The sequence below is a fragment of the Gnatocerus cornutus genome, chromosome 2 (assembly GCF_029298725.1).
Source record: "Gnatocerus cornutus isolate USDA-ARS CGAHR chromosome 2, icGnaCorn1.1, whole genome shotgun sequence".
Taxonomy (NCBI): domain Eukaryota; kingdom Metazoa; phylum Arthropoda; class Insecta; order Coleoptera; family Tenebrionidae; genus Gnatocerus; species Gnatocerus cornutus.
Window position 1 is genome coordinate 21712834 of NC_142234.1, and position 288358 is coordinate 22001191.

At 32.3% G+C, this 288358-nt stretch overlaps 9 protein-coding genes and 3 long non-coding RNA genes across 28 annotated transcripts; 6 read left to right on the plus strand and 6 right to left on the minus strand.

Moving 5' to 3' along the window:
* Positions 1 to 33394: 33394 nt before the first annotated feature.
* LOC148180087 (uncharacterized) lies at positions 33395 to 33950 on the minus strand. The gene is made up of 2 exons (XR_015769691.1): positions 33863 to 33950; positions 33395 to 33812 (listed from the first exon to the last, which is right to left on the minus strand). It is a non-coding gene; the product is annotated as an uncharacterized LOC148180087 (long non-coding RNA).
* A 16104-nt stretch (positions 33951 to 50054) lies between these two features.
* Nxt1 (NTF2-related export protein 1) lies at positions 50055 to 50869 on the plus strand. Its single transcript, XM_088031285.1, has 3 exons — positions 50055 to 50183; positions 50232 to 50318; positions 50366 to 50869. Exons 1-3 carry the CDS (start codon positions 50175 to 50177, stop codon positions 50693 to 50695), a joined length of 426 nt encoding a protein of 141 aa, XP_087887411.1. The 5' UTR covers positions 50055 to 50174; the 3' UTR covers positions 50696 to 50869.
* On the minus strand, positions 50701 to 56054 carry mri (BTB/POZ domain-containing protein mrityu). 3 transcript variants are annotated; one of them, XM_088031283.1, is made up of 5 exons: positions 55789 to 56054; positions 55453 to 55569; positions 55031 to 55404; positions 51529 to 51837; positions 50701 to 51479 (listed from the first exon to the last, which is right to left on the minus strand). In XM_088031283.1, the coding sequence occupies exons 1-5, from the start codon at positions 55977 to 55979 to the stop codon at positions 51130 to 51132; spliced, it is 1341 nt and encodes a 446-aa protein (XP_087887409.1). In that variant the 5' UTR covers positions 55980 to 56054; the 3' UTR covers positions 50701 to 51129. The 3 variants fall into 3 exon arrangements, with proteins under 3 accessions (XP_087887409.1, XP_087887410.1, XP_087887408.1); XM_088031284.1 differs by lacking the exon at positions 55453 to 55569; XM_088031282.1 differs by having other exon boundaries at positions 55031 to 55569.
* A 586-nt stretch (positions 56055 to 56640) lies between these two features.
* whd (carnitine O-palmitoyltransferase whd) lies at positions 56641 to 76777 on the plus strand. 4 transcript variants are annotated; one of them, XM_088031278.1, is made up of 13 exons: positions 56641 to 56893; positions 56961 to 57401; positions 67287 to 67438; positions 68815 to 68951; positions 70836 to 71112; positions 71165 to 71685; positions 74265 to 74469; positions 74519 to 74626; positions 74676 to 74701; positions 75015 to 75080; positions 75502 to 75934; positions 75986 to 76297; positions 76347 to 76777. In XM_088031278.1, the coding sequence occupies exons 3-13, from the start codon at positions 67298 to 67300 to the stop codon at positions 76437 to 76439; spliced, it is 2319 nt and encodes a 772-aa protein (XP_087887404.1). In that variant the 5' UTR covers positions 56641 to 56893; positions 56961 to 57401; positions 67287 to 67297; the 3' UTR covers positions 76440 to 76777. The 4 variants fall into 4 exon arrangements, with proteins under 4 accessions (XP_087887404.1, XP_087887407.1, XP_087887403.1 ...); XM_088031281.1 differs by lacking the exon at positions 56961 to 57401 and adding an exon at positions 75234 to 75296; XM_088031277.1 differs by lacking the exon at positions 56961 to 57401.
* Positions 76778 to 81251: 4474 nt separating this feature from the next.
* Positions 81252 to 128012, minus strand: LOC148180091 (uncharacterized). Of its 12 annotated transcripts, XR_015769574.1 has the most exons (15): positions 86679 to 87003; positions 86385 to 86486; positions 85237 to 85344; positions 84991 to 85190; positions 84712 to 84937; positions 84499 to 84665; positions 83048 to 84116; positions 82850 to 82993; positions 82682 to 82794; positions 82466 to 82630; positions 82361 to 82419; positions 82189 to 82308; positions 81780 to 81908; positions 81584 to 81726; positions 81252 to 81530 (listed from the first exon to the last, which is right to left on the minus strand). It is a non-coding gene; the product is annotated as an uncharacterized LOC148180091 (long non-coding RNA). The 12 variants fall into 12 exon arrangements; XR_015769573.1 differs by having other exon boundaries at positions 82189 to 82419; positions 86679 to 87002; XR_015769565.1 differs by having other exon boundaries at positions 82189 to 82630; positions 83048 to 83439; positions 83559 to 84116; positions 86679 to 87000.
* Afg3l2 (AFG3 like matrix AAA peptidase subunit 2) lies at positions 87038 to 89883 on the plus strand. The gene is made up of 6 exons (XM_088029385.1): positions 87038 to 87265; positions 87322 to 87593; positions 87643 to 87880; positions 87932 to 88233; positions 88279 to 88901; positions 88949 to 89883. The coding sequence occupies exons 1-6, from the start codon at positions 87179 to 87181 to the stop codon at positions 89779 to 89781; spliced, it is 2355 nt and encodes a 784-aa protein (XP_087885511.1). The 5' UTR covers positions 87038 to 87178; the 3' UTR covers positions 89782 to 89883.
* An 8568-nt stretch (positions 128013 to 136580) lies between the features above and the next one.
* Positions 136581 to 136916, plus strand: LOC148180093 (uncharacterized). The gene is made up of 2 exons (XR_015769712.1): positions 136581 to 136615; positions 136664 to 136916. It is a non-coding gene; the product is annotated as an uncharacterized LOC148180093 (long non-coding RNA).
* Positions 136917 to 143007: 6091 nt separating this feature from the next.
* Positions 143008 to 191151, minus strand: LOC148180094 (uncharacterized). Its single transcript, XM_088029761.1, has 3 exons — positions 190710 to 191151; positions 158465 to 159156; positions 143008 to 151281 (listed from the first exon to the last, which is right to left on the minus strand). The coding sequence occupies exons 1-3, from the start codon at positions 190852 to 190854 to the stop codon at positions 150697 to 150699; spliced, it is 1422 nt and encodes a 473-aa protein (XP_087885887.1). The 5' UTR covers positions 190855 to 191151; the 3' UTR covers positions 143008 to 150696.
* Positions 191152 to 202082: 10931 nt separating this feature from the next.
* On the plus strand, positions 202083 to 207305 carry LOC148180095 (uncharacterized). The gene has a single exon (XM_088029618.1). The coding sequence runs from the start codon at positions 202083 to 202085 to the stop codon at positions 207303 to 207305; it is 5223 nt and encodes a 1740-aa protein (XP_087885744.1).
* Positions 207306 to 217477: 10172 nt separating this feature from the next.
* On the plus strand, positions 217478 to 227175 carry scrt (scratch). Its single transcript, XM_088029404.1, has 2 exons — positions 217478 to 217854; positions 223289 to 227175. The coding sequence occupies exons 1-2, from the start codon at positions 217653 to 217655 to the stop codon at positions 224344 to 224346; spliced, it is 1260 nt and encodes a 419-aa protein (XP_087885530.1). The 5' UTR covers positions 217478 to 217652; the 3' UTR covers positions 224347 to 227175.
* A 30604-nt stretch (positions 227176 to 257779) lies between these two features.
* LOC148180097 (uncharacterized) lies at positions 257780 to 259017 on the minus strand. Its single transcript, XM_088029771.1, has 2 exons — positions 258786 to 259017; positions 257780 to 258740 (listed from the first exon to the last, which is right to left on the minus strand). Exons 1-2 carry the CDS (start codon positions 258786 to 258788, stop codon positions 257829 to 257831), a joined length of 915 nt encoding a protein of 304 aa, XP_087885897.1. The 5' UTR covers positions 258789 to 259017; the 3' UTR covers positions 257780 to 257828.
* On the minus strand, positions 258988 to 260014 carry LOC148180098 (uncharacterized). The gene is made up of 2 exons (XM_088029770.1): positions 259940 to 260014; positions 258988 to 259895 (listed from the first exon to the last, which is right to left on the minus strand). The coding sequence occupies exons 1-2, from the start codon at positions 259940 to 259942 to the stop codon at positions 259068 to 259070; spliced, it is 831 nt and encodes a 276-aa protein (XP_087885896.1). The 5' UTR covers positions 259943 to 260014; the 3' UTR covers positions 258988 to 259067.
* Between the last annotated feature and the right edge of the window lie 28344 nt (positions 260015 to 288358).

Sequence of the window (288358 nt, forward strand, 5' to 3'; positions counted from 1 at the left end):
AAACACCTTGTACTAAAAGTTACTATCCGCAATTTTAAGCGCTTCTACTTAGTTATTTATTGACGTACGTAAAAAAGTCGCAAATTTTTGAATTTTGCGTAAAAAGAGCAGCAATAGTTCAAGATTGTTTTGTAAATAATTAAAATTAGAGACCGAAAGGCGCTAACTTCTACACTGAAAAATTAAAAATTTCAAATTCAAACTATGTAAGACCGATTTCTAACCTAAAAATCGCGAGAAAATCGATTTCAAAAAGGGTTTTTTTATATTCGCTTCAATTCCGGAGATATTGAGAAAAATCGTTTTCGTCCTCTGGCGACAACCCGAAATTTCAAACGTCTCTAATTCGGTTATTTGTTGACTGGCGAGAAAAATAAGGACAGTTTTGGATTAAGCGCGAAATTCTGCGTAAAATGAGCTCATATAGCTTTACCGAATAAACGAAATATCGACCGAAATAGATTTTTAGAGGGTGTTTTTGGGGTCTTTTTTAAGAAGCTGTTTTGGGGCGAAAACTGAGTTTACTATTATTGAATTATATATCGATCGAAAGAGAAGTTTGAGATCTATTAACTGACCAAATCTCAGATCGATAGGGCAAGTAGTTTACGAGGGGCGATCAAAAAACGAAAAATTGAAAATTTTGATTGAGTCGCAAAATTTTTTTGCCCAAAAAATTGCGCCTTTTGAGGGCGAATTCTAAAGTAAAATAATCCGAGAAAATCGATGATGAAAACTGTTTCTCAAAATCTTTCGTTGTTTCGGAGATATCGAGCTTTGAAAATTTTCCAACTCAAAATCCAATATCCGAAACTTTGATCGCTGATAACCCAGTTATTACTGGACACATTTTTACGAGTTTTGTCTTTTTGGTTTCTACGTGAAATTCTGCGTAAAATGAGCACCAATACGTTAAGACTGCTTCATAATTCTTGACTGTTTCATGAATTAGAGAACGAAATAAAATTGAAAAAATGAAAATTTAAATTAATTAAATTAAATTTAAATTTAAAAAATCGCGAGAAAAACGATTTATATTAGCTTTAATTTGGGAATTTTGCCTTTCTGGCGACAACCCGAAATTTCAAACGCTTCAAACTCAGTTATTTGTTGCCGGACGAGAAAAACAAAGAGAGTTTTGGATTCAGCGCGAAATTCTGCGTAAAATGAGCAAATCAGTCAAATTTCCTTAACAAATAAACGAGATTCGATTGAATTAAATTTAGACATACGTTGTCACAAGTCGACATTTGTTACTGGTTTTGCTCATCAGTTGGCACTAGTATTGCAGTTTGTGGCGAATATTGAAAAACTGAGAAGCCAAATTATGAAGCAATGCACCCTGCCCGTTCGTCTCTATCAAAATTCATCCTTGAGCGCCTGCCCAGAGCAGTGTGAACGCCACTTTAATAGCCAGTTTAAACAAACTCGTATATCACTGTGTTACAAGTGGCAATAAATCAGGTGTTGTTTCATAGTGACTTTATATATCTAAGCGATTTTGCTCGTTCGTTTTATGCGTTTCAGTTCTTTGTTTCTCCACTTTTTTCCGTTGACCCACGCTCTCGTACCGAAAGAAACAGTTGCGCTCTGTTGGTGAGGAGATTGGACTTCCAAGATGTTGACTACTGGTATTCGACATTCTCATGCCACCTATTCATGTCAATTCGGTATTGATAATTCGTCCGCCCTCCGACATCTGACGCAAGAAACAATGCGCCTCGGAGTGACGGGGAGGAATTAATAATAAAAACGCGTTTTTTATTTTTGTTGCTCGAGGATCAGACGCATTTACATTCTTTCCGACGCAACATTGTTGCCGAAATCTGTTTTTGGCCCCGGCAAATCCTTTCATTCTTATAGTGGTCAGTTTGTCCAGTTCTAATCCCGTTTTCAATTTGTCCGAAAGGGCAGGTGATGGTTCGAACCCTTCCTCAGCCACACGCCAACTAATCCATAACTGATAAGCGTTTCTTTGTCGCTGACCGCTGCGTCTCCACATCAGAGCTACCGGCGCCCCAATTACCCCGCCTAATCGCCGACAATGGGCCGACTTATCGATATGTTAAGTGCCAGCAAACCTAAATTCATTCCGCTGCAATTGCAAACCCTTTTCTCCAATTAGCCGGAGTTGGAAAGGTGTCGAACGGCACTCGCCCATCAGAGTGACATCTGTAACAAAAGCCGGTTGGAGGTTTTAACAAGCGAACATCAGATATGGCAGACGAACGGTTCTGGGCTTCGGCCGATGGGTTGTTTAAAGAGATCTAGCCGTAAACTGGTCGTTAACATTCAATATTTACCTATAATGGTCTTTACATACTACTTAAAATCTCTTTGTCAGAGACTACTATAGCTGTTTGGCTATACAAATGGCAAATACTGATCAATTCTCCTTTTAACAGGGATCCGATTTGTTTGCGTTGGGTGAAGGAAAGGGGCGCATTTTTATTACTTTCCTACCAACAAACTTTCAGTTCAATTTGTAGAAAAGATTCGAAATTCAAAATTTTCGAAAATTATAAAGTTTTTAAGAACCTGTATTGTCGACAATTTTAACGCCAATGCAGTCAAATTTGGTAAACTTGTTATTGAACAGGCGTTTAATAAGTGCATAAAATTAAAAAAAATTAGATCACGAATTGCGGATTTTGGAAATTTTTATTTTGCCCATAACAATCTCGAAATTTAAATTTTTGAAAATACATTTGTAAATTCAAGAATTTTGACGCCCATGCAGTCATATTTGGTACCCTTGTTATTTAAGAAGCGTTTATTATGTGCACGAAATTACAAAATTTTAGATCACGACTTGCGGATTTTTGAATTTTTATTTTGACTATGAAAAATTTAAAATTTAATATTTTTTTAATTTTGTGAATTCGTCAATTTTGACGCTAATGCTGTCTGTCAAATTTGGTCAAAGTTTAAGGCGCATTTATAAAGTGTACTAAATTATTGAATTTTAGATCAGGAATTTCGAATTTTAGAATTTCTTATGTCTGGGCAAGATTCAAAATTAATTTTTTTTTAAGATTCTGTAATATTTCTAAATTTTCACGCTGATACAGTCGGTAGACTTGTTATTTACCAGAGGTTTATTAAGTGTACGAAATTGCAAAATTTTAGACCATAAATTGCGGATTTTAGAAATTTTTATTTTGACCATAAAGAACTCGAAATTCAAATTTAAAAAAATTGTGAATTTGACAATTTTGCCATTAAAGCTCCCAAATTTGGTGGACTTGTTAATTTAGAGGCTTTTTTGAAATGTACTAAATTACAGAATTTTAGATTATGAATTGCGCATTTAAGAAATTTTTATTTCGACTAGGAAAAACTGAAAATTCTATTTTTTTTAACTTCGTAAATTTGAATTTTATCGCCAATGTTGTCAAATTTGGTGGATTTGTTACTTAAGAAGCGTTTATGAAGTGTACTAAATTACACAATTTTAGATTTTGAATTACGAATTTTAGAATTTTTTCTGTCTTGGAAAACAGTAAAATCGACAAATTTGACGCTGATGCAGTCAAATTTGGTACACACGTTATTTAACAGGCCTTTATTATGTGCAAGAAATTGCAAAATTTAGATCACGAATTGCAGATTTTAGAATTTTTTCTTTTGACTATAAAAAAACTCGAAATATATTTATTTTTTGTAAATTTTGTGAATTTGTCAATTTTGACGCTAATGCTGTCAAATGTGGGGACCAGTTACTAAAGGGGCGTTCATGAAGTGTACTAAATTACAGAATTTTAGATCAAAAATTGCGGATTTTAGAAATTTTTATTTTAACCATGAAAATCTCGAAAATATAAATTTAAAAAAATTGTGAATTCGTCCATTTTGACGCTAATGTTGTCAAATTTGGTAGACTTGTTACCTAAACGGCGTTCATAAAGTATACCAAATTTTAGAGTTTTAGATCTTGAATTACGAATTTTAGAATTTTTTCTGTCCAAGAAAGATTTGAAATTTTTTTTAAGATCTTGTAAGTTCCACAATTTTGCCGCTAAAACTCGTTAAAGTTGGTGGTTAACTCGACAATTTTGCCGCTAAAACTGTTAAAGTTGGTGGACTTCTTATCTAAGAAGCGTTTATAAAGTGTAGAATATTACAAAATTTTAAATCAATTTTTTGATTTCTACGAAGAATTCGAAATTCAGAATTTTCGAAAATTTCTTGAAAATTCGACAATTTTGACCCTAAAATTATCAATTCAGGTGGAAATGTTACTTTAAAAGCGTTTATTAAATATACCAAATTGCAGAATTTTAGAATAAAACGTCAAAATTTTAGAACGTTTTATTTATTGGACAAACTAAAAATTAAAACGCCTCTAAAACTCCAAAAATTCGACAGTACTGATAGTAAAGGAATGAAATTTGGTGAACTTATTCCTTTAGATACGTTTGTTAATTGTTCTAAATTACAAAATTTTAGATCTAGAATTAAGAATTTTAAATGTGGTTAAATGTACACTCCCGTTCAAAAGTATTTACCCACATTTTTTTAAGTAACTCCAAAATAATTTCTTTCTTCCGCTTTTGTTTGGCGTTTTTTGTTTTCATGTTTATATACTTCATTGATGCTAACAGCAAATTTTTTCTTTTTTTGATGTTTTTAATGTACTTTTAGAAATTTTGAAAAAGTTATCGTTTCACATATTTTTACAATCCATCAGCCTAAAAATGTAAAAATGAAAGTGTTGATTGACGTTTATCGTTTTTTTAATATCGTGAAGGTGTTTGACAACAAAACTTCTTCAATTTGTGGTTGCGGACGTTTATTGTTTTTCAAGTTTTTCTCAAAAAATTTGTGACAGTTTTGTACAGAAATGGTGAAGAAAGTTAAGTTAGGTGTGAAATGATTATCGCTTATAATCGCAAAAGAATTAATAATATTTTTAAGTGGGCAAATACTTTTGAGCGGTAGTGTAGGTCGAACAGAAAATCTAAAATTGTCTAATAAATTCTTTAGATCCGACAGTTTTGACCCTAAAGCAGTGAAATTTGGTGGATTTCTTGCTTTAGAAGCATTTGTTCAGTGCACTAAATTTGAGAATCTTATAACAAGAATTTAGAATTTTAGAATTTTTATCCAAAATTAGCGATATTTTGAAAATAGAGGAAACGAAAGGGACTCTATTAACTCTAACGTACATCATATAAATAAGTGAGAAATTGTAAACTTGTGGTATTTCATTACACGAGTAATAAATTCCGCATTACTTCCTGACGATTCTAAAGAAATAAACCCACTAATACTTTCAACGTAATAATAACATTAACACTGCTGCAACCAACATAAAACCCGCTGATTGGACATTTACTCGACATTTATTAATGTAATCGTAAATTTCTCAATAAACCGGCGAATAATCCCCGTTTTGGCCACATTCTTCCTCTGGAAACCGATATGAAAAAATCGTCTTTTTGCGAGGTCCATAACGATCCGATCCTATCTGCAATTTAATTATCCGTTTTAAAAAAAGTGAGCCTATTACTCCGTCGGCTCATTTTCATCATCTTTTCAATCTAAATTACTAATTATAACGAAACATGCACTCAAAGAATGGATATCACTCGGACTTTATTGAGCGCATTTCTCATAGTAATGAGTTAAATAAGTTTGATTAAACTCGAAGCGAGTGTGGTATCTGCGCAATCTGCTACTGGTTTCGCGCCATGAATACTCGGAAAAAATCCCGCCGGCAGAACTCGAACTGTTTGTAATCCTGTCAAGGGAAGCTCGGGTCATTGCGACGATTACGCGTCTGGAAAACGGGAAAATTAGAGAAAATGCGATTGTGACGTCTTAATCGCGGCTTTGTTATCCCTAAGACTGATTTATGGGTGGCGATGGTATCTGATGGGACGCCAAAGCCACTGCGAACAAAGAAAGGACTCTTTCTAAAAGTGAATTTACGGTACATTAACTATAATAGATAATTATAAATTGGTTGAAGATGAAGAAACGTGATGAAGTTTTTATCGCCGAGCAATAAAACCAAAATCCTGTTTCCATCAAACAACATCGACTTTTCCACTCTAATAGTGGAGGTGTATTCATGGAGGCACTAGAGCGAAACTCACGAAGTGACAGCTGTCAATTCTTGTCGCTTTTCAGGAAAAAATAACAGAAACGGACCGCGAACAGATGACGTGTGCCTTATTGAATGATCTCCAAGCACCGTTGCCATTGTTGCTGCTTGGAAAATTATCGTCATTACGTCCTTTCTGGATTATTATGTTTTCTGTTTATCTTGTTCGAGTCAAGTTTGTCGGTTTTGTGCGACTATTGGCTTTGTTAAGTACGTCAGGTAGTTGAAGACGGTGGAAAAATTTGTGTTGGCTTTGACTAGAGGATGGTTATGTAACGTGCCTTGTGGCAATTTTGTTTGGCGAGTGGACAATTGAAGTGATGTTTGGAAAATCAGTTGTTTTTTGAGTACCTCGCGTTCACTTTTGTTTTTTCATTCGAAAGGTAATTGGAAAAGCTTCTCAACAAACCGTAAAGTCGTCGGAAAAGTTAGTTTTTGCTAAGAAAAACTGACGAAAATTTTGAAAAATTAAATTCGAACTATCTAAGACCGATTTCTAACCTAAAAAATCGCGAGAAAAACGATTTTGAAAAGGGTTGTTTGATATTTGCCATAATTCCGGAGGCTCTGGCGACAACCGAAAATGTCAAACGCCTCTAACTCAGTTATTTGTTGACGTACGAAAAAAATAAGGATATTTTTGAATTCAGCGCGAAATTTTGCGTTAAGTAGCTTAAATTTCCTTATTAAATAAACGAGATATCGACCGAATTTCAGAGGGTGATTTTAGGGTCATTTTCAAGACGCTGTTTTGGGGCGAAAACTGTGTTTAGTATTAGTAAATTATACAGGGTGATTTTTAAAAATTCAAAAACCAAATTGAACGGTTTTTAATTTACTATAAACTGATGATTTGAGAATTTTCCTAAATGTCTTAGTATCTTTTGGGCGATAGTCAACTTTCTTATTTTAAATTGGCACCCATATTTTTTTTCATAATTTGGAAGATATTAATTTTCTTGATTCAGAAATGTGTAGTATGTTCTACTTTTACAAAAAATACTTAAAAAAAATTATTAAAAATGAAAAAATTTAGGCAATAAAAGTTAAGAAAATCTAGGTGCGTGCTGTCAAATAACACAATATCGTTATTGTAATGTCAAAAAGCAGCAAATAACAGAAAGGATTGGCAATCTGTTTTGAAATTATTAATAACAAAAGACAATAATAATTACAAATCAGAAAAAACATCTACCTAATTTAATTAAAATACCGTTGAAACGCCATTCCGTTTTGTTCCTGCAAACACAATTGACACCATGCACCTAGATTTTGTTAACTTTTATTGCCTATTTTTTCATTTTTGATAATTTTTTAAAATAGCTATTTGTGTACCAAGGCCAAAAAGTGGTTCTTTTTTGGCCGAGCCAGAAAGAAGGCAAGGGCGAAATGTCACTTTTTGGCCGTGTTACACACAAGATTTTTTAGGCGACATCATTAAATTTACAAGTTAATTAATTTTTATTTATGATTTATTGATTTAATCAATTATAACAACTGATCAATAATTCAACACGTCTTTGTTGCACTTTACAGCAGTTTGTCGATCTGATTTTACCCAAATAAGTATAAAATTGAGGGTAATATCGGTATCTTGACGTAATATGCAAAACTATGGATAGATGGCGCCACCATAGATCGGCCGAAAATGTTTGCGGCCAGAAAAGACTCACTTTTAGGCCGCTTTTAAGGCCTAAAAATTTCATTTTCAGTTTAAGTCGCCTAAAAAATATTTTTCCTACGACCCCATATGAAAGTGACATTTTCCACACGGTTAAATGACTCCGAAAGTTGATGTTTTTGTACATCCATTTCCGAAAGTAGAAGTCACTAGTGTGATATGAATATATCCGCACAGACCTGTCAAAATTGATCAAATATCTAGACGATTCACTGTAAAACAACATGCATAATGATAAAAATGAATTGGTTAGGTCGTTTTTGACAAATCAGTTTTGACAGGTCTGTGCGGATATATTCATATCACACTAGTGACTTTTACTTTCGGAAATGGATGTACAAAAACATAAACCATCTAAATATGTGAAATACGTCACTTTTTTATGAGGTTGTAGAAAAATGGCATTTAGAATAGATAAGAAATGAACTATTGTCGAAACTTATGGTTTCTTTCTGATGATGAAAGGTCGTAGGAAAAATAGTGTACATAACTCGTCGAAAAGTGTCTTTCTTGCACTTGTGTAATATCGGCATTCTCGTGCATCTACTTTTACACTCGTGCGAAATTAGTCACTTTCCGTACTTGTTATGTAAATATTTATTTTGTAAAAGTAGAACATATTACACATTTCTGAATCAAGAAAATTAATATCTTCCAAATTATGCAAAAAAATGCGTGCCAATTTAAAATAAGAAAGTTGAATATCGTCCAAAAGATACTAAGACGTTTAGAAAAATTCTAAAATCATCAGTTTATAGTAAATTAAAAACCATTTACTTTGTTTTTTTAGTTTTTGAAATCGGTTCATAAACAAAAATTCTACAACGCCTGCCGTTTTTTAAAAATCACCCTGTATATCGATCGAAAGAGGAGCTTGAGATCTATCGACTGGCCAAATCTCAGATCGATAGGGCAAGTAGTTTACGAGGGGCGATCAAAAAACGAAAAATTGAGTCGTAAATTTTTTGCCCAAAAAAAACATCGAATTTTCGACTTTTAAGGGGTGATTCTAAAGTAAAATGACGCGACAAAAATGATGGTAAATACCGTTTCTCAAAATCTTTAATAGTTTCGGAGATTTTGAGCTTTGAAAATTTTTCAACTCAAAATTCAAGATTCGAAACTTATTTGTTATTTGTGAAATTTTGCCTATATGAGTCTTAATAACTCAAGTTTGTCTCAAAACAAAACCTCTGAAGTGTGACATTCTATTCTACATAATTTTATCGATCTGATGAAACACCTCTAATGAATGTAAACGCCAATTAGCATAATTATTACTAGTCTAAATATGCACCTAATTGAAGTGAATTGCGCCTGATTCAACACTGATTCTTACATTAAAAAATTTCCAGAACCACCAACGAAACGATATCAAAATTCCTAAATTTCCAGTCACTTTCTTAACGCTGCAGTGATTTAAGGTGAATTACCCAAGACTTGTTTATTACTGGAAACAGATAAAAGTTGAGAAGAAGTCAATCAGGCAATTACAAAATGGACGTGACGAGAAATTTTAAATTCCGTTTCTTTTATTGCACACAAGGGGACTTTCGTGTCTCCCATTGGATCCGTGATTTATCGCAAATAAGGCCAAATTAAATAATAAAAATTCTCGGATGTTACGAATGAATCTCATCGCAGGACGCAGCCAGTAATACACGTCTAGTCAATAGAAATTTTGCTAATTTGCATGTTGGCACCTCTGGAGGTTTATTTATCCCCTTTTTCGCCTCGTTGTTTAAAGTCTTTCTCAGGCGCATCGACAACGCAGTTTCGTGTTTGAACAGTATCGCAGCCTCAGGATCTCTCCAGGAACAATAGGACGAAGCCAAGCAAGTCAAGTCGTGATATAAATAGTGCATCCATTTTCCATGGTTTACACAGTTCACGCAATTGCGATAAAAATCACCAATTAGTTGTTTATGGTCTTGTCTGGAAAGTTAAATAATACAATAGACAATGAACCCGTGGTGCTAAAAGCGCCCCTCTAGTTAGCATCGAAGCTGCGACGACGTGAGAAAGCCTGTCTTCTGCACACATGAGGGCTAAATCAGAGGCGAAACAAGCGTTCTCAGCACGAAGATCTGATAAGGCCTGCAGCTACCCCTTGGTGGAAGAATTTGTTCTGCAAAGAAGTGTGTTCTTCTAGTACCTACAGTTAGATCACACTTTCGCAATCTCTTCATTGTTCGTTCTTGACAGACTAGACTCATCAGATTACCATCGCAAAACAAACCACTGTCGACAACACCTCCAAGGTCATGCCCCCTTGTTCCCATACTGTTCCGCCACTGTCCATATTTTACCATAATTTCCGTCGAGTGAATGGTTTCGCAGCGCGGGACAATGGAAAATCGTCCCATGTCCGGGCATGAATGAAATTTCATTTTACTATATGCAAATGGCGTGTTTCCACGCGGCCTTGGCGTGTGAATCACGCATCTTTGGTAATCACTCCCACAACAACGGTCACGGCTCTCTCCTAATGAGCAATTAGTCGAGTTCATTCATTAAAACGAGAGCGATTTCTGCGAGGAAATTCGCTGGGATCGTTATCGGGAGAGCCACCCATAGGACTAATAGCGGGATGAGTTATGGACGTGTTTTCTGGTAGATTTTACACCTACGTGCGTCCTGTAATGATGGGTTACATGAGTTACATACTTTTAATGGTAAATAAATAGATGCATTCACCAAGCCACGACCAAAATCGCAATGAATTTTAATCAGAGTTTATTAACGATTCATTTATAAGTGTCAGATTTATCTTTTTATTTATTGCACTTGCTTTTATTATTGTTTCCGGTATCCGGTGGGACGACCCATCCGATTAGGAAATTTTTCTATTCTTGCAATTTTTTGTGGGCGCTAAATTTAAAATATGGCTCTACGATTGGTCGTTTAGCAGAGCTGTTGTAGAGCCATCTATTGATCAAAATTTACATTATTTTCAATGTTTTATATTATATTTCGTATTTTTGCTAATTTTAAGAATATCTGAATGAAACTTGGAGGAATTACTACTTTTAGCACGCGTATTTAGTCTGCCAAATTTCAAAATTTTTGAACCAGAAACAGATTGTTTTTAAATTTTTTGATTTAGGACAATGTGAAAATTTTCAATATTTTAACTTTAATTTCGTATTTTCGTTTATTTTGAAAATATTGTGATGAAACTTGGAGGCATTACTACTTTTGACAAACGTATTCAGTCTGCCAAATATCAAAATTTTAGAACTGTAAACAGATTTTTTAGAATTTTTTTTGTTTTAAATTTCGTATTTTCGCTAATTTTGGGAATATAAGAATGCAACTTTGAGGCATTACTACTTCTAGCACGCGTATTTAGTCTGCCAAATTTTACAATTTTAGTACAATAAACAGATTTTTTAAATTTTTTTTGCTTTAAGATAAAATTAAAATTTCCAATATTTTATATTAAACTTCGTATTTTCGCTAATTTTGAGAATATAAGAATGAAACTTTTAGGTATTACTACTTCTAGCACGCGTATTTAGTCTGCCAAGTTTTAAAATTTTAGAACAATAAACAGATTTTATAGAATTTTTTTGTTTTAAGACAAAATCAAAATTTCCAATATTTCATCTTAAATTTCGTATTTTCGCTAATTTTAGGAATGCAAGAATGAAACTTGGGGCATTACTACTTTTGACACGCGTATTTAGTCTGCCAATTTCAAAATTTTTGAACCAGAAACTGTTTTTTTTAAATTTTTTGTTTTGGGACAAAGTGATAATTTTCGATATTTTATATTAAATTTCGTATTTTTGCTTATATTGGGAATATTAGGATGAAACCTGGAGGAATTACTACTTTTAACACGAGTATTTAATCAGCCAAGTTTTAAAATTTTTGAACTAAAAATAAATTTTTTAGAATTTTTTTGATTTAGGACGAAGTGAAAATTTCCAATATTTTATATTAAATTTCGTATTTTCACTAATTTTAGGAATATGAGAATTAAACTTGGAGGCATTCCAACTTTTGACACGCGTATTTAGTCTGCAAAATTATAAAATTGTCGAACCAGAAATAAATTTTTTAGAATTTTTTTGATTTAGGACGAAGTGAAAATTTCCAATATTTTATATTAAATTTCGTATTTTCACTAATTTTAGGAATATGAGAATTAAACTTGGAGGCATTCCAACTTTTGACACGCGTATTTAGTCTGCAAAATTATAAAATTGTCGAACCAGAAATAAATTTTTTAGAATTTTTTTGATTTAGGACGAAGTGAAAATTTCCAATATTTTATATTAAATTTCGTATTTTCACTAATTTTAGGAATATGAGAATTAAACTTGGAGGCATTCCAACTTTTGACACGCGTATTTAGTCTGCAAAATTATAAAATTTTCGAACCAGAAATAAATTTTTTAGAATTTTTTTGATTTAGGACGAAGTGAAAATTTACATTATTTTATCTTAAATTTCGTATTTTCGGTAATTTTAGAAATATGAGTATAAAACTTAAAGACATTACTACTTTTAACACGCGTGTTTAGTCTGCTAAATTTCAAAATTTTAAGACCAGAAACAGTTTTTTTTAGAATTTTTTGTTTTAGAAGAAGTGAAAATTCTCAGTATTTTACATTACATTTCATATTTTCGCTAATTTTAGTAATATAAGAACAAAATTTGAAGGCATTACTACCTTTAATACATGTATTTATTCTGCCAAATTTCCAAATTTTCGAACCAAAAACAGATTTTTTAGAATTTTTTTGATTCAGGACGCAGTGAAAATTTCCAATATTTGGTATAAATTTTCTACGAAGACCGCTAATCTTTGGCGAGCAAAAAACAAATAATTTAATACAAATTACGTCACATCATCACTCAGGTATTAGCCACGGTTATTAAAATAACTGAACAGCCAACAGGAAGTGGAAACAAAGCGTCCGCCTGTCAAAAATAATACGTCTTTATTAAACCTGCGCACACGTCAAAGATGATGGTAGAACGCGTCATTAATTGAAAGAAAAAGGTACAAAATAAATACAGTCGCTTTCTAGTTCTTTTGTGCATAAAGTTGGCAGCACAACCCTTATCGCGACGGCCGGCTGTCTCCAAACAGACCGGAAATGAAGTAAAAAAGGGTGAATACACACTTGACTGACTGATCAGGCGTACCAACTTGTGGCAGATAAAACGCACTAGTTAGTTGTCTACACCTGCCCTTGAGGCAATACGGGAGCGGTTTTTCCTATTGAAATATTAAAAAATTTGAAAAAAATTGTTTGTGATTTGATGAAGATACAAGAAAGAACGGACGTTGTGCAAGCGCTTTGTGGGAAACCGTGTTAGGCCACATAAATATTCAAATGGGCACCAGCTCGGTGTGAAAGAGCAATTACAAATTACCATCAGATATACGAGCGATTATTATAACTCTCCCCTGCATAACGTGTCTCAGTGAGCACCTAGACCATTTTAAAGTCATCAATCATCCGATTACCTTACCGCATAAAAATCTAATTTTCTTGTAACGGAAGTCATCTGTAAGTTCCAACAAAGAAAATTGTTGAAGAAGAAGAATGACTTTTTTGTTTAAAGCGCATTTTGCAGTTTAACAACGGTGAGGAAATTTACAGATGGTTACGCTGATGGGGTTCTGGACATTATCGTGCAATTGTGTAAGAAAACACCGAGATAAAAAAAAACGCAATCAGAGAATGAAATTGTTTCGCCTAATTTAGGAAAAATTTACCGGTTGGAATGGGATTTTAAATTGGAAATGCTGGTGCGAGTTCCCACATACCGGATGTTGCGAAAATAACGCGCTTATCGTTTTTTATTATATCGCACTTTCGTCATGTTATTTTTATTAATCATCGGGTTAACGTTTAAAATTTCAACAATGAAAAAAAGGTTTTACGGAAGTCGCCTTACCCGCGAGTTGCGGAATATACTTTTTCTACGGGTAAACTGAGAATATGCCCAACTTGAATATGTCTCTAGTTTCATTCTTGCATTCCTAAAGTTAAATATTGAAAATTTTCACTTCGTCCTAAAACAAAAAATTCTAAAAAATTTGTTTCTGGTTCAAAAATTTTGAATATTGGCAGACTAACTACGCGTGTTAAAAGTAATAATCCCTCCAAGTTTCATTCTTATATTCCTAAAATTGGCGAAACTTCGAAATTTAATATAAAATATTGGAAATTTTCATTTTGTCCTAAATCAAAAAAAAAAAATCTAAAAAAATCTGTGTCTAGTTCGAAAATTTTCAAACTTGGCAGGCTAAATACGCGTGCTAAAAGTAGTAATCCCTCCAAGTTTCATTTTTATATTCTTAAAATTGGCGAAAATACGAAATTTAAAACAAAATATTGATTTTTTTTTGTCCTAAATCAAAGAAAATCTAAAAAAGCAGTTTCTGGATCAAAAATTTTGAAATTTGGCAAACTAAATGAGCGTGTTAAAAGGAGGAATACCTCCAAGTTTCAATTTTCTATTTCAAAAATAATTAAAAATACGAAATTTATTACAAAAAATTAGAAATTTTAGCTTCGCTGTAAAACAAAAAATTCTAAAAAATCTGTTTCTAATTCGAAAATTTTGACTAAATACGTGTGTTAAAAGTAGTCATCCCTTTAAGTTTCATCCTTATATTCCTATAATTGACAAAAATACGAAATTTAATATAGAATATTGGAAATTTTCATTTCGTACAAAATCAAAAAAATTCTAAAAAATCTGTTTCTGGTTCATAAATTTTGAAATTTAACAAATTAAATACGCGTGTTAAAAGTTGTAATGTCTCCAAGTTTAATTCTCATATTCCAAAAATTAGCAAAAATACGAAATTTAATATAAAATATTGGAAATTTTCACTTCGTCTTAAATCAAAAAAATTCTAAAAAATCTATTTTTAGTTCAAAAATTTTAAAACTTGGCTGATTAAATACTCGTGTTAAAAGTAGTAATTCCTCTAGGTTTCATCCTAATATTCCCAATATTAGCAAAAATACGAGATTTAATATAAAATATCGAAAATTTTCACTTTGTCCCAAAACAAAAAATTGTAAAAAAACAGTTTCTGGTTCAAAAATTTTGAAATTGGCAGACTAAATACGCGTGTCAAAAGTAGTAATGCCCCAAGTTTCATTCTTGCATTCCTAAAATTAGCGAAAATACGAAATTTAAGATGAAATATTGGAAATTTTGATTTTGTCTTAAAACAAAAAAATTCTATAAAATCTGTTTATTGTTCTAAAATTTTAAAATTTGGCAGACTAAATACGCATGCTTGAAGTAGTAATTAATACCTCAAAGTTTCATTCTTATATTCCCAAAATTAGCGAAAATACGAAGTTTAATATAAAATATTGGAAATTTAAATTTTAACTTAAAACAAAATTTTTTAAAAAAATCTGTTTATTGTACTAAAATTGTAAAATTTAGCAGACTAAATACGCGTCTTAAAAGTAGTAATGCCTTCAAATTTCGTTCAAATATTCCTAAAATTACCAAAAATACGAAATTTAATATAAAATATTGGAAAAATTTCTCTTCGTCCCAAAACAAAAAATTCTAAAAAATCTGTTTCTAGTTTTAAAATTTTGATATTCAGCATACTAAATACACGTGTTAAAAGTACTAATGCCTTTAAGTTTCATTCTAATATTTCTAAAATTAGCGAAAATACAAAATTTAATATAAAATGTTGGAAATTTTCACTTTGTCCTAAATCAAAAAAATTGTAAAAAAACAGTTTCTGGTTCAAAAATTTTGAAATTTAACAGATTAAATACGCGTCTTAAAAGTAGTAATGCCTTCAAATTTCGTTCAAATATTCCTAAAATTACCGAAAATACGAAATTTAATATTCAATATTGGAAATTTTCACTTCGTTTCAAAACAAAAAAATTTAAAATATTATCTGTTTCTGGTGAAAATTTTGAAATTTGTCAGATCAAATACGCTTGCTAAAAGTAGTAATGCCTCCAAGTTTCATCCTAATATTCCCAAAATTAGCGAAAATACGAAATTTAACATAAAATATCGGAAATTTTCGTTTAATCCTAAAACAAAAAATTCTAAAAAATCTATTTTTAGTTCAAAAATTTTAAAACTTGGCAGATTAAATACTCGTGTTAAAAGTAGTAATTCCTCCAGGTTTCATCCTAATATTCCCAATATTAGCAAAAATACCAAAAGAAAAAATTCTAAAAAATCTGTTTGTAGTTCGATTAAATTTTGGCAGATTAAATGCGCGTGGTCAAAGTAGGAATGACTCCACGTTTCATTCTTACATTCTAGCTAATACCCGAATGATGATGTGACGCAGCTTCTATTGAATTATTTATTTACTGCTCACCAAAAATTAGCAATCTTCGTCGATTTACTTTAATCTTCTCCCCCTGCAGTATAAAATTCATAAATTGTAAGATGTATGCATAATTATCCAGCTAAAACCGGAAAATCAAGCAAATTGCTTGCAGCCTTCTTGTCTCTATCCGCAGCCGTTACGGATTTAGATTTAAACCAGCATAAAAGCTCGCATAATTTTGAAATTTTTCCGGATTTATTTTTTGAGTTAATAGCGTATGACCACAAATTAATTACACACACGAGATCGTGTTTCCCCTTCCGGCATCTTCCTTCCTCTCAAACCTTTCAAAACAAAGGCAATTCCTGATCTCGTCCTGATAAACCAGCAGCTTCCATTACAATAACTTAATTAGATTTTTTCGCTATTTGCATAGCCTCTTGTCCGCTATTGATTAATTGTTCGCGTTTAATGTTTTAGTAATTAACTAAGTGGAAGCCATAAATAAAAATGCAATCTCCGTTTCGGCTTATCAGATGAGCACGTCGCATTTATATCATTTTCATGCGTATTATTGCGCCATCATGAAGAATGTCTAAGCAAATTTTAACATAATCCTGTTAATGGTGAAAATCGCTCGCGGGAGACGTTGGAAAATAAATGAATGCGCTAATTACAGGCGACGTGGCGGGATTTTTCGAAATTCAACGACTCATTGACAGCGCCAACTTGGGAAGCAATCGTCGATATTAATTTGTTTTGGCATGTGACGTTCAGACGACTCGATTTCGATCATGACAGTGGTCACAAACAGGAGTGCGACAGTGTAAAGTCTTTCAGTTGGGCGTGTTTTTGGTTTGCTTGACGTGAGCAAGATGGATGAGGAAGATCGCACAGTCGTTGATAACACCAGACGGTCTATCTATATGCTCGATCCACCATAGCTGTCAATGCGATGTTCAGTATCATTGAGATAGTGCGTCGTGTATTATTAACACGTGACATTTTTCCAATACTGATTATGGTGCTGCTGCCAAGTGACGGCTCAACTCGACGTTCTAGATGTCTCAGGATTCTCAGTTTTAGGGTTTTTGAGATTCTGGGTCATCTGAGACACCACAGCATCAGAGTGGACCTAAAAAATTTGTATCTAGTAGCCTCATGTTTGACATTGTCGCTTTACAAAAATAATCATTAGAACATTGACTGCATAACCTAAAAATACAAAAATCTAATTCAGTCGATATCTCGCACAGAGGAATAGAATGAACGATTAACACTCATTTTGCGCAGAATTTTACGCGGAATCCAAATCAATAACCGAATTAGATGCGTTTAAAGTCTCGGACTGGGAATTTTTAGTTTCTCCATGTATAAACCTCAATAACTCCTAAACTAAGACAGTTAGAAAAATGCGGTTTTTACCATCGTTTTTCTCGCGCTTTTTTACACAAGAATCGGATTTAAATAAATTCCAAATTCAAAAATTTGATTTTTTTAACTTCAAAATTTATGATTTTGCAAACTTTTTTTCTTCGATTTTTGAATCTAAATATCTCTGAAACTATGACAGATATAAGAATGCGGCTTTACCATGGTTTTTCTCGCCCTTGACGAAGTTTCATGCCATTTTTTGACAGTTGGCACTCTAGTTTGACTGTCAGTCCATTCTTCTGTGTAAACTTGCCCAAATTCTCGGGTGAAAATTGAAAGTAATAGCGAGACGATTCTGCTACCAACGACTAAAATTACTAGGAACTGCTGCCAACTTCACTTTTTAATGACTACAGTGGCCTAAGGTCGCAAACGAACACTTCGACAGCTATTTTTTTATTTAAGGTTGCAATCAAATCAACTATGGAAATTTCAAGATGTCAAGGTTGGCATCATTGTGCCCCAGAATTTTGACATTTGACAGTTTTGACATGAGAGTTAATAAGTGAGTTTCACGAAGAAAATGTTAAAATTTGTGAGTTTTGGAGGACTTTTGCAAGCTAAGCCAACTATAATTGGAGTGGGGAATTTCCTCTCGTTGTTTCCAGGTGGGAATTAGTGAATTTTGGTGCCCGAAAGTGGCCCGGAACAAGGCGGGAACACCCGCAGAGTCTCATGTATTATTTAATCGACTCGTCAGTTGGTAATTTTTATAATTACAAGGCGGAATCTAATTTATTAATTTGTCTCGACACCGGAACAGTGCAGTTCGTCTCTCGTTGCTTGCGGAATTTAATTAAAATATTCTTTAACAGATTGGTAGATCCGTATCAAAAAATTATACCCTTAGACGTACGTTACCACCGCGGAGCCCTGACAAAGTAATTACTCAATAATTAGCTCATAAGGTTTAACCAATAAAAAATAATTACTTTTAGCGTATAATTATGCAAATTTCCGAATCGCTCTAACGCCAGAGCTGAATCTAATTGAAACCCGGTAACAACGGAGGGCGTCGTTGTCGTGGCGACGCCAAGCCAACTGCTCATTAGTGAATTCCGAAAGGCGTCGTTTGAAACGTGTCATAAAAAGCCGACGCCGACGTCGCACAAAATAGCGCCGCTTTATTTTTATACGCCACCGCGCTTCATTTGTCCGGCACAGAGGCGTTCGTTGTACACAGGCTTTCGGGGAACGAAGCGCGAATCTGTTTGATTTTTTATTAGGGGGCGACGAAAGCTGTTATTTCAGTTCGCTTCAGAGTCTTTTTTGTTTCCATCGAAATTAATTAATCCAACTAGCCATGAAACAAACGACAGATCGTGTCGAGGGGCAGTTGTTTACAGATGTTGCTGGATGACCGCGAGAACGAAATTTCTTCCCTTCGTCTCCAGGAATAGTTCGGTCGAATCAATCATCCCAATCGCTCGATCGTATCTGGAAATACTCGAGGGAATATTTATAAAATGTCAAGTCGCTTCATTTCACTCGGTGATAATCACGTCGAGTCGACCAGTTTCCTTTCCAAATGTGAGCGGAATGCGCGCTGTTATCTATGGCTCGACCGATTTGGCCGTCCGAATTGAAACCGGACAACGAAAAAAGCCATACGATGCGAATATTCAAAAAGTTTGTTCTCATACCTACCTGCGGTAATCGTTTCCTTTTCAATTAGCAGCTTCCTTGTTTCGTGCGATTCAACGTGATAATACGACATCGGAGAAAAATCTCTCACGATCCAGTTTTTTAATAACATAATCGTAAACGCGAGGTAAAGAGGACAGGTTCAGTTACCGTCTGGAACTTCGGCAGTTTTAGCCCCGACACTGCGAAATTTTGAGAATTTATTTCTTCCGCCATATGTGTTCGCTTCGCTAAATTTCAAAATTTTAGAGCAAAAAACTAATTTTTTACGAATTTTTGTTTTGAAGACTAACCAGAAATGATTGCACTTTCTATTAGATTTTGAAACTTCGACAGTTTTAGTTCTGAAACAGTGAAATTTCGAGGGTTTATTACTTCCGGCTTATTTATCAAGTGTGCGTAATTTTAAAATTTTAGAGCAAGAAACAATTTTGTTTATGAATTTCTGTTTTGAAAACGAACTAAAAATTTTCACCAGTTTCTTTAAAACATTGCTACTTTGGCAGTTTTAGTTGTAGTTCTTTTGACTTATTGATCTACTGTAATTAATTTCAAAATTTTTACAGCAAAAAAGAATTTTTTTTTTCTAAAAATTACCATCTCTGTCTTTCAAATTTTGTAACTTTGACAGTTTTGATTCTGAAACAGTAAAATTTGGAGGTTTTATTACTTCTAGCTGATTTATCAAATGTTTTAAATTCTAAAATTTTAGAGCAATAAATAATCTTTTTAAGAATTTTTGTTTTAAAAACGAACCAAATATTTCTACTCCTTTCTATTAAATTCTGGAACTTTTTTTGACAATTTTAGTCCGAAAAATGTAAAATTTGGATATTTTATTACTTTTGACTTGTTTATTAAGTGTAATAAATACCAAAATTTTAGAGAAAAAAACTAAATTTTTGAGAATTTTTATATTAAAGATTAACCAGAAATGTTTACCATTTTCTATTAAATTCTTCAACTTTGGCAGTTTTACTTCTAAACCAACGAAATTTAAAGATTTTGCTACTTTTGACTTATTAATCTACTGTACTTAATTTCAAAATTTTAAGAGCAAAAAAAGAATTTTGAAAAATTTTAAATTCGAAATCGACCTAAAAATTACCACCTCTGTCTATCAAATTTTGTAACTTCGATAGTTTTGGTTCTCAAACAGTGAAATTTGGAGTTTTTATTGCTTCCGGCTGATTTATCAAGTGTGCTAAATTTTAAAATTTTAGAGCAGTAAACAAATTCTTTAAGCATTTTTGTTTTGGAAACGAACTAAAATTTTTTACCAGTTTCCAATAAATTCTGTAACTTTTGCAGTTTTATTCCGAAAAATGTAAAATTTGCATATTTGATTACTATTGGACTTGTTTATTAACTGCAGTAAATATCAAAATTTTAGAGCCAAAAACTAAATTTTTGAGATTTTTTTTTAAGATTTTCCAGAAATGTTTATAATTTTCTATTAAATTCTGGAACTTTGACAGTTTTAGTCCGAAAAATGTAAAATTTGGATATTTTATTACTTTTGACTTGTTTATTAAGTGTAATAAATACCAAAGTTTTAAAGAAAAAAACTAAATTTTTGAAAATTTTTATATAAAAGGTTAACCAGAAATGTTTACCATTTTCTATTAAATTCTGCTACTTTGGCAGTTTTACTTCTAAACCAACGAAATTTAAAGATTTTGCTACTTTTGACTTACTAATCTACTGTAATTATTTTCAAAAGTTTAAGAGCAAAAAATTTTGTCTATCAAATTTTGTAACTTCGATAGTTTTGGTTCTCAAACAGTGAAATTTGGACATTTTATTACTTCCGGCTGATTTATCAAGGGTGCTAAATTATAAAATTTTAGAGCAATAAACAAATTTTTAATCATTTTTGTTTTGGAAACGAACTAAAATTTTTTACCAGTTTCCAATAAATTCTGTAACTTTTGCAGTTTTATTCCGAAAAATGTGAAATTTGTATATTTGATTACTATTGGACTTGTTTATTAACTGCAGTAAATATCAAAATTTTAGAGCCAAAAACTAAATATTTGAGATTTTTTTTTAAAGATTATCCAGAAATGTTTATAATTTTCTATTAAATTCTGGAACTTTGACAGTTTTAGTCCGAAAAATGTAAAATTTGGATATTTTATTACTTTTGACTTGTTTATTAATTGTAATAAATACCAAAATTTTAAAGAAAAAAACTAAATTTTTGAAAATTTTTATATAAAAGGTTAACCAGAAATGTTTACCATTTTCTATTAAATTCTGCTACTTTGGCAGTTTTCGTTCTAAACCAATGAAATTTAAAGGTTTTGCTACTTTTGACTTATTGATCTACTGTACTTAATTTCAAAATTTTTAAAGCAAAAAAAGGAATTTTGAAAAGTTTTAAATTCGAAAACGAACTAAAAATTACCACCTCTGTCTATCAAATTTTGTAACTTCGATAGTTTTGGTTCTCAAACAGTGAAATTTGGAGATTTTATTACTTCCGGCTGCTTTATCAAATGTGGTAAAATCTAAAATTTTAGAGCAATAAACAAATTTTTTAAGAATTTTTGTTTTGAAAACGAACTAAAATTTTTTACCACTTTCTATAAAATTCTGTAACTTTGGCAGTTTTAGTCCGAAAAATGTGAAATTTGGACATTTTATTACTTTTTACTTGTTTATTAACTGTATTTAATACCAAAATTTTAGAGCAAAAAACTAAATTTTTGAGAAATTTCATTTTGAAGATTGATTGGAAAAGTTTACCATTTTCAATTATATTCTGCAACTTTGGCAGTTTTCGTTCTAAACCAATGAAATTTGAAGATTTTGTTACTTTTGATTTATTGATCTACTGTACTTAATTTAAAAAAGAATTTTAAAAAATTTTAAATTAGCAAACGAACTAAAAATTGCCACCTCTTTCTACCAAATTTTGTAACTTTGGTTCTGAAACAGTGAAATTTGGAGGTTTTATTACTTTCGGCTGATTTATCAAATGTGCTAATTTCTAAAATTTTCGAGCATTAAACAAAATTTTTGAAAAATTTTTGTTTTGAAAACGAACCAAAAATTTCCACTCCTTTCTATTAAATTCTGTAACTTATGTAGCTTTTGTCCCAAAACAGGAAAATTTGGAGGTTTTGCAAAAAACCGAATTTTTAGAAATTTTTATTTTGAAGACGAGCCAGTTTAAAAGTTTTAAGGAACTCTTTAGGAATCTGAGAATATTTAAAGACTTGCGTGTTCAAAAAATGTTGATTATACAAGAAGCGTCTATGAAATATATCTGAAAACAATTCAAGAATGAAAGAATCTTTGACAATTCCAGAGAATTCAGAAAATGTCAGAAGAATTGTCACTTTTTCTTGCTACCCACATTTTTACTATCGCTGCTCGTATCTATGCGCAATAAATAATAAAGTTAATCTCTTTTATGTCTTTATTATAAATATAATTATATAGGACGTTTTGCCCGTCACCATTTTTCTCGACTCCATGAAGAACGAACCCGCAACTCATCCACATTTATGGCACATTCAACCCTCATCGACAATATCTACAAAGCAGCGATCACTGTCATTATCTGGTGATAAATCACTATATCAAAATGACGAAAAATTAAATATTCAATGAAATTTGCCTACAAGCGTTCAATTACGGCTCCTTTCGCTTTCATGATGCGGGAATATAATTTGAATCCACACTCATTACCATAAGTGATTAGGTAGTGTCGTTAATATTCAAGAACTCGCGTGTTGCGTGAAGACGACAGGTCCTGAACTACCTCCTTGTGGTGCTGCCAGTCTAATGAACTGATTGCGAATCGGAACGGTGCTAACATATCAAAGCGGAAGATTCGTATGGAAAATACTACTCATAAATTCTTGCATGCTGTTTTGCGATCGGATGTGGATGATTTATGGAAGTTGCGGTGAACGCGTGTGAAGAGAGCAAAAATGAGTGGATTGCCGGTTTGTTGAAAAGGCGACAAAGGACATTCTTGACCTAAATCGCTTGGTAGAAATTTATTTTATGTGATGTGCTAATCTGTGGTCTTTAGCGTCGTTTATGGAATATTCTACTTTCCTGACTTGTAATCTTATTAGAACGCCTTCGTGCTTTTAGATGGTTAGATCACGTCTTATGATCCTAGCATCTGTTTTGATATCTTTGGATTATCTTTCATAGTAATTCTGTTGGCTGTTGGCTTAGGAATTTACGAGTACAGCGGCTGAAATTATGGAGATTAAAAGTAAGAAATTTGAGTTTTAGTCGTGATTTTTTAACAAATTTTAATTAAAAAATCGCGAGAAAATCGATGGCAAAGACCAAAACCAATACTCAATTATCTGTTGACGCACGTTTTCTATTTAGAAGTCGAACCAAAAATTTTAAATTTTTTCCAATAAAATTCGTAACTTTGGCGGTGTTAATGCTACAGCAATGAGATTTGGGGACATCATTACTTGTTTATTGTTTAATAACTGTGCTAAATTGTAAAATTTTAGAGCAAAAGAAACCCCTTTTAGAATTTTTTGTTTTGATGTTGAACCAAAAATTTGGATTTTTTTTTCAATTAAAATTCGTAACTTGGGTAGTTTTAATGCCACAGCAATGAGATTTGGTGACACTACTACTTTTTTATTGTTTATAAACTGTACTAAATTGTAAAGTTCTAGAGCAAAAGGAACCCATTTTAGAATATTTTTTTATGTCAAACCAAAAATTTTGAATTTTTTCCAATTAAAATTCGCAATTTTGGCAATTTGAATGTAACAGCAATGAAATTTGGTGACGTTACTACGTGTTTATTGTTATTGTTTATTAACTGTGCTAAATTGTAAAATTCTAGAGCAAATGGAACCTATTTTAGATTTTTTTGATGTCGAACCAAAAATTTTGAATTTTTTCAATTAAAATTCGTAACTTTGGCAGTTTTACCGCTACAGCAATGAGATTTGGGGATATCACTACTTTTTTATCGTTTATTATTTGAAAAAAATTGTAAAATTCTAGAGCAAAAGGAATCCATTTTAGTTTTTGTTGATGTCGAACCAAAAATTTTGAATTTTTTCCAATTAAAATTCGCAACTTTGACAATTTTAATTCTACAGCAATGAGATTTGGTGACATCGCTACTTTTTTATTGCTTATTAACTGTACTAAATTGTAAAATTCTAGAGCAAAAGGAACCCATTTTAGAATAATTTTTTATGTCAAACCAAAAATTTTGAATTTTTTTCAATTAAAGTTCGCAATTTTGGCAATTTGAATGCAACAGCAATGAAATTGGGTGACGTTACTACGTGTTTATTGTTTATTAACTGTGCTAAATTGTAAAATTCTAGAGCAAATGGAACCTATTTTAGATTTTTTCGATGTCAAACCGAAAATTTTAAATTTTTTCCAATTAAAATTCGTAACTTTGGCAGTTTTAATGTCACAGCAATGAGATTTAAGGACATCACTACTTTTTGTCGTTTATTATCTGAAAAAAATTGGAAAATTCTAGAGCAAAAGAAATCTATTTTAGTTTTTGTTGATGTTGAACCAAAAATTTTGAATTTTTTCCAATTAAAATTCGTAACTTTGACAATTTTACTGCTACAGCAATGAGATTTGGTGACATCGCAACTTTTTTATTGTTTATTAACTGTACTAAATTGCAAAATTCTAGAGCAAAAGGAACCCATTTCAGAATATTTTTTTATGTCAAACCAAAAATTTTGAATTTTTTCCAATTAAAATATGCAATTTTGGCAATTTGAATGCAACAGCAATGAAATTTTGTGACGTTACTACACGTTTATTGTTTATTAACTGTGCTAAATTGTAAAATTCTAGAGCAAATGGAACCTATTTTAGATTTTTTTGATGTCAAACCAAAAATTTTGAATTTTTTCCAATTAAAATTCGTAACTTTGGCAGTTTTAATGCCACGTTAATGAGATTTGGGGACATTACTACTTTTTTATTGTTTATAAACTGTACTAAATTGTAAAATTTTAGAGCAAGAGGAATTCATTGTAAAATATTTTTTTTATGTCAAACCAAAAATTTTGAATTTTTTCCAATTAAAATTGGCAATTTTGGCAATTTGATTGCAACAGTAATGAAATTGCGTGACGTTACTACGTGTTTATTGTTTATTAACTGTGCCAAATTGTAAAATTCTAGAGCAAATGGAACCTATTTTAGATTTTTTTGATGTCAAACCAAAAATTTTGAATTTTTTCCAATTAAAATTCGTAACTTTGGCAGTTTTAATGCCACGTTAATGAGATTTGGGGACATTACTACTTTTTTATTGTTTATAAACTGTACTAAATTGTAAAATTTTAGAGCAAGAGGAATTCATTGTAAAATATTTTTTTTATGTCAAACCAAAAATTTTGAATTTTTTCCAATTAAAATTGGCAATTTTGGCAATTTGATTGCAACAGTAATGAAATTGCGTGACGTTACTACGTGTTTATTGTTTATTAACTGTGCCAAATTGTAAAATTCTAGAGCAAATGGAACCTATTTTAGATTTTTTTGATGTCAAACCAAAAATTTTGAATTTTTTCCAATTTCAATTTCGTAACTTTGGCAGTTTTAATGCCACAGCAAGATTTGGGGACATTACTACTTTTTTGTCGTTTATTAACTGAAAAAAATTGTAAAATTCTAAAGCAAAAGGAACCCATTTTAGATTTTTTTTTTGATGTCAAACCAAAAACTTTGATTTTTTTTCAATTAAAATTCGTAACTTTGGTAGTTTTACTGGCACAGCAATGAAACTTGGTGACATTACTACTTTTTTATTGTTTATAAACTGTACTAAATTGTAAAATTTTAGAGCAAAAGGAACTCATTGTAGAATATTTTTTTTATGTCAAACCAAAAATTTTGAATTTTTTTCAATTAAAATTCGTAACTTTGGCAGTTTTAATGCCATAGCAATGAGATTTGGGGACATCACTACTTTTTTATCGTTTACTAACTGAAAAAAATTGTAAAATTCTAGAGCAAAAGGAACCTATTTTAGAATTTTTTGTTTTGATGTCGAACCAAAAATTTTGATTTTTTTTTTAATTAAAATTCGTAACTTTGGTAGTTTTAATGCCACAGCAATGAGATTTGGTGACATTACTACTTTTTTATTGTTTATAAACTGTACTAAATTGTAAAATTCTAGAGCAAAAAGAACTCATTTTAGAATATTTTTTTTATGTCAAACCAAAAATTTTAAATTTTGGACAATTAAAATTCGTAACTTTGGCAGTTTTAATGTCACAGCAATGAGATTTGGGGACATCACTACTTTTTTGTCGTTTATTAACTGAAAAAAAAAAATGTAAAATTCTAGAGCAAAAGGAACCCATTTTAGAATTATTTTTTGACCAAAATCTGTTTTCAAGAGGTTATTTTGGGGTAATTTTTAAGAATTTTTTAAAGGCAAAAACTACCTTTAAGTTTACATCAATTGACAGAGCAGATCGAAATCTATCAACTGGCCAAATTTGAGATCGATCGGACAAATAGTTTACGAGTAAAATAAATAGAAAAACGATTGAGTCGGAATTTTTTTTCACTGAAAAATTGACCATGGAAGTTGGGATATTTAAAAGCGATTTTTATAGCAAAAACGGGCAATGTTGCAATTACCGTCAGGCCAGGACAATAACGCCATAGAATTAGCTTTTTTGTTACCTTAACAAAAAGTTGATTATTCGCAATAACGAAATTACGTATTAATTATATAAATTAATCTTATAAATTATTGGAATCAGTTGGTGTTTTGACTTTTGATAAAGACGGTCGTTTCGGACATTTGTGCTACACAGTGCAGCTGTAAGAAAAAATTATTGTATGGTAAAGTACTACTCTATATTCATTTATAGACATTTCAGAATCGACTTTTAGGTATTTAAGGGCGAGTTCAATTAAATCAAATTGTAGGTTCTGTGAAAATCAAGGATCGATTTATTCTTAACTAAAAAATCGGGAAAAATTTTAATTCCGACATAAATACATTGTAACTTGCTAAGATTTTATCCTGCCTCAGGTAAATTAGCGCCGTAGATTTGTTGTTTTCACCTGTCTCTCCTCCACCGTTCGTTCCAATTAAACGTCTGCATCATTTGAGCAGAACTTTTTGTGTTATTTGATTTTGTATCTCCTTATATCTTACTTAGTATCTACATTTTGTTATTTGCACCCGTATGTCATTAGTTATTACTCATTCATCATTATTAGAGGTAGCAAGGTGGTCTTACTATGTTTGTTTTGGTTGTTTTACCGATATTTTTCTAATAAATAAATAAATAACGCGTCGTTTAGCGTCTTTTAGTTCTAATATTTTTAACCTAGAAGAACCAAGAACAGCAACGGTACAAATCCAATTTTTCAGTTATTTGTTGACTTGGGAAAATTTCAAGCGCAGTTTTGGATTCCATATAAAGTTTCGTGCGAAATGAAATGCCCCGGAAAACTCCGGAATTTAAATAATATCTAACACCGCCACAACCAATTTAATGTTTTGTTTATTATGTATTTGTTCGCATTGTTACTTTGATTGATAAGCACGTATTGTGCAAGTCGAATAAAAAAAAACCGTCTATCTTTTTTGTTAACTCTGTGAAAAATCGTCGACATCTCAATCCCAGGTAGACGAGGTGCAAGATTTGTGTCGGTGCCGTAATCTGTTCGTGACAATATGGCCCGGATTATTTATGGTGGAGCCCTGCGTTTTGTTGAAATATCGGCGGTAATTTTCCGGCTCATTGCGAAACAATGATATAGATTATAGACGCGTGACGGCTGACAAGGGCCCAACTTGGCCTCTTCTTGTACCGGGAAGATAACACTCTCGAAGATATTTTACGACGAGAATGCCGCTGATGTCTTAATGTCCTCCGCAGTCATTCGGGCGATTTTCCGGGGAATCAAGCGCAATATTGGAGGAGAATGAAACGGAACGGCGTTAATTCCAGCTTGTGACAAACCGTTTAAAACGCGATATTTTTACGGGGTTTTAGAACGTCCTTTCACCAGGAAATTGAAGCGGGTAAAAATTACACGCTACAAAAACTTTACGATTCTCTCGTCCACCTCGTTCGCTTTACTGTAAAATCAATTAATTCCGAACATGTCGGAGCTATGATTTTTCGGACGGTGTGCGGTTGGTCTCGTTTTTCTGGTCCCGATTTTCGAGTTATCCGTCGTGGATGAGCGTTAAATACAGCTATTATCAATTGAACATGGGTCACTTGATTATGCCTTGCCTCAAATAACTATAATTTCATTTGTTCGATGGCTTTTTATAGGCTTCTAGAAATTTATGTGTGTTTTATGCGAGCGTCGACGGCTCTCTGTGTGCGAGTAAATGTCAGCACGATGGTATGTAATGTTTATTACTATTATTATATTCAATTATTCGCCGTTCTGGCTTTCATTAGGCTATTCGTATTGTTATTATAGGCGAGGGTTTTTGGAGAGGCGATGTTAGAGAGGTTAAAGGCATTTTTCAGGTTACGAGAGTTTAAGAGCCGGAGCGTGGAGATATTTGGATTTTTCTTTCGCGGTTTGGCACGTTTCACGATTTAACACTCTGGAGTCTCAGATTTTCTCGAAATTTTCTACAAATGTTTTTAGATGACACATTCTTAGATTCTGAGATAACGAGATTCTTCTGAGCGTCGTAAAGTCGATTCCCAGAGTCGAAAACTTTCGGATTCTGTAATGTGGCAGCTACCGGTTTAGGTATCAGTTCATCTCTCACTAGTCAACTAATTTTGAAGGAAATTTGTCCTGGAGCAGTGGAAAGTCTTTTTTGAAGTAGAATTGTCTCCTGGTTCTAAATCCGAAGTCCGTTTTGCTCCATCAGGCCGCAGGACTCGGAAATATTGGTGAAATTAATTTTTGATGAGAAGCCCGCGTCCACTTTTCGTTCGTTCTACAAATGAAAAACTCTAAAATTTTCAATTCTTTTTCTAAAATTTGTAATTTAGAATACGCATATAAAGAAACAAGTTCACCAAATTTCATTACTTTACTATCAATACTGTCGAATTTATTGAGTTTTATAGACATTTTAGTTTTTAGGGCGTTCTATAAATGAAACGATCTAAAATTTTTGCGTTTTATTCTAAAATTCTGTAATTTGGTATATTTAATAAACGCTTTTGAAAAAACATTTCCACCAAAATTGATAACTTCTGCGTCAAAATTGTCGAATTTTTAAGGAATTTTTGAAAATTTTAAATTTCGAATCCTTTCTAGACATGAAAAATTCTAAAATTTGTAATTCGTAATCTAAAATTTTGTAATTTTGTACATTTTATAAACGCCTCTTAAAAGTAACAAGTCTACCAAATTTGACAGCATTGGCATAAAAATTGATAATTTTGTAGACTTAATAAAAATCTTTAAAATAATAAATCCACCAAATTTGACAGCATTAGCGTTAAAATTGTCGAATTTACAGATTTTTTTTTAAACTTTGATTTTTGAGAGCGTCCTAGTCAAAATGAAAATTTCTAAAATTTTATTACGAAGAAAGATTGAATCTTTCAATGAATATTCCTAAAATTGCAGCAACTTTTCACTTCTCTCCAGTCCAAAAGAAATTCTTAAGCAACTCGCTGCCTCAGCGCAAGAGCAAGAAAACGAGCAAAACTTGACATAATCACACCACTCTTCGAATTAACGAAAATGTTTAATCATCCTCTTACATAGTTGCAAAGCGAATTAATCATTTTCTTAAGCTGTCCATCTCAATCCAGTTCTATTGATCTCTCTGCCTGATCACTCCGAACCAATTCCCACCGTGTTTACCGCAGGCATAATTTATAGCAGCTTAAAACCCATTCTGGACTTTTATTTTTCTATAATTTTTATTTAGCGTCGTTTCTATAAATTTTTTAATTGCGCATAAATCAACGGCCATCTGTCTCGCGATTGTAGGACACCTGTACTAACTGGAGGATTATAATAATAGTTTTTTTCTCTTAACTTCTTTATAAAAATTCAGTGCTTTCGATGACAGCTGGCCTATCGCTGGTGGATATTGGACCATCAGATCCGAACGGTATTCTTCTTTATCCTAATGATTCGTTATCTGGTACCCGGGTGCTGCTTTTTTAACACTTCCTTCTTAACGCTTTTCATCATAATTGCAGTTTGCTGTTGACCGGTAATTGAATAAAAAGCTTCAAAGCATCTGGTGGCAATGTACAGCTGAATGGCTTAGTAGGTAAGTGGACATCAGACAAAACGGGGAAAAATTGCGGATAATGCGAGATGGTGGATAATTAATTAATAGAGAAAAATAGCACCTGGACTTTTTGGATTTTTTACTTTAATTTTGGTGTAAAATCGTGCCCGCAATTATCTAGTTTTATTTACTGTGAATTTAGGATAATTAGTGGATGTGGCACATTAGCACACAATCCGTCCGAAAAATTTTACGGCCGTCTCCATGGTGGCAACGTCAGTTTGGTTTTTTCATTTGCATCTTTTTTAAATTAATTCGGCTATCGTGGCGATCTAAATTCGTGCTTATTAGAGACTCATTCTTGGGAGCCCTTGCTACCTTTGCTCTGTTTTCTTTAAGGTAAAGTGGTTTTATGTCTTTTATGACCGCTCATTTCCATACAAATTTTGTAAACAAAAAAGTGTATTGACCGACTGAAGGTACTTAAGACGTGAAATATTAATATAAAGAATTTTTCCGGTCGTAAAATTAAACTATGCAACCAACAATGAATCCGTCTAATTTTCTTCCTTCAGTGGTTGTCGGTGAGTAATGACGACATTTCATAATTTTATCACCTGTTGTAGGTAAAAGATTCAATTTCCAAACTGTCCACCCCTCGACCATGTTCTCATATCTAGGAAGTGGTGATAAAATAAAACAGTCGGTGGTATTGTTTTCAGATTGACGAGGGTCTCTTGCTACGTTGACACGTCCAAACCGAAAAACTATTAAAAAAGGATAAATCACCATTGTCGCCGTCTCTTTTCCCCTACCCACCCTACCCTCGGGGTTGAAAGTGGAGAACGTACACGAACTTTTGATTTGGCTAATAACGTCCGCTTTCTCACACGGACACGCTTCAACCCTCGACTATGAAGGGTGGAAATCGGCTAAGCCCCCGCTAAGAGGGCGGCACGTGCTTGTTCAACATCTTACATTTGCACCTAGGGGGTTGGGGGTTTGTGCGGCGGGGCATGGGAAAGGCGCCGGGGGGTGTATAGAAAAAGGAGTCAGTGATACCGAAAAAAAAACAGAATAACAAGGGGGGTGAGGGCTGCTGCTTTGACGCGTTTCTTACCGCGTTCTTCGCTGGAATTCGTAATTTTGGTAATTTTAGTGCAGAGGGGATGAAATTTGGGGAAGTTAGTGGTTTTGAGTCGTGTGTTAAGTCTGCCAAATGGCAAAATTGTAGAGCAAAAAACACAGATTTTGTAAAATTTAATTTTTGGGATTAAAAAAAAAACTTCTTACATTCTGAACTAAAATTCATAATTTTTGTAATTTTAGCGCTACAGCGATGAAATTTGGATTAGTTACTACTTTTGAGTTGTTTATTAACTCTACCCAAATGCAAAATTGTAGAGCAAAAAACACAGATTTTGGAAATTTTTATTTTTGGGACTAAGAAAAACTTCTTACATTCTGAACTAAAATTCATAATTTTAATAATTTTAGTGCTATAGCGATGAAGTTTGGGGAAGCTACTATTTTTAAGTCGTGTATTAACTCTACCAAATTGCAAAATTGTAGAGCAATAAACACAGATTTTGTAAATTTTTATTTTTGGGACTAAGAAAAAAATTCCTACTTCTTGAAATAAAATTTATAATTTTTGTAATTTTAGTGCTACAGCGATAATATTTGGGGAAGTTACTATTTTTGAGTCGTATATTAACTCTACCAAATTGCAAAAATGTAGAACAAAAAACACAGATTTTGGAAAATTTTATTTTTGGGATTAAAAAAAAACTTCTTACCTTCTGAACTAAAATTCATAATTTTGGTAATTTTAGTGCTACAACGATGAAATTTGGATTAGTTACTACTTTTGAGTTGTTTATTAACTCTACCCAAATGCAAATTTGTCGATCAAAAAACACAGATTTTGGAAATTTTTATTTTTGGGACTAAGAAAAAAATTCCTACTTCTTGAACTAAAATTTATAATTTTGGTAATTTTAGTGCCACAGTGATAATATTTGGGGAAGTTACTATTTTTGAGTCGTATATTAACTCTACCAAATTGCAAAATTGTAGAGCAAAAAACATAGATTTTGGAAAATTTTATTTTTGGGATTAAGAAAAAAATTCCTACATCTTGAACTAAAATTTATAATAATTTTAGTGCTACAGCGATGAAATTTGGAGAAGTTTCTACTTTTGAGTTTTTTATTAATTCTACCAAATTACAAAATTGTGGAGCAAAAAACACGGATTTTAGAAATTTTTATTTTTGAGGCCAAACAAAAAATTCCTGCATTCTTGACTAAAATTCGTAATTTTGGTAATTTTAGTACTACAACTGTGAAATTTGGGGAAGTTACTATTTTTGTGTCGTGTATTAACTCTACCAAATTGCAAAATTCTAAAGCCAAAAACACAGAATTTGGAAATTTTTATTTTTGGGACTAAGAAAAAAACTCCTACATCCCGAACTAAAATTCATAATTTTGGTAATTTTGGTGCTGCAACGATGAAATTTGGGGAAGTTACTACTTTTGAGTCGTATATTAACTCTACGAAATTGCAAAATTGTAGAGCGAAAGACACAGATTTTAGAATTTTTTATTTTTGAGACCAAACAAAAAATTTTCACATCCTTGACTAAAATTCGTAATTTTGGTAATTTTAGTGCTACAAGTACGAAAGTTAGGAAAATTACTATTTTTGAGTTGTGTATTAACTATTGACGATTGCTGCTAAGCAATACGCTCTCTGGTGGCGATTCTTGATCTAAACCCCACATGCTTTATTGTGGGAAACGTGATGAAAAATTAACTATAATAATTTAATTTCCTTTTCAAACAGTAAGATTTTGGCTTTTCTCACACGTTAAAACTATCAAAACAAACTTCAAGTTTGATTTTTTACGTGTTTTTTCCATTCGAATTTTGACAAGATCCCACAGTGTCATTTAACAGCTGATTTTTGACAGAATAATGTGGCGCGAAACCTTAGTGCAAAACGTCAATTGAGAAAATGACAGATACAGAACAGAGTTTAATTTTTTTTATTACAGGTAAAAAACTGTTACATTTGGAAGGGGTTTTGTGTGCAAAAAATATTTTTTCCATAGTGGCAAATAAACTTTATTGTGCAATCAAACGGTCACATTTGAAGACTAGCGAGAATTTTCATCCCAATCTCTACAATTAAATTTTTCTTAACTATTTGAACTTATCTGTAATCAAAAAACGGTAATTTATCTCCTCATTTTCGCATCATCAAGACTCAAACTTGGATCAGCATCAATGCTCAGCTTGTAGAACCAATCGCCCAAAGATTTGTACATTTGGCCAAGTAGCGGGTTATCACCATTCATTGAGTTTTTCGGACCCAAGGGCCAACCATAGGCGGCTGTTATAACTACAGCGAAGAGCAGAAGAGTTACAAATTTCATGTTTATCTGGAACTTTAGTGAGGGGTTAAAAAAATTATGCGCAATTTGTATTATTGGCTTACCTGTGGACAGTCTGAGATTAGTAAAACGAATAATAAAGATTTGTCCGGCAGGTGATTTTATAGCGCCCCGCAATTGCGTCGTAATAAATGTTAGGTAGATAATAATATCAAAGTGCTCATTGTTATTTAACTCGATCATTTCTTTGTTCACTTGCTGAGTAGGTGTTGTTACATTTCAAAGTAATGAGTTTATCATTGCCTCCCACTGGAGAAATTGAAGGCCAGAAGTGAATTTCTCCCAATAAATGGGTGAATAGTTCAGAAAGTTAAGAATCTGAATCTAACAGTTCCCATATTTCTCCGGTATCTTCCTCTCGTTCACTTCGACAAACTATAAATAAATTAGACTTATCGTTCATCTTTGGGAAAACATGTGAGCACGGAGCCATAAAACTCGACTTTTTTGTCCGATCCGAAAAAAATCCACCGGCACCGTAAAGTGTCACTGATGTCTTCGTTACTTGGAAAAATTATAACCCGATGCTCCGACAATCGTCGAAATCTCTCCGAAGCGAACACCAAAATCGCCGGAACCATAAAAATTCGAACGACCACAGTAGCGCATTTAACAGATTAGTGCGGAAAAGATTTTCGGTATTGACTTGGTTCCCAGGAGGGTAATTAATCGAGGCAGAAATAGGGACGGCGGTATAAAAATTCTTTAGATAAACGTTTGTTGGTGGATCGGTTTCAGGTTCATTCATGTCGATGGGCGAAGATCGTATCTCAACTATTTGGGATGGGCACAACTCTATCCGAAGGGCGATTTTAGACAAAGTTTAATTGATTATCCACAACGGTGAAATTTTTTCGATTGTCCGAACTCTGCTGTGGCGTGGAGAATTCATTTGGCCACACCAACACCTCGCGAGCTAATTAAAATGATCCGAGATATGAGTAATCCGGGCGCAGCTATTTTTGGCCTTCAAAGAAGAAATAATAGTCCAGGCAAAATAGAACCTCGGGATAATTCGCATGAGGCTGATTTTTTGTGTGGACTTTCATGTAATTTTCACGTAGTATTGTAACATTGCTGCTGCAAAAGAAAAAAAATGTTTTGTTAACTTTTAAAGGTTTTTTTTTTTTAGTTTTGATTTGAATACTTACAAAATTGTAGTTTTTTTGATAAATTTTGTTGTTTTTTTTAATGATGGATAAAAACTATGTAGCTCAGTTGCTGGTCGATTTTTTTATAGTTTATTTGGTTCGTCTAAAATAAATTTCTTGTTTTAAAATTTTGTCTTTTGGCACAATTGATGAAGACTTTAGAAGTAGTAATTTGTCAGAATTTTGTTGTCGTAACTTAAAAACTAACAAAGATTCGAATTTTACTAAAAAAAGTTAAAAAAAATTTATTTGTCTTAAAATAAAATTTTCTAAAATCTGTAATTTTTGTTCTAAAATATTGCTCTTTGGCACAGTTAATAAACAATCCAGAAGTAGTAACTTCCCCAAATTTCATTGCTATAACTAAAAAAGTATCAAAGATACAAATTTTACTAAACAAAATTTTTGATTCGTTCTAAAATAAAATTTTCTAAAATCTGTATTTTTTGTTCTAAAATATTGCTCTTTGGCACAGTTAATAAACAATCCAGAAGTAGTAACTTCCCCAAATTTCATTGCTAATACTAAAAAAGTATGAAAGATACAAATTTTACTAAACAAAATTTTTGATTCGTTCTAAAATAAAATTTTCTAAAATCTGTATTTTTTGTTCTAAATTTTTAGCCTTTGGCACAGTTAATAAACACTTTAGGAATAGTAACTCCCCCAAATTTCATTGTCATAACTAAAAAACTAACAAAGATACATATTTTACTGTAAAAAAGTTGTAAATCTTTAATTCATCTTAAAATAAAATTTTCTAAAATCTGTATTTTTTGTTTCAAAATTTTGTTCTTTGACACAGTTAATAAACAGTTTAGAGATAGTAAATTCCCAAAATTTCATTGTTTTAAGTTAAAAACTAACAAAGATACGAATTTTACTAAAAAAGTTGAAAAATTTTTATTCGTTCTAAAATAAAATTTTCTAAAATCTGTATTTTTTTTCTAAATTTTTGACTTAAGGAACAGTTAATGAACACTTTGGAAATAGCAACCTCTTCATATTTCATTGTCATAAATAAAAAAGTAACAAAAATACGAATTATACAAAAAAATGTAGAAAATTTTTAATTCGTCTTAAACTACAATTTTCTAAAATTTGAATTTTTTTGTTTTAAAATCTTGCCTTTTGGGACAGTTGATGAACAATTCCCAGTTAGTAACTTGCCCAAATTTCATTGTTATGACTAAAAAACTAACAAAGATACGAATTTTAATAAAAAAAATTTTTGATTCGTTTTAAAATAAAATTTGTGTGAGTACTTCTAGGAGTCAACCTCGCAAGTGAAACCATTAAAATGAAGTTTAGAAGGCAATTAATACTGTGTCTTTATTTATTTCAAATAAACTAGTGAAAAGTAATTGTTTTAGTGATGGTGAAAGTTATAGCTTTAATTTTGCGTGAAAAAGTTAAGTTTTATTTTTCAACAGTATGTGATAATTGTTGCGGTTCAACTTACCTGAATCTTAGGTAAATGAGTCTAAATTGTACAATTTCAACAAAGATATACATAAAATCCATCCTGTTCTTTTGAGAACTCTCAAAAAACTAGAAGAAGTTCTTGAAGAAATGAACTACCATGAAAAAGAATTTTCAGAAGATTAATTTCAGAAGTTGCTGGAAAACTTCGTGGGTTAAGTTCCCTCAATGCTTCCTCAATCTAAAATAAGCCACTAAGTTTTATATTTCGACTGTGGTGCACAAAAGAATAAAATTTTCGAAATTTTCAAAAATACTTGTATATCTCAAAAATGATAACTCGTACGAAAAATTTTACGAGATCTTTTTTGTGGCAAATTTGATAAGATACAGTTTTAATAATAAGTATTTTTGCCATTGGAATCACCAGTGACAAGATATTTGCAAATATTTGTTTGCTTTGACGTTTACCACCGCGTAACTTTTCGTGTCAATTTCTCCTGGACTATAAAGTAAAGTTCGCTCCTCGTCCAGGTGCCATGTCAGCGCAGCAATCATCATAATAATCCTCCGCGTCCTCGTCCTTTTCGGATCCGGCCGATTTGTGCGTAATTTGGTCTTATTATGTCCACAGACGATGTTATCTTCCAATGTGGTGCATTTAAAAAATAACAGTCTCGAATTGGTGTGTTGGAATAATTGAGCAAAAACTCCAAGTTGTGATGGTCGATGGTTATCTGACAGTAGTTATAGGTTGGCATTAACGGGATGGGTGGAAAGAGTCTCGACCTCCGATAGAGAGCTACCGTTGACCAGGACAGGCGTCAGCCCGACATATGCGGTCGCCCCCACGCACGGAAGTGTCCATCACGCTCGAGCCGGTCCTGCGTAAGGACACCCCGTCACGATGACTCGACATCTCTTCAAATATAATACGTACTTTTCTCTCGCCGTTGACGCGGAACGATTATTATTTCTTTGGTTGTCTTGGCGTTCTCACACTGGTGTGGATGAGTGTTTGCAATAATTGGCCTGGAAGGAGAATTTTTCTCATAAATACCAGATGCCAGTCAAGGTGAAGAGCTCCAAAACGAAAAAAAGAGAGACATTTCCATTAAATCACCAAGAATCTTCTCAGTGTCAATAATCGCCTCGCGCCTATTATTTGCCATTAATTCGATAATTCAACGTGTTGATTGACGCTTAGTGCGGTTTTTGCCTCTAGTTTTATGAGCAAGGCGATGTTTATTCATGTCGTTGCTCGTGACAGGTGCGCTCAAACGTAGGTGATGCTTATTGGCGCCATTTGCATGCAACATAACTTGTTGCACTTGGTTATGCATCAAGAACATCGATATGCTATAAGAAACACGATGTTAGACCGTAAAGATAACAGTGAGTGAATTGAAAGGTGAAATTCTAGAGAATTAGCCGACTTAATTATTGGAAAACTTGAAGGATGAAAGATTTTTTATGGGTTTGCTGCAGATTTGTAATGGAAAAGCCACAATGTGGTGGTTAAAACTGCTCGTGTTAATCCTCATTAGGAGATAAGGTGCTGGTTTTAATTGCAGCTTCTACCGGTTGGAGGGACTGGTGGTTTAGGTTGCAAATGTGCAGTTTTTAGCGTGTGATTTGGCCCTGTTGCAAATGTTGCGATTGCGGCGGTTTGTGAATTGGGTTTTAGGGTTCCAAAAATTATTACTCCTAATTGATTACGCAGCTAACTCCGTTATTTATTAACGTACGTGCAAAAGTCGCACAGTTTTGGATTCTGCGTGAAGTTCTGAGTAAAATGAGCCCAAATAACGCAAGTTTGGTCTAAAAATAAACGAGATATTGATCTTAGAGGGCTAACATTGTTTTTTTCCAGAAAAATCAAATTTTTGATCTTTTCAAAAATTAAAAACAGATTCTTATTTAAAAAAAACGCGAGCAAAACGATGGCGAAACCCGTTTCTTTCGATCTGTCGTAATTTCCGAGATATTGAGCGCAGATGGTTTCGAACCTTCAAAAATTTGGCCCTCTGGCGACAACCCAAAAATTCAAACGACTATAACTCAGTTATTTGTTGACTAAAATTAAAAAATTATCATGTTTTTGAATTCAGCGTGAAATTCTGCGTAAAATGAGACCCAAATTTGTTGAGTTTGCTTAACCCTTTAACTGTTATAAAGGTATTTTGACATATTTCTCATAAACTACAAAAGATGAGAATTTGAAATTTTGGGAACAAAAATAAGCGAATAAGACAAATCGAATGACAATATTTACGTATTCGTGACACTTCCGGTTATGCGCAAGTAGTAGTCAACTTACTTATTTAAAATGAAACACCTCATATATTATTGCATTTTCAGACATCCATCTACATCCAAATCAAGGGTGACTTTATGTATAATGTGCTATACTTAATTTGAACCATTTCGGAGATGTCTCGATTTAAAAAAAAAAAAAATGCTCAACAGAAATGAAATTTTCTTTCCAAGATAAGTACCCTATAATTTAGGAAAATAAGCACAATATAAACGTCCGTGTATCAGGCTTGGAAAATCAGGGAAATTCGTTTGGAAATCAGGGAAATCAACAGAAAATCAAGGGAAATCATTACGACATTAGGGGGAATCAATAGGAAATCAGGGAAAGTTTTACGAAATAATAAGCAAATAAGGGGAAGTTGGACGAAAACTAGACGAAATTACAAGAAAATAAGTGGAGTTTGGACGAAATCACAAGGAATTCAGGGGAAGTTGGACGAAAACACAAAGAAATCAGGAGAATTTAGACGAAAACAAAAGGAAATCAGGAGAATTTAGAGGATTACAAGGAAATAAGGAGAAGTTGGACGAACACACAAGAAAATCAGAGGAATTTAGACGAAATTACAAAGAGATATGGAGGTTGGACGAAATCACAAGGAATTCAGAGGAAGTTTTACGAAATAATAAGCAAATAAGGGGAAGTTGGACGAAATCACAAGGAAATAAGGAAAAATTGGATGAAAACTAGACTAAATTACAAGGAAATAAGTAGAGTTTGGACGAAATCACAAGGAATTCAGGAGAATTTTAACTAAATAACAAACAAAAAAGGGGGAAGTTGGATGAAATCACAGGAAATAAGGGGAAATTGGACGAAAACACAAGAAAATCAGGGGGATTTAGACGAAATTATAGAATTTGGACGAAATCACAAGGAATTCAGGGGTTGTTTTACGAAATAACAAGGAAATTAGAGAAAGTTGGACAAAATGACAGGGAATTCAGGAGAAGTTGGACGAAATCACAAGGAATTCAGGGAAACTTTAACGAAATAACAAGCAAATTAGGGGAAAGTTGGACGAAATCACTAGGAGATAGTGGGAAGTTGAACGAAAACACAAGGAATTCAGGGGAAGTTTAACGAAATAACAAGGAAATAAGGGGAAGTTGGACGAAAATACAAGGAAATCAGGAAAATTTAGACGAAATTACAAGGAAATAAGTAGAGGTTGTACGAAATCACAAGGAAATCAGAGGAAGTCAAGTGTAGGCCATTTTTGAGAAGTATTAACCCCTGGAATAGAAATAGAATAGAAAATTTTCAAAAATTGTTTTTGGAAATATTTTTTTTGTAATGCAAAAGGACAAATAGTTTACGAATTATGGCCAAAAATAAAAAAAATGAAAAATTTTCATCGTTTGAGTCGGAATTTTTTTTCGCGAAAAATCGACTATCAAATTTTGAGCTTTTGAGAACATTTTCTAACGTAAAATGGGCCGAGAAAAAGAATGGCGCAAACCGCATCTCAATATCTCAAATAGTTTCCGAGATATTTAACTTTAAAAATTACGAAAAATGAGGAAAAATGAAAATCAAATTTCCGAAACTTTGATCGGCCATAACTCAGTTATCTGTTGTCGGATCTAAATTTAAATCCTAGATTTGGAATCTGCGGAAAATTCTGCGTACACTGATGTATAATAACTCAAGTTTACTCGAAAAAATAAGCGAGATATCGATATCAGAAGTTTGGCCATAGTTTTAGTCATGAATTTTTGCAAATTTCGACTGTAGAAAAATCAAAAAACTATTTCTTATGTAAAAAATTGCAAAAAAACGATGGCGCAAACCGCATCCCAATATCTGAAATAGTTTCCGAGATATCGAGCACGAATTGTTTTGAACCTTCAAAAATTTGGCCCTCTGGCGGCAACCCAAAAATTCAAACGACCATAACTCGGTTATTTGTTGACGAAACCTTAACAACTTTTGACAATGAATATTAATTATAATTACCATTAAAATATTAAATATAAATAAAGTAAATCACCGCCCGAACTTGAATAATTTCCGTCCTACTGAAACTATGCCCACACGATAAAAGTTTCTAACACCTCCAAATATGAATGAAACGAAAACCTCACCGACTCAAAGGTGAAAAATTTCATTCACACAACGGATTTCCATTCACGACTCTTATCTACGCAGCAGTTACTTTCCTGCTATCAGAGCTGCCGTTTTATAGAGATCGCTATTCTGCGAAGGCTCGTAATTTTTCACACCTGATAATATTCAAAACGGGCAATTTAATTCAGTTTTTCTTGGTAATAAGTTATCTGCTGGCACAATCGGAGCAAAAATGAATGAAAACCCGGAAACACGCACAGTATGAAAATTTTCAGCGCTTTTTTAGAATTAACGGAGTTTTTACGAGTAATAAAATGATGATGGAACTCAGTTTTCGGTGATTTCAGTTCCGATTCGAGTAACTCGTTTAAAAACGTCGTTAAATCCGGGGACAGTTTTCATAAATATTCCGTGTCAGCGGCAATAATCGGAATTATTATAATAATTATCATTAGTGCACCGATGGATTATTCGAATTTGTTTATATGTGTGTAGTAACATAAATTATTGTTACAACAACAATAAATTTATTAAATTATTCCATTGTTCGTTTGGTATGTGTATCGTTGTAATTTATTCGCTATGGCTTTGTTTACATTCTAATTGACGACGTTATGGATGTGTAATATAATAGTGTAATGTTTCATTTTAATAATAATAGCACCTGAGGATTGTACAGGGTCCGGCAACACTTGTGTCCACCCCCAAAATCGTCTTTAATTTTAAAGAGAAAATTTTGAAAATTTGCATACGCTTATAGTTGACAAAACTCTAGAAGCGTACGCAAAAATTTGTTTTTTATCACTGATAGTTTTGGCGTCGCGACGCCTCAAAAATGTAATTTTTAGTTAATTGTGAGGGTTTGTAATATCAATCCCTAATTCAACTTTTTTTCAATATAAATGTGTTAAAAATATTTCAGTTGTTATTTTAGATTCAATGCAAATTGTCTTCAAAATTTGAGAAAAAAATGCTGTTTTATCAAGTTAGTTTCCAATTTCATTACGTCAAAGTTGGGAACTGCGTTTACACCCATCTGTCAGCATCTTGTGTCACAAATGACATCTATCTTTTGGCTCACTTTAGATTGTAACAAAAGTCTTAGTTGGTGAAATTGTCGCTTTGTCGATGTTAATTACCGATTTCTGGTGTCCATAAAGTGCAAAATGCCCGAGTTAATCAAAATTGACCTTCATAAGAGTGAATGAAGTGACTTGTGAAATTTTGGTGTAAACGTAGTTTGCCGATGCGCTGCCATAATTTTGAAAACTAACTTGATAAAACAACGTTTTTTTCGCAAATTTTAAACACAATTTGTATTTGATTTAAAATAAAAATTCAGATATTTGTATCACAGTTATGTTGAAAAAAAATTGAATTCGCGAATATTTCCGCAAAAACTCAAAAATCGCTAAAAATTATACCTATTGGGCGTCGCGACGCCAACCAAATCGTGATAAAAAACAAATTTTTGCGTCAGCTTCTAGAGCTTTGTCAACTATGAGCGTATGCAAATTTTCAAAATTGTAACTTTAAAATTAAAGACGATTTTGGGGGTGGACACAAGTGTTGCCGGACCCTGTATAGTTGAAGTTGACATTTATGGGCAATTTTTACGACGCGTTTTATTGGGGCCGGTTTAGATATGGAAATTCGACCACAAAATTCGAGAATTTTCGGAAAAACTCACATTAAATTTTCATTGTAAAAGGTGCAATAAACCGCTGCGGTAGTTTGTCATTATAAATTTCTTGATTGGCGGCTTTTTTCTACGAGAAACTTATATAAAATCTTGGCGCAAAAGACCCAAAAAAACCAAAAAGTTCCCTCTACGTGCAAAAAATTCTTAATTTTGGTAATTTTAGTGCTACAGCTATGAAAATTGGGGGAGTTACTTTTTTAGAGCCGTTTATTAACCGTAGTAAATTGCAAAATTGTAGAGCAAAAAATACAGATTTTAGAAATTTTTATTTTTTAGGTCAAGCAAAAAGTTCTCACATCTTTCAAAAAAATTTGTAATTTTGATAATTTAAGTGCTACGGGATGAAATTTAAGGAAGTTACTATTTTTAAGTAGTGTATTAACTCTACGAAATTGCAAAATTTTAGATCGAAAAACACAGATTTTGAATATTTTTGATTCTAAGCCCAGGCAAAAACTTCCCACATTTTTCAAAAAAATTCGTAATTTTGGTAATTTAAGTGCTACAGGGATGAAATTTACGGAATTTACTATTTTTGAGTAGTGTATTAACTCTACGAAATTTCAAAACTTTAGATCGAAAGACACAGATTTTGGAAATTTTTGATTTTCAGGTCAGGCAAAAAGTTCTCACATTTTTCAAAAAAAAATCGTAATTTTGGTAATTTTAATGCTGCAGCTATGAAATTTGGGAAAGTTACTATTTTTGAGTCGTGTATTAACTATACGAAATTGCAAAATTTTAGATCGAAAGACACAGATTTTGGAAATTTTTGATTTTCAGGTCAGGCAAAAAGTTCTCACATTTTTCAAAAAAAATCGTAATTTTGGTAATTTTAATGCTGCAGCTATGAAATTTAGGGAAGTTACTATTTTTAAGTCGTGTATTAACTCTACCAAATTGCAGAATTGTAGAGCAAAAGGCAGATTTTGGATTTTTTTATTTTTCAGACCAAGTAAAAAGTTCCCACATTCTTCAAAAAAAATTGTAATTTAAGTAATTTTAGTGCTACAGCTATGAAATTTGGGGGAGTTACTATTTTAGAGCCGTTTATTAACTTTACTAAATTGCAAAATTGTAGGGCAAAAAATACAGATTTTAGAAATTTTTATTTTTTAGATCAAACAAAAAGTTCTCACATCTTTCAAAAAAATTCGTAATTTTGGTAATTTAAGTGCTACAGGGATGAAATTTACGAAAGTTACTATTTTTGAGTAGTGTATTAACTATACGAAATTGCAAAACTTTAGATCGAAAGACACAGATTTTGTAAATTTTTGATTTTAAGCTCAGGCAAAAAGTTCCCACATTTTTCGAAAAAAATCGTAATTTTGGTAATTTTAATGCTGCAACTATGAAATTTAGGGAAGTTACTATTTTTAAGTCGTGTATTAACTCTACCAAATTGCAAAATTGTGGAGCAAAAGACACAAATTTTGGAATTTTTTATTTTTTAGGCTAAGCAAAAAGTTCCCACATTTTTCAAAAAAATTTGAATTTTAAGTAATTGTAGTGCTACAGCTATGAAATTTGGAAGTTACTACTTTTGAGTAGAGTATTAATTTTACCAAATTGCAAAATTTTAGAGCAAAAGATACAGATATTGAAAATTTTTATTTTTTCGGCCAACCAAAAAGTTCCCATATCCTTCAAAAAAATTCGTAATTTTTGTAATTTTAGTGCTACAGGGATGAAATTTAGGAAAGTTACTATTTTTGAGTAGAGTATTAACTCTACTAAATTTGAGATCAAAAGACACAAGTTTTCGAAATTTTTTATTTTGAGACCAAGAAAAAAGTTCCCACATCCTTCAAAAAAATTTGTAATTTAAGTAATTTTACTGCTACACATATGAAATTTGTAGAAGTTACTACTTTTGAGTCGTGTATTAACTCTACGAAATTGCAAAATTTTTGAGCAAAAGACACAGATTTTGGAAATTTTTATTTTTGACACCAAGCACTAAAATTCGTAATTTTGGTAATTTTAACGACAGATTTTATTGTGGCCGATTTAGATCACGGAAATTCGTTTTCCTTTCACAAAATTCAAACAATTTTCGGAAAAATTCCCATAAAATTTTTATTGCAAAGCTTGCAATAAACCAATGCGGTAGTTCGAACGGTTTCCAATTATAAATTCCTTGATTGTCGGCATTTTTCCACATGAAAGGTGTCCACTGTAATTTATGCGTTTTGAAATGAAGACCCACTAGGTGTCCGAAAAATCTGTTTTCATAATTATGTAATCAGAAAGCCCGCGAACATGTGTACTAAAAAAAGGTAATTTAAATATTACATCCTTTCGTTAATTAATTTCGGGGCCATAAATAGAAATAAAAAAATGAGTTATGACCATGGGGCGTGAAAATGGGAAAAGTGTCCAAAAATATAAGCAGAGTTTTGGTCTGAAGAATTGGAAATTGGTCGGCATGCATTTTATCCGTGTGTTCCCACGATCTTGCTCCTGTCAGATGGGTCTGCCTGTGAGACTGGTATGGAATGGTGGACGGTAGTCAGTAGCCGATGTCATGGTACACATCCATATCCGTCACCTACAGATAGCTCTACATTCATTGCATTACATTCCGTTTTATGATGTTCACACCTATAAATCACTACCATATTTTATGGTACAGGTTTCCACTCCTCCAGATTTGTTCTTTTTTTGTCACCGGTTTGTTTATTTATGGACGAGCGATATCAAAACTGTTTCGTTTTTTTCCCGCCGCTTAATATTCATCTATTCGAGGAGAATTATTCCAGATAACCGGATTCGAGAAAAACTGAAAAGTCGAGGTCGGTTAAGATGCGTTCACACCAGATAATAATAATCAGCGATTGATGTCACTCCGTGTCCCAATTATTCGGTTGATAAAACGACTCGGACACACAAAACTAATAAAATTTTCGGTATGAGAAATTGATTGCTCAATCCATTAATTCCAGTGGCTTCCGTTCTCATAGTAAAACCGGAGATTTATGCCACTCATCAAGTCGAGCAATGAATCTGTGGCATTCGCCTCGAAGAGATGCTAACGAACTTTTTGATATTTTTCGGCGGCGAATAAATTATTTTTCGTTTGGAAATATTCGGTAGCTAGCATTAGTGCGGATTTTTCGAATTCGTTGCTTAAGTGCCGTCGTAACGGCAAAAAATTTTTACGTGAGATTTCGTGGAATTGAATACTTTACGATTTGAATGTTTATCTAAGAAATGCCTTTTGCTCAATCGTGTTTGAATTAGAAACTTGCGCACTGTGTTGCTTCTTTTGATTTTATCTATTGACTTATCGGAAAGTTGGAGGAAATATGGGATGTCTGTTTTATGCTAATGCCACCGAAAGTGCTCGGCCTGAGTTTCACAATCGCAGGAGCTGTTGACCAAAATTTACACGACTTCTAATACTAGTGTGGAAAGCAAAAATAAGAGAAAAGTGTTGCATACAATACTTTTTTTCGGGGATATTTCTACCGGAGCTATGACAGATGGAAATGTGCGGTTTTTGGCTTCGTTTTACTCGCAGTATTGTTGCTACAGCTATAAAATTTGGGGAAGTTACTATTTTCGAGTTGTGTATTAACTCTACCAAATTGCAAGATTGTAGAGCAAAAGACGCGGATTCTAGAAATTTTTATTTTTGGAACTAAGCAAAAAGTTCCCAGATTTTTCAAAAAAAAATTGTAAATTTGGTAATTTTAGTGCTACAACTATGAAATTTCGGGAGGTTACTATTTTTGAGTCGAATATTAACTCTACCAAGTTGCTAAATTGTAGAGCAAAAGACAAAGATTTTGGAATTTTTGATTTTTTAGACCTAGCAGAAAGTTCCCACATTTTTCAAAGAAATTCGTAATTTTGGTAATTTTAGTGCTACAACTGTAAAATTTGGGAAAGTTATTACTTTTTGGTCGTGTATTAACTCTACCAAGTTACAAAATTTTGGAGCGAAAGACACAGATTTTAGAAATTTTTGGTTTTGAGACCAAGCAAAAAGTTATCAGATTTAAAAAAAAAAAAGTCGTAAATTTGGTAATTATAATACTACAGCCATGAAATTTGGGGATGTTACTATTTTTCAGTCGCACATTAACTGTACCAAATTGAAACATTTTAGAGCGAAAAACAAAGATTTTGAAATTTTTCATTTTTTTAGACCAAGCAAAAAGTTCCCACTTTTTTTAAAAAAAATCGTAATGTTGGTAATTTTGGTGTTAAAACTGTGAAATTTAGGGAAACTATTACTTTTAAGTTGTGTATTAACTCTACGAAATTGCAAAATTTTAGAGCCAAAAACACACACTTTGGAATTTTTTGATTTTGAGACCAAGCAAAAAGTTTCCTCATCCTTCAAAAAAATTCGTACTTTTGGTAATTTTAGTGCTACAACTGTGAAATTTTGGGAAGTTACTACTTTTAAGTCGTGTATTAATTCTACCAATTTGCAAATTTGTAGTACAAAAGACACAGATTTTAGAAATTTTCATTTTTTTAGACCTAGCAAAAAGTTCCCATATCCTTCAAAAAATTCGTAATTTGGGTAATTTTAGTGTCACAACTAGGAAATTTGGAGAAGTTACTATTTTTGAGTTGTGTATTAACTGTACCAAATGGCAAAATTGTAGAGCAAAAGACACAGATTTTAGAAATTTTTGATTTTGAGACTAAGCAAAAAATTCTCAGATTTAAAAAAAAAATGTAAATTTGTTAATTTTAGTGCTACAGCTATGAAATTTGGGGAGGTTACTATTTTTGAGTCGCATATTAACTCTACCAAATTGCAAAATTGTAGAGCATAAAACAAATATTTTGGAATTTTTTATTTTTTAAACAAGCAGAAAGTTCCCACATTTTTCAAAGAAAATCGTAATTTTGGTAATTTTAGTGCTATAACTGTCAAAGTTGGGAAAGTTACTATTTTTTAGTCGTGTATTAACTCTACCAAGTTACAAAATTTTGGAGCAAAAGACACAGATTTTAGAAATTTTTGGTTTTGAGACCAAGCAAAAAGTTCCCAGATTTTTCAAAAAAATTCGTACTTTTGGTAATTTTAGTGCTACAACTGTGAAATTTGAGGAGGTTACTATTTTTGAGTCGCAAATTAACTCTACTAAATTGAAAAACTTTAGAGCAAAAGACACAGATTTTGAAATTTTTTATTTTTTAGACCAAGAAAAAAGTTTCCTCATCCTTAAAAAAAATTCGTACTTTTGGTAATTTTAGTGCTACAACTGTGAAATTTTGGGAAGTTACTACTTTTAAGTCGTATATTAATTCTACCAATTTGCAAATTTGTAGTACAAAAGGCACAGATTTTAGAAATTTTCGTTTTTTTAGTCCTAGCAAAAAGTTTCCATATTCTTCAAAAAAATTCGTAATTTTGGTAATTTTAGTGTCACAACTAGGAAATTTGGAGAAGTTACTATTTTTGAGTTGTGTATTAACTGTACCAAATGGCAAAATTGTAGAGCAAAAGACACAGATTTTAGAAATTTTTATTTTTTTAGTCCTAGCAAAAAGTTTCCATATTCTTCAAAAAAATTCGTAATTTTGGTAATTTTAGTGTCACAACTAGGAAATTTGGAGAAGTTACTATTTTTGAGTTGTGTATTAACTGTACCAAATGGCAAAATTGTAGAGCAAAAGACACAGATTTTAGAAATTTTTGATTTTGAGACTAAGCAAAAAATTCTCAGATTTAAAAAAAATTGTAAATTTGTTAATTTTAGTGCTACAGCTATGAAATTTGGGGAGGTTACTATTTTTGAGTTGCATATTACCTTTGCCAAATTGCAAAATTGTAGAACATAAAACAAATATTTTGGAATTTTTTAGACTAAGCAAAAAGTTCTCACATCTTTCAAAAAAATTTGTTATTTTGGTAATTTTAGTGCTACAACTATGAAATTTGGAGAAATTACTACTTTCAAGTCGTGTATTAACTCTATCAAATTGCAAAATTTTAGAGCGAAAAACACAGATTTTGGAAATTTTTAGTTTTGAAACCAAATAAAAAACTGTGAAATTTAGGAAGTGACTATTTTTAGGTCCTGTATTAAAATGTCACTTTCTGAAGAAATTTAGTTTTCGGTTAAAAACGGATCAATCAGCGCCCATTTCGAGTCGCGCAGGCTTCGCCCAGTCACGCAGCTCTGCGTTTCGAAGAAGTGCACTTTTTCAAATAATTAGATAAATTATAGGACGAAGGACTGTCTTTTACCCGATGTTCAGCTTTTTGGGCGATTTCCTAGAAGGTCAGACGTAAATTTTAGTACTTCATGGTTGCGTTCCTATTGTATTAACATAAATGTATATAGTTAATTAATTATAACTTCCTATGAATCTTAAATATCGTGTAGTTATAGTTCACTTGCTGTGACTCCAACGTGTATAATCAGACAACCTTCCTTGAGCAAACACATGCATCATCATCCGGGAGTTGGAAACTATCGTTTGATTTTACCAAAACTTTGTACATCGCTTTAAACTATTCGACAGAACATAAATAAAAAAAAATGAAATGAATCAAACAGATTTTCAACATCACAAACGGAAACTGCCCATTGGCACGAGAGCTTCATTACTGTTTTTATTATCAGTAATAACAGAGGCTGTCTTATCTCTTCTTTGTATGCCCATTTATTGACACAGTTATTCATTATTCTTTAATGAATCACTCGAACGTTAATTTCAGAGTTAAATTATTACGTAAAATGCACGCAGGGCCGAATGGTAATGGTCGGAATGGCTTAACAAACTGTAAAATTAATCATTAGACTTGACAGCTTAGAAAGACTTGGGTTGTGATATTAATAAATTATTTTTTTAAATAGGTTGTGGAGATGGGCTTAGATAAAATGATGTTTAATGACCATTAAAAATGAAAATTTCGAGATAACGAAACTACTTGAGCTTGTCAAAATAAGCTGAAAAGTTTAGACAGACAACTTTCGAAAGCTCGGTTCTGAAATTCTTGCCATTCTCTTCTGATTCTTTCCAGATTCTGACATTTAATTGATTTGGCTTTGATGACTTGCATTCTTTGGTTTTTTTAGCCTATTTTTTTATATTTTTCGATTTTTTCTTGACATTCTTTCGAACTTTTTTAATCCTGAAGAAGTGCAAATTACGTAAAAAATTTACACGAAATCAGTAAGATACTAACTACTAATGGATGGAATATTAAGACAATTTTTCAGTATTTGATTTGAATTTAACACAATTTAGCAGCTGGTGGCGGCATCTAAGAGTGAAGTTTAAACTCAACATGAACGTAATAATGCAGAAAACTGTTGATTATAGTTGTTTTAACTGTAACTATAGTTTTTTTTTATAAATTTGAAACGGAGCACAGTTGTCCGATCAAGTGACCTCTGTCAAACCACAAAATTGAAGAAAAAGCGTTTAGTTCATAGATGGCGCTGTAGTCAAATTTTCTCTAAATGTTCAAACTTTAAATACTTCCATAGGATTTCGTACAAACTCCGATCAAATTCAGTTCATCGCATTGGCAAATTAGACGTGAAAAGAGAAAAGTTGGTCAAAATCCAAGAACATGCGCACCACCAAAAGTATTTTTCGGTAGCCAGCGCCACCGGTATTTTGGCCTACTACCACCACTTAAGTTGTTTTGTTTATCTCCATCCGTCAAACTCGGCTAACCTCAAATATTGTTCAAAAACTTAACCACGATGACACAGGTAATAAACAAATCTAAACAATTTCCCCGAATTCACTTGCCTTCTTAGATCGTCAAGAGTAAAATAGACCAAGCGTGCAGAGTCGCTGAAGAGTTCACGAAACTTTACTATGAGACCTCAGACAAACGTCGCCATGTAATTATAAGCCGCCGAAGGCCCAAATCGCTAATTTTCCGTTTTAGTTGATGTCGAAATTGTACCTAGACTCGGGTTTGCTGACTTGGAACGGCAACGGAATCAACGGCAATGAACGCATCCAGAAATTTTTCATAGATTTGCCGACTTCAGACCACATGATCAACACCATGGACGCCCAACCAGTGTTGGATTCAGCCGTACATGGGCAGCTCACGTTTCTAATTCAAGTTAGTGGGAATGTGAGGTACCAAGACAGAGTTCCAAAGTCGTTTCAGCAGAATTTTATAATTACCGCCCAAGGGGACAAGTGGAAGATCGTGAGCGATTGCTTCCGTCTGCAGGAACCGCTGACTAACAACGATGTTAAGAGTTAACTCGGTTTGTACAATGAAAGTCCATTTATTTGCGTTTCTTAAAAACAACAGGTATAAAATTCTTAAGCTACATTCATATTATCAGCAAGCATAACTACCAGATTATTCACAAATAAAATACAATATGTACAAATAAATAAAAAAATGAGCAAATAAAACGATGTACAAATTTCAGTCTCAAGGGTTTGCAAAATTTGGACATTTAAAATCAGAGGAATGTGTTGTAAAAACTCAGTTTCCTGATGAGCAGGGCACAGCCAGGACTAACTTCTCGGTTGTTGTTTCAAGAGACACTGAATTAAGTGCAATATTGTAACCCAAAGTTCACATTTAGACCAGTAAATACATTGAATATCAAATTGGTATTATGTGCCCAAAAAAATAGCAGTGGCAGTTTTCAAAACAAAGTACATTGACAACAAAGTCAGTCATATTCAATTCTCTTCTGGGAGCGCATGGGCGCCGCCATCCACGTCCCCCCCAGCCCCCTCATCGTTATCGCCCCCCATAGCCGGCAAATCCAGCGGAAGCAGCGGCGGCGGATCCGCTATAGTCGCCGCCACGATGGGATTCCCCCTCCCATCCAACTCCAAAGTCGGATCGGCCGTCGCCTCCGCCAAATTCGTCACGCTCTTGGACTTCACACACTGGAAGTCCACGTGGCGGCTTTTGGCTTCCTCCTTCTCCCACGACATGTGGATGAAGGGCCGCTGGACGTAATTGTAGATCACTTCGGCGCGGCCGCCGGGGCGCTTCTTCACCTTCTCCTTGTAGGTGGGGTACCCTAAATCAAGACAGTTAAATGGGGGGTCACCGCTTGTTTGTTCACCCACCTTCTATCCCCAGACGGATTTTCTTCAGGCCTCGGTCCTTCAGCACCTGCTTGGCCACGTCTCTGTTCTCTATGTACTTGAAGAAGCGGTACATGGCGGTGCTGTTGACGGTTTGGCTGTACTCCTCGCCCATTTGAGGCGGGTACTGGTCGTCCCAGTCCACGGTGTCGTCGTCCAAAAGGACGACGATATGGCATTCGCGGTCGCCTCGCTGGGCCGAGTTCACCATCAAGGGGAGGATGAGGTCCTCGAGGAAAACTTCGAATTGGCAGCGGGCCCCCTCGTTTGACAGCTCGTGGAGCAAGCCCCCTGGAACAAAAGAGAGAACTTGTGGGGATTCGTCTCGTCGTGCAATTTTAAAGACAGGAATGCGACTATTGCATGCTTCAGTTTATCCCTCATTACTTATTAGCAAACTTCGAGGGGTTAACCTCCCTGGGAAATAGGTCAGGTCAGGGGAAATCGTTCGAAAAATAGAAAATCAATGGATATCATTGGGAGATCAGGGGAAATCAATAGATAAATCAGAGGCCATTACAAGGAAATCAGGGAAAGTTAGACGAAATTAAAAGGAAATCAGGGGAAGTTGCGACGAAATCACAAAGAAATCAGGGGAAGTAAGACGAAATCAAAAGGAAATCAGGGGAATTTGGACGGAGACACAAGGAAATAAAGGGAAGTTTTATGAAATAACATGGTGATAAGGGGAACTTAGACGAAATCACAAAGAAATAAGGGGAATTTGGACAAAAACATAAGAAATTCAGCGGAAGTTTTATGTAATAACAAGATAATAAGGGGGAAATTGGACGAAATCACAAAGAAATAAGGGGAAGTTGGTCGAAAACTAGACGAAATTACAAAAAAATAAGTAGAGTTGGGGCGAATTCACAGGGAATTCAACGGAAGTTTTACGAAATAACAAGGAATTCAGCGGAAGTTTTATGAAATAACAAGGAAATAAGGGGAAATTGGACGAAATCACAAGGAAATCCGGGGAAGTCAAGTGTAGGCCATCTTTGAGAAGTTTTAACCCCTGGATCAATTCAATTCAGCGGAAGTTTTATGAAATAACAAGGAAATGAAGAGAAATTGCACGAAATCACAAAGAAATCAGGGGAAATTAAAAGGAAATCAAAAGAAGTTGGACAAAATCACAAAGAAATCAGGGGAAGTTAAGCGAAATCAAAAGAAAAATCAGGAGACGTTGGACGAAATCACAAAGAAATCAGGGGAAGTTTGACGAAATCAAAAGAAAAATCAGGGGAAGTTAGACAAAATCAAAAGGAAATCAGGGTAAATTAGAAGAAATTAAAAGAAAATTAAGAGAAGTTGGACGAAATCACAAAGAAATCAGGGAAAGTTAGATGAAATCAAAAGAAAAATCAGGGGAAGTTGGACGAAATCACTAAGAAATCAGGAGAAGTTAGACGAAATCAAAAGGAAATCAGGGAAAGAAGAAATTAAGAGAAGTTGGACGAAATCACAAAGAAATCAGGGGAATTTGGACGGAAATACAAGGAAATAAGAGGAAGTTTTATGAAATAACATGGTGATAAGGGGAAATTGGACAAAATCACAAAGAAATAACGGGGGTTTGGACAAAAACACAAGGAATTCAGCGGAAGTTTTATGAAATTACAAGGTAATAGGGGGGAAATTGGACGACATCACAAAAAAATAAGGGGAAATTAGACGAAATTACAAAAAAAATAAGTAGAGTTTGGACGAAATCACAAGGAATTCAGGGGAAGTTTTACGCAATAACAAGGAAATAAGGGGGAGGTGGACGAAATCACAAGGAATTCAAGGGAAGTTTTACGAAATAACAAGGAATTCAGCGGAAGTTTTATGAAATAACAAGGAGATCAAAAGAAGTTGGACGAAATCACAAAGAAATCAGGGGAAGTTAGACGAAATTAAAAGGAAATCAAGAGAAGTTGGACAAAATCACAAAGAAATCAGGGGAATTTGGACGGAAACACAAGGAAATAAGAGGAAGTTTTATAAAATAACATGGTGATGAGGGGAAATTGGACAAAATCACAAAGAAATAACGGGGGTTTGGACAAAAACACAAGGAATTCAGCGGAAGTTTTATGAAATAACAAGGAAATCAAAAGAAGTTGGACGAAATCACAAAGAAATCAGGGGAAGTTAGACGAAATCAAAAGAAAATCAGGGGAAGTTAGACGAAATTAAAACGAAATCAAGAGAAGTTGGACGAAATCACAAAGAAATCAGGGGAAGTTAGACGAAATCAATAGGAAATCAGGGTAAGTTAGAAGAAATTAAAAGGAAATTATGAGAAGTTGGACGAAATCACAAAGAAATCAGGGGAAGTTAGACGAAATCAAAAGGAAATCAGGGAAAGTTAGAAGAAATTAAGGGAAGTTGGACGAAATCACAAAGAAATCAGGGGAATTTGGACGGAAACACAAGGAAATAAGAGGAAGTTTTATGAAATAACATGGTGATAAGGGGAAATTGGACAAAATCACAAAGAAATAAGGGGGGTTTAGACAAAAACACAAGGAATTCAGCGGAAGTTTTATGAAATTACAAGGTAATAGGGGGGAAATTGGACGACATCACTAAAAAATAAGGGGAAGTTGGACGAAATTACAAAAAAATAAGTAGAGTTTGGACGAAATCACAAGGAATTCAAGGGAAGTTTTACAAAATAACAAGGAATTTAGCGGAAGTTTTATGAAATAACAAGGAAATCAAATGAAGTTGGACGAAAACACAAAGAAATCAGGGGAAGTTAGACGAAATTAAAAGGAAATCAAGAGAAGTTGGACAAAATCACAAAGAAATCAGGGGAATTTGGACGGAAACACAAGGAAATAAGAGGAAGTTTTATGAAATAACATGGTGATAAGGGGAAATTGGACAAAATCACAAAGAAATAAGGGGGGTTTGGACAAAAACACAAGGAATTCAGCGGAAGTTTTATGAAATTACAAGGTAATAGGGGGGAAATTGGACGACATCACAAAAAAATAAGGGGAAATATTCAACGAAATTACAAAAAAATAAGTAGAGTTTGGACGAAATCGCAAGGTATTCAGGGGAAGTTTTACGAAATAACAAGGAATTCAGCGGAAGTTTTATGAAATAACAAGGAAATCAAAAGAAGTTGGACGAAATCACAAAGAAATCAGGGGAAGTTAGACGAAATCAAAAGGAAATAAGGGGAAGTTAGACAAAATCAAAAGGAAATCAGGGGAAGTTAGACGAAATCAAGAGAAATTGGACGAAATCACAAAGAAATCAGGGGAAGTTAGACGAAATCAAAAGGAAATAAGGGGAAATTTGACGAAACCCAAAGGAAATCAGTGAGAAAATCAGGGAAAGTCATTTTTGAGAAGTATTAACCCCTGGGCAAACTGCAAGTGCAATTGCTAAGTAATGAGGCAATTAACATCACATCACACTCACACCATTGTTTGTCTTGCAATAGCGCCAACTCGTCCTTGCAAAACACTCATTAACTTACTTAAATTTTGGCACCGAACAGTGTTGGCATCAAAAGGCACCAGAAGATAATCGCACGCCTCCCTCAGCTCCTGCACGGAGACGGCCGGCGGGCACTTGATCAACCCTCCCTTGTAGAACTCCAAAATCGCCCTAAAGATAGTCGCCGGGATTCCGTCAGCCACCTCAAACTCACCCCTTTCATTGGACTGTGTGAATTCCAAGTTAGAACTGAACATCCTCCCTAGCATGGTGTTTGGATGCGCCGTGAAAAGCGCCGGGTCAACTACAAACCTGGTGTTGTCTACCACCAGCGTGACTCGGTCATCGCTGATGTTGGCGGCGGTGTTGGAGGCGGCGCCTTGGTTCTTGGCAGGAGGGAGGACGTTGCGGCTTCTGCAAGAAAACGAGTTAGTGGTGGTCGCTAGAGATGGGGGCTCTTGCCTATTGCGAGGTGTATTGTGACATTGCTTAGGCGTAGCTACAGAGTGGCACCGGGGGTCCGATAGGGACGCTGAACGTTGCACAAGGCACGGTTTCGGCTTCGAACACGATCCATAACTACGCAAAGCAATACTATCGTTAATCATCAGCTTAAAACACGACAAAATCAAGCAGAGAACTGCCGCTACACCTCAACAACACCCAACAGCTAAATATAACTGTTGCGCAAAATGTTATTGTCAGAGACAAGACAATGGCTCCTATGAGAACCGACTTTCACTCGCTACTCTGCTCGATTTTCTCGATTTGTTTATCACTTCGCCTTGGCAATTATACCTTAAACGGTTTTTATACACTCTGCGACGACGGTCATCTGTGTAGTCTTCCGTGTCACTGCTGGTGTCGTTATTGTTGTAAATGTGGCGCTCACTTGCTCCTGCCATTTTCACGCGAGGCAACAAACACTTTACAAGCACATAAATGTATTCTGCACAATTGGAAGTCTCTCTGGAACCGAGCCAGTACATAGAACTAAATACAAAGGCATGCAGCAACACTTGACACTGACAGTTACCAGGACACGCTGCGAAGTTAGCCGCGCAGCGGCACCAACCACCAACCTCATGCGGCGAAAGTTACCAGCGCGGACACTCCACAACTACGCAAAAGTGCGTGTTTACTAATTTAATCGATCGTATTGTCTTTTAAACTCGTTAATTTGTCGCGAAATTGTATGTCTGCATTTTATTGTGGCGATTTTCCGATTTTAGAAATGACGGGTGCTGAGAACTACCAACGTGAAGTAACGAAAGTTACCAACAGGTACAGGCGATAAGTTAAGCAATGTTTCGTTGTTGGTCCACGTTTTACCAACAGAAAATGATTTAATCGACGCTGTTCGCTCTTTGGTGTCTTAATTCCCCCCGAAAGTGTAACCCCGCATTTTATTTCGTCGATTTTAAAATTTTCGAATTGACTGCGCGTGCGCCGTTGAAATCCGCGTGGCATTATTTCAAACCACTACTGTACTCGAATCCAAATAATCGAATTAAAAGTGTTGTAATCAATAAATATGGGGGTTGTTTAATAAAAGGATGATCGTTTTGGCTAGTTTTGGTGAAAAGAGCGCCGCGTTGTTGGGAATAGAGTTGATTTTCGGTGAAAAAGGTCGCGGCTAACTTCACGTTAGTTATTTAACTGTAAAGTGACAGTTCAAGGCTGTTTCGCAACCGCCAACGAGCAACTGCACTTGCCCAACAAATTCGCATTGGCATTCCGCGTTTAACATTCGTGTGGTGTCGACGAAGAGTACAAAATCAATCAAGTTAGTTTCTGCATAACAACGCAACAATTTTCTCTTGTAGTCAATAGTGCCTTCAGGATGTTCTGTTAACAGCCCGAATTTTGTTCAGGAATAAGGAAAATACTCATTTTATCGCTGGTAAGTGTCCCTGTTTGTAAAATGTTGACTAAAAGTGTAACTTGCCCCATTTTTCGCATTGCTGAAGAGGAGAAATTAGAAACGACCTGAGGAAGTCGGCGGATTTAGGTCACGAGTTTAAAATAAGCAGAAGTTGTAATTGAATTGTTGGTGGAAGTGAAGCCATATGACTGCGACATAATCGCGCCTTGATTTACGAGAATTAAACAAACAACGAGGTCCTCAATTGATAAAAGCGGTGCAAATAGTAAACAAGCCGAGATAAAAGGCCGAACCTCCAAGTGACCAATCGCGCCGAAGATAGCAAACACTCCCACGTTCAAAAATCGAGTGCTTGTGACGTGTTATCGATAAATCACACCAAATCCTGTATAATAGGACTCACTGGCCCAAGAAACTCCAGTCGCAACAAGTCTCTTTTGGAGCCTTTTCCCCCCCCTTTTTTTTGGGAATTCTGCGCCCCCTTGCACCCCCACGACTCTCCTCTCAACATTTCGGTCAATTTTCGGTGAGTTGTGATATTTCTCTAGAATTCCGACCTTTGAAACGTACGTTTGGACTTTGGACTGTGTTTATTTATTGTTGCTGTGCGCTCCCACTCATTTGAAGATATCCTACATTAAGTTCATCATTTTCTTAACACTTCAGCAGTGCGAAAAACACGTTTTTTGCAAGAGTCCAAAGCCCAAATTCTTTGTCTGCTTGATGAAGATGGATTGACGTCATTCCGACTTTTATTATTTTTGTCTGCGCTCGCTGCTTTTATTTACATTAAGAAAGTTTGGCTCGTTGAGCTTTCACGACTTTACACGTGGCCGCTTAAGTTTTAAGCAACGAGGTTACAGTAATTTGCTCCTTTAGATGGTCTAGGTCACTTCGAATTTCATTGAAAACGCGGTTCATTCAAGGGAGACGGGAAGCTGTGATTTACGTTTGCGATAATTGCGGATTTTACATTGAGGCGTAGAAAATATCGGAATTTCCGTGTTGTTTTAAAAAGGATTCAATTAATGCGAAATTTGGAATTTGGAAAAGGTTTCGCTCTTTGTCCGTGAAGGTCACCATCGAGGAAGGGGAATTGAATTTCAAATTTCGATTCAACAGTTTTGTAATAACAGAAAATGACGATATTTCTACAAACGCGTTTTTCCATTATCTTCATTCATAGATACAAGTACTAATTACTTTTAATTTTTTTAAGTTAACGACTTTTTTTATTACCTGTGCGAAAATTATCATTTTTATGTTAATTTGTAGATAGCCAGGTAATGCTAGACAACAAATATTGAGCTACCTATGAATGGTATTGTCGTCATTTTCTTATTTATTTTATGGGAAAACAACAACAAGTGGTAATTTATGGAAAAATCGAGACAATTATGCTAAAAGTAAAATTATTATCAATTTAACTCGTTGTACTTATGGGTTTTTTAGCACTACTAAAGTTCGATTCAGTGGCACCAACTTACTTGTGTTGGTACGACTCGTAAAATTATTATTTCTGTACTTTGCGTAAAAAATACTTTAATTGTGAAACTCAAATGCGTTTCACAATAACGACAATTATTTTTATTATATCACGCAGAACAGTAACTTTTTCCTTGGTTATGTTGGCAATCTTTTTATGCGAAAGTCGAATCCAAACGTCAACGATTACTCAAAACTCAAGTTTTGTTAAAAAATGCCATTACTTTATTTGTTACCAACCGAATTTGTTAAAAATTCCTAGTCGAAAATATTTTTAAACGTTTTTTTTCCTACAAATAAAAAATCTTTAAAAATTTTGTTTTTTGTTCTAAAATTTTGTAATTTAGTCCAGTTAATAAACACCTTTCAAGTAACAAGTCCACGAAACTTCACTGCTTAAGTAGTAAAATTGTCCAATTTAAAGAATTTAACAAAAAAATTTGATTTTGAGTTCGTCCTTGAAATAAAAAATTCTAGAATTTTTTATTTTTGTTCTAAAATTCCGCGATTTGGTGTACTGTTTAAAAGCCTCTTAAGTAATAAGTCTACGAAATTTCACTGTTCTGGCGTCAAAACTGTGAAAGTTACGGAATTTAATCGAAAATTTTGAATTTTGAGTTCATCCTACAAATGAAAAATCTCTCAAATTTTTGTTTTTTGTTCTAAAATTTTGTAATTTCGTGCAGTTAATGAACACCTTGCAAGTAACAAGTCCACGAAACTTCACTGCTTTAACAGTAGAATTGTCCATTTTAGATAATTTCACAAAAAAATTAGAATTTGAGTTCATTCTTGAAAATAAAAATTTTAGAATTTTTGCTTTTTGTTCTAAAATTCCGCGATTTGTTGTACTATCTAAATGCCCCTTGAGTAATAAGTCCACGAAATTTCACTGCTCTGGCATTAAAACTGTCAAACTTACGGAATTTATTCGAAATTTTTGAATTTTGAGTTATTGTACAAATGGAAAATTTCTAAAATTTTTGTTTTTTTTTCTAAAATTTTGTAATTTCGTGTAGTTAATGAACACCTTTCAAGTAACAAGTCCACGAAACTTCACTGCTTTTGCAGTAAAATAGCCCAATTTAGAGAATTTAACAAAAAAAAATTAGATTTTGAGTTCATTCTTGAAATAAAAAAATTCTAGAATTTTAGCTTTTTTTTCTAAAATTTCGCGATTTGTTGTACTGTCTAAATGCCCCTTGAGTAATAAGTCCACGAAATTTCACTGCTCTGGCATGAAAACTGTCAAACTTACGGAATTTATTCGAAATTTTTGAATTTTGAGTTATTGTACAAATGGAAAATTTCTAAAATTTTTGTTTTTTTTTTCTAAAATTTTGTAATTTCGTGCAGTTAATGAACACCTTTCAAGTAACAAGTCCACGAAACTTTACTGCTTTTGCAGTAAAATAGCCCAATTTAGAGAATTTAACAAAAAAAATGGATTTTGAGTTTATTCTTGAAATAAACAAATTCTAGAATTTTTGCTTTTTGTTCTAAAATTCCGCGATTTGTTGTACTGTATAAATGCCCCTTGAGTAATAAATCCACGCAATTTCACTGCTCTGGCGTTAAAACTGTCAAACTTACGGAATTCAATCGAAATTTTTGAATTTTGAGTTCATTGTACAAATGGAAAATTTCTAAAATGTTTGTTTTTTTTTTCTAAAATTTTGTAATTTCGTGCAGTTAATGAACACCTTTCAAGTAACAAGTCCACGAAACTTCACTGCTTTAGTAGTAAAATTGTCCAATTCAGAGAATTTAACAAAAACATTGATTTTGAGTTCGTTCTTGAAATAAAAAATTCTAGAATTAATTATTATTGTTTTAAAATTCCGTGATTTGGTGTACTGTTTAAAAGCCTCTTCAGTAATAAGTCTACGAAATTTCACTGCTCTGACGTTAAAACTGTCAAATTAACGGAATTTAATCGAAATTTTTGAATTTTGAGTTCATGGTACAAATGAAAAATCTCTAAAATTTTTGTTTTTTGTTCTAAAATTTCGTAATTTCGTGCAGTTAATAAACACCTTTCAAGTAACAAGTCCACGAAACTTCACTGCTTTAACAGTAAAATTGTCCATTTTAGGTAATTTCACAAAAAAAAATAGAATTTGAGTTTGTTTTTGGAAATAAAAATTCTAGAATTTTTGCTTTTTGTTCTAAAATTTTGCGATTTGGTGTACTGTTTAAAGGCCCCTTAAGTAATAAATCCACGAAATTTCACTGCTTTGGCGTTAAAATTGTGAAACTTACTGAATTTAACCGAAAGTTTTGAAGTTTGAGTTTATCCTATAAATGAAAAATCCCAAAAATTTTTGTATTTTTGTTCTAAAATTTTGTTATTTGGTCCAGTTAATAAACACCTTTCAAGTAATAAATCCACCAAAATTATCACACTAAATTGGAGTTAGTTTTGGAGGAGGCGCTCGGATTGTCAATGAGAAATCGACTGAAATGTGCTTAAAATTCGCAAAATTCGTTGAAAAATCAACTGTATTTGAAAAGCGAAATGACGACTTTTCCAATAAAGAAACAATTTAGTTGATTTTTCGACGAATTTTGCGGATTTCAAGCACATTTCACCCGATTTCTCCAGCTTTAGACGTTGAATCTTGACAAAACTTTATTATTTTATGCATTTCGATCACAGTTTTAAAACCCCTTCTTTATAGAAAAATTTTAAATTTTCACCTCCACCTCGGAGATCAGTGCCCCCACTCGTACCAAAACCACTAGTTTCCGTCGTAGTTACGTAATACTATTTCATATTAATCATTTTAGTTTCACTGACTACATCATGCATGGATCTCGTTTCGCCTGACCTAAATCCGTCTGATTAGTTGCATTTTGCGCTTTAATTACGACTTATGAAGGTGATTGCAAAATTTGAAATAAAAATGCAGTTTTGTAAACTGTGCGAGTCGACCAAAGAACACATTTTTTCTACTTTTGATGGCATTTATTCAGTGACAAACACTCATAAATTTGCGTTTGGGTTTTACTATTTTAATTAAAAAAGTAAATTTATTGATGATCATATCTTGCGATTAAATTAACGATTCGGGCGACTGATTGCTACAGATATTTTTGGGTGGCCGCCACACAAGTCGATTGTTTTATTTTTTAATAAACTCTCGCCATTCAAATCAAAAAAATCGAAAATGTTGGCTTGTTTAGTACACTTTGTTATAACTGCTCCAGAAAACGTCAGTTGGATTTCGCTTAGCAGAGTGCAAACGCACCATCATGAGCAAGAGGACAGCTGTTTGATCACCTGTTTCTTGCCTTAACAGTTGTCTTCTGGCTTGTTATTCCGCCGCAGATTTTGAAATATTTAATCAGAACGATGTGCTTCACTTAGGGTTATCAAACTCGGAAGTGGCCATGTAATATTTAGTTAAATACCCAAATCGACTTGTATTGATAATGAACTACTGCTGTGTTCCATATTTGTCATGAATTATGCAGAGGACACTGAGCAGAGTCATGGTTTATAGTTCGAATACGATTATGATCGTTGGAAGGAACGTTCAAGTAGCAAGGTTTTTCAAAGAAAATGGATTTTTTGTGGAAAAATTGACGTCAATTTTACACTGAAGGTTTAATAACACGGCTCAATAAAAAAGTTTGTTTATATTTCTGCGAATTTGAGTCGAAACATGCACTTTAGAAATTCCTGTTTGCGGCACCTTGAATAAAGTTCGCTAACAATTAGTTTTGCATGTGGTTTCTATGTAAAGGTCATTTCACTTCGCTAATCGTGGGTTATTGACTCGAATTGAATTTCTAATTCCTATTGTGTCGCTACATTGTCACCTTCTTCGTTCTGTGAATACTTTCATCGGATTTAATTAAATTCAATCAACAAATCGGTGTAAACACTCAAGAGACAACTGTAATTAAAACACGCGTTTTTACTATAGACCGATTGTATCTTAAACAAAACAACAATAAAATTAAGGATAAGATAAAATAAGTACGCAAGTACTTAACTAGTCGTTGGTTTTTTTAATGTTCTTCATAAATTTTAATACACTTTCTACGGTTAAATACTGGAACTACACATAATATTTAGAAATCTGCAGCGATAAGTAAAACATTTCAGTAATGAGTTTTTAACTAACTAATAATTTTGCTAATTACGTATTTGTATCTGAAGCTTTCACAATACCTGACCAAATTCCAAGGTTGGATCTAAGATAACAAGGTAAATAGATATTATTTTTGTCGCTCTGGTTAAAGTCCAGTCGTGATACACTGATCAAAAATAATAGAGCGTGGCAGGTTGTTCAGGTTTGTTGATTACCTTCTGGTTTTTAGTAGGCGCTTCTGGGAGTTTTTTTGAGTTCGAACTTGATATTACTGATTGGTAGAACAAAAAAGTAATTCAAAATTAAAGTTCTAAATCTTCTTGTTTTGAAATTTTGTAATTTAGTCTAGTCAATAAACGTCTTTGGAGTAATAATTTCACCGCTCTCGCGGAAAAACTGTTACACTTGGCGAATTTAATACAAAATTTTGGATTTTGAGTTCGTCGTTGGAATAAAAAATTGTAGAATTTTTGCCTTTCGTTCTAAAATTCCGTGCTTTGGTGTACTGTTTAAAGGCCCCTTAAGTAATAAGTTCATGAAATTTCACTGCTCTGGCGTTAAAACTGCGGAACTTACGGAATTTAATCGAAAATTTTGAATTTTGAGTTTATCCTGCAAATAAAAAATCTCTAAAATTTTTAAATTCATTACAGTCAATCAACACCTTTGAAGTAACAAGTCCACCAAATTTCAGCGCTTTAGCAGTAAAATTTAGAGAATTTAATACAAAATTTTGGATTTTTAGTTGGTCCTTAAAATAAAAAAATTCTAGAATTTTTGCTTTTGGTTCGAAAATTTCGTGCATTGGTATACTCAATAGGTGCCCTTTAAGCAACAAGTTCGCGAAATTTTACACTTTTAGCATTAAAAATGTCAAAATTATAGAATTTTGTGTAAATTTTTGAATTTTGAGTTTATCCTATAAATGAAAAATTTCTAAAATATTTGGTTTTTGTTCTAAAATTTTGTAATTACGTAGTCAATAAGCACCTTTGTAATAACAAGTCAACCAAACTTTACTGCTTTATCAGTAAAATTATCAAACTTAGAGAATTTAATAAAAAAAGTTGGATTTTGGGGCATTCTTGAGATAAAAAATTCTAGAATTTTTGCTTTTTGTTCTAAAATTCCGTGATTTGGTATATTCAATAAATACCCTTTAAGTATGTAATAAGTTTACAAAATTTCATTCCTCTAGCGTTAAAACCGTCAAACTTACGGAATTTAATCGAGAATTTTGAATTTTGAGTTTATCCTACAAATGAAAAATTTCTAATTTTTTCATTTTTGTTCAAAAATTTTGTAATTAAGTGCAGTTAATAAACACCTTTTAAGTAACAAGTTCACCAAACTTTACTGCTTTAATAGTAAAACTGTCAAATTTAGAGAATTTAACAAAAAATTTTGATTTTGACTTTGTACTTGAAATTGAAAATTAAAAATTTTTTGCTTTTTGTTCTAAAATTCCGCGATTAAGTGTACTGTTTAAAGGCCTCTTAAGTAATAAATCCACGAAATTTCACTGCTCTGGCGTTAAAATTCTTAATCTTACGGAATTTAATCGAAAATTTGAAACTTGAAGTTTATGCTACAAATGAAAAATTTCAAAATTTTGTAATTCGTTGTCTAAAATTCTGTAATTTAGTACACTTCATAAACGATTCTTAGGTAAGAAGTCCACCAAATTTGAACACTTTACCGTCAAAATTGTCGGATTTAAAAGATGTTTTTGAAAACTTTGAATTTTGAGTTTATCCTACAAATGAAAAAATTCTAGAATTTTTGGTTTTTGTTCAAAAATTTTGTAATTTTGTACAGTCAATAAGCACCTTTGTAGTAACAAGTCCACCAAACTTTACTGCTTTATCAGTAAAATTATCAAAATTATCAAAAAAAAATTGGATTTTAGGTGCGTTCTTGAAATAAAAATTTTTAGAATTTTTGTTTTTTGTTCTAAAAATCCGTAATTGGGTATATTCAATAAATACCTTTTAAGTATTTTTAAATCCACATAATTTCACTCTTCTAGCGTTGTTAAAACCGTGAAACTTATGGAATTTAATCGAGAATTTTGAATTTTGAGTTCATCCTGTAAATGAAAAATTTCTAATTTTTTTATTTTTGTTCAAAAATTTTGTAATTAAGTGCAGTTATTAAACACCTTTCAAGTAACAAGTCCACCAAACTTCACTGCTTTAACAGTAAAACTGTCAAATTTAGAGAATTTAACAAAAAATTTTGGATTTTGACTTTGTCTTTAAAACAATTTTTTTTAAATTTTTTGCTTTTTGTTCTAAAATTTCGCTATTTAGTGTACTGTTTAAAGGCCTGTTAAGTAATAAATCCACGAAATTTCACTGCTCTGGCGTTAAAATTCTTAACCTTACGAAATTTAATTGAAAATTTGGAACTTGAAATTTATCCTACAATTGAAAAATTTCTAAATTCTATAATTTGTTGTCTAAAATTCTGTAATTTAGTACACTTCATAAACGCTTCTTAGGTAAGATGTCCACCAAACTTGAGCACTTTTCCGTCAAAATTGTCGAATTTAAAAGATGTTTTTTGAATTTTGAGTTTATCCTACAAATGAAAAAATTCTAGAATTTTTGGCTTTTGCTCAAAAGTTTGTAATTTAGTGCAGACAATAAACATCTTTCAAGTGACAAGTCCACCAAACTTCACTGCTTTAACAGTAAAACTGTCCAAATTTCGAGAATTTAACAAATAAATTTGGTTTTTGGGTTCGTCCTTGAAAAAAAATTTCTAGAATTTTTGTCTTTTGTTCTAAAATTCTGCGATTTGGTGTACTGTTTAAATGCGCCTTAAATAATAAGTCCACAAAATTTCACTGCTCTGACGTTAAAACTATGGAACTTACGGAATTTAATCGAAAATTTTGAATTTTGAGTTCATCCTACAAATGAAAAATGTCAAAAAATTTTGTTTTTTGTTCTAAAATTTTGAAATTTAGTAGTCCACCAAACTTTAGCGCTTTAGCAGTAAAATTGCCAAACTTAAAGAATTTAATACAAAATTTTGGTCGTTGAAATTAAAAAATTCTAGAATTTTTGCTTTTTATTTCTAAAATTTGGTATACTCAATAGATGCCCTTTAAGCAATAAGTTCGCGAAATTTTACACTTCTAGCGTTAAAAATTTTAAAATGTCAAAGTGTTAATTTTTAAATTGTAAGTTTATCCTATAAATGAAAAATTTCTAAAATAATTGGTTTTTGTTCAAAAATTTTGCAATTCCGTACAGTCAATAACCACCTTTGAAGTAACAAGTCCACCAAACTTTACTGCTTTATCAGTAAAATTATCAATATTATCAAAAAAAAATGGATTTTAGGTGCGTTCTTAAAATAAAAATTTTTAGAATTTTTGCTTTTTGTTCTAAAATTCCGTAATTTGGTATATTCAATAAATACCTTTTAAGTAATAAGTCCACATAATTTCACTCTTCTAGCGTTGTTAAAACCGTGAAACTTATGGAATTTAATCGAGAATTTTGAATTGAGTTCATCCTATAAATGAAAAATTTCTAATTTTTTCATTTTTGTTCAAACATTTTGTAATGAAGTGCAGTTATTAAACACCTTTCAAGTAACAAGTCCACCAAACTTCACTGCTTTAACAGTAAAACTGTCAAATTTACAGAATTTAACAAAAAAATTTGGATTTTGACTTTGTCCTTAAAATACAAAATTCCAAATTTTTTGCTTTTTGTTCCAAAATTCCGCGATTGAGTGTACTGTTTAAAGGCCTCTTAAGTAATAAATCCACGAAATTTTACTGCTCTGGCGTTAAAATTCTTAATCTTACGGAATTTAACCGAAAATTTGGAACTTGAAATTTATGCTACAAATGAAAAATTTCTAGAATTTTTTGTTTTTGTTCAAAAATTTTTTAATTTTGTACAGTCAATAATCACCTTTCAAGTAACAAGTTCACCAAACTTCACTGCTTTAACAGTAAATCTGTCAAATTTCGAGAATTTAACAAAAAAATTTGGTTTTTGGGTTCGTCCTTGAAAAAAAATTTCTAGAATTTTTGCCTTTTGTTCCAAAAATTCTGCGATTTGGTGTACTGTTTAAGTGCAACTTAAGTAATAAGTCCACGAAATTTCACTGCTGTAGCGTTAAAACTGTTAAACTTACAGAATTTAATAAAAAAAAAAATTAATTTTAACTGCGTCGCGAGGATTTTAATTGTAAATTGTTTCAATATTTACAGACTTACTGCATTTTAAAGCACATACAGTCAGTGCAGCGAGATCTTTTTAACAATGCAAATAAAATTTCGTACATTGTTGATGCTCCGAATCTTAAGTCCTGTTCAGTCCTTTTTTCTGATCCTAGTTGTGTCATGTGAACTCTAAAATTAGTCTTCTTCATAAAAATACGTTAGTGAACAGAATGCGTACATTTTTTGCCGCCAAATTTACATACTTGTTTGCACTGTTCCACAATTTGTTTCCGGAGTTTTATTTCTTTCGATTTCGAAATCAACTTTCAGCAGAATTTTTACGGAATTCTTCCAACGAGATTATAATGTCCGCATGTGACCTCCATTTGCGTAAGACTCATCCACTTGCCACTTATTACGTTTAATTTTAGCCAAGTCAAAATATCCACTCGGATCGTAACAATTCAATTGCGTCTGGACAACTTTATCACTACTGATACCTCCTTTATCTCAATAAATATGCGGAATCATTGGAGGTCAAAGTCACTTTCGTTAACTGCGGGTCAATTAGAAACAAAGATCAGCGATCTTAAGATGCAACACACCCACATAACTTCATCACTCTTTTTATTTCCAGAGTGAGCCAGTATGGCGGAAGCCCATTCAGCCGTTGCCTTCTCGTTCTCCATCACCCACGAAGGCTGGGACGTCAACTTCGACAGAGAGGTCCTTCATCTAGTCTGGCAGTCGGGCATCCGATCGTGGAAAAAACGGATCGCGAGGTTCCAGGTTGGTCCTTGAACCAGACTTTGTTTATGCAACCAACGTGACAAATCAATTATCCTTTTGGTTATCTGGTGTCATAGTTTTAATAACAGCACTCCAGTTAATGCTCGCATAAGCTGGTTCCAATGGAAATCAATAAGTTGTGTGTCAACATTAGATAACGAGCGCGATGGAAAAGTGTGCAAATCGTCGTTTAATAAAACGATTAATGCATAATTAAACGCGAAGTAATTAGAATTTTAAAAAGGATGTGACATTGACTGTAAAAGCACACTAAACTGTTTAAACGACGTGCTAAAGATAGTCTAAAAACACTTTAATTTAACTGAATGTTTTTCAGTAGCCAGTAATGTTCGCATTTGTTTTATTTACAAACAAGTATGAATGGATAATGTGATTGTAATCACTTTTGCTTTTTCACCGTTTTGATCACTGAAAAAACACAAATTGATTTGCATTTATTTTCGTCTCAAGGATGCAGGGCTACCTGATTTGTTGATGTTTTGTTTCTTTGTTATTAAACACTTTGAAATTGTAATCTTTTTGTTGCATTTATGGCGCTGTAAAAACTAAAACGACGAAATTATCGAGAGAAAACAATAGCTGTAAAATATTGATGTATAATTTTTATTGGACTAGTACTTATGACTTTATTGTGGTGCTTCATTTGAGTACTGTAATGACCACAATAATGAGCTACGTCGTCAGAGAAACAGAATATTTAAAAAAATTGTTATTTGTGTACCAAGGCCAAAAAGTGTTTCTTTTTTGGCCGAGCCTTTTTTTAATGGCCGAGGCGATAGCCGAGGGCAAAATGGCACTTTTTGGCCGTGATACACACAAAATTTTGTAGGCGACATTATTAAATTTACTAGTTAATTAATTTTTACTTATGATTTATTGATTTAATCGTTTATAACAACTGAATAATTGGAAATATTTATAAATCCTTCAGAAAAGTTCATGTTTTTTTTATTTACATTTGCAGTTTCGGCATGTGTAGCTTCACAATTTGTATGAATTATGTTTGTTGTGCTTTTTTATGTTGTTGTACTGCAACATGTTAATTTTCAATAATTCAACACGTCTTTCTTGCACTTTACAGCAGTTTGTCAATTTGATTTAACCCAAATAATTATAAAATTGAGGGTAATATTGGTATCTTGATGTAATATGCAAAACTGTGGATAGATGGCGCCACCATATATCGGCCGAAAATGTTTGCGGCTAGAAAAGACTCACTTTTAGGCCGCTTTTAAGTCCAAAAATTTAATTTTCAGTTAAAGTCGCCTAAAAAAGCTTTTTTTTCGTACAGTCAGTAAATATTATTATTTTACTCACTTTATTGTTTCGTTCTAAAGATTTATTGTTGTTTTCAGAATAGTGTTCATAATGGTGTCTACCCTGGCCATCTGTGGAGCCTATGGCTGATCTTTTCCATAGTGTTGGGTGTCCACTTCCTTGGCAATGCCACACCTTTTGACCTAGCAGCAAAATTTGCATATTTCTTAGACGAGTAAGTCGCTTTTTATTACTTTCGTAGTCACACTATCTAAAGTAGGGCTCATTGCCATCAGTCCACTCTCCTGTGTAAATTTCTGGGTGTAAATCAGGCTTCTTTAGGGAGAAAATTAGGGGAAATAATTTAACAAATGTTTTCAAACTTGCACAATTGTGTCAATTTCAAACGTTTTTGCTGCCAACTTTGCAATTTAATGAGTCGACTGATTGCAATAAGCTTGAGAGGTTAGTTTTCCTGCAGAGAATTTGCCGGTTTACAAAGGAGCAATTTTAGACATCAGCGGGATTTAAAAGGGATGTCAATTTTTATTCATAGATGGCGCCACAAGTTTTTTAGTAACTAATTTTACTAAATTGACGATTGCTGACATTTGATTGATAGCTCACTTTAAGGTCTTATAATGTGCTTATAATCTGCTCTAAATAAAACTTTATTATCGTGTAACTTGTTCTGCTGGACGACGAATCACAGAGGCGCACTTTAAATTTTGCGCTAAAATTCTCTGCAGGAAAAACAGTTGGTCTAGGTTGCAAATTCTTAAATTTTCATAGTGTAATTCGGTCCTGTTCTGTCGAAAGTGCAAAAATGCCGTGGCGGTGTTGTGTGAATTGGCTTTTGGGGTACAAACTTAAAGAATTTAATTGAAAATTTTGGATTTTGGGTTTGTCGTTGAAATAAAAAATTATAGAATTTTTGCGTTTTGTTCTAAAATTCTGAGATTTGGTGCAGTATATAAATGGACTTTAAGTAATAAGTCTACGAAATTTCACTGCTCTGGCGTTAAAACTGTCAAACTTACAGAATTTAATCGGAAATTTGAATTTTGAGTTCATGCTACAAATGAAAATTTTCTATTTTTTTTTTTTCTAAAATTTTGTAGTTCAATACAGTTAATAAACAACTTTAAAGGAACAAGTTCTCTAAACTTCGCAGTAAAGTTGTCAAATTTAGGAAATTTTACAAAAAAAAATGGAATTTGGGTTCGTCCTTGAAAAAAAAATTCTAAAATTTTTGTTTTTTGTTCTAAAATTCCGTGATTTAAGGTACTATTTGAATGTTCCTTAAGTAATAAGTCCACGAATTTTCAGTGCTCTAGCGTTAAAACTGTTTAAGTTACAGAATGTAATCGAAAATTTTTAATTTGAAGTTTATCCTACAAATGAAAAATTTCTAAATTTCTAATTTTTTCTAAAATTTTGTAATTCTCTGCTGGCAATAAACACCTCTTAAGTAACAAGCCGACTAACCTTTACTAATCTAGCAGTAAAATTGTCAGACTTAGAGAATTCAGTACAAAATTTTGGACTTTAGGTTTGTCTTTGAAATAATAAATTCTAGAATTTTTGCTTTTTGTTCTAAAATTTCGCGAGTTGGTGCACTCTATAAATGCAAGTCTACGAAATTTCACTCCTCTAATGTTAAAAAAATTTTTAAAATTTTTAAAATTTTGATTTTATCTTACAAATGACAAATCTCTATTTTGTTTTATTTTTGTTTGATTTTTGAATTAACTTTTGGGATACAAAAGACGATCGTTCAAGTTCTGTCAATAAAATGCGTCGAAATTCAGTTTGTGTCTTGGCGTTTTTAAGCAACCTTGATGTGCACAACTAATTTCATGTCAAAATGGACAAACGTCAAATTCTGGGGGACAATGATGCCAATCTCGTCAAATTAGCAATCTTAAATAAAAAAATAAGTGTCAAAGTGGACATTTGCAACCTAAGCCGACTGGATATAGCCTTTCGTATAATTAAATCGCGATTATTAAACAATTGAAATCATAGTTCAAGGTGCGATTACATTTTTTTTGTGGATAATCAAACGACCTTTGGATTCTTATTAGACTTTTAGATTTGACTCTTGTTTTTGTTTTAGGACGTCGATACGTTGGCAGTTAGTGGCCTGTTTCCTAACCGCTTTAATTTATTGGTTAACTATAATATTCACCCTTAGATATACATTAAAATTTTTGCTAATGTACAAGGGTTGGATGTATGAAAAGAGAGGTAAAGGCAGTAAAGTTTCTTTACCGACGAAATTGTGGTTGATAAGTGTAAGAATTTTTAGCGGCTGGAATACACCAAGACTTTACAGTTTCCAAGGCTCCCTTCCTAGATTACCTTTGCCTTCGATCCACGACACCATGACTAGAGTAAGTACAATTGTACAATCACCACCTGTATTAACACCTTTCATTTCTTCAGTATTTGAGGAGCGTTCGCCCTCTTCTAGACGACAAAAACTACGAGCGCATGCAGCGCCTCGCCTCCGAGTTCGAAAACGGCATCGGCAAGAAGCTCCAAATGTACGTCTGGTTGAAGTCCTGGTGGTCCACCAACTACGTTTCTGATTGGTGGGAAGAATATGTGTACCTCAGAGGCCGCTCTCCTCTTATGATCAACTCGAATTTCTACGGAATCGATGCGATTTTCATGAGACCAACAACAAAGCAAGCTGCCAGAGCCGCATCTGCCATTAATTCGTGTTTAGTCTTAAGAAGATTAGTCGAGAGACAGGAACTTGAACCCATTATGATCCAAGGAATTGTGCCTTTGTGTTCATGGCAGTACGAGAGGATTTTTAATACGACGAGGATACCGGGATTGGAAACGGATAAGATCCAACATTGGCACGATTCGAATCATATTGTGGTTTATCACAAAGGGAAATATTTCAAGGTTGTGATCTACAAAGGGAGGATTTTGAGGCCCTGCGAGATTCAAGTGTAAGTAGTGAAAGGGCAAATGTCAAATTCTGGGGGGGACAATGGTGCCAACCCTGTCATCTTAAAGTTTCCAAAGTTAACTCACGATTGCAACCTTAAATAATGCAATTATATAGTTCGTACAATGAGAGTTTGAATGACAGAAAAGTCACTAAATCTACGCAATAAAAAATGTTCCATACGCGCGAAATTTAAAGTAACAAAGTAACCCCAGTTACTGACAACCCTGCCAACCCATTTCGGGTAGGAATTTAGTGTTTTTAGTGTATTTTGTAGCATAATTTGCTGCCAACCTATATGTCAACTGTCGAAATATCGAAATTTCTCACCGGATATGTTATACAAGGTGTTTATAAATGTTTCTAGCATCAAGCGTGGCTTTGGAATTCATGTCGTACACTATTTCGCCGCTTTGTTTTCATAGTGAATATAACTATCAGGAAAATTATCTATGATGTTACTTACTTCAATGACGTTTTAGTTACGGTTTTGTGCTCAAGTTTTCGATTCTCAGGCTTTAAACTACAACTGGAACAGTTTATTTCTCAAAACTTACTTTGCTTCATGTTTGAGGTTAACTGCAAATGTCAGTTGACAAATCGAAACCCACATTTGTAATGAGCGGCACATTTCTTTGACGTTTCATAGCCACCCTTGATGCTAGAAACATTAATAGACACGTTGTACAAGGCGTTTATAAGTGTTTCTAGCATCAAGGGTGGCTATGAAATGTCAAAGAAATTTCCCGCTCGTTATAAATGCGGGTTTAGATTTGTCAACTGACATTTGCAGTTAACCTCAAACATATTTAATACAAGTTTGGTTTTTATTCTAGGGCGGAATTTAATCACGAACCTGTTGAATATTTGCTAATAAAATGTCTTAAATCAACAGGTGTACATAATCATACTTCACCTTCAGAGATAAACTTAATCAATACAGATTTGTGACGACAGAAGTGGATTTTTTCTCCCCCGGCCGCCATTTTTCAACATGGCGCAGATGCTGGTATACAGGTGTCCCAGAACGCTCGCACTTCCTTTTAATAGGAAATTCTTCATCAAAATCTGGGTTGATTGGCGTATCGCACAGTGTTCAGGCCCTTACAGTTTTTGAGTTACAAGCACTTTAAGTTGGCCAATCACAGCCTGTAAAAATTTAAAAAAAAACGTCCCAATAAGTTAATTTTAGAAAAAGTTATAGCTACAATAAATGTTTCTAGCATCAAGGATGGCTATGAAATGTCAAAGAATTTTGCCGCTCAGTACAAATGTGGCTTTAGATTTGTCAACTGACAGTTGTAGCTAACCTCAATCATAGAGCAAACAAAGTAAGTTTTGAAAAGAAAATTCTTCTAGTTGTGGTTTAAAACCAAAAAATCAAAAACTTGGACACAAAACCGTAACTAAAACGTCATTGAAGTAAGTAATATTATAATTAATTTTCATTTACTATGAAAACAAAGCGGCAAAGTAGTGCACGACAGGAATTCCAGAGCCACCCTTGATGCTAGAAACATTTATAAACACCTTGTATTTAGTTGGTTTAGATTGCAAATGCCCACTTAAAGTCACAAATTTAAAAAAAATCGCAGTTAAATTTGTTGTTTGAAGTACTCGCACTAATTAATTACGCAACTTTGATGCACAGCAATTTTCATGTCAAAATTGTCAAATGTCAAATTCTGGGGAGACAATGAGCCAACCTTGTCGTCTTAAAATTTCCAAAGTTAACTCATCATGATTGCAACCTTAAATAATGCAAAGTCACAAATTTTACAATTTTTGTCGTGTAATTCTTTCCTGTTGCAAATGTTGCAATGGCAGTGTTGTTTTGGGGTACAAAAAACCGACGATCGTGTAAGTTCTGTCATTGTAATGCGTCGCAATTAAATTAGTTGTTTGAAGGACTCGCACTAATTAATTACGCAACTTTGATGCGCAGCAATTTTTATGTCAAATTCTGGGGGGACCATGATGCCAATCACGTCATCTTAAAATTTCGAAAATTAAGTGAACAAGATTCCAACCTTGGATAAAAAAAATACTGTCAAAGTTGGCATTTGCAACCTAAACCGACTGTAACTTTGATGAACAGTAATTTTCTTGTCAAAATTTTCAAATGTCACTTTCTGGGGGAAACCATGATGCCAACTATGTTATTTTAAAAATTGCGAAAGTCAATTCATCAAGATTCCAACCTTAAATAAAAAAGTAACTGTCATAGTGGACACTTGCAACATAAATCGACTGTATCGTAGATCCGGTGAGAGATTGAGAGATCTTGACAGTTGACATATTGGTTGGCAGCAAATTATGCTACAAAATGCACTAAAAACACTAAATTCCTACGCGAACCAGGTTGACAGGGTTGGCAGTAAGTGGGCTTACTTTGTTATTTTAAATTTCGCGCCTTTGGACACTTTTTTCGCGTAGATTTAGTGACTTTTCTGCCATTAAAAAATAAAGTTGACAGCAGCCCTTGGTACTTTCGTCGGTGACAGTTGGCAACGACACCGTTCGACCTTGACGCAACTGTGATGCGTAGTAGCTAATCGTCTTAAAATTTTCCGTTTTCAGGCAAATCCAGCACATCTTGGACGACAAAACCGACCCTCTTCCTGGAGAAGAAAGACTCGCCGCGTTGACCGCAGGAGAAAGAACGCACTGGGCCAACATCCGGCGGATGTTCTTCACCAGAGGCATCAACAAGGCTTCTTTGGATATCATAGAAAAGGCTGCTTTTGTCGTTGCTTTGGACGACTTTCCATATGAATTCGATACGGTACGGCTTTCTTGTTACATAGAATTAGTTTGTGACGATTTTATTTTAGGCGGATCCGGCCAAGTTGGACAATTACGGGAAGATTTTGCTGCACGGAAACGGTTATAACCGGTGGTTCGACAAGTCGTTCACTTTGTGTATTGGCAACAATGGAAGGGTGCGTGTACGAATTTTAGTTTATTTGTGGCTAATTGTGTTTGTTTTAGATTGGGTTTAATGCAGAGCATTCGTGGTGAGTTGGAGGTCCATTAGATCTCACTTCTTTGTTAGTAACGTCCGCAATTTTGTTCTCTCTATAGAGCCGAAAAAATTTCAGAATTCGTTCGTTTTTACGCGCGTTTGAACGGATTTTCATTCGAGTTTTTTCCAGGTGCTTGTATTAATGAAATTAAAACTGGAATTGAGAAGTTTGCAAAAATTTTGAACTAACTAAGAACGTAACGGAGGACGTAGAATACCAAGAGAACAGTTCCGGATTTCCGGTACCAATTTTGTTTAATTCTTCCATAAACTCCCTTCGCTTAACACCATTTTGCTATTTATAGGGCCGATGCAGCAGTAGTTTCCCACGTGTGGGAATGGGTGGTAACGACCCAAATCCACGAGAACCGGTAATTGAGAATTCACGATTCATGTTTCATCCTGTAGGTGTATGCAGCTTCCCTCTTCTTTCTCCGCTCTATTTTCGCTTGTTTTGTATAATTTTGACATGAACTTTGGTTGTGGATAACTCTGTACCCTTTTTTTTCTTTCTGGATGGTTAGGGCTGATGCTGCGGTCATTGTACATGTGTGGGAGCATCTGTTCCTTGATGAGCGTACCGAACGGTAATTATCATTTGTTGCAACATTAAACTGCTTCGATTCTAGCCGCACTAACACTTCTTTGCGCGTAGTTTTGATTGCATGAGTTTCAGATGGGGGTTTGGTGGTGGTTTCTTCCTCCACCACGCCTGCATCTGCGTCATTGAGTGAAAGAGACTCTCATCGTGTTCTTGTAATAACAGTTTCACTGACTAAATTTGACTTGTAGATACGACGAAAAAGGCGACACTATCGGATCCCCTGAAATCACCCCCCCGACTCCATCGCGTCTCAACTGGGAAATCAAACACGAGTGCCAGGAAGCCATCGAGAAGAGCATCGGCGTGGTCAATAACTTAATCAAGGACATCGATCTACGTATTTACGTCCACGATAACTACGGCAAGGGCTTCATGAAGAAGTGTCGTTTGAGTCCCGACGCCTACCTACAGATGGCGCTGCAGCTGGCCTACTTCCGGGACGCCGGAAAGTTCGATCTGACGTACGAAGCGAGCATGACGCGGCTCTTCCGGGAAGGGCGGACGGAAACCGTGCGGCCCTGCAGCATAGAGTCGTCGCAATGGGTGAAGGCCATGGAGGACCCCAACTCCACCACCGACGAACGAGTGAGGTTGCTGCAAGAGGCCTGCGAGAGACACCAGGTAGATGGCGCCACCTGTGCTGACTTCCGGTGTTGATTTTCCGTGTTACAGATCGCGTATCAAGACGCCATGTGCGGGAAAGGCATCGATCGCCACTTGTTCTGTCTTTACGTGGTCTCCAAGTACCTAGAGGTGGAGTCGCCGTTCCTTCAGGAGGTGCTGAGCGAGCCTTGGAGGTTGTCGACATCACAGACTCCGCATGGTCAGACCGGCAGGATGGATCTCAACAAGTACCCGAACTGCATATCGGCGGGTGGTGGTTTTGGTCCGGTTGCCGATGATGGGTATGGAGTGTCGTACATCATAGCGGGAGAAGACCTGCTGTTCTTCCACATTTCGAACAAGAGGAGCAGCAGCAAAACGGTGCGTGTTTAAACAGGGTTGAAGAAGTGACTGATTGGGGTTTTTCTAGGACTGCCACCGATTCGCCAGGAGAATAGAGAAGGCGCTCTCGGACATGAAAGCGCTGCACGTTGACTATCAATCTCACAACGGGAACAAATAATTTTATAGGATTTTGGGATCTAATTTAGGACAATCTCCAAGTGGTATTCGGTTTTTAGGTTAAGCAACTTAAGTTATTATGGTTCGCGAGTTTAGCGTAAAAACCGAGTTGTTGCATATATTAAATTGTTTTTTTTATTATTTGAACGTTTGTTTACATTTTTTGTATGTTGTTAATATTGCTAATGAGTGAGTATTATGAGTACTATTATTATTATGTTCTAGTTACAATGCAAGCATCAATGCAATACTTATCTTTTTAATTCTGATTTTGTTGATGAAATAGACGTCATGTTGTACCTACATTTTTATGAATTGAATAAATAATGTTTGATATCATTTCTTTGTTTTATTGTGTTGGCAAAATTCACATTTTTGGTATGGAACATGGCTGACCAAGCCATTTGATTATTTTTTTAGTCATTTTCATTTTTTGTGGCCGTTCGATTATTTTTTCAGTCGTTTTTATTTTTTGTGGCCATTTTTTCAGTCGTTTTTATTTTTTGCGGCCATTTTTTCAGTCGTTTTTATTTTTTGTGGCCATTTTTTCAGTCGTTTTTATTTTTTGTGGCCATTTTTTCAGTCGTTTTTATTTTTTGTGGCCATTTTTTCAGTCGTTTTTATTTTTTGTGGCCATTCGATTATTTTTTCAGTCGTTTTTATTTTTTTGTGGCCATTTTTTCAGTCGTTTTTATTTTTTGTGGCCATTTTTTCAGTCGTTTTTATTTTTTGTGGCCATTCGATTATTTTTTCAGTCGTTTTTATTTTTTGTGGCCATTTTTTCAGTCGTTTTTATTTTTTGTGGCCATTTTTTCAGTCGTTTTTATTTTTTGTGGCCATTTTTTCAGTCGTTTTTATTTTTTGTGGCCATTTTTTCAGTCGTTTATATTTTTTGTGACCATTCGATTATTTTTTCAGTCGTTTTTATTTTTTGTGGCCATTTTTTCAGTCGTTTTTATTTTTTGTGGTCATTTTTTCAGTCGTTTTTATTTTTTGTGGCCGTTCGATTATTTTTTCAGTCGTTTTTATTTTTTGTGGCCATTTTTTCAGTCGTTTTTATTTTTTGTGGCCATTTTTTCAGTCGTTTTCATTTTTTGTGGTCATTTTTTCAGTCGTTTTTATTTTTTGTGGCCGTTCGATTATTTTTTCAGTCGTTTTTATTTTTTGTGGCCATTTTTTCAGTCGTTTTAATTTTTTGCGGCCATTTTTTCAGTCGTTTTTATTTTTTGTGGCCATTTTTTCAGTCGTTTTTATTTTTTGTGGCCATTTTTTCAGTCGTTTTTATTTTTTGTGGCCATTTTTTCAGTCGTTTTTATTTTTTGTGGCCATTTTTTCAGTCGTTTTTATTTTTTGTGGCCATTCGATTATTTTTTCAGTCGTTTTTATTTTTTGTGGCCATTTTTTCAGTCGTTTTTATTTTTTGTGGCCATTTTTTCAGTCGTTTTTATTTTTTGTGGCCATTCGATTATTTTTTCAGTCGTTTTTATTTTTTGTGGCCATTTTTTCAGTCGTTTTTATTTTTTGTGGCCATTTTTTCAGTCGTTTTTATTTTTTGTGGCCATTTTTTCAGTCGTTTTTATTTTTTGTGGCCATTTTTTCAGTCGTTTATATTTTTTGTGACCATTCGATTATTTTTTCAGTCGTTTTTATTTTTTGTGGCCATTTTTTCAGTCGTTTTTATTTTTTGTGGCCATTTTTTCAGTCGTTTTTATTTTTTGTGGCCATTTTTTCAGTCGTTTTTATTTTTTGTGGCCATTCGATTATTTTTTCAGTCGTTTTTATTTTTTTGTGGCCATTTTTTCAGTCGTTTTTATTTTTTGTGGCCATTTTTTCAGTCGTTTTTATTTTTTGTGGCCATTCGATTATTTTTTCAGTCGTTTTTATTTTTTGCGGCCATTTTTTCAGTCGTTTTTATTTTTTGTGGCCATTTTTTCAGTCGTTTTTATTTTTTGTGGCCATTTTTTCAGTCGTTTTTATTTTTTGTGGCCATTTTTTCAGTCGTTTTTATTTTTTGTGGCCATTCGATTATTTTTTCAGTCGTTTTTATTTTTTTGTGGCCATTTTTTCAGTCGTTTTTATTTTTTGTGGCCATTTTTTCAGTCGTTTTTATTTTTTGTGGCCATTCGATTATTTTTTCAGTCGTTTTTATTTTTTGTGGCCATTTTTTCAGTCGTTTTTATTTTTTGTGGCCATTTTTTCAGTCGTTTTTATTTTTTGTGGCCATTTTTTCAGTCGTTTTTATTTTTTGTGGCCATTTTTTCAGTCGTTTATATTTTTTGTGACCATTCGATTATTTTTTCAGTCGTTTTTATTTTTTGTGGCCATTTTTTCAGTCGTTTTTATTTTTTGTGGTCATTTTTTCAGTCGTTTTTATTTTTTGTGGCCGTTCGATTATTTTTTCAGTCGTTTTTATTTTTTGTGGCCATTTTTTCAGTCGTTTTTATTTTTTGTGGCCATTTTTTCAGTCGTTTTCATTTTTTGTGGTCATTTTTTCAGTCGTTTTTATTTTTTGTGGCCGTTCGATTATTTTTTCAGTCGTTTTTATTTTTTGTGGCCATTTTTTCAGTCGTTTTAATTTTTTGCGGCCATTTTTTCAGTCGTTTTTATTTTTTGTGGCCATTTTTTCAGTCGTTTTTATTTTTTGTGGCCATTTTTTCAGTCGTTTTTATTTTTTGTGGCCATTTTTTCAGTCGTTTTTATTTTTTGTGGCCATTCGATTATTTTTTCAGTCGTTTTTATTTTTTGTGGCCATTTTTTCAGTCGTTTTTATTTTTTGTGGCCATTCGATTATTTTTTCAGTCGTTTTTATTTTTTGTGGCCATTTTTTCAGTCGTTTTTATTTTTTGTGGCCATTTTTTCAGTCGTTTTTATTTTTTGTGGCCATTTTTTCAGTCGTTTTTATTTTTTGTGGCCATTTTTTCAGTCGTTTATATTTTTTGTGACCATTCGATTATTTTTTCAGTCGTTTTTATTTTTTGTGGCCATTTTTTCAGTCGTTTTTATTTTTTGTGGTCATTTTTTCAGTCGTTTTTATTTTTTGTGGCCGTTCGATTATTTTTTCAGTCGTTTTTATTTTTTGTGGCCATTTTTTCAGTCGTTTTTATTTTTTGTGGCCATTTTTTCAGTCGTTTATATTTTTTGTGACCATTCGATTATTTTTTCAGTCGTTTTTATTTTTTGTGGCCATTTTTTCAGTCGTTTTTATTTTTTGTGGTCATTTTTTCAGTCGTTTTTATTTTTTGTGGCCGTTCGATTATTTTTTCAGTCGTTTTTATTTTTTGTGGCCATTTTTTCAGTCGTTTTTATTTTTTGTGGCCATTTTTTCAGTCGTTTTCATTTTTTGTGGTCATTTTTTCAGTCGTTTTTATTTTTTGTGGCCGTTCGATTATTTTTTCAGTCGTTTTTATTTTTTGTGGCCATTTTTTCAGTCGTTTTTATTTTTTGTGGCCATTTTTTCAGTCGTTTTTATTTTTTGTGGTCATTTTTTTAGTCGTTTTTATTTTTTGTGGTCATTTTTTCAGTCGTTTTTATTTTTTGTGGCCGTTCGATTATTTTTTCAGTCGTTTTTATTTTTTGTGGCCATTTTTTCAGTCGTTTTTATTTTTTGTGGTCATTTTTTCAGTCGTTTTTATTTTTTGTGGCCGTTCGATTATTTTTTCAGTCGTTTTTATTTTTTGTGGCCATTTTTTCAGTCGTTTTTATTTTTTGTGGACATTTTTTCAGTCGTTTTTATTTTTTGTGGTCATTTTTTCAGTCGTTTTTATTTTTTGTGGCCGTTCGATTATTTTTTCAGTCGTTTTCATTTTTTGTGGCCATTTTTTCAGTCGTTTTTATTTTTTGTGGCCATTTTTTCAGTCGTTTTTATTTTTTGTGGCCATTTTTTTAGTCGTTTTTATTTTTTGTGGTCATTTTTTCAGTCGTTTTTATTTTTTGTGGCCGTTAGATTATTTTTTCAGTCGTTTTCATTTTTTGTGGCCATTTTTTCAGTCGTTTTTATTTTTTGTGGCCATTTTTTCAGTCGTTTTTATTTTTTGTGGCCATTTTTTCAGTCGTTTTTATTTTTTGTGGCCGTTCGATTATTTTTTCAGTCGTTTTTATTTTTTGTGGTCATTTTTTCAGTCGTTTTTATTTTTTGTGGTCATTTTTTCAGTCGTTTTTATTTTTTGTGGCCATTTTTTCAGTCGTTTTTATTTTTTGTGGCCGTTCGATTATTTTTTCAGTCGTTTTTATTTTTTGTGGTCATTTTTTCAGTCGTTTTTATTTTTTGTGGCCATTTTTTCAGTCGTTTTTATTTTTTGTGGCCATTCGACTGTTTTTTCAGTCGTTTTCATTTTTTGTGGCCATTTTTTCAGTCGTTTTTATTTTTTGTGGCCATTCGATTATTTTTTCAGTCGTTTTCATTTTTTGTGGCCATTTTGTCAGTCGTTTTAATTTTTTGGGGCCATTTTTTCAGTCGTTTTTATTTTTTGTGGCCATTCGATTATTTTTTCAGTCGTTTTTATTTTTTGTGGCCATATTTTCAGTCGTTTTTATTTTTTGTGGCCATTTTTTCAGTCGTTTTTATTTTTTCTGGCCATTCGACTGTTTTTTCAGTCGTTTTTATTTTTGGTGACCGTTCGATTATTTTTTCAGTCGTTTTTATTTTTTGTGGCTGTTCGACTGTTTTTTCAGTCGTTTTTTTTGTGGCCATTTGACTGTTTTTTCAGTCATTTTCATTTTTTGTGGTCAATCGATTCTTTTTTTATGTCATTTAATACTAAATTTTTTGATTGAAAGCGACCAGCGGTATAAGGAAGATAAAAAAACACTTGAATTAATCTTAATAAATGTATTCAAATAAACAAATGTATCTCATCTAAACGTTACAACAATAATAATGTGTGCAAAAACACTTCAAGCTGCAACTCTTCCAGGTCCTTCTCTTCTTCCTCTTTCCTACAAAAAGTGTAAAAATGTGGCCTTTCTTGATCTTCAGCAGAAGCAGTTGGGAATTTCTCATTATGTGTAGTTGTTGGTTGGTCACGTCAGGTGAAGCTTTCAATTGATTGCGCCTGCTTCTGACCCAGAATACAAGTTCTTCTCCAGCTGCAATCTGCAATAAAGAGATAAAGATGAGACCATGAATGGAAAGAAAAGAAAACCAACCTTCTTCCTTCTTTCCTAAAACTTTTCATTCACCACAAACTTCTATTTCCTAATGTTTTTTCATAACTTCACAAAATCCCTCAAAAGACAACAGACACCCTCCACAGCCCCCAGCATTTTCTTTCTTGACAACTTCAACATTCCTAAAATTCCACAAAGCGTCTCTAAACTGTGATTCCAACAATTTTCAGCTTACCTGCTTTTAAAAATTTCAACGAGGACCCATAGATTTGTTGCAAATCTATTTTAACAACACCAACTTAAAATTAGTTCTGAACTTCCATAATTTCTATCATACTATGTGCGAAAGTTGATCATCTGCATTCTGAAAATAAGTCTGAATTAGTTAAAAATTTTCAACGCTTAAATATCCCGGAATGTAGGCAACCAATAATACACTTTAGTGACTTCGTGGCTGTTTAGTTAGTAACTTTTGTTTTCTTAGGTTAGTGCAGGTACAGACTAATCGAACAGCCAATCAAAAGTAAGCATGATTTGTCTACTTCAAGTTTAGTGGAAAGTGAACACATGGAGGGAAATTCAAATTGGAACTTCGGTATCAAAACTTGAAATTGAATATTGTGCAATAAAGATTTGAAATGTACCTCTTCGCGTTATTACAGGCATTAAAAGCTTAAGCATGAGTAACGCCTCCAACGGAGCTAAAACCCTAAAAGTCCATAGTCAAACTGAGGGTGTTCTAACATTGTTTCTGCAATTCTGCTCTGAAAAATCGGTTAAATTGAGATGCAATGGCCATAATAGCAGATAATAGACTTTAGCACTTTGAGCATTGGCTCGACTTTGTAGAAGTTACGTTGGCCTTCTTCAACTTTCTACAACTTTTTGAAAGCACTTTCGTTCTTGTCCCTTGTTTCTTACTTTATTTGAACAAGACTCTTCAGTGTAGACTTCCTTGATCATCACACAGAAGCAGCAGGGACTTCTTCACTCTGTGCAGTTGATAGTTCTGCACGTTAGGTGAATTTTTCAATTAATTGCGTCTCCTGCAGACCAAGAAGAACAACAAAGTCTTGTTTAGCTGGACTAGAGAGATAAAGGTGAGGCATAAATGGAGAAAAAAAAACGAACAAAAACCTTCTAAACTCTACAAAATGGCTCAAAAGACAGCAAATATCCCCTCCCTAGTGTTTGTAGTTTTTACTCTCTTGACAACTTTATGATCAAAGTTCTAAACATGAAGTTGGCACCTAAAATACCACAACGCATTTTCAAGCTGTTTTATAAAAACTATTTTCCGCTTACCTGCGCCTAAAACTTTCAAATTAGTTGCAAATCCATTTCACCAAACAGCAACTTCAAACAGATTCAAATAAACAATTGCTTTTGTACTATTCCCAGAAAAATAGTGAAGACTTTTGTTAATTTGTTATCCATGAAGCTTCGTCTCTGAAAATAAGTTTTAATTAGTAAAGAAAAAAATTACATGCCGCATTAAGGCACCCAATACACTTTAGTGACTTCGTGGTTTAGTAACTTTCGTTTTCATAGGTTAATGGCAGGAACACACTATTCGATCAACCAATCAGAAGTAAGCTCGTTTTGTCTACTTCAAGTCTAGTGGAAACCGAACAAATTCAAATTGCGACTTTTGTAATTGAAAATTATGCAACAAAGATCCAACCCTTGATTTTTTTAAATGTAGCTCTTCGGGTTGTTAAACAGATTAAAAGTTGCAGGATGTGTAAAGCTTTAACGGAGCTAAAACTCTTCGAATGGCAATAATATTTGATTTCAGACAACTGTGCTTCGATCTTAGTGGCGTAACACTTGACAATGGTTCTTAAAAGCTCCTTTTACATCTAAATTTTTTGAAATCACCTCGATTGTTGTCCCTAAAAACAAAAGATCAGTTAGATTAAAAAAGCATGACGCAACGTTAACAAGTAGCAGTTTCGTATTTGTATTTCCTAAGAATCGTTTTTCGTAAAATAATTAGGTTACATCAAATCACCTCGATCGTATTTTGAAGTCTTGAGAAAACGCGAAAAACATCTACTTGTTACACATAACGCCAGACCGTGGAGTTAAACACTACTTAACAGGACAAAAGCCCTAATAAGACTAACAATCGACTTGAAACCGAAACTAAAAGTTGAAAACATCGGGAGAAATTAGCTACAAAGAAAAACTAGAAACTTCAAATCGACTCAACTCAGATTTTTACAAATTTTCGAATAAAAACCACAGCGAAATAATGCCAAACAAGTTTGTTACTTTGCCTAAAAAAAGACTATTCAATGTAGCAGTTGCTGCTTCTTCACGTTAGATGAATCTTTCAATTGACTGCGCTTGCTTCTGACCAAGAGTACAACAGTCTTGAGACCACGAATGGAAAGAAGAGATAACGACAAACTTTCCATGCTCCTATAAGACCTATAAATTTGTTGCAAATCCATTTCACAAACAACTTCGATGAGCTTCAAATGGAGTTTTTAACTTGCAGAATTTCGACAGTGAAGACGCTAGTTGGTTTCTTGTCCAAGCAGCATCACTTTTGATAATCTGCATTCTGGAAATAAGTCTGAATTAGTAAAAAAAATTACATTTAAATAACCCGTATATAGGCAACCAACAATACACTTTAGTGACTAATGGGTCGATTTCAAGTGCGACTTGCCTTGCTGCAAATCCCATTTGCAACATAGCAACGCCAATCACATTGCTCATACCTTGGCAACGGTAGCAAATTTGCGTTAACGCAGTGACTTGAAATCGACCCGTTAGATTGTTTCGTAACTTTTGTAATATCAGGTTAATGTTAAAGAAATAAGCGTGATTTGTCTACTTAAAGTCTAGTGGAAAGTGAACAAAGTCAAATTGCGATTTTAGTAACAAGACTTAAGATTGAACTTTATGCAACGAAGATTCAACCATATTTTTTTTAAATGCACCTTTTCGAGTTATTAAACAGCTTAAAAGTTCCAGCATGTGTGAAGTCCCAAACGGAGCTAAAATTCCTCAAGCTAGTAGTGTTCCATCAGCTTCAACAGTTCTGCCCTGAAGAACCGGTTAAATTAAGATGCAAGTGGCCATAATATCGGATTTTAGAGACCTGTGCCTGGAACTTTGTTGCGTAACAATAGACAGTGATTCTTCAAACTCACCCTGCATCCCGCATTTCCTTCAGACTTTAGCACTTTGTAGAAGTTGCGCTGGGCTTCTTTTACTTCGCCAACTTTCTGAAAACACTTCCGTTGTTGTTTCTTGTTTGTTACTTTACTTGAAAAAGACTCTTCAGTGTAGCGCTTCTCGATTTTCATGCAGAGGGACTTTTTCACTCTGTGCAGTTGCTGGTTCTTCAGACCAAGAGGACAATAAAGACTTGTTCAGCTGGACGAACGAGATAAAATGAGGCTATGAATGAGTAAAGAAAACAAACAAACCATCCATCCTTCCAGAACAAACACCCAAAAAAAAAGAATATTGTAGGATCTCTCGTTTTCAAGAAACCAATAAAAATCTTCATTTTCCTCATGTTTTCCTAATTTCACAAAATAGCTCAAAAGACAGCAGATATCCTCCACAACCTGTGCAGAATTTTCTTTTTTGCAAAGTTGAAGACATAAAGTTGGTGCCTAAAATACTACAAAGCATTTTAAAGCTGTCACTACAAACTACTTTTAGCTTACCTGCGCTTAAAACTTTCAACAAAATTCGATAAATTGGTTGCAAATCCATTTCACCAACAGCAGCTTCAAATTAAGTTCATAACTTGCATAATTTCTCTCGTACCATTCCTACAACAATGAGAGAGTCGACAATGAAGACATTTGTTGGTTTCTTGTCCAAGCAACATTGTCTTTATTCATTTGTTGTCTGAAAATAAGTTTTTTAGGCCTTAAAAGCGGCCTAAAAGTGAGTGTTTTCTGGCCGCAAACATTTTCGGCCGATCTATGGTGGCGCCATCTATCCATAGTTTTGCATATTACATCAAGATACCGATATTACCCTCAATTTTGTAATTATTTGAGTAAAATCAAATCGACAAACTGCTGTAAAGTGTAACAAAGACGTGTTGAATTTTTGAAAATGAACATGGATAGCAGTGCTCCTGCAACAACATTAAAAAACACATTAAACCTAATTCATACAAATTGTGAAGCTACACGTGCCGAAACTGCAAATGTAAATAAAAAAAAAGAACTTTTCTAAAGAATTCATAAATATTTACAATTGTTCAGTTGTTATAAATGGTTAAATCAATAAATCATAAGTAAAAATTAATTAACTAGTAAATTTAATGATGTCGCCTAAAAAATCTTGTGTGTATCACGGCCAAAAAGTGCCATTTTGCCCTCGGCCATTAAAAAAAGGCTCGGCCAAAAAAGAACCACTTTTTGGCCTTGGTACACAAATAGCTATTAATGAGTAAAAAAACTACACACTGGTATAGTTTATCCGGTGAGAGATTGGGAGATTTCGACATTTGACATATAGGTTGGTAGCAAATTATGCTACAAAATACACTAAAAACACTAAATTCCTACGCGAAATGGGTTGACAGGGTTGTCAGTAACTGGGGTTATTTTGTTATTTTAAATTTCGCGCGTATGGTACACTTTTTATCGCGTAGATTTAGTGACTTTTCTGTCATTCAATCTCTCACCGTACAAACTATAACGTCGTGGAAGTGTAGTAACTTTTGCTTTTTTAGGTTGATGGCAAATACGCACTATTCGTTTAACCAATCAGAAGTAAGCATGTTTGGTCCACTTCAAGTCCAGTGGAAATTCAAATTGCGAATTTAGAAACATTTAAAATTATTATTAAAACTCACCTTAAGACGTCAGCACTTTAGCGACACTGACTCGACTTGATACAGGTTACGCTGGCCTCCTTTTACTTCTACAACTGTTTGAAATCATCTCCGTTTTTGTCCCTTAAAGAAGATTAATAAGTTTAAAAAACATGACGTGAATAGCAGAAATCCTTCTTTCTGTTTTTCTTTACAAAGTTATGCAAGAACCTTTCATATAAAATCGTTTTTCCTAATAGTAATTAGGTTATGTCAAATCACTTCAGTCGCATTTTGAAGACAGGAAAACACGATAAACTTCCAATTGCTACTTACATATAACAGCAGACTGTGGAGTTAAACACATTTCAACGGCACAAAAGCCCTAATAAAACTAACAATTAACTTGAAACCGAAACTAAAAGTTGAAAACATCGAGAGAAGTTAGCTGCAAACCAAACTTCAAATTTTTAGCTAAAGGCCACCTAGCGGAATAAAGTCAAAGTTGTTAGTTCCTACGTTCTCTCACCAGAGGGCTAAACTTTTGATTTGACACCTGACTAATCGATTCAGTTCATTTTAACCACAAATTTAGTTTCAATTTCATCTAGAGTTGATTCACAGTGAAGAAGAGTATTTAAGTACAATATAAATTTAATTAAACGTTAAAATTCTGTGAGCATTTATGTAAAAATTCGAATTCACCGCCATAATCACTCCAGTGTCCACCTCTGCCAACCGAACAAAACGAAAACGTGCAAATCACCCGTCAAATAAATTCATCAAGTGTGAGGTTAGTTATGTGATAAAAATAATTTTCCTTTCCATTATTTGCTATGGCATATCGTCTCATTAGCACCAGTAAAAAACTAGAAAAATTGTTATTCGGAAACCTCAAGCAATGCAACATTAGTGTAAGAAAAGTATGACGAAATCTCCACCTAACCTATGCAACCTCTTGTCACGTCCAATTTTCCAGAATAACGCAACATTTAAAGCCGTTTTAAGCCAATGGAGAGTTTTCTGTGAGAAACCGCCGAAAGGCTTCGAAAAGTACTTCGAGCCGGGGTCAAAACAGAAAGGAAAAGACGCCAAAACAGAACCCCCAAAGGAGGCGAAGGAGGAAGGGAAGGAAACGAAGGGAAAAGATGCGAAGGAGCAGCCGAAACCTCCCCCGAAAACGAGCCAATCTGGGGCGCAGAAACCGTACGATCAGTGGTCGTTCGGGCTGTTCGGGGGCACCGGCAGCAGGTTTGTCTCCATTGTCTCAACCCACTAATCTGCGAGTTTTCAATTGCAGGGGAAGCGGAGGAAAACCCTTTGGAGACGGCGACAGGGACAAATGGTACATCTTGGGGGCAGGCGCAGCCATCGCTTTTCTCGCCACCATAACTTTATGGGAAATGGGGTACAAGGAAATTAGTTGGAAGGAGTTTGTCCACAGTTATCTAGCTCGCGGGATTGTAGAAAAACTAGAAGTTGTTAATAAGAAATGGGTGCGAGTGCGTCTTCTTCCAGGGAACACTGTCGATGGCGCCGTACGTCACCCCCCCAATAAATCCACCCCAAAATCCACAATCTCATTTTAGAATTTCGTCTGGTTCAACATCGGCAGCGTCGATTCGTTCGAACGCAACTTAGAAAACGCGCAAGTTGATATGAATATAGAGGCGCCTAATTTCATACCGGTGATCTACAAGACTGAAGTGGAGGCTGCTAGTCTGTCTGGAATCCTACCAACACTTCTTATAATCGGATTTTTGATTTATATGATGAGACGATCTGCCGAGATGATGGGGGGAGGAAAGAAGCGGCGAGGGGGGCTGTTCGGGGGAGTCATGGAGAGCACCGCCAAACTAATAAACTCCAATGAAATTGGAGTTAGATTCAAGTAACAACACCGAAGTAGCTGGCGTGTTGTAACTTCTGTTTTCAGGGACGTGGCGGGCTGCGAAGAAGCCAAAATCGAAATAATGGAATTCGTCAACTTCCTCAAGAACCCGCAGCAGTACATCGACCTCGGCGCCAAGATCCCCAAAGGAGCCATGCTGACCGGTCCTCCAGGTACCGGCAAGACCCTCCTCGCCAAAGCCACCGCCGGCGAGGCCAACGTTCCTTTCATCACAGTTTCCGGTTCGGAATTCCTTGAGATGTTCGTCGGTGTTGGGCCATCCAGAGTCCGCGACCTCTTCTCCATGGCCCGCAAACACGCACCTTGCATCCTCTTCATCGACGAGATCGACGCCGTGGGTCGCAAACGAGGCGGGCGCAGCTTCGGCGGTCACTCGGAACAAGAGAACACGCTCAACCAGCTCTTGGTGGAGATGGACGGGTTTAACACCACCACGAACGTGGTGGTGTTGGCGGCCACGAACAGAATAGACATTCTTGATAAGGCCTTGTTGAGACCCGGGAGGTTTGACCGGCAGATCTTCGTCCCCGCACCGGACATTAAAGGGCGCGCTAGTATTTTTAAAGTACACTTAGTACCGTTGAAAACGGACTTGGATAAGAGCGAGTTGGCGAGGAAGATGGCCGCGTTAACACCAGGCTTCACCGGTAATAACTCTTCGGTCTTAACATCTCTTTATGGTCTAAATTTCCAGGTGCCGACATCGCCAACGTCTGCAACGAAGCCGCGCTGATCGCCGCGCGCGATTTGAACGCCTCCATCAACATGAAGCACTTCGAGCAAGCGATCGAAAGAGTGGTCGCTGGGATGGAGAAGAAGACCAACGTCCTCTCGCCGGAGGAAAAGAAGACAGTGGCGTACCACGAGGCGGGGCATGCCGTGGCAGGATGGTTCCTCCGCTACGCCGATCCTTTACTCAAAGTCTCGATAATTCCGCGCGGCAAAGGTTTAGGGTACGCTCAGTACCTCCCCAAAGACCAGTATTTGTACACCAAGGAACAGCTTTTTGACCGCATGTGCATGACGTTGGGTGGACGCGTCTCCGAAGAGCTCTTCTTCAAGAGGATCACCACCGGAGCTCAAGACGATCTTAAGAAAGTCACCCAGAGCGCGTACGCGCAGGTTGTTCACTACGGGATGAACGACAAAGTGGGGAATGTTAGTTTCGACATGCCGCGAGAGGGTGAAATGATGTTGGAGAAGCCCTACTCTGAGAGCACGGCGCAGATGATCGACGTCGAAGTGAGGCAACTTATAGAGTTGGCGCATAAGAAGACCACCGAGTTGTTGACCGAACACAAAGACAAAGTTGCGAGAGTTGCAGAGAGGTTGTTGAAACAGGAAATTATTAGTAGAGATGATATGATTGAGTTGTTGGGGAAGAGGCCATTCCCGGAGAAGTCGACGTATGAAGAGTTCGTTGAGGGCACAGGGTCGCTGGACGAAGACACTTCATTACCAGAAGGGTTAAAGGAGTGGAATAAGGAGAGGACGTCGGAGGAGCAACCTCAAAAGACACACGTGTAATTAATTACCTCCGTGCGTAGTGGATTTCTTCGCGACCATGGAAGAGCTGTTGTTTCCACAAGTTGTCAGTGGAGAAATGTTTAATAAATCTATTTAATACAAGTTTGGTTTTTATTCTGGGGCGGAATTTAATTACGAACCTGTTGAATATTTGCTAATAAAATGTCTTAAATCAACAGGTGTACGTAATCATACTTCACCTTGAGGGATAAACTTAATCAATACAGATTTGTGACGACAGAAGTGGATTTTTTCTCCCCCGGCCGCCATTTTTCAACATGGCGCAGACGCTGGTATACAGGTGTCCCAGAACGCTCGCACTTCCTTTTAATAGGAAATTCTTCATCAAAATCTCAGTTGATTGTTGTATCGCACAGTGTTTAGGCCCTTACAGTTTTTGAGTTACAAGCACTTTAAGTTGGCCAATCACAGCCCGTAAAAATTTTGAAAAAAAAACGTCCCAATAAGTTAATTTTAGAAAAAGTTATAGCTATAGTCGTTTTTAGACAGTAAAGTAGGCAATTTTGTTATAAGTAATGAAAAGCGCCCGTTGACATGGAAACACTTTTTCTACCTTGACAGAAAAAGTACTTTTTATGGCGTTTACTATTTGAGACTTTTGTATGGCACGATCTTAACTTTAAAACTTTTTGAAACCAATATTTTTCACAGTAAATATCATCAATGACACATGCATAGCCATCCATGTTTATACGCTACGCTTGGCCTCGCTATTGCAATTTAATTGCTCGTCAAAAAGTACCACTTTTTTGCCGTATAATAACAAAATCTACTATTTTTGGAAAAATTCATAACAAAAAATTAAAAGTGGTCGATTTGGTATGGAATTCTCCATATGCTTTGTCCACAAAGTTGTAATGCGATGTTACTGCGCTAATTAAACTCGCTGGATGTAGGCGGTAATAAATATATCGACGTCACATTTTAATTGAATTCTATAGAGCATGCGATAGTACTGTTTCTGTTGAATTATTAATAAAAAACCAATTATATTTTGGACAGACCAATCTAAGCATTAATCTATGCAATTTGAATCTGCATCGAAATGAAAACATCCAGTAATAGATAATGCGCTCGGTTAATTTCAGTGGTTGCTGCTGCATGATGCATGTCTATGTCAAACGCCGCGTTTAATCACTTATCTAGCGCCGCATAAATTTTAAACTATCTATAGAGCCACTTGGAAGTGGCATCTAGAGAATGACGTCCCACCGAAATGGCAGAACAAACCGAGAAACCGTTGAAAAAATCAAAATCGTCGGCGCGTTTTCGTGCTCATCCACAGGTAGCTTCGGGAAATTGGCTGGGGGCTCGTTGAGGGGGCGAAATGTGGTGTGAGAGAACGCTGTACGTGATGGACTTGCGGGGAAATACGGCATTGTAAATCACTGCTGCTATCTGGATAACGCGCGTGCCAACCTCTATCAGATGACCTGCGTGATCCTTCGTGATGGATTTACCACTACCTCGTACTCCCACATACTACACCACGACTTGACTTCACTAATGAGAAATTACACCCGGCGAGGAGGAAGTTTTATTTCACGGCGAAGATGTTTTACAGTTTTATCTTTGGGGTTTTGCTCGAAGGCCGTTAAAACGATCTGCATAGAGTTGCAAATGTAGCCAAGGTCACTAATTCTGCATTTTTTATCGTGTAATTCGGTCCTGTTGCAGAATCGGAAAAGTCTTGCAGGATTTAACGTCATTTAAGATAATCTTGGAATTTTGTTACTATTAGAAAATCCTAGAAAATCCACAAAAAATATTAAATAATCCTAGAAGGTCTTAGAATTTCAGGACACTCCAAAAACCCCTGAAAACGCCGGTTGAACCTAAGAAATTCTGGACAATATTGAAGATCTTTGAGAATTCTACATGATCCCACAGGATTTCTAACAGAATCAGAATTTTCAGAGTCCCGAAAAATCTTGCAGGAATTAACAGAATTTAAAAGGAATGTTCATTACTATTAGAAAATCCTGGAAAAGGGTCTCAGGACATTCCAAAAATCCCTGAAAACGCCCGCTGAACTTAAAAAACTCTGGATAATGTTGAAGGTCTTAGACAGTTCCACAGAATCCCACAGGATCTCTGACAGAATCGGAAGGAATTTCAAAGAGTCCCGAAAAATCTTGCAGGATTTAGCAGAATTTAAGGGAATTTCGAAATGAGTTACTATTAGAAAATCCTATAAAATCCCAGAAAATATTAAATAATCCTACGAAGTTGTAGAATTTCAGGACACTCAAAAAATCCCTGAAAACACCCGTTGAACTTACAAAATTTTGGTAATGATAAAGATCATAGGAAGTTGTATAGAATCCTACAGGACCCCTAACAAAATCGGAAGGAATTTCAAAGAGTCCCGAAAAATCTCACAGTAATTAACAGAATCTTAGAGAATTTTGGAGTCTAAAAAAGTCTGGAAAATCTGGAAAAATCCTATAAAGTCTTAGAATATCAGGACTCTCCAGAATCGCTGAAAACGCCCAATGAACTTGAAAAATTCTATATAATGTTAAAATCTTGGAGAGTTCTACAGAATCCCACGGGATCTCTAACAGAATCAGAGCAAATTTCAGAGTCCCGAAAAATCTTGCAGGTTTTAACAGAATCTAAGGGAATTTCAGAATTTAAAAGAATGTTAGTTACTATTAGAAAATCCCAGAAAATCCCGGAGAATATTAAATAATCCCACAAAGTCCTAGAATCTCTCAGGACACTCTAAAATCCCTGAAAACGCCCGTTGAACTAAAAAAACTCTGAATAATGGTGAGAACCTTAGGAAGTTGTATAGAATCCCACAGGACCCTTAAATCTAAAAATTTTTTTGAATCTTTGAGAATTGAAGTTACTATTATAGAAGTCAAGAAAAATCTGGAGAATCTTGAATAATCTCAGGACTCTCGAAAAATCCCTGAAAACTCCCTTTAAACTTAAAAATTCTGGATAATGTTAAAAATCTTAGAGTTTTACAAAATCCCACACGATCTCTAACAGAATCTGAAGGAATTTTAAATAAAACTTCACATTCTGAAAGAATCCTAGTTCTTATCAGAAGCCTAGAAAATCCCGAAGCATCCTAAACAATCCTGCAAAATCTTAGAATTTTAGGGAAAAATCCCTGAAAGTGTCTGTTAAACTTTAAGAATTCTGGATAATGTTGAAGATTTCAGAAAATTGTATAGAATCCCACAGGACCCCTAACAGAATCAAAACGAACTTCAAACAGTCCCGAAAACTCTTACAGTATTCAACATTCGCAACGTCGATTGTTAAAATTGGTGGATGCGCCGGGCGCCCCATCTCCAGGTGAATTTCACAGCCCCAATCCCCCCGAAGCTTATATTTTACGATTTCGCTTTAATTTCCCATATAAAGCGATTAGTGGGCTCAACATACGCCGGCCCTGTTTATCGGCGAGTGTTTTCTTTATTAGAACGGGATTAAACCGGAATATTTGGAACTGACGGTGCGAATAATTCGAAACGAGTGGAAAGGCGATTTGTTCTCCCGATATCGAGAGCGCTCTATCAGCGACTGATGCGATTTATTTCCGTTGTTAATTTACGTATGAAGCCGGAAATAAATTACCGGACGAATTTAATTCGCACTCCGACAGTGACATTTTGTTTTGCAGGTTTGCTAAATGCGTGTCGATGTGAAAACGTTTTTTAAAAAACGAGTTTGTTGTCGTGTTTACGTCGGGCAAAACGAGCAAAAAGGATTTTTTTAACACCAACTCGATGGACGCAATAACCGGCGTCAGTCTCGTGGTGAAAATTATTTGACATTTTTAAAATTCAATTTCGTTTGGTTTGTGCGAACCGATGATACGAAAATGTAGGGTCGGAATAAAATGTAATTTGATGGCGATCAGGTTTTCAATGGGACGGTGATGGACAGAAAATGAAATTCGACGTGAACTATTTTTCTCTCGATTCGATAAAAAATTACAGAGAGGCCGAATTAAAACAAAATAAAATTAAATTGAACGCTTCATGTACTTCTAATCGAAAATATGCAGCACTCGTTTGTTTTTTCCCTCCTCTGGTCCGATAAAGCCGGAAAACGGGCAGCACAAAGCAAGCTAGTTAGTGGCAGCCAGCAGCTGGGTAATTTAATTTGGACCCTGAAAGTTTCGCATGATTACGTTTACAGGTGCTATTGATCTGGTCGTTATGTGTGAGCTTAGCCTCAGGTTAGTCGCGTTGGATTTTTTATCCTCTTTCTCGTGTTTGCCGGATTAGGAGTTAGAAAATAATACGACCATCAAAAGTTTTTGTTAATTTAACAAACAATTTACGGCCTCAGCAGTCCTAAATTATTGCCGTAATTGAATTTGTTTGCCACGACTTTATATGTGGACGAGAAGGGGAGTTTTTGTGTTGCCGCCTCCGGACAAATTAAATTGTAGCAATCAAATGGGCTTTTGCCATGCTTTAAAATAGCTTATTCGAAAAAGAAACATTGCTGAAGGTGACGTTAAATTAAACAAAATGTCATTTTCTTCTGTGGGCTTAAATGCGATTTTTTTTCAAAACCACCCTCAAATTTCAGTGGCGACTGACCGAACGCTCATTTAAAGATGATTTATATTTTAGTGTACACAATTTGAATTTTAATTTCTATTATTTATCGCTGGCTTTAATTTGTTTTTATTGTTTACTGTTTCTAGAAATAATGGCGACAACCATCAACGTCAAAAACATTGCGCTATGAACTGGTCGCTTTAATATTTCCGCTTTTAATTCGTCATAATTAATTTTCATTTGTACAGGGAGAGTCGTTATTAGGTGGCCTCCACCGATTTTAATAAAAAATCTTTGAAATTATGTAGTTTACGTAAAATATGTAGCTCGACTTTAAATCGATGGTACGATACACTGTAATGGCATCGATTGAATTAATAAATTCTATCTGTTCTCATTTTAAATTAACAATGTTTCTATTATTAGTCGTTCCAGGAAACCACCTGTATCGTATTCTAATCACATGCAGCAAAAATAATACGAGGGAAACAAAGCACGTGCAAGGTTTTAGAGTAACAGAAACGATACTCGCGTTCGAAAGTTTTGCACTCTTTTATAAAATTATGATAAATATTAAAATTTCAACGAGAGCACAACTGTACTTTACACAACGTTCTTTAAGATGAAAGTTTCCAAACAAAAAGTCGCAATTTTCTTAAATAAAAGGCGAAACTTGACCAAATTGCTAACATGATAAATACAATTATGTTCTTTAAGTATAAATAAAAAAAGATTAAATTGTTTTTGGTCCTCTCCTGGTTCCGAATAAGCATTGACTGATCTAGAAAATCGCAAAATGTAAAAATTCATTTTCCAAAAATCTGCATTTTATGTTCTAAAATTTTGCACTTTGGCACAGTCAATAAACGATCTAGAAATAGCAAATTTCACAAATTTCCACAACTAACAATGATACGAATCTTAATAAAAAAAAGTTGAATATATTAAAATAAAATTTTCCAAAGTCTCTATTTCTTGTTTTAAATTTTTGCACTTTCGCACGATTTAGAAATAATAATTTACCCAAATTTCGTTGTCATAAGTGAAAAACTAACAAAAATAGGAATTTTATTTAAAAAAAGTTGAAAATATTTGGCTCGATCTAAAATAAAATTTTCTAAAATCTCTATTTTTTGTTTTAAAATTTTGCACTTTGGCAAAATTAATGAACACTATAGGAGTGGTAACATCTCAAAATTACATCGACATAACTTAAAAACTAACACAGATACGAATTTTACTAAAAAAAGTTGAAATAATATAAATCCTAAAATTAATTTTTATAAAATCTCTAATTTTTGTTCTAAAATTCTGAAATTTGGCACAGGTAGTAAACATTTCAAAAATAGTAATCTTCCCAAATTTCATTGACATAACTTAAAAACTGACAAAGATACAAATTTTAATAAAAGAAAGTTGAAAATATTTGATACGTCCTAAAATTAATTTTTCTAAAATCTCTAATTTTTGTTCTAAAGTTCTGACATTTGGCACAGGTAATAGACATTTCAAAAATAGTAACCTTCCCAAATTTCATTGTCATAACTTAAAAACCGACAAAGATACGAATTTTAGTAAAAGAAAGTTGAAAATATTTGATTCGTTCTAAAAAAAAATTTCTAAAATCTGAATTTTTTGTTCTAAAATCCTGAAATTTGGCACAGTTAATGAACACTTTACAAGAAGTTACCTCCCCAAATTTCATTGTCATAAGTAAAAAACTGACAAAGATACGAATTTTACTAAAACAAAGTTGAAAATAATATAAATCCTAAAATAAATTTTTCTAAAATCTCTAATTTTTGTTCTAAAATTCTGAAATTTGGCACAGGCAATAAACATTTCAAAATTAGTAACCTTCCCAAATTTCATTGTCATAACTTAAAAACTGACAAAGATACGAATTTTAGTAAAAGAAAGTTGAAAATATTTGATTCGTTCTAAAAAAAATATTCTAAAATCTGAATTTTTTGTTCTAAAATCCTGAAATTTGGCACAGTTAATGAACACTTTACAAAAAGTTACCTCCCCAAATTTCATTGTCATAAGTAAAAAACTGACAAATATGCGAATTTTACTAAAACAAAGTTGAAAATAATATAAATCCTAAAATTAATTTTTCTAAAATCTCTAATTTTTGTTTTAAAATTCTGAAATTTGGCACAGGTAATAAACATTTCAAAAATAGTAACCTTCCCAAATTTCATTGTCATAACTTAAAAACCGACAAAGATACGAATTTTAGTAAAAGAAAGTTGAAAATATTTGATTCGTTCTAAAAAAAAAATTCTAAAATCTGAATTTTTTGTTCTAAAATCCTGAAATTTGGCACAATTAATGAACACTTTACAAGAAGTTACCTCCCCAAATTTCATTGTCATAAGTAAAAAACTGACAAATATACGAATTTTACTAAAACAAAGTTGAAAATAATATAAATCCTAAAATTAATTTTTCTAAAATCTCTAATTTTTGATTTAAAATTCTGAAATTTGGCACAGGTAATAGACATTTCAAAAATAGTAACCTTCCCAAATTTCATTGTCATAACTTAAAAACCGACAAAGATACGAATTTTAGTAAAAGAAAGTTGAAAATATTTGATTCGTTCTAAAAAAAAAATTCTAAAATCTGAATTTTTTGTTCTAAAATCCTGAAATTTGGCACAATTAATGAACACTTTACAAGAAGTTACCTCCCCAAATTTCATTGTCATAAGTAAAAAACTGACAAATATACGAATTTTACTAAAACAAAGTTGAAAATAATATAAATCCTAAAATTAATTTTTCTAAAATCTCTAATTTTTGTTCTAAAATTCTGAAATTTGGCACAGGTAATAGACATTTCAAAAATAGTAACCTTCCCAAATTTCATTGTCATAACTTAAAAACCGGCAAAGATACGAATTTTAGTAAAAGAAAGTGGAAAATATTTGATTCGTTCTAAAAAAAAAATTCTAAAATCTGAATTTTTTGTTCTAAAATCCTGAAATTTGGCACAATTAATGAACACTTTACAAGAAGTTACCTCCCCAAATTTCATTGTCATAAGTAAAAAACTGACAAATATACGAATTTTACTAAAACAAAGTTGAAAATAATATAAATCCTAAAATTAATTTTTCTAAAATCTCTAATTTTTGTTTTAAAATTCTGAAATTTGGCACAGGTAATAAACATTTCAAAAATAGTAACCTTCCCAAATTTCATTTTCATAACTTAAAAACCGACAAAGATACGAATTTTAGTAAAAGAAAGTTGAAAATATTTGATTCGTTCTAAAAAAAAAATTCTAAAATCTGAATTTTTTGTTCTAAAATCCTGAAATTTGGCACAATTAATGAACACTTTACAAGAAGTTACCTCCCCAAATTTCATTGTCATAAGTAAAAAACTGACAAATATACGAATTTTACTAAAACAAAGTTGAAAATAATATAAATCCTAAAATAAATTTTTCTAAAATCTCTAATTTTTGTTCTAAAATTCTGAAATTTGGCACAGGCAATAAACATTTCAAAATTAGTAACCTTCCCAAATTTCATTGTCATAACTTAAAAACTGACAAAGATACGAATTTTAGTAAAAGAAAGTTGAAAATATTTGATTCGTTCTAAAAAAAATATTCTAAAATCTGAATTTTTTGTTCTAAAATCCTGAAATTTGGCACAGTTAATGAACACTTTACAAAAAGTTACCTCCCCAAATTTCATTGTCATAAGTAAAAAACTGACAAATATACGAATTTTACTAAAACAAAGTTGAAAATAATATAAATCCTAAAATTAATTTTTCTAAAATCTCTAATTTTTGATTTAAAATTCTGAAATTTGGCACAGGTAATAGACATTTCAAAAATAGTAACCTTCCCAAATTTCATTGTCATAACTTAAAAACCGGCAAAGATACGAATTTTAGTAAAAGAAAGTTGAAAATATTTGATTCGTTCTAAAAAAAAAATTCTAAAATCCTGAAATTTGGCACAATTAATGAACACTTTACAAGAAGTTACCTCCCCAAATTTCATTGTCATAAGTAAAAAACTGACAAATATACGAATTTTACTAAAACAAAGTTGAAAATAATATAAATCCTAAAATTAATTTTTCTAAAATCTCTAATTTTTGTTTTAAAATTCTGAAATTTGGCACAGGTAATAAACATTTCAAAAATAGTAACCTTCCCAAATTTCATTTTCATAACTTAAAAACCGACAAAGATACGAATTTTAGTAAAAGAAAGTTGAAAATATTTGATTCGTTCTAAAAAAAAAATTCTAAAATCTGAATTTTTTGTTCTAAAATCCTGAAATTTGGCACAATTAATGAACACTTTACAAGAAGTTACCTCCCCAAATTTCATTGTCATAAGTAAAAAACTGACAAATATACGAATTTTACTAAAACAAAGTTGAAAATAATATAAATCCTAAAATTAATTTTTCTAAAATCTCTAATTTTTGTTCTAAAATTCAGAAATTTGGCACAAATAGTAAACATTTCAAAAATAGTAACCTTCCCAAATTTCATTGTCATAACTTAAAAACCGACAAAGATACGAATTTTAGTAAAAGAAAGTTGAAAATATTTGATTCGTTCTAAAAAAAAAATTCTAAAATCTGAATTTTTTGTTCTAAAATCCTGAAATTTGGCACAATTAATGAACACTTTACAAGAAGTTACCTCCCCAAATTTCATTGTCATAAGTAAAAAACTGACAAATATACGAATTTTACTAAAACAAAGTTGAAAATAATATAAATCCTAAAATTAATTTTTCTAAAATCTCTAATTTTTGTTCTAAAATTCTGAAATTTGGCACAGGTAATAGACATTTCAAAAATAGTAACCTTCCCAAATTTCATTGTCATAACTTAAAAACCGGCAAAGATACGAATTTTAGTAAAAGAAAGTGGAAAATATTTGATTCGTTCTAAAAAAAAAATTCTAAAATCTGAATTTTTTGTTCTAAAATCCTGAAATTTGGCACAATTAATGAACACTTTACAAGAAGTTACCTCCCCAAATTTCATTGTCATAAGTAAAAAACTGACAAATATACGAATTTTACTAAAACAAAGTTGAAAATAATATAAATCCTAAAATTAATTTTTCTAAAATCTCTAATTTTTGTTTTAAAATTCTGAAATTTGGCACAGGTAATAAACATTTCAAAAATAGTAACCTTCCCAAATTTCATTTTCATAACTTAAAAACCGACAAAGATACGAATTTTAGTAAAAGAAAGTTGAAAATATTTGATTCGTTCTAAAAAAAAAATTCTAAAATCTGAATTTTTTGTTCTAAAATCCTGAAATTTGGCACAATTAATGAACACTTTACAAGAAGTTACCTCCCCAAATTTCATTGTCATAAGTAAAAAACTGACAAATATACGAATTTTACTAAAACAAAGTTGAAAATAATATAAATCCTAAAATTAATTTTTCTAAAATCTCTAATTTTTGTTCTAAAATTCAGAAATTTGGCACAAATAGTAAACATTTCAAAAATAGTAACCTTCCCAAATTTCATTGTCATAACTTAAAAACCGACAAAGATACGAATTTTAGTAAAAGAAAGTTGAAAATATTTGATTCGTTCTAAAAAAAAAATTCTAAAATCTGAATTTTTTGTTCTAAAATCCTGAAATTTGGCACAATTAATGAACACTTTACAAGAAGTTACCTCCCCAAATTTCATTGTCATAAGTAAAAAACTGACAAATATACGAATTTTACTAAAACAAAGTTGAAAATAATATAAATCCTAAAATTAATTTTTCTAAAATCTCTAATTTTTGTTCTAAAATTCTGAAATTTGGCACAGGTAATAGACATTTCAAAAATAGTAACCTTCCCAAATTTCATTGTCATAACTTAAAAACCGGCAAAGATACGAATTTTAGTAAAAGAAAGTGGAAAATATTTGATTCGTTCTAAAAAAAAAATTCTAAAATCTGAATTTTTTGTTCTAAAATCCTGAAATTTGGCACAATTAATGAACACTTTACAAGAAGTTACCTCCCCAAATTTCATTGTCATAAGTAAAAAACTGACAAATATACGAATTTTACTAAAACAAAGTTGAAAATAATATAAATCCTAAAATTAATTTTTCTAAAATCTCTAATTTTTGTTTTAAAATTCTGAAATTTGGCACAGGTAATAAACATTTCAAAAATAGTAACCTTCCCAAATTTCATTTTCATAACTTAAAAACCGACAAAGATACGAATTTTAGTAAAAGAAAGTTGAAAATATTTGATTCGTTCTAAAAAAAAAATTCTAAAATCTGAATTTTTTGTTCTAAAATCCTGAAATTTGGCACAATTAATGAACACTTTACAAGAAGTTACCTCCCCAAATTTCATTGTCATAAGTAAAAAACTGACAAATATACGAATTTTACTAAAACAAAGTTGAAAATAATATAAATCCTAAAATTAATTTTTCTAAAATCTCTAATTTTTGTTCTAAAATTCAGAAATTTGGCACAAATAGTAAACATTTCAAAAATAGTAACCTTCCCAAATTTCATTGTCATAACTTAAAAACCGACAAAGATACGAATTTTAGTAAAAGAAAGTTGAAAATATTTGATTCGTTCTAAAAAAAAAATTCTAAAATCTGAATTTTTTGTTCTAAAATCCTGAAATTTGGCACAATTAATGAACACTTTACAAGAAGTTACCTCCCCAAATTTCATTGTCATAAGTAAAAAACTGACAAATATACGAATTTTACTAAAACAAAGTTGAAAATAATATAAATCCTAAAATTAATTTTTCTAAAATCTCTAATTTTTGTTCTAAAATTCTGAAATTTGGCACAGGTAATAGACATTTCAAAAATAGTAACCTTCCCAAATTTCATTGTCATAACTTCAAAACTGACAAAGATACGAATTTTAGTAAAAGAAAGTTGAAAATATTTGATTCGTTCTAAAAAAAAAATTCTAAAATCTGAATTTTTTGTTCTAAAATCCTGAAATTTGGCACAATTAATGAACACTTTACAAGAAGTTACCTCCCCAAATTTCATTGTCATAAGTAAAAAACTGACAAATATACGAATTTTACTAAAACAAAGTTGAAAATAATATAAATCCTAAAATTAATTTTTCTAAAATCTCTAATTTTTGTTCTAAAATTCTGAAATTTGGCACAGGTAATAGACATTTCAAAAATAGTAACCTTCCCAAATTTCATTGTCATAACTTCAAAACTGACAAAGATACGAATTTTACTAAAAAAAAGGTGAAAATATATTCGTTCTAAAATTAATTTTTCTAAAATCTCTATTTTTTTGCTCTAAAAGTCTGAAATTTGGCACAGTTAATCAACACTTTAAAAAAAGTTTCCTCCTCAAATTTCCTTGTCATAACTTAAAAACTGACAAAGGTACGAATTTTACTAAAAGAAAGTTGAAAATATTTTATTCGTAATAAAAGGAATTTTTCTAAAATCTCTAATATTTGTTCTAAAATTCTGAAATTTGGCACAGTTAATGAAAATTTCAGAAGTAGTAATCTTCTTAAATTTCATTGTCATAACTTAAAAACTAACAAAGATACGAATTTTACTAAAAAAAGATGAAAGTATTGGATTCGTCCTAAAATGAATTTTTCTAAAATCTCTAATTTTCGTTCTAAAATTCTGAAATTTGGCACAGTTAATGTACACTTAACAAATAGTTACCTCGCTAAATTTCATTGCCATACCAGAAAAACTAACAAAGATAGGAATTTTAATATAAAAAGTTGAAAACGAAAACCCGTTTCGAGGTCGTGCGACTTTTTTTGAACGTTGTTCTATTGTTTTGCAGCACGAACCAAACAGACGTAAAAACGTAAAATAAGTAGAAAATTATTTATGAATTGACAAATCTTTCCTCCTAGTCTTAATGATTTATAACTACTTCCTCCATCGATCCGCGGTGGTAAGAAATAAACATAAATTTATCATCGATCAGCGCTTTGACATGTAAATCGCCTTGAAAATGATCTCAAGGAATATCATTTTCCAACGGATTTGGGTCAGTCCCAGTATATCTACTACACGAAAACATGCAACATTTAAATATCGATTGTTGATTTTTGAATCTCTGCTCTAATGAAATTCGGCATGATCCTCGGACCTTTCGTGAACAGGCTCATCCCTCGGGAATCAAGAAAAGCAACCTGGACAAATATATACAGCACAGGTGGCTTTTCAATAATGAAAACCTTCAGAACCCGTTAGCATGTGAGACAGGGATGGACGTCCTAAATGGCGCATTGTTTATTTATGCGCGTTCTTTCCGCAGCTGAGGGTACCTGTTGATAAATAACTGAAATTCCTGCTCTTTCCTTTATTTCCTTAAAATGGCCGCTTCAAACGGAGACTGAAGTGGCCGTTGCAAAATTGAAGACGCTCTTCCTCTGAAGCTTTTGTAAATTTAAATGAAAGTGGAATTTATGGAGTTTTTGTAAAAATAATTTATTCGTTCCGAGACAGATGGGAGCAGTGTGTTAGGTAAACATCCTCCAGCAGTGGCGGCTCGTGCTCATTTCGTTTGGGGAAGCAACTTTTTTTTTAAAGAGACGTAGTGTTAATAATACAGGGTGCACCCGAGTAAAGTGCAAAGATTTTAACCCCAATATCAGGCAAAGCAGTTTGACATAATAGCCAAATTTCGCGTTTCGAAACGTCACCGTTTCCGAGCAAAAAATGATTAAAGTTTTCTGCAGAGACTAGTGGGCGCCCAAATTTGGTACATTTACTACTTTCAGGATGCTTATTTAGTGCATTAAATTATGAAATTTTAGAACAAGAAGTAAAAATTTAAGAATTTTTTAATATGCAGGAAGAACAAACTCAAAATTCCTTAAATTCCAAAACTTTGACAGTTTTTATGTTAGAACAATAAAATTACGTATATTTACTAGTTTGGAGATGCTTATTAAGTGTATTAAATTATAGTATTTTAATACAAGAAATAAGAATTTTAAAATTTTCGATATATAGGACCAACTCAAAATCAAAATTTGTGTATTTAATTTCGTAACTTCGAAAGTTTTAAGGTTAGAACATTCAAATTTGGAAGATTTACTATTTTAAAGATGCTCATTAAGTGTATTAAATTATATAATTTTAGAACAAGAAATAAAAATTTTAGAATTTTTCATATGTAGGACTAACTCAAAATCAAAATTTGTCTATAAAATTTCGTAACTTTCACAGTTTTAAAGTTAGAACATTCAAATTTGGAAGATTTACTATTTTAAAGATGCTCATTAAGTGCATTAAATTATATAATTTTAGAACAAGAAATAAAAATTTTAGAATTTTTCATATGTAGGACTAACTCAAAATCAAAATTTGTCTATAAAATTTCGTAACTTCCACAGTTTTAAAGTTAGAACATTCAAATTTGGAAGATTTACTATTTTAAAGATGCTCATTAAGTGCATTAAATTATATAATTTTGGAACAAGAAATAAAAATTTTAGAATTTTTCATATGTAGGACTAACTCAAAATCAAAATTTGTCTATAAAATTTCGTAACTTCCACAGTTTTATAGTTCGAACAACCAAATTTGGTACATTTGCTACTTTCAGGATGCTTATTTAGTGCATTAAATTATGAAATTTTAGAACAAGAAGTAAAAATTTAAGAATTTTTTTATATCTAGGAAGAACAAACTCAAAATTCCTTAAATTCCCAAACTTTGACAGTTTTAATGTTAGAACATTAAAATTACGTATATTTACTAGTTTGGAGATGCTTATTAAGTGTATTAAATTATAGTATTTTAATACAAGAAATAAGAATTTTAGAATTTTCGATATGTAGGACCAACTCAAAATCAAAATTTGTGTATTAAATTTCGTAACTTCGGAAGTTTTAAGGTTAGAACATTCAAATTTGGAAGATTTACTATTTTGAAAATGCTTATTTAGTGTATTAAATCAAAGAATTTTAGAACATTTTTTTTTTAATCTTTCATATGCAGGACTAACTTACAATCAAAATTTCGTAACTTCGACAGTTTTAAAGTTAGAACATTCAAATTTGGAAGATTTACTATTTTAAAGATGCTCATTAAGTGTATTAAATTATATAATTTTAGAACAAGAAATAAAAATTTTAGAATTTTTCATATGTAGGACTAACTCAAAATCAAAATTTGTCTATAAAATTTCGTAACTTCTACAGTTTTAAAGTTCGAACAACCAAATTTGGTACATTTGCTACTTTCAGGATGCTTATTTAGTGCATTAAATTATGAAATTTTAGAACAAGAAGTAAAAATTTAAGAATTTTTTTATATCTAGGAAGAACAAACTCAAAATTCCTTAAATTCCCAAACTTTGACAGTTTTAATGTTAGAACATTAAAATTACGTATATTTACTAGTTTGGAGATGCTTATTAAGTGTATTAAATTATAGTATTTTAATACAAGAAATAAGAATTTTAGAATTTTCGATATGTAGGACCAACTCAAAATCAAAATTTGTGTATTAAATTTCGTAACTTCGGAAGTTTTAAGGTTAGAACATTCAAATTTGGAAGATTTACTATTTTGAAAATGCTTATTTAGTGTATTAAATCAAAGAATTTTAGAACATTTTTTTTTTAATCTTTCATATGCAGGACTAACTTACAATCAAAATTTCGTAACTTCGACAGTTTTAAAGTTAGAACATTCAAATTTGGAAGATTTACTATTTTAAAGATGCTCATTAAGTGTATTAAATTATATAATTTTAGAACAAGAAATAAAAATTTTAGAATTTTTCATATGTAGGACTAACTCAAAATCAAAATTTGTCTATAAAATTTCGTAACTTCCACAGTTTTAAAGTTCGAACAACCAAATTTGGTACATTTACTACTTTCAGGATGCTTATTTAGTGCATTAAATTATGAAATTTTAGAACAAGAAGTAAAAATTTAAGAATTTTTTAATATGCAGGAAGAACAAACTCAAAATTCCTTAAATTCCAAAACTTTGACAGTTTTTATGTTAGAGCAATAAAATTACGTATATTTACTAGTTTGGAGATGCTTATTAAGTGTATTAAATTATAGTATTTTAATACAAGAAATAAGAATTTTAGAATTTTCGGTATGTAGGACCAACTCAAAATCAAAATTTGTGTATTTAATTTCGTAACTTCGAAAGTTTTAAGGTTAGAACATTTAAATTTGGAAAATTTACTATTTTAAAGATGCTTATTTAGTGTATTAAATCATAGAATTTTAGAACAACAATTTTTTTTTTAATTTTTCATATGCAGGACTAACTTAAAATCAAAATTTCGTAACTTCGACAGTTTTAAAGTTCGAACAACCAAATTTGGTACATTTACTACTTTCAGGATGCTTATTTAGTGCATTAAATTATAGAATTTTAGAACAAGAAGTAAGAATTTTAGGATTTTTTATGTAGGACTAACTCAAAATCAAAATTTGTCTATTAAATTTCGCAACTTTGACAGTTTTAAAAGTGCGATGTCTGATACTAATTGAAGAATGTGATTTAAATAATTTTTCTTAAAATTAATATGGCCAACGCAAGGTAGCTATATACTAAGAAAATTCGTTTTATTACAATTAAAAAAATCAAATATAATAAAATTGTCATAAAATTGCAATATTAGCATGCCATAAAAACGCATTACAAATTAATAAGACCCTGACGAAGAATTAAATAATTATTATTATTGTTTGAAAAATATTCTAAATCATTTTCAATGATGGAAAAAACAAGTCTTTTTAAGAACAAAAATCCGCAAATAAATTTTTAACTTTTAACTCTGTCCGTGTCCACCAAAATAAAAAATTACATAAAAGTAGTAAATCTGTAATATATTAAACAAAACATTTTAATGATCAGATGGAAAAAACGTCTAAAAAATAACTTTAAATGAGCGCATTAGTTTCCTGCAATACAGTAGAACCTCGTTTATCCGGGTACGGATTATCCGTGTAAGGGTGTTCGTTCGATTATCCGTGCATTACAGAAAACACACAAATCGAAGACCAACTTCTTCGTACTTTTGCTTCCAATGTTAGAAAACTTAAAATTTGGTTGGTGTAAATTAATAAGATTTAAGTCAGTGCAGAGAACAAAAACAAAATTGAGTTAAAACTTTTGTCATTGAACAGTAATGTTCGCAAACTTTAAAAAAATGCTTGAAATAAATTCTTATGCAATGAAAACCTACATAATTCAAAAAACTAAAAACTCAAGTGACGAAGAAAATTGTGGGACCAAAAAAGAAATAAATGAATGCAATAGATTTTTTACTACAAAATAGTTGCTTTTATGTAATATGTCTGATAAGAGTGGAGTTTTAATTTCGTTCAATTTTTAAAACTGTTATTGTTAAGATGTTGATACGTTTTGTAAAAGTTTTTATATATTTTAAATTAAAAAAACATTTCAAATAATTCTGTTGGCTTAAACGTATGTTTATTCAACAACTAGATTATCTGTGCTGGCTCTGGTCCCGAGAAGCACGGATAATCGAGGTTGCACTGTATTAATAAAATAAATACTGGTTGTTTAAATTCTCACGATAACAAAAAAATTATTATTTTATTTATTTATTTATTTTTAAATTATTATTTTTATTTTTATTGTATTATTACAGCGCATGTAGCTTTCAGGGACAAATTTTCAAGGGGACGAATTGACCGGGGACGAACTGTCGGGAACGAAGTGTGCGCAAATCGAGACAGATGGGAGTAGTGTTAGTGTTAGTTAGGTAAACATCCTCTAGGATTGCTTCCTGTCAAATCCATCGTCCCAACTTGTTCCAACAAGTAATTCCCGCACCAACCCTTCAGACTAAAATTCCCGTAATCGTGCCACTGCAAACATCCCAAGATTAATGTAACGGCAAAAGCCGTCGCAAAGCGCTCCCAAATAAAGCAGAAAGGTGCAATAATAATTAGAAAGTTCATTATGAAATAATCTGTGTAACGATAATTATATTAGCCGAGATCCGCTCGAACACATGCAAATGTCATGCGAGTCCTGGCGGCTGTTTTAATAAAGAAAGTCGCGTGTGGAGCCTGTTTTAATTAGAGACGGTAATTAGTAACATCGCGCAGGTGGTTGAGAGGGTGTTTCGTATTGTTTAGTGGAACTATATAACAAGTCCTTGTCGTTTCTTTGGCAAGTGATGCGGAAATTTGCATGCACAGCTCTCTGAACAAACTTCACGGCGCATACGAAATGTTGGTCCTGTAATGACGGAATGTTATGAAAGAGCTTGTTTTTGCGAACACGGAAACCTGAAATGTAACGCTGTGAAGGTGTTTTTCTATTAAAGCGCGGAAAACAACGGACTGGAATGCGTGGATTTGTTGCCGTTGTTCCAATGTTGGGAATAAAGAGAATTGTTTTCGCGAATATAATCACCACGAGGGCGAGAAAAAACTTGCATGAACTTGTTATTCAATTTGCCGATCGAATTCCTATTATACGGACTTATCTGCATTAGCAATCAAACATACATAAAAGAGGCGAAAATTATTTCGACAATGAGGAATTTCCAACAATAAACTTGCAGAATTTTCACTTTTTTAGAAAATGGTGGAGGCGCTGTTTACTGGTTTTGGTACTCTTTTAGCTTGTAACACACGAGACTCCTGCGAACTGGAAATTCTGGTCATTTAGCAGCAAAATGCAACTTTTAGAGTTTCAATATCAATCGATCACGACACGACGAACATTTGAAATATTGATTGGATTGGAATTTGCGAGTTTATTTTGTTTGCAGTTGCTTTTATTATCTGGAGATCAATCTAGAAAATTCAAGGAAAAGCGGAAAATGATCTTGAGAATATATAGAATCGCAATTTATTTAGTTCTTAATATTTTTCTTTCAGTGTCGTGCAATTTTTGATTTGTCATTTTGAGCTTTTGCATTAGTCAATTAATTTTAGACGAAACTTATATCGGGGCAGTTTATTAGAAAATTTTACAATTAGAGCTTGTCCTGATTAACTTGTTCTAAAATTTAGATTAAAGAACCAATAAACGACTATAAAATCTAATAAATTAATGAACTCTGGAACACAAAGTTCAAATAGTAAAATTGATCTATTCAAGTTTTCAAAACCATTCGTTTGTTCTACAAAAAAAAAATTCTAAAATTTTAAATACTTGTTCTAAAATTCTCTGATTTAGTACACTGAATAAAAGCTTCTGTGATTTGATATATTCAATAAACGCTTTCAAAGTAACATTTTCATCAAAATTAATAACTTCAGCGTCAAAATTGTCAAATTTTCAAAAAAATTTCGAAAATTCTGAAATTCGAATCTTTCCTAGAAACGAAAAATCCGAAATTTGCGATCTAAAATTTTCTAATTTAGTCAACTCAATAAACACCTTTCAAGTAACATTTTCTCCAAATTTGATTACTTTAACTTCAAAATTGGAATTTACAGATGCATTAGAAAACTTCGAGTTTTTCCTGAAAACGATAAATTCTAAAATTATAAATTCTTGTTCTAAAACTCTCTAATTTAGTACACTGAATAAATGTTTCTGAAGTAAAAAGTCCACCAAATTTCACTTCTTTAAGATTAAAACTGTCGTATCTAAAAAATTTATAAAAAAAAAATAGGTTTTGTGTTCGACCTACATTTGACAACACCTAAAATTCTTAATTTTAGATCTAAAATTTTGTAATTTGAAATATTTAATAAAGGCACCTTAACTTAAAGTTCACCAAATTTCAGTCAATACTGTCGAATTTATGGAGTTTTAGAAACATTTCAATTTTTAGTTTTTAGTTCGTCCTTTAAATAAAACGTTCAAAAATTTTCGCGTTTTACTTTAAAATTCTGGAATTTGGTGTATTCAATAAACGCTTTTAAAGTAACACTTCCATCAAAATTGATAATTTGGTGAATAAAATTGTCGAATTTTTAAGATATTTTCGAAAATTCTAAATTAAAAATTTCAAAAAATTGTAATTTGTGATCTATATTTCTGTAATTTAGAACACTTTATAAACGCCCCTTAAGTATCAAGTCCACCAAATTTTACAGCATTAGCGGTAAAAATGACAAATTTAGAAATTTAAAAAAAAATAATAATTTTCATAATAAAATTCATGATCTAAAATTTTGTAATTTCGTACACTTAATAAACGCCTGTTAATTAACAAATCCACCAAATTTGACAGCATTAGCGTCAAAGTTGACAAATTTATAAAATTTAAAAAAAAATTGAATTATGGACGAAATAAAAATTTCTAAAATCCGTAATTTGTGATCTAAAATTTTGTGATTTCGTGCAATTAATAAACGCTTATTAAATAACAAGTCTACCAAATTTAACAGCATTTAAAAATGACAAATTAACAAATTTTTAAAAAAATTTGAATTTTGAGTTCTACATAGTCAAAATAAAATTTTTTTAAATCCGCAATTTAGGATCTAAAATTTTGTAATTTAGTACACTTCAGTAACACCGCTTAATTAACCAGTCCAGCAAATTTGACAGCATAATTGACAAATCCACATTTTTTTTCAAAAATTTGAATTTTGAGTTCTACATAGTCAAAATAAAATTTTTTTAAATCCGCAATTTAGGATCTAAAATTTTGTAATTTAGTACACTTCAGTAACACCGCTTAATTAACCAGTCCAGCAAATTTGACAACATAATTGACAAATCCACATTTTTTTTCAAAAATTTGAATTTTGAGTTCTACATAGTCAAAATAAAATTTTTTTAAATCCGCAATTTAGGATCTAAAATTTTGTAATTTAGTACACTTCATTAACACCGCTTAATTAACCAGTCCAGCAAATTTGACAGCATAATTGACAAATCCACATTTTTTTTCAAAAATTTGAATTTTGAGTTCTACATAGTCAAAATAAAATTTTTTTAAATCCGCAATTTAGGATCTAAAATTTTGTAATTTAGTACACTTCATTAACACCGCTTAATTAACCAGTCCAGCAAATTTGACAGCATAATTGACAAATCCACATTTTTTTTTCAAAAATTTGAATTTAGAGTACTTTATGGTCGAAATAAAAATTTCTAAAATCCGTAATTTGTGGTCTAAAATTTTGTGATTTCGTGCAATTAATAAACGCCTATTAAATAGCAAGTGCACAAAATTTGACAGTATTAACGTCAAAATTGACAAATTTACAATTTTTTTTTTAAATTCGAATTTCGAGTTCTCCATGGTCAAAATAAAAATTTCTAAAATCCGCAATCCGTGATCTAAAATTGTGTAATTTCGTACAATTAATAATCGCACCTTAAGTAACAAGTCCACCAAATTTGACAGCATTAGCGGTAAAAATGACAAATTAACATTTTTAAAAAATCTGAGTTTTGAGTTCTTCATCGCCAAAAAAAATTTTTAAATTCCGCAATTTATGATCTAAAATTTTGTAATTTGGTACACTTCATTAACGCCGCTTAAGTAACCAGTCCACCAAATTTGACAGCATTAACGTCAAAATTGACAAATTTAAAATTAAAAAAAAAAATTGAACTTCGAGTTCTTTATGGTCAAAATAAAAATTTTTAAAATCCGCAATTCATGATCTAAAATTTTGTAATTTCGTACACTTAATCAACGCCTATTAAATAACAAATCCACTAAATTTGACAGCATTAGCGTCAAAATTCACAAATTTACAGAATTTAAAAGAAATATATTTTCGAGTTCTTTATGATCGAAATGAAAATTTTTAAAATCCGTAATTTGTGATCTAAAATTTTGTGATTTCGTGCAATTAATGAACGCTTATTAAATAACAAATCCATTAAATTTGACAGCATTAGAGTCAAAATTCACAAATTTACAGAATTTAAAAAAAAATAATTTTCGAGTTCTTTATGATCGAAATAAAAAGATCTAAAATCCGTAATTTGTGACCTAAAATTTTGTGATTTCGTGCAAATATTAAACGCCTATTAAATAACAAGTCCACCAAATTTGACAGTGGTAACGTAAAAAATTGACAAATTCACATTTTTTTTTTTAAATTCAAATTTCGAGTTCTTCATGGTCAAAATAAAAAATTTTTAAATCCGCAATTTAGGATCTAAAATTTTGTAATTTGGTACACTTTATTAACGCCGCTTAAGTAACCAGTCCACCAAATTTGACAGCATTAACGTCAAAATTGACAAATTTACATTTTCTTTTAAATTCAAATTTCGAGTTCTTCATGATCAAAATAAAAATTTCTAAAATCCGCAATCCGTGATCTAAAATTGTGTAATTTCGTACAATTAATAATCGCACCTTAAGTAACAAGTCCACCAAATTTGACAGCATTAGCGGTAAAAATGACAAATTAACATTTTTAAAAAATTTGAGTTTTCAGTTCTTCATAGCCAAAAAAAATTTTTAAATTCCGCAATTTATGATCTAAAATTTTGTAATTTGGTACACTTCATTAACGCCGCTTAAGTAACCAGTCCACCAAATTTGACAGCATTAACGTCAAAATTGAAAAATTTAATATTAAAAAAAAAAAAATTACAGAATTTAAAAAAAAATTATTTTCGAGTATTTTATGATCGAAATAAAAAATTTTAAAATCCGTAATTTGTGATCTAAAATTTTGTGATTTCGTGCAATTAATGAACGCTTATTAAATAACAAATCCACCAAATTTGACAGCATTAGGGTCAAAATTGACAAATTTACAATTTAAAAAAAAAAATCGAATTTCGAGTTCTTCATGGTAAAAATAAAAATTTCTAAAATCCGCAATTCGTGATCTAAAATTTTGTAACTTCGTAAAATTAATAATCGCCTATTAAGTAACACAAATTGTCAAATTGACAACAACCTAAAAAAAAATCTAAATTTCTAATCGTTCCTAGAAATGAAAAATTCTAAAATTCCTAATTCGTGATCTAAAATTCTGTAATTTAGTACACTTTATAAACACTTCTTATGTAACAAGTCCACCAAATTTGACAGCATTATCGTCTAAATTATTGAATATACAGAGTGTTTAAAAAAGTTTCCAGTTCAAACCTCCGATTTATTTTATTTCGTGCGTTTCTTGTTATCAACTTCCAATAAATCGATTCTTCTTTATGCATGATTTAATCGAATCCAATAAACAACAGTCAATCTCACCCTCACCAATCGCCCGAACCCCCGCGTCTTAAGGTAAAGTGTTTCCTCGGACGCTAATCCCGCATATAAAGAAGAAGGCATTCGGTTGAAAGCGCCGTTCCCGTGTTAACCCTCTTAATCGCTTTATATGTGAAATTAAAACGTAATTATAAAATATAAGCCTTTTCAGCGACCCTCTGGACGAAATTAACCTGGCGGCGATTACGGAAGTGTTCTTTCAGTGCGTCGAATTTGCATTCGGTCCCTGTTTAATCAGCTTTTAGTGCGGTCCTATGGCGGTCTTAGCGACCGACTAACTTCGCTCTTCCTTCCAAGCATTACCATAATCCCAAACAACGACGGACGCCCGCTTCGGAGGACATTTAAATGGTAATGCGACGTCCCTGCACTCTTAACCTGCACCAGCTGGATATACCTAACAATAATCAAGATAGTTTGGTGACGGTTAATTGCCCGGTTAACCCCTGTATGGTTATCGTCCGGCAATTATTGCCGCAGTAATGGAAACGGATGCGTTGCGATATTGCCCCAATAATCATCCCGACACGAAAAAACGACCACTCAAATGCAAATCGGGGGCATCGATCATGCGATTGCCTCTTTCGACATCGAAAGTGAATTTAGGGGTTTAAAAACTACCCTCGAATATTGTACAAAAAGTTTGACCCCCTCGGACAGACCTATTTATTTTCCACCCCCCGGCGAGGTGAGATGGTTTAATCAAACTTTCCCGCAAGTTTGAACATAGATAAGTCAGTAATGGATTTAAATCTGACAAGCAACTGTCCAACTGTCCCGCCTCCGCAAAAATCGCGTCACTCAAACTCAAGCAGGCGTCCGTACTTAATTTAATTTCACCTGAATATTTTACTAAAAACTCGGTAAATTTTCGATGAGGAACCGTCTGAAAGACCGACACCTTTCACTATAAAAAATTCAACAAATCCGCGTTCCCGGGAGAGCTCGTCGAACACAACACCTACAAGCAACAACTTCGATGTTACCGAAAATATATCAACAGGTCTATTACACTAAAACCGTCGTTCGTTCCTGTAATAGTGCTTTTATTTCAAGCGTAAACATTCAACATATGTGGCCAATTTCGGGCTTTAAACCATTCGCGGGAAAAAATTCGGGAGAAGTGCAACGAGCGCTGCCTATTTACGAGAGGCCATAATCTCATTTAGTGGTCTTAAAAATTTTATTTTGTCTCGTAAAAAACGAGGCGGGATCATCGGTAATTATTGTAATTTTAAAATGGCATTTCGAGTGGCGCCTCCACCATTTTTACTCAAGAATTAGAAAGTCGCCGGTTCAAATATTTATTGAATAAATTCAGTAAAAAGTACGACAATAGTTTAAAATATTTGAGCAATTCTTTCTTCACAAAATAGTTAAAAATGTTGTGCATTACCAATGTTAAATATTGGTAATGACCAACTTTATTATTGCTGAAAACAGACATAAAGACTTAAATAAAGTTTAGAAGGCAATTAAGAATAAAATTTAAATTTTGAAAAATACTTTCATATCTCAAAAATGATAACTGAATTATTCCAAGCTTTTTGCGTCTATAACAAGTTTACAAAAAGCGCTCAACTTTCGCTAGATGAAGTCCGGCAGATGCCGATGCCGGCGCGCCGAAACGTCGTGATTTTCCCCGGTGTACACGCATCGAGGGATGAATAAAATATGAGAATCATCGACACTCTTGTTTTTCGCGGGATTACGACCATAAATCCTTTTTATGTTGACATGGAGCTTTTTATCCGGTTGTCATTCCGCCGTGGCACTTTCGTCAAACATTTCGAGTTGTTCAATTCTCTCCTTTATATCTTGTAGTTTATATATACGGGTCTACATGTTAGCAGGAAACGCGCAAATTGCAGGACCGTTTGTCTACGTCAGCTTGAAATAGTGGAGCGGATTTTGCATTCTATTTCGAGTTTACAGGAGTTTTTGTGCGATAAAAATGACCTGCCGAGGTTTTGGCAAACGTCTCGATGGATTTCCATTTTCTTGGCAACGAAATGGGGCTGTAAATTTCAAGACGTGTCAAAACGGCACCAGGAAATGTTAATTATTGCCGTTGCAATGGCCTAGTTCTGGACTACAAACAACTGAGATAAAAAGTGAAAATTTGCCGGCTTCTGCCACGTTTCACGTTTAGTCCTATTTCCAATTCAAGGGATAAATTGTACTTTGGCTGATGCCAACCCACATCCGACGCTTAATTTACATGGACAATTGAGTTGCTTAAATTGTATATGAGGGCTTATGTAGTTATGGAACAGAGTAAATTCGTACAACTAAACTTACTATACTTGAGATTAGTTTAATTGCACAGGCTGTAACAAACAAGTCACCATATTATAAGTTTTGGAATCGCTTAAGGACGATTTGGGATCCCTCATGTTCTGGGGAAATTAGTTTATCACTTTATTAGTTAGTTGGCAATTGTAGATTTTACTTTCCGGAAGAACGAAACGTTTTTTGCGTGTCTTAATTGCGGATTTAGCCGAACCTGACCCTGTCGTCAAAATTTCGCCCGCTTGAGACGCCACAATTCTTGTTTTTGTGCACGTCAGTCCTCCATCACTCGGCACGGAAAATCTCAAGATTACGCAACTAACTATTTGGGTAATTGCGATCTGGCAATGCATCGAATTCTCATTGTTTTTATTCCAGCGTTTCCCATCGGCATGTCCATAATGGCGGTATCTCGATTGAGTTAGAGCACAGCTGACTGGCCAGGCCATGATGTATTATCACATTTACCATTCACTGAGCAAGGGTAAATTGATATATAACATTCATATCCTTGTTCACAAAGCCTGATTATTATGGGACATTGATATCGCCAATGAGCCTTATTGTTGATTTTGCCCGACAAAAACTGTACGGTTGGCTTGCACGGGTCTCCGTATTACGTTTGATTTAGTTGCAGGCAAACAATAAAATGATTCATAAATGTTTCGCTTGGTCCACCTTTTTGTGAAAAAAGATCCATAACACACAACGGAATGCAAATTCATTTTTCATAGAGGAGCGGATGAGGCCGGGCGAGATGAAATATGCGGACTGGAACGAAGTTTTTTTGCTATAATTAAAGTATAGATATGCGTTTGTAATTCTCGGTTTTATTGCTTTTTTTGAAAGTCGATGGTTTTAAATCAACTCGACGTGGAGGTGAAGTTTCAGGCGTGGATTTCAAGTTCACACTAGTTGATTGTGTTGGGAGTAAAGATAAGAAATTTTCTTTCTGATTCTAAATTCGAAGCCCGTTTAGGTCCACCAGGCCAGGACTCGGTTTTTAAAAACTTTTGCACATTTTTTTACAGAGAAGTCCTAAATTGGTACTTTGATTTTTCATTGTAATACGTCATTATAAAGGAGGAGAGCTCTGCTTTCTGCTTTCAAGTTATTATCTCTAGCCATTTGGGGTAAATTTTAGAAAAAAAAATGAATTTTATGGAAAATTTTACAATTGGAATTTATCCTAATAAACTTGTTCTAAAATTTAAATTAAAGAACCAATAAACGACAATAAAATCTAATAAATTAATGAACTCGAAACACAAGGTCCAAGCAGTAAAATTCACGGATTCAAATTTTCAAAACCATTCGTTCGTTCTACAAATCAAATATTCTAAAATTTTAAATTCTTGTTCTAAAATTCTCTAATTTAGTACACTGAATAAAAGCTTCTAAAGCAAGAAGTCCGCTAAATTTCACTGCTTTAGAGTTAAAACTGTAGGATAATAAATTAATAAACGCATCTAAAGGAACAAGTTCACCAAATTTCATTGCTTTAAATACTGTCGAATTTATGAAGTTTTAGAAACATTTCAATTTTTAGTTTTTAGTTCGTCCTATAAATAAAACGTTCTAAAATTTTTGCTTTTTATTCTAAAATTCTGTAGTTTGGTATATTCAGTAAACGCTTTTAAGTAACGTTTCCACGAAAATTGATAACTCCAGCGTCAAAATTGTCGAATTTTAAAAAAATTTTCGAAAATTCAAAATTTCGAAAACTGCCCAAGAATAAAAAAAATCTAAATTCGTGATCTAAAAATTTCTAATTTAGTCAACGCAATAAACGGGTCTGAAGTAACATTTCCATTTGATTTGTTTACCATCAAAATTGTCGAATTTATGGACTGTATTAGAAAATTTCGAGTTTTTATTAAAAATGAAAAATTCTAGAATTCGCAATTCGGGATCTAAAATTTTGTAATTTAGTACACTCAATAAATGCTTCTAAAGCAAGAAGTCCACTAAATTTTACTGCTTTAGGGTTAAAACTGTCGGATCTAAAGAATTTATTAGAAAATTTTATATTTTGAATTCGATCTACATTTGACAACATCTAAAATTCTTAATTCTAAATCTAAAATTTTCTAATTTAGAATACTTAATAAACGCATCTAAAGAAACAAGTTCATAAATTTTGTTATTTTACTGTCAATTCTATAAAATTTATGGAGTTTTAGAGACATTTCAATTTTTAGCTTTTGTTCGTCCTATAAATAAAACGTTCTAAAATTTTTGCGTTTTATTTTAAAATCCTGTAATTTGGTGTATTCAATAAACGCTTTCAAATTAACTGCAGCGTCAAAATTGTCGAACTTCCAAGGAATTTTCGAAAACTTCCTAAAAATAAAAAATTCTAGAATTTGTAATTTGAGGTCTAAAATTCTAGAATTTGTAATTTGAGGTCTAAAATTTTGTAATTTGGTTCACTCAATAGACGCCTATTGAGTAACAATTTCACCAAATCTGATTACATTACCGTGAAAATTGTCGAATTTCCAGGATGTATTAGAAAAATAATAATTTCGAGTCCTTCCGAGAAATAAAAAATTCTAAAATTTGCAATTCGTGATCTAAAATTCTCTAATTTAGTACATTTTATTAACTTCTCTTAAGTAACAACTTCACCAAATTTGACAGAATTAGCGTCAAAATTGTCGAATTTGCAGAATTAAAAAAAAATTGAATTTTGGGGCCATCCGAGAAATGAAAATTTCTAAAATTTGCAAAATTCGTGATCTAAAATTCTGTAATTTATTACACTTAATAAACGTTTCTAACGTAATAAATTCATCACTTTTGCATCAAAATTGTCGAAATTAAAGTGTTTCAAATTCGAGTTTTTTCTAAGAATGAAAATTATACAATTGGTAGTTCGTGATCTAAAATTTTGTAAATGAGTAAACGCAATATAAGCATTTCAAGTAACATTTCCACTAAATTTTGATTTGTTTACCATCAAAATTGTCAAATTTACAGAATGTATTAGAAAATTTCGAGTTCTTCCTAAAAACGATAAATTCTAAAATTCTCTAATTTAGTACACTGAATAAATGCTTCTAGAGCAAAAAGTCCACTAAATTTCGCTGCTTAGGGTTAAAATTGTCGAATCTAAAAAATTTATTAGAAAATTTTAGATTTTGAGTTCGACCTACATTTGACAACATCTAAAATTGTTAATTATAGATCTGAAATTTTGTAATTTAGCACACTTAATAAACGCATCTAAAGGAACAAGTTCACCAAAGTTCATTACTTTACTGTCAATACTGTAGAATTTATGAAGATTTAGAAACATTTCAATTTTTAGTTTTAAGTTCATCCTATAAATAAAACGTTCTAAAATTTTTGGCTTTGATTCTAAAATTCTGTAATTTGGTATACTCAATAAACGCTTTCAATGTAAAATTTCCACCAAAATTGATAACTGCAACATCAAAATTGTCGAATCTACAAGGAATTTTCGAAAATTCTTGAAATAAAAAATTCTAAAATTCGCAATTCTTGCTCTAAAATTATGAAATTTTGAACATTTCATAAACATCTTTTTAGTAACAAGTCCATTAAATTTGACAGCATTTGCCTCAAAATTGTCGAATTTAAAATTTTTCCTTGTCGAAATAAAAAATTCTAAAATTTGCAATTCGTCATCTAAAATTCTCTAATTTAGTACACTGAATAAATGCATCTAGAGCAAAAAGTCCACCAAATTTCGCTGTTTTAAGGTTAAAACTGTCGGATCTAAAAAATTTATTAGAAAATTTTAGATTTTGAGTTCGTCCTACATTTGACAACATCTAAAATTCTTAATTCTTCTTTGATTCTAAAATTCTGTAATTTGGTATACTCAATAAACGCTTTCAATGTAAAATTTCCACCAAAATTGATAACTGCAACGTCAAAATTGTCGAATCTACAAGGAATTTTCGAAAATTCTTGAAATAAAAAATTCTAAAATTCGCAATTCTTGCTCTAAAATTATGAAATTTTGTACATTTCATAAACATCTTTTTAGTAACAAGTCCATTAAATTTGACAGCATTTGCCTCAAAATTGTCGAATTTAAAATTTTTCCTTGTCGAAATAAAAAATTCTAAAAAGATTTATATCTTTCGTTGTAAAATTTTACAAAAACATTCGGAATCACTTCTTGAGTACAAATTTTTCCCCAAATTTGTTGACCACTGCAGTTTCTTAAAAATAAAATATCATGGATTTCCTAAGCCTCTCCTGAAAATCCGCCGTCTTTTGGCCGCGAAATTCGCGAAAGAAGTTCGACGAATCCATCTATTTCCCAGCATTGTTGAAACTTCCCCGGAAAGATCCAATGAAACTTTCAAAGTAACGCAATGTTTTAATGTAATAGTTTCTCACTTCACCACCAAGCAAGCAAATCAAGTCCCAATTAAACGAACGAATCCACCTCTCCACTTTTTGCATAAAATCCCTCTCAAGATAACAATTTCATTTTATTTTCGTACCGGAAAAAAACATTAAAAAGGTTATCGCGACCGCCAATGCCGCGACCTTTGACGTCCAATTACGTCACTAATTATAACACACCCACGCGCTCTTTCTCACCTTTTGAGTTATTCATACTCTACAGGTGACCAGTAGAAATCGCTCGCTCGATTGATCTCATCTTAATTACGATGTATATTTTATTTTGGCATGTGGGTGGGTGTGGGTAGTTTCCTGCAATGCTCGAGCGGAAGCCAAGATAGCGCTTTGCCCTATCACGCGACTTCTCCAGTAATGATTCCGGGCGAATTCCGGACGAAGTCTGTTTCGACTGCATACACGGTACACTAGCTCGCATTTCCACCAGGATGTGCATGCATTGGGTGCATGTGTGGTTTGCTGAAGTGCTCCGGAATGGCGCCTCTTCACGAAAAGTTTTAATTAATACACACACAGCGGCCACTCCAAGAGCTGCAATCCCGGAGTGTTGCGGACGTGGAAGAAGTGGCGTACCGAAGAATTTTTAATAACACCAGCGGGCCGTGCATATTTCATTCCGGGTGTGTCTTTAGCGCCCACGGTGGACGTCATCGCCATCAGTGACGTCGGCGGGAAATCCGTGACAAGGGTCCGAGTCGTTTATTGAAAAATTCAGCCGAGAGGCCTATATTTAAAACTAGACTCGCCCTCATAAAATTTTCACGTGACGCGATGCCAACATAGGTCAGCTTAATTTGACAAAACAATGTGCCCCCGTGTTCAGAACGGTTCTATTTTGGTTGTGGAGTGAGATGGCCGCGTCCTGGCGTCCCAAGTGAGCTGTTTCGTTCGCTTCCCGCACTGTTGCTCCCGACTCTCATCCCCTGCTGTTCTATTGCCTTCCACCAGACCCATTCCCTTTACGGCTCCTCAGTAACACGGAAAGCACCACAGCGGAATAGCCGACCATGAAAAATTTAATCTAGAATCCCCGTCGTTGGCTGGAACTGTCGCAATGGCTATGAGCGTCGACTCCCAAATTCTTATGGGTTATCAAAGAAACATTACGACGGAAAGGGGATGGCGGCAATGGCGAAGAGCCGGGAGAGGTGATTGTATCGACGTTATAATAAAAATACTATGAAATATGGGCGAGGGGTATGCTAAGTGGGATGATGAAGAAACAGAATTGGAAATTTGCAAGTCGTAAGTCACACGGAATGGTTTTTAAATTCACTTTTGGTTAGTAACATTTTCAAAACATGAAGTTAGTTAGCACCATTCTGGATATGTTAGATACGAGTTTTTATTATACCGGCGCATCCACCAAATTTCTATTAAAAAATAGTTGACACCCAACTTAAATATTCCGCTTCTAATTCGGCTATTTGTTAACGTACCTAAAAAATTCGCACAGTTTTGAATTATGCGCAAAATTTTACGTTAGATGAGCAGCAATAACTTGAGTTTGCTCCAGAAATAACCGAGATATTGACTCAATTCGGTTTTCAGAAAGTGTTTTAGTCATACATTAGTCGAAAAAGCAGCTCAAAAGCTGTCTAATGGTTAAATTTCAGATCGGTAGGTCAAATAATTTACGAGTGGCGCTCAAAAAACCAAAAATTCCATAAAAATTCCATTCCGCAATAAAAGCGCGAAAAAAACTAAATTTTTAGACAGTGAAATTTGGAGGTTTTTTTCTACTTTTGACTTGTTTATCTACTGTGCTGAATTCCGAAATTTTAGAGCAAGAAACAATTTTTTTAGAAATTTTTATATTAAAGGCAAACTAAAAATTGTTATTACTTTCTCATACGTTCCGTAACTTCGTCAGATTTCATTCTAAAACTACGAAATTTGGTGGTTTTACTATTTTTGACTTGTTTATCAGATGTGCCAAATAACAAAATTTTAGAGCTCAAAACAAAATTTTTAGAAATTTTCATTTTCAGAGGATCAAAAAATTGTCACCGTTTTCAAGAAAAATCCGTAATTTTGACACTTTTAATCTTTGACTTGATTACACTGGTCAACAATGATTTTGTTGCCCTTGATGTAAGAGTGGTTTCGAATACTTCTGCCAACAGTTCACGAAACTATGGATGGTTTTGGAAGATTGGCTCTGAATTTTTTTTATCTTGATTTTCATATTTTACTAAAAATCGGTAAAATTGAGGAAGAATTAACAATTATACTCTTAAATATCTATTTTTTTTTTTGGAAATGATTACAAATTGTTTCGTTTGAGTGGTTAATTAATGTATATGAAAGTTGAAAAATAAAAAAAAATAAAACTGATGTTAAACTTTAATAAAACGCATTTTATAAGTGCGTCTTTTATATTTTTTTTTAGGAAAAATCTCTTTTTAAAGATCAGCAGTAATCTGCCATCAAGTGACGATTCCATATACCCTGATGCCATTCCTTCATCAATTTTAGAATGGTGAAAGCTCTTTCCCTGTTCTTCACTATAATTTCCTAGATTCTCAGAAAATCTATCTAGATGACTAGAGAAAGTGCAACTTTAAGCCCTTATTTACTGAAAATCTTAAAGGCAGGCAGGCAATCAAAAAATAAAAAATTCAAAAGTTTTCATCGTTTGAGTCGGAAATTTTGTTATCTTGAACTTGAATCGCTTCTAATTCGGTTATTCTTCTAATACATGTTGAAAAATCGCACAGTTTTCGATTCTGCGTTAAATGAGCACCAATAACTTGAGTTTGCTCAAGAAATAAACAAAATATTGACCGAAATCTGTCGTAGTTTCGAAGATATTGGCATTAAAAATTTCGGGATTGAAAATTTCTATCCGAAACTTTAATCGACCATAACTCGGTTATTTGTTGTCGAACGTAGATTTTAGGCCCGGATTTGGATTCTGCACAAAATTCTGCGTTAAATGAGCACCAATAACTTGAGTTTGCTCCAGAAATAAACGGGATTTTGACCGGATTAATTTTTCAGAGGATCTTTTTGAGATCATTTTTAACGAACTTTTCAGGTGCGAAAATCGAGCATAGAATTCTAAGCCACAAAAGCGCGAAAAAATTAAATTTTCAGACTGTGAAATTACTGCATTACTTTGCCCTCGATTATTAACTGTGTCTAATTACAAAATTTTAGGGCACAAAACAGAGTTTGTAGAAATTTTTCCATCAAATTCTGTAACTCCATTTGACTTGTTTATTAATTATCTGTGCCAAAACGGCAAATTTTGCAGCAAGAAACAGAATTACTAAAAGCTAAAACATGAAGTTTGGAAGCTCCCTCTTATTAGACATGACAATTCCGAATATTCAGCCGACTTTTAGCGATGTTTTGGTCGTAGCTTACCCTCTTTTCGCGTACCATTCCGACCAACAAACCCCCATGAATTATTACACTAGTCCGAGTTTTCCCTCTATTTGCATTTATTTCACTTTTGAGTTCTTGAATTTTTTTGAACTGCATGTTTTTACGTCTCTTAAAGACTTCCAGCGCGTTCATGTAAATTTCTGTTCGCATTTTAACATAGAGACCCACTGACAACAGGAGATAGCAGTCGTCATATTTCACAGCATTTTCATCTGGCGCTATCACGAGCGTGGCTTTCCATTTATTATCGGCCCTCTCTCCAGTTGACGTTTGACTTATGCACATAAATAACGAAATAAAGTGCTTCCGAACTTGTTGTTTCGTTTTCGGACACGACTACACCGAATTAGAAAGCGGCGTTTTATTCGAGCCTGTGGAAAAACGCGAGCGGGGAAATTTCCATTTTTTACGGGTTTTGGCAGTTGGAGGGTCGATAAATTTTAATTGCTTTGTTAGCACTAATAACTTTTATGGCTGTTTTCAAAATGGATATTTATGGAACCGACGGAGATAAAAATTGGCCTAGTTTTGGTCACTTGTACCATTCAAACCGTTTGATCAAAGAACGAGTATGGGCTAATTTAATATGGGCGGTTGTAGCGAATGTTGCCGGAGGCGTGAATTATGGCCCCCTTGACATTTTTCGCGATATTGCCCTTGTCACCGGCGGCGTAAAGTTACAAACCGTGCCATTAAATCATCACTGTATTTCCATAATAACATGCGACAACGACAATTATATGTGCAGACAAGCCGACGTGTCACAGATCGAATTACGAGCGACTCGCACGTTTACCAACCGAAAGAAATTGCGATAACGAATTATGAAGAAACGCAACAATGTATGCGGGCCGCTCGAGCAATTAACAAGGCCGACTATAAAACCATTGCATAAACAGAAGACGGATAAGCACGTCATTAAAAAAGCTTAAAGTTTGCATTGTAATGTGCATTTTATAGTAACTGCTTAATTTTATTTCTTATTGTCGTGCCTTAATAAAATGGAGTAAACCCGCTTAGTATTCGTGTTTATCTGGACAGGAATCGGAGCGTTTTAAGCGAGTCCTGGCTGTTAAAACAGCTGATTGCACGACGGTCACGTACGGAAAGAATGTCAAGTGGGTGGTTTAAATGAATTTTTTAAGTGCACCCCTTTAACTCGCGAAGCTAAAAATAAAATTCGTGTCTGGATATCGTAATCTCCACCTCAGACTAGTTAGCTGACCTGGCGCATCCACCAAATAATAATAAGATATTAAAAGAAAAAGCGGCGTCCGAAACAAACCGTCTTCGTTATGTGGGGTCTCGAACCGAATTGTATGTCGTATAGATGTGGGCCATTCGGTGGATTTATTGTGATAGCCTCTCCGCTAAAGCCGCAATCGGATTTGGTTTGGCGGCATGGAAGGAAGGCAACAGAGCCCGGATATCGCGACCGAGAACGCTCTCTTCCCGTCTAGTTACCACTTTTATGGCCAAACCCTATATTCAAAAATTACTTTTATTCCCTGTTTTATGCGCCCCCTCTTATTCCAATACTAAAGTTTCATATAGGAATTGGCTCGATGTCGCCGACGACCGATCACTATAGAAAATGAAATTACTCGGGATAACTGCAGAGTATTTGCTGGGACTTTAAGGATTTTAATTTTAAAGAAATTGCAGCACAGGGGAATGGTGGAGTTAACAGTTTTAGTGAAGGATGTTGGCTATCTTTGCTTGGTCTCAAAAATTAATGGTTTTGTTCGCAATTTGGAAGAGTTAATACACAACTTAAAAATAATAAATTACCCAAATTTCATACTTGTAGCACAAAAATTACAAAAATTACGAATTTTATTAACAGATGTGGGAACTTTTTGCTTGATCTAAAAAATAAAAATTTCTAAAATCTGTGTCTTTTGCTCTACAATCTTGCAATTTGGTAAAGTTAATAAACAACTCAAAAATAGTAATTTCCCCAAATTTCATAGTTGTTGCACTAAAATTACCAAGATTACAAATTTTAATGAAGAATTTGGGAACTTTTTGCTTGGTCTCAAAAATCAAATTTTTTGTGCGCCTCCGTCATTTTTCATGAGATTTTTGAATGTCTAGGCAGTCAAACGTGACATTTCGAAAAGTTGGTTTTATTTTGCAAGTTGGCAGCGCTGCATAAATGTCAATTGTGTCAATTTGTGTGCCGATTTGGAGGCCAATGACCTTCGAAAATAATAAAGGTAAATTAATTAAGTAGAGATTCCACAAAAATTTGCTGAAACAATTTGAATTTACATTAATCTGCAATCGTTTGATTTGAATGGGGTGCTACCAACCTATTTCCGAGCTGATGAAATTCCCCTAAATGAGGGAATGACGTTTCAAATTCAAACCAAAAGCCAAAATAAATAACTATTAATAATTGTCGGCGCACAAAATTTCGTGTTTGACACGGCTAGAAAATGTTTTGGAAATGCTCGGAAATTGAAATCCTCGCATTTCCAAAAGACGATTTTCTAGCCTAGTAAAACAAATGACTATTAAAATCCGTGTCTTTCGCTCTACAATTTTGCAATTTGGTAGAATGAATTGCTTAATACAAAAAATAAATGTTTTTAAAACTTGTGTTTTTTGGTCTACAATTTTGCAATTTAGTAGAGTTAAAACACGACTTAAAAGTAATAAATTTCCCAAGTTTCATAGTTGTAGCCCTAAAATTACAAAAATTACGAATTTTATTAACAAATGTGGGAACTTTTTGCTTGATCTAAAAAATAAAAATTTCTAAAATCTCTGTCTTTTGCTCTACAATTTTGCAATTTGGTAGGGTTAATTAACGATTCAAAAATAGTAAATTTCTTAAATTTCATAGTTGTAGCAATAAAATTACCAAAATTTTTTTGCAGGGTAGAAACTTTTCGCTTGGTCTTTAATTTTCAAAATCTGTCTTTTGCTCTTTAATTTTAAAATTTGGCAGAATTAATAAACGATTTAAAAATAATAACTTCTTCAAATTTCATAGTTGTAGCACTAAAATTACCAAGATTACAAATTTTAATGATGAATGTGGGAACTTTTTGCTTGGTCTCAAAAATAAAAATTTTTAAAATCTGTGTATTTTGCTCTACAATTTTGCAATTTGGTAGAATTAATAAACAGCTCAAAAATAGTAATGTCCTTAAGTTTCATAGTTGCAACACTAAAATTACCAAAATTACGAATTTTAGTGAAGGATGTGGGAACTTTTTGCTTAATACAAAAAATAAAAATTTTTAAAATCTGTGTCTTTTGCTCTACACTTTTGCAATTTGGTAGAGTTAATAAATGACTTCAAACTAGTCACCTTCCCAAATTTCATAGCTGTAGCACAAAAATTACTAAAATTACGAATTTTAGTGAAGAATCTAAGAACTTTTTGCTTGGTCTCAAAACTAAAAATTCCTAAAACCCGTGTCTTTTGCTGTAAAATTTTGCAATTTAGCAGAATTAATACACGGCCCCAAACTAGTAACTTCCTCAAATTTCATAGCTGTAGCACTAAAATTAGCAAAATTACGAATTTTGAAGAATCTGTGAACATTTTGCTTAGTCTCAAAACTAAAAATTTCTTAAATGTGTGTCTTTTGCTCCACGATTTTTCAATTTGGTAGAGTTAATAAACAACTCTAAGTTAGTAACTTTCCCAAATTTCATAGCCGTAGCACTAAAATTACTAAAATTACGAATTTTAGTGAAGAATTTGGGAACTGAGTTTTGCTCTCAAAACTAAAAATTCCTAAAATCTGTCTTTTGCTCTAGAATCTTGTAATTTGGCAGAGTTAATAAACGACTCAGAAGTAGTAACTTCCCCAAATTTCATAGCCGTAGCACTAAAATTACCAAAATTACAAATTTTAGTGAAGAATTTGGGAACTTTTTGCTTGGTCTCAAAACTAAAAATTCCTAAAATCTGTGTCTTGTCCTCTACAATCTTGTAATTTGGCAGAGTTAATAAACGACTCAAAAGTAGTAACTTCCCCAAATTTTATAGCCGTAGTACTAAAATTACCAAAATTACGAATTTTAGTGAAAAATCTGGGAACTTTTTGCTTGGTCTCAAAACTAAAAATTCCTAAAATCTGTGTATTTTGCTCTACAATTTTACAACTTGTCAGAGTTATTGCACGACTCAAAAGTACTAACTGTCCCAAGTTTCATGGCCGTAGCACTAAAATTACCAAAATTACGAATTTTACTATCCTAGAGCTCATGACCAGCAGTGCACTCGTGTAAAGTTGGTAGCAGCCCCTAAAAATTTCTATTTAGTACAGTTTCCGCAGCCAAATAGTGATTTTATGACTTAATTGGGGTACTCACTACACAAAAGGTCTAAACCACCGCATTAGCGTATTCTTAAATCTTGTTATTTATGACCGCCCTCGGTAAAATTGACCACCGGTGTTCATCGGCGTTTCAGGGTTGTTTAAAGATTTGGGGAAACGTGTAGTCTTGCTACCGAAACGCGCGCCAACAATGGATGTTTGGAAAAATAAGACATTTTCAGCGTGCATTTTAAATTTTCAAACAATGTGGTTATTCTGCCTGGTTGCTTTTTAGAAAGCGATGGACCATTTTAGACAGGATAAAAATACCAAGTTCTATTAAAGACAACCTGGTAAAAAATCAAAGTTTTCCAGAAATCTTCATAATGATGACAATGATGACGAAGAAACTGAAGAGGCAGGGGAAGAAAATTTGCCTTCAAATAAACCATGATTTAAAATCTGTCCGTGTTTTCTTAACATTGTCCCTTCTCACTACCACCTTCAAGTAGTGACGACCCGGTGGTCAAAATTTTGCCGAGGCCGGTCATAAATAACAAGATTTAAGAATAAGCTAATGCGGTGGTTTAGACCTTTTGTGTAGTGAGTACCCCAATTAAGTCATAAAATCACTATTTGGCTGCGGAAACTATAACAGTTGGTGGCAAAGCTAATCGTCCTGCGCAAGCTTGCTAAAATTCGTATTTAAATCTTTCCTTTGGAACTATTTTGTATAAATTCTTTATTAAGTGTGAGACGTTGAAACACCCAACATCAAGACCGCCCTAACCTCAAAAATCGCAACAGTGCATTTTTCCTTAAATCTTCTTTCTCCCCAATAAAGAATTGATTTACTTCCAATAATCTTCGAAAATTAACACAAGAGACTGAAAAAGCCCTTTAGTACAGCAACGCAAGTCCCTCTGTTGGTGAAAATAGGCAACCCGAAATTGTTGGAAAAATCGTGAAATTTACCTTAATTTCCGCTGTTTTGGCTGGAAAACACGAGCAGAACATTTGGAACACTTCCATGAATGTTTCAGAACACTAAATTTCACGTGGGAACACTAAACACTGTGTTTTTATGCGAAATTGGAGAGCCGGCATTTTGAATCACAACACTTGCGAATTTACCAAAAGTTCCACAGCCGTCTAAGTCAAACTCTGGCGCGGGAGTTTTGAAATTTGAGTTTGGGGATGTTAGAGTTGGAAATTAATAATCTATGGTTGGTTTAGGTTGCAAATGGGCAAAAAGGTCACAAATCTTTGCTTAAATTTTTCTTATTATTACATAATTGGATATGATATGTAATACACAACGTGTTAACCTCAAAATTCGCTATAGAAATAAAATTTTTCATCAATTTTCTGTCTAAAGAAATAAAAGTCTGATTTACACGCAAAAATTTTCTAAAATTTACACCAAAGAGTGGACTCATAGTAATGAGATTTACTTTATAAGTAGCCTGCAATTTTTGCTTAGGATCAAAAAGAAAATTTTCTAAAATCTGTGTCTTTTGCTCAACAATTTTGCAATTTCGTAGAGTTAATAAACGACCTAAAACTAGTCACCTTTCCAAATTTCATAGCTGTAGCACTAAAATTACCAAAATGACGAATTTTATTAACAGATTTTTTTGCTTGATCTGAAAAATAAAAATTTCTAAAATCAGTGTCGTTTGCTCTGCAATTTTGCAATTTGGTAGAATTTATAAACAACTCAAAAATTATAATTTCCCGAAATTTCATAGTTGTAGCACTAAAATTACCAAGACTACAAATTTTAATGAAGAATGTGGGAACTTTTTGCTTGGTCTCGAAAATAAAAATTTTTAAAATCCGTGTCTTTTGCTCTATAATTGTGCAATTTGGTAGAATTAATAAATGACTCAAAAATAGTAACTTCCCTAAGTGTCATAGTTGCAACGTTAAAATTACTAAAATTACGAATTTTAGTAAAGGATGTGGGAACTTTTTGTTAGATCTAAAGAAATAAATATTTCTAAAATATGTGTCTTTTGCTCTACAATTTTTCAATTTGGTAGGGCTAATAAACGATTTAAAAGTGGTAATTAAAATTTTCAAATTTCATAGTTGTAGCATTAAAATTACCAAAATTACGAATTTTAGTTAAGGATGTGGGAACTTTTTGCTTGATCTCAAAACTAAAAATTTCTAAAATCCGTGTTATTTACTCTACAATTTTGAAATTTGTTAAAATCAATAAACGTTTTTAAAATAGTAACTTCCCAAAATGTCAAAGTTGTAACACTAAAATTATTAAAATTACGAATTTTATTAACAAATGTGGGAACTTTTTGCTTGATCTAAAAAATAAAAATTTCTAAAATCTGTGTCTTTGGCTCTACAATTTTGCAACTTGGTAGAGTTAAAACCAGATTCAAAAGTAATAAATTCCCCAAGTTTCATAGCTGTAGCACTAAAATTACCAAAAATACAAATTTTAATGCAGAATGTGGAAACTTTTTGCTTGGTCTCAAAAAATAAAAATTTCTGAAATCTGTGTCTTTTGCTCAACAATTTTGCAAATTAGTGGAGTTAATAGACGCCTCAAAACTAGTAACCTCCTGAAATTTCTTAGCTGTAGCACTAAATTTACCAAAATTACGAATTTTAATGAAGGATGTGAGCACTTTTTACGTGGTCTCAAAAATATTTTTTTTAAATCTGTATCTTTTGCTCTAAAATTTTGCAAATTGATATAGTTAATACACGACTTAAAAATAGTAACCTCCTCAAATTTTATAGTTGTAGAACCAAAATTACCAAAATTACAAATTTTAGTGAAGGATGTGGGAATCTTTTGCTTAATCCAAAAAATAAAAATTTCTAACATCTGTGTTTTTTGCTCTACAATTTTGCAATTTGGTAGAGTTAAAACCAGATTCAAAAGTAATAAATTCCCCAAGTTTCATAGCTGTAGCACTAAAATTACCAAAAATACAAATTTTAATGCAGAATGTGGAAACTTTTTGCTTGGTCTCAAAAAATAAAAATTTCTGAAATCTGTGTCTTTTGCTCAACAATTTTGCAAATTAGTGGAGTTAATAGACGACTCAAAGCTAGTAACCTGAAATTTCTTAGCTGTAGCACTAAATTTACCAAAATTACGAATTTTAATGAAGGATTTGAACACTTTTTACTTGGTCTCAAAAATATTTTTTTTTTAAATCTGTATCTTTTGCTCTAAAATTTTGCAAATTAATAGAGGTAATACACGACTTAAAGATAGTAACCTCCTCAAATTTTATAGTTGTAGAACCGAAATTACCAAAATTACGAATTTTAGTGTAAGATGAGGGAACTTTTTGCTTGGTCTCAAAACAAAAATTCCTAAAATCTGTGTCTTTTGTTCTACACTTTTGCAATTTGGCAGACTTAATGAACGATTCAAAAGTACCAACTTTCCCAAATTTCACAATTGTAGCATTAATATTACCAAAATTACGAATTTTAGCTAAAGATTTAGGCAATTTAAAATCAGAAATTTAGAGGATTTGTATCGTCCGCTTTATAATTTTGCGACGCCCATAATTTTATTAAACATGCATTAATATAATTCTGTTGCATGAAATCAAGTCCCATTAAACTCATAATCTCTTAGTGGAAAAGTTATTTGCGAAAATGTCAATATAATGAAACCCTTATCCCGCCTTTAATTATTTTTGCCGCCGGAATTTGCCCTAATCCCGAAAATACAACAATTTATGGTTTTAATTTGTTTGAGGTCGCGGCGAGAAGTCGACTTTTCCAATGTAATTTGAGTTGTCAAATGCATTCGAAATTGACGCAGCTCAGGACAATGCACTAAAATTTCCACATTAAGAAATTAATGTTACGATGATCATAAAGGTGTCATTCTGCATGAAATTGAGGCGACATCGCCGCCGAATAAATTCTGATAAAAATTGTAAAATATTTATGCGTTCTTTAGAAATATTCGCGATGCCTTTCCTCAGTAATCGTTATTTGTATCGTCTAACCCCTGTGCTTTTTAAAGAGTGTCATAAAGTTGAATATAAGAAGATTGTGTCGCAACATTTATTTTTTCTATGAATATAAAATTAGTTTAACACCGATATCGCATGAATTTTGAATATTTGCACGTTGTTGCAGGCAGATTTGGTCTGTTCGCGACTGTCACGTGTTGGTTTAAACGCGTATTTTTCATTTTCGTTAATTACTTCATTATACATTGAAAATCGATTTATTCAACAATATAAATACAAAAGCTTTGTTTGGCATTGTTTGTGGCCGTGCATTGTTCCTATACCTTGTGTTCCCATTACGGCTATAATTAAAGTTATATTGCGACGTTAATTTTTGCATTGTACTTTGGAACGTTATCAACGGGATTCCGTTTTACGAGTTGCAAATAAGATAATACACGCCACTTTATGGACGAAGCTGTAAATTTGATCCGGAATTGTGATGCCAACAGGGAAGATAACGACGTGAGAATAGGGAAGATAAAAAGGGTAAGGATGGAAGAGATGTTCGAGAATGATTGCATTTTTCTGGGCCTTGGGGCGAGCTTGAACTCTCGATATGTCCGTTATTTGGCGTCGGATGTGAATTTCGAGGCCAGATTTGGGATCCGCGCACAATTCTGCGTAAAATGAGCTATAATGACTCAAGTTTACTCCGAAAATTAGCGAGAGTCGAGCTCAGAACTTTGGGTTAGTTTAAGTCATGAATTTTTCCGAAAAACTTAATAATGATAAAAATAAAAATTTCTAAAGTTGGTGTTTTTCGGTTTGCAATTTTGCAATTTAGTAGAGTTATTTAACGACTCAAAAATAGTAACTTCCCAAAGTTTCGTAGTTGTAGCGCTAAAATTACCACAATTACGAATTTTAGTGAAAGATGTGGGAACTTTTTGCTAATTCTAAAAAATAAAAATTTCTAAAATCTGTGTTTTTTGGTCTTCAATTTTTCAATTTAGTAGAGTTAAAACACGACTCAAAAATAATAAATTTTCCAAGTTTCATAGCTGTATCACTAAAATTACCAAAAATACAAATTTTAATGAGGGATGTGGAAACTTTTTGCTTGGTCTCAAAAATAAAAATTTCTAAAATCTGTGTCTTTTGCTCTACAATTTTGCAATTTAGTACAGTAAATAAACAACTCAAAAATAGTAACTTCCCCAAATTTCGTAGCTGTAGTACTAAAATTACCAAAATTACAAATTTTAGTGGAGAATGTGGGAACTTTTAGCTTGATTTCAAAAATAAAAATTTCTAAAATCTGTGTCTTTTGCTCTACAATTTTGTAATTTAGTGGAGTTAATAAACGACTCAAAAATAGTAATTTCCCTAAATTTTATAGTTGCAGCATTAAAATTACCAAGATTACAAATTTTAATGAAGAATGGGGGAACTTTTTGCTTGGTCTCGAAAATAAAAATTTCTAAAATCCGTGTCTTTTGCTCTACAATTTTGAAATAAAGTAAAATTAATGAAAGGCTTAAAAATAGTAACTTTCCTATGTTTCATAGTTGAAGCTCTAAAATTACGAAAATTACGAATTTTATTAATAAATGTGGGAACTTTTTGCTTGATCTAAAAAATAAAAATTTCTAAAATCTGTGTCTTTTGCTCTAAGATCTTGCAATTTGGTGGAATTAATAAACGGCTGAAGAATAGTAACTTTCTTAAGTTTCATAGTTGCAACACTAAAATTACCAAAATTACGAATTTTATTGAAGGATGTGGGAACTTTTTGCTTAATACAAAAAATAAAATATTTTAAAATCTGTGTTTTTTGGTATACAATTTTGCAATTTGGGAGAGTATAAACACGACTTAAAAATAATAAATTTCTCAAGTTCCATACTTGTAGCAATAAAATTACAAAAATTACGAATTTTATTAACAGATGTGGGAACTTTCTGTTTGATCTAAAAAATAAAAATTTCTAAAATTAGTGTCTTTTGCTTTTCATTCTTGCAATTTGGTAGGGTTAATAAACAACTCAAAAATAATAATTTCCCCAAATTTCATAGTTGTAGCGCTAAAATTACCAAGATTACAAATTTTAATGATAATTGTGGAAACTTTTTGCTTGGTCTCAAAATAAAAAATTTTAAAATCCAAGTTTTTTGCTCTACAATTTTGCAATTTTGTAGGATGTAATAAACGGCTAAAAAATAGTAATTTCCTAAGTTTCATAGTTGCAACACTAAAATTAGCAAAATTACGAATTTTAGTGAAGGATGTGGGGACTTTTTGCTTAATACAAAAAATATTTTTTTTTAAAACTTGTGTTTTTTGGTCTACAATTTTGCAATTTAGTAGAGTTAAAACACGACTTAAAAGTAATAAATTTCCCAAGTTTCATAGTTGTAGCACTAACATTAAAAAAATTACGAATTTTATTAACAAATGTGGGAAATTTTTGCTTGATCAAAAAAATAAAAATTTCTAAAATCTGTGTCTTTTGCTCTACAATTTTGCAATTTGGTAGGGTTAATTAACGATTCAAAAATAGTAAATTTCTTAAATTTCATAGTTGTAGCAATAAAATTACCAAAATTACGAATTTTAGTTAAGGATGTGGGAACTTTTTGCTTGATCTCAAAACTAAAAATTTCTAAAATCCGTGTTATTAGCTCAACAATTTTGAAATTTGTTAAAATCAATAAACGTTTTTAAAATAAAAACTTGGCAAAATATCATAGTTGTAGCACTAAAATTACGAAAATTACGAATTTTTTTACAGAGAAGAAACTTTTTGCTTGGTCTTAAAAATAAAAATTTTCAAAATGTGTGTCGTTTGCTTTTTAATTTTGATATTTGGTAGAATTAATAAACGATTTAAAAATAATAACTTCTTTAAATTTTATAGTTGTACCACTAAAATTACTAAAATTACGTTTTTTTTGCAGGATGTGGGAACTTTTGCTTGGTCCCAAAAATGAAAATTTCTAAAATCCGTGTCTTTCGCTCTACAATTTTGCAATTTGGTAGAATTAATAAACGGCTTAAGAATAATAACTCCCCTAAGTTTCATAGGTGCAACATTAAAATTACCAAAATTACGAATTTTAGTGAAGGATGTGGGAACTTTTTGCTTAATACAAAAAATAAAAATTTGTAAAATCTCTGTTTTTTGGTCTACAATTTTGCAATTTAGGAGAGTGAAAACACAACTCAAAAATAATAAATTTCCTAAGTTTCATACTTGTAGCACTAAAATTACAAATAGGACGAATTTTATTAACAAATGTGGGAAATTTTTGCTTGATCTAAAAAATAAAAATTTCTAAAATCTGTGTCTTTTGCTCTACAATTTTGCAATTTGGTAGGGTTAATTAACGATTCAAAAATAGTAAATTTCTTAAATTTCATAGTTGTAGCAATAAAATTACCAAAATTACGAATTTTAGTTAAGGATGTGGGAACTTTTTGCTTGATCTCAAAACTAAAAATTTCTAAAATCCGTGTTATTTGCTCAACAATTTTGAAATTTGCTAAAATTAATAAACGTTTTTAGAGTAAAAACTTGGCTAAATATCATAGTTGTAGCACTAAAATTACCAAAATTACGAATTTTTTTACAGAGAAGAAACTTTTTGCTTGGTCTTAAAAATAAAAATTTTCAAAATCTGTGTCGTTTGCTTTTTAATTTTGATATTTGGTAGAATTAATAAACGATTTAAAGATAATAACTTCTTTAAATTGTATAGTTGTAGCACTAAAATTACTAAAATTACGATTTTTTTGCAGGATGTGGGAACTTTTTGCTTGGTTTCAGAAATGAAAATTTCTAAAATCCGTGTCTTTCGCTCTACGATTTTAGTAGAGCGGTAGAATTAATAAACGGTTTAAAAATAGTGCCTTCCCTAAGTTTTATAGATGCAACACTAAAATTACCAAAATTACGAATTTTAGTGAAAGAAGTGGGAACTTTTTGCTTAATACAAAAAATAAAATTTTTTAAAATCTGTGTTTTTTGGTCTACAATTTTGCAATTTGGGAGAGTTAAAACACGACTTAAAAATAATAAATTTCCTACGTTTCATACTTGTAGCACTAAAATTACAAAAATTACGAATTTTATTAACATATGTGGGAACTTTTTGCTTGATCTAAAAAATAAAATTTTTTAAAATTAGTATCTTTTGCTCTACATTCTTGCAAATTGGTAGGGTTAATAAACACCTCAAAGATAATAATTTCCCCAAATTTCATAGTTGTAGCATTAAAATTACCAAGATTACAAATTTTAATGGTAATTGGGGGAACTTTTTGCTTGGTCTCAAAAATATTTTTTTTTAAAATCCGTGTTTTTTGCTCTACAATTTTGCAATTTTGTAGGGTTTAATAAACGGCTTAAAAATAGTAATTTCGTTAAGTTTCATAGTTGCAACACTAAAATTACCAAAATTACGAATTTTAGTGAAAGATGTGGGAACTTTTTGCTTAATACAAAAATAAAAAATTTTTAAATTTGTGTTTTTTGCTCTACAATTTTGCAATTTAGTAGAATTAAAACAGGACTTCAAAGTAATAAATTTCCCAAGTTTCATAGTTGTAGCACTAAAATTACAAAAATTACGAATTTTATTAACAGATGTGGGAACTTTTTGCTAGATCTAAAAAAAATATTTTTAAAATATGTGACTTTTGCTCTACAATCTTGCAATTTGGTAGGGCTAATTAACGATTTAGACGTAGTAATTAATTTTTCCAAATTTCAAAGTTGTAGCATTAAAATTACCAAAATTACCATTTTTAGTTAAGGATGTGGGAACTTTTTGCTTGATCTCAAAACTAAAAATTTCTAAAATCCGTGTTATTTGCTCTACAATTTTGAAATTTGCTAGAATCAATAAACGTTTTTAAGATAAAAACTTTCCAAAATGTCATAGTTGTAGCACTAAATTTACCAAAATTACGAATTTTTTGCAGAGAAGAAACATTTCGCTTGGAAAATAAAAATTTTCAAAATCTGTGTCGTTTGCTTTTCAATTTTGATATTTGGTAGAATTAATAAACGATTTAAAAATAATAACTTCTTTAAATTTCATAGTTGTAGCACTAAAATTACTAAAATTACGATTTTTTTGCAGGATGTGGGAACTTTTTGCTTGGTCTCAAAAATGAAAATTTCTAAAATCTGAGTCTTTCGTTCTACAATTTTGCAATTTGGTAGAATTAATAAACGGTTCAAAGATACTAACTTCCCTAAGTTTCATAGTTGTAGCACTAAAATTACCAAAATTACAAATTTTAGTGAAGGATAAAAATTTCTAACATCTGTGTTTTTTGCTCTATACTTTTGCAATTTGGTATAGTCAAAACACTACTCAAAAGTAATAACTTTCCCAAATTTCATATCTACAGCACGAAAATTGCCAAAATGTTAGCAATCCAATAGTCAAATTGCAATGTGCAATAACAAACCCACGCAACATATGACCCCTTTATTTCCTGTTGACTTTATTTGCATTTGCAGCCTATTTACCACATTTCTGTACGCTTATTACGGTCGCTTTATCACTAACAAAATATGTAAAAACGGATAATTTCATCAAATCAACCAACTAGCAGCTAACAAGATAAACAGACTTATCGTCACAAATGAGAAACCACATGCAACATTAATCATGTTAAAATATTAAAATATCTTGACGGGATCAGAAGAAGATAAGCAGAGTATAAAACCCGTGAATTGAACCCAAATCTGAATTCAGTTTCTGTGACGACTACGACAAGGTAGCGAGGTAGAATTTGTAATAATTTTTAATGGCACTGCTAATTTATTTTTTTAGAAACATGAAAACCCTTGCGATCCTGCTAATTTTCGGCCTCGTTTTGACCCTCTCCAGCGGCTACAACGCAAAGAGAGGTCTCCACAATCGCGAGAATTCCCAGTTGGACCAGAGCGAAGTCTACAAATCGCTCTCAGACTTCTTCAATCAGCTCAGCATCGAAAGTGGTAACACCAAAGACCCGAATAAAGGAATCGGCGCTCCGGCACCTCAATGTTAACTTCAATGTACTAAATAAACGTCTGGCAAGCTGTTTTTTGTCGTGACCTCCTCAGCGCGATTAATATTCCGGGCGCTCCCGGAGCCAAGCATATTTTCTCCGTTATCAATCCGGTTTTTACGGCCCCTTCTTCTGTTGTCGTAAAAATTTTGTTTTCATCGGACTTAATAAAGTTGGATGGTTTGGTGGAAATAAATAAAGATAGGTGGTTTGTTAGTTTTGAAAGGTTTGTGGCCGGCGCCTCTGGTCTTAGATGTTAGCTCGCATCAATCCAGCAAAGCATAACCTGACGCACACCTGTAGATAGGCCGTTTTACTCGACCTTCGGGAAAATGGGATTAGATGAGATTCTTTCGGTTCGGAGATGGGGAAAGTTGCTTCGATTTATTATTATTGGAGTTGTTGTGGGAAAGTCGGGCGAATTGCGCTGTTAAAAATGCATGGAGGGAGCTGGGTAATGAATTAAACCCGAGGCAGAGATTAAAAATATTTCATTGCAATTTGGCAGAGTTAATGCATGACTCAAAAGTAGTAACTTCCCCAAATTTCATAGTTGTAGCACTAAAAGTACCAAAATTACGAATTTTAGCGTAAAATGTCGAAAATTTTTGCTTGGTTTAAAAAATAAAAATTTCTAAAATTTGTTTTTTGCTCTACAATTTTGCAATTTGGTAGAGTAATTTATATACTAAAAAATTGTAATTTCCCCAAATCTCATAGTTGTAGCACTAAAATTACCAAAATTACGAATTTTAGTGTAAAATGTGTAAAATTTTTGTTTGGTCTCAAACACAAAAATTTCTAAAAACTGTTTTTTGGGCTCTACAATCTTGCATTTTGGTGAAGTTAATAAGCGACTCAAAAATAGTAATTTCCCCAAATTTCATAGTTGTAGCACTAAAATTACCAAAATTACGAATTTTAGCGTAAAATGTCGAACATTTTTGCTATGGTCGTCTAAAAAATAAAAATTTCTAAAGTCTGTGTTATTTGCTCTACAATTTTGGAGTTTGGTAGATTAATTTAAATACCTAAAAATTGTAATTTCCACAAATTTCATAGTTGTAGCACTAAAAGTACCAAAATTACGAATTTTAGCGTAAAATGTCGAAAATTTTTGCTTGGTCTAAAAACTAAAAATTTCTAAAATCGGTGTTTATTGCTTTACAATTTAGCAACTTGGTAGAGTTAATAAACAACTCAAAAATAGTAATTTCCCAAAATTTTATAGTTGTAGCCCTATAATTACCAAATTTACGAATTTTTAAAAAAAGGTGGGAACTTTTTGCTTGATCTGAAAGCTAAAAATTTCTAAAATCTGTGTTTTTTGTTCTTCAATCTTGCATTTTAGAGAGTTAATAAACAACTCAACAATATTAAATTCCCAAAATTTCAAAATTATAGCATTAAATTTACCAAATTTACGAATTTTTAAAAAGGAAGTGAGATCTTCTGGCTTGATCTAAAAACTAAAAATTTCTATAATTTGTTTTCTCAGCTCTTCACTTTTGCAATTTAGTAGACTTAATAAACTCTTCAAGGATAGTAACTTCCTAAAATTTCATAGTTGTACCACTAAAATTACCAAAATTACGAATTTTTGCGTTAAAATGTCGAAATTTTTGCATAGTCTCAAAAATAAAAATTTCTAAAATCTGTGTCTTTTGTTCTACACTCTTGCATTTTGGTGGAGTTAATAAGCAACTTGAAAATAGTAATTTTCCAAAATTGCATAGTTGTGGCACAAAAATTACCAAATTTACGAATTTCTGAAAAAAAAGTGGGAACTTTTTGCTTGGTCTCAAAGCGAAAAAATTCTAAAATCTGTGTTTTTTGTTCTACAATCTTGCATTTTGACAAAGTTAATAAACAACTTAATAATATTAAATTCCCGAAATTTCATAGTTGTAGCACTAAATTTACTAAATTTACGAATTTTTAAAAAGAAGTGGGATCTTTTGGCTTGATCTCAAAACTAAAAATTTCCAAAATTTGTTTTCTCAGCTCTTCAATTTTGCAGTTTGGTAAACTTAATAAACTCTTCAAAAATAGTAACTTCTCAAAATTTCATAGTCGTACCACTAAAATTACCAAAGTTACGAATTTTAGCGTAAATTGTCGAAATTTTTTCTTAATCTCAAAAATAAAAATTTCTAAAATGTGTGTTTTTTGTTCTAAACTCTTGCATTTTGGTGGAGTTAATAAGCAACTAAAAAATAATAATCTCCCAAAATTGCATAGTTGTAGCACTAAAATTACCAAATTTACGAATTTTTGAAAAGAAAGTGTGGAACTTTTTGCTTGGTCTCAAAGCTAAAAATTTCTAAAATTTGTGTTTTTTTGCTCTACAATCTTGCATTTTGATGGAGTTAATAAAGAACTTAATAATATTAAATTCCCAAAATTTCAAAATTATAACACTAAATTTACCAAATTTACGAATTTTAAAAAAGTAAGTGGGATTTTCTGGCTTGATCTCAAAACTAAAAGTTCCTAAAATTTGTTTTCTCAGCTCTTCAATTTTGCAATTTGGTAGACTTAATAAACTCTTCAAGGATAGTAACTTCCCAAAATTTTATAGTTGTAACACTAAAATTACCAAAATTACGAATTTTAGCGTAAAATGGCGAAAATTTTTGCTTGGTCTCAAAAATAAAAATTTCTAAAATCTGTTTTTTGGACTCTACAATTTTGAAATTTTGTAGAGCTAATGAACGACCTAAAAATAGTAATTTCCTTAAATTTCATAGTTGTAGCACTAAAATTACCAAAATTACGAAATTTAGCGTAAAATGGCGAACATTTTTGCTTGGTCTCAAAAATAAAAAATTCTAAAATTTGTTTCTTTGGCTCTACAATTTTGAAATTTAGTAGAATTAATAAACTATCTTAAAATAGTAATTTCCTTAAATTTCATAGTTGTAGCACTAAAATTACTAAAATTACGAATTTTAGCGTAAAATAGCGAAAATTTTTGCTTGGTCTCAAAAATAAAAATTTCTAAAATTTGTTTTTTGGGCTCTACAATTTTGAAATTTTGTAAAGCTAATAAACGACCTAAAAATAGTAATTTCCTTAAATTTTATAGTTGTAGCACTAAAATTACCAAAATTACGAAATTTAGCGTAAAATGGCGAACATTTTTGCTTGGTCTCAAAAATAAAAAATTCTAAAATTTGTTTCTTTGGCTCTACAATTTTGAAATTTAGTAGAATTAATAAACTATCTTAAAATAGTAATTTCTTAAATTTCATAGTTGTAGCACTAAAATTACTAAAATTACGAATTTTAGCGTAAAATAGCGAAAATTTTTGCTTGGTCTCAAAAATAAAAATTTCTAAAATCTGTTTTTTGGACTCTACAATTTTGAAATTTTGTAGAGCTAATGAACGACCTAAAAATAGTAATTTCCTTAAATTTCATAGTTGTAGCACTAAAATTACCAAAATTACGAAATTTAGCGTAAAATGGCGAACATTTTTGCTTGGTCTCAAAAATAAAAAATTCTAAAATTTGTTTCTTTGGCTCTACAATTTTGAAATTTAGAAAAATTAATAAACTATCTTAAAATAGTAATTTTCTTAAATTTCATAGTTGTAGCACTAAAATTACTAAAATTACGAATTTTAGCGTAAAATAGCGAAAATTTTTGCTTGGTCTCAAAAATAAAAATTTCTAAAATCTGTTTTTTGGACTCTACAATTTTGAAATTTTGTAGAGCTAATGAACGACCTAAAAATAGTAATTTCCTTAAATTTCATAGTTGTAGCACTAAAATTACCAAAATTACGAAATTTAGCGTAAAATGGCGAACATTTTTGCTTGGTCTCAAAAATAAAAAATTCTAAAATTTGTTTCTTTGGCTCTACAATTTTGAAATTTAGTAGAATTAATAAACTATCTTAAAATAGTAATTTCCTTAAATTTCATAGTTGTAGCACTAAAATTACTAAAATTACGAATTTTAGCGTAAAATAGCGAAAATTTTTGCTTGGTCTCAAAAATAAAAATTTCTAAAATTTGTTTTTTGGGCTCTACAATTTTGAAATTTTGTAAAGCTAATAAACGACCTAAAAATAGTAATTTCCTTAAATTTTATAGTTGTAGCACTAAAATTACCAAAATTACGAAATTTAGCGTAAAATGGCGAACATTTTTGCTTGGTCTCAAAAATAAAAAATTCTAAAATTTGTTTCTTTGGCTCTACAATTTTGAAATTTAGTAGAATTAATAAACTATCTTAAAATAGTAATTTCTTAAATTTCATAGTTGTAGCACTAAAATTACTAAAATTACGAATTTTAGCGTAAAATAGCGAAAATTTTTGCTTGGTCTCAAAAATAAAAATTTCTAAAATCTGTTTTTTGGACTCTACAATTTTGAAATTTTGTAGAGCTAATGAACGACCTAAAAATAGTAATTTCCTTAAATTTCATAGTTGTAGCACTAAAATTACCAAAATTACGAAATTTAGCGTAAAATGGCGAACATTTTTGCTTGGTCTCAAAAATAAAAAATTCTAAAATTTGTTTTTTGGGCTCTACAATTTTGAAATTTTGTAAAGCTAATAAACGACCTAAAAATAGTAATTTCCTTAAATTTTATAGTTGTAGCACTAAAATTACCAAAATTACGAAATTTAGCGTAAAATGGCGAACATTTTTGCTTGGTCTCAAAAATAAAAAATTCTAAAATTTGTTTCTTTGGCTCTACAATTTTGAAATTTAGTAGAAGTTGTAGCACTAAAATTACTAAAATTACGAATTTTAGCGTAAAATAGCGAAAATTTTTGCTTGGTCTCAAAAATAAAAATTTCTAAAATCTGTTTTTTGGACTCTACAATTTTGAAATTTTGTAGAGCTAATGAACGACCTAAAAATAGTAATTTCCTTAAATTTCATAGTTGTAGCACTAAAATTACCAAAATTACGAAATTTAGCGTAAAATGGCGAACATTTTTGCTTGGTCTCAAAAATAAAAAATTCTAAAATTTGTTTCTTTGGCTCTACAATTTTGAAATTTAGTAGAATTAATAAACTATCTTAAAATAGTAATTTCCTTAAATTTCATAGTTGTAGCACTAAAATTACTAAAATTACGAATTTTAGCGTAAAATAGCGAAAATTTTTGCTTGGTCTCAAAAATAAAAATTTCTAAAATTTGTTTTTTGGGCTCTACAATTTTGAAATTTTGTAAAGCTAATAAACGACCTAAAAATAGTAATTTCCTTAAATTTTATAGTTGTAGCACTAAAATTACCAAAATTACGAAATTTAGCGTAAAATGGCGAACATTTTTGCTTGGTCTCAAAAATAAAAAATTCTAAAATTTGTTTCTTTGGCTCTACAATTTTGAAATTTAGTAGAAGTTGTAGCACTAAAATTACTAAAATTACGAATTTTAGCGTAAAATAGCGAAAATTTTTGCTTGGTCTCAAAAATAAAAATTTCTAAAATCTGTTTTTTGGACTCTACAATTTTGAAATTTTGTAGAGCTAATGAACGACCTAAAAATAGTAATTTCCCAAAATTTTATAGTTGTAGCACTAAAATTACCAAAATTACGAATTTTAGCGTAAAATGTCGAAAATTTTTGCTTGGTCTCAAAAATAAAAATTTCTAAAATCTGTTTTTTGGGCCCTACTATTTTTGAAATTTTGTAGAGCTAATAAACGACCTAAAAACAGTAATTTCCTTAAATTTCATAGTTGTAGCACTAAAATTACCAAAATTACGAAATTTAGCGTAAAATGGCGAAAATTTTTGCTTGGTCTCAAAAATAAAAATTTCTAAAATCTGTTTTTTAAGCTCTACAATTTTGAAATTTTGTAGAGCTAATAAACGACCTAAAGATAGTAATTTCCTTAAATTTCATAGTTGTAGCACTAAAATTACCAAAATTACGAATTTTATTAACAAATGTGGGAACTTTTTGCTTGATCTAAAAAATAAAAATTTCTAAAATTTGTTTTTTTGGCTCAACAATTTTGAAATTTAGTAGAGTTAATAAGCGACCTTAAAATAGTAATTTCCCCAAATTCCATAGTTGTAGCATGAAAATTATTAAAATTACGAATTATATTGAAGGATTTGGAAGGAGCTGGGTAATGAATGAAACCCTCGGCACAGATTAAAAATATTTTATTGCTTCTTTGGGCTAGAGTGAATCGAATATAATATATAGTTGCTCTAGATTAACACATGCATACACTATGACTACCTAACTGTCCTCTATGGGTGATGTATATAAAGATTGACGTAATTCACATTTTTATTTTTGTTGAATTTTATTGCTTTCTATTCCAATTTGTGTCAGAATGTTCTATCGACTGCAAAAGGTTTATGAAGTTATCTTCAGTCAAGCTCTTGTCTACAACAGACGATTCATCCATTCCATCCCATTTTATTTATATCGTTTGACGGCGGAAAATCCCCGCTCGCTGAGGGAAAAAATCGCCCCCAAAAACTACTTCCGATAATTAAATCGATGGTGACGGGTGCGTTCGAAATTGAAAAAAAAAATTAGAAAATTAATGAACTTGGATGGTGGATGGAACGTTTTGTTGTAGTCTTATAGCAAGCGCCGTGAATTCTCTATTCTAATCTTTACACGTGAATTCTACGAAATTCGCAACTTAATAACCGATTTCGGTCCTTTTAAATATAATTGGTGTATTTCGTAAGGCTGCGACTAGTTTTCAAGCTGACAAATAAAACAAGTCCGCGCCATGTTTTCGACGGAACTGCGCCCTTTACTGGACTCGATGGATAAATGGACTTTCCGCCACACTCTTTACGCTTAAATATCACTGGTTTGACTATCTTAAGCCTTAGGTTAAACTTATCTCTAAATGCATGCAGTATTGCTTCAATTGTTACATCAATATCTACCACTCGCTCCCATTCAATCACTTTGAACTTTGAAAATTTTTAATTATGGCTCTTTGATTCGTGACCGGTTTTGTTCTCTTTTTAATAGAGTATGCATGTAGTCTCGTAAAGGTAAAAATATATTATGATTATGCCCAAACTATGGGATTATGTATAACGGGTATATCAAAACATGGCAAATCAAATACGATTAACACAGATTACATACGACTAGACACGAGCATCCCGTTTAAAAAACGGAGCAAATCGCTTTTCTTCGGGGACACCACGACGGTACACTTACAGGAAACGATTAGCGGACACGTTTGTACATTTCCAGAAGGTTGGCAGGACTTTTTTCAATCAGGGGAATACCAAATACCCCCCTAACCACCATCTTATTATATACACGAACGTCACAATAACACAGCCACGAAAAGACACTTTTTCTGTTGTTCCGTCCACCGCCACCCTTCTACTTTATTACAAGAAATTTTACCCAGACTGCTTTGGGATGGTAGCAAACGTGTCCACTTCAGACATGCAAGAACGTGTAACATTAAATAAAAGCGACGTTGCTCCGTTTCTCGAATCGCCTATTTTTAAATGTTACAGCAAACTCTGTGTGGATGCAAAAATAATCTTCTTTCAGGCTTTTGGTTGTACTGGTAACAATTAAAAATTGTCGCGTTCCAAAATCTTCGTTGTACAATTTTGGCCATAACTCGTAAAACATTCACTACATCTATAGGCGATTTTTCCTGCAGAGAATTGACGATTCGTGGCCGTTTTGATTCAGAGATGGCGCCACAACTAAATGTCAATTTCCAGCTCCATTGTGAGAGGTTTGTTCAATTGTTTCAGAAAACAGTGTTGCCAGATTTGTAAATTTTTTATGTTTTGGAGAAAAATATGATTTTTGTTTGTATTTTTGAACGAATCTAGGGAAATTTAATGTTTAATTGAGTTTGTGATCTTTGTTTTTAATCAAAATAGTCATTTATACGTCATTTTTTGAGAAAAAAATGTTTTGAATTGCTAATGGAATAAGTTAGATAGGTACCTGTATTAGATACATGTCAATTTTGGTGAAAAAAAACCTTTTTTGTATTTCTAGACGAATCTAGGGAAATTTAGTGTTTAACTGAGTTGGTAATTCTTGGTTTTATTGAAAATAATTATTTATACGCCACAAACAACTGTCAAATATAAAAATAAAAAACATACAGTTGAATGTGATACCTGCTGATCTGCACACAATTTCGGAACGACCAATCACAAAGTCGCATTTTAAATTTGGCGGAAAAATGAAATTTGAGTTTGTAATTATGAGAATGTTTCGACATATGTCATTAACTGTGTCTAGAGATTTTCTAGGGATTTTTTGGTTCGAAATTGATATGAGGTTTCGGTGGTCAAATACGATTTATTCTGTTTAATAAAATATTTTAAATAATAGAGTTAAGGTGATTCAATCTACATAATTAAGTTAAGTCAATAGTTATGTTAATTTTTTGTACTTCAGTTTTAATTATTATGGTTTGATTCGGGGTTGTAAAAAAAGTATAGTATGTAACTTGTGCATTAACTTCTGTAGTTATTTGTTTTCTTAAACACTCGCTACGCTCGTGTCCAATAAAACTGACTAAAGTGGCGTTGAAAATAGCGCCGTCATTTTAGCCACAACTTGAAAGTGACATTTTGGTGGTTCTGATAGATTCTTAGTATTCGCAATTTAAAAAAATTGAATTGCTAATGTAATAAGTTGGATAGCTACCTGTATTAGATACATGTCAATTTTGATTCATAGATGGCGCCACAACTAAATGTCAATTTCCAGTTCTATTGTGAGAGGCCTGTTCAAATGTTTACAAAGTCAGTGTTGCCAGGTTTGAAAATTTTTGATGAAAAAAAAAACTTTTTTGTATTTTTGGACGAATCTAGGGAAATTTAGTGTTTAACTGAGTTGGTAATTTTTGGTTTTATGAAAAATAGTTATTTATACGCCACAAACAACTGTCAAATATTAAAATAAAAAACATACAGTTGAATGGGATACCTGCTGATCTGCACCCAATTTCGGAACGACCAATCACAAAGTCGCAATTTAAATTTGGCGGAAAAATAAAATTTGAGTTTGTAATTATGAGAATGTTTCGACATATGTCATTAACTGTGTCAAGAGATTTTCTAGGGATTTTTTGGTTCGAAATTGATGAGGTTTTGGTGGTCAAATACGATTTATTCTATTTAATAAAATATTTTAAATAATAGAGTTAAAGTGATTCAATTTACATAATTAAGTTAAATTAATAGTTATGTTAATTTTTTGTACCTCAGTTTTAATTATTATGGTTTGATTCGGGGTTGTAAAAAAAGTATAGTATGTAACTTGTGCATTAACTTCTCTAGTTATTTGTTTTCTTAAACACTCGCTACGCTCGTGTCCAATAAAACTGACTAAAGTGGCGTTGAAAATAGCGCCGTCATTTTAGCCACAACTTGAAAGTGACATTTTGGTGGTTTTGATAGATTCTTAGTATTCGAAATTAAAAAAAATTGAATTGCTAATGGAATAAGTTAGATAGGTACCTGCATTAGATACATGTCAATTTTGATTCATAGATGGCGCCACAACTAAATGTCAATTTCCAGTTCTATTGTGAGAGGCCCGTTCAATTGTTTACGAAGTCAGTGTTGCCAGGTTTGAAAATTTTTGGTGAAAAAAAAAACTTTTTTGTATTTTTGGACGAATCTAGGGAAATTTAGTGTTTAACCGAGTTGGTAATTTTTGGTTTTATTGAAAATAGTTATTTATACGCCACAAACAACTGTCAAATATAAAAATAAAAAACATACAGTTGAATGTGATACCTGCTGATTTGCACCCAATTTCGGAACGACCAATCACAAAGTCGCATTTTAAATTTGGCGGAAAAATGAAATTTGAGTTTGTAATTATGAGAATGTTTCGACATATGTCATTAACTGTGTCTAGAGATTTTCTAGGGATTTTTTGGTTCGAAATTGATGAGGTTTCGGTGGTCAAGTACGATTTATTCTATTTAATAAAATATTTTAAATAGTAGAGTTAAGGTGGTTCAATCTACATAATTAAGTTAAATTAATAATTATGTTAATTTTTTGTACTTCAGTTAAAATTATTGTGGTTTGATTCGGGGTTGTAAAAAAAGTATAGTATGTAACTTGTGCATTAACTTCTCTAGTTATTTGTTTTCTTAAACACTCGCTACGCTCGTGTCCAATAAAACTGACTAAAGTGGCGTTGAAAATAGCGCCGTCATTTTAGCCACAACTTGAAAGTGACATTTTGGTGGTTTTGATAGATCCTTAGTATTCGAAATTAAAAAAAATTGAATTGCTAATGGAATAAGTTAGATAGGTACCTGTATTAGATACATGTCAATTTTGATTCATAGATGGCGCCACAACTAAATGTCAATTTCCAGTTCTATTGTGAGAGGCCTGTTCAATTGTTTACGAAGCCAGTGTTGCCAGGTTTAAAAATTTTTGGTGAAAAAAAAACTTTTTTGTGTTTTTGGACGAATCTAGGGAAATTTAGTGTTTAACTGAGTTGGTAATTTTTGGTTTTATTGAAAATAGTTATTCATACGCCACAAACAACTGTCAAATATAAAAATAAAAAACATACACTAATGTAATACCTGCTGATCTGCATCCAATTTCGGAACGACCAATCACAAAGTCGCATTTTAAATTTGGCGGAAAAATGAAATTTGAGTTTGTAATTATGAGAATGTTTCGACATATGTCATTAACTGTGTCTAGAGATTTTCTAGGGATTTTTTGGTTCGAAATTGATATGAGGTTTCAGTGGTCAAGTACGATTTATTCTGTTTAATAAAATATTTTAAATAGTAGAGTTAAGGTGATTCAATCTACATAATTAAGTTAAATTAATAGTTATGTTAATTTTTTGTACTTCAGTTTTAATTATTATGGTTTGATTCGGGGTTGTAAAAAAAGTATAGTATGTAACTTGTGCATTAACTTCTCTAGTTATTTGTTTTCTTAAACACTCGCTACGCTCGTGTCCAATAAAACTGACTAAAGTGGCGTTGAAAATAGCGCCGTCATTTTAGCCACAACTTGAAAGTGACATTTTGGTGGTTTTGATAGATCCTTAGTATTCGAAATTAAAAAAAATTGAATTGCTAATGGAATAAGTTAGATAGGTACCTGTATTAGATACATGTCAATTTTGATTCATAGATGGCGCCACAACTAAATGTCAATTTCCAGTTCTATTGTGAGAGGCCCGTTCAATTGTTTACGAAGTCAGTGTTGCCAGGTTTGAAAATTTTTGGTGAAAAAAAAAAGTTTTGTATTTTTGGACGAATCTAGGGAAATTTAGTGTTTAACTGAGTTGGTAATTTTTGATTTTATTGAAAATAGTTATTTATACGCCACAAACAACTGTCAAATATAAAAATAAAAAACATACAGTTGAATGTGATACCAGCTGATCTGCACCCAATTTCGGAACGACCAATCACAAAGTCGCATTTTAAATTTGGCGGAAAAATGAAATTTGAGTTTGTAATTATGAGAATGTTTCGACATATGTCATTAACTGTGTCTAGAGATTTTCTAGGGATTTTTTGGTTCGAAATTGATGAGGTTTCGGTGGTCAAGTACGATTTATTCTGTTTAATAAAATATTTTAAATATTAGAGTTAAGGTGATTCAATCTACATAATTAAGTTAAATTAATAATTATCTTAATTTTTTGTACTTCAGTTTTAATTATTATGGTTTGATTCGGGGTTGTAAAAAAAGTATAGTATGTAACTTGTGCATTAACTTCTCTAGTTATTTGTTTTCTTAAACACTCGCTACGCTCGTGTCCAATAAAACTGACTAAAGTGGCGTTGAAAATAGCGCCGTCATTTTAGCCACAACTTGAAAGTGACATTTTGGTGGTTTTGATAGATCCTTAGTATTCGAAATTAAAAAAAATTGAATTGCTAATGGAATAAGTTAGATAGGTACCTGTATTAGATACATGTCAATTTTGATTCATAGATGGCGCCACAACTAAATGTCAATTTCCAGTTCTATTGTGAGAGGCCCGTTCAATTGTTTACGAAGTCAGTGTTGCCAGGTTTGAAAATTTTTGGTGAAAAAAAAAAGTTTTGTATTTTTGGACGAATCTAGGGAAATTTAGTGTTTAACTGAGTTGGTAATTTTTGGTTTTATTGAAAATAGTTATTTATACGCCAGAAACAACAGTCAAATATAAAAATAAAAAACATACAGTTAAATGTGATACCTGCTGATTTGCACCCAATTTCGGAACGACCAATCACAAAGTCGCATTTTAAATTTGGCGGAAAAATTAAATTTGAGTTTGTAATTATGAGAATGTTTCGACATATGTCATTAACTGTGTCAAGAGATTTTCTAGGGATTTTTTGGTTCGAAATTGATATGAAGTTTCGGTGGTCAAATACGATTTATTCTGTTTAATAAAATATTTTAAATAATAGAGTTAAGGTGATTTAATTCTACATAATTAAGTTAAATTAATAGTTATGTTAATTTTTTGAACTGTAAACTATTTCAGTTTTAATTATTATGGTTTGATTCGGGGTTGTAAAAAAAGTATAGTATGTAACTTGTGCTTTAACTTTTCTAGTTATTTGTTTTCTTAAACACTCGCTACGCTCGTGTCCAATAAAACTGACTAAAGTGGCGTTGAAAATAGCGCCGTCATTTTAGCCACAACTTGAAAGTGACATTTTGGTGGTTTTGATAGATTCTTAGTATTCGAAATTTAAAAAAATAAATTTTTAATTATAATTTCAATAAATCCAATATTCCATGTTATATTTTCAATATTTACTATAGTAGCAGATTGAGGTCGTAGAAAAAGCATAGTATGTAACACTCTTGTAAACTACTCTAGACACTTGTATTTAAACACTCGTTCCGCTCGCGCGCAAATGAACTCGTGACAACAGCGACATTTTATAATACTTGTTACACAAAATACTATTTCAGCCCGGCGCATCCACCATTTTTCTAATCTCATGTCTAGCCAAAACTAATTAAAACGTAACTATTTTACTATTTCACTACTTTCGTTCAGGCTAAAACAACTTTTTAGGTTAGAATCTAGGATTGAAGTTCTGATCTGGCAACTGGCAAATTCTGGAAACACATTTTTGACATTTTGTGACTTTTAATTTCATATTTTTGGTTAGAATGAACAGTTTTTTGTGGAAATTCAGAGAAACCGTTTTCCTTGATGAAATAACGCGACATACCTAACCTATCATTGGGTCAACTGTCAAAATGGCAGATTTTGTCAAATGTGACAGTTCTAGTTTGACAATTCGCAGATGATGGACCAATCACAGAGCCGCATTTTGAATTTGGCGCGTCGAAAAGTTCTCTGCAGGAAAAGTGGCCTTTACAGGATAACTTAAATAAATAATAAGATATGATTGGATTTGTAAACTAGTGATTTCTTCTTAAAAGCTGTATGACTAGATAAAAGTCCTATCTCTCTACTTAAATATCTCACTTGATTTGAAGGTCTTAACGAATATGGAACTATACAGGAATATAATTTAATACGAATTGACATCTACGACTATGAGTTCGTTGCTTTATTAAATTCTGTTAGTTTACGTACGAATATTAAGCGTTTTTCGGTTTTTCGAGTATTGCTTCTTATTGCATGGCCTTTGGCCGCAATGTTTTAATAAAATTTCTCATTATTTATTATACACGATTTATGTACAGAGAAACTCAGACAGGGGCGTCTCGTATCCGAAGAAAGGGTGAGGACGGTTCACATTGTTAAGAAAACTGAAATTGGTAGAAGACTAACTAACACGAGACGCTCTTCCAATGAAACTGAGTTGAAAAAATCGTCTTAATCGTGTTTTAGTAATTTAGTCCAGCGCGACGGTCTGCGTCTCCGCATGCACGGTGGTAATCGGCGCCATCGCCCTCTTCTTTGCGTCCCACACCAAGCACGCCGTCTCCGTGTGCTTGTTCAAGTACGACTTGAGCGCAAACTGCTTATGGCACTGCGGACAGCTGTAGTTCTTGTCCCCCGAATGCGTCTGCATGTGCGCCCTCAAGTTCGAGCGGTCCGCGAAAGCCTTACCGCAGTGGGCGCAGCCGTAGGGCTTCTCCCCAGTGTGCGACCTCAGGTGGCCTTGGAGCAGCCACGGCCTGGAGAACTGCTTGCCGCAGACGCCGCAGCTGTGCGCCAGTTTGTGCGTGAGCAGGTGCATGGCGAGAGCCGGCATGCTGACGTAGGCTTTGCCGCAAGTCATGCACTTCTTGGCGGATTGAGAGTCGAGGCTGCGATGGGTCTGTTTGTGACGCGACAAGTTGCTGGAGGTGGCGTATTGTCTTCCGCATTCGCCGCACGAGTATCGATTCGATTTGCCCGTGGTCGAGTCGGAGGAGTCGGTGATCTCGCCGTCGGCGGAGTCGTCGGGGTCGTCGTCGACTACTTTGAAGAACTTCTGGAAAAAAAAGCTAAAGTTAGAACTAGTTTGCTGATGGGGCTAAATAAAAAACAGACGAAGGATTGATTCGTTTGGTTGTGTTACCCACATATCTTAATTTGTAAATGCGCAATATGTTTTTTTACACAGCCGTAAACTCAAAAACTCAGTTACTTGTTGTCGTACGTAGATTTTGAGCCCGGATTTGAAATCTTCGCAAAATTCTGCGTCAAATGAGCGGCAAAATTGTTTTTAATTTTCGAATTTGGAAAATTTAAAAACGAATTCTTAGTTAAAAAATTGCGAGGCAAACGATGGCAAAAACCGCTTCTGTCCATCTGTCTTAGTTTCGGAGACATTGAGCACAGATGACCGGACCTTCAAAAATTTAGCTCTCTGGCGACTAAAAAATTCAAACGACCATAACTCCGTTATTTGTTGACGTACGTTAAAAATTTGACCAGTTTTGGATTCAGCGTAACATTGTGCGTAAAATGAGTCTAAATAATTTGAATTTTCTTTACAAATAAACGAGATATTAAAAAAAATCTATTTTTAAGATGTCAATTTTGAATAATTTTCAATATTTTTTTTCAAGGCTAAACGACGTTTAAGACCTTTGAATTTTACATCAAGCGAAAGAGCAGCTCAAAATATATCAACTGGCCAAATTTTAGATTGATAGGGCAAGTAGTTTACGAGGGGCGTTCAAAAAACGAAATTGAAAAATTTTTATCGATTGAGTCGCAAAATTTTTTTACCCAAAAAATCGACCATCGAATTTTTGGCTTTTGAGGGTGGATTCTAAAGTAAAATAATCCGAGAATAACGATGGTAAAAACCATTTCTCAAAATCTTTCGTAGTTTTGGAGATACTGAAAATTTCCCAACTCAAAATTCAATATCCGAAACTTTGATCGCTCATAAGTCAGTTATGTCGGGGCCGATCTTAACAAATATTACTTTTTTGGATTCTGCTTGAAATTCTGCGTAAAATGAGCACAATTATGTTAAGATATCTTAAAAAATAAGCAAGATAGCGCCCGAGTCTGAATTAGAGGCTGAAGAACATTAAAAAAATGAAAATTTTGAATTTGAACAATCTAAGATCGCTTTCTAAGGTAAAAAATTGCAAGCAAAACGATTCCGAAAAGTGTTGTTAGATATTTGCTATAATTTCGAACATATCGAGTAAAATCTTTTTCTTCAAAATTTTGGCCCTCTGGCGACAACCCAAATTTTCAAACGCCTCTAACTCAGTTATTTGTTGACGTACAAGAAAAATAAAGATATTTTTGGATTCAGCGCGAAATTCTGCGTTAAGTGAGCGCATCTAACTCAAATTCCGTAACAAATAAACCAGGTATTGACCGAATTACATTGTCAGAGGGTGATTTTAAGGTTATTTTCAAGACGCTGTTTTAGGGCGAAAGCTGCGTTTAATATTATTGAAGTATATATCGATCAAAAGAGCAGATCGAGATCTATTAACTATCAAAATCTTAGATTGATCGGGCAAATAGTTTACAAGAGACGATCAAAAAACAAAAAATTAAAAAACTTTTATCGATTGAGTCGCAAAATTTTTTTGCCCAAAAAATTGACCATTGAATTTTCCATTTTAGAGGGCGGATTCTAAAGTAAGATGACCCAAGAAAAACGATGGTAGAAACCGTTTCTCAAAATCTTTCGCAATTTCGGAGATATTCAGCTTTAAAAAATTTCCAACTCAAAATTCAATATCCGAAACTTTGATCGAAAATAACTCAGTTATTTGTACTCGGTCGATAATTTCAAGCCCAGATTTAGAATCTGCGCAAAATTCTGCGTAAAATGAGCGATAATAATTTTCGTTTACTCTAAAAATAAGCGAGAAATCTATTTCAGAACTTTGACATAGTTTTAGTCGTGAATTTTTTCCGAAAAATTCCAACTTTCGACTTTTGAAAAATTAAAAAACAATTTCTTAGCTAAAATAGCGCGAGAAAAACAATGGCACAAACCGTTTATTTTTATCTGTTGTAGTTTCGAAGATATCAAGCATTAAAAATTTTGCAACTAAAAATTCATTTTCCGAAATTTTACAGAGCCATAACTCAGCTATTTGTTGACGTACTTCAATTTTATGTCCGAATTTAGAATGGAGCCAAAATTCTGCGTAAAATGAGCCGAATAACGCAAGTTTTTTTCCAGAGAGAAGGGAGAAATCGACCGAAAAAAGTTTAGTCTAGTCATGAATTTTTCTTTTGAAATAAATCAAATTTTCCACTCATGGTTTTGAGCCCGACTCGTAGAAAAAGAACAGTAAGTAACACGTGTATAAAATTCTCTAAACACTCCCTTCGTGACCAAAAGGGACATTTATTAAACTTTTTATGCTTATTTAGCCCGGCGCATCCACCATTTTTCTAATCTCTTGTCTAGCCAAAACTAATTAAAACGTAACTATTTGACGATGAGTAGTTCAATTACACAATGTAGGTCATCACATTATTTTAGAACTACAAAAAACTTAAACTAAAAGTACAATCAAAGCTGAGCAACTCGAAAATACGTCACTCCCTTCCAAGTGCTTTTGTGGCACATCGAGTAAACAGTAAACCCAAATATTTCCGGTAAAATATTTGCGATTTAATTAAATTTAATTAAATTTAAACACAACGAACAATAGCGCACAAAGCACTCTTTGAACTGCACCATTCAGTTGCAAACTTATTCCATACACGTGAAGCTGATGATCCTAAAGTTATTGTCAATGATTGTCTTTGTGCATTAATGAATTTCGCCGAAGCACGCTTGATGTTAAGTGTACGGCCTGCGGAGCATCCAGAATAATTCCAGAAATAGTAATTAGAGAATAAACCAACAGCAATGTACTCGTACGAATTTAAATAGTTTTATGGCGTCTTTTTACTTGGAGGTGCTCGGAGGAGTAGTACAGGTGGCAATTGCTCTCATCGCAGTCGTTCCGCCAAACAGATGTTGTTTCCAAGTCCAGATTATCCAGGGATTAATATTCACCGCCGTGGAAGTTTCAGCTTACATGCGAGGCATTTTATCCTCCGATTGCTGATAGTGTTCAGGAAATGATTTTTGTTTTTAATTATAAATCGGCACGCAAAGCGAAATTTATAACCATTGTTTACTCCATAAACGGCGGTGCTCCGTCGAAAACTGCCCATTAAAATTTCATTCGGGCCGGTTTTGCTCCTAAAACGAGGAATTCGATTCGTTCCAGAGCGGAAGTAGCTGTTAAACTGTAGTCGTTAATTTTTAGAATGCAGGAAAAGTCACCTTGGAATGCTATTTACTTGCGACTAGTTTACTGCGCTGTTAAGCCGAGATAATCTTCGTGTTAACATTAATTTTAGGAAATCTTCACTTTACTCTTCAGTTTTGTTAAGCCGTTTGTGCAACAGGTCTGTGTGGAAATGGAAACGATACATCGGAACGACCGCTTAACGAACCTCTGCAGATGCTCTGTGCTAAATTATGAATTAAGGAGTGTCGGCCGGCTTTTAAGAGCGTCGCATGTTCGCTGGAAGAGCGCAGGATAATTGGTAGCGAAGTGGGGCGGAGGGCGCCAAATTTAAGATTGATGAAATTAAACTAAAAGAGGAACATATTTTTGAAAACAAATGATGTCATCTGTTAAATAAAAATAATAAGGAAAATGAGTTTCAGGTGTGTGATTAAGAGGAATTTGAAATAGTAAAAAAACTGAAAAAAAAACAAATTAATACACTGCACCAGAAAATTAACACAAAATTCTAATAATGATTGTTTATTAAGGCAATTTTCACAATTTAAAATCAAAACTTTCCAAAAAAATCGCCCTTAACATAAATATACATAACATAAATGACATATGTCTTTCAGTTTTATTAATATCGCATCAAAAAATTCTGCATTTTTAAAAATAACTAGTTACTAATTTTGAGTCATGTAATAACTCTGCCAAATTGCAAAATTGTAGAGCAGAAAACACAGAATTTAGAAATTTTTAGTTTTGAGGCTAAACAAAAAGTTACCGCATCCTTCAAAAAAATTGTAATTATAGTAATTTTAGTGCTACAACTATAAAATTTGGGAAACTTACTAGTTTTGAGTCGTTTATTAACTCTACCAAATTGCAAAATTCTAGAGCAAAAGACACAGATTTTAGAAATTTTTATTTTTGAGACCAAGAAAAAATTTTCACATCCTCCACTAAAATTCGTAATTTTAGTAACTTTAGTGCTACAGCTACTAAATTTGGGGACGTTACGACTACTGAGTCGTGTATTAACTCTACCAAGTTGCAAAAATCTAGAGCAAAAGACACGGATTTTAGAAATTTTTATTTTTGAGACCAAAGAAAAAGTTCCCACACTTTTCACTAAAATTCGTAATTTTAGTACTTTTAGTGCAACAGCTACGAAATTTGGGAAAATTACTATTCTTGAGTCGTATATTAACTTTACCAAATTGCAAAACTCTAGAGCAAAAGACACAGATTTTAGAAATTTTTATTTTTGAGACCAAAGAAAAAGTTCCCACATCCTCCACTAAAATTCGTAATTTTAGTAATTTTAGTGCTACAGCTACCAAATTTAAGGAAGTTACTATTTTTGAGTCGTATATTAACTCTACCAAGTTGCAAAATTCAAAAGCAAAAGACACATATTTTAGAAATTTTTATTTTTGAGACCAAAGAAAAAGTTCCCACATTCTTCACTAAAATTCGTAATTTTAGTACATTTAGTGCAACAGCTACGAAAGTTGGGAAAATTACTACTCTTGAGTCGTATAGTAACTTTACCAAATTGCAAAATTCTAGAGCAAAAGACACGGATTTTAGAAATTTTTATTTTTGAGACCAAAGAAAAAGTTCCCACATCCTCCACTAAAATTTGTAATTTTAGTAATTTTAGTGCTACAGCTACCAAATTTAAGGAAGTTACTATTTTTGAGTCGTATATTAACTCTACCAAGTTGCAAAATTCAAAAGCAAAAGACACAGATTTTAGAAATTTTTATTTTTGAGACCAAAGAAAAAGTTCCCACATCCGTCACTAAACTTCGTAATTTTAGCACTTTTAGTGCAACAGCTACGAAATTTGGGGAAATTATTACTCTTGAGTCGTATATTAACTTTACCAAATTGCAAAATTTTAAAGCAAAAGACACAGATTTTAGAAATTTTTATTTTTGAGACCAAAGAAAAAGTTCCCACATCCTCCACTAAAATTCGTAATTTTAGTGATTTTAGTGCTACAGCTACCTAATTTAAGGAAGTTACTATTTTTGAGTCGTATATTAACTCAACCAAGTTGCAAAATTTTAAAGCAAAAGACACAGATTTTAGAAATTTTTATTTTTGAGACCAAAGAAAAAGTTCCCACATCCTTCACTAAAATTCGTAATTTTAGTACTTTTAGTGCAACAGCTACCAAATTTAAGGAAGTTACTATTTTTGAGTCGTATATTAACTCAACCAAGTTGCAAAATTCTAAAGCAAAAGACACAGATTTTAGAAATTTTTATTTTTGAGACCAAAAAAAAAGTTCCCACATCCTCCACTAAAATTCGTAATTTTAGTACTTTTAGTGCAACAGCTACGAAATTTGGGGAAATTACTATTCTTGAGTTGTATATTAACTCTACCAAGTTGCAAAATTCTAGAGCGAAAGACACAGATTTTAGAAATTTTTATTTTTGAGACCAAAAAAAAAGTTCCCACATCCTCCACTAAAATTCGTAATTTTAGTACTTTTAGTGCAACAGCTACGAAATTTGGGGAAATTACTATTCTTGAGTTGTATATTAACTCTACCAAGTTGCAAAATTCTAGAGCGAAAGACACAGATTTTAGAAATTTTTATTTTTGAGACCAAAGAAAAAGTTCCCACATCCTCCACTAAAAGTCGTAATTTTAGTAATTTTAGTGCTACAGCTACGAAATTTAAGAAAGTTACTATTCTTGAGTCGTATATTAATTCTACTAAATCGCAAAATTCTAAAGCAAAAAACACAGATTTTAAGAATTTTTAGTTTTGAGACCAAGCAAAAAGTTCCTAGATTCTTTTCTAAAATTCGTAACTTTGATAATTTTAGTGCTACAACTATGAAATATCTAAAATGAGTAAATCAATTTTGCATTAATTTTAAAAGGCAGTGTATAATAAAAAAAATAAAAAAAAATACAGAAAGATAAAACATAAAAAGTTTACTAAAACAAAAACAAAAAGCCCACTAAAGCCATTTTTTTAGCATTTCGGGTAACATAAATGACATGTCTTTTAGTTTTATTAATATCGCATCATAAAATTCTTCAACTTTGAAAAAAACATTCTTGTGGAGTCTAAACTATGAAGAAACAGTATTTTCTTTTCATTATACGAAGAAAATACAATTATACAAGAAAATACAAATTCGGAATCAAGAATTCGGAATTCTAAATTGTTTTTTTTTAATAATTTATAACGTCAGAGCAATGATTCTCATGATTTTTGATCGAACTGCATTCATTAATAAAGTTAGTTAAAAGTTAGTTGACCATAACTATGTTAGAAATCAACAAATCGCCACACAAAAGAAAATAATTATGTAGCTATAATCTTCATTGAGGGTTTTACACTAAGAGTCGTCTTTGCCTTAAGCGAAAGAAAAAGACAGTCACCATTCCGAAATCGCTAAAATTTCAAAAATTTGAACAAAATTACAGCCGTCCTAATTAACAAACTGACTTTTCTCTTGCGCCAATCCGTTTGATTTGAAAATGTGTAGAGTTGTCACTAAATTTTCTAAAGTCGAAAAAAAATAATTTTAAAACCAAGATATAAATCTCTTAGAGTGGCGCCTTTTAAACACAAAAAACCGCATCTAAATAGCTCTTTTCGCTTTCGTGCTATTTGAACAAACTTTTGCATTGAAACGCCCTTCTTCAAATATGGACAGTTCAACCTTAAGAGCGTCGCATGTTCGCCGGAAGAACGCAGGATAATTGGTGCGATGTAGGTCGGAGGGCGCCAAGTTTAAATTAGTAAATTTTAGTAGCTCGTCGCCCAACTTTGATGAAGTTTGCTGTTGTTTGCGTCGTTTTTTAGCAACGACCGCCGAGTTTTACTTTTATGTGTCGAGAGACTACAACAAGTGTTTGTGTGGAAACGCGGCGGCCGTTTGGTGATTTCGAAAATTTTCAAAAGGAGTTCTTATTTACCGTCTTGCTCTTGCTCTTCTTGCTCTTCTCGACGTTGTTATCGAGCGCGGAGCGCTCATTGTTGTTTCTGGAAGTCTTGTTATTTTTATTGGTCCTTTTATGTTTCCGCTTCCGCCTGTCCGGAATGTTGAGATGGGAAGAAGCTATCACGGTCTCCTGCCTGACGGGGGCGGATTCGGCCACATCCGTCCTTGGCGGCGGCGGCGGCGGCTCTTGGAGTCGACTATCAGGCTCAGGCGACAACGGTAAAATCAGAATGTCCTCTTGGTCCGTCGTCAAAGGATGCACCGCGTGGAATTTGGTCCTTTCCACTTGCAGGTTTTCGGCGTCTGATGAACAGTCGGAGGTTGGCGGCGTGGGGGCGGTGTCCACCTGCACCACGTAAACAATCGGGGGTGTATAACAAGGAATGGCGACGGGGGAGTGTTGGGACAGCGCCCGGATATCACACGGGCTGGGGGAGGGGGGGTTGTCTTCGTGGGGGACTGTGGGGTGGATGGTCACCACGGAGGGGGCGGGCAGTGGAGGCAAGCTTTGAGAAAGCGAGAGGAGGTCATGAGCGGCTTCGGTCTCTTCGACGCTGCGGTCGCGGAACACAGGCGAATCCGAGCCGGTGCAGGAGTCAGAAGTGGGCTTCTTGGGCGGCGGCGAGGCCTCCACGGAGCCGTTCGGTACAAACTCATGAGAATAACCTAAAAAAACAGAGAAATTTTAGTTTTGAATTATTAAAAGCGTAATTAGATATTTTTATCGGACGTGTTTCTCGGTGTTAACCGAATTTGTCAAGCCGAAGAAAGACGTGTTTTCTCTAGTGTTAGAGCTAAACTGATTATTGCGCGGATAACGACATTACGCCATTTTTTTATCCGTAAATGGATCAATTAATTTAGCCGCCACGAAAGGGTTTTATTTCGTTAATAAAAATCTACAGTTTATCAAACGCTCTAGTGCGGTTATGGCTTTGACTTTTTAAACCGTTTATAGCCACCTAACCGCAAACGTTTTTGTTCTTGTGACACCAAAAATGTTGAAATTAAAGCGCGTTCAAGCTTTTTTTGTAACTTTTTTTTAGCTGCTCGAAATAAAAATTTCTACAAATTCTTAATAAGACAGTCGAGAGTGATAATCTCCACAAATGTCGTTAAAATCGCATAAAAAATAAAGAAACTACAAAATCTTAAAAAAAAGTGGTGGAATTTTTTTGGTCTTACCACAAAAATTTCGAAAAATTCGACTTTTTGATCTAAATTTTTGCAAATTAGTGATATTACTAAAACAAACAAAAGAACCAACATGCATGAATTTCGTTCCTGTCGCACTAAAAATAACGAAATTACAGTGTTGAAGAAAATTAACATTTTCACAGTTGTCCAAATAAAAATTTCTAAATATTCTCCGTTTTGGTCTAAATTTTTCTAAATCGGTACACTTAATAAGGCAGTCAGGACCTATAAACTCAACAAATTTGGTTATAGTGGCATTAAAAATGAAGAACTTACAGGTCATTAAAAATTTTTGGTCAAAAAACAAATTTTTTTTGACTTCTCAAAATCAAAATTTCTAAAAATTCTCTTTTTTGGTCTAAATTTTTCTAAATCGACACTTAATAAGACAATCGAAAGTGATAATTTCCACAAATGTCGTTAAAATCGCATAAAAAATAAAGAAACTACAAAATCTTAAAAAAAAGTGGTGGAATTTTTTTAGTCTTACCACAAAAATTTTGAAAAATTCGACTTTTTGATCTAAATTTTTGCAAATTAGTGATATTACTAAAACAAGCAAAAAAACCAACATGCATGAATTTCGTTCCTGTCGCACTAAAAATAACGAAATTACAGTGTTGAAGAAAATTAACATTTTCACAGTTGTCCAAATAAAAATTTCTAAATATTCTCCGTTTTGGTCTAAATTTTTCTAAATCGGTACACTTAATAAGACAGTCAAGACCTATAAACTCTACAAATTTGGTTATAGTGGCATAAAAAATAAAGAACTCACAGGTCATTAAAAACTTTTGGTCAAAAAATAAAAAATTTTCTTGACTTCTCGAAATAAAAATTTCTAAAAATTCTCTTTTTCGGTCTAAATTTTTCTAATTCGACACTTTTAATAAGACAATCGAAAGTGATAATTTCCACAAATGTCGTTAAAATCGCATAAAAAATAAAGAAACTACAAAATCTTAAAAAAAAGTGGTGGAATTTTTTTGGTCTTACCAAAAAAATTTTGAAAAATTCGACTTTTTGATCTAAATTTTTGCAAATTAGTGATATTACTAAAGCAAACAAAAAAACCAACATGCATAAATTTCGTTCCTGTCGTACTAAAAATAACAAAATTACAGTGTTGAAGAAAATTAACATTTTCACAGTTGTCCAAATAAAAATTTCTAAATATTCTCCGTTTTGGTCTAAATTTTTCTAAATCGGTACACTTAATAAGACAGTCAAGACCTATAAACTCTACAAATTTGGTTATAGTGGCATAAAAAATAAAGAACTCACAGGTCATTAAAAACTTTTGGTCAAAAAATAAAAAATTTTCTTGACTTCTCGAAATAAAAATTTCTAAAAATTCTCTTTTTCGGTCTAAATTTTTCTAATTCGACACTTTTAATAAGACAATCGAAAGTGATAATTTCCACAAATGTCGTTAAAATCGCATAAAAAATAAAGAAACTACAAAATCTTAAAAAAAAGTGGTGGAATTTTTTTGGGCTTACCAAAAAAATTTTGAAAAATTCGACTTTTTGGTCTAAATTTTTGCAAATTAGTGATATTACTAAAGCAAACAAAAAAACCAACATGCATAAATTTCGTTCCTGTCGCACTAAAAATAACGAAATTACAGTGTTGAAAAAAATTAACATTTTCACAGTTGTCCAAATAAAAATTTCTAAATATTCTCCGTTTTGGTCTAAATTTTTCTAAATCGGTACACTTAATAAGGCAGTCAGGACCTATAAACTCTACAAATTTGGTTATAGTGGCATTAAAAATGAAGAACTTACAGGTCATTAAAAATTTTTGGTCAAAAAACAGATTTTTTTTGACTTCTCAAAATCAAAATTTCTAAAAATTCTCTTTTTTGGTCTAAATTTTTCTAAATCGACACTTAATAAGACAATCGAAAGTGATAATTTCCACAAATGTCGTTAAAATCGCATAAAAAATAAAGAAACTACAAAATCTTAAAAAAAAGTGGTGGAATTTTTTTAGTCTTACCACAAAAATTTTGAAAAATTCGACTTTTTGATCTAAATTTTTGCAAATTAGTGATATTACTAAAACAAGCAAAAAAACCAACATGCATGAATTTCGTTCCTGTCGCACTAAAAATAACGAAATTACAGTGTTGAAGAAAATTAACATTTTCACAGTTGTCCAAATAAAAATTTCTAAATATTCTCCGTTTTGGTCTAAATTTTTCTAAATCGGTACACTTAATAAGACAGTCAAGACCTATAAACTCTACAAATTTGGTTATAGTGGCATAAAAAATAAAGAACTCACAGGTCATTAAAAACTTTTGGTCAAAAAATAAAAAAATTTCTTGACTTCTCGAAATAAAAATTTCTAAAAATTCTCTTTTTCGGTCTAAATTTTTCTAATTCGACACTTTTAATAAGACAATCGAAAGTGATAATTTCCACAAATGTCGTTAAAATCGCATAAAAAATAAAGAAACTACAAAATCTTAAAAAAAAGTGGTGGAATTTTTTTGGTCTTACCAAAAAAATTTTGAAAAATTCGACTTTTTGATCTAAATTTTTGCAAATTAGTGATATTACTAAAGCAAACAAAAAAACCAACATGCATAAATTTCGTTCCTGTCGTACTAAAAATAACAAAATTACAGTGTTGAAGAAAATTAACATTTTCACAGTTGTCCAAATAAAAATTTCTAAATATTCTCCGTTTTGGTCTAAATTTTTCTAAATCGGTACACTTAATAAGACAGTCAAGACCTATAAACTCTACAAATTTGGTTATAGTGGCATAAAAAATAAAGAACTCACAGGTCATTAAAAACTTTTGGTCAAAAAATAAAAAATTTTCTTGACTTCTCGAAATAAAAATTTCTAAAAATTCTCTTTTTCGGTCTAAATTTTTCTAATTCGACACTTTTAATAAGACAATCGAAAGTGATAATTTCCACAAATGTCGTTAAAATCGCATAAAAAATAAAGAAACTACAAAATCTTAAAAAAAAGTGGTGGAATTTTTTTGGGCTTACCAAAAAAATTTTGAAAAATTCGACTTTTTGGTCTAAATTTTTGCAAATTAGTGATATTACTAAAGCAAACAAAAAAACCAACATGCATAAATTTCGTTCCTGTCGCACTAAAAATAACGAAATTACAGTGTTGAAAAAAATTAACATTTTCACAGTTGTCCAAATAAAAATTTCTAAATATTCTCCGTTTTGGTCTAAATTTTTCTAAATCGGTACACTTAATAAGGCAGTCAGGACCTATAAACTCTACAAATTTGGTTATAGTGGCATTAAAAATGAAGAACTTACAGGTCATTAAAAATTTTTGGTCAAAAAACAGATTTTTTTTGACTTCTCAAAATCAAAATTTCTAAAAATTCTCTTTTTTGGTCTAAATTTTTCTAAATCGACACTTAATAAGACAATCGAAAGTGATAATTTCCACAAATGTCGTTAAAATCGCATAAAAAATAAAGAAACTACAAAATCTTAAAAAAAAGTGGTGGAATTTTTTTAGCCTTACCACAAAAATTTTGAAAAATTCGACTTTTTGATCTAAATTTTTGCAAATTAGTGATATTACTAAAACAAGCAAAAAAACCAACATGCATGAATTTCGTTCCTGTCGCACTAAAAATAACGAAATTACAGTGTTGAAGAAAATTAACATTTTCACAGTTGTCCAAATAAAAATTTCTAAATATTCTCCGTTTTGGTCTAAATTTTTCTAAATCGGTACACTTAATAAGACAGTCAAGACCTATAAACTCTACAAATTTGGTTATAGTGGCATAAAAAATAAAGAACTCAGGTCATTAAAAACTTTTGGTCAAAAAATAAAAAATTTTCTTGACTTCTCGAAATAAAAATTTCTAAAAATTCTCTTTTTCGGTCTAAATTTTTCTAATTCGACACTTTTAATAAGACAATCGAAAGTGATAATTTCCACAAATGTCGTTAAAATCGCATAAAAAATAAAGAAACTACAAAATCTTAAAAAAAAGTGGTGGAATTTTTTTGGTCTTACCAAAAAAATTTTGAAAAATTCGACTTTTTGATCTAAATTTTTGCAAATTAGTGATATTACTAAAGCAAACAAAAAAACCAACATGCATAAATTTCGTTCCTGTCGTACTAAAAATAACGAAATTACAGTGTTGAAGAAAATTAACATTTTCACAGTTGTCCAAATAAAAATTTCTAAATATTCTCCGTTTTGGTCTAAATTTTTCTAAATCGGTACACTTAATAAGACAGTCAAGACCTATAAACTGTACAAATTTGGTTATAGTGGCATAAAAAATAAAGAACTTACAGGTCATTAAAACTTTTTGGTCAAAAAATAAAAAATTTTCTTGACTTCTCGAAATAAAAATTTCTAAAAATTCTCTTTTTCGGTCTAAATTTTTCTAATTCGACACTTTTAATAAGACAATCGAAAGTGATAATTTCCACAAATGTCGTTAAAATCGCATAAAAAATAAAGAAACTACAAAATCTTAAAAAAAAGTGGTGGAATTTTTTTGGTCTTACCAAAAAAATTTTGAAAAATTCGACTTTTTGATCTAAATTTTTGCAAATTAGTGATATTACTAAAGCAAACAAAAAAACCAACATGCATAAATTTCGTTCCTGTCGTACTAAAAATAACAAAATTACAGTGTTGAAGAAAATTAACATTTTCACAGTTGTCCAAATAAAAATTTCTAAATATTCTCCGTTTTGGTCTAAATTTTTCTAAATCGGTACACTTAATAAGACAGTCAAGACCTATAAACTCTACAAATTTGGTTATAGTGGCATAAAAAATAAAGAACTCACAGGTCATTAAAAACTTTTGGTCAAAAAATAAAAAATTTTCTTGACTTCTCGAAATAAAAATTTCTAAAAATTCTCTTTTTCGGTCTAAATTTTTCTAATTCGACACTTTTAATAAGACAATCGAAAGTGATAATTTCCACAAATGTCGTTAAAATCGCATAAAAAATAAAGAAATTACAAAATCTTAAAAAAAAGTGGTGGAATTATTTTGGTCTTACCAAAAAAATTTTGAAAAATTCGACTTTTTGATCTAAATTTTTGCAAATTAGTGATATTACTAAAGCAAACAAAAAAACCAACATGCATAAATTTCGTTCCTGTCGCACTAAAAATAACGAAATTACAGTGTTGAAAAAAATTAACATTTTCACAGTTGTCCAAATAAAAATTTTTAAATATTCTCCGTTTTGGTCTAAATTTTTCTAAATCGGTACACTTAATAAGGCAGTCAGGACCTATAAACTCTACAAATTTGGTTATAGTGGCATTAAAAATGAAGAACTTACAGGTCATTAAAAATTTTTGGTCAAAAAACAGATTTTTTTTGACTTCTCAAAATCAAAATTTCTAAAAATTCTCTTTTTTGGTCTAAATTTTTCTAAATCGACACTTAATAAGACAATCGAAAGTGATAATTTCCACAAATGTCGTTAAAATCGCATAAAAAATAAAGAAACTACAAAATCTTAAAAAAAAGTGGTGGAATTTTTTTAGTCTTACCACAAAAATTTTGAAAAATTCGACTTTTTGATCTAAATTTTTGCAAATTAGTGATATTACTAAAACAAGCAAAAAAACCAACATGCATGAATTTCGTTCCTGTCGCACTAAAAATAACGAAATTACAGTGTTGAAGAAAATTAACATTTTCACAGTTGTCCAAATAAAAATTTCTAAATATTCTCCGTTTTGGTCTAAATTTTTCTAAATCGGTACACTTAATAAGACAGTCAAGACCTATAAACTCTACAAATTTGGTTATAGTGGCATAAAAAATAAAGAACTCACAGGTCATTAAAAACTTTTGGTCAAAAAATAAAAAATTTTCTTGACTTCTCGAAATAAAAATTTCTAAAAATTCTCTTTTTCGGTCTAAATTTTTCTAATTCGACACTTTTAATAAGACAATCGAAAGTGATAATTTCCACAAATGTCGTTAAAATCGCATAAAAAATAAAGAAACTACAAAATCTTAAAAAAAAGTGGTGGAATTTTTTTGGTCTTACCAAAAAAATTTTGAAAAATTCGACTTTTTGATCTAAATTTTTGCAAATTAGTGATATTACTAAAGCAAACAAAAAAACCAACATGCATAAATTTCGTTCCTGTCGTACTAAAAATAACAAAATTACAGTGTTGAAGAAAATTAACATTTTCACAGTTGTCCAAATAAAAATTTCTAAATATTCTCCGTTTTGGTCTAAATTTTTCTAAATCGGTACACTTAATAAGACAGTCAAGACCTATAAACTCTACAAATTTGGTTATAGTGGCATTAAAAATGAAGAACTTACAGGTCATTAAAAACTTTTGGTCAAAAAATAAAAAATTTTCTTGACTTCTCGAAATAAAAATTTCTAAAAATTCTCTTTTTCGGTCTAAATTTTTCTAATTCGACACTTTTAATAAGACAATCGAAAGTGATAATTTCCACAAATGTCGTTAAAATCGCATAAAAAATAAAGAAACTACAAAATCTTAAAAAAAAGTGGTGGAATTTTTTTGGTCTTACCAAAAAAATTTTGAAAAATTCGACTTTTTGATCTAAATTTTTGCAAATTAGTGATATTACTAAAGCAAACAAAAAAACCAACATGCATAAATTTCGTTCCTGTCGTACTAAAAATAACGAAATTACAGTGTTGAAGAAAATTAACATTTTCACAGTTGTCCAAATAAAAATTTCTAAATATTCTCCGTTTTGGTCTAAATTTTTCTAAATCGGTACACTTAATAAGACAGTCAAGACCTATAAACTGTACAAATTTGGTTATAGTTAAAACTCTACAAATTTGGTTATAGTTAAAAACTTTTGGTCAAAAAATAAAAATTTTTCTTGACTTCTCGAAATAAAAATTTCTAAAAATTCTCTTTTTCGGTCTAAATTTTTCTAATTCGACACTTTTAATAAGACAGTCGAGAGTGATAATCTCTACAAATTTCGTTAAAATCGCATAAAAAATAAAGAACTTATAGAATTAAAAAAAGTTGGTGGCATTTTTTTGGTCTTAAAACGAAAATTTGTTAAAATTGGACTTTTTGATCTCAATTTTTGCAAATTAGTGATATTACTAAAACAAACAAAAGAAATGTTAAACTGTAGTGCCGCTTTCACTCCACGACCTCCAGGGCCTTTGAACCCCCAAATCTCCTTTATGATTTATCCTTGAGATTCTTCCTCGCGCAATTTTCTTGCAACGTCCACAAAGCGCCGTTAAATTCCTCTCCACCGCCATTGTGAATCCGGCAGCGTCCATATCCAAAAAACACAAATAAATCAGTATACGTGCTGCATTCCGGGCGGGTGGCTCCGAATAGGCCTCAGAAGAAGACCAAACAAGAAAAGAGGAAGTGGAGTGGAGCGAAGGCAACAGGGAATTGGCGCGACTCCGAACCGTTGGCATTTGGCCCGCTCGATTAAAGGCATGGCGAAATTTCCGTTCAATTTAGTTTCTTGTTGCGCTTGTGAATGGCTTCACCACCCCACCTGCCCTCGACGCTGACTTCCAAAGTAGCAACTACTCCTCTGGGAGGTGTTGTAGATAGCACGACGCGATCGATTACCGATTTCTTTCGGAGATTTCTTCTCAGGAGCGGCGGTCCGATTTCAACGCGAGGGAAAGTGAGTCTAGACAAAAAACATCGAGCTTTCAGGAGTTTCTTCAGGATTTTTAATAAGGTTGAGGCACGTATAGTAGCGAAAAAATGAGAAATCGGTGAATCGGAACTCAAAAATTTGATTTTTCGTCGATTTCTGGCTTTTTTTTATTGAGACTCAATTTACGCAGAATTTTGCAATATCTTCGACTGATTTCGGTCAATATTTCGTTTATTTCCGGAGCAAACTCAAGTTATTGGTGCTCATTTAACGCAGAATTTTGCGTAGAATCCAAAACTGTGCTAATTTTTCAGGTACGTTAACAAATAACCGAATTAGAAATTTTGAAGATTTAGATTGCCGCCAGAAGGCAAAAATTTTGGTGCTTTGGAATATTATTTAGTCCTCGATATCTCCTGAACTCCGACACATAGAAAAATGCGGTTTGCGCCATCGTTTTTATAGTGCTAATAAGAATCCGGTATAACAAAAATTTCTAATTAAGAAATTGACTTTGGAAAGACAGAAAATTCTAACTGAAAATTCAAACTTTTAATAATTCTGTTTCTTGCTGCAAAATTTGGCACTCCAAATTTTTCCGCCCGAAGATTAAAAGTGTCAAAGTTACGAAATTTTATAAAAAATTGTGATAATTTTTGGTTCGTCTGAAAATGGAAATTTCTAAAAATTCTGTTTTGGACTCTAAAATTTTGTTATTTGGCACAGCTGATAAACAAGTCAAAAGTAGTTAAACCTCCAAATTTCAAAGTTTTAGAATAAAATCTGACAAAGTTACAGACTTTAATTAAAAGTGATAAAAATTTCCAATTCGTTTTCAAAATAAAAATTTCTAAAAAATTTGTTTCTTGCTCTAAAATTTTGAATTTTAACACAGTCAATAAACAAGTCAAAAGTACTAAAATCTCTAAATTTCAAACTTTTAGAATAAAATCTGACAAATTTACAGAATTGAAGTGAAAGTTATGAACATTTTCAGTTCGCCTTCAAAATAAAAATTTCTAAAAAAGTCGTTTCTTGCTCTAAAATTTAGAAATTTAGCACAGTCAATAAAAAAGTCAAAAGTATTAAAACCTCCAAATTTCAAAGTTTTAGAATAAAATCTGACAAAGTTACAGACTTTAATTAAAAGTGATAAAAATTTCCAATTCGTTTTCAAAATAAAAATTTCTAAAAAATTTGTTTTTTGCTCTAAAATTTAGAAATTTAGCACAGTCAATAAACAAGTCAAAAGTACTAAAATCTCTAAATTTCAAACTTTTAGAATAAAATCTGACAAATTTACAGAATTGAAGTGAAAGTTATGAACATTTTCAGTTCGCCTTCAAAATAAAAATTTCTAAAAAAGTCGTTCCTTGCTCTAAAATTTAGAAATTCAGCACAGTCAATAGAAAAGTCAAAAGTATTAAAACCTCCAAATTTCAAAGTTTTAGAATAAAATCTGACAAAGTTACAGACTTTAATTAAAAGTGATAAAAATTTCCAATTCGTTTTCAAAATAAAAATTTCTAAAAAATTTGTTTCTTGCTCTAAAATTTTTAAATTTAACACAGTCAATAAACAAGTCAAAAGTACTAAAATCTCTAAATTTCAAACTTTTAGAATAAAATCTGACAAATTTACAGAATTGAAGTGAAAGTTATGAACATTTTCAGTTCGCCTTCAAAATAAAAATTTCTAAAAAAGTCGTTTCTTGCTCTAAAATTTAGAAATTTAGCACAGTCAATAAAAAAGTCAAAAGTATTAAAACCTCCAAATTTCAAAGTTTTAGAATAAAATCTGACAAAGTTACAGACTTTAATTAAAAGTGATAAAAATTTCCAATTCGTTTTCAAAATAAAAATTTCTAAAAAATTTGTTTCTTGCTCTAAAATTTTTAAATTTAACACAGTCAATAAACAAGTCAAAAATACTAAAATCTCTAAATTTCAAACTTTTAGAATAAAATCTGACAAATTTACAGAATTGAAGTGAAAGTTATGAACATTTTCAGTTCGCCTTCAAAATAAAAATTTCTAAAAAAGTCGTTTCTTGCTCTAAAATTTAGAAATTTAGCACAGTCAATAAAAAGTCAAAAGTATTAAAACCTCCAAATTTCAAAGTTTTAGAATAAAATCTGACAAAGTTACAGACTTTAATTAAAAGTGATAAAAATTTCCAATTCGTTTTCAAAATAAAAATTTCTAAAAAATTTGTTTCTTGCTCTAAAATTTTTAAATTTAACACAGTCAATAAACAAGTCAAAAATACTAAAATCTCTAAATTTCAAACTTCTAGAATAAAATCTGACAAATTTACAGAATTGAAGTGAAAGTTATGAACATTTTCAGTTCGCCTTCAAAATAAAAATTTCTAAAAAAGTCGTTTCTTGCTCTAAAATTTAGAAATTTAGCACAGTCAATAAAAAGGTCAAAAGTATTAAAACCTCCAAATTTCAAAGTTTTAGAATAAAATCTGACAAAGTTACAGACTTTAATTAAAAGTGATAAAAATTTCCAATTCGTTTTCAAAATAAAAATTTCTAAAAAATTTGTTTCTTGCTCTAAAATTTTTAAATTTAACACAGTCAATAAACAAGTCAAAAATACTAAAATCTCTAAATTTCAAACTTCTAGAATAAAATCTGACAAATTTACAGAATTGAAGTGAAAGTTATGAACATTTTCAGTTCGCCTTCAAAATAAAAATTTCTAAAAAAGTCGTTTCTTGCTCTAAAATTTAGAAATTTAGCACAGTCAATAAAAAAGTCAAAAGTATTAAAACCTCCAAATTTCAAAGTTTTAGAATAAAATCTGACAAAGTTACAGACTTTAATTAAAAGTGATAAAAATTTCCAATTCGTTTTCAAAATAAAAATTTCTAAAAAATTTGTTTCTTGCTCTAAAATTTTTAAATTTAACACAGTCAATAAACAAGTCAAAAGTACTAAAATCTCTAAATTTCAAACTTCTAGAATAAAATCTGACAAATTTACAGAATTGAAGTGAAAGTTATGAACATTTTCAGTTCGCCTTCAAAATAAAAATTTCTAAAAAAGTCGTTTCTTGCTCTAAAATTTAGAAATTTAGCACAGTCAATAAAAAGGTCAAATGTATTAAAACCTCCAAATTTCAAAGTTTTAGAATAAAATCTGACAAAGTTACAGACTTTAATTAAAAGTGATAAAAATTTCCAATTCGTTTTCAAAATAAAAATTTCTAAAAAATTTGTTTCTTGCTCTAAAATTTTTAAATTTAACACAGTCAATAAACAAGTCAAAAATACTAAAATCTCTAAATTTCAAACTTCTAGAATAAAATCTGACAAATTTACAGAATTGAAGTGAAAGTTATGAACATTTTCAGTTCGCCTTCAAAATAAAAATTTCTAAAAAAGTCGTTTCTTGCTCTAAAATTTAGAAATTTAGCACAGTCAATAAAAAGGTCAAAAGTATTAAAACCTCCAAATTTCAAAGTTTTAGAATAAAATCTGACAAAGTTACAGACTTTAATTAAAAGTGATAAAAATTTCCAATTCGTTTTCAAAATAAAAATTTCTAAAAAATTTGTTTCTTGCTCTAAAATTTTGAAACTTAACACATTCAATAAACAAGTCAAAAGTACTAAAATCTCTAAATTTCAAATTTTTAGAATAAAATCTGACAAATTTACAGAATTGAAGTGAAAGTTATGAACATTTTCAGTTCGCCTTCAAAATAAAAATTTCTAAAAAAGTCGTTTCTTGCTCTAAAATTTAGAAATTTAGCACAGTCAATAAAAAGTCAAAAGTATTAAAACCTCCAAATTTCAAAGTTTTAGAATAAAATCTGACAAAGTTACAGACTTTAATTAAAAGTGATAAAAATTTCCAATTCGTTTTCAAAATAAAAATTTCTAAAAAATTTGTTTCTTGCTCTAAAATTTTTAAATTTAACACAGTCAATAAACAAGTCAAAAATACTAAAATCTCTAAATTTCAAACTTCTAGAATAAAATCTGACAAATTTACAGAATTGAAGTGAAAGTTATGAACATTTTCAGTTCGCCTTCAAAATAAAAATTTCTAAAAAAGTCGTTTCTTGCTCTAAAATTTAGAAATTTAGCACAGTCAATAAAAAGGTCAAAAGTATTAAAACCTCCAAATTTCAAAGTTTTAGAATAAAATCTGACAAAGTTACAGACTTTAATTAAAAGTGATAAAAATTTCCAATTCGTTTTCAAAATAAAAATTTCTAAAAAATTTGTTTCTTGCTCTAAAATTTTTAAATTTAACACAGTCAATAAACAAGTCAAAAATACTAAAATCTCTAAATTTCAAACTTCTAGAATAAAATCTGACAAATTTACAGAATTGAAGTGAAAGTTATGAACATTTTCAGTTCGCCTTCAAAATAAAAATTTCTAAAAAAGTCGTTTCTTGCTCTAAAATTTAGAAATTTAGCACAGTCAATAAAAAAGTCAAAAGTATTAAAACCTCCAAATTTCAAAGTTTTAGAATAAAATCTGACAAAGTTACAGACTTTAATTAAAAGTGATAAAAATTTCCAATTCGTTTTCAAAATAAAAATTTCTAAAAAATTTGTTTCTTGCTCTAAAATTTTTAAATTTAACACAGTCAATAAACAAGTCAAAAGTACTAAAATCTCTAAATTTCAAACTTCTAGAATAAAATCTGACAAATTTACAGAATTGAAGTGAAAGTTATGAACATTTTCAGTTCGCCTTCAAAATAAAAATTTCTAAAAAAGTCGTTTCTTGCTCTAAAATTTAGAAATTTAGCACAGTCAATAAAAAGGTCAAATGTATTAAAACCTCCAAATTTCAAAGTTTTAGAATAAAATCTGACAAAGTTACAGACTTTAATTAAAAGTGATAAAAATTTCCAATTCGTTTTCAAAATAAAAATTTCTAAAAAATTTGTTTCTTGCTCTAAAATTTTTAAATTTAACACAGTCAATAAACAAGTCAAAAATACTAAAATCTCTAAATTTCAAACTTCTAGAATAAAATCTGACAAATTTACAGAATTGAAGTGAAAGTTATGAACATTTTCAGTTCGCCTTCAAAATAAAAATTTCTAAAAAAGTCGTTTCTTGCTCTAAAATTTAGAAATTTAGCACAGTCAATAAAAAGGTCAAAAGTATTAAAACCTCCAAATTTCAAAGTTTTAGAATAAAATCTGACAAAGTTACAGACTTTAATTAAAAGTGATAAAAATTTCCAATTCGTTTTCAAAATAAAAATTTCTAAAAAATTTGTTTCTTGCTCTAAAATTTTGAAACTTAACACATTCAATAAACAAGTCAAAAGTACTAAAATCTCTAAATTTCAAATTTTTAGAATAAAATCTGACAAATTTACAGAATTGAAGTTAAAGTTATGAACATTTTCAGTTCGCCTTCAAAATAAAAATTTATAAAAAAGTCGTTTCTTGCTCTAAAATTTAGAAATTTAGCACAGTCAATAAAAAAGTCAAAAGTATTAAAACCTCCAAATTTCAAAGTTTTAGAATAAAATCTGACAAAGTTACAGACTTTAATTAAAAGTGATAAAAATTTCCAATTCGTTTTCAAAATAAAAATTTCTAAAAAATTTGTTTCTTGCTCTAAAATTTTTAAATTTAACACATTCAATAAACAAGTCAAAAGTACTAAAATCTCTAAATTTCAAACTTTTAGAATAAAATCTGACAAATTTACAGAATTGAAGTGAAAGTTATGAACATTTTCAGTTCGCCTTCAAAATAAAAATTTCTAAAAAAGTCGTTTCTTGCTCTAAAATTTAGAAATTCAGCACAGTCAATAGAAAAGTCAAAAGTATTAAAACCTCCAAATTTCAAAGTTTTAGAATAAAATCTGACAAAGTTACAGACTTTAATTAAAAGTGATAAAAATTTCCAATTCGTTTTCAAAATAAAAATTTCTAAAAAATTTGTTTCTTGCTCTAAAATTTTTAAATTTAACACAGTTAATAAACAAGTCAAAAGTACTAAAATCTCTAAATTTCAAATTTTTAGAATAAAATCTGACAAATTTACAGAATTGAAGTGAAAGTTATGAACATTTTCAGTTCGCCTTCAAAATAAAAATTTCTAAAAAAGTCGTTTCTTGCTCTAAAATTTAGAAATTTAGCACAGTCATAGAAAAGTCAAAAGTAATAAAACCTCTAAATTTCAAAGTTTTAGAATAAAATCTGACAATGTTACAGAATTTAAGTGAAAGTGATGAAAATTTCCAGTTCGTCTTCAAAATAAAAAATTCTAAAAAATTTGTTTCTTGCTCTAAAATTTTAAAATTTAGCGCAGTTAATAAACAAGTCAAAAGTACTAAAATCTCCAAATTTCAAACTTTTAAAATGAAATCTGACATAGTAACAGAATTGAAGTAGAAGTTATAAACATTTTCTGTTCGTCTACAAAATAAAAATTTCTAAAAAAATCGTTTCTTGCTCTAAAATTTTGAAATTAAGCACAGTTGCTAAACAAGTCAGAGGCAGTAAAACCTCTAAATTTCAAAGTTTTAGAATAAAATCTGACAAAGTTACAAATTTTAAGTGAAAGTGATAAAAATTTCCAGTCGTCTTCAAAATAAAAAATTCTAAAAAATTTGTTTCTTGTTCTAAAATTTTGAAATTTAGCGCAGTTAATAAACAAATCAAAAGTACTAAAATCTCCAAATTTCAAACTTTTAAAATGAAATCTGACATAGTAACAGAATTGAAGTAGAAGTTATAAACATTTTCTGTTCGTCTACAAAATAAAAATTTCTAAAAAAATCGTTTCTTGCTCTAAAATTTTGAAATTAAGCACAGTTGCTAAACAAGTCAGAGGCAGTAAAACCTCTAAATTTCAAAGTTTTAGAATAAAATCTGACAAAGTTACAAAATTTAAGTGAAAGTGATAAAAATTTCCAGTTCGTCTTCAAAATAAAAAATTCTAAAAAATTTGTTTCTCGCTCTAAAATTTTGAAATTTAGCGCAGTTAATAAACAAGTCAAAGGTACTAAAATCTCCAAATTTCAAACTTTTAAAATGAAATCTGACCAAGTAACAGAATTGAAGTGGAAGTTATAAACATTTTCTGTTCGTCTACAAAATAAAAATTTCTAAAAAAATCGTTTCTTGCTCTAAAATTTTGAAATTAAGCACAGTTGCTAAACAAGTCAGAGGTAGTAAAACCTCTAAATTTAAAAGTTTTAGAATAAAATCTGACAAAGTTACAAAATTTAAGTGAAAGTGATAAAAATTTCCAGTTCGTCTTCAAAATAAAAAATTCTAAATAATTTGTTTCTTGTTCTAAAATTTTGAAATTAAGCACAGTTGCTAAACAAGTCAAAAGCAGTAAAACCGCCAAATTTCAAAGTTTTAGAATAAAATCTGACAAAGTTACAAAATTTAAGTGAAAGTGATAAAAATTTCCAGTTCGTCTTCAAAATAAAAATTTCTAAAAAAATTGTTTCTTGCTCTAAAATTTTGAAATTCAGTACATTTGTTGAACAATTTAAAAGTAATAAAACCCCCAAATTTCACTGTCTAAAAATTTAGTTTTTTTTCGCGTTTTTGTTCTTTAGAATCTGCTCTTAAATATCCAAAATTTAATACACCATTTTTTGCTAAATGTTTGTTTTTTTGGCTGCCACTCGTAAACTGTTGGCCCTACTGATCTGAGATTTGCCCTGTCGATAGATTTTGAGCTACTCTTTCGACTGATGTATAACTCAAAGTTAACAATTGCCGTTTTGGCAACAAAAAAAGTTGATAAAAATAGGCTCTTAAAATTTAATTCGGCCAATATTTCATTTATTTCTGGAGGAAATTCAAGTTATTTTTGCTCATTTGACGCAAAATTTTTCGCAGATTCCAGATCCGGGCTCAAAATCGACAACAAATAACAGAGTTTATGAGTCCATGGCTGTGTAAAAAAACATAGTGCACATTCACAAACTAAAGTAAATCAACATTAAAGCACAACAACACATTTTCTTTCACATATTGCTCATCTCCACGCAATCCGGAAGGCAATATACCTGAGCGAGGTTTCGTTTGACGCCGCTCCCAAGATTTAATATCGAGTTTTACATGTAAAATGAAATCTATTATGGGTTTCTGTTGTAAATACACTGCGCTGGAAGAGATCGTTTCCTTTCGGAACTAATACCGTTTAATGGCTTTTAGCTTGCTATAAAAACACACACATCCTCTACTTTATCGGAGCTTTTAAGTGCCGAAAGTCTATCGTGCTCACCAGCCATTTATCGTAATGGCAGCTAAACCATCATGCTAATGAGCCAATGAACGCGGCTAAAAAACGTCTTTGAGCCTCGCAATATTAATAACCCTAGTAAACCCTTCAGCAAACCTCCCGACACATCCGTAAACAACTCTTCGGAATTTTTACCGAGTGAAACCTTGTGCAAACATCGCGGCGCTCCCGCTTAATTTCAGCCAGTGTTTGTCCCGGTAAATCGTGAAAGTGAAATAGGATAAATTCCGGAGGTGAAGAGAGAAGGCTTGAACTTGTTGCGCCAGCGATCCAACATGGCCGCCGGGAGGAGCCTGCATGTGCAGCGAAAATCTACAAGAGCCCGAAAATGAACGGTTGCGTTTCACAGCCTTTGAGATGATTTAATTAGAAGAGATGCTTCGTGGCGCAAAGACTCGGGCGTCTAATTAAAATTTGATTTTTTACCCGCTGCGTTGTGGACGCTTCATTAACGGTGACGTGGCGAGGGAACAAAGGGAGGGAAAACTGAAAATTTGGAAAGACAAAAGGGCTCGTTGGGCAATCTACGCGAAACTGATTGATTTGAAGGGCGGAAATCCACCAGTTGAGGAGTTTTCCCCGTTGCCGACTTTTCTTTAAAATATAAAATTTTCCAATTAGAACGTACTTATGGCCTACCGAAGCGCTTTCCTCGCGAAATAAAACGAGCGCCGAATAAAGCCCTCCGAACAAGAGGAAGGCGCTGTATAAAATATAACGTCAGGAGTTTTGAGTAGGTTTACCAAATTAGATTACGTATTCTCGAGGGAGAAAAGTAAGACTGTCGTTTGTGCCGGTCTTGTTATTGTAGAGAGCGCTGTTGGCCGCTTTCCTTTCGGTAATAAAGATAACGAGGTGCCTCAGAAACCCACTTGTTTAATATTATAAAATTACAGTAGATAAGTTAAAAGTTTCAGAGGATTATCTACAGGCAGCAACAAAAGAAATGAGACAGGATGCGTGCAATTCTGCGTAAAATGAGCTCCAATCGCGCAATTTCGGGAAAATCTAAGAACGATTTCTTGGTTAAAAAATCGCGGGAAAATCGATGGCAAAAACCGCATCTTTCTATCTGTCGTAGTTCCGGTGATATTAAAGTCTAAATATTTGGCGACAATCTGAAACTTCAAACGCTTCTAATTCGGTTATTTATTAACGTACCTGAAAAATTCGCACATTTTTTAATTCTGCGCGAAATTTTGCGTTAGATGAGCAGCAATAATTTGAGTTTGCTCAAGAAATAAACGTGGTATTGACCGATTTAGGTTTTCAGAGGGTCTTTTTAGGGTCGTTTTTAACAAACTTTTCCGGTGCGAAAACGGCGTTGAGTAACTATGAGTTATACATCAATCGAAAGAGCAGGTTAAGATCTGTCATCTCGCTAAATTTCGGATTTGTAGGTCAAATAGTTTACGAGTGGCGCTCAAAAAAACAAAAATTCAATTTTTTTCAAAATTGGGAAATTTGACAGTGGATTCTAAGCAACAAAAGTGCGAGAAAAACTGCATTTTCAGACAATGAAATTTAGAGGTTATTCTACTTTTGAATTGTTTATCTACTGCGCTGAATTTCAAAATTTTAAAGCAAGAAAAAAATCTTATAAAAAAATTTATTTTGAAGACAAACAAAGATTTTCGTAACTTTTACTTAAATTCTGTAACTTTGTCAGATTTAATTTTAAAACTTTGAAATTTAGAGGTTTTACTACTTTCGACTTGTTTATCTACTGTGCATAATTTCAAAATTTTAGAGCAAAAAAACAATTTTTTTAGAAATTTTTATTTTGAAGACGAACTAAACATTTTTACCACTTTCACTTAAGTTCCGTAACTTTGTCAGATTTTATTCTAAAACTTTGAAATTTGGTGGTCTTAGTACTTTTGATTTGTTTATCGACTGTGCTAAATTTCAAAATTTTATAGCAAGAAACAAATTTTTTAGAAATTTTTATTTTGAAGACAAACAGAAAATTTTCATCACTTTTACTTAAATTTTGTAACTTTGTTAGATTTTATTCTAAAACTTTAAAATTTGAAGGTTTTACTACTTTTAATTTGTTTATCAAATGTACTGAATTTCAAAATTTTAGAGCAAGAAACAAATTTTTTAGAAATTTTTATATTGAAGACGAACTAAACATTTTTTCCACTTTCACTAAGATCCGTAATTTTGTCAGATTTTATTCTAAAACTTTGAAATTTGGTGGTCTTAGTACTTTTGACTTGTTTATCGACTGTGCTAAATTTCAAAATTTTAGAGCAAAAAACAATTTTTTTAGAAATTTTTATATTGAAGACGAACTAAACATTTTTACCACTTTCACTGAAGTTCCGTAACTTTGTCAGATTTCATTCTAAAACTTTAAAATTTGAAGGTTTTACTACTTTTAATTTGTTTATCAAATGTACTGAATTTCAAAATTTTAAAGCAAAAAACAATTTTTTAGAAATTTTTATTTTGAAGACGAACAAAAAATTTTTACCACTTTCACTGAAGTTCCGTAACTTTGTCAGATTTCATTCTAAAACTTTAAAATTTGAAGGTTTTACTACTTTTAATTTGTTTATCAAATGTACTGAATTTCAAAATTTTAGAGCAAAAAACAATTTTTTTAGAAATTTTTATATTGAAGACGAACTAAACATTTTTTCCACTTTCACTAAGTTCCGTAATTTTGTCAGATTTTATTCTAAAACTTTGAAATTTGGTGGTCTTAGTACTTTTAACTTGTTTATCGACTGTGCTAAATTTCAAAATTTTAGAGCAAAAAACAATTTTTTTAGAAATTTTTATATTGAAGACGAACTAAACATTTTTACCACTTTCACTAAGATCCGTAATTTTGTCAGATTTTTATTCTAAAACTTTGAAATTTGGTGGTCTTAGTACTTTTGACTTGTTTATCGACTGTGCTAAATTTCAAAATTTTAGAGCAAAAAACAATTTTTTTAGAAATTTTTATATTGAAGACGAACTAAACATTTTTACCACTTTCACTGAAGTTCCGTAACTTTGTCAGATTTCATTCTAAAACTTTAAAATTTGAAGGTTTTACTACTTTTAATTTGTTTATCAAATGTACTGAATGTCAAAATTTTAGAGCAAGAAACAAATTTTTTAGAAATTTTTATTTTGAAGACAAACTGAAAATTTTCATCACTTTTACTTAAATTTTGTAACTTTGTCAGATTTCATTCTAAAACTTTGAAATTTGGAGGGTTTACTACTTTTGACTTGTTTATCGACTGTGCTAAATTTCAAAATTTTAAAGCGCGAAACAAATTATTTGAAAATTTTTATTTTGAAGGCAAACTGAAAATTTTCATTACTTTAGCTTAAATTCTGTAACTTTGTCAGATTTTAATCTAAAACTTTGAAATTTGGAGGTTTTACTGCTTTTGACTTGTTTATTAACTGTACTAAATTTCAAAATTTTAGAGCAAGAAACAAATTTTTTAGAAATTTTTATTTTGAAGACAAATTGAAAATTTTCAACACTTTCACTTAAATTTTGTAACTTTGTCAGATTTCATTCTAAAACTTTGAAATTTGGAGGTTTTACTACTTTTGACTTGTTTATTAACTGTGCTAAATTTCAAAATTTTAAAGCGCGAAACAAATTATTTGAAAATTTTTATTTTGAAGGCGAACTGAAAATTTTCATTACTTTAACTTAAATTCTGTAACTTTGTCAGATTTTAATCTAAAACTTTGAAATTTGAAGGTTTTACTGCTTTTGACTTGTTTATCAACTGTGCTTAATTTCAAAACTTTAAAGTTCGAAACAAAGTTTTTAAAATTTTTATTTTGAAGACAAACTGAAAATTTTCATTACTTTCACTTAAATTTTGTAACTTCGTCAGATTTTATTCCAAAATTTTGAAATTTGGAGGTTTTACTACTTTTTACTTGTTTATTAACTGTGATAAATTTCAAAACTTTAAGGTTTGAAACAAAGTTTTTAAAAATTTTTTTTTTAAGACAAACTGAAAATTTTCATTACTTTAACTTAAATTCTGTAACTTTGTCAGATTTTAATCTAAAACTTTGAAATTTGGAGGTTTTACTGCTTTTGACTTGTTTATCAACTGTGCTTAATTTCAAAACTTTAAAGTTCGAAACAATATTTGTAAAATTTTTATTTTGAAAACAAACTGAAAATTTTCATCACTTTCAATTAAATTTTGTAACTTCGTCAGATTTTATTCTAAAACTTTGAAATTTGGAGGTTTTACTACTTTTTACTTGTTTATTAACTGTGCTAAATTTCAAAACTTTAAAGTTTGAAACAAAGTTTTTAAAAAAATTTTTTTTAAGACAAACTGAAAATTTTCATTACTTTAACTTAAATTCTGTAACTTTGTCAGATTTTAATCTAAAACTTTGAAATTTGAAGGTTTTACTGCTTTTGACTTGTTTATCAACTGTGCTTAATTTCAAAACTTTAAAGTTCGAAACAAAGTTTTTAAAATTTTTATTTTGAAGACAAACTGAAAATTTTCAACACTTTCACTTAAATTTTGTAACTTTGTCAGATTTCATTCTAAAACCTTGAAATTTGGAGGTTTTACTACTTTTGACTTGTTTATCGACTGTGCTAAATTTCAAAATTTTAAAGCGCGAAACAAATTATTTGAAAATTTTTATTTTGAAGGCGAACTGAAAATTTTCATTACTTTAACTTAAATTCTGTAACTTTGTCAGATTTTATTCTAAAACTTTGAAATTAGGTGGTTTTAGTACTTTCAACTTGTTTATTGACTGTGTTAAATTCCAAAACTTTAGAGCTAGAAACAAATTTTTTAGAAATTTTTACTTTGAAGACGAACTAAAAATTTTTACCACTTTCACTGAAGTTCCGTAACTTTGTCAGATTTCATTCTAAAACTATGAAATTTGGAGGCTTTACTACTTTTGACTTGTTTATCAGCTGTGCCAAATAACAAAATTTAAAAGCCCAAAACAAATTTTTTAGAAATTTTCAATTTCAGACGAACCAAAAATTATCAACCATAAACTTCTGACACTTTTAATTTTCAGGCGGAAAAATTTAGAGGCGTAACTCCGTTTGACTAGTTGATCAATTAACAGCGCCAAAATGCCAAATTTTACAGCAAGAAATAGAATTATTAAAAGTTTGAAGTATTGAGCATTAAAAATTTCGAGACCGAAAACTTTCAATCCGAAAATTTAATCGCTCATAACTCGGTCATTTGTGGTCGCACGTAGATTTTAAGCCACAATTTAGAATCTGCGCGAAATTCTGCGTAAAATGAGCCTCAATAACCCAGTTTTCCATTAAAAATAAGCGAGAAATCGACCGAAGAAAGTTTACATTAGTTTCAGCCATTTCTTTTGCCGCTGCTGTACACTCTGGTTGAAACTCCATTTGCCCGATGTTTAATAATACATATCCTGGGAAATTTTCAAGTAATATCAACTTGTTGGTGAACATGGGGGTGGGTTTGTTTACAGCTTTGGCGCACCAGACAAGTTTCCCAACAATTTTCCAAGAGAAATATTTGGCGGTTTTAATAAGGCCAAGTTTAGGTGTTGACTCCTCGAATGATTTACGATTTAGAATCGAGCTGGGAACGTTATTTTCCGATTCAATGTCATAAATTGCGTTGCAGCTGTCTTTACATTCTGGAAAATTAGAATTATGGAGCATGAATTATTAGATTCAAATTGTAAATAATGAAGTAGCAGTCGGCGTCTTGTTATTAGTACAGTCTCGAATGTTAGGTCGATTTGCTTGTTATTTGCATATTTAAACTAAATTGCTCGTTAATATTCTAGTTGCTGCAAAGCAAACTAAAGATTAATAGCTTTTTAGAACTGCTTTATTAAGGTGGAAGCTTTTTGCTTCCAATCTCGTACTCGCTAATTTCAAGTTTGCTCATTATTATTAATATTTAAGAAGTACCAGAAAATATTCTTTGTGAAAATCATGTGGAAATGCAGCAATTAGTGCCGTTATAGAAGATTTGTATTAAAATTCGTCCCTTGAAGCTCCTAAATCAAGGTGGGTAATGCTTAAATGAGATATCAATACTTTCCTAATAAATTATTAAATCGGTTGGATTCCATTATTTAGATGCGGTGGAGAATTGTCTGCAATTGATGGCAATTTATTACCACTTAAAAGAGTTTAAATATAATACAATCGATTGGAAGTTCCGATAAAATAAACATCAAAAAAGGAATTTTTTTAGATTGTCGCATGTTAGAAAACAAATTAATATTTGAAAAAATGTGGTTACAAGTCAGCAATTTTATAAAATTACATTGCGATAATTGGAGAGTGGAAATTGAAATAAATGTTGCTGAATGCTGCAAATATTGGCAGTCAATAAATGAATTTAAATAAATATTAATTAATTGGTAGTATTATTGAAATATTTCTGGTTTATTTTGGAGTGAGTGCTCTCGAAGCATTTAATTTGGGAAACCTGGGAAAAAAAAATTTAAGTGCTGTGATTTTGGTCATTTTGGTCATTTCAACGACACACTAAATAAATATAGGAAAGTTATTATTTAGGGATCAAGCAAAAAGTTCCCACATCCTTCAATAAAATTCGTAACTTTGGTAATTTCAGTGCTACAGGTACGAAATTTCGGGAAGTTACTATTTTTGAGTCGTTCATTAGCTCCACCAAATTGCAAAATTGTAGAGCAAAAGACAGAGATTTTAGAAATTTTTATTTTTGAGACCAAGCAAAAATTGCAGGCTACTTATAAAGTAAATCTCATTACTATCAGTCTATTCTTCTGTCTAAATTTTAGGAAATGGAAATCAGACATTTAATTGTTTAGACAGAAAATTGAGGAAAAATTGTATTTCTATAGCGAGTTTTAAGGTTAACACGTTGTGTGTTACATATTGTATCTAATTATGTAATAATAAGAAAAATTTAAATTAAGATTAAGACCTTTCAGCCCATTTGCAACCTAAACCAACCATAGATTATTAATTTCCAACTCTAACTACCCCAAACTCAAATTTCAAAACTCCCGCGCCAGAGTTTGACTGAGACGGCTGTGGAACTTTCAGTAAATTCGCAAGTGTTGTGATTCAAAATGCCGGCTCTCCAATTTCGCGTAAAAACACAGTGTTTAGTGTTGCCACGTGAAATTTAGTGTTCTGAAACATTCATAGAAGTGTTCCAGTGTTCTGCTCGTGTTTTCCAGCCAAAACAGTGGAAATTAAGGTAAATTTTACGATTTTTCCAACAAATTCGGGTTGCCTATTTTCACCAACAGAGGGGACTTGCGTCGCTGTACTAAAGGGCTTTTTCAGTCTCTTGTGTTAATTTTCGAAGATTATTGGGAGTAAATCAATTCAATTCTTTATTGGGGAGAAAGAAGATTTAAGGGAAAATGCAATGTTGCGATTTTTGAGGTTAGGGCGGTCTTGATGTTGGCTGTTTCAACGTCTCACACTAATAAAGATTTTATACAAAATAGCTCCAAAAGAAAGATTTAAATACGAATTTTAGCAAGCTTGCGCAGGACGATTAGCTTTGGCGCCAACTGTTACTAAATATAAATTCCTAGGGGCTGCTACCAACTTTACACGAGTGCACTGCTGGTCATGAGCTCTAGGATAGTAAAATTCCTAATTTTGGTAATTTTAGCGCTACGGCCATGAAACTTGGGACAGTTACTACTTTTGAGTCGTGCAATAACTCTGGCAAGTTGTAAAATTGTAGAGCAAAATACACAGATTTTAGGAATCTTTAGTTTTGAGACCCAGCAAAAGTTCCCAGATTTTTCACTAAAATTTGTAACTTTGGTAATTTTAGTGCTACAACTATGAAATTTGGGGAAGTTACTATTTTTGAGTCGTGTATTAACTCTACCCAACTGCAAAATTGTAAAGCGAAAGGCGCAGATTTTAGGAATTTTTATTTTTGAGATCAAGCGAAAAGTTCCCACATCCTTAACTAAAATTTGTAATATTGGTAATTTTAGCGCTACAACTATGAAATTTAGGGAAGTTGCTATTCTTGAATCGTGTATTAACTCCTCCAAATTGCAAAATTGTAGAGCAAAAAACACAGACTTTAGGAATTTTCAGTTTTGAGACCAAGCAAAAAATTCTTAGATTTTTCACTAAAATTCGTAATTTTGGTAATTTTAGTCCTACGGCTATGAAATTTGGGGAAATTACTAATTTAAAGTTGTAAATCAACGTTACCAAATTGCAAAATTGTGGAGCAGAAAACACAGATTTTAGGAATTTTAATTTTTGAGACCAAGCAAAAAGTTCCCACATCCTTGATTAAAATTTGTGTTTTTGGTAATTTTAGTGCTACGGCCATGAAATTTGAGGAAGTTACTACTTTTGAGTCGTTTATTAACTCTGCCAAATTGAAAAATTGTGGTGCGAAAGACACAGATTTTAGGAATTTTTAGTTTTGAGACCAAGCAAAAAGTTCCTAGATTCTTCACTAAAATTCGTAATTTTGGTAACTTTAGTACTACGGCCATGAAATTTAGGAAAGTTACTAACTCAGAGTTAATTGTTAACTCTACCAAATTGAAAAATCGTGGAGCAAAAGACACAGATTTAAGAAATTTTTTGTTTTGAGACTAAGCAAAATGTTCACAGATTCTTCAAAATTTTTCACTAAAATTCCTAATTTTGGTAATTTTAGTGCTGCAACTATGAAATTTGGGGAAGTTACTATTTTTGAGTCGTGTATTAACTCTGCCAAATTGCAAAATTTTATAGCAAAAGACACAGATTTTAGGAATTTTTAGTTTTGACACCAGGCAAAAAGTTCCCAGATTTTTCACTAAAATTCGTAACTTTAGTAATTTTAGTGCTACAACTATGAAATTTGGGGAAGTTACAATTTTTGAATTGTGTATCAACTCCTCCAAATTGCAAAAATTGTAGAGCAAAAAACACAGATTTTAGGAATTTTCAGTTTTGAGACCAAGCAAAAAATTCTCAGATTTTTCACTAAAATTCGTAATTTTGGTAACTTTAGTACTACGGTTATGAAATTTGAGGAAGTAACTACTTTTGAGTCGTTTATTAACTCTGCTAAATTGAAAAATCGTGGAGCGAAAGACACAGATTTTAGGAATTTTTAGTTTTGAGACCAAGCAAAAAGTTCCCAGATTCTTCACTAAAATTCGTAATTTTGGTCATTTTAGTGTTACGGCTAAGAAATTTAGGAAAGTTACTAACTCAGAGTTTATTGTTAACTCTACCAAATTGAAAAATCGTGGAGCAAAAGACACAGATTTAAGAAATTTTTAGTTTTGAGACTAAGCAAAATGTTCGCAGATTCTTCAAAATTCGTAATTTTGGTAATTTTAGTGCTACAGCTATGAAATTTAAGGAAGTTACTCGTTTGGGGTCGAGTATTAATTCTGTTAAATTGCAAAATTTTACAGCAAAATACACAGGTTTTAGGAATTTTTAGTTTTGAGATCAAGCAAAAAGTTTCCAGATTTTTCACTAAAATTCCTAATTTTTGTAATTTTAGTGCTGCAACTATGAAATTTGGGGAAGTAACTATTTTTGAGTCGTGTATTAACTGTGCTAAATTGCAAAATTTTATAGCAAAAGACACAGATTTTAGGAATTTTTAGTTTTGAGACCAAGCAAAAAGTTCCCAGATTCTTCACTAAAATTCGTAATTTTGGTCATTTTAGTGCTACGGCTATGAAATTTAGGAAAGTTACTAACTCAGAGTTTATTGTTAACTCTACCAAATTGAAAAATTGTGGAGCAAAAGACACACATTTAAGAAATTTTTAGTTTTGAGACTAAGCAAAATGTTCACAGATTCTTCAAAATTCGTAATTTTGGTAACTTTAGTACTACGGCTATGAAATTTAAGGAAGTTACTCGTTTGGGGTCGAGTATTAATTCTGTTAAATTGCAAAATTTTACAGCAAAAGACACGGGTTTTAGGAATTTTTAGTTTTGAGATCAAGCAAAAAGTTTCCAGATTTTTCCCTAAAATTCCTAATTTTTGTAATTTTAATGCTGCAACTATGAAATTTGGGGAAGTAACTATTTTTGAGTCGTGTATTAACTGTGCTAAATTGCAAAATTTTATAGCAAAAGACACAGATTTTAGGAATTTTTAGTTTTGACACCAAGCAAAAAGTTTCCAGATTTTTCATTAAAATTCGTAACTTTAGTAATTTTAGTTCTACGGCTATGAAATTTGGGGAAGTTACTAATTTAAAGTTGTAAATAAACTTTACCAAATTGCAAAATTGTGGAGCAAAAAACACAGATTTTAGAAATTTTAATTTTTGAGACCAAGCAATAAGTTCCCACATCCTTGATTAAAATTTGTATTTTTGGTAATTTTAGTGCTACGGCTATGAAATTTAGGAAAGTTACTAACTCAGAGTTAATTGTTAACTCTACCAAATTGAAAAATTGTGGAGCAAAAGACACACATTTAAGAAATTTTTAGTTTTGAGACTAAGCAAAATGTTCACAGATTCTTCAAAATTCGTAATTTTGGTAACTTTAGTACTACGGCTATGAAATTTGAGGAAGTTACTACTTTTGAGTCGTTTATTAACTCTGCCAAATTGAAAAATTGTGGTGCAAAAGAAGATTTTAGGAATTTTGACTTTTGAGACCAAGCAAGAAGTTCCCAGATTCTTCACTAAAATTCGTAATTTTGGTAACTTTAGTACTACGGCTATAAAATTTGGGGAAGTTACTACTTTTGAGTCGTTTATTAACTCTGCCAAATTGCAAGATTGTAGAGCAAAATACACAGATTTTAGGAATTTTTAGTTTTGAGCCCAAGCAAAAAGTTCCCAGATTTTTCACAAAAATTCGTAATTTTGGTAATTTTAGTGCTACAACTATAACATTTGGGGAAGTTACTACTTTTGAGTCGTTTATTTCCTCTGCCAAAATGAAAAATCGTGGAGCGAAAGACACAGATTTTAGGAATTTTTACTTTTCAGACTAAGCAAAGGGTTCTCAGATTCTACACTAAAATTCGTAATTTTTGGAATTTTAGTGCTACAACTATGAAACTTGGGGAAGTTACTACTTTTAAGTCATTTATTAACTCTGCCAAATTGCAAGATTGTAGAGCAAAAGACACAGATTTGTAAAATTTCTAGCAAGCAAAAATTGCATTTTTTCCAAAAATTCGTAATTTTGGTAATTGAAACACTAGAGCAATGAACTTTTTGGAGTTTCTTAATTTAAAGTTTGTCACTAATAAAGCCAACTTTCAAAATGATTGAGCAACAGCGAAAGATTTTAGAAACTTTTGTTTTTTAAATGAGCCGAAAACCGCAAAAAAGGAACTGTAACTCTGGTAATATTAACGCCAAAACAACTAAATTTCAAAAGTGTTCTGTTATAAACAAGCTTATTACCTATGCTGAATTGCAAAATTATAGAACAGAACGAACAATTTTTTAAGAATTTTTAGTTTGAAAGTGAACCCAAAGTTTCTAACGAAAATTTTAAGACCTTATAACTCTTGTAATTTGAACACCACATTAATAAAATTTGTGATTATTTTCTCGTTTTTTTTTAATATTTGCAGTATTCGTAGCAGACATTTCAAAATTGTGACCTAAAATCTTTTTTGGCCGAACTAGACCCGGCGCATCCACCATTTCGACTAAAAAAATTCACAAATTTTTTAAACCATTAGTTGTAATAAATATCTAAAGACCGAATAGAGTGTCAACACACGTCAGTGTGAATATAAACTTAAACCCGCTCCTTTAATAACAGAGTAGTGATAATAATTTAACTACTCTTTGTCTTAACACACTGTTTCATCATGAATATAAACCAACTTTACTACACCTAAACAAAAATGGCTTCAGGTTTCAAATAAAACTCCAAACAGAATATTAAATTTCATCGTCTCATTATCAGATTCGCATAATTTCTCTTCCACCTCCTCTTAAGTGAATGACCAAATCCTAAATAAATATCCCATAATTCCATGTTGTACACAAGTCGTTTTTGTTGTACAAACAGCCATAAAAATTACAACTCCGTAGAGACAATGTAGCACAGCTAGTGTTGAACTTTAGTTTTATGTAGCACCGCTCCAAAACTTTAATTTTACGACTTATTACACGAACTACATGTCTGGAGTAGTTTAATAAATGTAACACCGGTATGAAATTTTTTAACCCGTTGAATCCAATCACTCCCAAACCCGTCCAGATCAAAGGATTACATTTTCATTATTTCGACATTCAATATTTGAATAATAACTTGACGGGAGATTGTAAATCAATATCGGGGGAAATTTTTCACGTGTTTTCCTCCATTTCCTATTACGGCGCATCTAGTTGCTATAAAACTCTTGCATTTACCTTAACTGCGACTTTTATGAGGCCTCTAATATTTACAACAATTGATTCTCGATAAAGTCCGAGTTGCTATTTGAGTCGTGTTTGTATTTACAATAAAAGAGCGATAAATCGCCTGATGGCGAATAAATTGAGCGGGGAAAGTGACCGGAAGTACAAAGAGTCTTGAAAGAAATTTGAGGCTTTGAAGGCCGCGCTGTCAATCGCTGTTTGCGAATTAAGAAAGAGAATGATGCATGCTGACGGCACTGTTGTTCGAAGATTGTTTTCATTGGAATCAATAGGGAAGTTGAGGGAGTCATTAGAAACTTGCTTGAGGTTTGGGGAAGGAGATTTGACGTCAAGGGGGAATTTCGAGTTGAAGGAATTGTGTGCAGGTTTGAGGTTTCTGTATTGTTGCATGTGAACATGTAAGCTTTCACTCTAAAATATCGATTCGCGAAGCTACAAAATTCAAGATTATACTAATATTACAACGGTGTTTACAAAAGGAAACGTACGATGAAAAAGTTTTCCAATTAAACTGAGCTAACAATAAACAAAGTCGACAAGTTTGTCGTATGCATCTCATTACGGACGTGCTGTTATTTGAAACGAAAAATTTTCCTGCACTTTTAACGAAGGGAGAATGTTTGAATTATTAATTTTAATTAAATGAAGAAGAATGGGATTGATTTCACTGTGTTAGCCGCTGAAATATGTATAAACTAACAACTCATTTATGTTTACTCGTTCATAAAATCACACGCACTGTTCGATTTCGACCGCAATGTACTTAATGACTATTGATAAAGCAATTTTGTATTGATTTTTCCTTATTGTAAGAATAGTGGGTGTAGCGTTTCAAGCTATATAAATAATTTCAATATGATAATGGTTTTATTACAACTATACACTTCATTCAAAAGTTCGTTTTTTAATGTTGTTTTGCATTCCTATCTTAATTTGTAAATGCGCACTATGTTGTTTTACACAGCCGTAATTTAGTGTCGCACGTAGAGTTGGAGCTCGAATTTGGAATCTGCGCGAAATTCTGCGTTAAATGAGTAGCAATAACTCGAGTTTGCTCCAGAAATAAACGAGTTATAGAAAGAGTCTTTTAGGGTCATTTTCTTCGAACTTTTCCGCTGCAAAAACGACACTTTCGACTTGTTTATCAACTGTGCCAAATAACAAAATTTTAGAGCCCAAAACAGAATTTTTAGAATTTTTCGTTTTCAGACCAACCAAAAATGATCACCATTTTCTATTAAAATTCCGCAACTTTGACACTTTTAATCTTTAGATAGAAAAATTTAGAAGCTTAACTCCATTTGACTTGTTTATTAATTAACAGTGCCAAAATGCCAAATTGTATAGCAAAAAACAGATTTATTAAAAGTTCGAACTTTCAGACAGAATTTTTGAAGTCTTTCCAAAGTTAATTTCTTAATTAGAAATTTTCATTATACCGGCGCCTCCACCGGATTCTTATTAGAAAAAGCACTAGAAAAACGATGGCGCAAATCGCATATTTCTATCTGTCGTAATTCCGGAGCATCAAAATTTTTGCCCTCTGGCGACAATCTGAAATTTCAAATGCTTCTAATTCGGTTATTTGTTAACGTACCTGAAAAATTCGCACAGCTTTGGATTCTGTGCAAAATTTTGCGTTAGATTAGCAATAAGTTATTAACTTGAGTTTCAAAGATATTGAGCATTAAATATTTCAGGATCGAAAATTTCCTATTTGAATCTTTAGTCAGTCATAACTTAGTTATTTGTTGTCCTACGTAGATTTTAAAACCGGATTTGGAATTTGCGTGAAATTCTGCGTAAAATGAGCTCCAAAAATAAGCTAGATATTGACCGCAGAAATTACAATTTTTTCTTTATTTTTTTTTAAACAGAATTAGAAAAAGGTTAAATTATCATTTTTAGGCACTAAGTTGTAAACAAGCAGCGAAATGTGCAGTGAGCACTAGACGCAAAGTTTGAACCTCTAAGATCCATTTGCGCGACTGTAGAAAAAATCTTCTTTGTTACACGTGCGAAATTAATCCAACTACTCGTTCAGTGCGCAAATCACTACTATTTTGTCAATTGTTTAAAAGAACAAATATTTTTAAGCACTTTTATGTCGCTTCTACGCACTCGAATGTCAGTTTTACGCACAAAAATTAAAATGACAATCAAAATGTCAATTTTCTAGGTATAGCGATTGTAGAACACGACGATTTCTAATTGACTTTTTGTATAAATTCGAACCGGAGAACAATCGTAGATAAAACATTGTAAGATACCCGTTTAAAAAGTCCCTCGTGTTTTAAACCAAGCACTCATGCAATAAAAGCTGTGTTTTATCAGTTTGGCCAAAGTTTCCGAACAATAATTAGTGCAGAAAGTTGCAATAAAATGAAATGAAATTGTTGTGCACCTCTGCAGAAGTTTGCTTCAAATGTTGCGATAAGCCAGTTCCGTGGCGAGTTGAGCACGCCGAATGATCTTCGAGTGTTAATTGTTAATAAAAACGAATTGATAAAGATATTTGGCGAGTAAGAAACTGCGGTTGTTATCGCGCCTGTAGGATCTCTTTCATGTGCTTGGCACAACAGCACGAAGTTTGCGTTTAAGCGTAGAGCAGCGTTGTTTACTACGCTTGCATGCGCCTCTCTCGCCCTTCGTTTCCCTTCGCCCTAATCACAGGATCAGAGCCTCCGAAAGCAATGTTCCTGACCGTGTCAGTACGATTTCCTAGAGGTCGTATCGACCATCATGACTCACTCATTCTGCTCTCTGGCTTTGACTCACCCGTTCTGCTGGTAAGCGGCGTGTAGTAAGGTGGCGCTATGCATCCTTCCGTGGGGCTGTCCGGTGCCCCCTGTGTCCCATTCACCCCGTAACAGCAGTCCTTGTACTTGTTGCTCTGCTTCTTTACCATGTAACAACGCGGCATCGTTATCGATTTCTTTCAGTGCACCGGCAGGTGGTTGAGTGATGGCGGAGGATAGGTGATAGCGCAACAAGTAGCAGCGTCACGACGCCGGCTTAGCCAACAGGTAAACAACCTGCAGGACTCATCGGGAGGGCGCCGACACGCGGACCCACGCGCACTGCACTGTCACTGGGTCTTCACGACGGACGTTGCACTGGGGGTTCGTTGTAGCCACTCACCACTCCCTGGTTGCAAGTGCTGGCGTCGTGACGTTGGCAGCGGGGTGGCGACGCCGGCGCATGCGTCGCCCAAGCGTGGGATCGATCCGGACCGACACCTGTTACCGAAACACGGGATTTTGCGTCCTTCTTCCGCGGGTGGCTCTCGCTCCGGAGATGCAACGGGTGCATGCGGCGGTCGGGCACGGGACAGGGCCGCCAAATTTCACCAACATATATTGCAAAAAAAGTTCAAACTTTTACCTTTTTTTTGGAATTTTTGGTTTACTCAAAAAATAAAAAATTGTAAAATCCGACCCTGTTGTTCCACTGTTTTGAAATTTGTTGCAGTCAATAAATGAGTTACGAGTAGAAACTTCCTTAAATTTCATCGCAGTGGTACCAACACAACCTAAGATACATTTTTTTTTATAAAATTTTGAAACTTTTTAATTACTCTAAAACAAAAATTTGTAAAATCCGACCCTGTTGTTGTACAATTTTAAAATTTGTTGCAGTTCATAAATGAGTTACGAGTAGAAACTTCCCCAAATTTCATCGCGGTGGTACCAACACAACCAAAGATACATTTTTTTTATAAAATTTTAAAACTTTTTTAATTACCCTAAGATAAAAATTTCTAAAAGCCGACCCTGTTGTTCCACAATTTTAAAATTTGTTGCAGTTAATAAATGCGTTACGAGTAGAAACTTTGCTAAATTTCATGGCGGTGGTGCCAACACAACCAAAGATACCTACTTTTTTTTATAAAATTTTGAAACTTTTTAATAACCCTAAAACAAAATTTTTTAAAATTCGACCCTGTTCTACAATTTTAAAATTTGTTGCAGTCCATAATTGAGTTATGAGTAGAAACTTCCCCAAATTTCATTGCAGTGGTGTCAACACAACCTAAGATACATTTTTTTTTTATAAAATTTTGAAACTTTTTAATTACCCTTAAACAAAAATTTTTAAAATCCGACTATGTTGTTCCACAATTTTATTTGTTGCAGTTAATAAATGAGTTGCGAGTAGAAACTTCCTTAAATTTCATCGCAGTGGTGCCAACACAACCCAAGATGCATTTTTTATAAAATTTTGATACTTTTTAATTACCCTAAAATAAAAATTTCTAAAATCCGTTTCTGATGTTCGATAATTTTGAAATTTGGCGCAGTTAATAAATGAATTACAAGTAGCCACTTCTCTAAATTTCATTGCGGTTGCACTAACACAATCAAAGATACATTTTTTTTTATGAAATTTTTGGTTTGTCCTAAAATAAAAATTTCTTAAATCCGGTTCTGTTGTTTCATAATTTTGACATTTGACGTAGTTAATACACGACTCGAACTTCCCCAAATTTTGTCTCTGTGGCGTTAACTTAACTGAAAATACAAATTTTTTATAAAATTTTAATTTTTTTTTAATTACCTTAAAACAAAATTTTCTAAAATCCAACCCTGTTGTTCTACAGTTTGGAAATTTGGCGCAGTTAATAAATAAGTTACGAGTAGCAACTTCCCCAAATTTCATCGCGGTGGTACCAACACAACCAAATATAATTTTTTTTTTAATTACCCTAAAATAAAAATTTATAAAATCCGACCCTGTTCTGTCACAATGTTGAATTTTAGTGCAGTTAATAAATAAGTTACAAATAGCCACCTCTTTACATTTTATCGCTGTGGCACTGTCACAACCAAAGATACAATTTTTTTTATAGAATTTTGAAACTTTTTGGTTTGCTCTTAAAATAAAAATTTATAAAATCCGACTCGGTTCTTCTACAATTTCGAAATTTGGTGCAGTTGATAAATGCACCAAGAATAGCAACTTTACCAAAATTCATCCTTTAGGACTAACACAATCAAAGGTATAATTCTTTTAAACAATTTTAAAATTTTTTGGTTTGCTTAAAAATCAAATTTCATAAATCCAACCCTGTTAATCTACAATTTTAAAAACTGGTGCAGTCAATAAATGAGTCACGAGTAGCAACCTCGCTAAATTTTATCATCCTGGTACCAACACAACTAAAAATATTTTTTTTTAAGAACTTTGATTTTTTACCCTTAAAGTATAAATATCTAAAATTCTAGATTCTTGTACCAGATCTTTGAAATTTGGTACACTCAATGAATGGGTTATGTATAGTATCCTTTTAAAATTCTATAATTTTGGCACCAACACAACCAAAACTATATATATTTTTATAGAATTTTGATATTTTTTTTGGTTTATTTTAAAAATAATTTTTAAAGTCCGACTCTGTTGTTCCATAATTTTGAAATTTGGTACATTTGACAAATAAATTATGTGTAGCAAGCTTTCCAAATTTCATCGTTGTTGCACCAACACAATCAAAAATACAATTTATTTTATAGAATTTTTAGTTTTTTTAATTACCCTAAAATAAAAATTTCTAAAATCCGAGTCTCTTGTTTCACAATTTTGAAATTAAGTTCAGTTAATAAATGCACCAAGAAAAACAACACCCCCAAATTTTATCGCTGTGGCATCAACACAATCAAAAATATATTTTTTTTATAAAATTTAGAAATTTTTTGGTTAGCTCTAAAAATATACTTTTTTTAAATCCGTCTCTGTTCCACAATTTTGAAATTTGGCGCAATTAATACCCGACTCAAAAATAGTAACCTCTCCAAATTTTATCCCTGTGGCACCAATACAACCAAAAATACACTTTTTTTTATAAAATTTTTAAAGTTTTTTGGTTTGCCGTAAAATAAAAATTTCTAAAATCCGACCCTGTTTCATAATTTTGAAATTTAACGTAGTTTATAAATTTTATTGTTGTGGCACCAACATAGCTAAAAAAACATTTTTTTTATAAAATTTTATTTTTTTTATTACTCTAGAAACAAATTTTTTTAAAATTAGACCCAGTTGATCTACAATTTTGAAATTTGGTGCAGTTAATAGATGAGTTCAATTCCCTAAATTTCAACAAAATCAAATATACAATTTCTTTATAGAATTTAATTCTTTTTTTTAATTACAGTAAAAATAAAAATTTCTAAAATCCGACCCCGTTTTTCACAATTTTGAATTTTTGTCCAGTTAATAAATAAGTTACAAATAGCAATATCTCTAAATTTCATCGCTGCGGCACTATCACAACCAAAGATAATTTTTTTTTAAATTTTGAAACTTTTTGGTTTGCTCTTAAAATAAAAATTTCTATAATTCGAGCCTGTTTTTCTACAATTTTGAAATTTGGTGCAGTTGATAAATGCGCCAAGAATAGCAACTTTCCCAAAATTCATCGCTGTGAGATTGACACAATCAAAGATATAATTTTTTTAAAGAATTTTAAAATTTCTTGATTTGCCTAAAAATAAAATTTCATAAATCCGACCCTGTTAATCTACAATTTTGAAATTTGGTGCAGTCAATAAATGAGTCACGAGTAGCAACCTCGCTAAATTTTATCGTCCTGGTACCAACACAACTAAAAATACATTTTTTTTAAGAACTTTGAATTTTTTTAATTATCTTAAAATAAAAATTTATAAAATCCGAGATTCTTATACTAGAACTTTGAAATTTGGTACACTCAATGAGTGGGTTATGTATAGCATCCGTTTAGAATTTTATAATTCTGGCACCAACACAACCAAAAATATATATTATTTTTTATAAAATTTTGATATTTTTTTGGTTTGTTTCAAAAATAAAATTTTTTAAAGTCTAAATCTGTTGTGCCATAATTTTAAAATTTGGTACATTTGACAAATGAGTTATGTGTAGCAAGTTTTCCAAATTTCATCGTTGTAGCACCAACACAACCAAAAACACAATTTATTTTATAGAATTTTGAGTTTTTTATTAATTACCTTAAAATAAAAAATTTCTAAAATCCGAGTCTCTTGGTCCACAATTTTGAAATTTGGTCCAGTTAATAAATGCACTAAGAATAACAACATCCCCAAATTTCACTGCTGTGGCATTAATACAATCAAAAATATATTTTTTTTATAAAATTTGGAAATTTTTTGGTTTGCTCTAAAAACAATTTTTTTTAAATCCGCCACTGTTGTTTTACAATTTTGAAATTTGGCGCAATTAATACACGACTTAAAAGTAGTAACTTCCCCAAATTTTATCGCTGTGGCACCAACCCAACAAAAATACAATTTTTTTGTAGAATTCTTAAACTTCTTTTAGGTACTCTAAAAATAATTTTTTTTAAAATCCAGCTCTGTTGTTCCTCAATTCTAAAATTTAACACAGTTAATAATTGAGTTACGATTAGCAACTTTCCCAAATTTCATGGCTGTGACCTCAACACAACTAAAGATACAATTTTTCGCCTTAGTCCCGGTCTGTTTTAAAACCGGGGTAATGCATGCAGATGTAGACGTTCAAATCTGTTTGCTCTCCTCTCAAAGAAAAATAGGCGCAGCCGGTTATGGAAGAATTATCATTAATTACCCCGAACGGGGAAGTTGATGGACCCCGCCATTTTAAACCTTCTCCTGTTCCTCCCCAGGAAAAATTCTAGACGATCGCCGTGCCGTGATGAAATTTTAATTGGTATCGATTCGCTGTTAATTGTTGCTTCAAGAACAGACACGTGAATTGATTTATTGTTCTTGTGAACATGATAATTTGATTAGCTTGATGACCACAGCTCTACAGAAGATGTTATGCTAATTCAATAAAGTTAATATAGGACACGGGTACGGTGGAAATTAAATTAGCAGCGGAGTTGGGTGTATGCAGGCTGTTACACTCCAGTTAAGCTGCAACCTCGTTCCAAGAAGATGGAGGTATTTTATGAGCAACAGTTGTCCAAAATGAGGAAATATGAAAGAATGTGCAAAGGACAATTTACTAGTTCGAATTGTATTTTTTGGGGAAAATCGCGGAAGAAGATGTAAAGTGATGTTGGTCGTGAATATGCGAGATTACACCCGCCGCGACATCCTCAACAAGAGAATGCTTTTAGTTTTAGCGGAGACGATCAAAAATGACGATTGCGGATTAAGATAACACGGTTCCGAGTTAGTGATGAAAAATAGAACTTTCATCCAACTTTTAATTCGCCGTAAAGTTAGACAGCGATCCGGCTAATGAAGGAATTTACTGGTAATGATGATGAATTGTCGAGGAATTAATAAGAGCTCGCTAAGAAAACGTGTCCGAGGCTAATCACTCGATTTTCTCCAAAGGTGTGGCGAAAACTAAATAGAACACCGCCGAAATTCGACACTTTTTTTTCGTTTAACTGGCCTCAGATTAGTAGGTCAAATAGTTTACCGGTATTTAAAATTTTTAAATTTTTGGATTACTTCTAAAAATAAAATTTTCTAAAATCGAAATCTCTTGCTTCAAAATTTCGAAAATTGGTACAATGAATTAATGAGTTATAGAAACTAACCTCCCTTAATTTGATCATTGTGGCATTCACACAACCAAAGATACAATTTTTTTATAAAATTTTGAAACCTTTTTTAACTAACTTAAAAATACAAATTTTTAAAATCCGACTCTGTTGTTCTATAATTTTGAAATTTGGTCCAGTCAATAAATGAGTTACAAGTAGCAACCTAACCAAATTTGATTGCTGTGGCATTAACATTACCAAAAATTTAATTTTTTTATTAAATTTTGAAACTTTTTTTACCTACCCTGAAAATACAAATTTTTAAAATCCGACTCTGTTGATCTACAATTTTGAAATTTGGTACAATTAATAAATATGATACAAAAAACAACTTCCTTAAATTTAATTGTTGTGGCATTAAAACAACCAAAAATACATTTATTTCCAAACTTTTTTAACTATCCTAAAAAAAATTTCTAAAATCAGATTCTCTTCTACAATTCTGAAATTTGGTACAGTTAATAAATATGTTACAAAAAGCAACTTCCCTAAATTTGATTGCTGTGGCATTAAAACAACCAAAAATACAATTTTTTTTACAGAATTTCCAAACTTTTTTTAACTACCATAAAAATAAAAATTTCTAATATCCAATTCTGTTGTTCCACAATTTTGAAATTTGGCACAAATAAAGAATAGGCTACAATTAGCACTCTCTTCAAATTTAATTAGAATGGCACCAAAACAACTAAAGCTACATTCTTTTTATAGAATTTTTATTTTTATTTTAACTACCCTAAGTTAAAAATAAAAATTCCTAAAATCCGACTTTGTTGATCCACATTTTCGAAATTTGGTACAGTTAATAAATAAACCAAAAATTACAACCTCCCCAAATTTCCTCCCTGTGGCACCAACAGAACCAAAGATACAAAAATTGTTATAAAATTTTAAAACTTTTGGATTACTTCTAAAAATAAAATTTTATAAAATCCGAATTTCTTGCTTCAAAATTTTGAAATTTTGTAGAGTGAATTAATGCGTTATAAATAGTAACCTCTTCAAATTTCATCACTGTGGCATCCACAGAACCAAAACTACATTTTTTTTATAAAATTTTGAAACTTTTTAACTACCTAAAAAATAGAAATTTTTAAAATCCGGCTCTGTTGGTCCACAATTTTGAAATTTGGTACACTTAATAAATATGTAACAAGTAGCAACCTCTCCAAATTTGATCACTGTGGCATAAACACAACAAAAAATACTATTTTTTTATCAAATTCCGAAACTTTTTTAACTACCCTAAAAATAAAAATTTCTAAAATCCGACTCTGTTGATCTACAATTTTAAAATTTGGTACAATTAATAAATATGATACAAAAAACAACTTCCCTAAATTTGATTGCTGTGGCATTAAAACAACCAAAAATACATTATTTTTACAAAATTTCCAAACTTTTTCAACTATCAAAAAAAAATTTTCTAAAATCAGATTCTCTTGTTCTACAATTCTGAAATTTGGTACAGTTAATAAATATGTTACAAAAAGCAACTTCCCTAAATTTGATTGCTGTGGCATTAAAACAACCAAAAATACAATTTTTTTTACAGAATTTCCAAACTTTTTTAACTACCATAAAAATAAAAATTTCTAATATCCAACTCTGTTGTTCCACAATTTTGAAATTTGGCACAAATAAAGAATAGGCTACAATTAGCACCCTCTTCAAATTTAATTAGAATGGCACCAAAACAACCAAAGCTACATTTTTTTCTAGGATTTTTATTTTTATTTTAACTAGTTAAAAATAAAAATTTTTGAAATCCGACTCTGTTGATCCACATTTTTGAAATTTGCTACAGTTAATAACTTAATCAAAAATTACAACCTCCCCAAATTTCCTCGCTGTGGCACCAACACAACCAAAGATACAAAAATTGTCATAAAATTTTAAAACTTTTGGATTACTTCTAAAAATAAAATTTTATAAAATCCGAATTTCTTGCTTCAAAATTTTGAAATTTTGTAGAGTGAATTAATGTTATAAATAGTAACCTCTTCAAATTTCATCACTGTGGCATCCACAGAACCAAAACTACATTTTTTTTATAAGATTTTGAAACTTTTTTAACTACCTAAAAAATAGAAATTTTTAAAATCCGGCTCTGTTGGTCTACTATTTTGAAATTTGGTACACTTAATAAGTATGTTACAAATAGCAACCTCTCCAAATTTGATCACTGTGGCATAAACACAACAAAAAATACAATTTTTTTATCAAATTCCGAAACTTTTTTAACTACCCTAAAAATCAAAATTTCTAAATTCCGACTCTATAATCTACAATTTTAAAATTTGGTTCAAACAAAGAATAGGTTACAAATAGCATCTTTTTCAAATTTGATTGGTATGGCGCCAAACATACAATTTTTTATTAAATTAAAAAAAAAAATTTGACTACTCTAAGAATAAAAATTTCGAAAATCCGACTCTGTTGCTCCACTATTTTGAAATTTTGTACAGTTAATAAATAAGTCAAGAGTAGCAACCTCCTCAAATTTCCTCGCTGTGGCACAACACAACCAAAAATACAAAAATTTTCATAGAACTTTGACATTTTTCTATTACTTCTAAAAATAAAATTTTTAAAAACCGAATTTCTTGCTTAAAAATTTTGAAATTTGGTGCAGTTAATTAATGAGTTATTAGTAGTGACGTCCCCGAATTTCGTCGCTTTAGTTTTAACACAACCAAAGATACAATTTTTTATTTAGAATTTTAAAACTTTTGGGCCCGTTCTAAAAAGAAAATTTTCTAAAATCTAAGTCTGTAGCTCCATAATTTTGAAATTTGACACAGTTAATAAATGAGCTAAGAGTAGCAACTTTCCCAAATTTTGTCGCTCTGGCGCTAACCCAACCAAAGTTACAAATTTTTTATAGAATTTTCAAACGTTTAGACAAGTTCTTAAAATTAAATTTTTTAAAATCCGAGCCTGTTGCTCCAAAATTTCCAAATTTAGCACAGTCAATAAATGAGTCAAAAATAGTTGTAAAATGCCAAAAAAACGAGTCCGATTTTCTCCAAAAGTGCTGTCACAAAATGGTGTCGAAAACTGAATAAACAACCGCCAAAATTGGCCGATTAAAAATTTAAACATCCTATTTTAGTGACGAATTTCATTAAACCCCGAAGCTTTGTGTTTGACAAATCCCACCCCATAATAATTTCACTAAATTTATCCACTGCAGCAGATTTTATTGACAAATTTAAATTCAATCCACCCAAACAAACTCAAAAATAACCACCCGGAAGCCACACTCGCCGGAAATCACCTCCAATGACTCACTCCTCACCCTCTGTCTTCCCTCATTGTGAGAATCCCGTGTCTTGTAGAAATTATTCCACCATTTGCCGGGCTCTCCCTCAGGACTCAGCCAACCGCCACCAGGTACCGTCCGTGCTAGATCGTATCATTTACTCATATCTCGCCTAATTTCCCTCCAGACATGGTGTCACTCCAACCAGAGCTCTAAACACGCTTTAATTTCATTCCGGTTCGGTGGGAAGTTGTGTTGTTTCAGGCGAGAGGGTCCGGTTTTCACCAGTTTGGATTTTTTCGGCGTTATTTATATCGAGGGAAAGATATTCTTATCGATATGAGTGCGGCCGAAGCGTGCGGCTAAATCAACGCTGTGTTCATTTAGATTAGATTAACAGTGAACAGGGTTCGTGCACGGGAATAAAGTTGTACGAAAGTGGACAAAATCTTAATTGGGGTCAGTGGGGCAGAGATTTTAAACGTTTTGGAAATGGTGGATGCGCCGGGCGAATTAATTCTTAAATGGCTCAGTTATAAAAAGTTTAATAGTAATAGTACAATCCCACTTTTTAAATTACTGTAATTGTGAAATTACAGACTACATCCTTAAGTCCACGAACTATATGATCAACACGTTCATTAATAATACCTGCAAATGCATTTTTTATAAGACTATTGTCGATTAATGTGGATCTATTTTTATTCAAAATCCATACCAACAAATCAATATTTTTTTGTTAAACTTCCAAGTTTTTAAGATAAACATATTCTAATTATAAACACAATTCTTTAATATTTATCAATCTGTAATTATTTTTATTGGGTCAGACTTCGCAATCGATGGAAATGAATAATGAAATTGATAAATATTTTTGAAGCAAACTATAGATTAATTATATTAATCGAATGAAAGTTTGAAATAGCACGAATGAGTGGCTTGTAATTTCAATGAGTTCTGGGAGTTTCGGTTTTATTTTTATCTTCCATTTGAGGTACAACTGGAAAAACTTTCCTACATCATTATGCAATTTACAGTCCATTTGACTGCTATTAAAAAATTCACGCTGTAGAAAGTGCGTACTGAAATTTTAACGTTTTAATTAGAGAGCATTCGAGTTACTTTCTGTTGACATTTCAGGTCGTTGCATGGATGTGAATTGTTGATCAGTATGGATTATTTCTTTTGATGCGGGGTAATTGGAATCGATATTCGATTCTTTAGATTGTTTAGACACTTTGGATTTTTCGATTTTTTTGGGATTTATGGATTATTTAGATTTCTTCAGGTTTCTCAGATTTAAAAATAAAATTTTCTAAAAACCGGCTCTGCTGTTCTACTATTTTGAAATTTGGTACATTTAATAAATGATTTATCAGTAGCACCATTCCCAAATTTCATTGCTGTGGCACCAACACAACAAAAAGTACAATTTTTTTGATTGAACTTTGAAACTTTTTTTTATCTACCACTAAAAATAAAAAAAATTTAAATCCGACTCTGTTGTCCTACAATGTTGAAATTTGGTACAGTTAATAAATGAGTTACAAGTAGCAACCTAACCAAATTTGATTGCTGTACAATTAACACAACCAAAATTACTATATTTTTTGTTAAATTTAAAAGCTTTTTTTGACTACCCTAAAAATAAAAATTTCTAAAATCCGACTCTGTTGTTCAACAATTTTAAAATTCGGTACAGGTAATGAATGAGTTGCAAGTAATAACTTCTTCAAATTTGATCGCTGTGGCACCACCACAATCAAAAATACATTTTTTTTATAGAATTCTGGAACTTTTTGGTTTGCTCCAAAAATAAAAATTTCTAAAATTTGGCTCTGTTGTTCCACAATTTTGAAATTTGCTGCAGTAAAAAAATGAGCTACGAGTAGCAACATCCTTAAATTTGTTTAATCGCTTAAACAAATTAATAAATTTTACTATTTGCCAAAATGCAATATGTGCATTTTTGTCGTTCAGCAGGTTCTTCAACCCGGTCAGTGACCAGCAGCAATCGTACATGTAGGCAATATTACGAAATTGTCTACTACTCATAATTAAGTTCAATGTATTGTTAAGTTTTTAATCATCACAATTTTTTATAAAATAAATTCAGTATAGAACCAACAGTCGTTCGATCTACTCCCCAACCCCCTTTAACATGGTCCTTCGAGCGAAAGAATTTTAAAAAATTTGAGCCGTGGAAGTTAAGAAGCTTAACAGTAGTAGCTTAACATACTAAACAAAAAACTTTTTGAACACTTTTGAATTCGGTTACGTGACGCGTAGCGAAAGTACTTTTTTATTTTGTGAATCGTGAGTGCAAGTGACGAGCGATTCAAGTGACACAATGCCTACACGACAGCAAACAACAGCAGAAGATGAGAGGAAATTAAAAGACCAGGCAAGACGGATGGAGATGTTAAAAGAAGACATCAGCAGTGCCAAGCTGGCAACGGATGGCTTCAAGCAATATCTGGATGACATAAAAAGGCAATGGATGACTATAATGGACAACGATGTGGAGATTAACCGAATAGAAGAAGAAGGAAGATCTTCAAAATACTTTACTGAACACTGGTTTGACAAGATGCGTACAATGTATCGAAACAGCATTATTGAACTGGATCAGAAAATACGCAGTCAGGAGAACACCAGTTCACAAGGAATAACCAACAACAATGGGTTGCTACCAAAGTTGAAAATTCCAATTTTTGACGGAAGATACGAGGAATGGCCGACGTTTGCGGATATCTTCAATCAAGTCATTCACAATAATGGGAACTTGAGTAACGTTGAAAAGATTCAATTCCTAAAAACAAGCGTAAAAGGGGAGGCGCTGAAGGCAGTTCAGCACTTTGAAATTACTGAGACAAATTACGAGTGTGCCTGGAATGAGCTAAAGTCCAGGTACGACAACAAGCGACGAATTGTAAATCAACTGATAAACAAAATTCTACGGCTACCAACTTCAAAGAATGAGTCTGCAGATGAATTGAAAGAAATCTACAACACAGTAAGGGAGTGTTTGGAGGCGTTGAAAATGCAAGGAGTTCAAACAGATTCTTGGGATGCCATCGTGGTGTGTATCATCGCAAACAAATGGGATACAAGAACAAATGAACTATTTGAATCATCGTTGACGAACGCCTTCGACATTCAAGGTTTGGAGATGGTCCTAAATTTCATCATGCGAAGATTTCAAGCCATGGAAGCGTCGGGACATGCTACCAACAAAGGCACAAGGACAGTGGAGAAACCTGTATGGGAGCCGTCGCACTCCAAGGCTAACTGTAAGTACTGTAATATGCCACATTTGATATACACTTGTAAAAAATTTAAGGACCTAAACAGTTCCCAGCGGTTGAAATTTATTAAAGACAAAAAACTATGTTTTAACTGTTTAAATCACGAGTACGGTCAAAAATGCTTTTCCGTAAACAAATGTCGGGTATGTGACAAAAATCATCATTCGTTAATTCATTCAGAAGAGCGAAAACCTGTTGTCTCAACTAAGTATGTTGAAAAATCGGTTAAGGTGACTAATCATTTAGCGTGTAAAGACAGAAATGCAATATTAGCAACTGCATTAATTAGGGTAACGAACTCAGGTAAGGGATTCGAATACTTGAGGGCGTTAATTGATCCAGGGTCTCAAGCAGCATTTGTTACTGAAGAGGCTGCAAGCTTATTGGGTCTACCAAGAGAGAAGATCAACGCTGAGATAATGGGTCTCGGTGATTCAAAACAACGTACGAGTCATCATAAAATAACCGCGATTTTTAAACCTAGAACATCAAGTAATTTCAAGATTGTCACTGAATTATTTGTGTTGCCAAAACTTACAAGTAATGCACCAAGTCAACCAGTTGAATTCGTGGAGTCTGAGTGGGAAAATTCCATAATTGCTGATCCTTCGTTTTATAAACCTGGACCCATTGACATAATCTTAGGAGTCCGCGAGTATCAGAGCATGTTACTGAACGGAGTTAAGAAGACAAATAATGGGTTAGTCGGTCAAAACACAGAATTGGGTTGGATAATTTTTGGGGCCACGGAGAAATCTGACAGTAAAGATGTGAAGGTGGTTACGATGATGAATAGAACAGAAACTGATATAGATCTTTCGAGATTCTGGGAACTAGAGGAGGTGACATCATCTCGACAAATATCTAAAGAAGAAGAGGTGTGTGAAAAACAATTTCATGAAACAACAATTCGAAACTCAGACGGAAAATATGTTGTTAGTATTCCGATGAAAGACGGTGACCTAGAGCTCGGTGAGTCAAGGCCGCGTGCAATGGCAAGATTACTGCAATTGGAGAATCGCTTAGAACAGCAAGAAAACAATAACAAAGAGTACAATGAATTCATGAAGGCATATGTTGACCTAGGACACATGGTTGAAGTGCCGAGACAGGACGAAGAAAAAGGTAAATATTACATTCCTCACCATCACGTGATAAGAGAAGAAAGTACTACAACGAAACTAAGGGTTGTGTTTGATGCGTCGTCCAAAACAACGAACGGGAAAAGTCTCAATGACATCATGCTAACAGGTCCGAGAATTCAAGAAGAGTTATTTGACATTCTACTTCGATGGAGAAGCAAGAAGATTGCTTTTACTGCGGACATTGAAAAGATGTATCGGCAGATACTTATGGATGTGGAAAGTCAAGAGTATCATAGGATACTTTGGAGATTTACGAAAACAGAACCTGTAAAAGAATATAGGCTAGCCACAGTGACATACGGAACCAGAGCTGCTCCGTACTTGGCAGTCAGAACGATTCAACAGCTGGCCAGAGACGAAATGCACAGATTTCCAATGGCAGCAAGGATGGTACTAAAAAACTGCTACGTAGATGATGTCTTATCAGGAGCTGACACAGCACAGGAAGCATCAGTGTTACAAGGTGAATTGATCGAGCTATTTAAATCAGGAGGATTTAATCTACGCAAATGGTGTAGTAATAGCACACAATTGTTAGAGAATTTACCAGCAGAGTTGAGAGACAAGGAAGCAGTAGAGCTGACTGAAGATGATGTAAAAAAATCACTGGGAATTTATTGGATTCCATACAATGACACAATCAACTTTAAAATCACTAAAAACGACAAGGACAATGGAAAACTAACAAAAAGAATAATTGCATCTGAAATCGCCAAACTTTTTGATCCACTGGGACTACTATCACCCGTAGTCATCACAGCAAAGTTACTGATCCAAGAGCTTTGGAAGTGTGAAAGTAAATGGGATGAAGCAGTACCATCAACGATTGCAGACAAATGGAACAAATTCTACAGGAAGTTGAAAGAAGTTGAAGAAATTACAATTGAGCGATGGACGCACCATCACCAGGGACTTAAAAGTACAGAGATACATGGATTTTGCGATGCTTCGGAGAAAGCTATAGGTGCAGCAGTGTACCTTAAAGTAACTGATGACGAGGACAATGTCAAGATAACGTTACTGGCAGCGAAATCTAAGGTGGCACCGTTAAAGACTAAAAGTACCCTTCCGAGACTTGAACTATGTGCTGCGTTGTTGCTATCAAAACTAATGAAGAGAGTAATTGAATCATTACAATTCATCAACTACAAAATGCATGCCTGGACCGACTCCATGATAACATTATGTTGGATAAGAGGTGAAGCAACAAGGTGGAAAACATTTGTAGCAAATCGTGTTACTGAGATCAACCAACTCACAAGTGGAGCAGAATGGCATCACGTCAGATCGGAAGAAAATCCAGCTGATGCAATCACAAGAGGATTGACCCCAGAGAAAATGGTCAACAACGAATTATGGTGGAACGGTCCTAAGTGGCTAAAATTTGAAGATGAGAATTGGCCAAAAAACGAAAACGTTCCATCCACACAATTAGAGCAAAGGAAATGCTTGCATGTACAAGTTAAGAATAAAGACATGAACAAGATCCATGAACATTGGTCATCGCTAATAAAGGCAAAACGAGTCATAGCGTACTGCATGAGGTTCATCCACAATCTGAAAAATCCGAAGATGATTGGTCCATTAAAGGTGCAAGAACTGGAACAAGCTCTCAATTATATGATTAAAAGTGAGCAGAATGACACTTTTATTGACGAAATTCGCGAACTCAACAAATCAAGGAACATAAGCAAACAAAGTTGTTTATCAACATTACACCCATTCGTAGATAAAAATGGAATACTGCGAGTAGGTGGTCGTTTGGAACATTCATTACTAAGATACGACGAAAAACACCCAATCATCATCTCAGGGAAAGGTCGTCTAGCACAGATGATTGCAATAGATGCCCATTTGCAAACGTTGCATGGTGGAAATCAACAAACGCTAGCGTACACGAGAAGGATGTATTGGATTACAGGTGGAAAGAACACAATCAAGAAAATAATAAACAACTGCACTGTCTGTACAAGATACAAAGCTAAAACAGCCCAACAATTAATGGGTCAATTACCAGCAATCAGGGTGAATCCAGCTCCAGCATTTTTAAACACAGGCATCGATTATGCTGGCCCTATTCAAGTGAGGGCAACGAAGGGCAGAGGCCATAAGTCGACAAAGGGTTATATAGCGGTATTTGTTTGTCTAACCACAAAGGCAATTCATCTCGAAGTAGTGAGCGACATGAGCGCAGAATCTTTTATGGCTGCACTTAAAAGATTTACAGCACGCAGAGGGCCAAGTGCAAACATCTATTCAGACAATGGTACTACTTTCATAGGTGCAAGTGGATTACTCGAACAACAAGTTCAAGAAATGATACAAGGATCAACAATAACAGATGAATTGGCGAATAAGGGAACACAATGGCACTTCATACCTCCAAGCGCACCCCACTTTGGTGGAATCTGGGAGGCAGGCGTAAAATCGACAAAACATCATCTTAAACGTGTGGTCGGAGAATCCACACTTACATACGAAGAGCTAACTACGCTGTTGCATCAAGTTGAAGCTTGCTTAAATTCGCGACCCTTATGTAGACTCACTGAAGAGATGAACGACTCATCGGTGCTGACGCCAGGGCATTTTTTAATTGGAAGAGAGTTACTGTCGCCAGCAAGTCCAAACGCCGTTGACGACGAGCTGTTGTTAGAAGGGCGTTGGAAAATCGTTCAAAAGATGAAGAAAGATTTTTGGAAGGCGTGGTCAACAGACTACTTGAACCAATTGCAACAAATGTATAAGTGGAAGAATCAAGAGAGCAATGTCAAGGTGGGACAAGTGGTGTTGATAAAGGAAGATAACGTTAGTCCAAGTAAATGGCCACTAGCACGAATTACAGATACACATGCAGATAATCAAGGCGTAGTACGAGTAGTCACAGTGAAAAGAGCAGAAGGCGCGGAGTTGAAACGTCCAATTCACAAACTGATTCCCCTACCGGGAGAAGATGAAGAAAAGGGAAATTTACAAAGGAGAGAAACAAAAACAGAACAAACTCAACAAAAAAGAAACTACACAAACTGCTCGCGATGGAAAGTAGTGACGATAGCGTTGTTGTTTCTACTACATTTTGGGAAGGCAAGCGTCAGCAAAAGGCTGAGTCAGGTGTTGAGTTGAGGCCTCTGAATCGATTAGTAGCAGATCCTCTAGAAGGATTCGAGTCTCTTAGTTTGGGAACTAATACATAGTGTAGAAATTGGTGGAATTTAAATTAGCGGTAAAATAAGTTGGGGTTTTTAATTAATTATTATTGGATAGTTAGAAAATATGGCATTTTACAATATTTACGTTCAACAATTTTACTTTTACTTTAAAACAATTACTTTTTTTACTTTTATGTTGTCTATAATGTGAATAGAATACTGTGGTCAGCAATTGTTGCAGATGTACTATGGACACCCTGACCACACACAACACGGCACACAAGAAGAATCTGCTGACGTACAGGAAGCGATCACCGACAAGGATGTGTCCAGTTCCAGTCGTCGAGTCGCCAATATGTTTAATCGCTTAAACAAATTAATAAATTTTACTATTTGCCAAAATGCAATATGTGCATTTTTGTCGTTCAGCAGGTTCTTCAACCCGGTCAGTGACCAGCAGCAATCGTACATGTAGGCAATATTACGAAATTGTCTACTACTCATAATTAAGTTCAATGTATTGTTAAGTTTTTAATCATCACAATTTTTTATAAAATAAATTCAGTATAGAACCAACAGTCGTTCGATCTACTCCCCAACCCCCTTTAACAAATTTCATCGGTGTGGCACCAACACAACCAAAGATACAATTTTTTTATCAAATTTTGGAACTTTTTGGTTTGCCTCAAAAATAAAAATTTCTAAAATTTGACTCTTTTGTTCCACAATTATGAAAATTGGTGAAGTTAATAACCTTTGCCTGTTTACTGCAAATTTTGCGACACTTTGAATTTTTTACGTATCTTTTTGAGTCGAAGAAAAAAATTTTGATATTAGATTTTTTAATTACGCCACAATTTCTGGAATTTTCGAACTCTGCCAAATACTGTTTTTGATCTTTCTATTTTTTTTTTCAAGCGCAATTTCTTCTGGCTCAATTTTCGGTCAACTTGGCGAAATTTGTCTTATTCCGGTAATGAATAAGGTAAGCCCGCCCTTGCTCATATTTCAGCCCCTAATAGCCCCAGCGCTGGTAATCGACGGCTGTTCGATGTTTTTTGATGGATGATGACATGAATAATGATAGAGCTGCGGTTGGGCGTTATTTTACACGAGAAGACTTCAAATGGGGCCCTAATTTCCACGAAAAATCGCCTCTAATTTGGCCCGTCCAAACGTCAAAAATATGCTAATTGCGCAAAGAGAACGACGATAATTGCCATTTAATGACATGTTTAATATGCAAATGCGTCTGTTTTTCCGATTCGAATCGAAGAATGAACCGAAAGGGAAAAGCAATCGAAATCTGCTGATTTGTTCTAATCTGGAAAAGTCCTCTAAATCTAAAATCCATTTTCCGGAAGTTAAACTGGGCCACGACAAAGAAAACGAGTCACTTGTTAAAACTCCAACTCGGACATCCCGACATGTGACTTTTGGAAAGTCCGCAATTATGACTATTCATCTTTGAGCCGCATTGTGGTCGAAAAGTTTGCTCAAATTATTCGTATTCTTTCGAACGTGAGTGGAATATTGAGAAGTAAATGTGCAGCGTCGAGGGAGTGGACTTGAAAATATTCCACTTTTCAGACTGTCATGTTTGTAGCACTGTCATTACGAAGAGGGTGCAGCTCCAGGAAAGTTTGATTTGAAATCGAGGTGATTGGAAATCCATCACGTAATAGCCGCCATGCTGTCAAGGCGCGGAATGAAAAATGGCTCCGAGAGATTTTCACCCCGAAATACCCTTTCGTTTTCGCAGGGAAACTACTCAACAATGGGGGAAAAATGTGCAGTGCGCTCATTACCTCGTTACCGATTTCTTTGCTTTCCAATATCCTCTACTTCTATATCTTCAAGTGCGTTATGTAACAACAAAAGTAATTGCGTTACTTTTTAATATGTTTACCGGTAGAGCGTAAAAAAACCTGAGAAAACCTAAGGAAATTTCAGAAAACTTGAAGAAACTTGAGAAAACCTAAAAAAAAACGTAAAGAAACTTCCCAAATTAAAAAAAAAAGTGTTTTTGATTGTGTTGCTGCTACAGCTATAAAATTTGTAGAGGTTGCTACTTGTAATTTATTCATTAGTTGTACCAAATTTCAAAATAGTAGGCCAACAGAGTCGGATTTTAATAATTTTGGTGTTTATAGTAGTTTCAAAATATTCTTTAAAAAATTGTATCTTTGGTTGTGTTGGTACCAAAGCAATGAAATTTATGTATGTTGCTATTCTTGAGTCGTTTATTAACTGGTCTAAATTTCAGAATTGTGGAATAACAGAGTCGGATTTAAAAAAAAAATATTTTTAGGGTAGTTAATAGTATATTATGAAACGCGTTTCGTAATGAACATTTTGCCGCACGCACGTCATAAAGTAGTAAGTGCGGCAAAATGCATTATGAACAAGTATCATACGCTATTTTTTCTATTTCGCCTTATTTTAAACGAAAAAACTTGATTTCGAAATCTAGGGAATTTTAGGGTAGTTAGCATTTGCAAAATGTTCGGGAAAAAATTCGAAGTAGCCAAATCCAATTTCAGTCAGTTTGACAGGTGTGACGTTTTGAGGTTATCGGAGCGAAAGGGAGCCAAGAGAGCGAAGATATTGATCATGATCATGATACTTCTCTTGCATCCAAAGAGTTTTTCTCCGAAGAATTATTAAACCAAGTACATCAAGAAACAATAGTGTATTGATCGATTTATCAAGGTTTATCAAAACCAAAGTCTAAATTGTCAACGTTGACGGCAGGTTGACGGTTTGTCTGCTGCAAACCTAAGAAAAATATAAGTTCCTGGAAATATTGGCACGGCATTGATCCATTACGATACCGAAATACGCTCAAACGCGTATCGAAATATCTTCATTATGAACGCGAAATAGAAAAAAACTGTTTCAAAATCCTCTAAAAAAGTGTATCTTTAATTGTGTTGGTGCCACTGCGATCAAATTTAAGGAGTTTTCTTTTGGTAACTCATTTATTAACTGTACCAAATTGCAAAATTGTGCAACAACACAGTCGGATTTTATAAATTTTTATTTTAAGGTAATTAAAAAAAACTTGAAATTCTATAAAAAAAATCCGTATTATTGGTTTTATTAGCGCAACATCGATGAAATATGGGCAGGTTGTTTCTCTTAACCGATTTATTAACTGTACTAACTGCAAAATTGTGCAACGACAGAGTCGGATTATAGAAATTTTTATTTTTAGGGTAGTTAAAAACTGTTTCAAAATCCTCTAAAAAATTGTATCTTTAGATGTGTTGGCGCCACAGCGATCAAATTTGAGGAGTTTGCTTTTGGTGACTTATTTATTAACTGTACTAAATTGCAAAATTGTGCAACAACAGAGTCGGATTTTAGAAATTTTTATTTTAAGGTAATTAAATAAAAACTTAAAATTCTATAAAAAAAATCCGTATTATTGGTTTTATTAGCGCAACATCGATGAAATTTAAACAGGATGTTTCTCTTAACCCATTTATTAACTGTATCAAATTGCAAAATTGTGCAACGACAGAGTCGGATTTTAGAAATTTTTATTTTTAAGATTGTGAAAAAAAGTTTCAAAATCTTATAAAAAATTGTATTTTTTGTTGTGTTGGTGCTACTGCAACCAAATTAATGGAGGTTGCTACTGGTGATTCATTTATAAATTGTACCAAATTCCAAAATTGTGGAACCACAGAGTCGGATTTTAGAAATTTTTATTTTTGGGGTAGTTAAAAAAAGTTTTAAAATTTTATTATATTTTGACGATTTTGAATTTTTACTCACTTTATAAACAGCCAAATTTAAAAAAAATACAAAAATGCCGGAATTATGGCACTCTGAAAAATTATTGATGATTATACGTTCGTAAAAATTCAAATTTTCTCAAAATCTGTAATTATAGTTTCACGACTTTGAAATTTGACTTTGAAAAAACCTAAAAACGCCGGAATTACGATTAAAATTTGTTTACATTACAATCAACCCAATTTTACTAAGTGTGCCAAATATAGAAGACGTAGACCTAGAAACACCAGAGCTATGGCACTCAAAACCATTAATGGAAATTCTGATTTTAGAAAATCTACAATTTTAGTTTCAAAATTTTAGTTTTTTTGCGACTGCTTCGTTCAAAAATGCAAAAATAATCTTAAAATATGTTCAAAGGTTTTAATATTTTTGAATTAAAAATTTGAGTGTTTTATTAGTTTTGAAATAAAAAAAGAATGTTTTAAGTTTAGAAATCAGCTTGCAAGCACTTAAGCCCGCGTTCGTTCACCCTCTACTTGAACCACCGCGTATCTTCCCCAAACACCAGGCCCGAACCTCCTGTTGCTTGAATCCCACATTCGAGGGTTGTTCTTCCCCTCCGTCTGTATCCATAACGAGAACAATGGGGTGTAAATTTTCGCTAACCGGAAAAGTAGGGGCACGTGTCTGTCGGCCCGCTGCAACAATAGTGGAAGCAGATGAAACTGAAGTGACAAAAAAACTTCACATTCGTGCGCTACCTGATCCAAACAGATGCAACAGGGAACAAGAACTCCAACAATGAAACGGGTCGGTTCGATATGTCGCAGATTAAAATGTACAAAGCTGGAACGACTGGAAGTGTCACAAAGTGTGCTGCTGTGTGGTGAATGCACATTTTACTGGGTACTTGTTGAGCTGATTGTTCACTGAATGTCTTGCTTGGGCTCGAAAATTGCGAGATGACGAAACGAACGGAAACGGAATGGCTTAACTTGCGAGTTTATTGGGGGGAGCACCCCCCACGTCTATTGTTTATCGCCGCGATTAGCATACGAGCTAGCCGCCTCTTCTAGGGGTTGCTTCACCCTCGACTCCATTCATTTGCATTTTTTTTTAACGAACAAGGTGAAACATTCCATTTGTATGTTGTTGTGTGGCGGCTAATTTGTATGCCGAGTCGTATCACGTTGCAGATATGATGCAGCAGGGGTGGACTAGACCGGAGGCTGCTTATCGAGTGCCTTCGATCGGTTGATGAGGACCGGGAGGCTGCAGATAGGCCTTATCTGCGGCGACTGGGGACATTAACGGGATTGCGCCTCCACCACCCGTGCACAGACTTAAATACTGCAGCGAATGAAGAAAAATTCTATTTATTTTACCTCAATCTCCATCAAGCGAAGAACAAACGCCATTAAAGTTTGAGTGCGATAAGAGTAATTGGTGCTCTGATAAAAGTCATTTCTAGTCAAAAATTTTGGTAACGACACCGTAAACTACAACTGAAGAAGTTAACATTTTACTCCGAGCAAACAAAGCTCTGAAGTTTCTTTCTAGGACTGTTGGTCATAAAAACAGGATAATTCACATGTTTGTTTTTATAGAGACATAATCCGCTCTATAATCTGGCTTTGCATTTGCAATTTGAAAACACTGTAAAGTGAAGAAGTAAACTTCTTGTACTTTATTCTCTAGCAGACATAAAACGCAGAACTTGCACGGGAGCGCGATAAAAACCAAACTCAATTCCGCTCTTGCTGGAAAAACGGATATTCTTAACAAAAGTAAGTACTTAGCGTAATAAAATTACGCATGACATAAGACAAAAGTTCTTGAGATAATCCGTTGCACGGCGGTTAAAGGTGAAGTAAGTTATTATAATCTGAAGAGACGGAATTTTATCAAGTTTGAGGGCGAATTGGCTCATTTAATAATCTTTGTCTGTTTATAAAGTGGAAAAAAAATATAAATCGTGCAACTGTAATTGCAGATTTGGAAAAATTTGAATTTTTACGAAGGCATAATCTCTAAAAAAATTTTGATTGTCGTAATTTCGGCGTTTTTAGATTTTTTTTGTAATTTGATACACTTAATACCCATTTTTGGCTTATAAAGATTTTACTTCAACACAAAATTCTCCAATAATTCTTCAGAGTGCCGCAATTCCGGCGTTTTTAGATTTTATTTGAAATTTGGCGCACTTAATAATCCTTTGTCGGTTTATAAAGTAGGCAAACATTCAAAATTGTAAAACTATAATTGCGGATTTTAGAAATTTTTATTTTTGGTACCAAGCAAAAAGTTCCCAGATCCTTCATTAAAATTCGTAATTTTGGTAATTTTAGTGCTATAACTAAGAAATTTTAGAAAATTACGATTATGTAATTGTGTATTAATCCCACCAAATTTCAAAATTGGAGAGTAAAAAACATAGATTTTAGAAATTCTATTTTTGAGCAAAAAGTTCCCACATTTTTCTCTAAAATTCGTAGTTATGGTAATTTTAGGGCTACAACTATGAAATTTAGAAAAGTTACTAATTTAAAATCGTTTATTGACTCTATTAAATTGCAAGAATGTAGAGGGTAGAACACAGATTTTAGAAATTTTTATTTTTGGGCCCAAGCAAAAAGTTCCTTCATTTTTCACTAAAATTCATAATTTTGGTAATTTTAGTGCTACAATTATAAAATTTGGGAAAGTTACAATTTTCAACTCGTTTATTAACTCCACCAAATTGCAAGATTGTAGAGCAAAAAACATAGATTTTAGAAATTTTTATTTTTGAGCATAACTCAAAAGTTTCCACTTTCTTCTCTAAAATTTGTAATTTTAGTAATTTTAGTGCTACAACTATGAAGCTTGGGGAATTTACTATTTTAAAGTCGTTTATTAACTCCACCAAATTGCAAGATTGTAGAGCAAAAAACACAAATTTTCGAAATTTTTATTTTTGAGCCTAATTGAAAAGTTCCCACTTTCTTCTCTCAAATTCGTAATTTTAGTAAATTTAGTGCTACAACTATGAAATTTGGGGAATTTACTACTTTAAAGTCGTTTATTAACTCCACCAAATTGCAAGATTGTAGAGCAAAAAACATAGATTTTAGAAATTTTTATTTTTGAGCCTAACCCAAAAGTTCCCACTTTCTTCTCTAAAATTTGTAATTTTAGTAATTTTAGTGCTACAACTATGAAACTTGGGGAATTTACTATTTTAGAGTCGTTAATTAACTCTACCAAATTGCAAGATTGTAGAGCAAAAAACATAGATTTTAGAAATTTTTATTTTTGAGACCAACCAAAAAGTTCCCACTTTCTTCTCTAAAATTCGCAATTTTGGTAATTTTAGTGCTGCAACTATAAAACTTGGGGAATTTACTTTTTTAGAGTCGTTTATTAACTCCACCAAATTGCAAGATTGTAGAGCAAAAAACACGGATTTCAGAAATTTTTATTTTTGAGACCAACCAAAAAGTTCCCACTTTCTTCTCTAAAATTCGTAATTTTGGTAATTTTAGTGCTACAACTATAAAACTTGGGAAATTTGCTATCTAAGAGTCGTTTATTAATTCCACCAAATTGCAAAATTGTAGAGCAAAAGACACAAATTTTAGAAATTTTTATTTTTGAGCCTAACTCAAAAGTTCCCACTTTCTTCTCTAAAATTCGTAATTTTAGTAAATTTAGTGCTACAACTATGAAACTTGGGGAATTTACTATTTTAAAGTCGTTTATTAACTCCACCAAATTGCAAAATTGTAGAGCAAAAAACATAGATTTTAGAAATTTTTATTTTTGAGCCTAATTCAAAAGTTCCCACTTTCTTCTCTAAAATTTGTAATTTTAGTAATTTTAGTGCTACAACTATGAAACTTGGGGAATTTACTACCTTAGAGTCGTTTATTAACTCCACCAAATTGCAAGATTGTAGAGCAAAAAACACGGATTTTAGAAATTTTTATTTTTGAGACAACCAAAAAGTTCCCACTTTCTTCCCTAAAATTCGTAATTTTGGTAATTTTAGTGCTGCAACTATAAAACTTGGGGAATTTACTTTTTTAGAGTCGTTTATTAACTCCACCAAATTGCAAGATTGTAGAGCAAAAAACACGGATTTCAGAAATTTTTATTTTTGAGACCAACCAAAAAGTTCCCACTTTCTTCTCTAAAATTCGTAATTTTGGTAATTTTAGTGCTACAACTATGAAACTTGGGGAATTTACTATTTTAAAGTCGTTTATTAACTCCACCAAATTGCAAGATTGTAGAGCAAAAAACACGGATTTTAGAAATTTTTATTTTTGAAACTAACCAAAAAGTTCCCACTTTCTCCTCTAAAATTCGTAATTTTGGTAATTTTAGTGCTGCAACTATAAAACTTGGGGAATTCACTTTTTTAGAGCCGTTTATTAACTCCACTAAATTGCAAGGTTGTAGAGCAAAAAACACGGATTTTAGAAATTTTTATTTTTGAGCCCAAGCAAAAAGTTCCTTCATTTTTCACTAAAATTCATAATTTTGGTAATTTTAGTGCTACAATTATAAAATTTGGGAAAGTTACAATTTTCAAGTCGTTTATTAACTCCACCAAATTGCAAGATTGTAGAGCAAAAAACACGGATTTTAGAAATTTTTATTTTTGAGACCAACCCAAAAGTTCCCACTTCCTTCCCTAAAATTCGTAATTTTGGTAATTTTAGTGCTACAACTATGAAACTTGGGGAATTTGCTATCTAAGAGTCGTTTATTAATTCCACCAAATTGCAAAATTGTGGAGCGAAAGACACAAATTTTAGAAATTTTTACTTTTGAGCCTAACTCAAAAGTTCCCACTTTCTTCTCTAAAATTCGTAATTTTAGTAATTTTAGTGCTACAACTATGAAACTTGGGGAATTTACTATTTTAAAGTCGTTTATTAACTCCACCAAATTGCAAGATTGTAGAGCAAAAAACATAGATTTTAGAAATTTTTATTTTTGAGCATAACTCAAAAGTTCCCACTTTCTTCTCTAAAATTTGTAATTTTAGTAATTTTAGTGCTACAACTATGAAACTTGGGGAATTTACTATTTTAAAGTCGTTTATTAACTTCACCAAATTGCAAGATTGTAGAGCAAAAAACACAAATTTTCGAAATTTTTATTTTTGAGCCTAATTGAAAAGTTCCCACTTTCTTCTCTCAAATTCGTAATTTTAGTAAATTTAGTGCTACAACTATGAAATTTGGGGAATTTACTATTTTAAAGTCGTTTATTAACTCCACCAAATTGCCAGATTGTAGAGCAAAAAACATAGATTTTAGAAATTTTTATTTTTGAGCCTAATTCAAAAGTTCCCACTTTCTTCTCTAAAATTCGTAATTTTGGTAATTTTAGTGCTACAACTATGAAACTTGGGGTATTTGCTATCTAAGAGTCGTTTATTAATTCCACTAAATTGCAAAATTGTAGAGCAAAAGACACAAATTTTCGAAATTTTTATTTTTGAGCCTAACTCAAAAGTTCCCACTTTTTTCTCTAAAATTCGTAATTTTAGTAAATTTAGTGCTACAACTATGAAACTTGGGGAATTTACTATTTTAGTGTCGTTTATTAACTCCACCAAATTGCCAGATTGTAGAGCAAAAGACACAGAGTTTAGAAATTTTTAGTTTTAGGACCAAGCAAAACGTTCCTTCATTTTTCACTAAAATTCAAAATTTAAAATTATAAAACTATAATTGCGTATTATGAGAAAATTTAATTTAAATAATTTTTCAGAGTGAAATTTGGCGCACTAAATTTGGCGCTTGCTCCGTTTGTAAAGTGAGCAAAAACTCAAAATTATGGACCCTAAATTACAGATTTTTGTCAAAAAAAAAACACTGAACTCAATTCCGCTCTGTTGAAGACCGGATATTCTTAAGAAAAGTAAGTACTTAGCGAAATAGAATTACGCACGACATAAGACAAAAGTTCTTGAGATAATCCGTTGCACGGCGGTAAAGGTAAAGTAAATTATTATAATCCGAAGAGACGAAATTTTATCAAGTTTGAGGGCGAGCTGGGGTGCTATCTTTATTAAAACTTTTATCTTGAGTGCCACTCATTCGCCTTATTTATTTCTTTTCGGTTTTTCGGGGGAACAAAGTAATTTTCGTTTTTTTCCGGGGTGTAGTAGCGTTTCCGGTTTCCGGAGCCTGCAACCCCATCCATCCATCTGCTATCTATCAGGTGGTCGTCGTCCAGGTACGGCACGTGCCCCTCTCCCCCATCGAGCGGCCACGTGTTGGAGTAGCGCGTCCTCAGCCGGCGCACCCCTTCCGCAATCGATGCGCGGCCGGCGGCGCGGGGCGGACGCCGTCCCCACTCCCTCCACTATATATAAAAGCGCTAGAGGGTTAGGGCGCGCTCCAAAACCACGAGGGGTCTGTTTAGTTTAGTTCTGTTGTGTTCGCTCTTGTTCGCTGTCTTCTGTCCTGTCCTCTCTCTGTAGTAGTTCTTCCGTTTCTCGATGTCTTCGGGGTGGTGCGAGTGCGCGAGTGCACGTCTTTAGGGATGTCGGCGGGTCTAGGCACGCGATAGCGCCATGCCGCGCTGCCTCATGGCTAAGAAGTGGAAGGCGTATCCGTGGCCGGAGCGACCGGAGCCGCCCGACCAAGATGAGGACGAGGAGATCGACGTCGTGGGAGACGCTCCTTCGTGCTGGGGGCCCTCGAGTCCTACGGCGGGCGCCACGGCGCCCAGCCCACCGCCGACGTCGCCGAACGGAACCACGCTCGTCTACAACGGTACGACCAAAATATTCTCAATTTGGCGTTTCTTCATTTTAAAGTTAAATCCATTCGCGAATTTATTCAACAGGTAATTGAATATTTTTCCAACCCAAAAATAACAAATCGTCTCCGGATTTTTAAAAATAGCTCCGGAATTTTAAGCCTCATAATTATTCATCACATATCGATTTGTCTTCCCAATCATCGACAACGATCTCGATTAATTCACAGCCGTCACCTTTTTAAAGGAGCCTTTTCAAACGCCAAATTAAACAGATTTTACAAAATTTTAATTTTTTAAGAACGCAAAATTTCCAATAATTTTTCGGACCGACGTGATTCCGGCGTTTTTTTGTTTGAAATTTGACACATTTAATAACGTTTGCGGGTTTATAGAGTGAACAAAAATTCAAAATCGTAAAACTATTATTGCGAATTTTGAGAAAATTTGAATTTTTTAAGAACCCAAAATCTCAAATTACGTAATTTTGTTGTTTTTTGGTCTTTTTCTTTAAAAATTGGCACATTTAATAATATTTGGTTGTTAATACGAGTAAAGTAGATAAAAATTCAAAATCGTGACAATATAATAGAATTTTAAAACTTTTTTTAATTACCATAGAAATAAAACAATTTAAAACCCGACTCTGTAATTCCACAATTTTGACATTTGGTACAGTTAATAAATGGGTCACCAGTAGCAACCTCCCTAAATTTGATTGCAGTGGCACCAACACAACCAAAGATTAAATTTTTTATAGAATTTTGAAACTTTTTTTGACTACAATAAAAATAAAAAAATTTAAAATCCGACTCTGTAATTCCACAATTTTGACATTTGGTACAGTTAATAAATGAGTCACCAGTAGCAACCTCCCTAAATTTGATTGCAGTGGCACCAACACAACCAAAGATTAAATTTTTTATAGAATTTTGAAACGTTTTTTGACTACAATAAAAATAAAAAAAATAAAATCCGACTCTGTAATTCCACAATTATGCAATTTGGTACAGTTAATAAATGAGTCACCAGTAGCAACCTCCCTAAATTTGATTGCAGTGGCACCAACACAACCAAAGATTAAATTTTTTATAGAATTTTGAAACGTTTTTTGAATACAATAAAAATAAAAAAAATTAAAATCCGACTCTGTAATTCCACAATTATGCAATTTGGTACAGTTAATAAATGAGTCACCAGTAGCAACTTCCCTAAATTTGATCGCAGTGGCACCAACACAACCAAAGATTAAATTTTTTATAGAATTTTGAAACTTTTTTTGACTACAATAAAAATAAAAAAATTTAAAATCCGACTCTGTAATTCCACAATTTTGACATTTGGTACAGTTAATAAATGGGTCACCAGTAGCAACCTCCCTAAATTTGATTGCAGTGGCACCAACACAACCAAAGATTAAATTTTTTATAGAATTTTGAAACTTTTTTTGACTACAATAAAAATAAAAAAAATTAAAATCCGACTCTGTAATTCCACAATTTTGACATTTGGTACAGTTAATAAATGGGTCACCAGTAGCAACCTCCCTAAATTTGATTGCAGTGGCACCAACACAACCAAAGATTAAATTTTTTATAGAATTTTGAAACGTTTTTTGACTACAATAAAAATTAAAAAAATTAAAATCCGACTCTGTAATTCCACAATTATGCAATTTGGTACAGTTAATAAATGAGTCACCAGTAGCAACTTCCCTAAATTTGATCGCAGTGGCACCAACACAACCAAAGATTAAATTTTTTATAGAATTTTGAAACTTTTTTTGACTACAATAAAAATAAAAAAAATTAAAATCTGACTCTGTAATTCCACAATTTTGACATTTGGTACAGTTAATAAATGAGTCACCAGTAGCAACCTCCCTAAATTTGATCGCAGTGGCACCAACACAACCAAAGATACAAATTTTTATAGGATTTTGAAACTTTTTTTTTAACTACATACTCTAAAAATAAAAATTTTTTAAATTTGACTATGTAATTCCACAATTTTGACATTTGGTACAGTAAATAAATGGGTCACCAGCAGCAACCTCCCTAAATTTGATTGCAGTGGCACCAACATAACCAAAGATACAAATTTTTATAGGATTTTGAAACTTTTTTTTTAACTACTCTAAAAATAAAAATTTTTAAAATTTGACTATGTAATTTCACAATTTTGACATTTGGTGCAGTAAATAAATGGGTCACCAGCAGCAACCTCCCTAAATTTGATCGCAGTGGCACCAACACAACGAAAGATACCATTTTTATAGGATTTTAAAGCTTTTTTTAACTACCATGAAAATAAATAATTTCGATGTTTTTAGATATTTTTTTTGAAATATGTACACTGAATACCAATTTTTGGCTCATAAAGTAGGCAAAAATTCAAAAGTTTCAACACAAAATTGCAGATTTTACAAAATTTGATTTTTTTAAGAACGCAAAATCTCCAATAATCTTTTAGAGTGCTATTTTAGGTTTTTTGCTTGAAATTTAGCACACTTAATGATCTAATAAATAATAATAATAAACAATTGCAGATTTTGAAAAATTAGAATTTTTTTAAGAACGCAAAATCTCCAATAATTCATCATCGACGACGATCTCGATTAATTCACAGCCATCACCTTTTTAAAAGAGCCTTTTCAAACGCGTAATTAAACTCGTAGTTTCTTATCTTAATAGCCCGTGATGAATGAAAACATCAAAAAGTCTCGATAATTCAATGAAAATTTTGCGCGAATTTCCCCGCTCCTGTCTAGGATCCGAGCTTAACGAGTTGATTATCAAAGCGAATTAAAATGATTAGATTCCCTCTCTCGATGCAAATTCAGCGGAATGTCTTCTGCTTCATTTAAATCGGCGAAGCTCGAATTTTGCAAGGCAAGGACGAAGTTTCCCCGCTCCGTTCAGGCAGAATTTGAAACAGATCGCTAATCCTCGCTGAAGAAAAACTGACCCACTTTTGCCCCATTTCCCGAGCGAAATATCAATAATCAGGCAGAATACCTCCGAGAAAATTGGCTAGAAAAATTAATCGATGATAAGACAAAGCTTTCTGAGCAAATACGAGGACAAAGCGGCGGTAAAAGTGGTTTTAATTGTGCTTTTCTGTCCGGTGGTAAGGTGAGACTTTATCGAACAGAATTGGGGTGAAAAATCTCCCTTTGACCCTTCGCGCGTTATGCAAATAGAGTCCCGTCCGTTGTTGTGTTGACGAGGGTGCGCAACAGTTTCCCCTTCCGTTTAAGCGCGAAATAATCATCTTTAGCGCCTCTCTGGAATTCCGAAGAAGAGACAATACCATAAAAACGGGGATCGGCGTCGTAAAACGACTCGCTTCTTATTGTCCTGGATAAGGACGAACGTACGGGATATGCATAGCATAACAGAAGGCTCTCTCTGTATACAACAGCTGGAGCGACGTCGCTCCCCTTTTAATTAAATCGGATACATCACAACAGCTGGCAGTGCGCGCCACTGGCATTAAAACGCAGAGCTCATCGCCAGAAACTCGATAAAAAGAAAAGTTAATATTCACTAGTAGGTGTGGACGGTGGCTTCTTCGGATTATTCGGAAAGCGCGTTTATGAAAAACGGGAATTAGAGTGGAGAGGGCTGCAGGTGACAAAGCTAACGTCAGGTTTTAATGGCGGTACTTCATAAAGTGAAACAAATTAAGTGACAATGTCAGGTTTTCGGGATTTTTAAGCCACTTTTCGCCGAGCGGGGGAGTTTGAGCGAAGGTGGATAAATATGATATCAAATAAGTTTCGCGTTCGCCTGTCACTCGCGTAAATATCAAGATCAACTGCAGAGGTGGACTTCGCTTTTTTTGGGGATCTAGCTTTGGGGCCTTCTTTGTTTCATAGTCTAATATGAAGAAATTAAACTTTAAAGCCACGGATAAGCGAGGGCCGCGAAAAGAAGTCGGCCATCTAGTCCCTTGCTAAAATTCGTAGTTTTGGTAATTTTAGTGCTACAGGTGTGAAATTTGGAGAAGTTACTATTTTAGAGTCGTTTATTTACTCTACTAAAGTGCAAAACTGTAGAGCACAAAACGTGGATTTTAGAAATTTTTATTTTTGAGACCAAGCAAAAAGTTCCAACATCTGCCACTAAAATTCGTAATTTTGGTAATTTTAGTGCTACAACTATGAAATTTAGGGAAGGCACTATTTTTAAATTGTTTATTAACTTTGCCAAATTGCAAGATCGTAGAGCAAAAGAGACAAATTTTAGAAATTTTTATTTTTGTGACCAGGCAAAAAGTTTCTCCATTTTGCACTAAAATTCATAAATTTGGTAATTTTAGTGCTACAACTATGAAATTTGGGGAAGTTATTATTTTTGGGTCGTTTATTAACTCTGCCAAATTGTAAAATTGTAGAGCAAAAAACACAGATTTTAGAAATTTTTAGTTTTGAGACCAAGCAAAAAATTCCCACTTCCGTCTCCAAAGTTCGTAGTTTTAGTAATTTTAGTGCTACAACTATGAAATTTGGGGAAGTTACTATTTTTGAGTCGTTTATTGACTCTGCCAAATTGCAAAAATGTAGAGCAAAAAACGCAGATTTTGAAAATTTTTTAGTTTTGAGACCAAGCAAAAAGTTCCCACATCCTTCACTAAAATTCGTCATTTTGGTAAATTTAGTGCAATAGCTATGAAATTTAAGGAAATTACTATTATTGAGTCGTTTATTAACTCTGCTAAATTGCAAAATTGGAGAGCAGAAAACAACGATTTTAGAAATTTTTATTTTAGAGTCTAAGCAAAAACATTTTCCACCAAAATTCGTAATTTTGGTAATGTTAGAGCTACAACTATGAAATTCAAGGAAATTACTATCTTAACGTCGTTTATTAATTTTACCAAATTGCAAAACTGTAGAGCAAAAAACAAGGATTTTAGAAATTTTTATTTTTGAGACCAAGAAAAAAGTTCCTACATTGTTCGCTAAAATTCGTAATTTTGGTAATTTTAGTACTACAACTATGAAATTTGAGGAAGTTACTAATTTAGAGTTGCATATTAACTCCACCAAATTGCAAAATTGTAGAGCTACAAATACGGATTTTAGAATTTTTTAGTTTTGAGATCAAGCAAAAAGAGCCCACCTTTTTCACTAAAATTCGCAATTTTAGTAATTTGAGTGCTACAACTATAAAATTTAGGAAAGTTACTAGTTTTAAGTTCTTTATTAACTTTGCCAAATTGCAACATTGTGGAGCAAAAGACACAGATTTTAGAAATTTTTAGTTTTGAGACCAAGCAAGAAGTTCCAACATATGGCACTAAAATTCATAATTTTAATAATTTTAGTGCTAGAACAATGAAATTAGGGAAAATTACTATTTTTGAGTCGTTTATTATCTTTACCAAATTGCAAGATTGTCGAGCAATTGACACAAATTTAAGAATTTTTTCTTTTGGTTTCAGGCTACCTTCACGAATTTTCTCCTTCAACCTACACAACAACAAGCTTCATCCCACGCAACGACCAACCCTTGAGCGGCCAAACGCAGCCATCGTACGCAACCCTGCGAACCGTGGTGGAAACGCAAGATCTCCGGCCCGAATACAGCACTCCCACTCCCACCGCCGTCCCCCGTTCCAGAAAATCGTTGGCGATGACTTACACCAGCACGGGAACTGCCCTCTCCTTGCCGCCCAAAAAGAAGGACATCTACAGACCGTACTCGCTCGACGACAAACCCCTTCCGCCGCCTGCCATCCGAGTACCAGCCGAAGAAGACCTCCACGCAGCGCACGCAATCCTTGATCTAAGTGCATCGACGACGGTGTTTCTACCGCCGCCACCACCGCCGCCAGAAGACAGGCGGGAGGACGACGAGGGCGGTCTCACTCCCACGAAGTCCGGTAAGACCATCGCTTACACCTACGAGGCGTTCTTCGTGAGCGACGGGCGGTCGAAGAAGCGGTTCAATGCCGAGGACCCCGCCGTGACGAAGAGCTTGGGGGGCGAGAAGCCGAAGTACACCTGCAGCGAGTGCGGGAAGCAGTACGCAACCTCCAGCAATCTCTCGAGGCACAAACAGACGCATCGCAGCCTTGACTCGCAGTCGGCGAAGAAGTGCATGACGTGTGGTAAGGCGTACGTGAGTATGCCGGCCTTGGCGATGCACGTCCTCACGCACAAACTGGCGCACCGATGCGGCGTGTGCGGGAAACAGTTCTCGCGGCCTTGGCTGCTGCAAGGGCACCTAAGGTCGCACACGGGGGAGAAGCCCTACGGCTGCGCGCACTGCGGAAAAGCCTTCGCCGACAGGTCCAACCTCCGCGCGCACATGCAGACGCATTCGGCTGATAAGAACTTCGAGTGTCCGAGGTGCCATAAGACGTTCGCGCTAAAGTCGTACTTGAACAAGCATCTGGAGTCGGCGTGTTTGAAGGAGGAGTCGCCGCCCCCCACGCAGAGCTGCGCGGAGGAGGTGGCCAGGGACGTTCCAGTGCCCATAAGGGTGTACGCGGCCTGAGGGTTGGCCTGTGTCTAGTCAGCTTCTAGTCATTCCGTCTTTCCTGGTGAAGTACCCAGAAATGCGCGAGTAATTACCATTACTCACCCATCTCCCGGTACTTCTGGTACTTTTAGTGTAGTTTTAAGTGCGGCACTAGATTAGCCGTGATTTATTCTTCGCGAACTGATGCCCCTTGTAAATATCCCTCCCAAAGAGATAACACATCGCAACACGTCCAATAAGTTAGGGTTAGATGTAAGTTGGTCTCTACCTTTAGAACACCACAGTCCTCGGGTGGCGGCGGCGCGGGCGCCCAACAACTTTCTCTACTGCGGGATTTGCTAGGGCCGCCGCCACCCGCGGACCCAGAACAAGATGTTATCGGCACCCTGTATAGGCGTCATTTAGTTAATTAAATCGCGACATTCCAACGTTCGTTACGAACAAAAGCAAAGTTTCACAAACAACGAAGTTATGCAAATACTAGTATTATACATATTTAGATTAAGAGTGGAATTAAGTGAGATTTAAATATTATAACGAGCGGCCGGAGCCGCATCTAGTCGCAGCCTCTAGTCCCGGTCCTCTTTAATCCAAAAGTTGTTCTAGTCCCATTTATAGTCAATTATATTTTCGTTTTCGTATTTGTTGTGGAGATCTATATTATATACCTGCGCGGAGTCTAAAGCACGTCTTTTAGACAACGACTTAAATTCCAATTATTGTACTATAGCGAACAAGAGTTAAAATATAAAAGAGAAAAAAAATAAGATCAACGAAGCATAGTTTTGGCAGTATTTTTGCAAGCATATACTTATTATACATGATAATTATATATTTATTAAGGTATTGACGACGTCGGTACCGTCGTTTAGGTAAGCGAACATGGAGTAGCACTTATAACCTGTTGTCCCTGATTGTTACGAGTGGGCCAGTGCAATGAGGTCGGCCCCACAGCCACGCGCCGCCGAAACCGCCAAATTCCCCCAAAAACTGCTTTTTGACAATGACATTTTGGGAACACCGAGCGCCTATCAACGACACACGTCCAAATAATCAAAGATGTCAGTGTCTTCGAAGTGTCCGCGTAACCTTACATTTTGGCAGTGTCAAATTTGACAGTTCTTGATTTTCCGGTGTAATCTAGTCAGGTTCAGGGATTTTCTGTTTTGCACTAAACAAACTACTCTAAAGTGCAGCTCATTATTTGGAGAATTTTCCTATGCAAATTTTCAAAAATTCTTGGGTGTAAATCAGGCTTTACCTTGAGTGGACCAATAGGAAGTTTATCGGCTTTCAATACGTCACTTGTCAAAAATTAATGTTTGCAACGTCAGTAATGCGCAAAATGACGTCCAAGAATTTCTGTTCACGGCTGTAATTGAGATGTCATTTTCAATTGTTTTTTTTTACGGTTGGTTACCCTCCCAAGGTCACTAATTTCTACATTTACATCGTGTAATTCGCTCCTGTTGCAAATGTTGCAATGGCAGTGTTATCTAACGTCAAAATTCAATTTCAGTTGACTTACAGTACGTTTACATGTTAAAATTGTCAAATGTCAAATTCTTTGGACGATATTCCGACCCCAAATAAAGTTGCAACAAAACCCAACCGCAATGACATTTTCCAAAAAGGTTTTTTTTGATCAAGCAAGCTTTGACAATGACATTTAAGAAACGCTAAATGTCAATTTGCGACCGACGTTTTCAATTGTTTTTTCTGTATTGGTGCTTTTCTACGGTGGGTTTAGGTTGCAATGTTTACCCAAGGTCACAAATTTTGACATTTCCATTGTGTAATTCGCTCCTGTTGCAAATGTTTCAAATCTGAATTAGATTTTCAGGAACAAAAGACGGTCGTGTAGGCTCAGTCAATGTCAAATTTCAATTTCAGTTGTCAAATTGTCAAATGTCAAATTCTGGAGACGATATTCCAACCCCAAATAAAGTTGCAAAAAAAAACAACCGCAATGACATTTTCCAAAAATTTTTTTTTTCATTAAGCAAGCTCCGATTTGACAATGACTTTTAAGAAACACCAAATGTCAATTTGCGACGGACGTTTTCATTTGTTTTTTCTGTATTGGTGCTTTTCTACGGTTGGTTTAGGTTGCAATGTTTACCCAAGGTCACAAATTTTGACATTTCCATAGTGTAATTCGCTCCTGTTGCAAACGTTTCAAATCTGAATTAGATTTTGAGGAACAAAAGACGGTCGTGTAGGCTCAGTCAATGCCAAATTTCAATTTCAGTTGTCAAATTGTCAAATGTCAAATTCTGGAGACGATATTCCAACCCCAAATAAAGTTGCAAAAAAACCCAACCGCAATGACATTTTCCAAAAAACTTTTTTTTTCATTAAGCAAGCTCCGATTTGACAATGACTTTTAAGAAACACCAAATGTCAATTTGCGACGGACGTTTTCATTTGTTTTTTCTGTATTGGTGCTTTTCTACGGTTGGTTTAGGTTGCAATGTTTACCCAAGGTCACAAATTTTGACATTTCCATTGTGTAATTCGCTCCTGTTGCAAATGTTTCAAATCTGAATTAGATTTTGAGGAACAAAAGACGGTCGTGTAGGCTCAGTCAGTGTCAAATTTCAATTTCAGTTGTCAAAGTGTCAAATGTCAAATTCTGGAGACGATATTCCAACCCCAAATAAAGTTGCAAAAAAAACCAACGGCAATGACATTTTCCAAAAATTTTTTTTTTCATTAAGCAAGCTCCGATTTGACAATGACATTTAAGAAGCACTAAATGCCAATTTGCGGCCGACGTTTTCAATTGTTTTTTCTGTATTGGTGCTTTTCTACGGTGGGTTTAGGTTGCAATGTTTACCCAAGGTCACAAATTTTGACATTTCCATTGTGGAATTTGCTCCTGTTGCAAATGTTTCAAGTCTGAATTAGATTTTGAGGAACAAAAGACGGTCGTGTAGGCTCAGTCAATGTCAAATTTCAATTTCAGTTGTCAAATTGTCAAATGTCAAATTCTGGAGACGATATTCCAACCCCAAATAAAGTTGCAAAAAACCCAACCGCAATGACATTTTCCAAAAATTTTTTTTTCATTAAGCAAGCTCCGATTTGACAATGACATTTAAGAAACGCTAAATGTCAATTTGCGACCGACGTTTTCAATTGTTTTTTCTGTATTGGTGCTTTTCTACGGTTGGTTTAGGTTGCAATGTTTACCCAAGGTCACAAATTTTGACATTTCCATTGTGTAATTCGCTCCTGTTGCAAATGTTTCAAATCTGAATTAGATTTTGAGGAACAAAAGACGGTCGTGTAGGCTCAGTCAATGTCAAATTTCAATTTCAGTTGTCAAATTGTCAAATGTCAAATTCTGGAGACGATATTCCAACCCCAAATAAAGTTGCAAAAAAAAACAACCGCAATGACATTTTCCAAAAATTTTTTTTTCATTAAGCAAGCTCCGATTTGACAATGACATTTAAGAAACGCTAAATGTCAATTTGCGACCGACGTTTTCAATTGTTTTTTCTGTATTGGTGCTTTTCTACGGTTGGTTTAGGTTGCAATGTTTACCCAAGGTCACAAATTTTGACATTTCCATTGTGTAATTTGCTCCTGTTGCAAATGTTTCAAGTCTGAATTAGATTTTGAGGAACAAAAGACGGTCGTGTAGGCTCAGTCAGTGTCAAATTTCAATTTCAGTTGTCAAATTGTCAAATGTCAAATTTTGGAGACGATATTTCAACTTAAAAAAAGTTCTAATAAAACCCAACCGCAGTGAAATTTTTCAAAAAACTTTTTTCCATCAAGCAAGCTCCGATTTGACAATGACTTTTAAGAAACACCAAATGTCAATCAATTTTCAATTGTTTTTTCTGTATTGGTGCTCTACGGTTGGTTTAGGATGCAATGTTCACTCAAGGTCACAAATTTTTACATTTCCATTGTGTAATTCGCTCCTGGTGCAATGTTTCAAATCTGAATTAGACAAAAGACGGTCGTGTACTTCCCATTTATTTTGATTACCGCATTTCAAGGTCATAATTTGTGAAAATTGTGGGGCTTTACGGCAAATTTGAGAAGATTTATGCATTGGATTGAACATAAACGGGTACTTGAACACCCAAACACCCGTTTTTGATTCAATTTAATACATAAATCCTCTCAAGTTTGACGTAGAGCTCCACAATTTTCACAAATTATGACCTTGAAATGCGGTATTCAAAATAAATGAGAAATAGGCTCAGTCAATGTCAAATTTCAATTTCAGTTGTCAATTTTAAATTTCAGTTGTCAAATTGTCATATATTAAATTCTGGGAACGACATTCCAACCTCAAAAAAAGTAGCAACAAATCCCAACCACGGTGAAATTCTTCAAAAAACTTTTTTTCCATGAAGCAAGCCCTGATTATCAATGACATTTAAGAAACGCCGAATGTCAATCTGCGACGGAAGTTTTCAGTTGTTTTTTCAGTATTGATACTTTTTCACGGTTGGTTTAGGTTGCAATGTTTAGCCAAGGTCACAAATTTTGACATTTCCAACCTTGTTGCAAATCTGATTAGATTTTGAGTAACAAAAGCCGGTCGTGTGGGCTCTGTCAATGTCAAAAGTCAATTCCGGTACAGCGAGAATTTGGGTTTCGGGCTTGTGGCGTGGGCGCTCCGCCGTTATGGGGGCCCGCGCGCTGCGCCAGGCGAGTGTGCATCTAGTCATTAGCCAGATAGTAGTGTCGGGCCGCAACCGCCGCCACTGGTGTCGTGGTCGATCCGGAGTCGATGGTGCCTTAGCGACGATTGAGGGGGCGCCGTCGCGTTTCTCAACAACGAACCCGGAAACGAATTTTCCACTTTCAACCGCAAATTTCGTCCAAAGTCGTTTCACAGGAAGACTCACCAGTGGCGTGTCGCGTCAGCTTCAGTCAGTAGCGTAGAGAGCACCGTAGCGTGTGAGAGCAAGTTAGGCGTATATAGGGGTTATTTATTTGACATATATACATATAGTTTATTATAAATATTCGCTGGCAATAATTCGGGGGGAGACGCGAGCCGCGACATCCTCGAAAACCAAGCAATAAAACACCGCGTGGCCGAGTTAAGGGAGGAACTAAGCTCAGAGGGAAGTTTTGGGTGAATCGCTACTAAAACAACGAAGATATTTTCTAAATGCGCAGTCCAAAAGTCCGTTTCTGGCAGCGAGGGCAGCGGGGCTCAGTATCGGCCCCCGGAAGCCGGGTATTCAAAAGCAATAAGCACAGTAGTCGGGTCGAGGGTGGCCTGGAACCATAGCAATATATAGATAACGAATACTTAAGTAAACTAGACTTAAGATCTAGACATCGAATGAGCCGACGGCGACGTCGCCACTTCGTCACGTGTCAATTACGAAGAAATGCCGGGTGGCGGCGTCACCGTTTAGTTTAGCTGCCTGCCTATCTATATATAAATATATAGCAATATAGTGTCAGCAATAGTTTACAATTATACTATTAACGAATATAATCAAAGCAATACCATATATTGTATTATTTACTTAGTCATAGGTAGACAAGTTTAGACGACTTAAGTAAAATCAATCTGTACTAACAAATAGCCCTCTAGCGTGGTAGTGTCACGCGCGAGTAGCAGCAATGCCAAAGATGTGAACATGTTGTCATGACGTTTCGTAATATATTTTGTGGAAAGTTTCATGTTCTGCCGATGGTTGGAGAGTTTTACACTTTGGCTAAGCGCAGAGCTTGCAGAACCTGTACACATGCAGTCCAGTACTTGACCACTTTATTATTATTACATTCTATTATGATTATTATTATTATTACTGTAACACTACATAGTAAGTTTTGTATTATATTTTCATAATAAATAGTCTAGAAAAATTCTCCTCATTATTTTATCCCCAATTTGACTTATTTTCAGCACAGAAGAATATAAAATGTACAATGGAAGTGAACATTCACTTCGCTCGGCGCGTCATCTCAGAGTTGTTCGATAAAGAATCATTTCACTGACTTGGTACATAAAATTCGTTCAACAAAAAAAAAAATCTAAAATTTTCAATTCTAAAACTCTCTAATGTAGTACACTGAATAAATGCTTCTAAAGCAAGAAAATTTTAGATTTTGAGTTCGACCTATACATATTTGACAACATCTAAACTTTGTAATTCTAGATCTAAAATTTTGTAATTTAGAATTCTTAATAAACGCATCTAAAGGAACAAGTTCAGCAAATTTCATTACTTTACTGTCAATACGGTCGAATTTATAAAGTTTTAGAAACATTTCAAATTGTGGTTTTTAGTTCGTTCTATGAATAAAAATTTTTAAAATCCGCAATTCGTGTTCAAAAATTCTTTAATTTTGTACACTTCATAACCACCTCTTAGGTAATAAGTCCACTAAATTTGACAGGTAAATTAAAAAAAAAACTGAATTTCGATTTTTTAATGGTCAAAATAAAAATTGCTAAAACCCGCAATTCGTGATCTAAACTTTTGTAAATTTGTACACGTAATAAACGCCCATTACATAACAAGTTGACCAAATTTGACAGTATTAGCGTCAAAATTAACAAATTTACAAAATTTAAAAAATATTTAGAATTTTGAGTTCTTCATGCTCGAAATAAAATTTTCTAAAATCCGCAATTCGTGATCTAAAATTTTGTAATTTGGTACACTTAATAGACGCCTACTAAATAACTAATCTACAACATTTGACAGCATTAACGTCAAAATTGACAAATTTATAAATTTTATAAAAAAAATTAAGTTTTGAGTTCTTCATAATCCAAATAAACATTTCTAAAATCCGCAATTCATGTTCTAAAATTTTGTAATTTTGTACATTTAATAAACTATTAATTAACAAGTCCACTAAATTTGACAGCATTAGGGTCAAAATTGACGAATTTACAATTTTTTGTTAAGAAAATTTGAATTTCGAGTTCATGATCGAAATAAAAAAATTTTAAAATTCGAAAATCGTAATCTAATATTTTGTAATTTCGTACACTTAATAAACGCGTATTAAATAATCAATCTACAAAAATTGACAGCATTAGTGTCAAAATTAACAAATTTACAAAATTTAAAATATATTTAGAATTTTGAGTTCTTCATGCTCGAAATAAAATTTTCTAAAATCCGCAATTCGTGATCTAAAATTTTGTAATTTGGTACACTTAATAGACGCCTACTAAATAACTAATCTACAACATTTGACAGCATTAACGTCAAAATTGACAAATTTATAAATTTTATAAAAAAAATTAAGTTTTGAGTTCTTCATAATCCAAATAAACATTTCTAAAATCCGCAATTCATGTTCTAAAATTTTGTAATTTTGTACATTTAATAAACTATTAATTAACAAGTCCACTAAATTTGACAGCATTAGGGTCAAAATTGACGAATTTACAATTTTTTGTTAAGAAAATTTGAATTTCGAGTTCATGATCGAAATAAAAAAATTTTAAAATTCGAAAATCGTAATCTAATATTTTGTAATTTCGTACACTTAATAAACGCGTATTAAATAATCAATCTACAAAAATTGACAGCATTAGTGTCAAAATTAACAAATTTACAAAATTTAAAATATATTTAGAATTTTGAGTTCTTCAGGCTCGAAATAAAATTTTCTAAAATCCGCAATTCGTAATCTAAAATTTTGTAATTTGGTACACTTAATAGACGCCTACTAAATAACTAATCTACAACATTTGACAGCATTAACGTCAAAATTGACAAATTTATAAATTTTATAAAAAAAATTAAGTTTTGAGTTCTTCATAATCCAAATAAACATTTCTAAAATCCGCAATTCATGTTCTAAAATTTTGTAATTTTGTACATTTAATAAACTATTAATTAACAAGTCCACTAAATTTGACAGCATTAGGGTCAAAATTGACGAATTTACAATTTTTTTTAAGAAAATTTGAATTTCGAGTTCATGATCGAAATAAAAAAATTTTAAAATTCGAAAATCGTAATCTAATATTTTGTAATTTCGTACACTTAATAAACGCGTATTAAATAATCAATCTACAAAATTTGACAGCATTAGTGTCAAAATTAACAAATTTACAAAATTTAAAATATATTTAGAATTTTGAGTTCTTCAGGCTCGAAATAAAATTTTCTAAAATCCGCAATTCGTAATCTAAAATTTTGTAATTTGGTACACTTAATAGACGCCTACTAAATAACTAATCTACAACATTTGGCAGCATTAACGTCAAAATTGACAAATTTATAAATTTTATAAAAAAAATTAAGTTTTGAGTTCTTCATAATCCAAATAAACATTTCTAAAATCCGCAATTCATGTTCTAAAATTTTGTAATTTTGTACATTTAATAAACTTCTATTAATTAACAAGTCCACTAAATTTGACAGCATTAGGGTCAAAATTGACGAATTTACAATTTTTTTTAAGAAAATTTGAATTTCGAGTTCATGATCGAAATAAAAAAAATTTAAAATTCGAAAATCGTAATCTAATATTTTGTAATTTCGTACACTTAATAAACGCGTATTAAATAATCAATCTACAAAATTTGACAGCATTAGTGTCAAAATTAACAAATTTACAAAATTTAAAATATATTTAGAATTTTGAGTTCTTCAGGCTCGAAATAAAATTTTCTAAAATCCGCAATTCGTGATCTAAAATTTTGTAATTTGGTACACTTAATAGACGCCTACTAAATAACTAATCTACAACATTTGACAGCATTAACGTCAAAATTGACAAATTTATAAATTTTATAAAAAAAATTAAGTTTTGAGTTCTTCATAATCCAAATAAACATTTCTAAAATCCGCAATTCATGTTCTAAAATTTTGTAATTTTGTACATTTAATAAACTATTAATTAACAAGTCCACTAAATTTGACAGCATTAGGGTCAAAATTGACGAATTTACAATTTTTTTTAAGAAAATTTGAATTTCGAGTTCATGATCGAAATAAAAAAATTTTAAAATTCGAAAATCGTAATCTAATATTTTGTAATTTCGTACACTTAATAAACGCGTATTAAATAATCAATCTACAAAATTTGACAGCATTAGTGTCAAAATTAACAAATTTACAAAATTTAAAATATATTTAGAATTTTGAGTTCTTCAGGCTCGAAATAAAATTTTCTAAAATCCGCAATTCGTAATCTAAAATTTTGTAATTTGGTACACTTAATAGACGCCTACTAAATAACTAATCTACAACATTTGACAGCATTAACGTCAAAATTGACAAATTTATAAATTTTATAAAAAAAATTAAGTTTTGAGTTCTTCATAATCCAAATAAACATTTCTAAAATCCGCAATTCATGTTCTAAAATTTTGTAATTTTGTACATTTAATAAACTATTAATTAACAAGTCCACTAAATTTGACAGCATTAGGGTCAAAATTGACGAATTTACAATTTTTTTTAAGAAAATTTGAATTTCGAGTTCATGATCGAAATAAAAAAATTTTAAAATTCGAAAATCGTAATCTAATATTTTGTAATTTCGTACACTTAATAAACGCGTATTAAATAATCAATCTACAAAATTTGACAGCATTAGTGTCAAAATTAACAAATTTACAAAATTTAAAATATATTTAGAATTTTGAGTTCTTCAGGCTCGAAATAAAATTTTCTAAAATCCGCAATTCGTAATCTAAAATTTTGTAATTTGGTACACTTAATAGACGCCTACTAAATAACTAATCTACAACATTTGGCAGCATTAACGTCAAAATTGACAAATTTATAAATTTTATAAAAAAAATTAAGTTTTGAGTTCTTCATAATCCAAATAAACATTTCTAAAATCCGCAATTCATGTTCTAAAATTTTGTAATTTTGTACATTTAATAAACTTCTATTAATTAACAAGTCCACTAAATTTGACAGCATTAGGGTCAAAATTGACGAATTTACAATTTTTTTTAAGAAAATTTGAATTTCGAGTTCATGATCGAAATAAAAAAAATTTAAAATTCGAAAATCGTAATCTAATATTTTGTAATTTCGTACACTTAATAAACGCGTATTAAATAATCAATCTACAAAATTTGACAGCATTAGTGTCAAAATTAACAAATTTACAAAATTTAAAATATATTTAGAATTTTGAGTTCTTCATGCTCGAAATAAAATTTTCTAAAATCCGCAATTCGTGATCTAAAATTTTGTAATTTGGTACACTTAATAGACGCCTACTAAATAACTAATCTACAACATTTGGCAGCATTAACGTCAAAATTGACAAATTTATAAATTTTATAAAAAAAATTAAGTTTTGAGTTCTTCATAATCCAAATAAATATTTCTAAAATCCGCAATTCATGTTCTAAAATTTTGTAATTTTGTACATTTAATAAACTTCTATTAATTAACAAGTCCACTAAATTTGACAGCATTAGGGTCAAAATTGACGAATTTACAATTTTTTTTAAGAAAATTTGAATTTCGAGTTCATGATCGAAATAAAAAAAATTTAAAATTCGAAAATCGTAATCTAATATTTTGTAATTTCGTACACTTAATAAACGCGTATTAAATAATCAATCTACAAAATTTGACAGCATTAGTGTCAAAATTAACAAATTTACAAAATTTAAAATATATTTAGAATTTTGAGTTCTTCAGGCTCGAAATAAAATTTTCTAAAATCCGCAATTCGTGATCTAAAATTTTGTAATTTGGTACACTTAATAGACGCCTACTAAATAACTAATCTACAACATTTGACAGCATTAACGTCAAAATTGACAAATTTATAAATTTTATAAAAAAAATTAAGTTTTGAGTTCTTCATAATCCAAATAAACATTTCTAAAATCCGCAATTCATGTTCTAAAATTTTGTAATTTTGTACATTTAATAAACTATTAATTAACAAGTCCACTAAATTTGACAGCATTAGGGTCAAAATTGACGAATTTACAATTTTTTTTAAGAAAATTTGAATTTCGAGTTCATGATCGAAATAAAAAAAATTTAAAATTCGAAAATCGTAATCTAATATTTTGTAATTTCGTACACTTAATAAACGCGTATTAAATAATCAATCTACAAAATTTGACAGCATTAGTGTCAAAATTAACAAATTTACAAAATTTAAAATATATTTAGAATTTTGAGTTCTTCAGGCTCGAAATAAAATTTTCTAAAATCCGCAATTCGTGATCTAAAATTTTGTAATTTGGTACACTTAATAGACGCCTACTAAATAACTAATCTACAACATTTGACAGCATTAACGTCAAAATTGACAAATTTATAAATTTTATAAAAAAAATTAAGTTTTGAGTTCTTCATAATCCAAATAAACATTTCTAAAATCCGCAATTCATGTTCTAAAATTTTGTAATTTTGTACATTTAATAAACTATTAATTAACAAGTCCACTAAATTTGACAGCATTAGGGTCAAAATTGACGAATTTACAATTTTTTTTAAGAAAATTTGAATTTCGAGTTCATGATCGAAATAAAAAAATTTTAAAATTCGAAAATCGTAATCTAATATTTTGTAATTTCGTACACTTAATAAACGCGTATTAAATAATCAATCTACAAAATTTGACAGCATTAGTGTCAAAATTAACAAATTTACAAAATTTAAAATATATTTAGAATTTTGAGTTCTTCAGGCTCGAAATAAAATTTTCTAAAATCCGCAATTCGTAATCTAAAATTTTGTAATTTGGTACACTTAATAGACGCCTACTAAATAACTAATCTACAACATTTGGCAGCATTAACGTCAAAATTGACAAATTTATAAATTTTATAAAAAAAATTAAGTTTTGAGTTCTTCATAATCCAAATAAACATTTCTAAAATCCGCAATTCATGTTCTAAAATTTTGTAATTTTGTACATTTAATAAACTTCTATTAATTAACAAGTCCACTAAATTTGACAGCATTAGGGTCAAAATTGACGAATTTACAATTTTTTTTAAGAAAATTTGAATTTCGAGTTCATGATCGAAATAAAAAAAATTTAAAATTCGAAAATCGTAATCTAATATTTTGTAATTTCGTACACTTAATAAACGCGTATTAAATAATCAATCTACAAAATTTGACAGCATTAGTGTCAAAATTAACAAATTTACAAAATTTAAAATATATTTAGAATTTTGAGTTCTTCAGGCTCGAAATAAAATTTTCTAAAATCCGCAATTCGTGATCTAAAATTTTGTAATTTGGTACACTTAATAGACGCCTACTAAATAACTAATCTACAACATTTGACAGCATTAACGTCAAAATTGACAAATTTATAAATTTTATAAAAAAAATTAAGTTTTGAGTTCTTCATAATCCAAATAAACATTTCTAAAATCCGCAATTCATGTTCTAAAATTTTGTAATTTTGTACATTTAATAAACTATTAATTAACAAGTCCACTAAATTTGACAGCATTAGGGTCAAAATTGACGAATTTACAATTTTTTTTAAGAAAATTTGAATTTCGAGTTCATGATCGAAATAAAAAAATTTTAAAATTCGAAAATCGTAATCTAATATTTTGTAATTTCGTACACTTAATAAACGCGTATTAAATAATCAATCTACAAAAATTGACAGCATTAGTGTCAAAATTAACAAATTTACAAAATTTAAAATATATTTAGAATTTTGAGTTCTTCATGCTCGAAATAAAATTTTCTAAAATCCGCAATTCGTGATCTAAAATTTTGTAATTTGGTACACTTAATAGACGCCTACTAAATAACTAATCTACAACATTTGGCAGCATTAACGTCAAAATTGACAAATTTATAAATTTTATAAAAAAAATTAAGTTTTGAGTTCTTCATAATCCAAATAAATATTTCTAAAATCCGCAATTCATGTTCTAAAATTTTGTAATTTTGTACATTTAATAAACTTCTATTAATTAACAAGTCCACTAAATTTGACAGCATTAGGGTCAAAATTGACGAATTTACAATTTTTTTTAAGAAAATTTGAATTTCGAGTTCATGATCGAAATAAAAAAAATTTAAAATTCGAAAATCGTAATCTAATATTTTGTAATTTCGTACACTTAATAAACGCGTATTAAATAATCAATCTACAAAATTTGACAGCATTAGTGTCAAAATTAACAAATTTACAAAATTTAAAATATATTTAGAATTTTGAGTTCTTCAGGCTCGAAATAAAATTTTCTAAAATCCGCAATTCGTGATCTAAAATTTTGTAATTTGGTACACTTAATAGACGCCTACTAAATAACTAATCTACAACATTTGACAGCATTAACGTCAAAATTGACAAATTTATAAATTTTATAAAAAAAATTAAGTTTTGAGTTCTTCATAATCCAAATAAACATTTCTAAAATCCGCAATTCATGTTCTAAAATTTTGTAATTTTGTACATTTAATAAACTATTAATTAACAAGTCCACTAAATTTGACAGCATTAGGGTCAAAATTGACGAATTTACAATTTTTTTTAAGAAAATTTGAATTTCGAGTTCATGATCGAAATAAAAAAATTTTAAAATTCGAAAATCGTAATCTAATATTTTGTAATTTCGTACACTTAATAAACGCGTATTAAATAATCAATCTACAAAAATTGACAGCATTAGTGTCAAAATTAACAAATTTACAAAATTTAAAATATATTTAGAATTTTGAGTTCTTCATGCTCGAAATAAAATTTTCTAAAATCCGCAATTCGTGATCTAAAATTTTGTAATTTGGTACACTTAATAGACGCCTACTAAATAACTAATCTACAACATTTGGCAGCATTAACGTCAAAATTGACAAATTTATAAATTTTATAAAAAAAATTAAGTTTTGAGTTCTTCATAATCCAAATAAATATTTCTAAAATCCGCAATTCATGTTCTAAAATTTTGTAATTTTGTACATTTAATAAACTTCTATTAATTAACAAGTCCACTAAATTTGACAGCATTAGGGTCAAAATTGACGAATTTACAATTTTTTTTAAAAAATTTGAATTTCGAGTTCATGATCGAAATAAAAAAATTTTAAAATTCGAAAATCGTAATCTAATATTTTGTAATTTCGTACACTTAATAAACGCGTATTAAATAATCAATCTACAAAATTTGACAGCATTAGTGTCAAAATTAACAAATTTACAAAATTTAAAATATATTTAGAATTTTGAGTTCTTCATGCTCGAAATAAAATTTTCTAAAATCCGCAATTCGTAATCTAAAATTTTGTAATTTGGTACACTTAATAGACGCCTACTAAATAACTAATCTACAACATTTGACAGCATTAACGTCAAAATTGACGAATTTACAAATTTTGTAAAAAAAGTAAAATTTCGAATTCTTCATGATCTAAATAAAAATTTCTAAAATCCGCAATTCGTGATCAAAAATTTCGTAATTTTGTACATTTAATAAAATCCTATTAAGTAACAAGTCTACCAAATTTGACCAGCATTAGGGTCAAAATTAACAAATTTACAATTTTTTTAAGAAAATTTGAATTCCGAGTTCTTCATGGTCAAAATAAAAAAAATTAAATCCGCAATTTGTGATCTAGAGTTGTTTAATTTGGACACGCATATTAAATAACTAGTTTACCAAATTTAATAAAATTAGCGTCAAAATTGACAAATTTACAAAATTTAAAAAATATTTAGAATTTTGAGTTCTTCATGCTCGAAATAAAATTTTCTAAAATCCGCAATTCGTGATCTAAAATTTTGTAATTTGGTACACTTAATAGACGCCTACTAAATAACTAATCTACAACATTTGACAGCATTAACGTCAAAATTGACGAATTTACAAATTTTGTAAAAAAAAGTAAAATTTCGAATTCTTCATGATCTAAATAAAAATTTCTAAAATCCGCAATTCGTGATCAAAAATTTCGTAATTTTGTACATTTAATAAAATCCTATTAAATAACAAGTCTACCAAATTTGACCAGCATTAGGGTCAAAATTAACAAATTTACAATTTTTTTAAGAAAATTTGAATTCCGAGTTCTTCATGGTCAAAATAAAAAAATTTAAATCCGCAATTCGTGATCTAGAGTTGTTTAATTTGGACACGCCTATTAAATAACTAGTTTACCAAATTTAATAAAATTAGCGACAAAATTGACAAATTTACAAATTTTGTAAAAAAAATTGAATTTTGAGTGTTTTACCATGCAAATAAAAATTTCTAAAATCCGCAATTCGTGATCTAAAATTTTGTAATTTCGTACAATTAAAAACCGCCTGTTAATTAACACGTCTACCAAATTTGACTGCATTACATTAAAATTTGTCGAATTTACATTTTTTTTTAATTTAAATTTTTTAATTCCTACTTTGGTCTTTAAGAATAATTCAAATAAATATTTGTATGAAATAAACAAGCAATAAAACATGACTTTCATACGATGTGAAAATAAAAACGTTCAACTTGTTGATCAAAACAAAGTTTGTACTTTTGAAACTCGCTCTTCCAGCTTTTAACGCAAAGATAAATGTCATGTCAAAAGTGTTGACAATGATATGTAGCTGTAGATATGACTCGGGATTGGACATAATCCAAATACAGCCGAAAGTATATTTATCATCCAAAGAAACATCTCGAGCCGTCATTGATCCCCAGCATCAAAATTCCCCGTCTCGATTACACATTTAGTTAATAATCACTATTCCCCTTCGAATCGTGCTCCTCCTGACATGAAGAACCGGGAATAAGCAGGAAGGACGTGTAGATGGAGAGAAGGTTGACAGATTGCACGCGCACTCGAGTGCTTCCTGGCTCACTTGATGAAACCAGATCCCTGTAGGATGTGTCATTTGATAGGACCATTAGCCTGGAGCAACTAATTTACCACTCGTAGAATAAACTTTTCAATTCTAGTTTTTCCAAAAGATGATCCTTTTGCGTCATCGACACACAAATCGATCTTAATGCACTCTGAAGGAAACATTCTGTTGGAACACATTAATAAGAGGATATCATGGCCGATATTTCCGCTCCACCTTGATTTGGGGGCCACGATGTGGCCGATGCACTGATGGGAGTGGAAGTAATCATCAGATACATCACGTCATTTACCTAATGGCTTCCTGAATGCTAATCCCGCATCAGACGGTTCTGCTGGATCGGTACAGATATTATAGATCGGCTTTATCTAAGGGGTAGAAGCACCTGAACCGGTGATGGCAGGAAAAGGGGCGCCAAAGGAGGTCATTAACGACACGTCTGTGCGGCTTCACATCAAACTAAATTCGGACTTGGGTTTACAAGCAAAAACTCACGAAAATTTCCTTATCACTGTTGCAGATTATACAATTTCACGAACTCCTTAAGAACCTTGTCAACATGTCGAGAACTCAGACAACTGACACCAACTTCCAGCAGTACAAGAAACTTCTTATCAAAAAAAGCTCTCATATCTCTACCAAAAATAAACCACGAAACCATAAAACTGACATTTCCGTCCACACAATCTCGAAAGTTCAAAGTTAACCCTCGCGTTTTTGCGTTATCTAAACGAAGAACATTATTCACTTGATTAAATTTAGTGGCTCACATTATATTTTCACACTTTTAATCGTGTTCTAATTGGCGCCGGATATCTTTGCGCCGATTAGAGATCTTGCGAGCTGGAAAAAGGACGATAAACCTTTTTTTAAAACGCTGATAAATAAGCGAATTTGGACGTTTTTTCCTCAGCTTTAACGCGCTCCGACAAAAGTAAAATTAAATATGAAGGCGGACACTATTTTTTCACTAAGAATCATGATTTTCCTTTAAGCTGATGTAAATAGTAAATGCCGCTTGAATAAAATTTTGCAGCATTGTATTTTTAGACTCCTCTATATTTCTTACTTTATGTATCTACCAAGTCAGTAAATTTTAGATTACAAATTGCGGATTTTAGGAATTTTTACTTCGATTACGAAGTACTCGAAATTCATTTTTTTTTAATTTTGTAAATTTATCAATTTTGAGGCTAATGCTATTAAATTTGGTGAACTTGTTACTTAAGAGACGTTTACGAAGTGTACAAAATTACAAAATTTTAGATCACGAATTGCAGATTTTAGAAATTTTTATGTTAACTATGAAGAACTCGAAATTAAAATTTTGTAAAAAAAATTGTAAATTCGTCAGCTTTGACGCCAATGCTATCAAAATTAGTGGACTTGTTATTTGATAGGTGTTTATTCAGTGTACGAAATTTCAAAATTTTAGATCACGAATTGCGGATTTTAAATTTTTTTTATTTCAACTATAAAGAACTCAAAATTCAAATTAAAAAAAAAAAAAAATTAAATTTGTTAGTTTTAGTACTAATGCTGTCAAATTTGGTAGACTTGTTACTTAATAGGCGTTCATTAAGTGTACAAAATTATAAATACTTAGATCACAAATTGCAAATTTTAGAAATTTTTATTTTGATCATGAAGAATTTGAAATTCAAATTTGTTTCGAAAGTTTTCTAAATTCGTCAGTTTTTGTGTCAATGCTGTCAAATTTGGTGAAGTTGTTATTTAATAGGCGTTTATCATGTGTACAAAAGTACAAAATTTTAGATTACAAACTGCGGATTTTAGAAATTTTTATTTAGACCATGAAAAACTCGAAATTCAACATTTGTTAATTCGTCAGTTTTGACGCTAATGCTGTCAAATTTGGTGGACTTGTTATTTAATAGACGTTTATTAAGTGTACGAAATTACAAAATTTTAGAATAAAACGCTAAAATTTTAGAATATTTCCAATTATAGAATCAATTGGGAACTAAAAATTGAAATGTTTCTACTCCATAAACTCTATAAATTCGACAGTATTGACAGTAGAGTAATAAAATTTGTTAAACTTGTTCCTTTAGATGCGTTTATTCAGTGTACTTAATTAGAGAATTTCAGAACAAAAATAGAAAATTTCATAATTTTTTACTTGTTTTTATGGTCTCTCAGGGTTAATTAACTTATAAATATTTCCGAGTCCTGACCTGATGGAGCAAAATTGACTTCGGATTTAGAATTAGGAGACAATTCTACTTTAGCTCCCGTTCAAATTTTGTCCGAAATTGGTTAAATTTTGTTACTTTTTAAAGCAAATCTTTAAATCTTTTCTCTTAAATTAAAAAACTCATCCCAAAATAATTAATTTAGTAGAGAAAATCGATTTATTCTGTAGATACATTTTTGGAAATAAAAATTTGGTGTTTTATTCCCATTCCAAGTTCTAATCACATCCGGATTTCCGGTAATCCGAATTTGAGCAACTTCAAAACAGTATTTGTGAACTAATCTAAAACATGCGTTCTGTATTTTAATCAATTTGTTTTCACTTGTTTGATAGAGGGATCAGGACTAAAGGGACCTGAAAGGGGGAAGAAAACTTAATTTGAGCAAAATGGGGTGCGGAAAATGATTACCGTAATGAAAAAAAATGTTTGGGTGTTTGGACAGGTGCAAATACTACCAAGACAAATGGAAAATACGAAAATACGAAAAGTGTATTAACAGTTTTTTTATTTCCAATCCCCCAGTGGCTGAAATTTTTTGATGACGCCATAAATGGAATCAGAGCGTCGCAATGTCTGTTCGAAAAGTGAACAAAATCCATCTGAAATTTAACTGCAAGTTGTTTTTTCAGCGCATGCTAAAAAGCTTTTGTTGAATATTGTTGTTTAAGTGCTCTATAATCCGCGGCAAAGCTATGATTCCGCTGAAAGTCAATATTCGCTAAAATAAAATTTTACAGTAGCTAACGAAACAAAATTAAGTACAGTTTATCGAACGCTCTAGTGCGGTTATAGCTTTGACTTTTTAAACCGTTTATAGCCACCTTACCGCAAACCTCCATAATCATAATAACCCTCAAGTGGTTGGGTCTCATCTGGCTTGAAATAAACCGCAATAAATATTCTCAATCTCTTTTCAAATATGCAATTTAAAAGCAAATTGCGAGTTATTGATGACTATTTATTTCAAATCGTGCGTAATAGTCGTAATTTTTGATCCAAAAATATTTTTTTGGGCATAATTTTACACTTGGTTCCTTATGCTTCTAAGAAAAATTAGATTATCTGAACCTAAGTCCCACTTAGTAATAGAAACTTCCAAAAAAAAATTAACAATGTTTTTACAAATAAAGATAATACCGTTATTAGAAATAATGGCTAACAAAGATATATTAAAATTAACCCAAATTCAACAACTTTTATGGACTATTTAACCTTGAAAATAACGCCCACAAATTTCGTTCTTGTGACACCAAAAATGTGGAAATTAAACCGCGTTCAAGTTTTTTTTTGTAATTTTTTTTAGCTACTCGAAATAAAAATTTCTACAAATTTTCCTTTTCGCTCTAAATTTTTGTAAATCGGCAATGTAAATAAGACAGTCAAGAGTGATAATCTCCACAAATTTAGTTAAAATCACTTAACAAATAAAGAAATTGCAGGATCTTAAAAAAAATTGGTGGCATTTTTATAATTTTAAAACGAAAATTTTTAAAAATTCGACTTTTTGATCTAAATTTTTGCAAATTAGTGATATTACTAAAACAAACAAAAAAAAACAACATGCATAAATTTCGTTCCTGTCGCACTAGAAATAACGAAATTACAGTGTTGAAGAAAATTGACATTTTCACTGATGTCCAAATAAAAATTTCTAAAAATTCGATTTTTTGATCTAATTTTTTGCAAATTAGTGACAATACTAAAACAAACAAAAGAAACAACATGCATAAATTTCGTTCCTGTCGCACTAAAAATAACGAAATTACAGTGTTGAAAACAATTGACATTTTCACTGATGTCCAAATAAAAATTTCTAAAAATTCTCTTTTTCGGTCTAAATTTTTCTAAATCGACGCTCTTAATAAGCCAGTCGAGAGTGATAATCTCCACAAATTTCGTTAAAATCGCATAAAAAATAAAGAAATTACAGGATTAAAAAAAAATTGGTGGCATTTTTTTGGTCTTAAAACGAAAATTTCTAATAATTCTCTTCTTCGGTGTAAATTTTTCTAAATCGACGCTCTTAATAAGCCAGTCGAGAGTGATAATCTCCACAAATTTCGTTAAAATCGCATAAAAAATAAAGAAATTACAGGATTAAAAAAAATTGGTGGCATTTTTTTGGTCTTAAAACGAAAATTTCTAAAAATTCTTTTCTTCGGTCTAAATTTTTCTAAATCGACGCTCTTAATAAGCCAGTCGAGAGTGATAATCTCCACAAATTTCGTTAAAATCGCATAGAAAATAAACAAATTACAGGATTAAAAAAAATTGGTGGCATTTTTTTGGTCTTAAAACGAAAATTTCTAAAAATTCTCTTCTTCGGTCTAAATTTTTCTAAATCGACGCTCTTAATAAGCCAGTCGAGAGTGATAATCTCCACAAATTTCGTTAAAATCGCATAAAAAATAAAGAAATTACAGGATTAAAAAAAATTGGTGGCATTTTTTTGGTCTTAAAACAAAAATTTCTAAATATTCTCTTCTTCGGTCTAAATTTTTCTAAATCGACGCTCTTAATAAAGCAGTCGAGAGTGATAATCTCCACAAATTTCGTTAAAATCGCATAGAAAATAAACAAATTACAGGATTAAAAAAAATTGGTGGCATTTTTTTGGTCTTAAAACGAAAATTTCTAAAAATTCTCTTCATCGGTCTAAATTTTTCTAAATCGACGCTCTTAATAAGCCAGTCGAGAGTGATAATCTCCACAAATTTCGTTAAAATCGCATAAAAAATAAAGAAATTACAGGATTAAAAAAAATTGGTGGCATTTTTTTGGTCTTAAAACAAAAATTTCTAAATATTCTCTTCTTCGGTCTAAATTTTTCTAAATCGACGCTCTTAATAAAGCAGTCGAGAGTGATAATCTCCACAAATTTCGTTAAAATCGCATAAAAAATAAAGAAATTACAGGATTAAAAAAAAAGGTGGCATTTTTTTGGTCTTAAAACGAAAATTTCTAAAAATTCTCTTCTTCGGTCTAAATTTTTCTAAATCGACGCTCTTAATAAGCCAGTCGAGAGTGATAATCTCTACAAATTTCGTTAAAATCGCATAAAAAATAAAGAAATTACAGGATTAAAAAAAAATTGGTGGCATTTTTTTGGTCTTAAAACGAAAATTTCTAAAAATTCTCTTCTTCGGTCTAAATTTTTCTAAATCGACGCTCTTAATAAAGCAGTCGAGAGTGATAATCTCCACATATTTCGTTAAAATCGCATAAAAAATAAAGAAATTACAGGATTAAAAAAATTAATTGGTGGCATTTTTTTGGTCTTAAAACGAAAATTTCTAAAAATTCGATTTTTTTATCTAAATTTTTGCAAATTAGTGACATTACTAAAACAAACAAAAGAAACAACATGCATAAATTTCGTTCTTGTCGCACTAAAAATAAAGAAATTACAGTGTTGAAAACAATTGACATTTTCACTGTTGTCCAAATCAAAATTTCTAAAAATTCTCTTTTTCGGTCTAAATTTTTATAAGTTGACGCTCTTAATAAGGCAGTTGAGAGTGACAATCTCCACAAATTTCGTTAAAATCGCATAAAAAACAAAGAAATTACAAGATTAAAAAAAATTGGTGTCATTTTTTTGGTCTTAAAACAAAAATTCGACTTTTTGATCTAAATTTTTGCAAATTAGTGATTACTAAAACGAACAAAAGAAACAACATGCATAAATTTCGTTCCTCTCGCACTAAAAATAACGAAATTACAATGTTAAAAAAATTAACATTTTTAGTTGTCCAAATCAAAATTTCTAAATATACTCCTTTTTGGTTTAAATTTTTCTAAATTGGTACTATTAATAAGACAGTCAAGATGTATAAACTCCACAAATTTCCAAATGTTCCAATCCACGGATTTTTTTCTCTAGTATCCCCAATTAATATAATTGCGTTTATCATCAATTTGAGTAAGTTTGGGTCAGTTGAGTAAAAAAATCACCTCAAAATGTAGACCTGTAAGGAGTTGGTTTGTAAGACTGACCAGCAGGGAAAAAATATTTATTAGATGAGACCCAACCATTTGAGCGTTATTATGTTTATGGGGGTTTGCGGTAAGGTGGCTATAAACGATTTAAAAAGTCAAAGCCATAACCGCACTAGAGCGTTTGTTAAACTGTACTCGAATCCATGGCGCAAAATCGCGATTTTCTCAAATCAGCACCTCCATCCACCTGGCCGAATCAGCCCGACCATATCACACGCCACCAAACCGGATATTTCTCTTGGGTGTTTTGAAAGCCCATCCATTTGATAATTTAATTCGCCATCTGCTACACGCACGCTTTTCCCTACCATCTGTCCAGCACACGCATCCGAGGCTCAGCTTCCATATTGCCAACGTCTCTTTTTAATAATTTCCCATTTTAATCAGGCCGCTTTGTGTAATATAGAGCCGATATTAAATTTAAATTTCTCGCATCCAACGATTTAGTAGGGGAGGGCGGTTCGAACTTGTTGCTTTGTCACGATCCAGCTGCACCACCTGGACAACCAGCTGACTGCTTCGCCATCTGCATACGTCACGGACATTGCGCTATCAAAACAATATCGTTAGTCAACGGTCTCTCGATATACCGCATAATTAGAGTAATTACAGGGGGCACGTGCTAATTCCTGGCGCCATCTTGAGGCGATAAATTCTATTTACGCGGGATGTGGCAGTGGCGTGTGCAAGAAGAGGTCATAAATCATCGTTTCGCGTTCTATTACTGCCTGCGGTAAATATGATGTCGTTAATATTTGTTTGCTGAGTGACAATAAACTTGGACGTAAACAATGTTATGATCAATGTTGGGGTATTGGAGGTTTTAAGCACCAAGCTCTAAAAACTTAGTTGGCTTTGGTTGCAAACCCACCCAAGGTCACATATTCTTTGGGTTTTGGGGTACAAAAGACGATCGGGGAAGTTAATTTGTTTCTTACCGTTTATAACTAGCAGCCACATTTGGAGAAATTTTCACTTCACTCAAGTAAGGTTGATGTGCAACAATTTTAATGTCAACGCTGTCAAAAAGCACTGGTGGGACAATGCTGCCAACCCTCTGATATAAAAATTGCTAAGTTTGTCAAGATTGCAATCTTGAGTAAAGAAATTACTGTGAAAGTGAAAATTTTTTAGGGAAAAAATTAGGGGAAAATTGAATGTAGCGATTTTTGAGGGTGTAGCAACGTCTCAAATTAATTGATAATGCAGTGACGGCGAAAATAAAGGGGTGCAGATTTTGAACGGCATTTAAACCAAGCCGAAAATGTGACGTTTGAACTACTAATAAGACGTTATTATTACTACCTGAAAAATTATTAACTACGAGGGATAATCTGTGCCTACAATGTAAAAATGTTTTGAAGATTGCAGATTCGTTTAAAAGTAAAAGAAAATAGTGAAACTACTGTACAAATAATCTACAACGGTAAACATGCGTCAATGTCATTTTTTTCTTTTGTTTTGTTAATGTCATGCCTACAAAAATTGTCATTATGCCTACTTTGAGAGCCTGTTTAACTCAGCTCAATTTTTGAATAAATGTGGTCCAAGATTACAGTGAGAAACTGAATGACAGAAAAGTCACTAGATCTACGCGATAAAAAGTGTATAAAACGCGCGATATTTAAAATAACAAAATGAGTCGACTCAGTTTGCGTAGGAATTTAGTGTTTTTAGAGTATTTTGCTGCATTATTTACTACCAACCTAGATGTCAACTGTCAAGATCACCTAATCTCTCACCGGATATACTATACCACTTTATTTTGGTCGCCACTGTAGTTGAAAATTTGTTTCAAAAGAGAGATATAAATACGGATTTCACAAGTTTTAGCAAATTTGCACCGCATCTACAGGTTATTTTTCCTGTAGAGGATTTATTGATTTACAAAGGAGTAATTTTAGACATCAGGAGGAAAAGTTAAGCTGTCAAACAGGCTTTCAAAGTAGGCATAACGATAATTATATTAGGCTAAATCTAAATTTTGAGAATTTGAATGTAGTCTAGGCTTTACTGAGAATTTGACGTGCAAATTTTAATTAATATTGTCAAAAGTAACAGTAATAGCCAAATTCATACAGGATGCTTTACACTTCATAACAATCAAATGACTTTGACGCCCAAAATAATTTGGCCGCGGGTGTAAGTACAGTGGTTCGCTTATGTTTTTTTGCTTAGGTTAAAAAAATTTAAATCTCTATTGTTGGTAGTTATGATAACGTCCTATCAGTAGTTCAATAGATTAATTTTTGGCCTAGATTACCATGTCGTTCAAAAGCTGCCCGACTTTTTATTGGACGTCACTGTATAACAAAATACCTGACAATCTGCACTAAAAATAACAAAAATGTGACAGTTCTTGTTTGACATCTCGCAGGAATTGTCTCTACTGAACTACTAATCACACAGCCGCATTTTAAATTTAGCGCCTACGAAATTTTTTTGCAGGAAAAATAGCCTTCACGAATGTCAGTTGCGTCAAGGTCAAACGCTTTTCTTGCCAACTGTTACTGATAAAAATTCCCATAAGCTGGTGCCAACTTTACTTTTTAATGAGTATAATATAACAGATGGCAGCAAAACCAATGACCTTGAGTAGCTTTCGCTATATTTTTAATTTTTCCCTAATTTGAAAGCCCGATTTAAACCCAAGAATTTTCGAAAATTTACACAGAGATCGCAAGTGTAAACTTTTGCAGCTATTTCTTTATTTAAAGTTGGAATCGTGCTAAATTTACTTTGGAAGCTTGAAGCTGACATGGTTGGCAGCATCGTCCCCCAGAATTTGACAATTGACAGTTAGTGAATTTTTCTCAAATGCGCCAACTTGTAAAAAACGGTAAGAAACAAAGAAAATTTTAGAATTAGTGACTAAACTTGTACGAATTTTGCCCCAAAATTGTCTCCCCGTCTAAAACGCATTTGCCTAAAACGTCCCTCGTTAACTTTTTATTCTTCGACCCTCTGAAGAATAAAATGCTTATCAACATTTATGTCATTGCATAAACTTCCTCTAACGATATTACTTTCCTATTATAGCACACAAAAATCTGCCGGGTCACGGCTGAAGCGCGATTGCTCAACATGCGTTCTTTCCAACGCAAACATCTCCAAACTTGCATAATTCTCGGGTGCAACTGCATGTGGACGCATTTGCGTAATTCCAAAGATCAAAGAATTTTTCCGTGCGGCGAATTTTTATAATTCGCTTTCAACAGTTCTTCGTCGATTTTCAAAGTTTGCTTTAATTAAGAAGGGAGGGCTGTTCGGGGTGGATTGATGCGATTTTAATATCGGCACCTGTTGGCGGATTTTTCCCTTTCGATTTGCTAAATGGGGAGGAATGAGACGTCAAAGAGCAGTCACTTCAATTATTAATAAGGAAGATTGAAAATATATTTCGTTTTAGTGGTGTTTTCCGGAAAGTTTTTAAATTAGCGTCATGTGCAGATTTGTCTTTTTTTTCCAAATATCCATCGCTATTACAACCCCATTTTCCCGCAGGCTCTTCACCCGTAAAGTCGATCTCGTCCTCTTCCTAGCAAGCCTTCGTTATCTTAAAGTGGCTCCTGTCCTCCTCAGCAGGTGCCCGCTCTCGAGCCTCTTGCAATGCTTGCAGCTCTCAATGACCACTTGTGGCTGCATCCGCTCACACGCGTCCTCTTCTGCATGTGCCGTCATGCATTGTACAAGTGCATCAACTCTCAGCTTTGCGAGTTTTGCTAACTAATCCAATCACAACGGTCGGATGGATGCAATCAATCGACGAATTAATGAATTACCCACTCTGTCGACTGATGTGCCATTTGTACCCTTCTTTTTTGACGAGTCGGCGCTGGTGAGAACATTGCTCGTTAGTGGAATCACTTTTCGTGGGAATAAATCAGAAGGGAGCTTTAAAGTTTTAATTAATTTTAGTGTTGTTCAATAGATTTATTCAAAGAAATGTATTGAATCAAAACTTGGTGTTGACAAAAATTATCAAAACTACAATTTTTAGGCGACTTAAACTAAATATGGAGGTTTTAGGCCTCAAAACCTGCCTAAAAGTAAGTGTTTTCTGGCCGCAAACATTTTTGGCCGATCTATGGTCGCGCCATCTATCCATAGTTTTGCATATTACGTCAAGGTACCGATATTACCTCCAATTTTATCATTATTTGGGTAAAATCAAATCGGCAAACTTCTGTAAAGTGCAACAAAGTGCTGCTGCATCAACATCAAAAAGCACATCAAACCCAATTCATACAAATTGTGAAGCTGCAAATGTAAATACAGAAAATAGGAACTTTTCTGAAGGATTCATAAATATTTACAACTATTCAGTTTTTATCAATGATTAAATTAATAAATCATAAATAAAAATTAATTAACTGGTAAATTTAATGATGTCGCTTAAAAAATCTTGTGTGTAACACGGCCAAAAGTGACACTTTTTGGCCTTGGTACACAAATAACTATTCCTAAACACTAAATTTCTATTTTTTTTTTAACTAAAATCATTGTTTTCTCTTAGACAAATATTAATTTTACATCACGAATTGCAGATTTTAAAAATTTTTAGAAGATCTCGAAATTCAAATTTATAAACAAACAATTGTAGTCAGTTTTGACGCTACTGCTGTCAAAATTGGTACACTTTTTACTTAAAAGGCGTTTATATATAAAGTGTATAAAATTACAAAATTTTAGATCACGAATTGCGCATTTTAGAATTTTTTACTTCGACCATAAAAAACTCAAAATTCAAATATTTTAAAAAATTTTGTATGTTTGTCAGTTTTGACGCTAATATTGACAATATTGGTGGACTTATTATCTAACAGACGTTTATTAAGTGCACGAAATAACAATTTTAGATCACGAATAGCGGATTTTAGAAATTTTTATTTCTACTATGAAGAACTCGAATTTAATTTTTTTTTCTTAAATTCAGTAAATCTGTCAGTTTTGACGCTAATGCTGTCAAATTTGGTGGACCTGTTATTTAATAGGCATTTATTAGGAATACGAAATTACAAAATTTTAGATCACGAATTGCGCATTTTAGAATTTTTTACTTCGACCATAAAAAACTCAAAATTCAAATATTTTAAAAAATTTTGTATGTTTGTCAGTTTTGACGCTAATATTGACAATATTGGTGGATTTATTATCTGACAGACGTTTATTAAGTGCACGAAATAACAATTTTAGATCACGAATAGCGGATTTTAGAAATTTTTATTTCTACTATGAAGAACTCGAATTTAATTTTTTTTTCTTAAATTCAGTAAATTTGTCAGTTTTGACGCTAATGCTGTCAAATTTGGTGGACCTGTTATTTAATAGGCATTTATTAGGAATACGAAATTACAAAATTTTAGATCACGAATTGCGGATTTTAGAAAAATTTTTTTCGACCATGAAGAACTCAAAATTCATTTTGCTTTTATTTTGTAAATTTGTCAGTTTTGACGCTCATGCTGTCAAATTTGGTCAATCTGTTATTTAATAGGCATTTATTAAGTGTACGAAAGTACACAATTGTAGACCACGAATTGCGGATTTTAGAAATTTTTATTTTGACCACAAAGTACTCAAAATTCAAATATTTTTAAAAATTTTGTATATTTGTCAGTTTTGACGCTAATATTGTTAAATTTGGTGGACTTGTTATAATAAGCGTTTATTAAGTGTACAAAATTACAAAATTTTAGATCACGAACAGCGGATTTTAGAAATTTTTATTTCGGCTATGAAGAACTCGAAATTAAAATTAAAAAAAAATTGTCAATTTGTCAGTTTTGGCGCTAATGCTGTCAAATTTGGTGGACCTGTTATTTAATAGCCATTTATTAGGAATACGAAATTACAAAATTTTAGATCACGAATTGCGGATTTTAGAAATTTTTTATTTCGACTATGAAGCACTCGAAATTCAAATATTTTAAAAATTTTTGTAAATTTGTTAGTTTTGGCGCTAATGCTGTCAAAATTGGTGGACTTTTTACTTAAAAGACGTTTATAAACTATACTAAATAATAAAATTTTAGACCACGAATTGCGGATTTTAGAACTGTTTGTTTTGACCATAAAGTACTCAAAATTCAAATATTTTTAAAAATTTTGTATATTTGTCAGTTTTGACGCTACTATTGTCAATATTGGTGGACTTGTTATTTAATAAGCGTTTATTAAGTGTACAAAATTACAAAATTTTAGATCACGAATAGCGGATTTTAGAAATTTTTATTTCGGCTATGAAAAACTCGAAATTTAAATTTTTAAAGAATAATTGTAAATTTGTCAGTTTTGACGTTATTGCTGTCAAATTTGGTGGACTTGTTACTTAATAGGTGTTTATTAAGTGTACGAAATTACAAAATTTTAGATCACGAATAGCAGATTTAAAAAATTTTCATTTTGACCATGAAGCGCTCGAAATTCAAATTAAAAAAAAATTGTAAATGCGTCAGTTTTAACGCTAATGCTGTGAAATTTGGTGAACTTGTTATCTAATAGACGTTTATTAAGTGTACGAAAGTATAAAATTTTAGATCACGAATTACGGATTTTAGAATTTTTTATTTCGACCATGAAGAACTCGAAATTCAAATATTTTTAAAAATTTTGTAAATTTGTTAGTTTTGGCGCTAATGCTGTCAAAATTGGTGGACTTCTTACTTAAAAGGCGTTTATAAAGTGTACTAAATAACAAAATTTTAGACCACGAATTACGGATTTTAGAAATTTTTATTTTGACCCATGAAGCGCGCGCTCGAAATTCAAATTTATAAAAAAAAAATGTAAATGCGTCAGTTTTGACGTTAATGCTGTCAAGTTTGGTGAACTTGTTATCTAATAGGCGTTTATTAAGTGTACGAAAGTACAAAATTTTAGATCACGAATTGCGGATTTTAAATTTTTTTATTTTGACCATGAAGCGGTCGAAATTTAAATTTATAAAAAATGTATATAAATTTGTCAGTTTTGAATAGAATAGAACTAATCGCTAATAGAACCAATCTAAATTTTCTAACTATTTTATCAACAATGTTGGGATCGAAACCGTTACAACTAGCAGCGTCTTTAATAATTTTAATTTCTTTGTGAATCTAAATTTGTTTAATGGAAAATTTAAAAGCTTGTAAACAAGAAAATTCAGACTCGCCATCTTATGTTGAGGAAAATGCTGGGAGTCTGCAGTGATGTAGCGAAGAGTACTGGTGTCTTTCCTATAAACATCAAACTCTAATCTGTTCTTATTTTTAATTACAATTGTGTCTAAAAATGGAAGATTTCCGTTTTTCTTTATTTCGCAAGTAAATTTAATCGTTTATTTACCAATAATAAGATTTATTCAACTAAGCGAAAAACTACATTTCTTTGGTTATTTCAGTATTCGGCAAAACAACCATGACAACTCGAAAACCCTCCATAAGTTTGATAAAAGTCTTCGGTGCAACCAGAGCAATCAACTTCGCTTGTTTGACATCCTCCAAAACCGCAAGTTTGCTTCTCCCACGTCGCCTTCTTATAGCACCCATCTGGGCAGGGGTTTATGGGTTGAAACCCATAGCTTCCCCTACACATCCGTCCACACTGTTGGTGGTAAAGGTTACACCCCCTACCCAGACACGGTCTTATAATAACGCAGCATCTTCTTCTCCTAGTTGTCTTAGGCGTTACCATCGTCGTTGAAGTAACTCTAGTCGGTCGTACAGTAACGGTACAGTTGCGACCACCACCACAAACATTACTAACATTGTTAACCACGCGACTATTCACAGAAATATTGACATTTATCACGTTCAAATTCGTAATGTTATTCAAGTTTGAAATGTTAATTGTAATATTTTTTGTCCTTGGAAGATCTGTGCTCTCTTCAGTGGTAGAAGTCGCAGAGGTCGTGGAGGTGGAAGTCGGAGAGGTCGTGGAAGTGGTGGAGCTCGGCGACGTCGTCGTCACGTTGCAAGGATGGGAATCGCAACATGTTTGGTGGCAGCAGGTGGAAAAGCAGCAGCACTGGGTGTCGCAGCGGTTGCAAGTCGGGTTGCAGAGAGCCACAGTGAGGAGGGAAGACAGCAGAAGGAAAACTGTTTGGTGATGATTGACCATGTCTTAACTGGGCGACCAAATAATTCGCACTGTCTTTTGAAATTGTGTTTTCTAAGCTTATATTTTGATAACGAAGTTTTTGATTAAATTTCGTGTTATCAAATTTAATTCGTATTTGGGAGACATAAATAGTACGAATTATGCAAGTTGTGGCCGATAATTTCTTTTTTTTTGATAACACTCTGTATATGTATTGATCATATTTGGTTTTAATTTTCAGGGAAAAAGACCTATTTTGGGAATTTTTATTTAAGGATCCACCCATTCGTCGTAACAAAATGGAGGAGTCGGAAATTAAACCCAAAAAAGAGTTTGTTCATTGGCTGGCATTATCTTTATCGAAGTGTTTTTTACTACAAAAAACGCAACGAAACAATCAACTCGATCGTAACTTTCCATTCATTGGCTAGATGTCCAATGTTGATTGTTGATTGGACGAGTTTCTAAGCTAATTAAATCATGCACAAAAAAAAAGAATCACTTTGTTGGATGTTGATAACATGATAACAAAAAACGCACGAAATTAAAGAATTTGAGCTTTGGATTTGCTGTGTGATTTTTTTGTTGGTTTTTATTTGTTGCGTAATTATAAAATTTTGCAGCGAGAGGGACAAATTAATTTGAGATGGATTTTATAAAGGGAATTGAATGAACTCGTAAACAAGTTTGGTGATAATAAATAAAGTGGAAATATCTTCTGATTCCGAATCTGAAGTCTGTTTTGCACCATCAGGGCCGGTTTCAGATATTTTTTTGAAAAAATATTATTTCAGATTCTGTAAATTCGACAATTTTGACGCAAATGCAGTCAAATTTGGTAGACTTGTTACTAATTAAGAGGCGTTTATGAAGTGTTCTAAGTGACAGAATTTTAGATCACGAATTACAAATTTTTGAATTTTCTAAAGATGATTCAGAATTTTCGAAAATGCCTTGAAAATTGTCGAAGTTTTATTTTGCCCTAATAATTAACCATTGGATTTTTGACTTTGGATTCTAAAGTAAAATGAGCCGAGAAAAACGATGGTGAAAACCGTTTTTCAAAATGTTTGTAATTTCGGAGATATTGAGCTTTGAAAATTTTACAAGTCCAAAATTTAATATCCGAAACTTTGATCGCTTATAACTCAGTTATGTGTTGTCGAATCAGAATTTCAATCTTAGATTTGGAATCCGCGGAAAATTCTGCGTAAAATGATGTCAATAACGCAAGTTTACTCCAAAAAATAAGCGAGAGTTTCGAAAATTTACACAGGTGTCTGCAATTTTTGATTGGTCTTAAAAATAAACATTTCTAAAATCTGTGTTTTTGGCTTTAAAATTTTTAAATTTAATAGAGTCAATATACGATTCAGAAAAAGTAACTTTCTCAAATTTCATAACTGTTGCACTAAAATTACCAAAATTACGAATTTTCGTTTAAGTTTGGCATAGTTTTAGTCTTGAATTTTTGCGAAAATTAGCAAATTTCGACTAGAAAAATCAAAGAACTTTTTCTAATGTAAAAAATCGCGAGTAAAACGATGGCGCAAACTGCATCTCAATATCTGAAATAGTTTCCAAGATATCGAGCACTAATTGTTTTGAGCCTTCAAAAATTTGGCCCTCTGGCGACAACCCAAAATTTCAAACGGCCATAACTCGATTATTTGTTGACAAATATTAAAAAATTATTATGTTTTTGAATTCAGCGTAAAATTCTGCGTAAAATGAGACCCAAATTTGTTGAGTTTGCTTAATAAATAAATGAGGTATTGGAAAAAAACTGTTTTGAAAACATCATTTTAGGGTGATTTTCAATCAATGTTTTCAAACTGAAAACGACTTTTAATAGCATTGAATTATACATCGGTCGAAAGAGGAGCTCAAAATCTATCTAGTGGCCAAATTTGAGATCTATCGGACAAATAGTTTACGAGTTATGGCCAAAAATAAAAAAAATGAAAAATTTTCATCGATTGAGTTGGAATTTTTTTTCGCGAAAAATTGACTATTGAATTTTGGGCTTTTGAGAACATTTTCTAACGTAAAATGAGCCGAGAAAAAGAATGGCGCAAACCGCATCTCAAAATCTCAAATAGTTTTGGAAACATTTAACTTTAAAAATTACGAAAAATAAGAAAAAATAAAAATCAACTTTCCGAAACTTTGATCGACCATAACTCAGTTATTTGTTGTCGGATCTGAATTTATATCCCATATTTGGAATCTGCGGAAAATTCTGCGTACACTGATGTATAATAACTTAAGTTTACTCTAAAAAATAAGCGAGATATCGATATCAGAAATTTGACCATAGTTTTAGTCATGAATTTTTGCGAAAATTTGCAAATTTCGACTGTAGAAAAATCAAAGAACTATTTTTTATGTAAAAAATCGCGAGTAAAACGATGACGCAAACGGCATCTCAATATCTGAAATAGTTTCCTAGATATCGAGCACGAATTGTTTTGAACCTTCAAAAATTTGGCCCTCTGGCGACAACCCAAAATTTCAAAAAATTAAAAATAGCATTGAATTATACATCGGTTGAAAGAGGAGCTCAAAATCTATCGAGTGGCCAAATTTGAGATCTATCGGACAAATAGTTTACGAGTTGTGGCCAAAAATAGAAAACTGAAAAATTTTCATCGTTTGAATCGGAATTTTTTTTCGCAAAAAATCTACTATTGAATTTTGGACTTTTGAGAACATTTTCTTACGTAAAATGAGCCGAGAAAAAGAATGGCGAAAACCGCATCTCAAAATCTCAAATAGTTTTGGAGACATTTAACTTTAAAAATTACGAAAAATAAGAAAAAATAAAAATCAACTTTCCGAAACTTTGATTGACCATAACTTAGTTATTTGTTGTCGGATCTGAATTTAAATCTTATATTTGGAATCTGCGTAAAATTCTGCGTTCACTGATGTATAATAACTCAAGTTTACTCTAAAAAATAAGCGAGATATCGATATCAGAAGTTTGGCTATAGTTTTAGTCATGAATTTTTGCGAAAATTTGCAAATTTCGACTTTTATAAAATCTAAGAACTTTTTTTTATGTAAAAAATCGCGAGAAAAACGATGGCGCAAACGATTTCCCAATATTTCTAATAGTTTCCGAGATATTAAGCACTGACTGTTTCCAACCTTCAAAATTTTGGCCCTCTGACGACATCCTGAAATTTCAAACGCTTTTAATTAAGTTATTTGCTGACAAACACGAAAAAATAGATTTTCAGAGGGTGTTTTTAAGGTTGATTCTCATTAATTATAAATATCTCTGAGTCCTGACCTGATGTACCAAAACGGACTTCGAATTTAGAATTTCTTCTGCCCAAAAGTTATTAACTTGCCCAGTCCCAATAAAACCAAGATTTCCAAACATTTTTTATTCAAAACATCACAAAAAACCAGCGCATCTCACTAATTATAAAAGCAGCCATGACACTGAGAGTACCCTTGGTACGACTCGTAAAAATCTTCACTGCATTCCGAGCAATCAACAGTACTCATCCCACAACTCCCCGAGGAGCAACTGTACCGATCCCACGACTCCCTCCTCGAGCACCCTTGGTTGCAGGGATTGATGGGTCTGTACCCAAAATTCCCTTGACACCCATGACAGGAGTATTGGTACGGATTGCAGTCCTGGGTGACACACGGCTGGACAATCACGCAACATCTTCTTTGAGGTCTCGGCTGCGGCCGGTTTATATAAACAGGCACTTTAACCGGGACTCTGACGACTTTTTCCTCGGTTTTGCTCGAACACGTCTCTCCAGTGGTACCACCACATTTATTTTCAATGTTATTCACCACGTTGCTGTCGACGTTGATCGTCAAATTTACGATGTTTTGGTTGTTGATAACGTTCTCTGAGGTGACGTTGGCTGTCAAGGAACTACCTCCAACACTGGATGGCGGCAACACCACTCTACTTGGAGTACCAGTGACTACTGGGGGGTACGTAATAGTAATGATTTCTTTTTTATCTTCTCGTTCAGTACAGCAGCTGGACTGGCAGTTTTCCCGGCACTCATTCGTTGAACAGCTTTGTTGACAACTTTGCGATTGACTACAGCAGTTGTTTTGACACGAAGACACGCATTGCTGGGTGCTGCATTGCTGTTGACAGCTGGAGCAGCAAGTTTGGGACTGAGAACAGCAGTTTGATTGGGAGTGTCCACAACAGCTGCTCTGACAAGAACTGGTGCACTGGGGGGTACTGCATTGCTGTTGGCAGCTAGAGCAACAACTGCTACAACTGCTTCCGCTGCAAGAAGTGGCGGTGTGGATGAAGGCGCACAGCGCCAAAAACACAAGCAAAGAAGTGTGCTAAAAATTGCGGTAAAGTTGGGGGAAAAAGAATCGTGATCTTACCATGTCTTCTTGGAGGAACAACAAACTCAAGAATGATTTGTGTTGGTGAAATCCTTCATTTATTTCATCGCGATAGCATTGAAATTGGAAAAATGCGAGTTTGTTGTGTGGTAATCTCACAAAAAACGCATCAATGACACTTACGTAACTTGGATAAACCGAGATAATCCCTTCTTGTGCGTGGTCAATAAAAAATAGTACCTCTAATCTAACGACGAGATTAACGGATTTATTATCAAACTGTTTTACATGACATCTAACCCATGATGGTACAATTTACGTCTAATTATTATAGAAGCAGCCGTGACACTGAGAGTACCCTTCGTACGACTCATAGAAATCCTCGCTGCATTCCGAGCAGTCAACGGTACTCGTCCCGCAACTCCCAGAGGAGCAACTGAACCGATCCCAGGACTCTCTCCTCGAGCACCCTTCACTGCAGGGGTTGATGGGTCGGTACCCGAAATTCCCTTGGCACCCATGACAGGAATATTGGTACGGATTGCAGTTTTGGGAGACGCAGGGTTGGAGTACCACGCAACATCTTCTCTCTGGTTGCGGCCGGGTGATATAAACGGGTACTTTAACCGGTACTCTGACGACCTTTTCGGTGGTTTTGTTGGCGCACGAGCCTCTAGTGGTGCCGCCACACTCGTTTTTGATGTTGTTTTCCGAGTGGCTGTTGACGTTAATGGTCAAATTTACAATGTTTTGGTTGTTGATGGTGTTCTTTGAGTTAACATGGGCGGTTAGAGAGCCGCCGGTGCAACCTGTGGATGGACAGTCGGTTATTCTGTCAGGTGGAGGTCGCGGTGGGTTGGTAACAACGACGACTGTCTTCTTGTCACAACAAGTGTCTTTTTGTTCCCGACAACAGCTTTTTTGACAGGTTTGTCTGCACTGGTTGGTTGAACAACTCTGTTGACAGCTAGAGCAGCAGTTGTGCGATTGGGTGCAGCAGCTGGTTTGGCAGGAGGTGACGCATTGGGGAGTACTGCATTGCTGTTGGCAGTTGGAGCAGCAACTGTTGCAACTGCTTCCGCTGCAGGAGTTAATAGGAGTGGAGTTGTAGAGTACCAAGAGGAGAAGTAAGATCCATGGAGGGACAGTCTAGAAATTACACTAAACTTCAGTTAAGACTTTGAGTGACTTACCATGGTTGGGTCTTGTTGAGGCTACAGTAAATTAAGGAATGATGGATTTTTGATGGATTGTGGGGGTTAAATCCTTCACTTTTGTCCGGAAGATAACACGGCGAAGAAAAAATGTTGACCTCGGCGACCTGTTGGGACATAAAACACCGACATATAATCTTAATATGAAATAAAAATTTCTAAAATCAGAGTCTGTTGTCTGAAAATTTTGAAATTTAGTACACCTAATAAATGAGTTAAGGGTAGCAATCTCCGTAAATTTCATCGCCGTAGCGCTAACACAACCAAAAATACATTTTTTTTTGATTTTTTTGAATTTTTTGGTTTGTCTAAAAAATAAAAATTTCTAAAGTCGTAGTCTGTTGCCTGACAATTTTAAAATTTGGTACAGTTAATAAATTAGTTAAAGGGTAGCAACCTCCCTAAATTTCATTGCTGTAGCGCTACCACTACTAGAAATACAATTTTTGATATCAAATTTTGAAACTTTTTGGTTTCTCCTAAAAATAAAAATTTCTAAAATTTGAGTCTGTTATCTAAAAATTTTGAAATTTACTATAGTTAATAAATGGGCTAAGGGTAGCAACCTCCTCAAATTTCATCTTTCTAGCACGAACACAACCAATAATACGATTTTTTTTAATAGAATTTTTAAACTTTTTGGTTCGTTCTGAAAATGAAAATTTCCAAAATCCGAGTTTGTTGCCTGAGAATTTTGAAATTTGTTGCAGTTAATAAATGAAATTTTATCGTTGTAGCGCCTACACAACTAAAGATACTTTTTTTTATAAAATTTTGATATTTTTTGGTACATCCTAAAAATAAAAATTTCCAAAATCTGAGTCTGTTGTCTTAAAATTTTGAAATTTGGTACAGTTAATAAATAAGTTAAGGGTAGCAACCTCCCCAAATTTCATTGGTGTAGCGCTACCACTACTAGAAATACAATTTTTGATATAAAATTTTGAAACTTTTTGGTTTCTCCCAAAAATAAAAATTTCTAAAATTTGTATCTGTTGCTTGAGAATGTTGAAATTTAGTACAGTTAATAAATGAATTAAGGGTAGCAACCTCCCCTAATTTCATTGCTGCAGCGCTACCACTACCAAAAATACAATTTTTGATATATAATTTTGAAACTTTTTGGTTTCTTCTAAAAATAAAAATTTCTAAACTTTGAGTCTGTTATCTAAAAATTTTGAAATTTAGTATAGTTAATAAATGGGCTAAGGGTAGCAACCTCCTCAAATTTTATTTTTGTAGCACCAACACAACCAATAATACGATTTTTTTAATAAAATTTTTAAACTTTCTGGTTTGTCCTAAAAATAAAAATTTCCAAAATCTGAGTCTGTTGTCTTAAAATTTTGAAATTTGGTACAGTTAATAAATGAGTTGAGGGTAGCATAAATGAGTTAAGGGTAGCAACCTCCGAAAATTTTATTGCTGTAGCGCTACCACTACTAGAAATACAATTTTTGATATAAAATTTTGAAACTTTTTAGTTTCTCCTAAAAATAAAAATTTCCAAAATCTGAGTCTGTTGTCTTAAAATTTTGAAATTTGGTACAGTTGATAAATAAGTTAAGGGTAGCAACCTTCCCAAATTTCATTGGTGTAGCGCTACCACTACTAGAAATACAATTTTTGATATAAAATTTTGAAACTTTTTTGTTTCTTCCCAAAAAAAAAATTTCTAAAATTTGTATCTGTTGCCTGAGAATGTTGAAATGTAGTACAGTTAATAAATGAATTAAGGGTAGCAACCTCTCCTAATTTTATTGCTGTAGCGCTACCACTACCCAAAATACAATTTTTGATATAAAATTTTGAAACTTTTTGGTTCTTCTAAAAATAAAAATTTCTAAACTTTGAGTCTGTTATCTAAAAATTTTGAAATTTAGTATAGTTAATAAATGGGCTAAGGGTAGCAACCTCCTCAAAATTTCATCTTTTTAGCACCAACACAACTAATAATACGATTTTTTTAATAAAATTTTTAAACTTTTTGGTTCGTTCTGAAAATGAAAATTTCCAAAATCCGAGTTTATTGCCTGAGAATTTTGAAATTTGTTGCAGTTAATAAATGAGTTAAGGACTGTAACCCTCCGAAATTTTATCGTTGCAGCACCTACATAACTAAAGATACTTTTTTTTATAAAATTTTGATATTTTTTGGTTCGTCCTAAAAATAAAAATTTACAAAATCTGAGTCTGTTGTCTTAAAATTTTGAAATTTGGTACAGTTAATAAATAAGTTAAGGGTAGCAACCTCTCCAAATTTCATTGGTGTAAGGCTACTACTACTAGAAATACAATTTTTGATATAAAATTTTGAAACTTTTTGGTTTCTCCCAAAAATAAAAATTTCTAAAATTTGTACCTGTTTCCTGAGAATATTGAAATTTAGTAAACTTAATAAATGAATTAAGGGTAGCAACTTCCCCAAATTTCATTCCTGTAGCGCTACCACTACCAAAAATACTATTTTTGATATAAAATTTTGAAACTTTTTGGTATCTCCTAAAAATAAAAATTTCTAAAATTTGAGTCTGTTATATAAAAATTTTGAAATTTGGTATAGTTAATAAATGGGCTAAGGATAGCTACCTCCTTAAATTTCATCTTTCTAGCACGAACACAACCAATAATACGATTTTTTTTAATAGAATTTTTAAACTTTTTGGTTCGTTCTGAAAATGAAAATTTCCAAAATCCGAGTTTGTTGCCTGAGAATTTTGAAATTTGTTGCAGTTAATAAATCAGTTAAGGACTGTAACCCCCCGAAATTTTATCGTTGTAGCGCCTACACAACTAAAGATACTTTTTTTTTATAAAATTTTGATATTTTTTGGTTCGTCCTAAAAATAAAAATTTCCAAAATCTGAGTCTGTTGTCTTAAAATTTTGAAATTTGGTACAGTTAATAAATAAGTTAAGGGTAGCAACCTTCCCAAATTTCATTGGTGTAGCGCTACCACTACCAAAAATACTATTTTTGATATAAAATTTTGAAACTTTTTGGTATCTCCTAAAAATAAAAATTTCTAAAATTTGTATCTGTTGCTTGAGAATGTTGAAATTTAGTACAGTTAATAAATGAATTAAGGGTAGCAACCTCCCCTAATTTCATTGCTGTAGCGCTACCACTACCAAAAATACAATTTTTGATATAAAATTTTGAAACTTTTTGGTTTCTTCTAAAAATGAAAATTTCTAATATTTGTGTCTGTTATCTAAAAATTTTGAAATTTGGTATAGTTAATAAATGGGCTTAGGGTAGCAACCTTCTCAAAATTTCAGCTTTCTAGCACCAACACAACCAATAATACGATTTTTTTAATAAAATTTTTAAACTTTTTGGTTCGTTCTGAAAATGAAAATTTCCAAAATCCGAGTTTATTGCCTGAGAATTTTGAAATTTGTTGCAGTTAATAAATGAGTTAAGGACTGTAACCCTCCGAAATTTTATCGTTGCAGCACCTACATAACTAAAGATAATTTTTTTTTATAAAATTTTGATATTTTTTGGTTCGTCCTAAAAATAAAAATTTACAAAATCTGAGTCTGTTGTCTTAAAATTTTGAAATTTGGTACAGTTAATAAATAAGTTAAGGGTAGCAACCTCTCCAAATTTCATTGGTGTAAGGCTACTACTACTAGAAATACAATTTTTGATATAAAATTTTGAAACTTTTTGGTTTCTCCCAAAAATAAAAATTTCTAAAATTTGTACCTGTTTCCTGAGAATATTGAAATTTAGTAAACTTAATAAATGAATTAAGGGTAGCAACTTCCCCAAATTTCATTCCTGTAGCGCTACCACTACCAAAAATACTATTTTTGATATAAAATTTTGAAACTTTTTGGTATCTCCTAAAAATAAAAATTTCTAAAATTTGAGTCTGTTATATAAAAATTTTGAAATTTAGTATAGTTAATAAATGGGCTAAGGATAGCTACCTCCTTAAATTTCATCTTTCTAGCACGAACACAACCAATAATACGATTTTTTTTAATAGAATTTTTAAACTTTTTGGTTCGTTCTGAATATGAAAATTTCCAAAATCCGAGTTTATTGCCTGAGAATTTTGAAATTTGTTGCAGTTAATAAATGAGATAAGGACTGTAACCCTCCGAAATTTTATCGTTGCAGCACCTACATAACTAAAGATACTTTTTTTTTATAAAATTTTGATATTTTTTGGTTCGTTCTAAAAATAAAAATTTACAAAATCTGAGTCTGTTGTCTTAAAATTTTGAAATTTGGTACAGTTAATAAATAAGTTAACGGTAGCAACCTCTCCAAATTTCATTGGTGTAAGGCTACTACTACTAGAAATACAATTTTTGATATAAAATTTTGAAACTTTTTGGTTTCTCCCAAAAATAAAAATTTCTAAAATTTGTACCTGTTTCCTGAGAATATTGAAATTTAGTAAACTTAATAAATGAATTAAGGGTAGCAACTTCCCCAAATTTCATTCCTGTAGCGCTACCACTACCAAAAATACTATTTTTGATATAAAATTTTGAAACTTTTTGGTATCTCCTAAAAATAAAAATTTCTAAAATTTGAGTCTGTTATATAAAAATTTTGAAATTTAGTATAGTTAATAAATGGGCTAAGGATAGCTACCTCCTTAAATTTCATCTTTCTAGCACGAACACAACCAATAATACGATTTTTTTTAATAGAATTTTTAAACTTTTTGGTTCGTTCTGAATATGAAAATTTCCAAAATCCGAGTTTATTGCCTGAGAATTTTGAAATTTGTTGCAGTTAATAAATGAGATAAGGACTGTAACCCTCCGAAATTTTATCGTTGCAGCACCTACATAACTAAAGATACTTTTTTTTTATAAAATTTTGATATTTTTTGGTTCGTTCTAAAAATAAAAATTTACAAAATCTGAGTCTGTTGTCTTAAAATTTTGAAATTTGGTACAGTTAATAAATAAGTTAACGGTAGCAACCTCTCCAAATTTCATTGGTGTAAGGCTACTACTACTAGAAATACAATTTTTGATATAAAATTTTGAAACTTTTTGGTTTCTCCCAAAAATAAAAATTTCTAAAATTTGTACCTGTTTCCTGAGAATATTGAAATTTAGTAAACTTAATAAATGAATTAAGGGTAGCAACTTCCCCAAATTTCATTCCTGTAGCGCTACCACTACCAAAAATACTATTTTTGATATAAAATTTTGAAACTTTTTGGTATCTCCTAAAAATAAAAATTTCTAAAATTTGAGTCTGTTATATAAAAATTTTGAAATTTAGTATAGTTAATAAATGGGCTAAGGATAGCTACCTCCTTAAATTTCATCTTTCTAGCACGAACACAACCAATAATACGATTTTTTTTAATAGAATTTTTAAACTTTTTGGTTCCTTCTGAAAATGAAAATTTCCAAAATCCGAGTTTGTTGCTTGAGAATTTTGAAATTTGTTGCAGTTAATAAATGAGTTAAGGACTGTAACCCCCCCGAAATTTTATCGTTGTAGCGCCTACACAACTAAAGATACTTTTTTTTTTATAAAATTTTGATATTTATTGGTTCGTCCTAAAAATAAAAATTTCCAAAATCTGAGTCTGTTGTCTTAAAATTTTGAAATTTGGTACAGTTAATAAATAAGTTAAGGGTAGCAACCTCCCCAACTTTCATTGGTGTAGAGCTACCACTACTAGAAATACAATTTTTGATATAAAATTTTAAAACTTTTTGGTTTCTCCCAAAAATAAAATTTTTTAAAATTTGTATCTGTTGCTTGAGAATGTTGAAATTTAGTACAGTTAATAAATGAATTAAGGGTAGCAACCTCGCCTAATTTCATTGCTGTAGCGCTACCACTAATAAAAATACAATTTTTGATATAAAATTTTGAAACTTTTTGGTTTCTCCCAAAAATAAAATTTTTTAAAATTTGTATCTATCTGTTGCTTGAGAATGTTGAAATTTAGTACAGTTAATAAATGAATTAAGGGTAGCAACCTCGCCTAATTTCATTGCTGTAGCGCTACCACTAATAAAAATACAATTTTTGATATAAAATTTTGAAACTTTTTGGTTTCTTCTAAAAATAAAAATTTCTAAACTTTGAGTCTGTTATCTAAAAATTTTGAAATTTAGTATAGTTAATAAATGGGCTAAGGGTAGCAACCTCCTCAAATTTCATTTTCGTAGCACCAACACAACCAATAATACGATTTTTTTAATAAAATTTTGAAACTTTTTGGTTTGTCCTAATAATAAAAATTTCCAAAATCTGAGTCTGTTGTCTTAAAATTTTGAAATTTGGTACAATTAATAAATAAGTTAAGGGTAGCAACCTCCCCAAATTTCATTGGTGTAGCGCTATCACTACTAGAAATACAATTTTTAATATAAAATTTTGAAACTTTTTTGTTTCTTCCTAAAAATAAAAATTTCTAAAATTTGTATCTGTTGTCTGAGAATGTTGAAATTTAGTACAGTTAATAAATGAATTAAGGGTAGCAACCTCCCCAAATTTCATTGTTGTAGCGCTAACACAACCAAAAGTACAATTTTTTTTTATAGAATTTAGAAATTTTTTGGTACGTCTAAAAAATAAAAATTCATAAAATCTGAGTCTGTTGTCTGAGATTTTTGAAATTTGGTGTTCTAAATAAATGAGTTAAGTACATCAGTTTCCTCAAATTTCATCGTAGTAGCGCTCACACAACCAAAGATACAATTTTTTTTATAGAATTTTGAAATTTTTTGGTTCCTCTCAAAAAAAAATTCTAAAATCTGAGTTTGTTGCTTTAGAATTTTGAAATTTGGCAGAATTAATAAATGAGTCAAGAGTAGCAATCAGTCTAAATTTCATCGCTGTGGCTCTAATACAACCAAAGATACAATTTTTTTTAATCAAATTTATACAAAATTTTTGAAATGACAGAAAAATGGCGTCTAAGTCTCTAAGTCTCTTGTGTCCCCGGTTGTATATGCTGAACCCTGTGAACCCGTGCATCTGTGTTTTGATTGCAGCATTGGTCTATTTACCCTTAAAAGTAGGGGAGTTGGTATAAAAATTACAACGCAACAAGCAAACAGCAATATTCGTTGGAATAACTTGAAAGAGGGCCTGCTTCATTATGGAATCGGTCGGAAAAAGCAATTTGAGGCAATTCCGACAGACAATCGGATGCGCTTCGCACACACAGCATCAAAAAGAGACAGACGAAATGCTGGCTTTTGTAGTAGAACCGAACCGAAAACAAATAACAGCTCTTCAGCGCAAATATAGTGAATATATAGAGATAGGCGCAAGGATCTCTTCGACTCTTGGAATTACAAGTTTGTGACGAGAGTTGCTCGTTTGTTTGTAAAGCAGGAGCTTTTGTTTAAGGGAAAGAAGCGGCGCTTTTTGAATAATTTCATTGGAGAGAGAATTTAAACGGAGGTACTTAAAAGGTATCAACTATTTCCAATTTAGTTTCTTGATTGTGTTAATGTTGCGTTGCTTTCCTCCCTCGGAAAACTCCAAAAAGCATTCAACGCGAAAATGAGCTTTAACTGTCATTTCTCACTAAATACAACATGAAAATTTCTTGGAAATGCCAGGCATTATTTATAAGCTCGCGACATAAAGTACAAATTCATGTCGCGACTAATTGCAGCACTTAGGGATAAAGGAAGTTCATTTTCCTTTTACATGCCGGGAAAATTAAACGCGAGCTTTCTGTACATACAGGCGCAATATACCTGTTGATTTAGCTCATCTAACTCCTGAAAAAATTGCGCTGAGGAATCGACAATGCGAGTGATGTTGTGGCGGTTATCGGCGCTCGTTCGACCGACATATAAAGTAATTTAAACTTTTCAGCGAGCTTAGAATTACATGGAAGTATATAATTACTGTGGTCGCAATTAAACTACGAAAGGAAAGTCATTAGGCCCCGGGGAGGCCGACAAGAATAATATTGGAAGTTTATAAACCAGACTCTGACTCCAATTAGCGAATGGCTCTTACCACTGAATTTTCGAACTACATTTAACCTGTCGGTACCCGAAATAAGTGACTAATAACCAAAGTTTGATCACGAAAATTCTGGATATTTGCATGGGCAGGCGCAGCGAAAGAATTGAGCTTTCGTTTTATTGTCTTAATTGTAAATGCGCGCTATTCAATCTGCATGAAATTCTGCGTAAAATGAGTCTCAATGAAGCAAATTTGCTCTAACAATAAGCGAGATATCGACCGCAGAAGCTATAATGTCGATTTTTTTTAAATTTAAATTTTTGGAAAATTTAAGAACGAATTCTTAGCTGAAAAATTGTGAGAAAAAAAAGGGTTTTCTTATGTTTGCTTTAATTTCGGAAAAATCGAGGAAAATCGTTTTCGAACGAGAAATATGATGGTAGTTTTGGACTCAACGCAAAATTCTGCGTAAAATGAGTGCATGTGAGTCAAATTTTCTTAACAAAGAAACGAAATATCAACCAAAATAGATTTCTAGATGGTGTTTTTAGGGTCATTTTTTCGGGACAAAAACTGCGTTTAGTATTATTGAATTATATATCGATCGAAAGAGCAGATCAAGATCCATCAACTGTCCAAATCTGAGATTAATCGGGCAAATAGTTTACGAGGGGCGATCAAAAAACGAAAATTTGAAAATTTTTTATCGATTGAGTCGCAAAATTTTTTTCCCAAAAAAATTAACCATCAAATTTTCGACTTTTGAGGGCGGATTCTGAAGTAAAATGAGCCGAGAAAAACGGTGGTGAAAACCGTTTGTCAAAATCTTTTGTAGTTTCGGAGATATTGAGCTTTGAAAATTTTCCAAAATTTTGATCGCTTATTTGTAGACCGATATTAACGAATTTTACGTAAAATTCTGCGTAAAATGAGCACCAATACTTTCATAATACTTAATAACTATGCGTGATATCGAACGAGTCTGAATTAGGGACCTAAAAGCAGCTAACTTCCATATTGAAAAAAATAAAATTTTGAATTTGAACTGTCGAAGATCGATTTCTCAGTTAAAAAATTGCGAAAAAATTAATTTTACAAAAGATTTTTTTTATATTCGTCTTAATTCTAGATATATCGGGCAAAATCGTTTTCGAACCTCCAAAATGTTGCCCTCTGGCGACACCCAAAATTTCAGACGCCTCAAAATCAGTTATTTGTAGACGTACGAGAAAAATAAGAATATTTTTGGATTCAACACGAGATTCTGCGTAAAATGAGCCCATATAGCTCAAATTTCCTTAACAAATAAACGAGATATCGGCCGAATTACATTTTCAAAGTGTGATCATTTTGAAGACGCTGTTTTGGGATGAAAACTGCGTTCAATATTATTGAATTATATATCAATCGAAAGAGGAGCTCGAGATCTATCAACTGGCTAAATCTCAGATCAATCGGAAAAATAGTTTACGAGGGGCGATCAAAAAACGAAAAATTGAAAATTTTTCTTCGATTGAGCAGCAAAATTTTTTTGCCCAAAAAATCGATCATAAAATTTTCGACTTTTGACTTTGGATTCTAAAGTAAAATAACCGGAGAAAAACGATGGTAAAAACCGTTTCTCTAAATCTTTTGTAGTTTCGGAGATATTGAGCTTTCAAAATTTTCCAACTCTAAATTCAATGTCCGAAACTTTGATCGGCCATAACTCAGTTATTTGTTGTCGGATTTAAATTTCAATCTTAGAATTGGAATTTGCGGAAAATTCTGCGTAAAATGATGTAAATAATGCAAGTTTACTCCAAAAAATAAGCGTGATATCGAAAATTTACACTCTGATAGCAATGAGCGCCTACTTTATAAGGTGCAATTTTTGATTGGTCTCAAAAATAATAATTTCTAAAATCTGTGCTTTGGGCTCTAAAATTTTTAAATTAAATAGAGTCAATATACGAATCAAAAAAATTAACTTCCCCAAATTTCATATCAGTAGAACTAAAATTACCAAAATTACGAATTTTAGTTTGAGTTTGGCATAGTTTTAGTCAAGAATTTTTGCGAAAATTTGCAAATTTCGACTGTAGAAAAATCAAAGAATTATTTCTTTTGTAAAAAATCGCGAGAAAAACGAGGAACTTTAACTTGGTTATTTGTGACCGATCTTAACCAGTCTTAACTTTTTTGGATTCTGCATGAAATTCTGCGTAAAATGAGCAATAGTTTAATATTGCTTTATAAATAAACGAGATATTGACCGTGTCGGAATTAGAGACCGAAAAGCAGCTATAACTTCCATACTGAAAAAAATAAAGTTTCGAATTTGAACTATCGAAGATCGATTTCTAAGTTAAAAAATTGGGAGAAAAACGATTTCACAAATAATTTTTTTTATATTCGTCTTAATCCTGGAGATATCGAGTAAAATCGTTTTCAAACCTCCAAAATTTTGGCCCCCTGGCGACAACCCGAGATTTCAAATGATGGTAGTTTTGTATTCAGCGCAAAATTCTGCGTAAAATGAGCGCATGTGGGTCAAATTTTCTTAACAAATAAACGAAATATCGACCAAAATAGATTTTTATAGGTGTTTTTAGGGTCATTTTTAAGCAGCTGTTTCGGGACGAAAACTGGGTTTAGTATTATTGAATGATATATCGATCGAAATCCATCAACTGGCCAAATCTCAAATCAATCGGGCAAATAATTTACGAGAGGCGAACAAAAAACGATTGAGTCGCAAAAATTTTTTCTGAAGTAAAATGAGCCGAGAAAAACGGTGGTGAAAACCGTTTGTCGAAATCTTTTGTGGCTTTAAAAATTTTCTGTCTCAAAATTCAATATCCGAAACGAATTTTAAGCACAGATTTGGAATCTGCGCAAGATTCTGCGTAAAATGAGCGAAACAACTTAATTTTACTTCAAAAAATAAGCGAGATATCGATTTCAGAACTTTGAAATACTTTTAGTCATCAAAATTTTGAAGATTCGTCAGAGCAGAAAAAAAAAATTTCCGTCGATAACGAGTTAACTATTCAAGATTATCGATGGACAAATTACCCCGTCTGGTCCTAAAGTAATTACACCTGCACCACCCCCAACGAAAAGCAGCCCAGTCGCTGCATGGCGGAATTATAAACAGAAATGTGTCACGACTCGGTCATGATTTAAAGAATCAATAAAAAACGCTTGGGAATATTCGAGTGGCACTGCGAAGCGTCAAGTTTGATAAAGTTAAAGCACCTATCCACAGTTATACAAGCTGAAATTCTTACGTCGAAACTAGAGAAAACTCATCGTGAATGCATGACTGAATTCGAGAAGATATTCAAGGTAAATTGGAATAGACTCTCGAAATCGCTCAAGAATTCCACCGAACAGACGTAGTCTTTAATGAGAACCACAAATTACGACTTCAAAGTATCATAAGAGCTGTGGAAGTGGCGTTGTGCCGAGATTAATCGTCTGCGAGGTTTCCGAATCGGCGCTGAACCAAAAACAAAGAGATTGATTTTTTATGAGGGCTGATAAGATTGGGAAATTAAGGCGACAACCCGCGGATTTTTCCAACTTGTAATGTCAGCACAGCTCATTAGCGGCGTGGCCATCCGACCTTTCCTGCAGAAATGTCGCCCTCTAATAATAACGCAAAAATAAAAGAACTGCGGTTTTGTCACAGTCGCCTCGACCGTGCAGAATAAATTAGCTTGTTGATATTTGGGATCAAGACGCAGCCCTTAAATCACGCGCACATGACCCTCCCTCAGGGATGATGTTTACTTTTCCTAACGAAATGCAACAATTAGACCCGCGCATTGTTTGGGCACGTTAATGGGGGTTTGCATTACGGATTTGCGCGGAGGGGATTAAAGAGTACAAAAAAGTTTCGATTATTAGCGCTCCTGCTGTGTGTTATTAAAAGTGTCGCCGATCGAAGCTCCAATAAACGGTGTTAAGTGTGGAGAAATACGGAGCGTCCCTGTTGAATGTTATAAGTCGGAGGGCTGGAGATTGTAACTCTTAAAAAATTTCTTGCCAGATCCGTTTCACGCTCCAAGTATTTTCCAATATAAGGACGAGTCCGTAGAACTAAAGGGAAACCTAATGAAAAAGTGTCTCGTGACGAAAACATATCAGGAATCAGGTGGTTCGATCGAAAGTATAGCGGCGGGGGCAGAGATTGCCGATGAAATGTACACATGGGACTTTCTCGAATTTGCGGACGTGTCGGGAAGTTTGTGGGCGAAAAGTTACAGATATTGAGAAACGCTTTGCGCCATAGTTTTCCTCGACTGATTTTACTTTAGAAAAACTTCTCAAATGCCCAAAATTCGATGGTCGATTTTTTCGGGAAAAAAATTTCCCACTCGGTGAAAATTTTTCAATTTTTTGTTTTTTGGCCAAAACTCGTCGACTATTTATCCGATCGATCTCAAATTTGGTCAGTTGATAAATCTTGAGCTGCTCTTTCGATTGATGCATAATTCAAAGGTGGTAAGCGTTGCTTTCACTTCGAAAAATATTGTTGAAAATCACTCCTAAAACATCTTATCAAAACAGTTTTTTGGCCAATGTTAATTCAACTTATTTCAGCTCATTTTACGCAAAATGTCTGATTTCAAAACCGAGGGAATTTTTAACATTTGGCCACAAATAACTGAGTAACAGCAGTAGAATTTTCGGGTGCCGCCAGAGGGCCAAATTTTTGACAATCTGTTCTTAATATCTCGAAAACTACAACACATAAAAAAACAGTTTTTTCCATCGTTTTTCTCGCAATTTTTTAGCTAAGAAATAGTTAGATTTTCAAAAATCGAAAGTTGGAGTTTTTCTGGAAAATTTATTACTAAAACTATGGCAAAGTTCTCAAATCGATAGATCGCTTATTTTTTGGAGTAAACTTACGTTATTTTACGGAAAATTTTGCGCAGATTTTAAATCTGGCCTCAAATTTCATATTCAACAATAGATAACTGAGTAATGACCAATTAAAGTTTCAGGTAGTTCATTTTCATTTTTCAAATTTTTGAAGCTAAATACAGGGTGATTTTTTTAAAACGGTAGGCGTTGTAGAATTTTTATTTATGAACCGATTTCAAAAATTTAAAAAACAAATTAAATGGTTTTTAATTTACTATAAACTGATGATTTAAAAAAAAAATTAAATGTTTTTAAGGCGATATTCAACTTTCTTATTTTAAATTAGAACCCATAATCTTTTTTTCATAATTTGGAAGATATTAATTTTCTTGATTCAGAAATGTGTAATATGTTCTACTTTTACAAAAAATATTTTTAAAAAAATTATCAAAATTGAAAAAATTTAGGCAATAAAAGTTAATAAAATCTAGTTGCAAAAAATATGGGTGTCAATTTAAAATAAGAAAGTTGAGTATTACCCAAAAGATACTAAGACGTTTAGAAAAATTTTAAAATCATCAGTTTATAGGAAATTAAAAACCATTTAATTTTTTTTTTTAATTTTTGAAATCGGTTCATAAATAAAAAATCTACAACGCCTGCTGTTTTTAAAAATCACCATCAATTGGGAAATGGTTTGCGCCATCGTTTTTCTCGGTTTATTTTCCTTTGGAATTCGCTACCCAAAATACCCAAAATTCGATGGTCGATTTTTTCGCGATAAAAATTTCCGACTCAATTGATGCAAATTTTTTATTTTTTTGTTTTTTGGCCAAAACTCGTAAACTATATGTGCGATTGATCTCAAGTTTCATCAGTTTATAAATTGTGAGTTTCTTCAAAGGTACGAAACGTCGTTTTCACCTTGAAAACAGTGATTGAAAATTGGTAACTTTAGCGACAAAATTGTCGAATTTGCAAGAAATTTTCAAAAATAAAATTCGTAATTTGTGATCTAAACCTCTTTTTAAATGCCTCTTAAGAAACAAGTTTACCAAATTTGACAGCATTAGGTCAAAATTGTCGAATTCAAAGACGTTTTAAAAAAATTTTAATTTCGGATTCTTTCTGGTTAAAATAAAATTTTCTAAAAGCCACAAATTGTAATCTAAAATTTTCTATTTTCGTACACTTATTAAACGTTTTTTAAATAACAAGTTTACCGAATGTGACTGCATTATCGTAAAAATTGTCGAATTTAAATCTCAAAAAAAAAACTTTATTTTGAATCTTTTCTAAAAATGAAAAATTCTAAAATTTGTAATTCGTGATCTAAAATTCTCTAATTGAGTACACTTCATAACTGTCTGTTAAACAACAAGTTTACCAAATTTGACAATATTAGTGTCAAAATTGTAGAATTTGCAGGATCTAAAGAAAAATTTCATTTCGAGTTCTTCCAAATCGAAATGAAAATTTCTAAAATTTGCAATCCGTAGACTAAAATTTTGAAATTTCGTACACTTAATAATCATTTTCTGGATAACAAGTCCACCAAATTGCACAGCATTAGCGTAACAATTGTTAAATTTACAGTCTTTTAAAAAATTTGAAATTTCAGTTTTTCCTAGTCCACATAAAAATTTCTAAAATTTGCAAATTCTGTAATTCTGTTCACTCAATAAACGTTTCTTAAGAAACAAGTCGACCAAATTTGACAACATTAGCGTCAAAATTGTCGAAATTACAGAATTAAAAAAAAACATTTTTGATTTCTTCCTGGTCAAAATAAAAATTTCTGAAATCCGCAATTCGTCCTCTAAAATTTTCTAATTTCGTATACTTAATAAACGCTTATTATGTGACATATTTACCGAATTTCATAGCATTAACATCAAAATTAGCGAATTCACAAGATCGTATTCATATAATTAGCAAATTTATGACTTTCTACTTATTCAGTAAGATTCTAATATTCAGTAAAATCTAAAAAAAATTGACTGACCACGAGCAAATTCTAAAAAGTCCAAAAAACAAGTAACTAAAGAAAGAACTGATGTATTCCCTGAGAAGCTGAAAAATTTAAGAGAAAATGCACCGAATTTTTTCTATGAATGAACCTCCCAATCACGCGTCCGCCTCATAAATTTCCTCGTTCCAGCCAGCAGGGTCGTTCTCCCGTTTGAAAGTTGCATGAAACGATTTTTGTCTTCCCCACAGAAAATCCGTGAAAAATTCTCCCCGGTTCGTTAGTGGAGGCTTTATTAGAATTATAATCGTAACCAGTGGGCGCATGAAATCGCGAGATAGGAAACCGGGCATTTCGTATGGCTGAACGTAACCAGCCATATAAATTATGAGACGACTTCCTGGCACAATAACGGAACTTAAATGTTGCATAAATAATTTTAAACCGTCGAGCAGAACAAATTAATGAAATATAAATATTTCTTATATTACTTAGGTGGAACCGAGAACAAAGAACTGCGCTCGACGTCAGCGAGTTATCTTGTTTGTTCAAGTAAGTTGCACAAAGCTCTCTTTCGTCTCCTCCCTCATAATCCAACGAATCTAACATGTTTTCGCAATCGACTCACACCACACGTCACTCTTTTACTGCGAGGGTTTTTGCGACGGAAATTCAGACAGACCGAATGGACGATTAGTTTTAAAAACGAGGTTCGGGGCGGATAACTCAGGCATTTGGGAAGCTACGGGCGCGGTTTTGGATTCTGCGCGAAATTCTGCGTAAAATGAGCACAAATAAAGAAAGTTTGCTCTGCTAATATGCGAGATCGAATTAGAAAAAAGACCGCCTAAATTGAAGGAAATTTTAAACGCTTCTAACTCTAAAGTTATTTATAGAACTACGTTAAAAGTAGTAACCTTTATAAAGTTTATTGTCATTACCTAAAAATTAACAAAAATACGAATTTTATTAAAAAAAAATAAATATTAGTTCGTTCTAAAATAAAAAATAAAAAAAAATTTATTTCTTGCACTAACATTTGGTGCTTCGGTCCAGTTAATAAACACTTCAAAAGTAGGAACCTTCATAAATTTCATCGTCATGATTTAAAAACTAACAAAGATACGAATTTTATTAAAAAAAAGTTGAACATTTTTGGTCCGTTCTGAAAAAAAAATTCTTAAAATCTCTATTTCTTGTTTTAAAATTTTGTGCTTTGGTGCAGTTAATGAACACTTTTAAAATAGTAACCTTCAGAAATTTCATCGTCATAACTCAAAAATTGACAAAGATACGAATTTTATTAAAAAAAGTTGAAAAGTTTTAGTTCGTATTAAAATAAAAAAATCTAAAATTCCTTGTACTAAAATTTTGTGCTTTGGTGCAGTTAATACTAATAATAAATACTTTAGAAATAGTGACCTCTATAAATTTTATCGTCATAACTTAAAAATTAAGAAAGATACGAATTTTATTAAAAAAAAGTTGAAAATTTTTGGTTCGTTCTAAAATGAAAAATTCTAAAATTACCATTTCTTGTTCCAAAATTTTGTGTTTTGGTGCACTTAATGAACACTTTAGAAATAGTAACCTCCATAAATTTCATCATTATAACTTAAAACCTAATAAAGATACGAATTTTATTAAAAAAAAAATGAAAAATTTTGGTTCGTTCAAAAATAAAAAAATTCTAAAATCTCTATTTTTGTCCTAAATTTTTTTGCTTTGGTGTAGCTAATGACCTCTTTATAACTAAAAACCTCCATAAATTCTGTTGTCATAACTTAAAAATTAACAAAGATACGAATTTTATTAAAAAAAACTTGAAAAATTTTGGTTCGTTCTGAAATAAAAAATTCTAAAATCTCTATTTCTTGTTCTAAAATTGTTTGCTTTAGTGTAGTTATTAAATACTTTAGAAATAGTGACTGCCATAAATTTGATTGGCAGAACTTTAAAACTAACAAAGATACGAATTTTATTAAAAAAAAGTTGAAAATTTTAGGTTCGTTTTGAAATGAAAAATTCTAAACTTTCTTCTTCTTGTTCTAAAATTTTGTGCTTTGGTGCAGATAATGACCACTTTAAAGGTACAACCCTCTATAAATTTCATCGTTATAACTTAAAAATTAACAAAGATACGAATTTTATTATAAAAAGGTTGAAAATTTTTGGTTTGTTTTAAAATAAAAAATTCTAAAATTTCTTGTTCTTGTTCTAAAATTTTGTGTTTTGGTGCAGTTAATAAGCACTTTAGAAATAGCGACTTCCATAAATTTCATTTTCAGAACTTTAAAACTAATAAAGATACGAATTTTATTAAAAAAAGTTGAAAAGTTTTAGTTCGTATTAAAATAAAAAAATCTAAAATCTCTATTCCTTGCACTAAAAATTTGTGCTTTGGTGCAGTTAATGAACAATTTAGAAATAGTGACCTCTATAAATTTTATCGTCATAACTTAAAAATTAAGAAAGATACGAATTTTATTAAAAAAAGTTAAACATTTTTGGTTCGTTCTAAAATGAAAAATTCTAAAATTACTATTTCTTGTTCTAAAATTTTGTGTTTTGGTGCAGCTAACACTTTAGAAATAGTGACCTCTATAAATTTTATTGTCATAACTTAAAAATTAAGAAAGATACGAATTTTATTAAAAAAAAAGTTAAAAATTTTTGGTTCGTTCTAAAATGAAAAATTCTAAAATTACCATTTCTTGTTCTAATATTTTGTGTTTTGGTGCACTTAATGAACACTTTAGAAATAGTAACCTCCATAAATTTCATCATTATAACTTAAAACCTAATAAAGATACGAATTTTATTAAAAAAAATTGAAAAATTTGAGTTCGTTCTAAAATAAAAAATTCTAAAATCTCTATTTCTTGTTCTAAATTTTTTTTGGTTGGTGTAGTTAATGACCACTTTAGAGGCACAAACCTCCATAAATTTCATTGTCATAACTTAAAAATTAACAAAAATTCGAATTTTATTAAAAAAAAGATGAAAATTTTTGGTTCGTTCTAAAATGAAAAATTCTAAAATCTCTATTTATTGTTCTAAATTTTTGTGTTTTAGTGCAATTAATGAACATTTTAGAAATAGTAACTTCCATAAATTTCATTGTCATAACTTAAACACTAACAATAATACAAATTTTATTAACAAAAAATTGAACATTTTTGAATCGTTCTAAAATAAAAATTCTAAAATCTCTATTTCTTGTTTTAAAATTTTGTGCTTTGATGCAATTAATAAACACTTTAGAAATAGTGACCTCCTTAAATTTTATCGTCATACCTTTAAAACTAACAAAGATACGAATTTTATTAAAAAAAAGTTGAACATGTTTGGTCCGTTCTAAAATAAAAATTTGTAAAATCTTTATTTCTTGTTCTAAAATTTTGTACTTTAGTGCAATTGATAAACAGTAAATTAAGGTAGTAACTTCTTTAAATTTTATTGCCATAATTTAATAATTAACAAAAGTACGAATTTTATTATAAAAAAGATGAAAATTTTTGGTTCGTTCGAAAATGAAAAATTCTTAAATCACTATTTTTTTATTTGAAATTTTGTGCTTTGGTGCAGTTAATAAACACTTTAGAAATAATAACCTCCATAAATTGCATCGTCATAACTTCAAAATTAACAAAGATACGAATTTTATTAAAAAAGAGATACAAATTTTTGTTTCGTTCTGAAATAAAAATTTCTAAAATCTCTATTTCTTGTTTTAAAATTTCGTACTTTGGTGCAGTTAATGAACACTTTTAAGGTAGTGACTTCCATAAATTTCATCGTCATAACTTAAAAATTAACAAAGACACGAATTTTTGGTTCGCACGGTTTTGAACTCTGGGCAAAATTCTGCGTAAAATAAGCATAAATAATTGAAATTTGTTCAGCTAATAAACAAGATATGGACCAAATTAGAAAAAAACTCCACAATCAGAAAGTAGCCAACGCCTACATGAAAGAAATTCTACTCGCTTCTAACTCAGTTATTTATGGCTGTACGTCAAAAATTCGCACGGTTTTGGATTCCTCGCAAAATTCGGCATGCAATGAGCACTGTTAATTGCCAATAGTTTTGCTATTAAGCGAGATATCGATCGAATCAGTTGGTGGCCTCATTATAGCAACAACAAGTAAGTGACGAACAAGTTTATTTTATTTTAGAGTTATTAAAAAAGCAGCACAAACGGCTGTACTAACACCGCAACATAAAAACCCTTTTATTTTACGACCCGTCCGTGTTACACCCGACAAAGAAACCGCAAAAAACAGCACAAACAATCCGTGAGTCTAAAGTCATCTCTAACAAATTGCATAGTAAAACGACACAACGTTTGCGCGATATTAAAACAGAAAACATTTGAATGTGAAACAATGTGGCTACATTTCCGGAAATATACCTGCAATAAAGCGGATATTAAATGAAGATACGAGGCTCAATTTTAAGAACGCCGTTGCGATAATCGTAAATTGGGTCGGAACGCACTTTAGCCGCAACAAGAACGCTCGGAAAATTTCATTTTTGCGGGGAAAATTGGAAGCGGAAAAGCCACTTTGGCCAATCGAGGATAAAGGAGTTGGTGTGGCGAGCGGGTCACTGTGGCGGCCGTCGCGCGGAAATTTGATTCGGGGCGCTGAGATGGAAAGGTTTAAGTGACGCGATCAGCGCTGGAAATTAAAACACTCGTGGAATTGAATAAAAAGTTCAAACACAGCACAATGTCTCTACTCCACCCAACAAAGACACTCTCGTTGCAAAGGGAGGAATCGGCGTCGAGAAAGCACTCGACCATTGTGCTGACTAAGTAGCATGATGCAGCTTAAGCGAGCACGTCTAAAAACAAGTACACGATCTCCAGCAGCAGCAGCAGCGATGGATGGAGTCGGGTGGTCACTCCATCCCCCATCCATTAGTGGCAATTTGTTGTAGAGGGTTGCTGCCACCGCCGCCGCACCAGAAAAATCTCTATCGATCTGAGTGGCAGCCTGTGGAGCAGGTCTGCACGACTGCCAAGTGCTTGCTTGTGTACACCGAAAACCTCGATTCGATCAACCGTCGCCTTCTGATTTATTCATTCGGAGTGTTGCTTTCGTGGGATCGATCGATTTCTTGAAAATTTTATCGCCGACTGACGCTTTATCGGAGATCATGGACGAAGATAAGCGCGAAACACTTGCGAGGAGTGCTGCCCTGGAATTGGGTTATGCTAAAATATTAAACAGTTTGCAGGCTTGCGATTACTTTCGCCTAAATTTAAATACCAAATGTCTGGCCACGGCGCATCCACCAATTTTACGTCCGAAATAATTCATCATTCATTCACATTGGAAATTAAAAAAAATTGTTTTTCGAATTAGGGATGTTAACAGTGAAAATCGCATCTTTCTAACACAGTTATTTGTTGATCTACGGGAAAAATTTAGACAGTTTTGGATTCTACGAGAAATTCTGCGTAAAATGAGCACTAATATTTTAGGTTTGTCCCGCAAATAAAGTGAGATATTGACCAAATTAAAAGTATGTATATAATTTTATGTTTTATGCTTCAAAATTTCTCAAATTTTAAAACTTCAAACGTTTCTAATTTGGTTATTTGTGTACACACAATAAAAAAAAAATCTAAAATTTCTATTTCTTGTTTTAAAATGTTGTGCTTTGGTGCAGTTAATAAACACTTTAAAAATAGTACCCTCTCAAAACTTCATTGCTATAAGTTAAAAACTAAGAAAGATACAAATTTTATTAAAAAAAGTTTGAAGATTTTTGGTCTGTTTGAAAATAAAAATTTCAAAAATCTTTATTTCTTGTTCTAAAATTTTGTGCTTTAGTACAGTTAATAACCACTTTAAAGGTAGTGACCTCCATAAATTTCATCGTCATAACTCAATAATTAACAAAGATACGATTTTTTATTACAGAAAAATTGAAAAGTTCAGTTCTTTCTAAAATAAAAAATTCTAAAATATGTATTTCTTGTTCAAAAATGTTGTTTTGGTGCAGTTAATGACCACTTGTAGAAGTACAAACCTCCATAAATGTCATCGTCATAACTTAAAAACTAACAAAGATACGAATTTTATTAAAAAAGGTTGAACTTTTTTGGTCCGTTCTAAAATAAAAAAATCTAAAATCTATATTTATTGTTATAAAATTTTGTGCTTTAGTGCAGTTAATAAGCACTTTTACGGTAGTGACCTTCATAAATTTTATCGTCATAACTTAAAAACTAATAAAGATATAAATTTTATTAAAACAAATTTGAACATTTTCGGTCCGTTCTAAAATAAAAAAATCTAAAATCTTTCTTTCTTGTTTTAAAATTTTGTGCTTTGGTGCAGTTAATGAACACTTTAAAAATAGTGACCTCCATAAATTTCATTGTCATGCCTTAAAAACTAACAAAAATACGAATTAAAAAAAAAGAAAGTTGAACATTTTTGGTCCGTTCTAAAATAAAAATTTCTAAAATCTCTGTTTCTTGTTTTAAAATTTTGGGCTTTAGTAAACTTAATAAGCATTTTTAAGGTAGTGACCTCCATAAATTTAATCGTCTTAACTTAATAAATAACAAAGATATGAATTTTATTGCGGAAAAGTTGAAAAGTTGTAGTTTGTCCTAAAAAAAAAATTCTAAAATCTCTATTTTTTGTACTAATATTTTGTGCTTTGGTGCAGTTAATGACTCTTTTAGAGACAGAAATCTCCATAAATTTCATCGTTATAACTTAAAAATTAACAAAGATACGAATTTTAATAAGAAAAAGATGAATATTTTTAGTTCGTTTTATAATGAAAAATTCTATAATCACTATTTCTTGTTTAAAAATTTTGTGCTTTGGTGCAATTAATGAACACTTTAAAAATAGTAACTTCAATAAATTTTATCGTTATAACTTAAAAACTAACAAAGATACAAATTTTATTTAAAAAAAGTGGGACATTTTTGGTCCGTTCTAAAATAAAAATTTCTAAAATCTCTATTCCTTGTTCTAAAATTTTGGGCTTTAGTATAATTAATAAGCATTTTTAAGGTAGTGACCTCTATAAATTTCATCGTCTTAACTTAATAAATAACAAAGATACGAATTTTATTATAAAAAAGTTGAAAAGTTTTAGTTTGTCCCAAAATAAAAAATTCTAAAATTTTTATTTCTTGTTTAAAAATTTTGTGCCTTGGTGCAGTTAATGAACACTTTAGAAGTAGTAACCTCTCAAAATTTCATTGTTGTAAGTTAAAAACTAAGATAGATACGAATTTTATTTAAAAAAATTTAAACATTTTTGGTCCGTTTAAAATAAAAATTTCTAAAATCTCTATTTTTTGTTCTAAAATTTTGTGCTTTAGTGCAGTTAATGAAAAGGTAGTGACATCCATAAATTTTATCGTCATAACTTACTAATTAACAAATATACGAAATTTATTACACAAAAGTTGAAAAGTTTTCGTTCGTCTTAAAATAAAAAATTCTAAAATGTCTATTTGTTGTTCTAAAATTTTGTATTTCAGTACAGTTAATGAACATTTTAGAAATAGTAACCTCGATTTCATTGTCATAACTTAAAAACTAACAAAGATACGAATTTTCTTTAAAAAAAATTGAAAAGTTTTGATTCCTACGGTTCGTACGGAGAAAATTTGCGGTTTTGGATTCTGGGTGAAATTTTGCGTGTTAATAAATAAAATTTGCACAAAAAAAATTAGATATCGACCGCAATAAAATTACATAGTTTAAATAAAAAAAATCCTAAAAAAATCGATTTAATTGCTTCTAATTCAGTTATTTGTTGACGCACGTCAAAGTTTCGCACATTTTTGGATTCTGCGTGAAATTCAGCGTTAAATGAGCACCAGTATTTTAAGTTTGTTTCGCAAATAAGCAAGATATCGAATAAAATAAATTAATTATCTTTGAACTATTAATTAATCGAAAGAGCAGCTCGAATTTCATCACCTGACAAAATCTCAGATCGATAGGACTAATATTTTACAAATGACGGTTCAAAAACAAAAACAAAAAATTTTCTTTAATTTTTTTCAATTTTTTTACCAATTATAAAAGGTAATTAATTTGTAGTAATTAAAAATGATTAATTTTTCACAAGCTGGTGTTACAATTCCTATCAAAATCCAACATCGCGCCTACAAGTGGATAATAAATTTCTCCTCGTTGCAGTCATGCAAGACGTACATTTTTTAAACTGTTATATTTAGAAATGAAACCAGATACGTGTGACAATGCCTTCAACTAAATAAGTGATGTAGCGAAGCAATAAATAATGAAATTAGTTCAGTAAACCAAAGTCAAACTTCAAATTGAATTGAGGCAACAACCTCAAATGCTTCCAAATAAAAATATCAAATTGTTATTCAAACAGTTCTCAACCTATAAACTTTCATAAAAGTATAAATATTTAAGGGTTGTGTGTACTTGTAGGTATCTATTTAAATCGCCTTCCTAACAGTTGTCATCGTGAATATTTCATGCCAAGCTTATTTAAATGTTTATTCTTATTGTCGTAGCTTTTTCATAACAAACTAACAGTACTAATTCCGCCGTGGTCAATCATGTTTTATAAATATTTAACGTTAAACACACACCCCTGCTCACTTAAATAATTTATCATTTGATAAGTCCACGTGATGATAAACTTTCCCATTTCTTTCGCGTTTCCTTAATAACACGTTCTGTAAATAAATTTTTCCTTGTCCGCCTAGCTTTAACCGGTTGGAACTATATTTAAATAGAGCTCAGTAAGTCATTTATTATACATATTTGACAGTTAATCCCGAATCAACTATTCGAAACGCGGCTAAATGTAATCTTCGCATGTTGTTTATATGTAAATGCTATTTAATTTCATTTGATCGTATTTGAATAGATAAGTGAATATGGAAATTTGTGATGAGATAACGTTTTAGATTGCTACGTGCTGTTTTTTCGAGCCACAAAGTCGTTAATTGTTGACTCAATTAACTTCAACAGATGAGAGCTGATCGAAAAAAGCGCAATATTGCGAATTAGACCATAAAGTCTCTTTGCATGTAAATACGTCGAATTAAATTCGTAGGTTCAAGAGTGGTCCTTGGAAAACTGAGTTACCCGTTTAAAATTTTCCTCATGTCTCGTTTAAAATTCCCTCAACCAAACGCGGAATTCCGAAGCAAAATCAACAAGTTTTTTTAACACCCTCTTTGCGCTCCTGCTATGTGTTCCATGCTCATTTCGCGTTATCAGATTTTCTTTCATGTCACTCACCGGCGCTGCAGCTCACTATTTTGACGGTTTTGGGGTAAGTTGGGCTCATTACGTGGATTATTCCTGCAAGTGCGCGCCGCTATATATTTTGAAATCATTCCTGCGAGTGACAGTTCTACCGGTGAAGCAACAGAGTCTAACGAGCTGAGTAGCTCTGTCTGCCACATACATATCTCATAACTGAATTACCGGTTGGTATGGCAAAATGTTGCCGTTACCGCCACCCCCGTGCCGCCGCCGCCGCCCCACTTGGCAATAATTCATCGCGCCCACACCTCGCTTAGTGAAACATTGCTGATGCCTGTTGGGGACAAAATCGACGGGATCTGGTCCTGCGTGGTGCGTTTATCTGCGGGGTTTTTGGCGTCTTTATTTGCATCACAAATAAACAAAATGCTAATCGATTTAACAATTTTATGTCAAAAGTAAAAAATGATTTTTCAAATTTGGGATAACTATGTCGTAGTTTTCAAGAAACTTAGATTTTAACTCAGTTATTTGACGATATATAGGGAAAATTAAAACAGTTTTGGATTTTACGTGAAATTCTGCGTAAAATGAGTATCAATAGTTCAAGTTTGCTCCAAAAACAAGTGAGATATCGACCAAATTACGAGTAGATGATACTTTATGTTTTAAATTTTCTCAAATCCAAAACTAACGTTTCTAATTCGGTTATTTGTTGACGTACGTTGAAAAATCACACAGTTTTGGATTCTGCGTGAAATTCTGCGTAAAATGACCACCAATAACATGAGTTTGCTTTACAAATAAAAAAAGATATTGACTGAAATAGGATTTCTGAGGGTCTTTTTTTAAGTCATTTTTAAAAAGATTTTTCGAAGCGAAAACAACGTTTAATACCTTTGAGTTTATACCAATCGAAAGAGCTGCTCAAAATCTATTACCTGTCCAAATCTTAACTTGGTAGGTCAAATATTTTAGGAGTGGCAGTCAAAAAAACAAAAATTAATAAATTTTTTTTGTTTAAATCTAAATTTTTTTTTCGACAAAAATTGATGATTAAATTTTGGATATTTAAAAGCAGGCTCTAAACAACGAAAATTCGAGGAAAATTATTGCAAAAATCTCATTTCTCTATCTGTCGTAGTTTCTAATTTTTCCGGATCTTCAAAGTGGCGAAAACACGAAGTTTCAATGAGTCATAACTCGGTTATTTGTTGACGTACAGAAAAAATTCGAACAGTTTTAGATTCTACGCGAAATTTTGCGTAAAATGAGCACTAATAATTGAAGTTTGCACCACTAATAAGTGAGATATTGACCGAATTAATTGTACTTACAAAATTTTCCAAATTTAAAACTTCCAACGTTTTTACTTGGTTATTTGTTGACACACGTTAAAAAATGGCACAGTTTTGGATTTTGCGTGAAATTCTGTGTTAAATGAGCACCAATAACTTGAGTTTGCTTCACAAATAAAAAAGATGTCGAGCAAATTAGGTTTTCAGAGGATCTTTTTGTGGTCATTTTTGAGTAGCTTCTTTGAAGCGAAAACAACGTTTTATTCCTTTGAGTTAAATACCAATCGAAAGAGCAACTCAAGGTCTATTACCTGGTCAAATCTCAACTTGATAGGTCAAATATTTTACGAGTGGCGGTCAAAAAACAAAAATTCAAAATTTTTTATAGTTAGAATCCGAAAATGTTTTTTTACCAAAAAAATTGACCACTGAATTTTGGATATTTGAGAGCCGATTTTAAAGAATAAAAAATCCAAAAAATAATTATGGTATAAACCGCATTTTTCTATCTGTCGTAGTTTCTGATTTTTTTGAATCTTCAAAGTGGCGAAAACACGAAGTTTCAATGAGTCATAACTCGGTTATTTGTTGACGTACAGAAAAAATTCGAACAGTTTTAGATTCTACGCGAAATTTTGCGTAAAATGAGCACTAATAATTGAAGTTTGCACCACTAATAAGTGAGATATTGACCGAATTAATTGTACGCACAAAATTGTATGCTTTATGTTTCAAAATTTTCCAAATTTAAAATTTCTAACGTTTCTACTTCGGTTATTTGTTAACACACGTTAAAAAATGGCACCGTTTTCTATTTTGCGTGAAATTCTGTGTTAAATGAGTACCAATAACTTGAGTTTGCTTCACAAATAAAAAAGATGTTGAGCAAATTAGGTTTTTAGAGGATCTTTTTAAGGTCATTTTTGAGTAGCTTCTTTGAAGCGAATACGACGTTTTATTCCTTTGAGTTAACTACCAATCGAAAGAGCAGCTCAAGGTCTATTACCTGGTCAAATCTCAACTCGATAGGTCAAATATTTTACGAGTGGCGGTCAAAAAACAAAAATTCAAATTTTTTTATAGTTTCAATCCGAAAATGTTTTTTTCAAAAAAATTAACCATTGAATGTTGGATATTTGAGAGCCGATTCTAAACAACAATAAATCCAAAAAAAATTATGGCAAAAACCGCATTTCTCTATCTGTCGTAGTTTCTGATTTTTCCGGATCTTCAAAGTTTTGGCTCTCTGACGACAACACGTAGTTTCAATCAGTCATAACTCTGTTATTTGTTAACGTACAGGAAAAATTCGGGCAGTTTTAGATTCTACGTGAAATTCTGCGTAAAATGAGTGCTAACAATTTAAGTTTGTCCCACTAATAAGAGAGATATCAACCGAATTAAAGGTACGTACATAATTTTATATTTTATGCTTCAAAATTTTTCAAACTCAAAATTTCAAACGTATCTAATTTGATTATTTGTTACGTACGTTAAAAATTCAGACAGTTTTGGAATCTGCGTGAACTTCTGCATAAAATGAGCTCCAACAACTTAAGTTTGCTCGAAAAATAGGCGAGAAATTGAGGGAAATTGCGGGATTTTTTCCCTCTTAATTTTGTTATGATTTGTGATGTTTTATGGCCCCCGTTGGTGCATAAATATTCGTTTTAATTCCGGCTCTGCCTCAGCCGATCCATAAAAAATGTATAGTTGGTCATAGTTCCGTAAACGGCGACCGATAAATCATTAGACTCCATCCCTCGCCGCCCCCGACACTATTCATCTTGAAATAATCCAAATTCATTCAAATATCCGGCAAACAGAGCGTGATATATGAGTGAAAAATGAAAAGATTGTATATTGGAATATCTAGAGAGGAGCCTTTGTCTGCTTTTGATGGTTGGGCGGCGCCGCCTTGGACGACCGTTTACTGGATATTGGGATGCGTAATACCATCGTCAAACAGAAGTTATTCGATGCTTTATAAAAGCAGAATTAGACGGTTATTGGTATGCATGAGATATCAACAAGCAAATTTTTGTGCCGTAACTTGAGCGCAACTTTATTAAAAGTACTAACCTCGTTTATTGGGACATGAAATTTTGATAGTTGATGACGGCCTCTGTTCTAGACGCAGTCGAAATGAATTCCGTCCCTCTGCATCAGCAAATTGCAGCACTAAAATTTCTTAGATGGACTCGGAAAAAGGGTCAATGGGTGACAGTAAAGTTTTGCCTAAATGTAAACAATGCACTAAATCAGGGCCGGGAACTAATAAAAAAACAGAAAGATACAGCCGCAATCTAATGGAGCTGCAGAGAAAATGCTTCCGCCGACATTGCGGTCCGGCAATTAAAGCAAAAGGGACCGCAGTTCTCACAAATTCCATTAATTCCAGTATTGGCAAGTCCACCGACAGGTGCTTCTACCCTTGTAAATAACGCAACAACTTCCACAGATCAATAATTAAAAGCACACTCCAACGAAAACGATACGCTAGTCACATAATACTTAACAGGGGGTGTATGTTACATTTAATTCCAGGGCTCCACTCGATACAGTCCACCAATACCCGCAAATGTCGTTTCCTGTAGTATCAGGTAGCCACAATAATCATGATCGGAAACCTATCAATTATACGGACCTGGAAACGGAGCACCGCTTTCCGGGAAATGACATGTTCGTGTAGGACCATATGGGTCTTGGAGGTTCAACTCGGGAAACTCTTTCAACTTTAGTGGGCAATTTTTTCTTGCTTTTTAACGGTTGTGCAGTATGGAGAGGATGAATGCATGCGATGGAAAGTTTGGAGAAATTTACGGTTAAACTGGCGTCATATTTTCGAGATAAACTATTTTCTACGTCTTGACATAAATCCAACAACAATAAAGAAGCTTAAAATCGAATCTTTATTAAGCTTAAATGGTGAAAAAATCATTAAATGAAAACTTGCTCTTAAATTCTGTAATTTAGCACACTGAATAAATACTTCTAAAGCAAGTCCATCAAATTTCACTGCTTTAAGGTTCAAACTGTCGGATCTATAGAGTTTATTAGAAAATTTTTGAGTTCGGCCTACATTTGACAAAATCTAAAATTGTT

Excerpts from the sequence above, each read along its gene's own strand:
- whd (XM_088031281.1), top strand. The coding sequence starts at position 67,298 with ATGGCGGAAGCCCATTCAGCCGTTGCCTTCTCGTTCTCCATCACCCAC. Across the intron at positions 67,439-68,814 it reads AACGGATCGCGAGGTTCCAG|AATAGTGTTCATAATGGTGT; the intron begins GTTGGTCCTTGA and ends TGTTGTTTTCAG. Across the intron at positions 74,627-74,675 it reads GTATTGGCAACAATGGAAGG|ATTGGGTTTAATGCAGAGCA; the intron begins GTGCGTGTACGA and ends TGTTTGTTTTAG.
- scrt (XM_088029404.1), top strand. The coding sequence starts at position 217,653 with ATGCCGCGCTGCCTCATGGCTAAGAAGTGGAAGGCGTATCCGTGGCCG. Across the intron at positions 217,855-223,288 it reads AACCACGCTCGTCTACAACG|GCTACCTTCACGAATTTTCT; the intron begins GTACGACCAAAA and ends TTTTGGTTTCAG.
- Nxt1 (XM_088031285.1), top strand. Across the intron at positions 50,319-50,365 it reads CCTCAGACAAACGTCGCCAT|TTGATGTCGAAATTGTACCT; the intron begins GTAATTATAAGC and ends TTTCCGTTTTAG.
- Afg3l2 (XM_088029385.1), top strand. The coding sequence starts at position 87,179 with ATGGCATATCGTCTCATTAGCACCAGTAAAAAACTAGAAAAATTGTTA. Across the intron at positions 87,594-87,642 it reads TTCGGGGGCACCGGCAGCAG|GGGAAGCGGAGGAAAACCCT; the intron begins GTTTGTCTCCAT and ends TTTCAATTGCAG. Across the intron at positions 88,234-88,278 it reads GAAATTGGAGTTAGATTCAA|GGACGTGGCGGGCTGCGAAG; the intron begins GTAACAACACCG and ends TTCTGTTTTCAG.
- LOC148180094 (XM_088029761.1), bottom strand. The coding sequence starts at position 190,854 with ATGCCGCGTTGTTACATGGTAAAGAAGCAGAGCAACAAGTACAAGGAC. Across the intron at positions 159,157-190,709 it reads GCCGCTTACCAGCAGAACGG|GTTATTCTCATGAGTTTGTA; the intron begins GTGAGTCAAAGC and ends CTGTTTTTTTAG. Across the intron at positions 151,282-158,464 it reads AGAAGAGCAAGAGCAAGACG|AAGTTCTTCAAAGTAGTCGA; the intron begins GTAAATAAGAAC and ends TTTTTTTTCCAG.
- mri (XM_088031282.1), bottom strand. The coding sequence starts at position 55,979 with ATGTACTGGCTCGGTTCCAGAGAGACTTCCAATTGTGCAGAATACATT. Across the intron at positions 55,570-55,788 it reads GTGTATAAAAACCGTTTAAG|TTATGGATCGTGTTCGAAGC; the intron begins GTATAATTGCCA and ends TGCTTTGCGTAG. Across the intron at positions 51,838-55,030 it reads TGTTCGGTGCCAAAATTTAA|GGGGCTTGCTCCACGAGCTG; the intron begins GTAAGTTAATGA and ends CTTTTGTTCCAG.
- LOC148180095 (XM_088029618.1), top strand. The coding sequence starts at position 202,083 with ATGCCTACACGACAGCAAACAACAGCAGAAGATGAGAGGAAATTAAAA.